The 288,358-nt window shown below is 42.6% G+C and overlaps 3 protein-coding genes and 5 long non-coding RNA genes across 10 annotated transcripts; 5 read left to right on the top strand and 3 right to left on the bottom strand.

Moving 5' to 3' along the window:
* Positions 1-18,410: 18,410 nt before the first annotated feature.
* On the top strand, positions 18,411-46,899 carry LOC125739144 (deleted in malignant brain tumors 1 protein-like). Its single transcript, XM_049008956.1, has 5 exons — positions 18,411-18,508; positions 27,952-28,266; positions 42,365-42,691; positions 44,432-45,138; positions 45,373-46,899. The coding sequence occupies exons 1-4, from the start codon at positions 18,445-18,447 to the stop codon at positions 44,695-44,697; spliced, it is 972 nt and encodes a 323-aa protein (XP_048864913.1). The 5' UTR covers positions 18,411-18,444; the 3' UTR covers positions 44,698-45,138; positions 45,373-46,899.
* An 8,248-nt stretch (positions 46,900-55,147) lies between these two features.
* On the top strand, positions 55,148-57,166 carry LOC125739149 (uncharacterized). Its single transcript, XR_007397067.1, has 3 exons — positions 55,148-55,609; positions 56,380-56,459; positions 56,718-57,166. It is a non-coding gene; the product is annotated as an uncharacterized LOC125739149 (long non-coding RNA).
* Positions 55,619-187,175, bottom strand: LOC125739153 (uncharacterized). 2 transcript variants are annotated; one of them, XR_007397073.1, is made up of 5 exons: positions 187,121-187,175; positions 181,772-181,936; positions 179,376-179,512; positions 178,693-178,810; positions 55,619-56,011 (listed from the first exon to the last, which is right to left on the bottom strand). It is a non-coding gene; the product is annotated as an uncharacterized LOC125739153 (long non-coding RNA). The 2 variants fall into 2 exon arrangements; XR_007397072.1 differs by lacking the exons at positions 178,693-178,810; positions 179,376-179,512 and adding an exon at positions 56,692-56,828 and having other exon boundaries at positions 55,619-56,129.
* On the top strand, positions 58,733-203,453 carry LOC125739140 (scavenger receptor cysteine-rich type 1 protein M130-like). The gene is made up of 22 exons (XM_049008949.1): positions 58,733-58,858; positions 63,858-64,172; positions 67,717-68,031; positions 69,131-69,457; positions 69,616-69,927; positions 134,006-134,308; positions 134,821-135,132; positions 194,240-194,554; positions 194,742-195,056; positions 195,409-195,735; positions 196,120-196,434; positions 196,888-197,190; positions 197,351-197,386; positions 197,542-197,856; positions 197,984-198,010; positions 198,103-198,135; positions 198,312-198,446; positions 198,837-198,953; positions 199,725-199,796; positions 200,268-200,345; positions 200,610-200,693; positions 202,948-203,453. The coding sequence occupies exons 1-22, from the start codon at positions 58,786-58,788 to the stop codon at positions 203,034-203,036; spliced, it is 4,518 nt and encodes a 1,505-aa protein (XP_048864906.1). The 5' UTR covers positions 58,733-58,785; the 3' UTR covers positions 203,037-203,453.
* Positions 107,848-111,720, bottom strand: LOC125739154 (uncharacterized). Its single transcript, XR_007397074.1, has 3 exons — positions 111,498-111,720; positions 111,339-111,386; positions 107,848-107,880 (listed from the first exon to the last, which is right to left on the bottom strand). It is a non-coding gene; the product is annotated as an uncharacterized LOC125739154 (long non-coding RNA).
* Positions 123,335-124,755, top strand: LOC125739152 (uncharacterized). The gene is made up of 3 exons (XR_007397071.1): positions 123,335-123,533; positions 124,309-124,391; positions 124,650-124,755. It is a non-coding gene; the product is annotated as an uncharacterized LOC125739152 (long non-coding RNA).
* A 13,402-nt stretch (positions 203,454-216,855) lies between the features above and the next one.
* LOC125739148 (uncharacterized) lies at positions 216,856-234,628 on the bottom strand. Its single transcript, XR_007397066.1, has 6 exons — positions 234,278-234,628; positions 230,524-230,675; positions 220,598-220,725; positions 220,264-220,397; positions 217,449-217,731; positions 216,856-217,375 (listed from the first exon to the last, which is right to left on the bottom strand). It is a non-coding gene; the product is annotated as an uncharacterized LOC125739148 (long non-coding RNA).
* A 1,108-nt stretch (positions 234,629-235,736) lies between these two features.
* Positions 235,737-273,659, top strand: chchd3a (coiled-coil-helix-coiled-coil-helix domain containing 3a). 2 transcript variants are annotated; one of them, XM_049008957.1, is made up of 9 exons: positions 235,737-235,966; positions 242,092-242,275; positions 248,976-249,057; positions 251,282-251,429; positions 258,231-258,245; positions 259,192-259,275; positions 268,091-268,161; positions 271,368-271,503; positions 272,517-273,659. In XM_049008957.1, the coding sequence occupies exons 1-9, from the start codon at positions 235,886-235,888 to the stop codon at positions 272,535-272,537; spliced, it is 822 nt and encodes a 273-aa protein (XP_048864914.1). In that variant the 5' UTR covers positions 235,737-235,885; the 3' UTR covers positions 272,538-273,659. The 2 variants fall into 2 exon arrangements, with proteins under 2 accessions (XP_048864914.1, XP_048864915.1); XM_049008958.1 differs by lacking the exon at positions 258,231-258,245 and having other exon boundaries at positions 235,738-235,966.
* The last annotated feature ends 14,699 nt before the right edge of the window (positions 273,660-288,358 follow it).

Genomic DNA, 288,358 nt, shown 5'->3' on the forward strand with positions numbered 1-288,358 from the left:
AGGCAGTTTACAAAAAGGGTCTAAGTCGTCTTCACCTGCTTAGGCGGCTAAGATCCTTTGGGGTGAACAGGACTCTCTTAAGGTCCTTCTATGACACTGTGGTAGCATCTGCTATCTTTTATGCTGTGGTCTGCTGGTGTGGTGGAATTGCAGAGAGGAACAGGGGGAAATTGGACAAACTGGTGAAGAGGGCCAGCTCTGTCCTGGGCTGCCCACTGAAATCCATCGAGCAGGTTGGGGATGAGAGGATGCGGTCTAAGCTAACATCCATTATGGACAACACCTCCCACCCCCTGCATGAGACTGTACGAGCTCTGAGCAGCTCATTCAGCAATAGACTTCTACACCCACAGTGTAGGAAGGAGCGCTACCGCAGGTCATTCCTACCAGCGGCTGTCAGACATTATAACAGTTTAGCGTGAGTATTTTTTACTCATATATGTTTAACTGACATATCACATGCTGTAACCAGGATCATTCACACCCCACCCCACCCCCGCACTTGTGTACATATCTCTGTACATTTTGTACATATCTCTGTACATCTTTATTTATTCCAAAACTTTTTGTACATTTGTATTTATATCTTTGTGTATCTACCTGCTCCTATTGTTCTATATTACGTTTTTGTGCAAGAGCTCTGTAACACCTAAATTTCTCATTCGTGGGATAATAAAGGTTTATTCTATTCTATTCTATTCTAAACAAAGGAGGGACTAGGTCAGGAGAGCAGGGAGAGAAGGAGGGGGAGCCTGAGGGAGCCCCAGCGGGCGACGGGAGGCAGCCGGAGGGGCCACAGGTGGCCGGAGCAGGAGGGGACCTCGGAGGGGCAGAGGAGGCAGGGCGAGGGACCAGCGAAGGGGCTGAGGAGGGAGCACCAGGGAAGGGGACGAGGGAGCATGAGGGGACCCTGGCGAGGGCAAGGAGAGGGGGGGAGCCACAGCAGGCGGCGACGTCCTCCGACGCGCAGGAGCGGGTGGACCTGCAGGCGACAGAGGAGCCGCCGTCGGGGAGCCCGCAGGCGACCGACCAAGCACCGGAGGGGGGAGCGAGGCAGGGCGACGAGGCCGCGGAGGGGGACCCGCAGGCGACAGCCGACCCGGAGGGCCAGGACCTGCAGGTGCCGACCGAGCCCCAGCACAGGCAAAGGAGGGCGAGCCAGGGGGCAGGGCGTCTGGGACCCCAGCCCTGCGTCTGTGTCCCCTCCCCTTACGGGACACAGACATTACGACCCTCGGTCAGGGTCGAGTTCGCCGGAGTGAGGGCATAGGAGTCACAGGGGTTATAGTCTCATGGGCAGGTAGTGGAGGGGGCGCCGGCCCGGGAGCTGCAGGCTGCTGCAGAGGGGGTGCCGGCCCGGGAGCTGCAGGCTGCTGCAGAGGGGGCGCCGGCCCGGGAGCTGCAGGCTGCTGCAGAGGGGGCGCCTTGGGTATGGGCGCCGGAGCTGCAGGCAGGGGGAGCGCCTCGGGCGTGGGCGCCGGAGCTGCAGGCAGGGGGAGCGCCTCGGGCGTGGGCGCCGGAGCTGCAGGCAGAGGGGGCTGCGCTGGCTGCGCGGGTTGCACAGGCGGCAGCGGAGGCGGCTGTTCGGGCTCTGGGGCCGCAGGCGGCAGCGGCTGCTCGGAAGCTGTAGCAGGAGCCGGGGCTCTCCGGAGCTGGATCAGCCTCCGGAGATCCTCAGCCATTCTCTCCAAGTCGGTGTAAGGGGATTCGGGAGAGAATGAGGCGAAATCCTGCCCCAGCTGCGCGGCGAGCTGTTCCTCCTCCAGGGGGCCCTGTGGGGCCGGTTCCCCCATCACCCTCCAGTAAAGTCCCTGGAGGGTGAAGTATTTGTTGGTGAGGGCCGCGGGCGAAACGGGCGTGGCCCCTTTAAGAGAGCGGGGTACTCGCGGGATAACTTCCCGCACCGCTCAGGGGGCGGCGGTAGCTCTGCGGTGGCCAGCTCCAGTTCTCGGAGTTGGAGGGGTTCCTCCTCCTCGCTTCCAGTCGGGAGCCTCAGCCTGGCGAGAGAGCAAGCCCCCAGGCGGATTGTCGCCTCCTCCGGCTTCGTCCTCTTCCTCTGCTTTTTCTTTTGGTCTGTCATTCTGTCGCGATCACTGCTGAACAGAGCGGTGATCCTGCGGGTCGGCAGGCAGGAACAGGCAGACAAGCCGAAATCACGGCAAACAAGGGGTTTATTCGGACACGGAGCACGAACATCGACTAACATCAATGACAGACAAGGGAAACAGGTAAGACCAGGACTTAAATAAGACAGGACTAATCAAAGTAAGTGGACAAAGCTGGAGACGATCAGGGAAGCACACGTGGGTAATCAGGGGGCATGGCACACATGAGGAGCGGACGAGCCGGGTCCTGACAACTTACGGCTGCCAGCCTCCTGCTAGTCTTATGCCTACCAATAAAGAGACCTTTGAATCATTCATTCCTATTACACACTAAGAACTTTTGAGCTTAATTTTCTCCTGTAAATCATCTACTAGCCTTGTAGACCCAATTCCTACGAAATAGTGATGGGATTTCCGGCTCTTTTAAGGGATCCGGCTCTTATGGCTCGGCTCCCTTAAAAGAGCCGGTTCTTTCGGCTCCCAAGTGGCTCTTCAGATTTTTTTTGGTGCTTAAATGAATTTATAACCAGAAATAATGTACATTATTAGTGAAATGAATTACTATGGTTGGAAATTACGTGCAAGCATTTTAGCCAGTTCCTCATCAATTGTGTTCTGTTTGCGTCTCATAGAGCTCTAGGTTGTAGGTCTAGGTGGTTGTGGTGCTGTACTGTATGACGGTGTAGACATTGACAAACTGGCACTTTCAACAGTTGCAGTAGACAAACTGTCACTTTCATTAGTAGCAGGTTGACTTGTTTGTCTTTTTTCTTCCCACTGCACTGATAGATGTACAGTTCTCATGTGCTGATGCAGGTTATTTGTAGGGCCTTTTCGATATGAGATTGCAAGCTCTACACTCTGCCTTTGTATTATCAATGCAATTGAAATGTATCCAAATTTTACTGCGTTTCCTGCAGTCATTTTCTCTTGCGTGTCTCCTTCCTTCCTATTTCTCTCTCTGTGCCTGCGATTGCTGTATTTGTCTTTGGGTGCGTTCGACTTCACACAGCCGTTTCCAGCGCTGGCTTAAAGCAGTACATTCTGGTCCCAACGCAATGCATCATGGTTAGATTTTTTTGTCCGACTTCAGCTGGCGCTGCAAAACGTCACATGGTTCAAAAACCTCACGAGAGCAAGACGAGTTATGACTTAAACACAAGGTAGCACCGCCCCTTCCCCTCCTGCTCAGTGCAGACACGCATCGTGTAATTGACCAATCCGTGTGGATGGAAAAAAAAAGCGGCTGACTCTGGCTCAAAGGCAGGAGCTGGCTCCGATCGTTCACTTCAAGGAGCCGGCTCCGAGAGCCATTTCGTTCGCGACCGACACATCACTACTACGAAATTCTTCAAGGAAATTGCACCACAGATTAGTGTTAAATGTGTTAAACTCTTCTCTTAGGCTTGGATATGTTCCAAAACCTTTTAAAATGGCTGTTATTAGACTCGTCCTAAAGAAATCAAATCTTGAACCCAGTGTTTTAGGAAACTATAGACATATCTCAAATCTTCCTTTCATTTCAAAGATCACGGAAAAGGTTGTAGTTCGTCAGCTGTCTTCTTTCCTACAAAAAAATAATGCCAATAAATTATATCAGTCTGGCTTTAGACCAAACCATAGCACAGAAACTGCTCTAGTCAAAGTAATGAATGATTTACTTGTGGCTGACCGTGGCTGTGTATCTCTGTTGGTATTGCTAAATTTAACTGCAGCGTTCGATACTGTGGACCATAATATCCTGTTGGACCGGTTAGAAGGTGTAGTTGGCATTACGGGGACAGCACTTACTTGGCTCCGCTCATATTTAACTGATCGCTATCAGTATGCCCATGTGAACAATGAATCATCCAAGGCCACAAAAGTTGAATATGGTGTCCCACAGGGATCAGTCCTGTGCCTGCTACTGTTTACCCTATACATGCTACCTCTTGGTAACAATACTAGAAATCATGGTATTGGGTTTCATTGTTATGCAGATGATACACAGTTGTACATATCCGTTAACCCTGATAATACATCACTCCTTTGTCGGTTAGAAGACTGTCTATTAGATATCCGATGCTGGATGGCAAAAAATTCCCTGATGTTAAACACATAAAAAAAAGAAGTTCTGGTAATTGGTCCCAAGGCTGCAAGAAATAAGTTTCACCACCTCAACATTGGTAGCCTTCCTACACAACCTAACACGGTGGTTCTTGGCGTTCTTGTTGATTCAGATCTATGCTTTGGTGCTCACATAAGAAGTATTACTAAAACTGCGTTTTATCATCTACGGAACATAGCCAAGCTTCGTAAGATGCCCTCATTTCATGATGCAGAAAAACTAATACATGCCTTTCTAAGTTCCAGACTGGATTACTGTAATGGCCTCCTATTGGGTTGCCCGTTTGGATCCATGCATAAACTTCAGTTGGTACAGAATGCTGCAGCCGGAGTTCTAACAAACACTAAAAAATTTGATCTTATTACACCGGTCTTATCCTCTCTTCATTGGTTGCCAGTTAAGTCTCAAATTGACTATAAAATACTGCTATTAACCTATAAAGCACTGAATGGCCTTCCACCAGAATACCTTAGTGATCTGCTGACCACATACAACCCTCCACGCTTGCTTCGCTCTCAAGCCATGGGATATCTGTTACTGCCTAAGGTAGAAAGAGCTACAGCAGGCTGCAGAGCTTTCTCCTATAGAGCTCCTCAGCTGTGGAATGGTCTTCCACTGGATGTGCGGGTTTCAGGCTCACTCTCAAAATTCAAGTCTAGACTAAAAACACACCTGTTTAGTTTAGCTTATAGTGACACTAGTTCTAGCTCTAGCTAACTCTTCACTCCTAGTCAGACCTATAGTGTGAGGTGTAGAGCTTGGTGGGGATCTGTGCCATTGGCTTTGGATAAACAGTCAATTATACATGAGTATATTCTACTTTTTAAAAGGATAAATGTGTAATGAATGTTTTATATTGTAAATGGATATTTGTAGTTTTACTGCAGCCATATTTCAAAACTTGTTCTTTTCAAAAATGTGTTTAACGACGAATTGCTGAGGGTTTAGCAGTGGTAGTAAATGTCTTCAGTCAGCATTACGGCTAAACAATTAAATATGGATTTTTTTCAAATTTATCTCAGTGTTTCAAGTATAGATTATGTATTTGCTTATGTTCTTTTATTTCTCAATAAGTATTGTCCACACTGTTTCCAGAAGGTTAGCTTAAAGTGTACCTGCTAATATGATAGCTTTCTGTCACATTTCCTAGCAAGAGTGCTAATGCTGCCTTCACGTGCCATCTCCGATAAGTTCCCGAGTTGAAATATCATTTGATAGCGCAGGCTCCATCATGAATGATGTGTAATTATTTTTAACAGTTCAACTCCTGTAAGCTGTTGCTTGTGTGTAGTATGTTTATGTATAATCTACCTACATCTAACATTTAGAACAATTTTACCCAGAACAGCTATGGCCTGCTAGCGCCGTGCTATGCTAACTGATGCAAATTGAGGTCCCCCCATTTTTCATTAAGCTCCACAGCTAAAGTACTTGAACAGAAGACACTCGTTCCAATTTGACAAGTATTATCTTCAGGGAAGCATGGCAAGGCTGTCATGACCTGCTTGTACGATCCTCCTGTGTGCCACGCCCCCTCAAGTACCACATGTGCAATCCCGATTGTGGCCAGCTGTTTCGTGTTATTTCTGCTTAGTCTTGTGTATTTTAGTCCGCGTCTGAGCCCGTTTCCCTAGGTCTGTCACTGAAGTCTCTCGTGTTACACACATGTTTTTTTAGATAGATTAAATATTTTACAGTTTTTCCAAATTGTTGAAATATTAAAAATCATTTTGGGAACAAAACTGCCAATTGCCAAAAGTAATTTATTGAATAAGTCACTTGTTTGGTGAAACTTTAAACCATGCTCACCTAGTTAGACACAACTTTCAGATCTCAGTCATCCTTTTTGCAAAACTCAAAACACATTCTCATTCATCAAAACACATTAGAATAGAAAACACAGGCCGCAGAAGTTAAGTGCAGCCAGCACACAGTAGTCATTTAAATACTGTTCATACACATTTCTAAACATTTGAAGAAGTCAAAGAGTGACTAGAACATAGAATACGTGCCATAGGTAAGTAGGAGCTGAATTTCGATGTCAATGTACTGTACAAATGGGCCACATAGAGAATTCTTTCTGCATCGACCAACAAGGGATAGCATCGCTAGACCCAGCCCTGAGACATGGTGATGAGGCAGAATGAATATTCTTCTGTGACTCTGGCTTGGCAGTTGTACAACATTTTACTGTAATATGCCTCTCATTTGTTTACTTTTTAGCTTTGTCCTTTACAGTAACTTTTCTGGAGTACTGAATACAGCAAACGTTACATATTAGTTAGCAGTCATAACTGTACAGTATAAAAATATTTTTGATAGACGACCATACTTTTTTTTTGCTATAGTCCTGCAATTTATAATATACATGCCAACAAGAGTTTTGACTGGTTGTGTTTTAAATTTTTTGTTGTAGTGTGTAATGACTGTTCAGTAGTGTTTATTTAACCGACTTGGCTTGATGCATGAAAAGCAGTGTTTGCTTTTGAGCAAAGATAATATAGTTTTGAGAAGATTGATTTTGCCAGACGAGTGTAAGGTTTTGTGAGTTTAGCTTGAATTTTAGGGTTTGTTCTTAAAGGAGAGGAGATTTTAGGAAATGTATTTTAGCAATTCAGGAAAACTGAAAAATGTCAAGGCATGTCAGACTACTTTGAAAGTGGGTGAGAGGCCTCAAACTGCAAAGGGTTACAGTAAATACTTATGCTGTTTTTCTTTTCTGTTCCTGTTTTTGTGTCTGGTACAATGAAAAAAAATCCCTTTCTATCTATCTATCCATCTATCGTAGTGCTGCTTCATTATTCCATCCTCTTTGTGTAATGTACTGTCAGCAAAACAGCACGATACTACCACCACCCTGCTTGACCGTGGGTTCAGTCTCCTTAGGTTAAGAAAACAACCTCACCTTGATCCCCTGCAAACATATCTCTTTTCATTGTGGCCAAGCAGAGACATTAATGACATATTTACACATTACTGTGCCTGCCCCCCACCCCCACCCTGTGAATATGCAGCCATCAGCAGCCTTTCAGACTGTTAGCCAGACAGAACACACTAAGGAATGTGTCTGTTTTATTCAAGCACAGTACAGAACCATGTTTTTGTATTTTTCATTTTCCACTCTGTCCACCTTTATTTTCCACAATCAACCTTATTTCTTTGTTTAGGCCTGTAATTAGTCTGTTACACACATTTTGGGTCACTCTCCTCTCCATAAATAATTCTATTGCTTACAGTTCTTTACAATTGCTATGACAGTTTTTGCAATACATTTAACAAGTTCCCTAAACTCTTAACACGGTTAGCACAACATCCGTCTTTGTAGGCTATACAACACATTTCTTGTTGCTATGATACAAAATGCATACAGTTAACACCAATTTAAAATGCTTGAACTTCTTTTACACACAAGCTCAACCAAGACCAAAACAATGTAATTTTTCAGTCAAATCTACAAATGCTTTCACACTGTATGTCAGAACAGATAACATCATGTTCTAAACATAACTTATACAGGCTAAAGTCAAAGTGAATAGCTGTTCATATTGTGAATTGAAACACAAATATATTCCCTGTATTTTATTCCATTGCCAATGAGAAACAGGTTATTGCAGTTTTGCAAATATATAAATCACAGCTGATTCCCATCTAGGAACCACACTCAGGTGTTGAGGTTTTTCCAATCACATGATCATATGTTCTAAAAGAGGACTCTTTGGGCTGATCTTGTGTGGAAAAGGAACAATATAGAGCAAAATAAAGAAAGCACGAGGGAGAGGAAGACGAGTACCAGGACAAGGGAGAAGAGTGGTACTGTACAAGGACAATTGACAGGAATGGGACAAGGACAATTGAGAGGAGTGGGGCAAGGACAATTGAGAGGTGCACTCCTGCATAAATGTCAGATTGGCCCCTACAACACCGACCGCCTTCTCCTGTCTTTAGAAGACCTGCACAAAAGACTGGTGCCAGAGGTAGAAAGGGGACAGGTGGGAGACCACTTGCCAATATATGTTATCACATGGGACAATGTGGCATTCCACCATTCCCGTGCAGTCACAGCCTGGTTTGACGCCCATCCAAGGATGATGTCCCATTTCCTTGCCCCTTACTCCCCTTTCCTCAACCCCATTGAGGAGTTTCTCTCAGCCTGGAGATGGAAGGTTTTTGACCATCGTCCACATGACCAAATGTCCCTCCTGGATGCAATGGATGCTGCATGCCAAGACATCACAGCTGAACACTGCCAGGGGCGGATAAGGCATGCCAAAAGATATTTCCCACAATGCCTTGCCAGAGAAGATATCAGGTGTGATGTGGATGAGAACACGTGGCTACATGCAGAAGACCGGGCAGAATAGACGATTACTTTTTTTTTTATTATAATTCCGGTGCTTTTTCTGTTTGTATATCTTGCAGTAATGTCCTTTTGCAAATAAAAGTCTGTACTGCAGCAGTTCTGTGTCTGTATTTTTTTTATGTGGCCCAGGAAACAACACGCAGGAACACAAATACTCTTTTTGGGTCTAATTTATTCCATAGGCCTAATTAATTAGACGTTTTGGTTGGAAGATAAAGGGATTTACAATAAACAGTTTCTTAAACCTCACACTTTTCCCTTACAGAGGATTCTCTTACAGAAAAGAAATAAAACTCCACACTCAGGTGGGACTGGTACAAAAGTAAAATAAAACACTCAGAAAACCCTGTGAGGCAGACCTCACATAACCGAGTACACCGAAATAAAAGGAAACGGCAGTTTTGCACTGAAAACAATACGGTAATGGCACACTGAAACAGAAATATCCTTGTTAGCACACAACTAACAACTGAACAGATATTTAACATGGACAGCATGCTCTTACCAACTTTGCACATACCAGTAAAATCTCAAGGCGCGGGCAGAAAACCTTGTGACGCACCGCTCTCTAAAATAAAAACAGACACGGACCATTTTACCCGCTTTTTCAATATGTGGAAAGTGAATACACACCTTTTGTTACCGTTCTCCACTTTTCTCACACAGCAATTCGGCAGAGAAAACAAACCTGGTACTCTGGGAAACTCTCACCCCATTCGGAAAACCGTCCGCAGCCCAGCTCATCCAGCTTAAAATGGCGCTTCCAGACAGTGGCTTTTCGCGCTCTCTCTCAGGTGATGATGTCACCAAAGGCGCAACCACCTATTCCTCCTCGTTCCCCGATGCAGCTTAACCGCTCATGGTCAAAATCTCCAGATCACCCGGTTACATTTACATAAACTTTACATTTTATAAAGCTACTCTGAGATGGTATTGAATTTCTGCAGCAAAGGAAACAAAATGCATGCATTTACTAAACCCAACAAAACAAAAATGTAGAAAGGCTTCAAATATAAGGGCAGACCTGACACATAAAATAATGCAGTTTCTGTAATTTCAGCTGATGATAGTGTTTTTTTGGCAATATGTTATGATAGACTAAATGTTCCTGTTGGAAGAGAACATGTATTAGTGTTTTCAATAATTATTTGATTTTAAAACATGTTTGCAGTGTTTTGCTAGACATAGTGTACTGTGGTAGTTTATTCTTGTATTTTGAAAATTAGTTTTGGGGTTTTGTTTACAAGGTGTGATTTTGAGCATGAACTTAACCCTTTAGCCAATTGTGTGTTTTAGGTGTGCTGGTGCGTTAAGAGTTTAGGGAACTTGTTAAATGTATTGCAAAAACTGTCATAGCTATTGTAAAAAGACTGTAAACACGATGCTGCTTTGTACCTGGCTTGGCCTCCTTGTGGATGAAATATTTCATCATGTGCCAAAAATGCTCGACGGGCTTCAAATCTGTTTAATTTTCATATACAACAGAGAACTGTTACGCCCAGCTCGTACGATCCTCATGTGTGCCACGCCCTCCTGATTATCCACGTGTGCTTCCCTGATCGTACCAGCTGTGTCTAGTTATTTTGATCAGTCCTGTCTATTTCAGTCCGTGTCTTACCTCAGTTCCTCGTCTGTCATTGATGTTTGTCAATGCCCGTGTTCCGTCCTGCCCTACCCGCTCCGTTTCTTTTAATAAATCCCCGTTTTCCCCGACTATCGGCTGTTTGCCTGCTTCCTGCCCGCTCACCAGCCCGCTCAATCGCCCGCTTTCCACGGCGATCGCAACAGAATGACAGACCCATGAAGCAAAGCACCTGCCGTCTCTGAGGAGGATTATCAGTTACGTAGAACAGGTGCTTTTTTTGGATATCCCCACCCGGCATCTGAGAAGATTTCCCTGCGTGGAACCTCGTTAGTCGGAGCAGGGATATCCTGGATGAGCTATCCCTAGAGGAGGACGCGCACCTAGCAGAGGAGGTGCGTGAAAACCTCCGGCGGGTAGCCGAACTCCGGGAGGAGCGCTATGTCGCTCCCAGCGAGCCGGGACCCATCCTACCGCCGTCCATCTTTGCGGACGTAACGCCACCTCCCTCCACCGCCGTGCGCTGGAGGAGGAGAAGGAGGAGACCGACGATCGCCCCGACGATCGCCCTGGGGGCGTGCACCCTCGTCCCTGCGTCTCTCCCTGAAGGTGATCGGGAGGGCTTCCTGATCATCTTGAAGGTCCCCAGCGCTGCTCAGCTGCCTCCCCGGGCAGCTTCCCCCATCCGGAGAACACGCCGGGCCACTGAGCAGCCGCCTCCGCTGCTCACTGCAACCGCCTGGCCTGAGGAGCTCCCTCCGCTCCTGCTGCCTGTGCATCCCCAGCAGCCGCCTCTGCCTGCGGCTCCCGCGCCCACACCCGAGCAGGCGCTCCCTCTGCCTGCGGCTCCCCCGCCCGAGGCACTCCCTCTGCTTCCAGTGACTCCCGTTCCGGACCCCTCTCCAGTCCCTTCTGCCCCAGTGCCTGAGGAGGTCCCGGAGGACCCCCCCTTAACTCCTCCCTCCTCGGAGGTAGAAGAGCTTGAATGGGACCCCTCGGGGACCCTTCTGGTGACCCCTCTGCCCTCACCCCGGTGAGCTGGACCCCGGCCAAAGACCCTAATGTCTGTGTCCCACAAGGGGAGAGGACATAGACGCAGGGCTGGGGTCCCTCCCACCCTGCCCCCTGGCTCTCCAGGTCGGCTGCCTCCTGCGGGTCCCCCTCCACAGCCTCATCGCCCTGCCTCGTCCCCTCCTCCGACTCCTCGTCGGGCGCCTTGTGGGCTCCCCGACTGCAGCTCCTCGGTCGCCTGCTGGTCCCCCCAATCCAGCTCGTCGGAGGACGTCGCCGCCTGCTGCGGCTCCCCCCCTCTCCTTGCCCTCGCCAGGGTCCCCTCCAGCTCCCTTGTCCCCTTCCCTGGTTCTCCCTTCGACTTCCTCCTCATCCCCTCCGTCGGTCCCTCGCCCTGCCTCCTCAGCCCCTCCGAGGTCCCCTCCGGCCGCCTGCAGCCCCTCCGGCTGCCACCCGTCACCCGCTGGGGCTCCCTCCGGCTCCGCTTAGTTCCCCCTCCTTCTCTCCCTACTCCCCTGCCTGTCTCCCTCTATTTGCTCCTCCTCCCGTCTTTGTTCATCGTCCTTTTGTTCCACCCGTCCCTGCTCCTCATCCTCCTGTTTTCCCTCCGTTTACTCCTGGCCCTTTTGTTCCACCTGTTCCCACTGTCACCTTTCCTGATCTGTCTGTCTGCCTTCCCGGTCCTATGTCAAGTTTTGTCTTACTACTTGTCTCGGTCCTGTTCCCTGTCCCTCGTTAATGGGTTTTTTTTTTCTTGTCTTCCAGGTCCTGGTTCCTCAGTCTCGTCTAGTCGGTCGCCTCCCCTGAGGCATGCCCGGAGAGCGCGCCTTGGGGGAGGGGGGGGGGGTTCTGTCACGCCCAGCTCGTACGATCCTCGTGTGTGCCACACTCTCCTGATTATCCACGTGGGCTTCCCTGATCGTACCCAGCTGTGTCTAGTTATTTTGATCAGTCCTGTCTATTTCAGTCCATGTCTTACCTCAGTTCCTCGTCTGTCATTGATGTTAGTTGATGTTCATGCTTCGTCCAGTGATTAAACCCCTAGTTCTACCCTGTATCTCGCCTGATCCTTGCCTGCCTGCCTGTCCGTGCGATTACCCGCGTTCAGCGCGAAACGCAACAAGAACACGTAAATTGCATAATTTATGCAAATTAAACAAGTGTTTTAGTGCAGAAGTTAATATTTTCCATAAAATATCTTGCCCGTAAACACAATCCAAACTGTTAAGCTATTTTACCACATGTAATTTGAGAAACTCAATAAGTTAAATAATTTGAGTGCTTTGTAGTCCTTTACCTGCAAAAAATCTCAAACTTAGTGGAAAACACTACGACCAACCAAGTTGCCAGCAGTTTGCTTATAGTACTGTGCAAAAGTCTTAGGCAGGTGTAGCAGGAGAAGCAAACGAGGTGTGTATCCAATTAAGTTCTGGAGGGGAGTAGCCAATAGGAGAGGGCGCTCAGACTACAAGGGTTACCCCGGCACTAACGCTCTATGCTCCTGTTCGGCGGTCATTTTAATTGCTGGATCCCCTGTTCGTCTGCGGACATCTTACATTGGTGTGTTCAGCCCCGGGACGGTGAATTTTACGAGCTGCGGTAGGATGTTTGACGCTGGAATTAATACGGCTGGGTTTCTTCCTGAGGGTCCCGTGTGTTGTGGTGTGGCGGTGACAGCTGCTTCATCTTGCGTGGAACCACTGCTGCTCTGCCTAGTGGCGACTGTGCTGTGCTCTGCTCTGCCTATTGGCGACTGTGCCGCTGCTCTGTTCTGCCTAGCAGCGGCTCGGCTTTACTTTGCCTTATTGCTGCTGTCTAGTGACGCTTGCACCGTTTCGCGCTTTTCGTTTTGTCTTCTACTCTGTCCAGCCTATAGCAGGCTGAGTCGTCAGCGGGTGCAAAGCTGGGGGGGTGTGTGCGTCCACATGCGTGCGAGTGGGTGTTGGAGGGTCTGACTGGTCCCCCGCTTTCTAAGGGTTTGTGTTCTTTTGTTTTAATTGTATTTTTGTTTTGGTATATTTGGTGTTGTGTTTTGGATGGGATTTTTACTGTGTATCAATGTAATGATTTTGTATTTTATTTGTTTTTCTTTTAGACTGCAGTGTTTGTTTTCTTGTTGGGTTTTGTGTGATTTTTTTTTGTGTGGTTTGTGGTTGTATCTTTTTCCCTCCCCGCTTGTGCCCGCCTGATTTTCTTGCTGTTCTAGGTCCCAGCGCCCAGCCTTAGATCGGCAAGAAGTGGCTGCTAGTACGCGGGCAGTATTTCAAGCCTACGGCGCTCGGATCGACGGATTAATCTTTTTATGATTTTACTTTGTAATAAAAGTGTGTGTTTTGGAACAACGTTTCTCCGCTGTTTATGGTGAACAGACCAGTGTGCCTTTGCTCGGGGGTAGGGCGATTGAACTTTCTCTGGGTGTAATACCTGGGGTGGCGTAGTCGGGCTAACGTGTGGCTATTGGTACCATTGTTTGGTACTATTTGGCAGTATTACTTTCCACCACTCGCCACACAGGCAAAGAAAATGATGTTTAGATTATCCACCTGTTGGTGTAACACTATGATATTATGCCTGTCAAAGAGTGTCGGCCGTTTCAGAACCTCTGCTAAAATCATCCTAGTATTTACAGCGACCGTCCAGTGCAGCCATGTATTTTTTGACTTGGCTACTAACACACCTCATACAGCTAGTCAATCTGTCACTGACTTTTTAAACCAATACATTTAATTATTTAATTGAGCTGTTGATGAAATTTCACCATCATGGAATGGTTGAAGTGCCCCTGAGGAGAAGTTTGGGAACTGAAGCTGTCATGCCCGGCTCGTACGATACTCGTGTGTGCCACGCCCCCTGATTATCCACGTGTGCTTCCCTGATCTTGCCCAGCTGTGTCCGATTGTTTTCGTCCAGTCTTGTCTATTTCAGTCCATGTCTTGCCCTGGTTTTGGTCCGTCATTGATGTTACTCAGTGTCCAATGTTCCCTCGCTGTCTGCCCGGTCCCGATCTTTTATGAAATCCCCGTATTTTGCCTGCTTCCTGCCTGCTTGCCTGCCCACCACTTAACCGCGGATCTGACAGAAGCAGTGTTCATCTAGCCATCTAACTAGATATCGGTAACTTTTTAGAAAACATAAGAAATTATTACTATTTTTTTGTGTTACTCTTAATTTGCACATGTTCTAATGTTAAATTGTGTTTTTTGTTCTAAGCCAAAGTACACTTGCTACCCAGATAAACAGCTTTAAACATTTCTTTGGACTGCCCAAGACTTTTTTGCACAGTACTGTATATTTTGAATGTTTTTACAATAGCATTCAAAATTTGAAAAGAAATGACATTTGTAATTTACAAAGCCATTGTTTACCCGAATTGGCAGTTATCCATGAAGAGATGTGTTCTCTTATTTCCAAATGAAAAACTGATCACATAACAAAATAAAATGTTGCAGCTCCTTAGTCAGTGTAAACAAATCCCATACATGTGCTCCTGATTATGGGAGTTTTCCACATGTTTGCTTGACCGAGTAATTTGATTCATGAACAATGAGAGTCTTCAAGGCTCTGTTTAAATTTCTACACATGTGAAGCATTGAGTGTATAACAGTCCCCAGACCGTAAAGGCGTTAAACACATCACAATGTGTAATGAATGAATGTGCACATAGCATAGAAACTGGAGCATGAGTTCAAGTTGCAGACCCAATATGTATATGTATATATATGATATAAGCGAGGGTTATTCTGAGTTATTTCGCATTAAATTGTACCGCATAGAAATATACGTTGCTTAACCTACTGTGACGCCCGCTCCGTCCGCTCCTCGTGTGTGCCACGCCCCCTAATTACCCACGTGTGATTCCCTGATTGTGCCCAGTCACGTCATGTTCTTTTCTGCTTAGTTCCCTGTATATAAGTCTCTGTTGTACACTAACCCGTTGTCTGTCATTGACGTTACCTGCCGTTTGTCCCTGCCTGTGTTTCCGTCCTGCCCTATTCCCAATTAAACCCTCGTTTGCCCCGTTTACCGCCTTCCTGCCTGGTCCTTCCTGCCCACCTGCCTTACCTGAATTCACGTAGCGTGACACCTACGTCATAAATGATATATAGCCTACATTGTGTTGTTATACAGTAACACAGATCGGCATAGGTTACCATAAATCTTATGATTTAGCAGATACATCCCAAAAACATAATTTAGAAGGTATGTCCCAAAAATCCTTTCTGACATATCATTCCAAGTCAAGCTGTATTATCTTGCAATTTAAAACATGCCTGCACCTCTTCATTGTGCCCTGCATACTGCATGTTATGTTATGTCTTAAATTATCAGGATTTCCATAATGCATAATTAACAGTTTAATTTTTGACATTGTAAGAACCTGTTTTTTGCTCCACACAGGGAGAAATTCAGTTTTATAAGAATCTGTGACTGCAATCAAACAGAAACTTGTCAAAAAACTTGTACAGTGCTCAGCATAAATGAGTACACCCCACTACATTTGTCAGAAAACCTTTAGTTTCCTTTCAGAATCAACATTTTCTATGAGATACTATATTACAAAATACTCTCACAAATGTGGGCCATTGATTGCAAACAAGATTTGTTGATTTGCACACACAAAAAAGTGATTTTCCTAACAAATTCACTCAAGCCCATGTTGCAAAAATGAGTACACCCCAATTATAGTCTTAGGAGAAAAGCCACACTTAAGACTACAAAATTCTAATTAACAGGCATTCAACCACAGGTGAGTCTAATGATTCATTTAAGAGGTGTCCAGCAGACAGGTGACTATAAAAGGGCATTACTTAACAAAGAAAAGCCCTTCCCATTTCATGCTGTCAGCAATGGCTCCACATGGAAGAGAAATGTCACAAAATCTGAGAAAGGCAATCATTTCTTTACACAAAAAAGGTGAGGGCTACAAGAAGATCAGGAAAGCTTTACCTATCAGTCAAAATACTGTAGCAAAAGTGATCCAAAAATTTAAGAAAGATGGAAGTGCAACGATCTTACAGCGACGTCCAGGCCATCCACGGAAGTTAACATCTCGAGAGGAGCGTCTGCTGATGAGAAGGGTTGAAGAAAATCGCCATGCAAGTTCACTGCAGTTAGCTAAAGTAGTAGAAAGCCAAACTGGAGTGACCGTTTCCCGTGACACCATACGGCGCACACTGCAGAGGAATGGCATGCATGGGTATCATCCACGAAGGAAGCCTCTCCTAAAGCCCATGCACAAAAAAGCACGCCTAGAATTTGCTAGGGCCCATGCGGAAAAAGATGAAGACTACTGGGACTCTATACTCTGGAGTGATGAGACAAAAATCCCTGTTTTTGGAACTACTTGTTTCAAAACTGTATGGCGTCGTAAAGGTGAGGATTTGAAAGAAAAATGCATGGTGCCTACAGTGAAGCATGGTGGTGGCAGTGTCCTTATGTGGGGCTGCATGAGTGCTGCTGGTGTTGGGGAGCTGCATTTCATTGATGGTATCATGAACTCAACAATGTACTGCTCTATACTGAAGGAGAAGATGCTGCCATCTCTCCATGCACTTGGTCGTCGTGCACTTTTCCAACACGACAATGATCCAAAACACACATCTAAAGCTACTGTTGCATTTCTGAAGAACAGGGTGAAGGTGATTGAATGGCCAAGTATGTCTCCTGATCTGAACCCAATCGAACACCTGTGGGGAATTCTGAAGCGACAAGTTGAGCATCACTCTCCATCCAGCATCCAGGCTCTAAAACAGGTTATTCTTGAAGGATGGAAAAAGATAGATGTTGCAATATGTCGCCAACTTGTTCATTCCATGCCTAGAAGACTTGGTGCTGTCCTTAAAAATCACGGCGGTCATACAAAATACTAGATGTAGTACTTTTTGTTGCGGGGTGTATTCATTTTTGCTTCAACCAATTTGAGTAAAACTGAAGATTTTGTGATCTAAGTTATATTATTAACCTTAATTTCATGTTATGGAGTTAAACAAGTTTTCAATAAAACTCAGCCTTGTGAAAATTTTGGAAGTTATTCTTTTGTTCATTGAGCTACTGATTACATTCGTACTTTTCAAAGGGGGTGTACTCATTTATGCTGAGCACTGTATTTTGTTTGGTTACTTAAGATTAAGGTTAGGGCTGGGTAGGGGTTAAGGTTGTCATTGCTGGGATTAGGGTTTTGCCCATAGAAATTAATGGACAGTCCCCACAAAGGGCAGGTTTGTGTGTGCATGTGTGCGGATTAGGTTTATATTACATTGTGTGGATCGTGTCAAAACTGAAACTCGCCCAGTTACACCAAGAAGTACACTGGCTAGTTCCTCATCTTATCACACCATTAACTGTGGGCTGAGGTGTCAGTATGTATTGTAAAAATGGAACAGATGGCTACCAGAACTGACAAGATACATGCTAAATGACAGGCAGTTTTCTAAAATTTCCTGCATTTTTGTTTAATGTGGCCCATATGAGTAACAGCTGGTAGCAAGTAACCCACGATGATATGGGCATTAAACCAGAGCTGCCCATAGAGATACTGCAGATAGGGTTACGAATTTTACGATTTTCCTGTCAAATTGCCTGGATAAGGAATAGGGTTATAGATAGCATTTCGGTCCATAAGGCTGCAATTAGTACTGGAACTAAACGAGAAGCCTGTTTTCATTCATGGAGTTATTTTGGGTTGGATTTTCCTCAGCTTGGACACCAGTCACAGCATCTCAATATATTTTTTGCAGCTGTTTGAGTTGTATGTGCAATAGTCTGGGATCCATCTCATTCCCAATGACACTAAAGAAAAGAAAAATGGAAACAGCTTGGGTGTTTCCATTTACCTATTGACTTATCTGGGCATTTGTTACTAGAATGAAGATAAAGTGAAAAGATAAAGTTCTTCAAAATGAAGAACTGGGACAATAACATTGGGCAGTCTCACCCCAGTGTGGATGTTAGAAGTAAAATTGACTTAATATCTCTGCCAGTGAATTAAAATGCCCCATTTTTAACTAGACTTTACATCTTGAAGGGTTTTAGAGCTAAGTGGAACTAAGAGGAGGAGTCTTGACAAACATTTCATGTATATCTTATGTGAATTGAGCCATCTGATTTGTTACTGTGCCTGTTTGATGTTTTCCTGTATTTCTCCTAATAAGGCAATGCTGAGTGTGATTGGTTGGTGGGGCTGTGTTCACTCTGAGGGGCAGGATGGTATAAAGACCCTCACTGAGAGCTCAGAGGTGAAGGTTGGAGTCTCAGCTCTGGGGAGAGCTGGTTTGTCCTGATGAAGATGGAGATCTGCCTGTTCATCCTCCCTCTCTCATGCCTGCTTCTCCTCACCACAGCCAGTAAGTACCATGATCTTCCTCTTTTCCAGTGGTCCACTCTCAACCAGGGGTCATTATTTGGATCAGAAATATGTCAAATTTTTAAGTATAATCATAACAGCACATAAATTTTCTGCATTAAAAATTACTCAAAATGTATGTGTAATTTATATGGAGGTTGTTTTGTGGCAATATTCAATGAATCAATAGGTAATTTAAATGACCTTTTAAATTACACTGTGTGCAGAATTATTAGGCAAGTGTGTATTTTATTTGTATCTTCTTTTTTGACCAATATTTTCAGTCCAGATGAATCTTTAATTAAGAATGAACTGTTTAAAAGCTCTGATGTTTAGTATTTGCTCTGATGACTTTCTGTTGGGAGAAAAACTGGAAAACATAGATACTGTACATTACTGTGCAGAATTCCATCCATCCATCCATCCATTTTCCAAACCGCTTATCCTTCTGGGTTGCGGTGGGTCCGGACCCTATCCCGGAAGCTATGGGCATGAGGAGGGGAACAACCCAGGGTGAGGGGCCAGCCCATCACAGACTGTGCATAATTATTAAGCAAATTTTATTACTATTATATTGGGCCAGAAAAAGACCTTACAGAGAGCAGAAAAAAACAATATTGTATAGTGCCAGTCAGAGGAATGCAAACCAATCAAAATTGCCAAACCTTAAAACATGATTACTGTACAATCAAGTGTTTTCTGGCCAACAGACAAAGAGGAAGGAAGAAGCATATAGCAAGAAGACACAAATTAACTGGCAAAGCTTTGTGTTAAAGGGGAGACTTATAGAATTTTTTTTTTATCAAATGCCACCATTTTTAAAAACTGAATGGAATCTCTGGAAGCACTATGTGCAGTGTGTTACATGACATATTTAGGGTCACAAAGGTTGAACCGTAACCCTCACTCAATAAAGCATGTAAGCTAAAATGTCAAGAATGCGCACAGACACATTTCAAGGTTTCATGAACTGTTGAGATGAGAGTGACAGTTGATGGATCAGATAGTCACCTTCTTCAAGCACCAACAAGGTGGTGAAGGAGCGATGGTGTTGCAGTTATCAATGATGAACTTGTTGGATCTTTCAGACTTCCAGATGGTATATAAATTAACCATCTACTATGGAGGATGCTAAAATGGTGTGTAGTTCTACTGCCAATTTCAAGAAGATTCCTTCAAACATTAGCACAGGAAGAAGTCAGCAGCTTTCAAAAAGGTTATGATATGCATGCAGAACACTGTCCCTTCCCATGATATTCATACAGGACAATGCCTCTCTCCATGACATTCATGCAGGATAGTGCCCCTCTCCGTGATATGCATGCAGGACAGTGCCCCTTTACGTGCATCAAAATATTCCATGGATTGGCCAAGAAAGGTGACTGAATTATGACCAGGCCCCCATCATCACCTGACTTAACGCCCATTGAGTGCTACAAGGCCTGAGAAAAGTATGAGGATTACCAGGATGGCAAGCAGTGCACTTCTCAGAGCAGCATCTGGGAGGCAGTCCTTGCTGACGTAGCTAATATAGGACAGGAACAAAAACTTGACAGGTTCAATGGGAAACAGGCTTATGATGGTCATTCAGAAGAAAGGTGGTTATACAAGACAATAAACTTGGTAAAGATTGTCATTCCTTATATAGACTGAATTAGACATTTTTTTTATTATTATTTCTGTTGATGGTGAAGTGATAAAAATCCACTTAGTTTCTGGTTGCCTAATAATTGTGCACACTGAAAATTAAGTGCTTTTCTTTTACTTTTGCTTGTGATAATGTTTTGTTGCATAATGTAACATTTTCTCTCTGAATTTACTTAGAGCAAAAGAGAACTTCAGAAATTATTTTTAAAAGTCTGCCCAACTTTTGCTAAAATATATCTCTGGAAATAGTACTTGCCTAATAATTTTGCAGACAGTGTGTGCTTCAAATTTACATTCAATTTGATTATTTATGAAGTGACTTAAATTACAGTTTAAATGATATCAGCAACCATTTAAATTACGACACCAACAAATTCAGCGAGCGAGGGTTACAGTCAGTCCTACTACAACATGTGATACCACAGTACAAACACGACTGATATATTAGTACCCAAGTCCAATACAATCGGAATCACATTTGTATTTCTGTGATTTTCAGTCAGAGAAAAAAGCACTACGTGAACTACAATGTGATATGGTCTTAGCGAGAAACACGGCTTGCACAATCAGATGTCTTGGTCCTGCCTCCTCTAGTTCTTTGGACTCACTTCCTTTACAATCTGATTGGTTCTCTCTCGGAATAAATTATTCTTTTTAACTGATTCTTTTCAGAGAATCGGTCAAACCATTTTTCACATCTAAAGAAACCAAGCTTTTTATACATCCACACATTGCACAAGCGCTCCTCCTGCGGACTCTCTTGTTTTCCTGGGGGACTTCAATGCTCACGTGGGCAATGACAGTGAGACCTGGAGGGGCGTGATTGGGAGGAATGGCCCCCCCGATCTGAACCCAAGCAGTGTTTTGTTATTGGACTTCAGTGCTCGTCATGGATTGTCCTTAATGAACACCATGTTCAAGCATAAGGGTGTCCATATGTGCACTTGGCACCAGGACACCCTAGGGCCCAGTTCGATGATCGACTTTGTAGTCGTGTCGTCGGACTTGCGGCCGCATGTCCTGGACACTCGTGTGAAGAGAGGGGCGGAGCTGTCAACCGATCACTACCTGGTGGTGGGTTGGCTCCGCTGGTGGGGGAGGAAGCCGGCCAGGCCTGGCAGGCCCAAGTGTATAGTGAGGGTCTGCTGGGAACATCTGGCGGAATCCCCTGTCAGGGAGAGATTCAGCTCCTACCTCCGGCAGAACTTCTCCCATATTCTGGAGGAGGCGGGGGACATTGAGTCCGAATGGGCCATGTTCCGTGCCTCCATTGTGGAGGCAGCTGACTGGAGCTGCGGCCATAAGGTGGTCGGTGCCTATCGCGGCAGCAATCCCCGAACCTGCTGGTGGACACCGGTGGTAAGGGAAGCCGTTAAGCTGAAGAAGGAGTCCTATCGGGCCTTTTTGGCCTGTGGGACTCCAGACGCAGCTGACGGCTACCGGCAGGCCAAGCGGGATGCGGCTTTGGCGGTTGCTGAGGCAAAAACTCGGGTGTGGGAGAAGTTTGGCGAGGCCATGGAGAACGACTTCCGGACGGCTTCGAGGAGATTCTGGTCCACCATCCAGCGGCTCCGGGCGGGAAAGCGGTGCAGCATCAACACTGTTTATGGTGGAGATGGTGCACTGCTGACCTCAACTCGGGACGTTTTGGGTCGGTGGAAGAAATACTTCGAAGACCTCCTCAATCCCACCGACACGCCTTCCGATATGGAAGCAGAGTGTGGGGACTTGGGGGTGGACTCGCCTATTTCTGGGGCGGAGGTCACTGAGGTGGTCAAAAAGCTCCTCGGTGGCCGGGGCCCGGGGGTGGATGAGATTCGCCCGGAGTTCCTCAAGGCTCTGGATGATGTGGGGCTGTCCTGGCTGACACGCATCTGCGGCATCGCGTGGACATCGGGGGCAGTGCCTCTGGACTGGCAGACCAGGGTGGTGGTCCCCCTCTTTAAGAAAGGGGACCAGAGGGTGTGCTCCAACTACAGGGGGATGACACTCCTCAGCCTCCCTTGTAAGGTCTATTCGGGGGAGAGGAGAGTCCGCCGGATTGTCGAACCTCGGATTCAGGAGGAGTAGTGTGGTTTTCGCCCTGGCCGTGGAACAGTGGACCAGCTCTATACTCTCAGCAGGGTTTTGGAGGGTTCATGGGAGTTTGCCCGACCGGTCTACATGTGTTTTGTGGACTTGGAGAGGGCATTCGACCGTGTCCCTTAGGGAGTCCTGTGGGGAGTGCTCCGGGAGTATGGGGTACCGGGCTTTCTTTTAAGGGCGGTTCGGTCCCTGTATGACCGGTGCCAGAACCTGATCCGCATGGGCGGCAATAAGTCGGACTTGTTTCCGGTGAGGGTTGGACTCCGTCAGGGCTGCCCTTTGTCACCGGTTCTGTTCATAGCTTTAATGGACAGAATTTCTAGGCGCAGCCAGGGCGTTGGTGTCCGGTTCAGTGACCTCAGGTTTAGGTCTCTGCTTTTTGCGGATGATGTAGTTCTGCTGGCCTCATCGGACCGTGACCTTCAGCTCTCACTGGAGCAGTTCGCAGCCGAGTGTGAAGCAGCTGGGATGCGAATCAGCACCTCCAAATCCGAGACCATGGTTCTCAGCCGGAAAAGGGTAGAATGCTCTCTCCGGGTTGGGGATGGGGTCCTCCCCCAAGTGGAGGAATTTAAGTATCTCGGAATCTTGTTCACGAGTGGGGGAACAATGGAACGGGAGGTTGACAGGCGGATCGGTGCGGCGTCAGCAGTCATGCAGGCGCTGCATCGGTCTGTCATGGTGAAGAGAGAGCTGAGCCAAAAGGCAAAGCTCTCGATTTACCAGTCAATCTATGTTCCTACCCTCACCTCTGGTCATGAGCTATGGGTAGTGACCGAAAGAACGAGATTGCGGGTGCAAGGGGCCAAAATGAGTTTCCTCCGCAGGGTGGCTGGGCTCTCCCTTAGAGATAGGGTGAGGAGTTCAGTCATTCGGGAGGGACTCAGTAGAGCCGCTGCTCCTCCGCATCAAGAGGAGCCAGATGAGGTGGCTCGGGCATCTGATCCGGATGCCTCCGGGACACCTCCCTGGGGTGGTGTTCCGGGCATGTCCCACTGGGAGGAGGCCCCGGGGAAGACCCAGGACACACTGGAGAGACTATGTCTCTCGGCTGTCCTGGGAACGCCTCGGGGTCCCCCCAGAGGAGCTAGAAGAAGTGGCCGGGGAGAGGGAAGTCTGGGCTTCCCTGCTGAGACTGCTGCCCCCCGCGACCCGACCCCGGATTATGCGGAAGATGATGGATGGACATTGCACAAGTCTTAGATTCTAAAAATATTTGATAAATTATCATATACAAACATACATAAACCGTTTTAAATGTATTTATATTTGCTTTTTATGGACTGTCTGTAGCCAGGTTGCCTTCAGTGCCCCTATGCATACCGTAATCTGTTGTATTTGTGCTGTGTTTAAGCACATGGTAGTTATGGGTCACAACTCCCAACTAATAATAGCCATCCATCCATCCATCCATCCATCTATTTTCCTCCGCTTATCCGGGGTCGGGTCGCGGGGGGCAACAGTCTCAGCAGGGAAGCCCAGACTTCCCTCTCCCCGGCCACTTCTTCTAGCTCCTCTGGGGGGACCCCGAGGCGTTCCCAGGACAGCCGAGAGACATTGTCTCTCCAGTGTGTCCTGGGTCTTCCCGGGGGCCTCCTCCCAGTGGGACATGCCCGGAACACCACCCCAGGGAGGCGTCCCGGAGGCATCCGGATCAGATGCCCGAGCCACCTCATCTGGCTCCTCTCGATGCGGAGGAGCAGCGGCTCTACTGAGTCCCTCCCGAATGACTGAACTCCTCACCCTATCTCTAAGGGAGAGCCCAGCCACCCTGCGGAGGAAACTCATTTTGGCCCCTTGCACCCGCAATCTCGTTCTTTCGGTCACTACCCATAGATCATGACCATAGGTGAGGGTAGGAACGTAGATCGACTGGTAAATTGAGCGCTTCGCCTTTTGGCTCAGCTCTCTCTTCACCATGACAGATCGATGCAGCGCCCGCATGACTGCTGACGCCGCACCGATCCGCCTGTCGACCTCCCGCTCCATCGTTCCCCCACTCGTGAACAAGATCCCGAGATACTTAAACTCCTCCACTTGGGGGAGGGCCCCATCTCCAACCTGGAGAGAGTATTCTACCCTTTTCTGGCTGAGAACCATGGTCTCGGATTTAGAGGTGCTGATTCTCATCCCAACCGCTTCACACTCGGCTGCGAACTGCCCCAGTGAGAGCTGAAGGTCATGGTCCGATGAGGCCAACAGAACCACATCATCCGCAAAAAGCAGAGACCTAATCCTGAGGTCACCGAACCAGACACCCTCAACGCCCTGGCTGCGCCTAGAAATTCTGTCCATTAAAGCTATGAACAGAACCGGTGACAAAGGGCAGCCCTGACGGAGTCCAACCCTCACCGGAAACAAGTCCGACTTATTGCCGCCCATGCGGACCAGGCTCTGGCACCGGTCATACAGGGACCGAACCTCCCTTAAAAGGGAGCCCGGAACCCCATACTCTCGGAGCACTCCCCACAGGACTCCCTAAGGGACACGGTCGAATGCCCTCTCCAAGTCCACAAAACACATGTAGACTGGTTGGGCAAACTCCCATGAACCCTCCAAAACCCTGCTGAGAGTATAGAGCTGGTCCACTGTTCCACGGCCAGGGCGAAAACCACACTGCTCCTCCTGAATCCGAGGCTCGACAATCCGGCGGACCCTCCTCTCCAGCACCCCCGAATAGACTTTACCAGGGAGGCTGAGGAGTGTGATCCCCCTATAGTTGGAGCACACCCTCCGGTCCCCCTTCTTAAAGAGGGGGACCACCACCCTGGTCTGCCAGTCCTGAGGCACTGCCCCCGATGTCCACGCGATGCCACAGATGCGTGTCAGTCAGGACAGCCCCACAGCATCCAGAGCCTTAAGGAACTCCGGGCGAATCTCATCCACCCCCGGGGCTCGGCCACCGAGGAGCTGTTTGACCACCTCAGTGACCTCTGCCCCAGAAATAGGCGAGTCCACCCCCAAGTCCCCACACTCTGCTTCTATATCGGAAGGCGTGTCGGTGGGATTGAGGAGGTTTTCGAAGTATTCCTTCCACCGACCCAAGACGTCCCGAGTTGAGGTCAGCAGCGCACCATCCCCACCATAAACAGTGTTGATGCTGCACCGCTTTCCCGCCCGGAGCCGCCGGATGGTGGACCAGAATCTCCTCGAAGCCGTCCGGAAATCGTTCTCCATGGCCTTGCCAAACTTCTCCCACGCCCGAGTTTTTGCCTCAGCAACCGCCAAAGCAGCACCCCGCTTGGCCTGCCGGTAGCTGTCAGCTGCCTCTGGACTCCCACAAGCCAAAAAGGCCCGATAGGACTCCTTCTTCAGCTTGACGGCATCCCTTACGACCGCTGTCCACCAGCGGGTTCGGGGATTGCCGCCGCGACAGGCACCGACCACCTTACGGCCGCAGCTCCAGTCAGCCGCCTCCACAATGGAGACACGGAACATGGCCCATTCGGACTCAATGTCCCCCGCCTCCCCCGGGATATGGGAGAAGTTCTACCGGAGGTAAGAATTGAAACTCTCCCTGACAGGGGGTTCTGCCAGACGTTCCCAGCAAACCCTCACTATACGCTTGGGCCTGCCAGGCCTGGCCGGCTTCCTCCCCCACCAGCGGAGCCAACCCACCACCAGGTAGTGATCGGTTGACAGCTCCGCCCCTCTCTTCACACGAGTGTCCAAGACATGCGGGCGCAAGTCCGATGACACGACTACAAAGTCGATCATCGAACTGCGGCCTAGGGTGTCCTGGTGCCAAGTGCACATATGGACACCCTTATGCCTGAACATGGTGTTCATTATGGACAATCCGTGACGAGCACAGAAGTCCAATAACAAAACACCGCTCGGGTTCAGATCAGGGGGGCCTTTCCTCCCAATCACGCCCCTCCAGGTCTCGCTGTCGTTGCCCACGTGAGCATTGAAGTCCCCCAGCAGAACAAGAGAGTCCCCAAGAGGAGCGCTCTCCAACACCCCTTCCAAGGACTCCAAAAAGGGTGGGTATTCTGAACTGCCGTTTGGCGCATAAGCGCAAACAACAGTCAGAACCCGTCCCCCCACCCGAAGGCGAAGGGAGGCTACCCTCTCGTCTACTGCGGTAAACCCCAATGTACAGGCACCCAGCCTGGGGGCAATAAGTATGTCCACACCCGCTCGGCGCCTCTCCCCGCGGGCAACTCCAGAGTGGAAAAGGGTCCAACCCCCCTCGAGGAGACTGGTTCCAGAGCCCAAGCCATGCGTCGAGGTGAGCCCGACTATATCTAGTAGAATTTCACAACCTCGCGCACCTGCTCAGGCTCCTTCCCCATCAGAGAGGTGATATTCCATGTCCGTAGAGCTAGCTTCTGTAGCCGAGGATCGGACCGCCAAGGTCCCTGCCTTTGGCTGCCGCCCAGATCCCATTGCACCCGACCCCTATGGCCCCTCCCATGGGTGGTGAGCCCATTGGAAGGGGGACCCACTTGCCTTGTTCGGGCTGTGCCCGACCAGGCCCCATGGGTGTGGGCCTGGCCACCAGGCGCTCGCCATTGAGCCCCACCCCCAGGCCTGGCTCCAGGGGGGGGCCCCGGTGACCCGTGTCCGGGCAAGGGAAACCGTGGTTCCAAGCTTGTTTTCTTCATGAGGGGTTTTCTGAGCTGCACTTCGTCTGGTTCCTCACCCAGGACCTGTTTGCCTTGGGTGACCCTACCAGGGGCATAAAGCCCCAGACAACATAGCTCCTGAGATCACGGGAACACGCAAACCTCTCCACCACGATAAGGTGTCGGCTCCAGGAGAGGCTAATAATAGCCAAAACTACACTTAATGAACCAAGCATACCAAAAAATAAAGCAAGACCACCATCTAGTGGAGTCATTAAATACAGCAAATAAAGTGTCATTTTTTTGCTATCACTACTCCTAAATCTTGGCACTTAACAAGTAAGCAAGTTTGGAAGTTCACTTGCAGACGTTACTAGGTAAAACTCTTTAGACCCCTATGAGATGTTTATGATGTAAGGAATAATTGACGACGGGCCGTGGAATTATTAAAAAATAATCCACACCTGAGGTGGTGATGCGGCCACGACGCGAAGCGGAGTGGCCGTTACACGTCGGGTGTGCATTATTTTTTAATAATTCAACGGTCCAGAGTCAATTATTCCGCTTATACTACGGTTGCCACACCTCAAGACATCGATCAGATGATATATTTCAAGGGATTCGTCCGGTTTTTCTACTTAAATCGCTATTGTGAGTAGGATTATTTCTTCCGCATCTCATCCAACGACTCTTTTGCTAGTTCCAAAACGTCATTTTAAAGCTGGCAATGGAGGCTTCAGCCGTTGATAGCAGACTAATGCAGTTAATAATGAAGTTATTAGAAAGAGAGTGAGAGACACAGAGAAAGAGAAACAGAGAGAGTGAGAGCTTGTATGAATTAGGCTACCTTTGTGTGTCCCTCAACAGTGTTCTGAAGCACCGTCTCTAAACTGTAAGTCTGCTTTAAGATGCAGCCACAGAGGGCCTGGAGCGTCTTCCAGTCATAATGCTGTCACCTTATTCTGGGTGTCCACTGCCTTTTGCTTAATGCTGCTTGTTCTGCCCCCAATGACCCTCTACTGGAATCATGATGGAAAGATGAGCAGATAGACAACTGATTTCTGTAAAACTTGCCTGTATACCTGTCCCTCAACATGCAAATCATATTCTTTCCCTTATGGTGACTGTCTTCTGCTTCCAGACAGAGACCACATGAGGCTGGTGAATGGTAGCGGCTGCTGTGCTGGGAGAGTGGAGGTTCTTCATCAAGGAGAGTGGGGCACAGTGTGTGATGATTCCTGGGGTATGAAGGATGCTGCAGTGGTGTGTAGGCAGATGTTCTGTGGAGATGCTGTAGCAACATTCCAAAGTGCTTACTTTGGAAGAGGAACAGGGAGGATCTGGATGGATGACGTGGCCTGTAATGGATCAGAGTCGACACTGGAGGACTGTAGACACAGAGGATGGGGAGTTCATAACTGTGGTCATGATGAGGATGCTGGAGTCGTCTGCTCAGGTAGGACACTTACTGTTCGCTAGACATGTTGCACAACTTAACTTTACTAACTTCACTATTAATCACTAAGCAACTCTTCAAGTTTCTTAGAGAAGTTTTTAATATGCCTTTGATTTTTACTTTAGAAGGACAGATTTTTAGATTTATATGAAGTATTTGCCTTGAATTAGTAATAAGCTTCAAAATCAGTTACACAGATGGAATCTGCTGGTTTGTGGAGTTATGGGTCAAACAGAATAATTAGTTTCAAATTACAATATATATTATCCATCCATCCATCCATATTCCATCTGTCTTCCATCTGCTTGTTCTAATTAGGGTTATGGGATAATTTGAGATTGGGGTTATACTGTAACTCTACACGGAATTCACAATTAGGCACACACCCTGATTTGGAGCTCTTAGTACAATTTCTGTACTGCAGGGAAAACATTTTTTTTTTAATTAATATTAAAACTGCAAACAGAATTATCAAGCTGTAAACTGAACACAGTGTGTTTCTTAACATATCTGAATAACAAAACATTGTACTCTAATTTACATAAAATAAAAATACATATGCAAAACAACAAAATCCCTTCTAAATTCTGTGTTCTCTGTATGTATAGTTACACATCTGTAGTGGGGATGTGTGAATCTATACTGAAAACTCTTTCATCCTGAATGTTTTCATTTTGAGAATTGATTCAAAAGCACTTGAAATGCCACTGGGAGGCTAACTTGCAGAGACTGTTTCTGCCTTGCTTCACAGAAGGTTCTTGCTTCACCAGTATGACTATAACTCCTTCTGCCTGTGTTAAGACATGTATTCCATTCCATTCATTGTGCTTTCCAAACTGAAAATGATGTAAACAAACGGTACACGACAAATACCGTACATGTACCAATACAGCCCTAATATAGTTGCAGCTGTAGGTTTCTGATGAAACAACTCTAAAACCATTTCTGCCTTCAGCCTATCAATGTCAGATTAGCGGAGAATCAACTGTAGTTAATTCTTACATCTTGGATCCAAAAGGGTAACATTGAAGAAGTATCATCAGGGACTGGGTGTGGCTCAGTGGGCAAAGCCTCTGTGCCTAAAGCCCCCCTAAAATATGTCTAACTACAGTCGTGACCAAAAGTTTTGAGAATAACAAATGTTTTCACAAAGTCTGTGTCACGCCAGCTCGTCCGCTCCTCGTGTGTGCCACGCCCAGCTCGTCCGCTCCTCGTGTGTGCCACGCCCAGCTCGTACGATCCTCGTGTGTGCCACGCCCAGCTCGTACGATCCTCGTGTGTGCCACGCCCAGCTCGTACGATCCTCGTGTGTGCCACGCCCAGCTCGTCCACTCCTCGTGTGTGCCACGCCCAGCTCGTACGATCCTCGTGTGTGCTACGCCCAGCTCGTCCACTCCTCGTGTGTGCCACGCCCAGCTCGTCCGCGCCTCGTGTGTGCCACGCCCAGCTCGTACGATCCTCGTGTGTGCCACGCCCAGCTCGTACGATCCTCGTGTGTGCCACGCCCAGCTCGTCCGCGCCTCGTGTGTGCCACGCCCAGCTCGTACGATCCTCGTGTGTGCCACGCCCAGCTCGTACGATCCTCGTGTGTGCCACGCCCAGCTCGTACGATCCTCGTGTGTGCCACGCCCAGCTCGTCCGCTCCTCGTGTGTGCCACGCCCAGCTCGGCCGCGCCTCGTGTGTGCCACGCCCAGCTCGTCCGCTCCTCGTGTGTGCCACGCCCAGCTCGTCCGCGCCTCGTGTGTGCCACGCCCAGCTCGTCCACTCCTCGTGTGTGCCACGCCCAGCTCGTCCGCGCCTCGTGTGTGCCACGCCCAGCTCGTACGCGCCTCGTGTGTGCCACGCCCAGCTCGTACGATCCTCGTGTGTGCCACGCCCAGCTCGTACGATCCTCGTGTGTGCCACGCCCAGCTCGTACGATCCTCGTGTGTGCTACGCCCAGCTCGTCCGCTCCTCGTGTGTGCCACGCCCAGCTCGTACGATCCTCGTGTGTGCCACGGCCAGCTTGTCCGCTCCTCGTGTGTGCCACGCCCAGCTCGTACGATCCTCGTGTGTGCCACGCCCCCCTGATTATCCACATGTGCTTCCCCGATCGTACCCAGCTGTGTCCGATTTATTTTCGCCCAGTCCTGTCTATTTCAGTCCATGTCTTGCCTTCGTTCCTTGTCTGTCATTGATGTTAGTTGTCAGTGATGTCCCATTCCTCCCGTGATCTGCCTTCCCCTAATAAATCTCCCCGTATTATTATTCCCCGGTTAAGTCCCTCTTTGCCATACATGAATTTTAACATAGCTGAGGGCGGTGTCTGACATGGTCTCATCTGGCCGGCACATTCACAGGAAGCTTCTTTTTTGTTAATCATATCAGGAAATGTTTCAGACGTGTGTGTGTGTAGTCCACATATAAATTTACATTGTGGGAATGGCCTCACAATGTGATTAAAACCTGTTATTTTGAAGTTGTGGGGATCATGCAAGGGGAAATTTTTATAAAAATCTGTGACTGCAAACAAAAACTAAAAATGCCAGCAAACTCATATTTTGTTTGTTTGCTTATGGTTAAGGTCAGGGCTGGGTAGGGGTCAAAGTTGTCATTGCTGGGATTAGGGTTTTGGCCATATAAATGAATGGACAGTCTCCACAAAGATATGAGTACAGCTCTGTTCGTGTATGTATGTGTGTGTGTGGATTAGTTTTATATTACATTGTGGGTCTTAGGGAAAGGGGGGCATAAGGTGCCTAAAACTGCTGTACTGATTATTTGTCATAATTTGTTATAATTGTTTGTTATGAGGGCAGCATGGTGGTGCAGTGGTTAGCACTGTTGCCTCCGCCTGGGTCACATGTGTGTGGAGTTTGCATGTTCTCCCCATGCCATCATAGGGTTTCCTCCAGGTTCTCCGGTTTCCCCCCACAGTCCAAAAACATGCTGAGGCTAATTGGAGTTGCTAAATTCTCTGTAGGTGTGCATGTGTGAGTGAATGGTGTGTGAGTGTGCCCTGCGATGGGTGCCCTGCCCCCCATCCTGGGTTGTTCCCTGCCTCGTGCCCATTGCTTCCGGGATAGGCTCCGGACCCCCCCGTGACCCAGTAGGATAAGCGGTTTGGAAAATGGATGGATGGATGGATGTTATGATTCAACATGCAGTGATGGAGTAACAGACAGACTCAAACATGGTGGTCACAGTTGTGTAGTTGCTGCACTGAAGTCACTGACTTGTAGGCAATATCATGTATGGGATTTCAGATGCTAAAGCTGTTCTATTAATGCTGAAATTAATGCTGAAAACCTGTGTAGGTGTACTTGTTTCCTCTTAGAAAACTGGGTCAAAAGGTAAGGTAGTCGATAAAGAACGAGATCAATAAGCAGTATCGATAATGGCATTTGTATCAATAAAATTCCCATCCCTGCTCTGCCCACCATGGTGCACGATAAAGGAACTACACAGCAAAATATTACTAACAGGGCAAGGATAACCATAGCTCATAAGAAAAAGCCCATTTATAATGGCTTGCTGATAAAGTCCCTACATATTATACAGTGAAACCTCCCTTATCCGGGCAGAATGGGACCGAGGGGAGCCCGTAAGTAAGAACTGCCCGTAACTTAGAAATACATGTACAGTACACACTACATGATATTTATGAGGTGTAAGGCTTATAATAGGATGTTATTTCAGTCTGAGCTAGTGAATCATCCTGTTTTATTTTTGCAGTGGCCATCCAGTTTTGTCCAGCTTTTGGAAATGTGCATCTCCAAGAATACAACGCTTAGCGAAAGCAGGATTAGCGTTAGCTGTCACATGCTTCTCGATTTTTTTTCTTTACTCTTCCAAATATCGTCAACCGTAGACTTAGCCGCTCAAAAATGGTCTGCAAGATCTCTGTGTGATTTTCCTTGTGGTATCTCTGTAATGATATCGAGCTTCTTTTGGAGGGACATGACACTACGCTTCCTTTTTGAAGCCATGGATCTGGCACAGCTGCTGGTTGTGCAAGATTAATTTGCACATACGCGTGTCTAGAGCTGCCCGGTGGAGGGAGGTGCCCGTATATTGGAGGTCCGGATAAGGGAGGTTTGACTGTACAGTACCATCAGTCAAAATTCCTGTGTGTTGACCTGCATCTCTTGCCATCTCATCCTGTAACCCCTGCAATTTAACAGGTATACTCTGTCTCCCAGGGAGAAGACTGGCTTCTCATGGTCTGTGTCTTGTTGTCTGTGCTTTTTCCTTTTCCTGTTTGAAAATGGCTTTGTATATCTGGGTTAGACTCCTCGTGTACAACTTATAAACTTTTTTTTATTATTATTATTATTAATTCTCCATAGCATCTCCCCCCTTACGCACTGGTCAAGACCATGTGCATCCATTATCCAGGTGTCCATCAGTGACAGAGCTGCAACCAAAAACACCATCAGCATCCTTAGTACCCCCCCCCCCCCCCGCCCCACACACACACACACACACACACAGACCTCATAAGGCCCAGCACATTCCTCCCATGACTGATCTCATGCCCTAAGTATGTGACCTGCTCTTATCAGTACAGCAACTTAGCTTTGGGCACCTTATGCCCCCCATTCACTAAGACCTTCAGCAACAGCATTGAATCTCAATGGCAGTCAGCCAATGTGTCAGCGCGCAGCAGGTCATCCACATACTGTATCACTGTGCTTTTTAAATTCAATCCATCCAAATCTGCCCTAAGCACCAGATTGAACACATACGGCAAGTGTTTAAACATGTAGGTGTACCGCTGACCCCTACAGGTGTCATCCATCCATCATCTCCCGCTTAATCCGAGGTCGGGTCGCGGGGGCAGCAGTCTCAGCAGGGAGGCCCAGACTTCCCTCTCCCCGGCAACTCCATCCAGCTCCTCTGGAGGGATCCCGAGGCGTTCCCAGGCCAGCCGAGAGACATAGTTCCTCCAGCGTGTCCTGGGTCTTACCCGGGGCCTCCCCCCAGTGGGACATGCCCGGAACACCTCACCAAGGAGGTGTCCAGGGGGCATCCTAATTAGATGCCCGAGCCACCTCATCTGGCTCTTCTCAATGCGGAGGAGCAGCGGCTCTACTCTGAGTCCCTCCCGAATGACTGAGCTTCCTATCTCAAAGGGAGAGCCCAGCCACCCTGCGGAGGAAACCCATTTCGGCCGCTTGCACAGCTCGTGACCATAGGTGAGGAATGTAGATCGACTGGTAAATTGAGAGCTTTGCCTTTTGGCTCAGCTCTTTCTTCACCATGACAGACCGATGCAGCACCTGCATCCCTGCTGACGCCGCACCGATCCGCCTGTTGATCTCCTGATCTCCTGTTCTTCTGAACAAGACCCCGAGATACTTAAACTCCTCCACTTGGGAGAGGACCCCATCCCCAACCCTGAGAGAGCATTCTACCCTTTTCCGGCTGAGGACCATGGTCTCGGATTTGGAGGTGCTGATTCTCATCCCAGCCACTTCATACTCAGCTCCCCCCGGGCATTGAAGTCCCCCAGCAGAACAAGAGAGTCCCCAGGAGAAGCGCTCTCCAACACCCCTTCCAAGGACTCCAAAAAGGGTGGGGATTCTGAACTGCTGTTTGGTGCATAAGCACAAAGAACAGTCAGGACCCGTCTCCCCACACGAAGTTGAAGGGAGGCTACCCTCTCGTCCACTGCGGTAAACCCCAAAGTACAGGCGCCCAGCCAGGGGGCAATAAGTATGTCCATCCCCGCTCGGCGCCTCTCCCCGCGGGCAACTCCAGAGTGGAAAAGGGTCCAACCCCCCTCAAGGAGTTCCAGAGCCCAAGCCGTGCGTCAAGGTGAGCCCGACTATATCTAGCCAGAACTTCACAACCTCGCACACCAGCTCAGGCTCCTTCCCCATCAGAGAGGTGACATTCCATGTCCCTAAAGCTAGCTTCTGCAGCCGAGGATCGGACCACCAAGGTCCCCGCCTTTAGCTGCTGCCCAACTCACATTGCACCGACCCCTATGGCCTCTCCTACAGTATAGGTAGTGAGCCTATTGGAGGGGGAACCCACGTGCCTTGTTCGGGCTGTGCCCGACCAGGCCCCATGGGTGTAGGTGTCACGGGAGATCGCGGGCAGAGCTGCGATCGTGCGGGCAAGCGGGGAATCAGGAAGCAGGAAGGCAGAATACGGGGCAAACGGGGGTTTAATTGAGGAAAACGGAGCTAGGACAGCGGGACGGGACACAGGCATTGACAACATCAATGACGGACAAAGGACTCGGGTAAGACACGGACTGAAATACACAGGACTGATTGAAAATAATCAGACACAGCTGGGTACAATCGGGAAAGAACACGTGGGTAATCCGGGGGCGTGGCACACACACGAGGAGCCGACGAGCAGGGCATGACAGTAGGCCTAGCCACCAGGCGCTCGCCATCGAGCCCCACCCCCAGGCCTGGCTCCAGGGGGGCGGCCCGGTGACCCGCGTCCGGGCAAGGGAAACCGTGGATTCAAAATGTTGTCCGTCGTTAGGGGTCCTGTGAGCCATACTTGTTCTGGTTTCTCACCCAGGACCTGTTTGCCTTGGGTGACCCTACCAGGGGCATAAAGCCCCGGGCAACATAGCTCCTGGGATCATTGGAACACGCAAACCCCTCCACCACGATAAGGTGCCGGCTCCAGGAGAGGCCCTACAGGTGCACGCAAACAAAATCTGTTACTGTTCTGCGAGGAACACACTGAAAAATGCCAATCCACTACTATAAACCACTTTGCGCTGGGGGCACATTTGTTAGCATGCAGAGTGCGAGCATTGGGAACTTCCACTGTCTGAGCCCCCACTATGTCATTCACTGCATGCAATCTCCTGCCTGATCAAAGTAATTCGACACAGCAGGAGACGATCAGGGAAGCACACGTGGGTAATCAGGGGGCGTGGCACACATGAGGAGCGGACGAGCCGGGCCTGACACAGATGACATATAGAATGGATTTCTGCCTAATCAGAAAACTAAACAGCAGTTATCCACTGCTCAATACAATTCAGCAATCATGAAATGGTCACAATCCAACAAACAATTAAAATTCTCCATTATATTCATTAATGGACAGGAGAGGTTCAAAATTTTTTATTATTATTAAATGTGGAACCATGTGTGTAAGGTCATGACCCATGTCAAACATCTTGGTGTAGGCCTAGTCACAAGTCTCCCACGCATTGGACATCTCCGCTATCTCCCCGTTGAGCAGGGGGTGCTCCCCCCCTGCTGCTGTACTGGCATCTCGGCAGTTTTTACTGGGGCCTACATTCTCATGCTCGCTGGCACTTTATGCTCATCGGGGCTCTCTTCCCATCAGGTAGAGGTTACCAAAATTTTCCTCATGGTCAGCCCCTGTACTGTTTCTTTGTTTGTTTGTATGTTTGTTTTTTAATAGGGGTGTTATCTCTATCACTACCCTCTAATAATATCTCTAAACTATTTGTTTGTTTTCTACTCACTCCCTCTCCGGGGTGAAACCTAACTTTTTTGTCCCTCTGTTTTATGTACTCCTGGCTCGCTCAAAAATACCCGTTTTAATACCCTTAGTCTCCTGTAATATCCTTATCTTGTTTTTCCATTCTGTTAAATGTCTGTACCATATATCCATCTCAGTCTGTACTGCTTTCCTGACACATTTTCCACTCTTAAATCAGTGCACCAAATTGTCCAAATTGATATTGAAATTGACTGTCCAACATTGTCCAAATTTTAAAGTCACCTACCCATATTTCTACTACTGTTAATGTTTTTGCATTAAAGCTCACAAATTCTTCCTTCTGCATCTCTGTCAATTTGCCTCCAACTAATTTAAACTCCTCACACATTTTGTTTACTACTGGAACAACTATTTCTGCTTCATACACCTTACCACTCACCTTATCTGTTAATTCCCTCTGTCTCAGCCCAAAACTTAATTTTTCTCTCCCTCATAATGTTTTCCTATTAAACAAAATACTCTCTGGTATGGGGCGCCGTTTGTAAAGGTACTAAACATTTTTGTACTTGCCATTTTTTCAACATTTAGTGCAAGTTTCTGACATTTAGCTAGAAGTCAATGGTGTTGTGGATCATCAGATTTTTTTGCTGTGCAGATTATGTTCAAAATTGTTTATCATATGTAAATATAAGGGGCGGCATGGTGGTGCAGTGGTTAGCACTGTTGCCTCACACCTCCGGGTACCTGGGTTCAAGTCTCCGCCTGGGTTACATGTGTGTGGAGTTTGCATGTTCTCCCCATGTCGTCGTGAGGTTTCCTCCGGGTACTCCAGTTTCCCCCCACAGTCCAAAGAGGCTAATTGGAGTTACTAACATTGCCCGTAGGAGTGCGTGTGTGAGTGAATGGTGGGTGAGTGTGCCCTGCAATGGGCTGCCATTTTCCGAACTGCTTATCCTATTGGGTCGCGGGGGGTCCAGAGCCTATCCCGGAAGCAATTGGCTTGAGGCAGGGAACAGCCCAGGATGGGGGGCCAGCCCATCGCAGGGCAACTCCAATTAGCCTCAGCATGTCTTTGGACTGTGGGGGGAAACCTCACAAATCAATGGATCTGGCAACACATAACGAATCCCAAATTAAACCCTGAGCTAACCCTATCTTACATATGTGAGCAAAATTATTATTATATGTTATTTAAAAAGAGTTTTTCTTAGCCAGAGAAACCTTCTTTGTCTGGAGGAATCCCGCCTTTACCTCAAGTCAAAGATGAAAGTGAGACTGCGAGATGCTATATGAGGACCTTCGTGCTATAGTTTGTCTCAGCATATGCTGTGTGCCCAATCAGCACTCTCATACTGTTGTCCAATGAAATCAATACTGAGCATTCCTCTGAGCTCTGGGGCATGGCAGACATTTGAGGAAAAAATGGATAGGCTCATAAGGGGGGAAAGAGGAAGCCTTTCATGGCATAGACACTAGTGCATAGGTAGGTAATGGAACAATCAACCGGTCAACACACCCACCACCTGCCCAACTCCCATGGAGATCAATTCACAAATCACAAAAGACTCAAACACTAGGAAAGAAGTGACACCTGCTGGCCAGGCAGGGAAATGACAGGGCAGGATCCTGATACAAACATGGTCCAGATACTTTATTTCTCTCCCTCCTCATTCCTCCTTACTAATGCCAACACCTCTCCTCTTTTTTGTATTTTTTAAGGAGCCAGACAGGGCTGTCCCCTGTTCCCATTACTCTTTAATCTCTCATTAGAGCAGCAGCCCTTTTCCATTTAGAGCTCATTACTCCTATACTAGTTTAGGTGTCCCTTAAATGGTATATGTTGATGATCTACTCCTTTATCTCTGCAATGCCCCTCATATGTTCTCCATGTTATTCATTTATTTCAAACATATGAAACCCTGTCTAGCTCTAAGATTAACTAGGCAAAATCTTCTCTTTTCCAACTGAATCCTGCTTGTCACTCTTCTGCACTCCAATTCTTTATCCCTTGGGTGCATGTCTTTTAGATACATGGGGTTGTACATATGTCCTGGCTTTTGCTGCATTGTGGAGGGTATCAAATTCTCATTCTCCTTATGGTCCTCTCTCCTCCATTAATTCCAAAAAAGGATGGCTATAATTAAAATGAATGTGCTCCCAAGAATTAATTTCATTAGTTCCATGCTTCTTTTTTCTTTTTCACCCAAATACTGGCCCTCTATTAACTCTGCCTCCTGCCCCGCCATCACCAATGGTCCCTGCAGCTCCGGGCTCGCGGTTGCCTGTGGTCCCTGCTGCTCCCACCTTCCACCCACTGGGGTTCCCTCTGGCTCCCTGGTTCCCCCCATCCTTTGCCTCCTTGCCCTCTCTGTTTGCTCCCCGTCCCTCTGTTTCGCCATTGTTCCCTCCTGGTCCCCTCACTCCTCCTTTTGTCGGTGTTCCCCTTCTGCCTTTTCCTGTGCTTTCTTCTGTTTCTGTGTTTCCATTGTTGGTGCCCTTGTGATGTGTCTGTGTTCTCTATGGTGTGTCAGTTGGTGTTGTGGTTGCTGTCATTGTGCTTGTTCTGGTGTTTGTCTTGTTCCCGTTCTTGCTTTTGTTTCCCCAGCTGCTGTCCCGTCATGTCCCCTGTGTTGCCCCCTCAGTCTCTTTAGGCACCCCCGGAGTGCGCGTTTTAGGGGGTTCCTGTCATGCCCCGATTGTGCCTATCCTCTTGTGTGCCATGCCTCCCTCGTTACCTCATGTGGAATCCCTGTGTTCCCAGCTGTTTCTAGTTGTGTTAAATAGTCCTGTGTATTTAAGTCCGCGTTAGCATATGTTTCCCCAGTCCAGTCATTAATGTGTTGGGAGCCGCCCACTGGCCCAATGACGGAATCCAATGGCGCAGCCAAAGGCTATGAATGCGTGTTGGTCCTTCCGAGCACTCCTGGGAATTACTTACCCTTTTTAATATATAAAATATTCTTTTAGACACATATCTGACTCCATTTTATTAAAGACCTTATTTCAGTATATTGTAGTCATGATGTTTATGTTGTTCGGATTACTTCGGGACTTTCCTTTATATTACCAACTCTAATTTACCCCTGACCAAGGAGTCCGCCAGATTCGCCTCGGCCAACAGGGCGATCCGCGGGCCTGTTCCACAGGGTTTGTCTTAAATGGTGGCGATTTCCGTACCTCTAAGACAATGTCAGCCTCTGATTATTCAGGTCCCTCGACCTATATAATTCCCCAAAGGCTCAGTATCTGCCAATCACTGAGCTTGTGGGTGCCTCGGAGATTAAGCCGATGTTTACCCAAACCACACGTACATCCACCTCAGGGGCTCAGCCGGGGGCAGCCCATATCATAACATGTGTCAACCTCAGCGCTAGTGAAGGCGCACGTTTCGTAGCGGTAGTTTGTACGAGGCTTACTTTGGGCTCGTCTCAGGGACTCCGCCAATGCTACCCGATATCTACCTTGTGAACGTCTCAGGGACCATGCCCGGTGCAAAGGAACATAGTTTGTACGCTCCTCAGGAGGTAGACCGGTACATTTCATCAGCTTGTGTTGACCTCAGAGGTTACATCAGCCCGTAACTGAGCTTGTGCGAACTCCAGAGGTGTAGTTTTGGTATCCACCTAACTTAACCTGGGCAGTCGAGTTTAGGACCTGGATAAAGGGGATTTAACCCAGAGGCTGCAAGATAGTATTTACCACTTTAGTCCTAATCAGGATAGAAGTCCAATCTGGAAAGTTTTATAAAGAAGTTAGCAAATCAGACAGTCATAAAGTAATCGAAACAACATTTATTAAACATACTACAATATACATGTGGCCACATACTCTTAAATACATTAGGACAAATACAATATTAAACTATCACATTCCTCAGCTGAGAGTGCACAAAGTTCTGCGGAAAGTATCTGACTACAGAAGGACTTTCACGCAGTTCTCTGTGGGAGCTCTGATTACAGAGTGACTCCCCGACTTCTTCTGAGGCCCTACCTTAAGTGTCCAAACCAGGTGATGGCATGTCTCTGAAGACTGAACAATTTCGGTCAATAGTTAATTTTAGGGGCATTGCTGACCTTGGTTCTCTAGTCCCCAACCAATCAGATCACTTTAGGGGGGGGTCGTAATTCCCTTGTTCTACCATGTGAGAGGCTCTCTCAGTTTGGTGGGTTTAGCCGAAGTTTCTATATTTTTGTTAGGGAAAGCTATACTGCCTTAAATCTGAGAGGATAATACTCCTCGTCTCATGCCTATTCAAACGAGACCAAACATGCATGTATTTGTCCCTAACATCTATGTGTGGTCAGTTATCCTGTTTATAGTGGAAAAGGTGTCTGTGTATAGAGACTGACAGCTGTTGTTGCTGTGGATTGACTGTGGGGCTCTGGTCACTTCGGGGTTGAAAGGTCTTGCTTTTCCTGTGTTGCTCCAGTTATTTCTATCCAGTCTCTCAGGAGCCAGCAGGCCTTTGCCTTCCTTAAAAGGGGAGGTCTGATGAGTGGAGTCCAGTCTTGCCCGGGCCAGAAGATCCTTTTCTTGGAGCTCTGAAATAGACTGATGCAGGCTGATCAGAGTTGGGGCCTGCAGGACCTAAAAGTGTTATGTCTTTACAAATGTCTTAACATCATTTCATGTTCCTGAGTGTTTTTTCCAAATAAACGTTGTGTTCACCCGATTTCCTCGGATCCTGTGCAGCTTCCCTACTCCGTACCTGTATAAGACAGGACACCATCAATCTAAAATCCCTCGGCCTGGTTATCTCACATACCCTTTAGACATGGACAGAGGTTGAAAGGCTGCTGGGCCCCTTCCTGGGATGGTACCCCCACACTCTATTGATCCACAGCTCTGTCCTGAATATTGGAGGCTGCCCCATCTCCACCCCACCATGGTCACAATCTGTATTTCCACTTTGGGCAATATCTTTAACAGCTCAGGCCTTGAAACGTTCCAGCCTCTTAAGTCTCATCTACCTCCTATTTTTTCTATCTCCAGCTTAGGGCATGTAGTGTCCCTCTCTCCTCTCCTCTTCTACTTCATCCACTATGACTATTTGCCTTCCCACTAAGTCTATGGCTCTGTCAAGCCTCAATTCTCTCCTCCACATATCCTCTCATAAAGTTCTTCCTATCACATCTACCTGGCAGATAGATCTTTCTCCTACGCCCATGTTATCCTGTAATGTCATCTTTCAAAATATTAAAAATGGTTCTAAAAATCCAAAACACCAGCAAACCCTATTTAAATTTGTTCACAGATAGTGCTTCCTGGGAGCAAGGTACAATCTCTTGAGTTTAGAGACTGACCCACTATGTTATCTCTGTCCCTTTCAAGTCCCTGGCACCTTTCTTCATATGTTCTGGGACTGTTCTCCTGCTGCTGCCCTCTGGGATGTTGTGGCCAAATCTCTATCATTGGTTCTTTCCTCTCCCATTCTCTTGTCCTCTGCAGTCCATCTTTTGGACACTCTCTAACTTCCTCACTCCCAACAGTCTCCTGATATCTGCTTCCTCAGTAGCCTCCCGCTGAAAATCTCCTGACCACACAATTCCTTCTGTTTGGAAGTCCAGCTTCTTCAGTTTGACTGTAGTAGAGTTGTCTGCAGCTCGAATCAATAACTTTTCCTATTTAGCCATTCAGTGATAGCTATTTATTGAATTTTTACTATTACTATGAGATTTTATATATATGTATATATGTATATGTGTACCTTCACACACACACACACACACGCACGTTGATGTACCTATCTATATGGGGACCGTCCATTCATTTCTATGGGAAAAACCCTAATCCTAATCACAACACCCTTACCCTCTACTCATCCCTAAATCCCTAACCTTAACCATAAGTAACCAACCCAAATACTTTTTTGATTGCATTCACAGATTTTTATAAAACTGAGGTTATCCAAAATGGGACCTCAAAAGATGTCCCAAAAAGTAGGGAAATTTCATGTTTTACTACAATTTGGGGACAATTTGGTCCTCAGATGTGATCTATGCAAACCGACACACACACAAACACACACACCAATTTCCAAAAGTATTGGGACACCTGCATAGGCTTAATATGGAGTTGGCCCACCCTTTGCAGCTATAACAGCTTCAGCTCTTCTGGGAAGGCTGTCCACAAGGTGTAGGAGTGTGTTTATAGGAATTTCTGACCATTCTTCTAGGAGAGCATTTGTGAGGTCAAGCACTGATGTTGCGCTTTAATCCATACCAGAAGTGTTTTATCGGGTTGAGGTCAGGGTCCCGTGAAGGCCAGTCAAGTTCCTCCCCACCAGACTAGCTCATTCTTGTCCTTATGGACCTTGCTTTGTGTACTGGTGCACAGTCATGTTGGAACAGGATGGGACCATCTCGAAACTGTTCCCACAAAGTTGGGAGCATGAAATTGTTCAAAATAGCTTTGAATGCTGCAGCATTTACAGTTTCTTTCATTGGAACTAAGGGGCCAAGATCAACCACTGAAAAAAAAACCCACACCATAATCCTCCATCCACCAAACTTTATACTTGACACAATCCAGACTCACCCATTGGATTGCCAGACAGAGAAGTGTGATTCGTCACTCCAGAGAATAGCTGCATTTGATGCTTTGCATTGCACTTGGATGTAGTGTATGATTGTGACACAACTGAAAGTGACTGTCCTGTGCTTCTAGGCAGAAGTGAAATGAGAAGTTACATGAGACTGGTGAATGGTAGCAGCCGCTGTGCTGGGAGAGTGGAAGTTCTTCATCAAGGAGAGTGGGGCACAGTGTGTGATGATTCCTGGGGTATGGAGAATGCTGCAGTGGTGTGTAGGCAGATGTTCTGTGGAGATGCTGTAGCAGCACGAGGGAGTGCTTACTTTGGAAGAGGAACAGGGAGGATCTGGATGGACAACGTGGCCTGTAATGAGCCAGAGTCGACACTGGAGGATTGTGGACATAATGGATGGGGAGTTCATAACTGTGGTCATGATGAGGATGCTGGAGTCGTCTGCTCAGGTAGGACACTTACTGTTCACTAGACCTGCTGTGTAACTTCACTGTTTAACTCTCTGGGGTAGAGTGCATCATCGGCAATGCAGTGTATTGAATCTATTTCAGTTTATGTCTGGCTGAAATCTGTATGTAGAATCATGAAAAAAACGCTGATTAATTCCGTAATCTGTCTTCTTTTCAAAACGTGCATTGTCGGAAGTATTAAAGTTTTTTTTAAATCAGGTTAAATCGGCAAAAAATTAAACCATGTGTATAAGGTGTATTTTATTTGACCTGCATCGGGGGCGTGCAGTACCGCTCTCACCTGAAGATCGCTATTCGCATTCTAAATAGCCGCAACAGCGTGTATTCAAATCGCATTCGCATAGTAATTTGATGAAAAACGCAACGGTAAAACGCGATCCAGATACATCCCTATCAGGGATTTTCCACAAAAGGGACTTTAAAATTTTATTTACATAAAAGAAAACTAATACAAAATCTCCATGGCTAGTGCTCTCTGTTATACTCAAAATTCTGGAGTTCAGGAAATGAACATTTTTCTGTACACAAGGCATAAGGCTAAAAGAAACATAATTTTTTTACATTCAAATAAAATCAAATGTTTGACTGTACAGACTACAGGTCAAATAACACACACCTGGTCCAGTATTCACAATATCCGGAAAAGGTAATCAAACCCATAAACCCAACGAAAACGGTAGTGCTGAAACTAAAATAGTAACCCAAAAAAACACATTACATCACTACTGTACACGTATGCAAACATCCATACAATTTGTATACATTCTGAATTACACATGTAAAATTTTTCCTCCACTTACCCACAAAGTACCCTGGCACGGGTCCTTTGCACCAGGCCTATACTCCTGGCTAAAAGAACCATCACGACATGCACTTATTTATGATACATGATTTCCCTGTTACATTTTACAGGCAATAACATTTCATGCATTTCACAACATAAATACATACCGCATTTACCTTGATAAATAGGTATTCCTAACGCACAAGTTTCCATGTGTTATAACACATGTCGCTTCAGTATTCCTAACTGGCCAACATTTCAGTCAGAGCAGCTCGTACAATTTAATCTTCCTGGAAGAGACTTTAGATTACTATTTCCCTGCTTTTATTAAAAAGTACATAAATTCACCTGAAGATTAAATCCAATTCCTATAGACACCTGCCTCAGGTCTCCCACAGTCCCACCATTCGCCCCAATATGCCCAGAATGCAGTACGGTTTACAACTACGTATCACCCAAAAGTATTGTGGTAGTTCGTGGGCTCTTAAAGGAGACATCACCCGCTAATGCTCCCGCTTAACCATGCAGTATTACAACTATGACCCGGTTACATAAGAAATAATTTATTTACCATGAATTAAGTTTATGATATTTAAAGAAATGTGTGATCATGCCCCAGTCAGTGAAAGTGTGTTCTCTACCCCTAGACCCCAGAGGGTTAAAAACTTGCATTTTCTCTTATTAAAGGAAAATACAGTAACAACTTTAATGGAAGGTTTATTGTATTGTGTGTTCTAGGCACTGAATTGCTTGTACATTATCCAGAAAAATTCATGTGTGTTGTGAGAAGATCGACTCTGACCATTCCATGTAAAAATGATTATCAAGGCATTTTTAGGATGTCCAGTTTTTAGGATTTATTAGAGCCTGTGATAGAAATGCCTCAAATACTACTGCACAAAACTCCAAGTACTTGTTGTTCTGTGTAATTTTAGAAATAAGGTTGGTGATGACCTCATCTAGAGGAAACAGAACACTGACAGAAGGGGATACTGTGAATCTAATATGTGGCACAGAGAGCTGCTTTCTCAACCAATCAGATATTGTCTGGTCAAAGGACAACCAGCCAATCCCAGCAACACAGACCACACTTCACTTCAATCCTGCTTGCAAATATCACTCTGGAAAATACTCCTGTGCTTTAAAAGACAATAATGAGACTGTGTCTAAAAAAGTTAATTTAGTTATTGAAGGTCAGTAGATCCATCCTTATGATTTCTGTTGTTTTGCTTAATTCAGCATTTTACCAAATCTAAGGCTGATAAAACATTTCTTCATATTTGTTTCTGGGTCCTAGAGGCATTCACAGTACATTATACAGAGAAAACCCTGTGTGCCTTGAGAGGATCAACTGTGATCTTCCAATGTAAATATGATTATCCAACGTCATACAAAGTGGAATCCATGATGTGGAGTGATAATACTGAGGACTGTACTGGAAAACCATTTGTCTGTCACAGTGATAATGTAAACATTAGTGCTGAGTACAGAGACAGAGCAGAGTTCTTGGGGAACAAAGTGAAGAACTGTACATTAAAGATAAAAAATGTTACAAAGACTGATGCTGGAGTGTATAGATTCAGATTTACAACTAATGGATGTGAACAGTGTGGTCAACCTGGAGTGAGTCTTCAAGTAGATGGTAAGTCTTGACCTTGCTCTACATTCAGCTGGTGCTTGTGTAACAGAGAATAATCAAATATAAAAATATCATTCCCACATGTCTGTAGTTGAGTGGCTCTTGAAGAGTATGTGGACTAGAAAAGGGATTACAACAATAACATGACAACTAGACAGAAATGCATAGTAAGTTTAAATGAAACATAATGCTTTACTTCATGCTTAACTTGTTCTATCTCACACTGTGTGATTGTAGAATTAACACTGGTGATGACCTCATCTAGAGGAAATGGTACATTGATAGAAGGAGATTCTGTGAATCTGACATGTGGCACAGAGATCTGCTCTCTCAGCCAATCACAATTCACCTGGTTTAAAGACAACCAGCCAATCTCAGAAACACAATCCACACTTCATTTCAATCCTATCTCCTACAATCACTCTGGAACCTATTCCTGTGCTTTAAAAGGCAGTGAGGAAACTATGTCTAAAGAAGTACATTTGTTCATTTCAGGTAAGTCCACTTTTATAAAGAAGTTGACTATTTTTATTAAGCTAAACCAAAACATATAATTATATATTTCATAAAGTTCTTTTATTATACTGGAAAAGTATTTTAGTACTGCTTTAACATGTGTCAACTAAATTCTTGTGCTTTAAAATCAGGTTTTTATTTACTTCTTTTTTCCCCCAATATGCTGCATGACTGCTTAATTGTTGTAGTATGTACTGACAGTTTAAGGTAAGTGAATAATACTATACATGCATAAAGATGTATGGATAATATAGTGTAAAATAAAGGAAACTTCCATCCATTTTCCAAACCGCTTATCCTTCTGGCTTGTGGGGGGTCCAGAACGCATCCCAGAAGCTACATGCACGAGGTGGGGAACAACCCAGGATGGGGGCCTAGCCCATCGCGGGGCACATTCACACACCATTCACAATGTAGTAACTGAAATTAGCCTCAGCATGCCTTTGGACTGTGGGGGGGAAACGAGAGTGCCCAGAGAAAACCCCCACGGCGACATGGGGAGAAAATAATAATAATATTAACACATTTTATGTATGTAGCACTTTTACATGAACTCAAACATGCAAGCTCCACACACACATAATCCAGGCAGAGACTCAAACCCTGATCCTAGAGGTGGAAAGCAACAGCATTAACCACTGCACCAACATGAGTTCCCAAGAGGAAACATCGTTTGTGATAATAACAAAGATAATTGGTTGGTGAAAAAGAAATTAGATTAGAGTTTTGAAGGCATTACTGATGCAACTGCTAGAAGTTATGAGGGTCATGGACAGTACTACTATAAGGCTACCCCATCACTAGTATCAGGTCCAACAGTGGACAGTATCACTATATGGTTACACCATCACTGTTCTCAGCTCTAAGAAGAGTGGGCAGTTCTACTGTATGGTGACACCATCACTACTTATCAGCTCTGCAGACAGTGGTCAGTACTACTGTAAGGTTACACCATCACTACTATCAGCTCTATGGACAGTGGTCATGTTAAAGTTTACACTTCAAATTTTTACCGGAACATGCAAATATGAACCCCTAGTTTCACTTGTTGTTTTTTACAGGTCATTTAAAATCAAAAATTATATTTTCGATTGTGGGAGTATTACTCATTGTGTTAATAGGAGCTGTTGTGATTATTGTTTACATTAAAAGGTAAGTGCATTGCCTTTTAATACCACAATATTGGTTTCTATTACATTTATAATGAAATCTCTGCTCCTGTGTATTGCTTGTTTAATTTGTCTGTTTGCTGTTACAGGACGAGCGTAGATTCAGTGAATGTGTATAAAAACAACAATGCCAGCAAAGTATGAAACCATTCCTAGATATTAAATATATTTTGTAAATTTCGTTTTGTTTTCTGGTCACGTGACTAGGCAGGTGGCAAACCAATGTTTTTGTCATTTGAATTCACAGAGAGAAGACAAGGACACATGCAAAGATTTGGAGATTGAGTCATCGGAATATGTCAATATGACGGCAAGTCTAGGTCTTAGAGATTTCACCCAACTTTAAATCTATGTGATTTTAATGCTTTATGCATTCTTGTTTTCTGCTTTAGTTCCCTTCAAGACTGGGGAGCAGGACCAGTGACAAGAATGCTGAGCTTCAGGAGTCATCTGAAGATCCAGTGTATGAAAATACAGACTTCAGAGAAAAAGAGCAATAGCAGAGTTTATGGAATCAAAGTGAAGGACTGAAAAAGTATAAATAAAAGACAGCCAATTAAGAAAGAAATTAATGTTAAAAATAGTTTAAGTAGGTACAATCTGATTTAATGTTGAGTTTAAATGGAATAGAGTTTCTGAATAGGCTGTAGTGAGTGTGTGCCCTTGTTTGAATTTGTTGTTTTCAATTGTTCATTAAACATATTCTTAAAAAGTGAAACATTAACATGTTTGTTTTATCTTTATCTCTTCTTCTGGTAAAAATTTAGAGCCTTACTGCTTTTTACTAAATATTATACTTTATGTACATTATGAAAATTGCTTTTTAAAAGTCCAAACTGTCACTTCCTACCCATCCTGTCTGCCATACCCCTCTATTATCCTCCCTGGTGTGGCTTAACAAGCCACACCTAGTCCCTCCTGCCCTCTTGTCAATCACTACTGATTTGCGATATAATTTTTAAAAAGTCAAGCTTCAGTTTAATATTCAGTGTGTAATAGATCTAAAACATTTCATCCAGCATTTTCACGTGAGATACCATCAAAATATTAACTGGTCTATTTTCTAATGCTAGGATGAGAACTTAACATATAAATTGCTTCCAACATGTTATTATTACTTTTTCAAACCAGCAAAGAACAATCAAACATAAAACACTCATTACATAAGCTTTGACTGTTAAATTAAAGAAATAATAAAAATAAAACAATTGCAGTAAATAATATAAAATTAAAGAATAAACATTAGGGATACAGCTAACGTGGCATGGACCTCTGATAATTAGGGAGTGATTACTATGACAGAATTCTATGGTTGTGAAAAATAGATTCGCGTACTTATTTAGTTTTGTACTCTCGTGCAGAGATTTAAGTACTTGCATTTTGGTTTTGCACATCCGTGCAGCAAAGTTTGCGTTGACAAAAAGGCTTTGCACACTTGTCACAGACTTGCAACGTCACATTTGCACATATTTTCAGAAGCCACGTTACAATTACCAATCGGGATTACATGTGCACAAACAGTGAAGGAAACCCAGTCCTGAAAGTCTGTGAATGGAGGAATTAATTAACCAGAATTCATTTTATTTTGCGATTTAAAGTGTTATCTTACTCACTGAACCACAGCGCTGATTTTTCATGCGAGTTGTTTTGAACAACATATACATTTCAACAACATATTTTCCCTTTGAAACCAAGATAAATATGGCCAAAAGGCCTATTGACACTGTTCTTCACTGGAAGTCTATGGAAGATTCATTGTTATGATCCTCAGTCTAGGGTTGAGGACCGACAGAAAGGTAAAGGGGAAGGAGAGGGGAAAACGAGACAACCAAGGGATGGGAAAAGGGAACACGGGAAACAAAGGGATCTTTTTTTGTATTTTTTTTTTATATTTATTCACAGACACTTTTACAAACACGAGGTGCAACAGTCTTCGGGAGTGACACGGCCAAAAAAATAAACAAAACAGTGCTAACGAACAAATCCCCAAGCTAACCTAATTCTAAATTAAATGAAAACGAGAAAACGAAATGACAACTCCCTAACCAAAACAGTAAACCACACGTACGCATAAACAAAAAGGCAGTCACTCCTTACGCACCGAGACAGACACGAACATACAAGAAACACAAAACCAGAGCGACAGTGTCCGAGGGGGCAAGCAAAAGAATCGTCAACAGGCAGGCAAGAGATCAAAGAAGCCAGAAAAGCAAACAAACCAAAGCAAAAGTACAACAGGGCAAAGCAAAAGTCAGAAACCAAAACACCAAAACTGTCATACACAAGTAATCCAAAACACAAGCAATCCAACAATAATCAAACAGTGAGCAGAGCTCCCGCTGTTCTCCCACCATGGCCTTTTCAGTCTTTACCAGATAGGTAAAGGGAATGATTAGGTGGCCAAATTTGAGGTCTTTTTTATGACCTCAGTTTCACAGCACCATTTTTACTGCAGTGTCCCCGTCACTGCATTGGGACATTGGAATCCACACAGACCACAGGATGGACTAACCTATTGGTCACACCAACACCTCTTCCAGCAGCATCCCAACATTCCTAGTTACTCTCCCATCCACAGGCCCAAACCTGCTTAGCTTCGGGTGGGTTATTTTGTCTGAACAGCAGGTTATATGTTTGTTGACGATGTTCGTGGTGCAGACGTTCCTGTGCAAGAACATTTTGGGCTTCAAGCATGCCATTAAGGCTACATGTGAGGGACATTATCAGTTAATTCAGTTTCTTAAGCAGATGATCACTATGACCTACTCTATCAGTCCACTGTTCATTGGTTTAGCTTGAGGAAAGTACAAGCGATTGTGGGGGCACAAGGATGACATAAAACCCTTTTTGGAGAACCTAGGAAAGGCGACTGGATTTCCAGAACTGGGCTTGCAAAACGTGCAGTGTTAATATCACCTCAGCATTTCATGCACATGCAATTGTCACATCAAAAGGAGCACTATAGTCTGCTGGATTGAGACCATCATTAAGTTGCGCTAAAGCATTTTTACTCAGTCTCAGAAAAGTGGGTGGGGTGGCCTGCCGGGTGGAAGATCATTTATGGGGGGGTTGCATGCGGCCCTGGCCGGTGTGGATGGCCTCCTCTCGTGGGCCGTGGGCCGGGTGGTCCTTGGTTCTGCTGTGCCGTGGTGGGGCCCTGGCAGGCGGTCCGGGGTATCTTGGGACGCTGTAGGCCCTTCTAGGCAAATTGGGGGGTTCGTTTTGGGCTGGGCAGGGGGTTTGCCGCTCCCCGGTCGCCGTGGTTCCGCTCCTGGGTGGAGGGGGGGCACTTTGTTTGTATGGGCCTCCCTTAGATCATCCTGCAGTGTCGGGGGGGGGGGGGGAGGACATCCCGGGTTGCTGCGGTGGGTGGCGATCCGTCCTGCTGGGGGGCTCTTGGTTGATGGAGCCACCTTGTACAGAGGTTGGTGCCCCATTAGTCCCTCGCGGGCTCCCTCTTGGGTTGGGCAGGTGGTTGTCTTGGGAACATATGGCCATGGGCCCTTGGGCAGCGGGGTGGCCTCGGTTGCCTGGTTCCCCCTGCCTTCGCCTTGGGCCTGGGGGTGGTGTGCGCTGGCATGTCCCCTGACGGCATCAAATGCCGGCACATCCAATGACAAATCACTTCACACCTACACTTACACATACAAGACGTGCATATGAGGCTGAGCGGTCAGACATTATTATTATTTCTTTTTAGCGTATGTTATAGATATAGATAATTGAAATATACATGTATATGTGTCCCCATGTCCTGGTGGGGTTTCCTCCGGGTACTCAGTTCAAAAAACATGCTGAGGCTAACTGGAGTTGCTAAATTGCCCGTAGGTGTGCATGTGAGAGTGCATGGTGTGTGAGTGTGCCCTGCGATGGGCTGGCCCCCCATCCTGGGTTGTTCCCTGCCTCATGCCCATTGCTTCCGGGATATGCTCCGGACCCCCCGCGACCCAGTAGGGTAAGCGGTTTGGAAAATGGATGGATGGATGGATGGATCATACCGATGATTGGTGGTTCATCGTTATCATATATACCGCTTAAAGGTTAAATGTCATACTATTATTGAGAAATATTTCATTTGCATTGTTCTAATCATCCACTTAGTTTACGGATGTCTCTCAATGTTATCCCTTGTCACTTGTTTTTGATTTGTGTGCACTGGTAATCGAAGTAACTTTCCTTCGGTTTATTTTGCACATATGCATCTCAGAATAACAATGCCTTTGAGAGCAGGAGAAGGATCCCCCACACATTTCTTTTTTGCATTGGTGTTCTTTACGGTTTGTGTTTATGTTCTTAGGCTCAGTACTGGCCTGTCACATGACGCATATCATTATGTTATTACAATTAGATGGGCAAGACACAAAATACTTCGAGGATAAGAATAAGGTGCCTACTTGCTGTCATGCCCGGCCCGTCCGCTCCTCGTGTGTGCCACGCCCCCTGCTTACCCACGTGTATTTTCCCGATCGTGCCCGGCTGTGTCTGATTATTTTCAACCAGTCTTGTCCTTTTAAGTCCACATCTTGCCTAATGCCTTTGTCTCTCATTGATGTTACCTGGTGTTTCTCGACTCGTGTGCCCGAATAAACCCCTGTTTGACCCGTTTTCTGCCTGCCCGCCTGTTCCTGATCACTCTCGCTGCCTGAGCGATCTCCCGTTTGGTACGACCCGTGACACTTGCCTTATGGGTAAATAATGTTATATACTAAGATATGAACTATGTTCGTGGAATGTAAGGGGTCTGCGGAGTGATGTGAAGAGGAGAATAATCTATGTTTTACTGAAAAGTGAGAAAATATATGTAGCCTTATTACAAGAGTCACACATAGATGACAACAAACTTCTTAGACTCAAATACGACTTGGTTGGTCAGGTTTATTTTTCCTCCTTTACTACTAGCAGCAGAGGGGTAGTGATACTGTTACATAAAAATCTCCCATTTCAACTGAAGACGTGACAAGGATAAATACGGCAGATTTGTAATTACTGTATCAAGGAGACATTGCACGATGAAAAATTACTATTACGAATATCTATTGACCACCAAATTACTCATCAGACTACCTGACTAAAACCTTCTCTGAATTTACAGAACTGTCCTCTGATATGGCATTGGTAGAAGAAGACTAACTGTCTACTCAACCCCTCAGCTGACAGATGTCCTCCTTGAAATTCAACTTTATCAAACCAGGCTAAAGCTCTTTCGGCTGTTTGTGATTAGTTGAATCTGGCTGATGCATGGCGTAATATCCACCCTTACAAAAACGAGTTCACGTTTTACTCTCCTCCTCATAGATGACACACTCGGATTGATTACTTTTTTTATACCCAAATTGTTGGTGCAATTTGTATTGTGTTGTGCAAGAGATCACACAATTGTGCTTTTGGAACTTTCTACTGGGGGAGATTCTGTAAAATACAGATGTTGGAGATTTGATGCGTGTCTCTTAAAGGTTGAGAAATTTACTTATCTGTGAATTTAAAGTATTTTTTTGCCATTAACTCTAAATATACTGATAACTTCCCTCTCTATTGTGGGACACCTCTAAGGCTAATATCAGAGGTCTAATTATTGAATATTCAGCTGAGTATTGAGTCACATTCACAGAGTACTATATCTTTGAACTTTCCCTTTTTGCTGACCAGACATTCACTTCTTGAGTGGATGAGATATTACTAAATGAAACTTGATTTCTGTCCTGAGCTTTTGTATTTTGACTTATTTCGCTTAATATACTGCTACAAAAACTTCACTTACTAGCTATACTTTGCTAGAGGAATATGTGACATACAGAGCTGCCCCAAACAAAAAAAAAATTTTTGTTTAATACTATTTTGGTCAGTGTATAATTACAGAAGCCCTGAATGGCAAAACTCACCAGCAAATATGAAAACACATCAGCAAATATGAAACCCCAGGGAATACGAAAACACGCCAGGAAATGGGGAAACATGCCAGCAAATACGAAAAGACTACAAAATTAGCGGCACTAAAAATGGGTGTCTACCTACTGAACACATGTTTGTTACTGATTGGATAGGGCCGACAATTGTAACAAGTTAATCCAAAGATACATCTTTAGGTAACTTTAGTCGTCATCTTGGTGCCTTTCTTAATCGTGGTAAAGGAGTACTCTGCATTTGTGAATCAGCTACCACACAATGCAAGCAAAATATACAAAGAGAAAGTTTATTATATGTTATTAGATGCGACCATACACATTACCATACACAGGTCAACCATAACCAGAGAACCTCCTGCAAGAACTTGTTTTCCTACCCAGAAAGATGGAGAAGTTCACACACTTGGGTGTACATATTTGTTTGCACTTTTATCAATGGTCCTTGCCTAACCTGCAAAACTTATGCGTGCCAAATATATTTATTGCATATTTATTGTTCCACTCCTCATATTTAATAATAATAATAATAATAATAATAATAATAATAATACATTTTAATTATAGGTGCCTTTCCAGCACTCAAGGACACCGTACATTAAGAAACAAGATACAAACAACAGTAAAACCAAACAAGATTAAACAGCAGGTTAAGTTAGAGACTAGGAAAATCACAAAGGGAAAGCAACCTGTTCTGAAAGCTTTGCTCCCCATAGTAGTAAGATGGGCAGAGGGGACAGTCAAGTGAATGGAAGATGAAGATCTCAGAGAACGAGAGGGGGTGGCAATGTAAAGGAGGTCAGACAGATATGGAGGAGCAATGTTATGAATGGCCTTAAATGTTAGCAGAAGAATTTTGAAATCTATTTGGAACTTACCTGGGAGCCAGTGGAGCTGCTGCAAAATGGGAGTAATATGATGAGTAGAAGGGGTTTTGGTAATAATACAGGCGGCTGAATTCTGGACCAGTTGAAGCTTATGGAGGGTTTTGTGAGGGAGGCCAACGAGGAGGGAGTTACAATAATCTAGACGAGAAGTGACAAAGCTATGGATCAGGATAGCAGTATGGGGGGTAAGAGATGAGCGGAGATGGTTGATATTACGAAGATGAAAGTATGCGGACTGGGTAATGTTATTGATGTGAGATTGAAAAGAAAGAGTACCGCCGAGGAAGACACCCAGACTCTTAACCTGTGGGGAGGGGGAGACTGAGCAATTGTCAATAGTAAGAGAGAATCTGTTTGTTTTGGATAAAGTAGATTTGGTGCTGTTTAATTTAAGGAAATTTAAAGAAAATCAAGTTTTTATTTCTGCAAGGCAATCCGTAAGGGAGGAAGGTGGAAGATTGGGAGCAGGTTTACTAGTAAGGTAGAGCTGGGTGTCATCTGCGTAAAAGTGGAAATTGATACTGAATTTACGGAAGATATTACCAAGGGGAAGGAGATAAACGATGAAGAGAAGGGGCCCTAGAACAGAGCCATGGGGCACCCCTGAATTAACAGAGGAAAGTTCAGATGTAAAGGATTTGAGCTGAATGAACTGAGTGTGGCCAGAGAGATAAGATTTAAACCAGTCTAATGGGGTATGAGTAATGCCAATATAAGTTAATCTAATAAGAAGAGTGTTGTGACAGATGGTGTCAAAGGCCACACTCAAATCAAGAAGAATGAGAATGGTGAGTAAACTGGAGTCAGAAGCCATAAGAAGGTCATTGGTGATTTTTGTAAGGGCAGTTTCTGTACTGTGAAAGCGGCGAAAACCAGACTGGAACTGTTCATACAGGTTGTTCGCTGTCTCTTCTCTTGTTGCACTGTTTTTTATCCTGTGTTTATACTGTTTCACTGAGTTCTGGAATGCATGCAAATACAATGATCATGATTAACAGTTTTTTTCAGTTGCCAAGATACATCCTGCAATACTGAAGTCACTTTCTTAATGAATGTAGCTGATTCGGAGGGCCAGCTCTCTTCTAGGATGTCCTCTGGACCCGGTGGAGGTTGTGAGTGACAGTAGAATGGTGGCTAAACTGTCATCCCTGTTGGATAACATCTACCACCCCATGCAGGAGACCCTGACAGCACTGAGCAACTCCTTTAGTTGCAGTCTTCTACATCCACGATGTGGGAAGGAAAGATTCAGAAGGTCTTTCCTTCGATCCACTGTCAGACTCTATAACAAAGTTGTTGCAGCAGACCGCACACACATAGACTAACAACACACACATCCAATACGTACTCAGCAGCCATTCGCCATGCTCACAGAACATTGTAACCCTGAGTACACAGTCGTGGAAGGAACAAAATGATCCATTAGTGACATAAGACCTCTATGATCTTCCATTCATCCATCTTTCATACAACTTATCTGATGCAGGGTCATGGTGAGCCTGCAACCAATCCCAGGCAGCACAGGGCACAAGGCAGGGAAACACGCTGGACAGGATACAGTCAGTCTTTACAGCAATTCCAATATTGCAAATTCCTGATCTAATTTTATAATGTTATAAGTCCGCGAAGCAGCTTTTTTATCTGTATATTTAACTATATGTAACTAATGATGTAATTGAGCTCAGACACCACAAGGGGGCCTCATAGCTGCATTGCTATAAAACCCTCAGGGAGAGAGAGAAACCAGCCAATAAGGAGGAAGAGGATGTTGCTGGTAAGAACCAGTTTGCTTGTGTGGGTGCGAGCATTAGGTGCTCTAACCCCACACATCCTGTCTCCTCTCATTCTAAGAGGCATCAGCAAAGGAAACTCCATGCAGTGTCTCCCTGAGTACAGGATGGACTTTCTGCTTCACAGGACGTGTCCTCTCTGAGGAGCTGACCTCTGGGTATGAAGATGTGGAGGACAGTGTGGGAGACCCTTTCTCAGTTAGGAGGCTAAGGTCTGTGGGTGTGGGGTTAGTGCAGTGCTTGCAGTGGGATATATTCTGTATTGCTGCACTGCTGTATTCTTAAAATTGCTGGATTTTTATGTATTTGTTTGTTATAAGAAATTGCTATTATACCAGAATCTATGATTCTATAGCAAAACTTCTTTCATATTGAAGCACTTGGGTCTGTCTGTCAAGATCACAGTTTATCTGGAGAATCAGAAGGAGAGGAGATTAGCATTACTGTGATTCAGTCCTTGAGGAGAAGAATCCTGTTGATATATCATGTGGGTCTCTGCAATTTAGTTAAACTTAACCCAGTTCCTTGTTTCTTTCCACATATATTTTAATCTGTATTATGTTTCAATGTCATCCAAACACAATAAACAGTTCACTGGTGATTAGTACTGTCACCTCCCACCTCCAGGGTTGTTGGGGTAAATCCTGTCTGTGTGGTAATAAGTACCAAGTGTGGAGTTTTGATGCTCTTGCTGTGGCTACACCAGTTTTCTCTGGGCACTCTGATTTCCTCCTGCAGTCCAAAATGATGCAGTTAGGCAAAGCGTCTCTAAATTGCCCATAATGTCTTTTTAACGGAATGGTATCCTGTTCTGGCCGTTAGGCTCCAGTCTTGCCCTGACCCTGTACTGCATGATTGGTTGGAATATGGCTGGTTATTATATTGTGACAAGGAATCTGGTGATAAAAGACCCACAAAGGATAATGGGGATACTGTTGGGCAGAATTAAGGCAGTTAAACTCTTAAATCTTTACTGTTTCAGGTTCAGGGTTGATGGTGACAGGAGACACAGCAGAGGACTATGGTGATGCTGATGGTACAGCAGAGTCCACGTTTTATCTGGTCAGTTTGTCTTTTTACACACAGACCTAATGGTGCAGCTCACAGTCTCTCTGACACCACAGTGTTTCACTATAAGGTGTTGTACATGTTGTATTTTTATTTTCTATTATGTGCTATTTCACAACCAAAGACATGTGAATTATAAAACCACTCTATACGTAAACTTTTCAAACAAACATGCTGTTTGCTCATATAAATATAGTGACTCTCATTTCTATTCATTGTCACTAACTTGTGTCCCCTCCTCTGTCCCTGTAGGTGAGAGAGCTTTGACCACACTGCCCCCTGGGGAGGGCCCCCCTGAACCCGACCAGGCTGACTATGATGATGTGGGGGAGGAGGGACTGACAGTCCTGCCTGAGGAAGCTCCTGTCCAAAAGTTCTCATAAAAGGGGAAAATCAGCTTCATACAAAGACTGTCACCAGTTCAGTTTCATTTTTTTGTAATTGGCATTATACTTTATTAAAGGCCATATTGTTGGATTAATATTCATGGAGAATTAAATAAACAGATATTAAATTCTACTTTTTTAAATTTGAGTTCAAGGAAACTCAAAATTGCAGCAAGACTGACCATAACAAGTTGTTGGATAGATTGATGGCACTCATCTCTGAACTTTCACTCACACACTAATCACTCACTCACACACAAATATTAGGGGCAATTCCCCATGAATATTTTAGATAATACGTAGGAACTCTAGGACCCAAAGTTAAAGTCCAATATGTCAGTCCATCATTCTTCCATAACCACAATCCAGTACAGGGCTGCAGGGAGCCTGGGACCCACACAGGAAGCATGAGGCAGGGGGCACCCTGGGCAGGATGCCAGTCAGTCACAGGGCACACAGACACACACTATGGGCAGCTTGGTGTCACCAGTTCACCTAACTGCATGCTTTTAGACTGAGGAAGGAAACTGGAGAAACCCCCACAGATATAGTGAAAACATGCAAACTCCATACATACATAGGTCAGAGGTGGGCTTTGGACCTCCAACCCTTAGGGTGTGAGACTGCAGTGCTGCCCACTGAGCAGGAGTGGGCAAACTTCTCTGGGGGCCCTAGACTGACATGGGTAGGGGGGCCTAAGTGGGCCATTTCAGCATTTTTGGAGCTGATAGAGAAAGAAGAGGGAATGAAAAATGATGGAACACCAATAATATGCTGATCAAAGCACGGGGTATGAGCGGTTACTGATCAGGCTGCGGGGGTGGGGGGGGGGGTGGGGGGGGGGGGGGGTGGGGGGGGTATCGTGCCAGCCGTCCGATCAGCCAAATTTTAGAAATTAGAACTGTTCCTTTTATTGCTATGGTTAGTCTTGAATTTTTGCCTACACTAGTTTAATTGTGTTCTCTCCACATCTGTTCACAATTTCTCTACCACTCTAATGGTATAGTATCAAAGTCACAGGAAATGTAATGTTAGTCTTGTGTTTGCTTGGCAGTAATATAAGCAGTAGACTCCAGATTTGAAAGGTACTGTAAGTGTCAAAGTAGAATAGTCCATTACAGCTGGGGTAGGGGGCAAAAGTTTTGTTAAAAATGCTAATAACCAACATGTTGCTATAATTTTAATGGTCATATTAGGTTATATTCTTAAATGTAAATATAAATTCTGTCTTCAATGGGCCCATAGATTTCGGGGGGGCTCAGGTGGTTGCCTACCTTGCCTAGTGGTAAAGCCTAGTGGCTTTAGACTTGTGGGTAAATATTATTTCTGAGTATGAAAATTTCTCTCTTTGTTAATAAATGTATAAAGGTGAACATCACATGTATCTTATACTATGAAATGTAATTGGTAAGACTGTAGGGTCTAGTTAAGTTAGTGTAGTGCTTCTGTGTGAGTGTGTAAGTTTAATCTCGCATGTTAACTGCTGTCTGTAAATTGGTAGTGTGCCCTCTGCTTCCAGGAATGGGCTCCTTGCTCACTCTGACAAGGAAATCACAATCTGTCCAAACTATAGATACTTTTATAAATATATAGACCATATATTAGTTTTTATATTACTGGTTCATAGTCATGTCTGTTGCTTTACTGCTGATTATACATTATTTCATCATCTGGGCAGGTTTACTGGTGAGAGGAGGAGTCCCGACTCACATCACCACTACCGTATGTGTATATTTGGGGAAAATGAGCTTAGAGCCCTCTGATTTGTCACTGGGCCTGTTTGATGTTTTCCTGTAGTTCCTCTGATAAGGCAGTGCTGAGTGTGATTGGTTGGTGGGGCGTGTTCACTCTGAGGAGTAGGATGGTATAAAGACCCTCACTGAGAGCTCAGAGGTGAAGGTTGGAGTCTCAGCTCTGGGGAGAGCTGGTTTGTCATGATGAAGATGAAGATGAAGATCTGCCTGTTCATCCTCCCTCTCTCATGCCTGCTTCTGCTCACCACAGCCAGTAAGTACCATGATCTTCCTCTGCTCCAGTGGCCCACTCTCAGCCTGCAGAGGTCAGGGGTCATTATTTGGATCTGAAATATTTGCTGTTTATTGCATGGAAGAATCTGTGATCTACGTGTTAAAAGCAAGATAAACTGAATGGTACCAAGTATTCTGACCGTAATATTGTAAAAAGTTGTAGAGCAGCTGAATTTAACACCATCATACTCAGTGTTGGATGTAATTTTTGTAAATCTCTGGGCTATAATCAGGGTAAAATAGTTCTGGTAAAGTATAAATTGCAATATCATCAATATATTACAGAAAACTGTAATCGCATTACATATGTATATTTTACATTTGCATTATGTGTTTGTGTGTGTGTATATATATATATACATAAATTTATATACACACATTTTACATGCATCTGTTATGACCTTTGCAGAGCTATTGTACCAGAATCAGCGCCACAATTAATGAATATGTAATATATTGACTTGATCTGATTGATTGCACCTATAATACAATACATTCATAGTGCTAATCAGTGTATTATATTTCTGGATATTTTAAACTTAGTCTGAGGACAGATTTACAAATGATTTATGAAGTTCAATATGATTAATTAATATGATAGTAAATTAGAATACACATCAAAACTATATATTATTTGTAAACTTTGAAATGTTAGGATTGTAGAATATTTACTCTTGATTTATGAGTGAATTCATTGAAAGTTTTTGTATGTTACTAGTATGTCTGGATGGAGGTACAGTATAAAACTGTCTGGGTCATTACCCATCTGGGCCTGTCCTGTGTGTCTTTTCCCCATTTGGCAGGCAGTTCCCACTGGCCATCCCATTTTGTGTTGCCCTAGTGTGTTTCCCTGCTCCCTGGGCTACCATATAGCTCTTTGGGCTGAATGTGCAGCTTAGTAGTGGGCGTCCCTTCAATTGCAAGCTCATCTTTGCTTTAATTTATTGGTTTATTTTTCCCTAGCATTTTGTCTATGTTTTGCTTTATGTGTCTAAGGTCCACCCTGCCTGTGCCTTGGTTATTCATATTCTGTGGTGCTCCTAGTATCTCCTAGTATTGTTACCCCTCAGTGTTTGTAATGTTTCTTAGTATTCAGTGCTTGTTCGTTGTTATATGCCCCACCCGCTCCTTGGAGACCCGAGTCCTTCATTCAGTTATGGTTCCCACTTGTCCTGTGTCATGTCTCGTTAGTTGTGTATTTGAGTGCCTGCTTTTGTTCCATTCCTTGTTAATTCATTGTGGCAGTTTTCCCTGTAAAGCAGTTAACCTGTGTTGTTCGGTCTCCAGGTTAGTAGTATTCCCTCTTAAGTGTTTTACTTCATATTTCCTAGCATGCTTTGTAGCTCTCCTGTGTCCCTTCCCGCCTATAGTGGTGTGTTTCTGGTGTTGTTCTCTGACTTCATTTCTGTTTCATCAGTTTGGTTTTGAGCCCTTGTGGTCCTTTATTTTAAGTTCCTCACTTTTTGTTTTGTTAAACCTCTTTTTTTGGAGCCGCTTTGTGGATCATTTCTCCTCTCGACATGCCCTGCTACTGTATAACATAAGACTTCAAGCCATGCATTTTTAACTACCCTTGACCAGCGCACCTTGGTTAATTTATATATATATCAATATATATATATATATATAGTAGTAGCTTATATATCATATATAAGTGTTCAGGTTAAACTAGGCAAATTTTTATCAGCACCAGTTACGAGCAACTGTGAAATTGCAGTTTCCTTGGTCCCCTGCTCTTCTCTCATTATATGCTACCTCTTGGCAACATTTTTAGGAAAAATGCTGTTGCGTTCCATTGTTATGCTGATGATACACAACTATATGTAGCCGGAGAACCTGATGCTCCTGATTTAATGAACAATTTATGTGCATGTGTATCCGCTATAAATGAGTGGATTTGCAATAATAAAAAAAATCAGTGAAGGAAAACACAGAGGTGATTATTATAGGTTCCCAGGAAATGAGAGAGAAGGTAAAATCACGGCTTGGCAGCTTAGTGACCAGACTAAATCACATGTTCAAAATCTTGGTGTAATTGTGGATTGCGATTTGAATTTTAGAGGCCATATCCAATATGTCACCAAGACAGTCTGTTTCTGTTTGCGGAACTTAGCTAAAGTCATAACTTTTTTATTGAAAGATGCTGAAAAGTTGATGCATGTTTTTATTACTTTTCGTCTTGATTCCCATAACTCTTTTTGTCGGCCTACCAAAGAACACTATTGGCAAAATTACAGATTATTCAAAATGCAGCATCTAGAACACTTTTGAACGTAAAGAAATCTAATCATGTTATACCACTCTTGTAGAAACTTCATTGGCCATCTGTGTGTTTTACAATAGATTTAAAAATAATTTTACTCACTTGTAAAGCGCTTAATGGCTTGGCACCATCTTACATTATGGACCTTTTATCTATATATAGTCCCCCTTAGGTCTTCATATTCTATAATTCTCCACATTCCAAGAAATACAGTGGGGAGGCAGCTTTTAGTCATTAAGCACCCCACACCACCAGAAGCACTTAGACTATCCCTCACTTTTCGGTTTTAAAAAGCTTTTAATATCGCATTTCTTTACCCTTGCTTTTAATACTTTTAATTTGTCCCAGTATTTTTTTTATATAATTCTGTTTTATGCCTAAATCTTATTCTAATTGTAGATTTTGTTTTTGTCTTTTATATAATCGCATTATTTATTTTACTTTGTGTATTTTTTCTTCTATACCATCCTCTTACACTCGTTTACTCTCTGCTTTACCCTTCATCTTTTCTCTTTTCTTATTCCGCTTTTTTTCTTCTCAGTGTAAAGCACCTTGGGCTGCATTTTATGCATGAAAGGTGCTATATAAATAAAGATTATTATTATTGTTGTTGTTATTATTATTATTGTAAGGTTAATATGTACCCTACTATGTAAGATGATGTGGCTAAGTGACGTGGGTAACCTTTGTTTTAGTAGTGATTATTTTGATATAGAGGAATCCTAGAAAGTAAATTACGCAAAACGATTTAAGTCAAAGTCATAATGAAGACAGGCTAGGCTACTACGTGATGTTGGTACATATCTATAATCTAACATTATTGGGTGAGTCAAAATAATGCACCGGTGCTTGGATATGAATGCATGGCTGCGTAGGTGAGAAATCTGGTACACCATAACGTGGGTATTACGTTATCAATATGATATGCAAACAGTGACGGATCAGGAATTTATAAATGTTTATGTGTGATTAAAATAAAACAAAGTAAAATCATTTAAAAAGAAAATATTATTACAATAGAGCCGATTTCACTAAATGGACTGTAGCCTGATAGTTACGTTTTTTTCTACAAGAAGCATCATACAGGTATCAGATTATTATTATGACGCTATTGCTATTTTTGAGTTTTTATAATTATTGTTGTTGTTACATGACAGTAAATTAATAATGAAATATCAACAAGTACCATATGTAAGGAATAATTGACGACGGAATTATTTTTCTAATAATTCAACGGTCCGGAGTCAATTATTCCGCTTATACTACGGTTGCCACACCTCATGACATCGATCAGATGATATATTTCAAGGGATTCGTCCGGTTTTTCTACTTAAATCGCTATTGTGAGTAGGATTATTTCTTCCACATCTCATCCAACGACTCTTTTGCTAGTTCCAAAACGTCATTTTAAAGCTGGCAATGGAGGCTTGAGCCGTTGATAGCAGACTAATGCAGTTAATAATGAAGTTATTAGAAAGAGAGCGAGAGAGACAGAGACACAGAGAAAGAGAGAGAGAGAGCTTGTATGAATTAGGCTACCTCTGTGTGTCCCTCAACAGTGTTCTGAAGCACCGTCTCTAAACTGTAAGTCTGCTTTAAGATGCAGCGCTGTTATTACCTCGCTAGTGAGAAATGTCATGTCTAGCCTTTAAGTTGGTACACTAGGCTAACTAATACTGCTGCAGCCCAGTTGTTGAAAGTTTCATATTCACCGTAAATATTAAAATTTACTTTCGGAAAATCGTCTGTCATGTTGTTGTTTTTGTTAGTCCTGTGTGCTGTATAGGTACTGTATGCTAATTTCCGTTATTACAGTTAACTATGCGAAGTGATATGGAACTGTAATGCGGTCAAGAGAGCCGCCTGGAACTACGTTCGCCGTGCGTTTATCTGAAAATAATTGCACACCTCAGAACGTTCGTCAGCCAATCAGATTCAAGCATTCAACGATCCCGTAGTATAATTAGAGATAATTATACAAAGTTTTTGTGTTTTTGCACGTAACACGCAGACCAAATACCTCTGGAACCTTGATCAACCGCTGTGTGTGTATGGCTTTCACCCTGACCGTGACCTAGACAGGCATCCAATTGGAAGGGACCCCCCAGACACCTAATTCTAATATTTAATGTTATTATTTAAAGCTATTTTCTGTTATTACAAAAAAAAAATCTCTTTAGAAGTTTTTTTTTTATTTTGAGACATTAAGTTGAGGAGTTATTGATAAATCCTAAAAAATACCTGTATCCCCATTCCCCAGAAAGTCTCAGCATAGGACAAAAGGCTGAGGTACACCTCCTTGGCTGGATACGAGTCTAACAAATAAATTCTGTGAAAATCAATTACTGGAAGCCTATAGGAAATATTATTTGTGCATTTTATGGTTTTGTTTGCTAATTGAGAAATACACTACAGATGTTTGCTTCCCTTACTTGCTCCAAATAATTAAAACATAAATTCATCTCCTTAAATGGAAATATGTGAGTCCAAACATGTATTCAAAAGTGTTTGTTTTCTCTATTGTAAGGTTTCCATTTTCTCATGATGTCATGGTGTTCAGTATCAAATACAAAATACTCATGAACAACAGCAGTATGACAAACTAAAGGAACGGCAGATGTACAGCAGTAAAAGGAGAACAGAATACTGCCAGAGAGAGGAGAGGAAGGAAAGACCCCTTATTGTATTAAATGCTTATTTATCCTTAAATTTGCAGCTCATCGAGAGGTCAGACTGGTGCAAGGTGCACACCAGTGTGCTGGGAGAGTAGAGATGAAGCATGGAGATACCTGGGGCACAGTGTGTGATGCTGACTTTGACCTACATGATGCAGGGGTTGTTTGTCGGCAGCTGGGCTGTGGGATCCCTGTGGAGGTGCTGGGGGGGGCTGCGTTTGGGAAGGGGGGCAACCAGGTGTGGAGAGAGGAGATCCAGTGTAGAGGGAATGAATCTCATATTTCCTTCTGCCCAAAATCACCCTCAAAGACAGAGAACTGCTCCCATGATAATGATGTGGGACTGGTGTGTTCAGGTAAGAACAACATGGCTACATGTCAGAAAAGATATGAATGGCTTGTAAATTAGTAAATATAAATTGCACAATGAAACAATAAATAGACCAAGTTCAACATGGATGTTTTAAATTCTTTGTTTGAAGTTCCTTAACTATAAAAAAAACTCTGATTAGTTCGATGTTAGTTCAACTCTGATGTGGTGACAGCTTTACCTGAGACATTTTCAAGCAAGAAAGTTATTACTAAGTGATAGGGGCATAAATGATATATTTCGACTTATGGTCAAAATTGAAATAAGAAAATGAGAATTGCATAATAATGAGATTCCCTGATTATCTGCTATGCGAGAGAGACACATTTTTTCTGCTTTTATAATTCTTTGGGGGCTTATGGAAGGTTACAGTCTCAATATGTAATTTATGTTTAATGAATGTTTAGAACAACACATTAAAAACACAATGTACTGTATCTAGAAATTACATGTTATTGCATATGATTACATTTTGGATGGAACCAGGTAAATTTAAACCTGAATTTGATCCAGAGATGAGTGAAAGCTGCTTTATTGATGTATATATCTGACAAACACTGACAGTGACTGATGTATCCACAGGGTCTAAATCTCTCTCAGCTCTCAATGGGACAGTACGACTGTCTGGAGAGAGTGGCTGTGAGGGTCAGGTGGAGGTTTACTACCAGCTGACCTGGAGCAGAGTTCTCATGGACTCCTGGAGCTTCAGGGAGGCCTCTGTGGTCTGCAGGCAGCTGGGCTGTGGCTCTGCAGTGAGGCTGAACAGCTCCTCCCTGTCTGGGACAGGGGACAGTGATGTATGTCTGACAGGGTATCAGTGCTTTGGGAATGAATCTCACCTGTTGAACTGCAGTGATCCACAGAGACTGAGCTGCAGCTCTGGTCCACAGGTGTCCATAGAGTGTTCTAGTGAGTATAAAAGATGCCAACAGAAAGAAATGTATAAATATACTGTACTCTACCATTCAAAAGCTTGGGGTCACTTAGAAAGTTCCTTGTTTTCCATGAAAACATACCTGAAATGAGGAAATATAGCTAAATAAATGGGAAAAATGATAAAGTTTGAAATAATCATTTTTTAAATTAAAATAACAGTGTTCTTCAAACTTTGCTTTTATCAAAAAGTCCTCCATTTTCAGCAGTTATAGCCTTGTAAACCTTGGGGATCATAGATGTCAGTTTGTTGACATAATCTGACAGATTTCACCCGGTGCTTCCTGAAGCATCTCCCACAAGTTGAATTAGCTTTGTGGGCACTTCCTACATACCATTCGGTCAAGCTGCTCCCATAACACCTCAATAGAGTTGTGACTGTGCTGGCTGCTAGTTGAAGACTATGAGGCTTCTGTTTCTCAAACTACACACTCCAACATATCTGTTGTGCACTGGGGCCTCCCTCTCCTCTTTCTATTGTGGTTCGAGTCAGTTTGCGCTGCTCTGTGAAGGAAGTAGTGCACAGCATTCTTTGAGATCTTCAGTTTCCTGGCAAATTCTCACATGGAATAGCCTTCATTTCTCAGAACAACAATAGACTGACGAGTTTCAGAAGGAAATTCTTTGTTTATGACCATTTTGAGCTTGTAATCGCAACCACAATTGCTGGTGCTCCAGATACTCAGCTAGCCCAAAGGCGGCCAGTTTTATTGTTTCTTTAATCAACACAGCAATTTTCATCTCTGCTATCATAATTGCAAAAGTGTTTTCTAATGATCAATTACAATTTTAAAATGATAAACTTGCATTAGTGAACATAACATTCCACTGAAACACAAGGCTAATTGTTGCTCATAATGGACCTCTGTACGCGCATGTAGATATTCCATTAAAGACAGCTTGTTCCAGCTATGATAGTCATTTACAACATTAACAATGTTTACGCGGTATTACTGATCTGATATTATTTTAATGGACAAAAATAGCTTGCTTTTTTTCAAAAGAAAGGAAATATCTAAGTGACCCCAAACTTTTGAACAGTAGTGTGTATATATTGGTAAAATTACTAGTACTTGAAGTCTTTTATCAATTTTATTTAAATAGTACTGCCTTGTAATGAAACATAAAAAGTCTTCACTATGATCAATTGACCTGTGCTTCCAGACAATGATGTAAGACTAGAGGGTGGTGACAGTCCCTGTGCTGGGAGAGTGGAGGTTCTTCGTGAAGGACAGTGGGGCACAGTGTGTGGTGGTGACTGGGATATGAAGGATGCTGCAGTGGTGTGTAGGCAGATGTTTTGTGGAGATGCTGTAGCTGCACCATGGCATGCTCAATTTGGAGCAGGAACGGGGAAGATCTGGATGAGACATGTGGCCTGTAATGGATCTGAATCGACATTGAAAGACTGTGGACACAGAGAATGGGGATTTCAATACTGTAGTCATTCCTTCGATGCTGGAGTCGTCTGCTCTGGTAGGAGACATGTACTGATCAGTAAACATGCTGTGCAAAGCCAGTTTCCTCACTTTTAATCAAGAAACAAATATTTTAGAAATTCTTGGAGAAGCTTTTAAAAGGGAAGCTCTGCTCATTGCCTTGAATTTCAGTTTTAAATGATTTTCATTTATGAAATTCCTTACATTAATGAAGTATACCCTCAGTAACTTGTTAAATGAGGCGCATAGTAGAAATTATTGTTAGGTGGCCTATAGAGATATTACACACACAGAATAATTAGCTTTATATTTCAATTATTTAATGCTATTAAGCACATATAAATTTCAGATTACTTATAAAATTGTAAATTCCAGACAATTTAAATGCATCTGCATCATCGTCAAAATTGAGGAAATATTGTAATATCCAAAAAGCTGTAAACCTGTGGCACCAAACAGAATCCGCAAAAAGTCTCCGCATAGAGCACAAGGCCGAGATACATCCACTTTTCAAAGATTCATAAACAACAGCAGCACAACAGACTGATGAAACAGCAGCTGTACAGCAGTAAAGGAAGAGCAGAACACTGCTAGAGAGAGGAGAGGAAGGAAAGACCCCTGATTGTATTAAATGCTTATTTATCCTTAAATTTGCAGCTCATCGAGAGGTCAGACTGGCCCAAGGTGCACACCAGTGTGCTGGGAGAGTAGAGATGAAGCATGGAGATACCTGGGGCACAGTGTGTGATGCTGACTTTGACCTACATGATGCAGGGGTTGTTTGTCGGCAGCTGGGCTGTGGGATCCCTGTGGAGGTGCTGGGGGGGGCTGCGTTTAGGAAGGGGGGCAACCAGGTGTGGAGAGAGGAGATCCAGTGTAGAGGGAATGAATCTCATATTTCCTTCTGCCCAAAATCACCCTCAAAGACAGAGAACTGCTCCCATGATAATGATGTGGGACTGGTGTGTTCAGGTAAGAACAACATGGCTACATGTCAGAAAAGATATTAATGGCTTGTAAATTAGTAAATATAAATTACACATTAACACAGTAAGTAGACCAAGTTCATCCATGATGTTTAAATACTTTGATTGAATATATCCACTTGACTGAAGGAACTTAAGATAAACAGGCTCTAACCCCCTGCGTTGTTTACAGGGTACACAGACTCCAGGCTGGTGGGCGGCCCTGACTCCTGCTCCGGGAGGGTGGAGCTGCAGTACCTCAGTGAGTGGGGGACAGTGTGTGATGCATCCTGGGATATGAGAGCAGCCAGTGTCCTCTGTCGGCAGCTGCAGTGTGGGGGCGCTGTGGCAGTGCCAGGACAGGCCTGGTTTGGAGAGGGGAGGGGCCGCATCTGGACTGATGTGTTTGAGTGCCAGGGGAATGAGACACACCTTTCCCAGTGTACTGTGTCCTCATGGAGTCGAGCTGCATGCTCTCATGGACGGGATGCAGGAGTCATCTGCGATGGTGAGGACTGATGTGGTCACAACTACACCTGAGACATTTTCAAGCAAAAAAGTTATTGCTAAGTTGTAGTGCTGTAATCGATATATCGACTTATGGTCAAAATTTAAACAATAAGAAAACTATGATAAATTATTGATTAGGAACATTGCTTGATACAGGCATCCTGAATGTTTGAATGTTTGTTTTATCCCACCATCACATGCTGCTATCTCAATTATTCAAGGCACAAGTCACTTTTCATTACCACGTGCACTAATAATCTGTCATTTTATTATATTTGTTATAGCTTAGTTATAGTTATATTTACTATGTAAAGAGTATGAGTATTTATATAGTTATAATACAAAGTATTACTCATAGTTATTTGCACTATTACTTCTATTACTATTACTTTAAACTCTTTACCTTACCTTTATTCCTCTTGTTGCACTGAGCATATATATGACAAAAGAATTTCCCTCGGGATAAATAAAGTTTTTTCTTATCTTATCTTATCTTCTTATCCATGACAAATGCACAGCAAGGTTGATTGAGTTAGTGGAGCATGCCACATGCCACTATTTTGGTGAAAATATGGCTGTCAGTATCTGTTATATTAGTAATGGCGTATTTCACCAATCGATTTAACAACTAATCAAGTGATCACTTATATAACACAAAGACAAACACACAGAGGTTTGTAATTATATCTTTGTGGGGACTCTCCAATCATTCCTATGGGGGAAACTCTAATCCCAACATGACGACCTGCCCAGCCCTAATTTTACCCATAAACAACCAAAAATACGAGATTTTTGGCATTTTTAGTTTCGATTGCATTCACGGTTCTTTGTGGGGACTTGAAAAATGGTCCCCACAGTGTCGAAACTACACGTTTTTACTACATGTGTTTTCAAGCATCTCTCAGTGTATATTATTTTCTATGGACCTTGGACGAAAATGTGATCGGACGTGACTTGATCAGGCATATCTCAATGTAAGACTGTATTCTTAGTGGAATCAGGCAGACATCTATATAAACATGACTTTAATCCAGAGATGAGTGAATTTATTAATGTGTATATCTGACAAACATTGACAGTGACTGATGTATCCACAGGGTCTAAATCTCTCTCAGCCCTCAATGGGACAGTACGACTGTCTGGAGAGAGTGGCTGTGAAGGTCAGGTGGAAGTTTACTACCAGCTGACCTGGAGCAGAGTTCCCATGGACTCCTGGAGCTTCAGGGAGGCCTCTGTAGTTTGCAGGCAGCTGGGCTGTGGCTCTGCAGTGAGGCTGAACAGCTCCTCCCTGTCTGGGACAGGGGACAGTGATGCGTGTCTGACAGGGTATCAGTGCTCTGGGAATGAATCTCACCTGGTGAACTGCAGTGATCCACAGAGACTGAGCTGCAGCTCTGGTCCACAGGTGTCCATAGAGTGTTCCAGTGAGTATAAAAGATGCCAACAGAAAGAAATATATAACCATTTTTTATTGATGTCATAAATGTTGTCTACAGTAATTAAATGAAATTAGCACCATGAAATAATATGTAAATTTCATGTTTAATGGGATATTTACTCCCTCCTTTCCTTCCTTTCTCAGGTCACAGGTCCATCAGGCTGATGGGTGATGCTGGGGGCTGTGCAGGGAGGCTGGAGGTGCTCCACCAGGGCTCCTGGGAGACAGTGTGTGGAGACTCCTGGGACCTGAAGGATGCTGAGGTGGTGTGCAGACAGCTCCAGTGTGGGACGGCTCTCAGTGACCCAGTGCCCACCTTCTTTGGACCAGGAACTGGTTCCATCTGGCTGAATGAGGTGGACTGTGAGGGAAATGAGACGTCTCTGTGGGACTGTCCTTCAGCACCGAGGGAACAGAATGACTGTGTCCATAAAGGCGTAGGAGTTATGTGTTCAGGTACAGACAGTAATGGATAGGGCTGCTCCCTGAAAGTCGACGATTCAAATATTCAATCAGAAACCCGTGAGTCGAATGTGATTCTTAAAGTCGAACAGTCATTCATTCATTCATTCACCTGCTTCGGTCGGTGTGCATTACAATAGCAGGATAAAAACGACAGAAGCTTACAAAAGGAATGATATTTAAATGCAGAATTAGAAATAAGGGGAATCATAAATATATTTGACTGACCTGGACATTCCCCTGTCTTAGAGTCCTGTAAATGTATATCGAACAGCAAACGCCTGACAAAATCTCGAGTACCTTAAGAAACATATCAACCAAAATGCTTTAATTAAAGGATAAAAACCAACATCAAAGCCACAACATATTCAATACAACAAATGGCGTTGGAAGGACTATCGGGATCGGTACATTTATTGACTGGTCCTCTTAATTCTCTAGTAGACTTTTGGTACAATTAGAGCCAGTCACTCGGTGAGTTTTGGGTGTCACGAATTTAGCAGAGGGACCACTTGAACCGAACTCAGCAAAATGCCAAACTACGCAGATTGAACTTAATAATGTGTCGACTGGAGTCGGGAGTGAGCCAGAGCCACCATGCGGCTCTGTAAGTAAAACTAATGTAAGTAAATTTTAATAGGTTATTACATGTTAATTTCTCATATTTTCAGACCATTAAAGTCTAATGTGTACTGCAATAATGCTAAGTTTGATTCTTTTAGATTTGAAAACCGGTTCAACCGACTCACTGAAAAGAATCACTTAAAAAGAACACACTCTTGAATTGGTCACCACTAATGATTTACGGAAACTGCATGCAATATGCAAAGCTGTGATTACTAGTTCATCTACAGGAGAGCAAGCACACTCAGCTTCAATTCAGCTGGAACTTGGGGTGCGAATCAAATAAAGGCTTGGATAGTAAAGACAAGAACATACTATGGAGCGCATACTCGCCTACTGATTATTTAGAAGCATGTCCAATGATGGACGCAGTTTGGCACTAGGCCATCTTTAGCGTCTTGCCACACGGAAGTTAACATCAGTGTTGTCAGGTCCAGCAAAAATCTTCAGGCCAAAGTCTGCTTAAAATATGGCGAAGCTGACACTAGCCCAATAAGAAATTCCCATATACTGTGTCTCAAAGAAATAAACCAATATTTTTCATGCTGATCACATTCAATTGTTTAAAACCACAGTTAAACAGAATAACTTAACGCAGACGGACGTGGTCTTCTCAAGGTTGCCTACAGTACCTTGTTCAGCTGACTGGAGTGAGATTTTTCAATGTATGTAACAGTTTTATTATCTTGTAAACAGTCTATACAGTTTGGAAAGTACCCCAAAGTTTCTGGTGAAGTTAATTTTAGGTTTATAATGGAATAATATACATTTTCCGTAAGATTGCTTACGTGAGTCTGAAAGCGTGAGTGTGACACCAGATGCGTGAGATTTGGCAGCCGCAGACCTGGCAACACTGGTTAACTTGTCAAAATGATGATTCTCCTTCCCTCCAGACTACCAAGGCAGTGTGAAAAGCACAAGTGGAATTATATTTACGTCAACACTTTATCGGAATTGAATTACAAAGTTGTCACCTGCTGACCTATGACATGCCGCAGCATATATAAGCTCAGCGTACATGTCATTTTGGTCCCTTTTTCATTGTCGCTTCTTTGGGATTGTATTTACGGTATTATTCAGTGCGACGATGCCGTGCAATTCGTGGCTGAAGAGAATTTCTCTCAACTTGGGAAACTTTCTTGAATATTTGGTTCACTTAGCAAATCTTGAACATCTATTGGTTACAAACTGTCTAGTTGCTTGCGAGATTGTCACCGCACATGTTGACTAGCCTCGTTCTTGTTGTCAGCATGAGTGCGCGGGAATCCTTACTGTTCTGGTTACCAGAGCTTAACACTTAGTGCACAGATTTTTTTCTTTTTCCTTTTTTACTCCAAATGATGTCTCTTACGAACTGAGCTCGGCTAGGTGCCTTACATGCCCTAACCCAATGGCCGGATTGCATTGGTGTGGAGTAGCTCCGGGAGGCTGTGGAGACCATGCTGAAAGCGATGCTTGCACATCTGCAGTTAGATGAACCTTTTAATACCACAGTGTCATGATTTCATCTCCATTATGTCTGCTGTGTTGGAGGCCGCTGCAAAAGCAGTCCATCTGGATCAGGTGTCCCGTGCAATCGTAGCGATGCAGGACCCAGAGACACAGTTGGCCTGGCTGGCATGCTATCCATCCAACTAAGCCTTGCCTTACTTATTGTGTCTCCTGATGAGGCACTTTGTGAGACTGTACGTCTGCCCCTCTCTAGCACACAGTATGCTTGTGATGTCGCAGGCAGGCTGGTCATAGGTGACCTGCTTACGCTGGTCATCCTGGGTCTTTGCTCACTCAGAATGCCTGAGAATGGCCATGAGACCGAAATGACGTATATGCTGGGCTTATATATGCCGGGACACGTCATAGGTCACTAGATGACAGCTTTGTAATTCGATTCTCGATGAAGTGCATTTGCAAGTAGAATTCCACTAGTGCGTTCAGCACTGCCCTGGCAGTCTTCTGCTCAGTCATAGAACCACAATTGCACACGTAACCAGAAATTTAATTTCAAAGTAGTTAACTGGTGGTTGTGCGTTGCCCTGTAGTATTTTGCAGCACAAGTCGTCATGATTATGTGCGCTTGGGGAGGGCACACAAAGTGTACATGTTTCACAAAAAAAAAAAATAGGCCAAAAGAGCTTGATTTAAGTCTGTTGCCTAATTCATTAATCTGACGATTCCATAATGCTATGAAAGAAAGAACAAAACAGAAGCAAGTGTCATAGCGCTCAAGTTGCACTTAGAGCTGCAGTATGTAGTCAAAATGATCACTGAAACTTATGTCAATGGATTTTCTAATTGCTGGATACTCAACAAAACACAAACCTTAATAGTCCAATATTCGTAATGAACAGCCAAATCTAATTTCTGACAAAATTCGAATACAGCCCTAGAAAAATATTATCTTACTGATTTTGTTTAGTCTTATTCTTTTATTTCACAAACATGAGAGGAAAATCAAAAATGTTTTATATACTTTAATGGCATTTTTAATACTTCTGAAGTAACCAAAAAGTAGTGTTTTTGTCCTCTTCCTTTAGTGTTTTGTAACCTATGTTTTATATGGTGTTTCAATATTCTGTACTTTTTAATAAGCTGACGTTTGTTATTTCTCCATGTCTTATAGAATACAAACAAATCAGGCTGGCTGATGGCTGCTCTGGGCAGTTGGAGGTTTTCTACAATGGCACCTGGGGAAATGTGTGCTTCAATCAAATGAACTCAACCACAGTCAGTCTGATATGTCAACATCTCAACTGTGGAAAGAGTGGGACTGTTTCTAAGTCATGGTCTCGGCTGAAAGGAGCTCCGAACTGGCTTGATAACCTGAAATGTCGCCCACATGACTCCACACCGTGGCAGTGCCCGTCCTCTAACTGGGGAGACAATAGATGTGAGGAAGGTGAAGTGGCTCAGATCACCTGTGAAAGTAAATCAATTTTCGTATTATTACATTTGAATATCAACAATATCTGTTGTATCCTTGTATCGCTGATCACTGGTTAATAACTTATGTTTTCTTTTTTTTAATTTTATATTGTTATCAAATACAAGATTACTAATAATTACATAAACGGTGGAAATGTTTTTACATTGTGGAGACCATTTTTTCAGTCCACACAAGAGGTTATAATTGTATAAATATCTGTGACTGCAATCAAAACACAAAACATGCCAAAAGTTGCGTATTTTGTTTGGTTAAGGTTAGGGCTGGGTTGGGGTTAAAGTTGTCGTGTGTGAATGATATGTAGCCCTGCATAGCACAACTGGGTGTAGGAGATGGATGGATGGAAACATTAAGTTTTTTTCATAAAAAAAATTATGTGCAACTGGTAATATATTTAAACTTTTACCAGTTTTATGAAAAAAATAACACTGTTGTAATGAAACATAAAATGCTTTCACTAAGGTCTCATGTCCTGTATTTCTAGAGAGTGATGTGAGGCTGGTGGTTGGTGACAGTCCTTGTGCTGGCAGAGTGGAGGTTCTTCATGAAGGACAGTGGGGTACAGTGTGTGGTGATGAGTGGGGTATGGAAGATGCTGCAGTGGTGTGTAGACAGATGTTATGTGGAGATGCTGTAGCAGCACTAGGGGAAGCTCGCTTTGGAGCAGGAACAGGGAGGATCTGGATGGATGACGTGGCCTGTAATGGATCAGAGTTGACACTGAAGGACTGTGGACATAATGGATGGGGAGTTAATGACTGTGGTCATCATGAGGATGCTGGAGTCGTCTGCTCAGGTAGGACACATACTGTTCACTAGATACTGTTCACTGCACTGTTTACTTAATATATTCTTAATAAAAAACAGATATTAAAGTATCTCAGAGAAACTTTCACTGTCGAATGTCAGTTTAGATGCAATGCGGGTTAACCCATTAGGCGACATCTTCTTAGCTCCCACGTAGAGCACGATCCGAGACTCGATGAACTTAGGCAGAGAAGTTTGTTGGTGGGGGGGTTGGTGGCACTGATGACTGTGAAGGTTGCGGAAATATTGATAAAATAACATACAAAACTTTATCTCTATCCAAAGAAATCGACATTCCACAAAGTTTCAGCATAGGGTACAAGGCTGAGGTTCACCCCCTTGCCCAGTTACTAGTCAGATAAATAAACGCTAAAGTCAGTTATGGGAAACCAATAGGAAATGCAATCTGCAATTTTTTGTTTCTTAAATGATACTGAAAATTATTTGGATCGCATAAAATTGTAAAATATAAATATATTAGTGATACATAATATTTGTTAGTGTAAATACATACTACATCTTTAATACTGAAAGTCATATATTGGGTACATGGGGCGGCATGGTGGTGCAGTGGTTAGCATTGTTGCCTCACACCTCTGGGACCAGGTTTTGAGTTTCCACCAGGATTCCATGTGTGTACAGTTTGAATGTTCTTCCCATGTTGTCATGGAGTTTCCACCGGGTATTCTGGTTTTCCCCCACAGTTCACAAACATGCTGAGGTTAATTGGAGTTACCAAATTGCCCGTAGGTCTGCATGTTTGATTGAAAGGCGCGTCCTGCAATGGGTTGGCGCCCCATCCTGGGTTGCGCCCTACCTTCCACCTGTAGCTTCCTGGATAGACTCCAGACCCGCCACGACCCTGAATAGGAAAAGCAATTACAGAAAATGGATGGATGGATTGGGTATGCCATGAGTCTTTGTTCTAGTAACCAAGCTCATTCACATGTTAGCTGTCTTCATGACTATGGAATTTCACATTTCTCACAGTAACTTCTACATTTTTCATTAAATGTTGCATTTTAATTAATGACTCCAAAACATAGTGCACCCAGTGCATACAGCAGTAACCCATTACATACAGGGGCATACTTTAGATCAGTGACCTGTGCCACGAAGCAGGGTTACTGGCTTATTGGGGTAACTTGTCGGATTTAAGGTACCACAGTTTAAATGGACTTCATATTCGTTCACTTACATTTTGCCCAGACTACCTTAAATCCGGCTAGTTACCCCGATAAGCCATTACCCCCGCTTCGTAGTACAGGCCCAAGGGCTGTCAAACTGCAGTCCTGGGGGGGCGGAGCCCTGTGTAGCTTAGTTCTTTCCCTCTTCCACCACAAATGATTCAGCTCAAGGGCGCCGTGGTAATTAGCACAAGGACTTGAATCAGTAAGCGTTTTGCCATTTTGTGCTGTTGAAGGTTGTTTGGTGTCTGTATTAGTTCTTTTAGAGACTTAATAAAAGGGTGGTGTTCCACCTTAAAACAAGCATTGCCATGTGTTGGTCTGCCAGACATTACAGTACAAAGTTACTACTGTACAATATTACTGTATTGAAACATTATGGTTTGAACCAAATGCACAATTTACAGCACTGAAAAGTTTTAAACTTACGGTCACAAAGACAGCTAACGTGAATGAGGTTGGTAGCCAAGGCAAAGATGTGTGGCGTAACCAAGACAAAACTTTTAATAGCTTATTAAAAATACTCTTACATTAACAAGTAGTAGCCCTATGTATCCCATCCATCCATCCATCCATTTTCCAAACCACTTATCCTACTGGGTAGCGGGGGGTCCGGAGCCTATGCCGGAAGCAATGGGCACAACACAGGATGGGGGGGCAGCCCATCGCTGGGCACACTCACACACCATTCATTCACACATGCACACCTATGGGCAATTTAGTAACCCCAATTAACCTCAGCATGTTTTCGGACTGTGGGGGGAAACCGGAGTACCTGGAAGAAACCCCACGATGACATGGGGAGAACATGCAAACTCCACACACATGTGACCCAGGCAGAGACTCGAACCCGGGTCCCAGAGGTGTGAGGCAACAGTGCTAACCACTGCACCACCATGCCGCCAAGGCCTACGTATCCCAAATATTTAAATACCGTATTATGTGATTGTATGTGATCCAAATCATTTCAGAATTGTTTTTGGCTTACACGTCATCTGTGAGTTTCTGCCATCTTTCAGCAAGCTCCAAAAACATTCTGGTTTAATTATTCATGGCCAACTCGCAAATAATTACCGAAACAGCAAAACCACATAGGGGTGACTGCACATATGAGTGCACAAGTGATGGTGCCTATATTTACTTTGACTTTTAAGTCCGTACGTCTGACTAAGGTTCCATGCAGTGAATATATTGCATGTATATAAATTCATTCATTAACAAATATTGAATGACAGTTGTATATTAAACACAATAAAGTGTTTATGTATTTATTAACGCCCATCTTGCCAAGTGCTAAAACTAAATCTAAATGCAACTGAGATACACATTTCTGTCTGACCTCTAGATGTCAGTCATTTTTGTTTCATTTGTAAGACTGCATAATGTGCAAACTTTTTCAGGATTTGTTTTGTTTCCCTTCTGCCTTTAGAAATCCAACAATTTTAGTATAAATATGCGTACGTATGTGTCATGGTTATATTGTTTGTCTGAGGCCTTTATAAATGAGTCCCCAGGACTCCTGTCTCAAAACACTTATCAAACATTCATCAACAACTGCAGCGGAACAGACTGACAAAACGGCAGATGTACATCAGTGAAAGAAGAGCAGAACACTGCCAGCGGCAGGAGGAAAGACAGACACCTGATTGTATTAAATGCTTATTTATCCTTAAATTTGCAGAACATCGAGAGGTCAGGCTGGTGCAAGGTGCACACCAGTGTGCTGGGAGAGTAGAGATGAAGCATGGAGATACCTGGGGCACAGTGTGTGATGCTGACTTTGACCTGCAGGATGCAGGGGTTGTTTGTCGGCAGCTGGGCTGTGGGATCCCTGTGGAGGTGCTGGGGGGGGCTGCGTTTAGGAAGGGGGGCAACCAGGTGTGGAGAGAGGAGATCCAGTGTAGAGGGAATGAATCTCATGTTTACTTCTGCCCAAAATCACCCTCAAAGACAGAGAACTGCTCCCATGATAATGATGTGGGACTGGTGTGTTCAGGTAAGAACAACATGGCTACATGTCAGAAAAGATATGAATGGCTTGTAAATTAGTAAATATAAATTACACATTAACACAGTAAATGGGCAAAGTTCAACCATGATGTTTAAATACTTTGATTGAATATATCCACTTGACTGAAGGAACTTAAGATAAACAGGCTCTAACCCCCTGCGTTGTTTACAGGGTACACAGACTCCAGGCTGGTGGGCGGCCCTGACTCCTGCTCCGGGAGGGTGGAGCTGCAGTACCTCAGTGAGTGGGGGACAGTGTGTGATGTATCCTGGGATATGAGAGCAGCCAGTGTCCTCTGTCGGCAGCTGCAGTGTGGGAGCGCTGTGGCAGTGCCAGGACAGGCCTGGTTTGGAGAGGGGAGGGGCCGCATCTGGACTGATGTGTTTGAGTGCCAGGGGAATGAGACACACCTCTCCCAGTGTGCTGTGTCCTCATGGAGTCGAGCTGCATGCTCTCATGGACGGGATGCAGGACTTATCTGTGATGGTGAGAGCTGTTGTGGTCACAACTTCACCTGAGACATGTTCAGACAAGGCAGTAAAAACTGTGTGATATTTATTTCCTTTTTTCTGCTTTTATAATTGAGTGTTTGGGACCTTAGAGAAGGTTACAGCCTCAATATCCACTTTCTTTCCAATGAACGTTCAACACATTAAAATCACAATTTACTGTATCTAGAAATTAAATGTTATTGCATACAAGATAGAATGATGGAATCGGGTAAACTTCAATTTAAACCTGAATTTGATCCGGAGATGTTTAAGTTTCCATTCTGGGTGGAATCAAGCAAACATCAAGTTAAACATGACATAACAAATTAACTGACTGACTGATCTTTACACAGGGTCTAAATCTCTCTCAGTTCTCAATGGGACAGTAAGACTGTCTGGAGAGAGTGGCTGTGAGGGTCAGGTGGAGGTTTATTACCAGCTGACCTGGAGCAGAGTTCTTATGGACTCCTGGAGCTTCAGGGAGGCCTCTGTAGTTTGCAGGCAGCTGGGCTGTGGCTCTGCAGTGAGGCTGAACAGCTCCTCCCTGTCTGGGACAGGAGACAGTGATGCGTGTCTGATAGGGTATCAGTGCTCTGGGAGTGAATCTCACCTGATGAACTGCAGTGATCCACAGAGACTGAGCTGCAGCTCTGGTCCACAGGTGTCCATAGAGTGTTCTAGTAAGTACAGAATAGTTACATTTACACATTTAAGAAAATCACAGTTAACATAAAGTCAAAAACATCGTAAAGAACATCACTAATATCAGATGGCAAAAAGGATGAATGAATGGTGCATGTACAAGACAGACAGACAGACAGACAGATAGACAGATAGATAGATAGATAGATAGATAGATAGATAGATAGATAGATAGATAGATAGATAGATAGATAGATAGATAGATAGATAGATAGATAGATAGAATGAATGATTGAATGAATGAATGGTGCATTTACCAGATGAAATAGAAAAACAAATGACCTCCCTCTGTCCCTCCTCCTCCCAGAGCACAGGTCTATCAGGCTGGTGGGTGATGCCGGGGGCTGTGCAGGGAGGCTGGAGGTGCTCCACCAGGGCTCCTGGGAGACAGTGTGTGGAGACTCCTGGGACCTGAAGGATGCTGAGGTGGTGTGCAGACAGCTCCAGTGTGGGACGGCTCTCAGTGACCCAGTGCCCACCTTCTTTGGACCAGGAACAGGACCCATCTGGCTCTATGAGGTGGACTGTGAGGGGAATGAGACGTCTCTGTGGGACTGTCCTTCAGCACCGAGGGAACAGAATGACTGTGTCCATAAAGAAAATGTAGGAGTTATGTGTTCAGGTATGACTATCAAGACTGTTCATTTTAAGGAAGAAATCTATAATCAACCCTAAATGTTCTGGCTGTAGTCCAATTGTAAATACAACATTTAACAGCTCCACATTATGTAATGTTTAATCAGATTTCACTGTTACTGTCAGAATAGAAATAATTGTTCTCTTATTTTAAGTTATTTCTTTACACTGCTTGTAGAATATAAAGAGATCAGACTGGCTGATGGCTGCTCTGGGCAGTTGGAGGTTTTCTACAATGACACCTGGGGAAATGTGTGCTTCAATCAAATGGACACGTACACAGTCAGTATGATATGTCAACATCTCAACTGTGGAAAGAGTGGGACTGTTTCTAGCTCATGGACTCGGCTGAAAGGAGCTCCGAACTGGCTTGATAACCTGAAATGTCGCCCACATGACTCCACACTGTGGCAGTGCCCGTCCTCTAACTGGGGAGAGAGTGTCTGTAATGATAAAGTGGCTCAGATCACCTGTGAATGTAAATTAATTTTCATATTAATAACTATGAATATCAGCTATATCAAATTTTATTGCAACGTTAATCATTAGTTAATAGCTTCTTATGTTTTTAACATTATTATTAAATATAAGATTAATTGTATTAAAGAATGGAAATTATACTGTTTGTTGTACCAAGAACACAAGAACTATCCGCATCTACACACCAAGCTATCTTGTAAAAATGGTCTGTGTCTAGGTCTGGCATATATTAGAAAATAATCTAACATAGTCGACATGATGAATGCAGACTAAACAGGGAGCGATAAAATTCTGACTTTGACAAGGGCTTAATCTTGCAATCGAGGCATGTTACCTATGGGGCTATGTATCCGTAGACCAGTAAAAGTGTCTGTGCTGACCCCTGTCCAGAGTCAAAAGTGCCTACAATGGGCAAGTAAGCATTTGAACAGGACCGTGGAGCAATGGCAGATGGCCATCATCATCAAAATTATCAGCTATTTGTGACACAGTAGCCCTCCAATTGGTTTATATCAGACAGGATAGCCTTACTTCACATTCCACTTCAATAATCCTGGCCACCCAACATCTTGTCGGCAGTTCATGGTTTTTCTCTCTTTGGACCTCTCTAACTAGGTATTTTCCACAGCTGACCATGAACATCACCCAAGCCTTGCCATCTTGGAGATGCTCTGACCAAGTTTTCTGACTATAATGATGACCCTTCACATAGTGGTTGTAATGTTTTGGCTCCTTGGACCAGGACCACCAGATGCTAGTCAATTTGGGCGCATCTCAATAGTTATAATGATGAGACAAGACATGAAGTACGTTAGTGTAACATACACAAAGCACCCTACAGCAAATAATTACGTAAATATATAATCACAACACTTTATAATGCACTACTAAATCAAAAGACGCGGACAGTAGCAAACAATGGGAGCTGAGGAAGAAGAAAGAGAAATATTTTATTATAATATTTTATACAGTATAGCATGGTGGTGCAGTGGTTAGCACTGTCGCCTCACACCTCTGGGACCCGGGTTCGAGTCTCCGCCTGGGTCACATGTGTGTGGAGTTTGCATGTTCTCCCCATGTCGTCGTGGGGTTTCCTCCAGGTACTCCAGTTTCCCCCCACAGTCCAAAAACATGCTGAGGCTAATTGGAATTGCTAAATTGCCCGTAGGAGTGCATGTGTGAATGAATGGTGTGTGAGTGGTGTGTGAGTGGTGTGTGAATGGTGTGTGAATGGTGTGCCCTGCGATGGGCTGGCCCCCCATCCTGGGTCGTTCCCTGCCTCGTGCCCATTCCTTCCAGAATAGGCTCCGGACCCCTCCGCGACCCAATAGGATAAGCGGTTTGGAAAATGGATGGATGGAGCAAGTTTCTGTCTCCGTAAAATTTCATCACAAACTCAGTCAAATGATTATTTTAATTAGTTAAGATAAGTCAGTGAGGTATTGATTAGACATACTAGGTGTTCTAATGCTCAGGTCATGGGTATATTTGATGATTGCTGCAAATAATTTTACACACAGATAAAATATCATAGAGAAATTTTTTACTTAGATTAGGTTTTATTTTATAAAAATAGTACTTTCTTGTAATAAAACAAAAAATAATCTTCACTAAGATCACTTGCCCTGTGCTTGCAGCCAGTGACGTGAGGCTGGTGGATGGTGACAGTCCCTGTGCTGGCAGAGTGGAGGTTCTTCATGAAGGACAGTGGGGCACAGTTTGTGGTGTTGGCTGGGATATGGAGGATGCTGCAGTGGTGTGTAGACAGATGTTCTGTGGAGATTCTTCAGAAGCACCAGGGGATGCTCACTTTGGAGAAGGAACAGGGAGGATCTGGATGAATTACATGACCTGTGGGGGGTCAGAGTCGACACTGAAGGACTGTGGACATGATGGATGGGGACTTAATTACTGTGATCATGTCGAAGACGCTGGAGTCATCTGCTCAGGTAAGACACATGTACTGTTCGGTAAATATGCTACATAGACTTTGCTCACTTTTAATCAAGAAACAAATTTTTAAAAGATTCTCAGAGAAGCTTTTAACAGTGCAGTTCTGCATGTTATTTTGAATTTCAATTTGCAAGGATGCTCATCTGTAATTTCCAGTTTCCATGTTAAATTTCCATTATCCATGTTAAATTGTCATGACCTTGTGTGTGCCTGCCCCCTGATCATCCACGTGTGCTTGAGAGCTCAGAGATCTTTCCATATCACTCAAAATCAGTAGTTTAGGAGCCTTTTATTTTCTCAATAAATTACACCAACACTGGAGAGCAGGTAGTGGATAAGACTAAATGTGTCTGTCAGCTGTTATACCAAACTCTGATATGTTGCTGGAAATACATCCAACATGATAACTCATTTAAGATGACATTGTCCAAGTGGGTATATAAACAGAGCAAAGTAGAAACAACCTCTGAAAGTTAGTCTCATTGTGGCATTGTGCTTTTGTTAGGAAATGAGTTCTGCGTATGACATTAAACTGCATCCAGCTCTGCAAACAGTCCTCCCATTTGCAGGGAAAAATTTTAGGGGTTAGTGGCAGGGTTGGCTCTCCATCCACCATAAAAAACTTCACGGCAGCTAGGTCCAAACAGGCATGTCACCTTTCGACTCTTTGATGGAGTTGCTCTGCTGCAGCCACCCACAGGAAGGCTTCATGCATCATGGAGAGGATAAGGGAAAGCTTTCAGGAGCCTTATCCCCGGAAGAGACGTAATCGTCGGAGAGCTAATAGGATTGGGCCTGTTGGGGATTGGAGCTGGTGTAGTGCGGAGAGATTACCTGCAGCATGGCGGAACTTGGGTTTCAGTTTGAGGTGGCCCATCTAGGTAGGCGTATAGAACATCTTGTCTCTCCAGCTTGTCTTCCTCTGCTGTCGGGGGAGCTTCATATACTGCGCATTTCAGTGGTGACACTCTCTGAGGTACACAGATCGGAGAGTGACCAGAATTCTGCAGGTGGATACACCTACTTTTGGTCTGGTCACTCTGATGGCTGTCATACTCAGGGAGTAGCTGTTGCTGTGAAAGATCAGCTCCTCCCAATGGTGTCTGATGTCACTTCTTTCAATGAGCGCATTATGAGGCTCAGGCTAAGGCACTCCTTGGGTGTTTGTCTGTTGTCTCAGTGTATACTCCAACCATGGTGATATCATGCTGAGGAGACCTTTTACTCACAACTTCGCTCGGTGGCTGATAAGTGCCCGTGAGGTGACACCTGCTCTGGTCATGGGTGATTTAAGTGCAACCATTGGCACTGACAGGGTTGGCTATGAGAATTGTGTCGGTCCCCATGGGTCTGGAGACCGGGTTAAGACTGGCTCCATGTTCCTTGACTTTGTAAAAGGTCAGGGGCTGCAAATCGCTGGATCCTGGTTCGAACGCCCTGAGCCGCAATGTTGTACTTGGTACTCCAATACTGGTGGTGCTCACATCCTCGTAGGCAGACACTAGAGGCTCCTGCAGAACTGCAGAAGTGCGCAGTTTGTGAATTGTGATCACATACTTGTTGTTGCTAATCTAAAGATTCAGCTTAGGTCCCGTAGGCTACTACCTACTAGAATGAGGCTGGACTTAGCCAGACTCTAAGATCAGGCTGCTTCTGATGAGTTTGCATGCAGTTTTTATGAGGAACTTGTAGACTTGGGTGTGACTGTTGACTCTAATATGATGTGGGAGACCTTCTGTGATAAGACCCTGAAGGTTGCTGAGGGTTGTGCTGGTGTTGCCAGTGTTCCCAAAAGGAGATGTCTCACCCTGCATATTATGGAGAGGGGACACAGCACACGACTTGGTGGCAACTCCTATTATCCCATGATCACTTGCTCACCTTCCAGTGACCAGAGCAGTCCGGTTTTATGCCTAAGAAGTCTACCATCGACCACATGCTGGCACTGAGGATTTTCAATGAGCGTAAGCGTGAATATGGGCAGAGGTTTTTGCAGCCTTTGTCGATTTTCATAAAACGTTTGACTCAGTTGATTGAGCTGCTTTGTGGGACAAGCTGAAACTTCGCAGGATGCCCCCAAAGTTGGTGGACGTCATGGCTAGCCTGTACACTGGTACTGTGCAGAGTGGAGGGAGGATCTTCCCAGTAGATTCTGAGGTTTGCCAGGGATGTTGTTCAGTGCTTGCATGGACTGGGTGTTGGGCAGGGTTGTGGGGTTCAGCAGCTGTGGGGCATCTGTTGGTGAAGAAAGATTTACTGATTTTGACATTTCCAACGATGATGTGATGTTTGCAGAGTCAATGGAGGCTCTGACTGGCGCTCTCGAGAGACTGAACGAGGAGTCTGAGTGTCTTGGATTGTAAGTGTCCTGGATAAAAACCAAGGACCAGGCCTTTAATGACTTCTCAGTCACAGCCACCAGTAGTGTGTCTGCCTGTGGGAAAAATGTTGACCTCGTTGAGAGAGTCACTTACCTCTGGTGACTCTTTGTATGAAGTCAGTAGATGGATCGGGAGAGCATAGATGGTCATAAGGTCTCTGAAAAGTGGTGTGTGCCACTCCTGATATCTTTGCAAGTGGGCAAAGGTCCAAGTCTTTAGAGTCGTGGTGAGCTCTTGTCTTGCTGTATGGCTGTGAGACATGGACTTTATCCAGTGCACCGAGATGAATACTGGACTCCTTTAATACTGTGTCTCTTCAGAGAATCCTTGGGTACTGTTGGTTTGGCTTTGTGTCGAACGAGCAGTTGCTAGAGAAGTCCCAAATGAGGCACATTACCTGCATTGTAAGGGAGCGTCAGTTACAGTACTTTGGCCATGTTGTGTGTTTCCCTGAGGGTGATCCGGCTCACAGGATCCTCATTGCTGAGGATGCCCACATAACACCTGGCTGCGGCAGATGGATGGCCATTTCCGGAGGGTGGGACTGGACCGTGTCTGCCTGGGGGGGTTGCCAGCTGGGATCCTGAGGTGCTTCGTCATGTGGTGGGTGCAGAAACGCACTGCATCAGAGCATGTTCCCCAACCTGACCTGACCAGATCTGTCAGGAAATTCAGACCAGGGGTCTGTATCATGAAGGCAAATTTCTTGCTTAGCTAGATAACTGAGATGAGGCTATAGTATCAGTCAAAAGTTTTTGCACACACTGAGATTTTCTACATTTACATATTACTCACTTAACATTTACCAAAAATATAACTTTAAAGTATGTTCACCATTTGAGTACCTTTATTAGCAAGACAATTTCATATCTTTTATTTATAAAAGTAACCTCCTCTGGTACTTATGTGGTGTTCCATTTACCTTCAGTCGGAACTTGGAACTGGGAATGATGTCACACACGAGTTAACATCGTTCCAGTACAGCAAGTCAGAAAGCCATTTAGCAATACCAGGGATCAGTTTCAAAAAGCAAGATTTCTCACTTACCCAGATAACTTTTCAGGTTTAATTAACCCCAATTTAAATGGCCTTTAATTCATTCACTTACATTTAGCCTAGACTACCTTAATTGCAACAAGTGTTTGCTTAAGAACCTGATTAATGAAATGAGCTCCAGTTATTTGTTAACCATTTTTTGCAATATCAGTGGATAACAACACATACCACAGTATTTTGCACATAAAAACACCGTAGCAACATGTCCACAGATAGCGGATGGACAGTACTGTGTGGATGTCCAATATAATGAGCCACAAATATGAAGTAAGTGCTAATAAACAGTATAAAACTGCTGCTTTAACTTATGTTAATAAATGGCACAGCCATCTTAAAATTTCCAACTAAGAACTTGGAATTTATAAGTTGCGAGTTCAAATGGAATGCAACATTATAATAGCAAAGAAAATTTGCGGCATTCTTTCTACAATGGAACATTAAATGCTGCTCTGTTTCATGGGATGAATCAGTGAAATAGTACATTTAAAGTTAAAAGACAGCCTAAAATTTGACTATGCCAGGGGTGGCCAATCTTATCCGCAAAGGGCCGGTGTGTATGCAGGTTTTTGGGATAACTTTTAGGTCAGCTGTTCAAACCCAGGTGTGAAGACTTTACAGCCAATCAGTCCTCTAATTAGTAATATAATTAGGGAGTTGCAATGAAAACCTGCACACACAGCGGCCCTTTGCAGATATGATTGGCCACCCCTGGACTATTGCATTACCACACAATCAGTAAAAAGGTTGTCAGGCATGCACTGTCAGCACATATTTTTTCCATGTTATAAAGGAAACTTGTTTTATTTGCCTTTTTGTTTTCATTTATACTTGTTAATTCAACTTCCCAATGCTTAACAAGAATAAAAAATCTGCAGTTTATAAAATAAATGGAAAAGTGGTAAAAACCCCTGGTATGCAAAATCTTTGGACAGGTAGTCGAAGTAGAGTTTACTCTTACTTTCCGATATTGCAATGCTTTTATACTTCTTAGCAGGATACATCACCATTGTAGCTTGTGCTACACTGTCAGAAAAACGGGGTACATCCATGGTACATTTTTGTTCCCCGAGGTACAAACAACTTTAGGCAGTTTCACAACACCGCATTTTTTTCTGGAACCAAAACCTTTTTTTTTGAACCAGGAACTTTTGTACTAAGTACGAACTCGGCACCATTGTAGTTTCTTGGAGGCAGTTCCAGAACCCTTTTTTCGTACCTACTCTAGACTAGGTACTTTTTATTTGAGGACAAACTACTGGGGACATGCTTGCTGCAATAACTTGCTAATTGGTTGATCACAAGCACCAGTGCTAACTTGGATGTTACACAGAAGTGCAGGAAAAGAGATGTAGTGAGCATAAATTGAGCAGATAGTATTATTTTTGTATCCCAATTATATTTAATGCATCAATTAATACATATTAATACTTTTTTCTGCATTAGAAACCTCGATCGATATCCACTGTACTTTTGTCCAATATCGCCAGTGCCCATGATGAAACTCGCCAGTGCTTATTAGCAGGACAGAGATTGATCTGCTGGCCAGATTAATTAAGAATCATGAACATATAAGTAAAATATAAATAAAAGGCTGTGTCTCATTTTGATCACAATTGATCCCCCCAATAAGTAACAAATAACTAACCAAATTACTTCTTTTTTCATTATGTGGCGGTGTGGTTTCGTTTAAAATTAAACGTGAAGTTTAACCTGTGAACATTTTTTGCGTCTCCCATGCATATTTAGCATAAATGTCCCAGTTCCTGTTGTGCAATGTGAAAGCGACACATGAAAGTGGCCAGGAGCTACAGAAGTACCAGGTCAAGACAGTCCATGGACTGGGACCATGTTCTCAAAAAGTGCCTATTGATACCCTTACTGGTAAAATTTTCCCCAGAGTCCATTTCTATACCTTAAAAGGTACATTTGTGCCTTGTGCGCTTTATCACAACAGGAAACTTTTTCATGAACTCGAACTTCTATGGTAGTGCTACCACAGGAACCGACTGTAACTGAATATAAAGCTGACTTTTCTGCAGAGTCATAATTAAGGTTTAAATCTAAAACCACTTTCAGGTATATCCCCCTGGTATTCTTACTTGATGATTTATGTCGGGGTATGCTGATCTATAGGCTACCGAATTACTCCAGAAATCGGGTTTGAGTTTAAACCTTAACTGTGACACCGCAGTATAGTTAGCTTTATATTCAGTTTTCCAGCTGTAATACCTTTAGGTATATCAAGTATATATAAGTTTAATAATAAGTATATTGTTTATACTTATCAGTCCATTAATTCCATCTTTTGTGCTTTGGACAATACATAGAAAAGTTTTGCAGGATCTCGCAAAAGTTCATGTTGTTTTTTTCCAACCATCAATTTTTTTTCCCCTCCATGTCCCTTTCGGGGCTCCGTACATTTGAATGCTTAAAACTGGCACAACTGAAAAATATACTAAATCCCCCACCTATAGTTTTGTATAAAATAAATTGAAAAAAACATTTTCTTTGTAATTTTAGTTCATTGTACTGTATATTGTTTTGTAAACATACGATACAGTTTCAGTTATATATAACGTTTATTTGTGAATCCTTATTTTTACTTTTATCTCAGTTCACTTAATGAAAAAGTTTTTTCACTTCTAATTTTCATTATTTCGTAAATTTTCCTTAACGATAATAGCCCTGGAACCAAGGCCTACTTGAGAACCTTTCTTTTAATCACTGTGTCTAAATTTCACTGCCCTAATTCCACTCTACTCCCCGTTATGTGAACAGTGACAACCAGTCAGTCACAACAGGTAATTGTTGTTGCATTAGGTTCCTTAAAGGCAGAATAAGCAAGATTTGTCAGTTGCTGTTGGTGAACGTACCACTCACAGCTGGCCACTCCTCGCCAGCTCAACGGGCAAGAACGATGTTTTTCTGATTTACACTAAAATCTGTTTTGCACAAAGGTTCATTATACTTGTATTTTATTGTACTAATAAAAAGTGTTCTAATATTAAGTGCTGTATGAATTGCATTCAAGACAAGGTCACTTTATTTACATAACACTTTTCCTACAGAAGGTAAATTCAAAGTAGTAAATTCACTGATAAAACAGTGGGATACAGCGTAACCTTGTCTAATGTTTAGAATGCAGATTATTGACATTAGGTCAGGCAAAACATGTGACTTAGTGCGGCTAAACCTAGTCCACACATGCAAAATGAAATTATATTGATGGATGCCTAAATCGGAATCTGATCCAAATTATACACTGTCATTATGCTAGTGACTGTTTTGTAGGAAACTTAGTAACCCCCTGTCCCCTTAAAAAAAAAGAGAAATGAATGGCTCTTAGAAAGGAACATCTGGTTCCCTTCAAAGAGCTATTATTCCCATCACTGTTGCAGTATGACAAACTAAGGGAACGGCAGATGTACAGCAGTAAAAGGAGAACAGAATACTGCCAGAGAGAGGAGAGGAAGGAAAGACCCCTTATTGTATTAAATGCTTATTTATCCTTAAATTTGCAGCTCATCGAGAGGTCAGACTGGTGCAAGGTGCACACCAGTGTGCTGGGAGAGTAGAGCTGAAGCATGGAGATACCTGGGACACAGTGTGTGATGCTGACTTTGACCTACAGGATGCAGGGGTTTTGTGTCGGCAGCTGGGCTGTGGGATCCCTGTGGAGGTGCTGGGGGGGGCTGTGTTTGGGAAGGGGGGTGACCAGGTGTGGAGAGAGGAGATCCAGTGTAGAGGGAATGAATCTCATATTTCCTTCTGCCCAAAATCACCCTCAAAGACAGAGAACTGCTCCCATGATAATGATGTGGGACTGGTGTGTTCAGGTAAGAACAACATGGCTACATGTCAGAAAAGATATTAATGGCTTGTAAATTAGTAAATATAAATTACACATTAACACAGTAAGTAGACCAAGTTCATCCATGATGTTTAAATACTTTGATTGAATATATCCACTTGACTGAAGGAACTTAAGATAAACAGGCTCTAACCCCCTGCGTTGTTTACAGGGTACACAGACTCCAGACTGGTGGACGGCCCTGACTCCTGCTCCGGGAGGGTGGAGCTGCAGTACCTCAGTGAGTGGGGGACAGTGTGTGATGCATCCTGGGATATGAGAGCAGCCAGTGTCCTCTGTAGGCAGCTGCAGTGTGGGAGCGCTGTGGCAGTGCCAGGACAGGCCTGGTTTGGAGAGGGGAGGGGCCGCATCTGGGCTGATGTGTTTGAGTGCCAGGGGAATGAGACACACCTCTCCCAGTGTGCTGTGTCCTCATGGAGTCGAGCTGCATGCTCTCATGGACGGGATGCAGGACTCATCTGTGATGGTGAGGACTGTACTACAGCACTTGTTCAAACAATGGAATAGTAATTTGGGCTTTTTCATGAATTATGATCCAATATACATTATGATTATAGATCATTAATTAAACTGATAATACAACACAGGACAGTCTAGTTTCATAGAAAATCCATCAATCTTCTATACCGCTTATACCATTGAGAACTGTGGGCCTGTTGTTGCATTTCAATGGCAACATTTGAAAAGTATGGGTGACTTAATTTACTCAGTAGAATGTAATATTCATATCAGCAACCAAAAATCCAGCAGTTAATACAATAATTAATTAAATGCAGATCTACAAGCTGTGTTTCTAATATGCACATCTGACAAACACTGACAGTGACTGATGTATCCACAGGGTCTAAATCTCTCTCAGTTCTCAATGGGACAGTACGACTGTCTGGAGAGAGTGGCTGTGAGGGTCAGGTGGAGGTTTACTACCAGCTGACCTGGAGCAGAGTTCTCATGGACTCCTGGAGCTTCAGGGAGGCCTCTGTGGTCTGCAGGCAGCTGGGCTGTGGCTCTGCAGTGAGGCTGAACAGCTCCTCCCTGTCTGGGACAGGGGACAGTGATGCGTGTCTGACAGGGTATCAGTGCTCTGGGAGTGAATCTCACCTGTTGAACTGCAGTGATCCACAGAGACTGAATTGCAGCTCTGGTCCACAGGTGTCCATAGAGTGTACTAGTGAGTACATAATAGTTACGTTCATACATTACTAACAATCTTACACATGAACAGCACCAACATCAGATAGTTAGAAGTAAGGGGCACACGCTGATTATAGGTTAAGGGCCTTGCTTAAGGACCCAACGAAGTAGGGTCACTGCTGACATTCACAGGATTTGAACCAGTGACCTTCTGATTGCTGGCAGAGATCCCTAGCCTCAGAGGCACCACTGCCTAGATAGATAGATAGATAGATAGATAGATAGATAGATAGATAGATAGATAGATAGATAGATAGATAGAATGAATGAATGAATGAATGAATGAATGAATGAATGGTGCATTTACAAAATGAAAGACAAAAACAAATGACCTCTCTCTGTCCCTCCTCCTCCCAGAGCACAGGTCCATCAGGCTGGTGGGTGATGCCGGGGGCTGTGCAGGGAGGCTGGAGGTGCTCCACCAGGGCTCCTGGGGGACAGTGTGTGGAGACTCCTGGGACCTGAAGGATGCTGAGGTGGTGTGCAGACAGCTCCAGTGTGGGACGGCTCTCAGTGACCCAGTGCCCACCTTCTTTGGACCAGGAACTGGTTCCATCTGGCTGAATGAGGTGGACTGTGAGGGAAATGAGACGTCTCTGTGGGACTGTCCTTCAGCACCGAGGGGACAGAATGACTGTGTCCATAAACAGGACATAGGAGTTGTGTGTTCAGGTATGACTTTCAGGACACCTCATTTTAAGGAAACTGAAATAAACCTGTGATGAACCCTAAATGTCCTGGCTGTATTGTTAAAGAGTAAAACCAACTTTTATTAATTTAGGTGAATTAATAGGTAATTGTTTGGTAACTAAATTGCCCATAGGTGTGCATGTGTGAGTGACTGGTGTGTGAGTGTGCGCTGCGATGGGCTGGCCCCCCATCCTGGGTTGTTCCCTGCCTGGTGCCTGTAGCTTCCAGTATAGGCTGGACCCCCCGTGACCCTAAACAGAAAAAGCAGTTATAGAAAATGGAAGAATGGATGGATAAGCACAACCAAAATTTATGCAAGCAATTTAACATTTAACAGCTCCACGTTATATCATGTTTAATCAAATTTCACTGTTACTTTCAGAATAGAAATAATTGTTCTCTTATTTTAAGTTATTCCTTTACACACCTTGTAGAATATAAAGAGATCAGACTGGCTGATGGCTGCTCTGGGCAGTTGGAGGTTTTCTACAATGACACCTGGGGAAATGTGTGCTTCAATCAAATGGACACGTACACAGTCAGTATGATATGTCAACATCTCAACTGTGGAAAGAGTGGGACTGTTTCTAACTCATGGTCTCGGCTGAAAGGAGCTCCGAACTGGCTTGAAAACCTGAAATGTCGCCCACATGACTCCACACTGTGGCAGTGCCCGTCTTCTAACTGGGGAGACAATAAATGTGAGGAAGGTGAAGTAGCTCAGATCACCTGTGACGGTAACTTACTTTATTCATTGTCATTATTGTTTCACTTTCATTTATATGATTACCATAATATCATCAATAAAATATTTTCTGTTATGTAGTTTAATTTTAATGTCCTTGCATGCTTGCATAATAAGATCATTTCCTTAATTATGTGCTCATTTTGAAACAGGATGTTCTGCTGCTGCCAAGGACAGACCATGTTCACGTAAGTTCTGTTATTACCTGCCCAGTGTTCCGTGTTTGTCAGTCAGTAACATCAGTGAGAAATCAGTCGCAGCTCTTCACTGAACTCTGTCATCCTCACATGTGTCCTCTGCCTTAGGCAGTTCTGATAAATCACAGTCTTTACTTGCCCCCTAGGCCACCCCCCCATGAGACTGCAGGGCAGCAGTAGCGAGTGCTCAGGGAGGGTGGAGCTGTGGCATAACAGCTCTTGGGGGACGGTCTGTGACGACTCCTGGGACCTGAGAGACGCCCAGGTGGTCTGCAGACAGCTGGGCTGTGGGACAGCACTGGAGGCTCATGGGAACTCTGCCTTTGGACGAGGAACTGGCACCATTTGGCTGAATGAGGTGAACTGCAGGGGTGATGAGATCCACCTGTGGGACTGTCCTCAGTCTCTTCAGGAGCAGAGGAGCTGCAGCCACAAGGAGGATGCTGGTGTTACCTGTGCAGGTGGGACTGGGGCTGCAGACAGACTGTAACCTCAACATTATGGCTATTTGGCCTTTAGAATAAGCAGAATTGTAGTAAAAACATAAAACTCTATGAATTAATAACCTTTAATGCTTTAATTTCACAGGTTCATTGCTGCTTAAGGCCACTACAGGTGAAATTAATATATTTAATATATAGTGTTGAAGAGCATATCAAACGTAAGATTAATTTTATTTATATAAAATCTGTATCAAATTACTTATTTAGGGATTCCAGCAGCATCTACAACAACAAAAGAAGGTACAGTTTTTATACTCTGTCATATGACATCATAATTAACTTTGAATGCTTTAAGTTCTTATGAGAATGTATTTTCATTTTCGAAAATCAGGCACAGATAAAATGTGTTTGTATGTTTATGTAGTACAATCATTCTGCACTGTCAGACACATGATATACTGAAGTCTCTCTGTCAGTTCCTCCTTCAGCTGTACTGTCCCAGCAAGTCCCATCTAGTCCTATTGCCATCTTCCTGGTACTGGGAGCTTTTCTCCTTCTGCTGCTGGTGATAATAGCTGTCCAGTTGTACCAGAACAGAATGCTGAAGAGAGGTACAGAAAGATACATAAGTAGGGTGACTCACATTAAGAATGATCTGTCTCAATGATACCTATTAAGTCTGTGTTATCTCCTATACATATATATATATATATATAAACAAATGCAAACAAATAAGGAGACACTTCTATGCTCATCTTGGAGATTCACCTACTATATGATGATCTCACAGAGCATCCTCACTATGCAGCATTTTCACTCTGTTTCTGAGCTGAAATTTAAGCCAAGGCCTTCACTGCTATTCCCATGATTATTAATTAGACTTAATAATACACAGAATATATGGGAAATTGGAACTCTAAATTAAAGTGAGATGTGGCCTGGATATCAGCTGTGTCTCTGTATGTCCACCTCCACAGCTCTGTACCAGGATCTCAGCCCTCTGTACGAGGGTCTCACCACTGTGCATGAGACTGTTTATGAGGAGATAGAGTACAATCTGACCAGTTGGACACCCTACAGAGCCCCTCGAAAGAGTGAGTTAACCCTGTTGACCTCTATAGCATTAGTAGAATAAACTTTTACAGTCAAATGGTAACATATTACAGTGGGATGACGATTGGAAGAAGACTCGGCACTGCCTTGTCATCCTCCCTGCTCTCTAGTTAATTAATCTTATGATTGGGACAGTGTGACTTGGCACTTAACCATCTCTGGCACTTAACCATCTCTCCTATTTGACTCTCCCTGCCGGCCCCTGGAGGAGGGGCTCCCCCTTTGAGTCTGGTCCCTCCCAAGGTTTCTTCCTTCTTAGGAGTTTTTCCTTGCCACTGTTGCCTTTGGCTTGCTCATTGGGGGCTTTGGGTGCGGATGCTGTAAAGCGCTTTGAGACGATGTGATGTTGTGATAATGCGCTATACAAAAATAAATTTGTTTGTTTGTTGTTTGTTTGGATGTTGTAGGACAGTGAATTTCCAGTAATTTCAGTGTGTATCTGTTCCATTCCACTCATCAGAATATGAATCTGCTTGTGTCCTGTTGATTTTTCATCTCTAACTATGTGATTAGAGCTCAGGAACCACATGAGGGCCTCATAGCTTCATTGCTGCAAAGCCTTGAGGGTGAGAGAGAAACCAGCCAATAGGGAGAGAGAGGATGTGGACAATATGAGTGTCAGTCAGCTTGCCTGGGCATGAGCATTAGCTGCTCTAACCCCACACATCCTGTCTTCTCAGTCTAAGGGGCATCAGCAGAGGAAACTTCATGAGTCTCCCTGAGCACAGGACTGACTGTCTCTCTCCTTCACAGGAAGTGTCCTCACTGAGGAGCTGCCCTCTGGGTATGAAGATGTGGAGGACAGTGAAGGAGACCCTCTCTCAGGTAGGGGCCTGAGGTCTGTGAATTTGGTAGAATTAATATTTTAATGGGAACCCTCTTTAACACTATCAAAATAGTCTTTAACAATTACGTTTCAGAGAAATGTCACTATTTATTATCTTTTTCATTGTAAGTATATTTGCTGGTTTTCAAGGGTTTTTAATTAATTTGGTTTGGCCTTTGTCTTTGAAATTTCAATTATACAAGCAAAGGACTTTGAGTTCGGGAGGCTCTACAGCAGGGTTCCCTAATTCTGGTCCTGGAGGACCAGAATCCACCACAGCTTGCAGATTTCTTTGCTCAAACACACCTTAATTAGCAAATGACCATGCTTTGTAGGTGGGTTGAGCAGGGAAATCTACAAACTATTAGACTACAAACTATTAAACTGGCTCACCAGGACCGGAACTGGGGAATCCTGCTCTGCAGTGATGCATGTCTGATACACAGAAGCAGCTTTTCTGTGTCTGATACAGGGGATCTGGTGATAAACAACATTTCAGAAGATTATGATGATGCGGGTTCTGTTGGGCAGGACTTGGGAAATTTGTTTGGTAAATAACATTCGTCATGTTTCTCGTATGAGTCCATAATCAATTTCACAATTGAATTATTTAATTTTCAACAGTCATTATTTATGAAGCACATTCTGTTGTAAGATTTTAAGAAAAATACTTTATTAAGACTACATACTACTGGTATTTTATTGTGCAGTATATAAAATATACTGTTTCGAATGAGATAAGCAGTCAGGAACGCTAACAGTCAACTGTCTCCTGTGTACTGAGGTCTCTCTTTTTCCAGGTTCAGGGTTGATGGTGACAGGAGACACACCAGAGGACTATGGTAATGCTGAGTTTATAGAGCAGAGCCCACATGTTTTACCAGGTCAGTTCCCCTTTACACAAATCTAATGGAGCAAAGTGTCTCATCATACTGCTCCTCTCAGATGGTTTGATCATGTTTGTGCTTCTCTACATATTCACAATAATCTCATGTTGTTCATGAATAACAACACTTATTTGAGTGTGTTTTACATGGACTGACATTAATTTGAATCACTTCATGTATGTCTGCCACAACTAACTAATACATATTATTTCTTGTTTCACATACAACAGCTCTCACTTCTACTAATTCCCAATTACAGTTGCTAAATATTTTGTGTCCCTTACTATGGGCACTTTCACACTCCAGGAACTTTTTTCAGGATGCAGGACTTTTTTTCTGGAACCAGGGGTCTCATTTGTAGTGCTGAAAAATCACAGTCTTTACTTGCCCCCTGGCTTGCACAGGCAAAAAATCAGCTGTGCATAAAAACAGCTGTATAAAGTGAATGTTGATAAATCTTACCCATTGTAAATGTAACTTCACATGCACGGCAAGACTGAATTTTAAAAAATGCCCACAATGGATATATATATGGATATATAACTTCGGCCAAAACATGTTGAACAGCACAGTAGGAGAACGTGTCGTAAATGGAAACCATGAGGAGACATATACATTTATATCCTTAGTCTTATTTATAATATATTTTATACTTGGATTGTTATTTTGTAACTGTATTTTGCCATTAAGAAATAAAATTAAAAAAATGTGCAGAGGGGGAAAAAAGAAATGACTCAATGAGGTGGGGAGTTTTGTTAGATGTAAAAAAGTTACTATATCATTTGACAGCTTTACCAATGGCCAGTCAAAGATAGAGAAGGACCTCTAGCATGGGGGCAGATGACACATGAAGTTAATGCATCGACTTGTGTTTGCATGTGGGACTGGGACGTAAACCAATTTGATCGTGTTTCGAAAGTTGTAGGGGAGAGGTAAGACAATAAATACAGTACAGTAATATACACACAGCACTTTACAGCAAATAATGTAAATATAAATCACATCACTTTATATTAAAATAAGATTTCACTTAAACTATACAAAAAAAGACAAATTGTATCAAAAGATACATGTGGTAGCAAACAGTGGGAAATGAGAAAAAAGACTGCTTAAAGCTGCAGCAAAATATTATATTGTATAGTATATTGAGTTCCTTTGGATGTAACAAGGGGACCACCTCTGGGACCCGGGTTCAAGTCTCCGCCTGGGTCACATGTGTGCGGAGTTTGCATGTTCTCCCCATGTCGTTGTGGGGTTTCCTCCAGGTACTCCGGTTTCCCCCCACAGCCCAAAAACATGCTGAGGCTAATTGGAGTTGCTAAATTGCCCGTAGGAGTGCATGTGTGAGTGACTGGTGTGTGAGTGTGCCCTGCGATGGGCTGGCCCCCCATCCTGGGTTGTTCCCTGCCTCGTGCCCATTGCTTCCGGGATAGGCTCTGGACCCCTCGCGACCGAGTAGGATAAGCGGTTTGGAAAATGGATGGATGGATGGATGGATGGATGGATGGAACAAAATAGCACAATACTGGTACTGAATCTGTATCATAACTCGTTATTGTTGCTGTCCATTGCATACATTACTGTACGCATACTGTACATACTGTATTACAAGTTGGGTATGGACAGTGAATCATTAGATGATTGGCAGCGCTGCCCATTCTCAGGCACCTTTTATACTAAGTAACACACCCGCTAAAGGCCTATTGTATGTGCTTTCAGGTGCCTCTCGATCAGTGTTTATTATTTATTTATGTATTAAATCAGTGTACATTTTTTACAATGAACTTTGGACGGAAATGTGATCAGATGTGACTCGACCTGACATATCTCAGCGTAAGACCATATTTAATCACAGGGATATATTTCTTTGGCCAAAGACGTTATTTGGCTTCGGAATGGTTCCTTTTCATGAGGATGACTTGACTTGCCATACTTTGTGTACATACTGTAATTAGGTCATTCTATTTGTCATCTATGAAGGTTGATAATTTAGTGGGAGTCTGTGTATATCCTAAGTGCCATTCAGTTTGCCTCAGTTATGCTTCTCTGCTGCTCGTGGTTTGTGTGTACGCCTGGTTGGGAGTGTACGGAAATATTCGCACATTTCTATGCACAGGAAGAAATTGATAAATGCCATTCTATGCTTATAAATGTGCATATGCACAGTTGAGACACAAAACTGTATGTTCAATTCATAAATGAGATCCCAGGTTCCGATGTGAAAGTGCCTTATGTCCATGTAGGTGTGAGAGGCTCGACCACACTGCCCCCTGGGGAGGGCCCCCATGGACCAGACCAGACTGACTATGATGATGTGGGGGAGATTATGTAGGATCTTTGGGACTGAAAGAAGAAGCCTCTTCGTGTTTGAAGAAGCTTCTCTCCAAAAGTTCATGAAGTTGTTTTTCACATGAGCTTCATGTTATACAGCAGCACCTGCCACATCACCATTCCTATTCACATAATATAAATTTTTAAGGTTTTAGGGTTAAGGTTTTTTTATATTATTACTTAAGGTAAATGTCATTTCATAAGATATTCTCATACATAAATAAAAATATGACTTAGCTGTTCTCCAAGTGTAAAATATATTTTCCAAATTTTGATCACTGCAGAATTTTATTTATGATTGCAGTATGTTTCTTTCCTTTACTTGATTATATTTCGAAATTAAACTTGTGAATTGCACATGTTGAGAAATGTTTGCCTCTATAAATACTGTGGGAATTTAAAAACAAAATGTTACAAATTTGCTCTGTATGTTTATTTTTCTTACTATTTAAAATTCACAAATTCACAGGTGACACACTGGTGATTGGATTGATCTCCAATAACTCCAAGAAACCTACATGGATGAGTTGCACAGTCTGACACAATGGTGTCCAGCTAACTTCCTCTCACCTCACCTGCTAGACTAAGGAAATGGATGAAGGTGGATTTTAGGCACAAGCATTTGGGTGGATGCAGCCCTCTCACCCAATTGAGAGAGTAAACACCATTAAATGTCTGGGAAAGAACAAGGACAGAACAAACACACACCTTTGACAAACTAAGTCAATTCTTAATGTTAATTACTTGGTTGAAAGAAAAACATATTTTACACCACATTCAGGAAAAGTTGAATTTTATGTCCCAAAACGTGGGTCCAAAAAGTGGCAGATCATTGGAATTACAGTAACACTTCCTTGTGTCCTTATGCTGTATATGACCCTGTACTTCACAGGCAGGTAACAGGAGGCTGGATGGGTGGATGTATCTGATATATACATGATAGAGACCATGACAGTAAGTATTATCAAGAATGTCATAAGGGGAGTAAGAGGGTGCAACTTTCAGGGGTCCAGACAAGAGTATTCAGCAAATTTTAATATCAGAGTTGGATTAACACCGATTATCAGGATCAATATCGGCAATACCCACCTTGATATAGAATGGAATTAGATCAAAAGGAAAATCGCTGATATCGGTTATCCATACTTTAGACACCTCGTGCTGCTCACACTTACATGCAATGGCAAGAAATAGTTTTTTCTTTTGTGTAAGTTAATATACAGCATATAAAAATCTGCAGCAAGATTTTAATTTAGACTTCTTAACTGATGTTTTAACAACTAGCTTTGCAGAAAATACTGTATGTTTCCTTTACTTACCACTGTATATGTCTGATTTGTCTTTCTGGCACATAAATAGCAGATAAAAATAGACGCATGTGAATGCAAACTTTTGTGGCTTCCTTCCGTAGCAGCTATGTAGCTGTGATCCGCTCAGAAACCACACATGCAGTCAGGCTCTCAGGACGAGGGGAGACGCACTCAGTACGAAATGAAGGAAGGTGATGCAACTGATAACCAGACCACAGAATGGCTAAACTCCATCACAACATCCGCCTGTGCCACAATCTGCCTGCTACCTTTACTGTTCCACTGCTGCTATGTGGAATAAAATCAAAGGGATTTATTAGCGAGTGACACCCACATGCTGACAAGTTAGCGAACAGCCTGCTCACTATTTTAAATTTATCATAACTGAAATCTGCAGGTGGATGGCAGCGAGCTTCTTTTAAACCAGCATTTTCCACTCATATTGTCAGAAAGAATAAATAAACCTAGATTATGTGTTTTAATTTCTTAATGGATAAAAGGGTGAATAAAAGAAAAATTGTATATATCACTGCGTGTATAGCACTGCGTGTATAGCACTGTATGTATTGCACAGGCATTTCAGAGACTCATCTTCTTAGTTGAGAATGTATCTTAACAATTAGGAACATTCAGGTGGTTGTTTAGTTAATTTTGCCGAGATCCATGATGACGGTATTATTATTATACAAACACTGAAGGCTTTTCCTGGCTATTTAAATAACACATTAAAATCCGTCCATCCATTTTCCACAGATTAACCATGTCTGGGGTGCAAGGAAACATTAAAATAAATAGATTTTTTCAATTTCACGTTTAATCTGCTACACGTAATTTCTTATAGTGGTCTGTACACCTGAAATAGAATAAAATATCTACTTCAACTAGATAAATATGCCTCTTCTTCTTTACAGTAGAAATGTTCTATTACCACTTATTGCTGCCATCTACTGGAAATAATTGGGACAACCTAAGTAAAATGTGTCACTGATTCATCTGCTGAGTAGGTGTTTTGGAATGTGGCTGAAAATCAGATGCAGTCTGACTGGGATGAGCAGCTAGAATATTAATGGATTTATGAAGCCTGTCTGTCTATCCATCCATCCGTCCATCCATCCGTCCATCCATCCATCCATCCATCCATCCATTTCTATACCCACTTGTGTGCCCTGGAATGGATTGGCACCCCATTGTAGCTTATTCCCTGCCTTGCACTTAAAGCATCTGTGATATGCTCCGGAAACCCTTGAATCTGTGTATGATTTTACGAAGTCATGATATGCTGAACCCATAAATTATAAACATTCCCAGTGACCTTAAACATGTGGTCTTCTGCATGAAGCAATGTTTCTACATAATGGTTTTTTAAACAAGTGATGTATTAAAAGATATGTGCGTGGTGTAAATCAAGGAAAAGAGTTTATCCCTTGACCACAAAGATGACCTTCCCTCTTTCTTCCACTTGCTCATAGGTTATGTGAGGCCATAACTGCAACATAAATTCCAATTCTACAGCATCCTCTGTTGGCCACATTTATTAACTGCAGACAAGTCTGCTCAGACAGGGACTAAACTGTCCAAAATTTGTGGTCTTCTTCCAGTAAATGAGAAAACGTGTATTATGAATAAACTATAAACTCTTGATGTAAATTCACTCGCTAAAAGTTTGTCCCACCCAGTAACAGAACATCCATGGGACCTTGTTTTATGGGCTAAATCTGATTGCCCTGTCTTTATAGAGACCAAAAAGAGCTGCTGAATACTGGGCTGCCTTTAGTTCCTTTTATGTGGTCCTAATGTAGTCCAAGATGGACGTCTAATACAGCTATGAAAATAAGATCACATTGTTGTAAGTGGGAGTAACTCGATGAAAATGTGTGCTTTGCTGCATGCTTGGACTGACCATACGTCCAGATGCCAGACGGAGAGTCCATTTTTCCCGCCCTCATCCACCACATCTATCCATCCACCATTTTGTCCACTTTTGACAAAAGCTACCAGCAAGTAACGATAATGTGATAACGATAGCAATGTTAATATTATATGTCCTGTAAGCTCTGTTGCATCAACATTAATGTCTTTCCGGTGACCTGAAAAAGGTGGCTTTTCACCTTTCACTTTTCAACCAAATCTCAACATGGCTGAGATGACTGGCAAAGCCATGCTTTCGGTGTATTTTCAACTAGTTTTTGCGGGTGGGGTGCTATTAAATTGGTTTAAATCAGGAGTTTCCAACTCCGGTCCTGGAGAGCCACTATCCAGTAGGTTTTCTATCCTACCCGGCCTCTGATGAGCCACACCTGTTCCTGGAATTTGCCTGAGAGCTGGTGTGACTCATCAGAAGCCAGGTATGATAGAAAATCTACTGGATAGTAGCTCTCCAGGACCGGAGTTGGAGACCCCTGGTTTAAATTAAAATTGCTCACAGTTTTGATAGCCAGGTAATGACCTGGCTGCCTGCCAAGGATGTACCTCTGCAGTATGACCTGTGTTTCAGCCAACCCCCCTTCCCCCTCCCATGGCAATATTTTTGGAAACTGAAACAGTGGGGCAGGGAAAAACAAATGCACCGAAAAACTCAGGTAGCCTGTTTGAATCCTTTCTGGTGAATGTGGCCTATTAACCCTTGGAACCCGACAAATGTAAAATGCGTTGGTATTCGTGCCCATTAATTTCAGGCTCGTAAGTTTGGATAGGGACATTATAACATACAGTCATGACTCGCATATTCTTGAAATACAGAGAACTTACTTGATTCATGCATCCAAATTGCAGTATTAGGAGCTAAAGTATTTCAGAGTAATCCTGTACACAATGAGGCATAGATTTAAAAAATTTTCCACCAAAACACACCCCTAATAAACTGCAAAACATTGATATTATTTAGATTGTTTTCCATCTAATATAAATAATATCAAAGCACATTTGCTTTTGCAATGACCCGTGCACTACCCTTCTGGGGAAAAAAATACTGTAATGGTGCGTCGCTGAGCCATGCTTGCAATGATTAGCCAGCAGAGGCGGTTCGGGGTTGAATCACCAGACGTAAGTACAAGGGGGCATGATCAGAAACAATAACTTTCATAACTGCAACACCTAAGTTTTGGGAGTAACAAGTTGTCTAAAAAAAATTATGTATTCGGGAGTAAGTATGGTGGACTTGGGAAAAAAAAATAATAGCCCCTACCAGTATATAAAAAATGCCAAGGGTCCGTAAGGCTAAAATCTGCAAGAAAAGATTTAATATATGTGGCTGATTTGTTTGGACTAGCAGGTTTAGATGAAAATCGTCCCAATTGTGCATCCAGAAAGCAGTTAAAGTCTGAACCGAGAATTAAGGAATGAATGAGAGTTTAAATCAGGAAGCTGAGAGAAGAAGTTACGAACAAATTGTATGTCATCAAAATTAGGTGCGTAAACATTAGCCAAGGTTACAAGCCTATTTGTAAGAGAGGATCACTTTTCCCCAATGATGCAGGTTTGTGACTCGACTAAACTGGGCACCAGGTATAAGAAACAGCTCACAACAGAAGTCTAGCAATAAGCCTTTATTACCAGGATTCCACAATTCAGTGTCCCTGACCCAATAAGTAAATGGAGCATCCAGGCAACACCGCAACCCCCCACACAATGATCTCAGCACAGCAATCTCTAAAACACTTGGGAAAACATTTCACACTCAGCTAAAACACCCGGCTAGAGTTCACACGTGGACAATAAAAAGGCCTGGGCAGCTCACATCAACACAAGGGCCATGAACACCAAAATCACGTGTGGTTCCTCCTAAATAACACATAAATACACAAGAAAAAAAATCAATTCATATCAAACAATATTATTTAAATTAACCAGTCGGGGGAAGACAGCACAATCCCCCGAAAACAAAACCCACAACACAAACCATAATCCAACTCCTAGAAGGAACCACAAACCTTTCCTGTGGCACCTGGAATCCACGCCACTGCCACCAATCGCGGACCAGCGTCGTTAGCTTCCCAACTCGGCGCACCCCACCAATACTCGCCGTATGTCCCACAATGCAATAATTTTTCCCCAACGCATGCGTTTTCGCATCTGGCAGCTGCAGCATGGACTCCAAGCACCACCGAGCATAGGGGGGGCCCCCCTCCTTACTCCTTCGCTGACAATTTATGTTGTTCATACTTCCACCTCACAGGTGTTTCCTATTAACCCTTATCACCATCAAAATCCCCGCCTACATATTACAGAGTCTGTCGGATATAATTATAAATCGTCCATTTTTATCTGTTACGACGTTTGAAACCACAAAAGGAAGATTTCTATCAATAAGGAACGCAATTCCCCTGGCCTTCGCTTTAAAGTTAAAGTGGAAAGACTGCCCTGCCCAACATTTTCCTAAACGCCAATGATCTAGGTCATGCAGGTGAGTTTCCTGTAAAAAAACCACCCCAGACTTGAGCTGCTTCAAGCGTGAAAAGACATTTTTACGTTTGACGGGGTGGTTAAGCCCTTTTACATTCCAACTCACTAAATTAGGATTACCATCCATCCACTGTTATCAGTTAGACATAATACTACAATGAGGAGCCCTAAGGAGAATAAAGGGGAAGGGGAGGGGGAGGGAAAAAAAAAAAAAAAAAGGAAATCGGCTTTATCAAACAATTCCCACCTAAATTACAAAAAAAATAGGTTTCATAGAATGGCAACCACTTCAGCTCCATTACTATTAACTGACATCTCAGCAATATACTCCCAAGCTAAACTGGCTTTTATCCCGCAACAAAGAAACAATTATTCACTCTGCATAAATTAAGGGGCCAAAAAGTAACCAAAACTACAGCAAAAATGTTTTACCCCATATTGTACTGCAGACACAGACTGAAGAAGAAAAAAAATAAATGAAGAAAATGAAGAAAAAAAAAAAAAAAAAAGAGAGGACAGCAGCACTTGTCCTCTAATACAGTGTTTCCCAACCTTTTTTGAATTGTGTACCCCCTGAGAGATTTTCTCATACCACAAGTACCCCCTTTGTCAAATGTGTTGATGATTCAATAAAAGTAGAACGTACAACTGATTATCAAATTTAAAACATTTTATTAAATCTCCATAACTTGAACATTTAATTCATTAAGCAACACATCCCAGATAGATTTTCTTTCTATACCAGGGCACAGCTAATGGAATGGCTGATAATATTTACCCATCATCAGGGAAATTAAATATAAAAATTTTTTCCACGTACCCCCTGTAATGTGCTCGCGTACCACTAGGGGTACGCGTACCCCCGGTTGGGAATCACTGCTCTAATAGCATGTAGAAATGGTCGGGTATGGTGTCCGACTAAATCAGCCCCTAATAGTCCGTTAGGATTCCAGAAGGTTTCAGAAGGTTTGGTCGTTGTCATGACCCAATCGTCTGCTTCTTCCGTGTGCCACGCCCTCTCGTTAACCTCGTGTGGAATCCTCATGTCATCAGCTGTTTCAAGTAGTTTTTTATTAGTTTTATGTATTTAAGTCCGCGTCTAAGTTTGTTTCCCTAGTTCTGTCATTGTATTGTTGTGACGGTTTGTCTTTAATGTGTTTTCGATCACCTATTAAATCCCTCATTCCCTGATCTTGCCTCTCTTTTGCCTGCTTCCCCGGTCCATGCCCTGCGTGTCATAACAGCCGTTCTTTAGGGTCGACAATGCCTCTCTGGTGTGGTACTGACCACCTGTTTCTTTATGGAATATTATTTAGCACTATACAACGTAGAATATAATTATTATGATATTATTAAAAGCATGCCAAATACCCATGATGTAATCATTACAATGTAATCATTATAATGTAATCAGCACAATGTAATCAATTGAATATGTATTTGCACCTCGTGTTAGCCTAAGAGTTTCTGTTAGCTACTTTATGTTAGCCCTGAATGTATGAATATCCATCTTTATTAGTGTTATACCTTATCACTATGTTGAAGGACAAATATAATATCAATCTTCTAATTTGATAATGTGCAACAGGCTGAAACTGCCAAGGTTTGCTACCCATCCCTAACCTTAACCAGAAGTCCACGGCTGAGCATTTTTAAAAAACCAAGTGGAGGTGGTTGCACCACAATTATGTTCGGACCAAACTGTAAAAGAAATGATGGACAAACTTATCATCTAGGGGTGTGAATTAAGGGAAAAAACAATGATTGTGAGTGGTTGAAGGAATGATGATGCTCAAGTGATGAGATATCCAGCCTTGGTTGTAATTTCATTGTTGCAATGAAGACTGAATTTGGATCTACACAAGCGGCTTCTGACTTCTGATTTTGTGGGGAAGGAAAAACCACAACAGCTTGTGCTGACTGCTCTGACTCGCTTGTCTGATTTGAGTCAAACTCCTTACTCACTGCATCAGGCCTTAAGTCAATGCAGTTGGATAAGTTCTTGGCTCTCACATCATGTCTCACCATTTGTTTCATCTTCACCTTTATTTTTGACAGTGTTATCTTCTGCACAGCTTTTTTGGAAATCCTCCTTTGCGTCGTGGGACTTCTTCATCAGGGACTTGATGATGTTCACTGAGCTCTCTGCAATCTTGGGTAATTTGGGCTCGAGGACGTCGGGTGTAAAAACCCCCACTCCTCTGCGAAGGCAGAAAAACTCTCTGCTCAAACTACATACCATTGTCTGAACAGAGCTCATTAGGAACACCATGTCTTGCAAAGACTGTTTTAAGAAAAGCTATGACAGATTTGCTTCATATAGTCTGCAGTGTAGCCACTTCTACATAGTGAGAAAAGTAATCTGTAACTGCAGTGTGACTTTTTCCATTACAGTGAAACAAATCTACTCCCATTTTCTGGTATGGGCGATCTGGCACAGAATGAGGTATGAGAGGCTCAGCCTGTAGTTTTGATTTGTAAGTGAGCCTTACATGGCATGAAGCTATGATCCGGCTGATGTCTTGATTCCGCCTCGGCCAGTAGAGTATCTGGCGTGCTCTGGTCAGTTTCTGGTCAGGCCATCCTGACAATATGAACCTTTTGAGTTCTTTCAGTGTTTCATCCTGGCCTGTTGCCTCTTATCTGTATAGTCTTGTCTGTAGACACAGGAAGTCATGTGGTTATATCAACATAGGCTTGTAATCCTGCCTCTTTCTCTTCATCTACATGGTCTTTCTTGTTAACTGCTCTGGATAGTGTGTCTGCAGTAAACATACATTTTCCTGGTGTGTATACCATTGTCACGTCATACTTCTGCAGTCTGATCAACATGCGCTGAATTCTCATTGAAAAATCATTCAATGACGTTTTCATTATAGCCACTGTTTCAACCTCAAAAACCTGTCCATAGATGAACTGATGGAACTGTTCACAGGCGTATGTTCTGACCAATAGCTCTTTTTCAGTTTTTGTGTAATTGTACTCAGCGCTAGTCAGGGATCAAGATGTATAGGCTACAGGCTACCAACTGTCTTCATACTTTTGCAACAACACTTCCTCAATGTGATGTTGACATGCATCTGCCGAAATCCTTGTGCTTTTTCCAGGATCATAAAATTTGAGTGCTGGTTCTTTAGTAAGTCTTTCAGGTTCCTAAATGTGCTTCCTGTTCATGAGACCACACCGACTCATTCTTCTGTTCTAAAAGGCTTCTAAGTGTAGTAATTTTCTCTGACATCTATGGAATGAACTTAGTGTGCCGTTTTTATGGGAGGAAGCAGCGAGGGATATGGAAATGGACAACCCGACTACGCCACTCTGGGAATTTCACCCAGAGAATTGAAATACAGGAGTTGGCAACCCACTCCAATATAAAAGGACACAGATTCGTAATCACCACCCGGGAGACGTGAAGACCATGAACACTCCCTTTATCAGGCTGCTGTTTAGTTCACACTCCAAAAGAAAAAGAAACTAAACAAACTACTTAAAAATCACAACAAAAATAGTACAAATCAAATCATATTAAAACACTCCAATCGCACGAAAAAAAAGAAACCCAAACCCGGCAGCTGTTATCGGGAGGGGAATGGGAAGCGAACCGTCAGAAAATACTCCAAGGGGTCACCGCAGCACATGGCGCAAGTACATCCACCCAAGGGGTGGGCTAAAAAGGCAAAGCGACCAAGCAGCGCGGCATCGCCCCGACCTACTGCCCCAAAACAGATCCTCACCGCCCAGCACCAAACCTCCCCGACGGCGCCCCACAGTTTACTGCCAACAAACTAATCACATTAATACTTAAAACCAATTAAAACACGAAACAAAATATAAAACATCCGGGCAAAACAGCAGCATTTGTAGTGGCTTAGTATCCCGCCGGTTGTCTGGCTCACGTCAGTCCGGGAACACTCCAAATCGCGATCCACTACAAATACAAACACATTATTAGGCATGCCCCTACTACCCAAACATTGTTAGTAAAAGGAGACAAGACCTTAGGTAGGTACTTGGAAATTTTTCACCAAGGTGTCTTGATTAACTTCACACCTATTTTAATGGAAAGAGATTTAAAAACCATAAAAAATGATACCTCATTTGTCAATATATCTTTAATAGAACTAGAGATATTGAAGATTTAATATGCCTGAAATTGGAGTTTTGTTCTAATGTAATTACAATTAGAACTGTAGAAAAAACTGTGACTACTTAGAGCAACTTCGCTCTGCATAGGCGGAGGGCAGCCTGCGCCTCATTCAATAAATGTAAGAAATTGTAAATAGGGTATGGTGCACTTAAACAACCATAACTTTGCCAATATCTAACCAATCTTAGTGATTTTTGTTGTTTAATGTTGAAATGAAAATTTACTTGGGGGTATCTACATTAACAGACATGATGTCCAACCAATCAGGAGCCAGATCGGTGGTCACGTGACATTGATCCATCCTCCGTACAGCACATAAAATCCCTTCAATCTTCAATCATCCTGAAGTGGGCACACGATTGTATAGTGTGGGCATGCATCAATCGTCATCATAGTTGGCAATTTTCACATTTAGGGTGCAATAAATATGCCTGTGCACAAATAAATCGATGCCCCACGATTCTTTCGATTTTTATTTAGTGCGTGAAAGTTACCTTGTTTTCAAATTGTTGTTGCTCCGCGAATACTGGACCAATTTTGAGCCGGTAAAAAATAGGAAAATCAAGGATAAATAAATTATTCAAAACGGCGGATATCTCATAAGTTGAATGCAGAGCTAGCCGCGAAAACCACATTTTCACACCCATCCCGTAGCCACCGCTGAAAAAATGATGACGTCATCACACGGAATAGTAGAGTGAACGACCAAAGCAGGACTTCCAAGTCCCTAATACCTGGCAGATTACACGCAGTATTAAAAGGGAAACCTTAAAAGTGGGAGTAACCGCAAGCGGCTAGATATACCGAGCCCTCGCAACTGTAAATAAATATACCGAAGAGCACATTATAACCACCCATACAGCAAGCAAACGACACCGTCCACTGGTACCCTACCTGCAGCGTTAGATATACCCACAACTTTGAGAGGGGAGATACTGGCACAGGGAGAGTCACGTCACCGGTTACAGAACAGTCACGCACACAACCACAACCGGGTCCTATATACGCACGCTGGCCGCAACAATTAATCAGGTTAAAGAAATTACCATGCCCCAACAAGATCGCACCCTCCAGCAACACCCCATTACATACCTTTCAAAAGTAACGTTCTTACTCGGTACAGTAAGTAATCCTCAAAACGCATTATTAATACATCCAGTGTCATTTCGCGCTCATTGAGCTGAAAACTGCTGAAAATGTCCAAAGCATCTTCACTAGTTACTGTACATGCAGAAAAATGTACGTTTTCTGTTTGTCATTATCTTCTCCTGCTCCACTAGCAGCCAGGTATACATTAAATCACTGCTTAAAACGTCTCCAGTCTTCAGTGGGGTTATATTTAAAATGCTTCTAAAGATCCCAAACACCATCAAACCCTATTTAAATTTGTTCACAGATAGCGCTTCCTGGGAGCGGGGTACAATCTCTTGAGTTTAGAGGCTGACCCACTATGTTATCTCTGTCCCTTTCAAATCCCTGGCACCTTTCTTCATATGTTCTGGGACTGTCCTCCTGCTGCTGCCCTCTGGGATGTTGTGGCCAAATCTCTATCATTGGTTCTTTCCTCTCCCATTCCCTTGTCCTCTGCAGTCCATCTTTTGGACACTCTCTAACTTCCTCACTCCCAACAGAGTCTCCTGATATCTGCTTCCTCAGTAGCCTCCCGCTGAAAATCTCCTGACCACACAATTCCTTCTGTTTGGAAGTCCAGCTTCTTCAGTTTGACTGTAGTAGAGTTGTCTGCAGCTCGAATCAATAACTTTTCCTATTTAGCCATTCAGTGATAGCTATTTATTGAATTTTTACTATTACTATGAGATTATATATATATATATGTACCTGCACACACACACACACGCACGTTGGTGTACCTATCTATATGGGGACCGTCCATTCATTTCTATGGGAAAAACCCTAATCCCAATCACAACACCCTTACCCTCTACTCATCCCTAAATCCCTAACCTTAACCATAAGTAACCAACCCAAATACTTTTTTGATTGCATTCACAGATTTTTATAAAACTGAGGTTATCCAAATGGGGACCTCAAAAGATGTCCCAAAAAGTAGGGAAATTTCATGTTTTACTACAATTTGGGGACAATTTGCTCCTCAGATGTGATCTATGCAAACCGACACACACACACACACACACACCAATTTCCAAAAGTATTGGGACACCTGCCTTTACACACACATGAACTTTAATGACATCCCATTCTTAATACATAGTACTTAATATGGATTTGGCCCACCCTTTGCAGCTATAACAGCTTCAGCTCTTCTGGGAAGGCTGTCCACAAGGTTTAGGAGTGTGTTTATAGGAATTTCTGACCATTCTTCTAGGAGAGCATTTGTGAGGTCAAGCACTGATGTTGCGCTTTAATCCATACCAGAAGTGTTTTATCGGGTTGAGGTCAGGGTCCCGTGCAGGCCAATCAAGTTCCTCCCCACCAGACTACCTCATTCTTGTCCTTATGGACCTTGCTTTGTGTACTGGTGCACAGTCATGTTGGAATAGGATGGGACCATCTTGAAACTGTTCCCACAAAGTTGAGAGCATGAAATTGTTCAAAATCGCTTTGAATGCTGCAGCATTTACAGTTTCTTTCATTGGAACTAAGGGGCCAAGATCAACCACTGAAAAAAAAACCCCACACCATAATCCTCCATCCACCAAACTTTATACTTGACACAATCCAGACTCACCCATTGGATTGCCAGACAGAGAAGTGTGATTCGTCACTCCAGAGAATAGCTGCATTTGACGCTTTGCATTGCACTTGGATGTAGTGTATGATTGTGACACAACTGAAAGTGACTGTCCTGTGCTTCTAGGCAGAAGTGAAATGAGAAGTTACATGAGACTGGTGAATGGTGGCAGCCGCTGTGCTGGGAGAGTGGAAGTTCTTCATCAAGGAGAGTGGGGCACAGTGTGTGATGATTTCTGGGGTATGGAGGATGCTGCAGTGGTGTGTAGGCAGATGTTCTGTGGAGATGCTGTAGCAGCACGAGGGAGTGCTTACTTTGGAAGAGGAACAGGGAGGATCTGGATGGATGACGTGGCCTGTAATGAGCCAGAGTCGACACTGGAGGATTGTGGACATAATGGATGGGGAGTTCATAACTGTGGTCATGATGAGGATGCTGGAGTCGTCTGCTCAGGTAGGACACATACTGTTCACTAGACCTGCTGTGTAACTTTACTGTTTAACTCTCTGGGGTAGAGTGCATCATCGGCAATGCAGTGTATTTTTCTCATCTATTTCAGTTTATGTCTGGCTGAAATCTGTATGTAGAATCATGAAAAAAACGCTGATTAATTCCGTAATCTGTCTTCTTTTCAAAACGTGCATTGTCGGAAGTATTAAAGTTTTTTAAATCAGGTTAAATCGGCAAAAAATTAAACCTTGTCATCTTATTTTGTTTTACCTGCATCGGGGGCGTGCAATACTGCTCTCACCTGAAGATCGCTATTCGCATTCTAAATAGCCGCAACAGCGTGTATTCAAAACGCATTCGCATGGTAATTTGGTGAAAAACGCAGCGGTAAAACGCGATCCACATACATCCCTATCAGGGATTTTCCACAAAAGGGATTTTAAAATTTTATTTACATAAAAGAAAACTAATACAAAATCTCCATGGCTAGTGCTCTCTCTGTTATACTCAAAATTCTAGAGTTCAGAAAATGAAAATTTTTCTGTACACAAGGTATAAGGCTAAAAGAAACATTTTTACATTCAAATAAAATCAAATGTTTGACTGTACAGACTACAGGTCAAATAACACACACCTGGTCCAGTATTCACAATATCCGGAAAAGGTAACCAAACCCATAAACCCAACGAAAACGGTAGTGGTGAAACTAAAAGAATAGTAACCCAAAAAAACACATTACAACACTACTGTACACGTATGCAAACATCCATACAATTTGTATACATTCTGAATTACACATGTAAAATGTTTCCTCCACTTACCCACAAATCACATCCGTTACGGCTCTGGCACGAGTCCTTTGCACGTGGCTAAAAAAACCATCATGACATGCACTTATTTATGAAACATGATTTCCCTGTTACATTTTACAGGCAATAACATTTCATGCATTTCACAACATAAATACATACCGCATTTACCTTGATAAATAGGTATTCCTAACGCACAAGTTTCCATGTGTTATAACACATGTCGCTTCAGTATTCCTAACTGGCCAACATTTCAGTCAGAGCAGCTCGTACAATTTAATCTTCCTGGAAGAGACTTTAGATTACTATTTCCCTGCTTTTATTAAAAATTACATAAATTCACCTGAAGATTAAATCCAATTCCTATAGACACCTGCCTCAGGTCTCCCACAGTCCCACCATTCGACCCAATATGCCCAGAATGCAGTACGGTTTACAACTACGTATCACCCAAAAGTATTGTGGTAGTTCGTGGGCTCTTAAAGGAGACATCACCCGCTAATGCTCCCGCTTAACCATGCAGTATTACAACTATGACCCGTTTACATAATTTATTTGCCATGAATTAAGTTTATGATATTTAAAGAAATGTGTGATCATGCCCCAGTCAGTGAAAGTGTGTTCTCTATCCCTAGACCCCAGAGGGTTAAAAACTTGCATTTTCTCTTATTAAAGAAAAATATAGTAACAAATTTAATGGAAGGTTTATTGTATTGTGTGTTCGAGGCAGTGAATTGCTTGTAAATTATCCAGAAAAATTCCTGTGTGTTGTGAGAAGATCGACTGACCATTCCATGTAAAAATGATTATCAAGGCATTTTTAGAATGTCCAATTTTTTAGGATTTATTGGGGCCTGTGATAGAAATGCCTCACACACTACTGCACAAAACTCCAAGTACTTGTTGTTCTGTGTGATTGTAGAATTAACACTGGTGATGACCTCATCTAGAGGAAACAGAACACTGACAGAAGGGGATACTGTGAATCTAATATGTGGCACAGAGAGCTGTTCTCTCAACCAATCAGATATTGTCTGGTCAAAGGACAACCAGCCAATCCCAGCAACACAGACCACACTTCACTTCAATCCTGCTTGCAAATATCACTCTGGAAAATACTCCTGTGCTTTAAAAGACAATAATGAGACTGTGTCTAAAAAAGTTAATTTAGTTATTGAAGGTCAGTAGATCCATCCTTATGATTTCTGTTGTTTTGCTTAATTCAGCATTTTACCAAATCTAAGGCTGATAAAACATTTCTTCATATTTGTTTCTGGGTCCTAGAGGCATTCACAGTACATTATACAGAGAAAACCCTGTGTGCCTTGAGAGGATCAACTGTGATCTTCCAATGTAAATATGATTATCCAACGTCATACAAAGTGGAATCCATGATGTGGAGTGATAATACTGAGGACTGTACTGGAAAACCATTTGTCTGTCACAGTGATAATGTAAACATTAGTGCTGAGTACAGAGACAGAGCAGAGTTCTTGGGGAACAAAGTGAAGAACTGTACATTAAAGATAAAAAATGTTACAAAGACTGATGCTGGAGTGTATAGATTCAGATTTACAACTAATGGGTGTGAACAGTGTGGTCAACCTGGAGTGAGTCTTCAAGTAGATGGTAAGTCTTGACCTTGCTCTACATTCAGCTGGTGGTTGTGTAACAGAGAATAATCAAATATCAAAATATCATTCCCACATGTCTGTAGTTGAGTGGCTCTTGAAGAGTATGTGGACTAGAAAAGGGATTACAACAATAACATGACAACTAGACAGAAATGCATAGTAAGTTTAAATTAAACATAATGCTTTACTTCATGCTTAACTTGTTCTATCTCACACTGTGTGATTGTAGAATTAACACTGGTGATGACCTCATCTAGAGGAAATGGTACATTGATAGAAGGAGATTCTGTGAATCTGACATGTGGCACAGAGATCTGCTCTCTCAGCCAATCACAATTCACCTGGTTTAAAGACAACCAGCCAATCTCAGAAACACAATCCACACTTCATTTCAATCCTATCTCCTACTATCACTCTGGAACCTATTCCTGTGCTTTAAAAGGCAGTGAGGAAACTATGTCTAAAGAAGTACATTTGTTCATTTCAGGTAAGTCCACTTTTATAAAGAAGTTGACTATTTTTATTAAGCTAAACCAAAACATATAATTATATATTTCATAAAGTTCTTTTATTATACTGGAAAAGTATTTTAGTACTGCTTTAACATGTGTCAACTAAATTCTTGTGCTTTAAAATCAGGTTTTTATTTACTTCTTTTTTCCTCCAGTATGCTGCATGACTGCTTAATTGTTGTAGTATGTACTGACAGTTTAAGGTAAGTGAATAATACTATACATGCATAAAGATGTATGGATAATATAGTGTAAAATAAAGGAAACTTCCATCCATTTTCCAAACCGCTTATCCTTCTGGCTTGTGGGGGGTCCAGAACCCATCCCAGAAGCTACATGCACGAGGTGGGGAACAACCCAGGATGGGGGCCCAGCCCATCGCGGGGCACATTCACACACCATTCACAATGTAGTAACTGAAATTAGCCTCAGCATGCCTTTGGACTGTGGGGGGGGGGAAACGAGAGTGCCCAGAGAAAACCCCCACGGCGACATGGGGAGAAAATAATAATAATATTAACACATTTTATGTATGTAGCACTTTTACATGAACTCAAACATGCAAGCTCCACACACACATAATCCAGGCAGAGACTCAAACCCTGATCCTAGAGGTGGAAAGCAACAGCGTTAACCACTGCACCAACATGAGTTCCCAAGAGGAAACATCGTTTGTGATAATAACAAAGATAATTGGTTGGTGAAAAAGAAATCAGATTAGAGTTTTGAAGGCATTACTGATGCAACTGCTAGAAGTTATGAGGGTCATGGACAGTACTACTATAAGGCTACCCCATCACTAGTATCAGGTCCAACAGTGGATAGTATCACTATATGGTTACACCATCACTGTTCTCAGCTCTAAGAAGAGTGGGCAGTTCTACTGTATGGTGACACCATCACTACTTATCAGCTCTGCAGACAGTGGTCAGTACTACTGTAAGGTTACACCATCACTACTATCAGCTCTGCAACAGTGATCAGTACTACAGTAAGGTTACACCATCACTACTATCAGCTCTATGGACAGTGGTCATGTTAAAGTGTACACTTCAAATTTTTACCGGAACATGCAAATATGAACCCCTAGTTTCACTTGTTGTTTTCTACAGGTCATTTAAAATCAAAAATTATATTTTCGATTGTGGGAGAATTACTCATTGTGTTAATAGGAGCTGTTGTAATTATTGTTTACATTAAAAGGTAAGTGCATTGCCTTTTAATACCACAATATTGGTTTCTATTACATGTATAATGAAATCTCTGCTCCTGTGTATTGCTTGTTTAAATTGTCTGTTTGCTGTTACAGGACGAGCGTAGATTCAGTGAATGTGTATAAAAACAACAATGCCAGCAAAGTATGAAACCATTCCTAGATATTAAATATATTTTGTAAATTTCATTTTGTTTTCTGGTCACGTGACTAGGCAGGTGGCAAACCAATGTTTTTGTCATTTGAATTCACAGAGAGAAGACAAGGACACATGCAAAGATTCGGAGATTGAGTCATCGGAATATGTCAATATGACGGCAAGTCTAGGTCTTAGAGATTTCACCCAACTTTAAATCTATGTGATTTTAATGCTTTATGCATTCTTGTTTTCTGCTTCCCCTCTAGTTCCCTTCAAGACTGGGGAGCAGGACCAGTGACAAGAATGCTGAGCTTCAGGAGTCATCTGAAGACCCAGTGTATGAAAATACAGACTTCAGAGAAACAGAGCAATAGCAGAGTTTATGGAATCAAAGTGACGGACTGAAAAAGTATAAATAAAAGACAGCCAATTAAGAAAGAAATTAATGTTAAAAATAGTTTAAGTAGGTACAATCTGATTTAATGTTGAGTTTAAATGGAATAGAGTTTCTGAATAGGCTGTAGTGAGTGTGTGCCCTTGTTTGAATTTGTTGTTTTCAATTGTTCATTAAACATATTCTTAAAAAGTGAAACATTAACATGTTTGTTTTATCTTTATCTCTTCTTCTGGTAAAAATTTAGAGCCTTACTGCTTTTTACTAAATATTATACTTTATGTACATTATGAAAATTGCTTTTTAAAAGTCCAAACTGTCACTTCCTACCCATCCTGTCTGCCATACCCCTCTATTATCCTCCCTGGTGTGGCTTAACAAGCCACACCTAGTCCCTCCTGCCCTCTTGTCAATCACTACTGATTTGCGATATAATTTTTAAAAGTCAAGCTTCAGTTTAATATTCAGTGCGTAATAGATCTAAAACATTTCATCCAGCATTTTCACGTGAGATACCATCAAAATATTAACTGGTCTATTTTCTAATGCTAGGATGAGAACTTAACATATAAATTGCTTCCAACATGTAATTATTACTTTTTCAAACCAGCAAAGAACAATCAAACATAAAACACTCATTACATAAGCTTTGACTGTTAAATTAAAGAAATAATAAAAATAAAACAATTGCAGTAAATAATATAAAATTAAAGAATAAACATTAGGGATACAGCTAACGTGGCATGGACCTCTGATAATTAGGGAGTGATTACTATGACAGAATTCTATGGTTGTGAAAAATAGATTCGCGTACTTATTTAGTTTTGTACTCTCGTGCAGAGATTTAAGTACTTGCATTTTGGTTTTGCACATCCGTGCAGCAAAGTTTGCGTTGACAAAAAGGCTTTGCACACTTGTCACAGACTTGCAACGTCACATTTGCACATATTTTCAGAAGCCACGTTACAATTACCAATCGGGATTACATGTGCACAAACAGTGAAGGAAACCCAGTCCTGAAAGTCTGTGAATGGAGGAATTAATTAACCAGACTTCATTTTATTTTGCGATTTAAAGTGTTATCTTACTCACTGAACCATAGCGCTGATTTTTCATGCGAGTTGTTTTGAACAACATATACATTTCAACAACATATTTTCCCTTTGAAACCAGGATAAATATGGCCAAAAGGCCTATTGACACTGTTCTTCACTGGAAGTCTATGGAAGATTCATTGTTATGATCCTCAGTCTAGGGTTGAGGACCGACAGAAAGGTAAAGGGGAAGGAGAGGGGAAAACGAGACAACCAAGGGATGGGAAAAGGGAACACGGGAAACAAAGGGATCTTTTTTTGTATTTTTTTTTATATTTATTCACAGACACTTTTACAAACACGAGGTGCAAGAGTCTTCGGAAGTGACACGGCCAAAAAAATAAACAAAACAGTGCTAACGAACAAATCCCCAAGCTAACCTAATTCTAAATGAAATGAAAACGAGAAAACTAAATGACAACTCTAACTCCCTAACCAAAACAACAGTAAACCACACGTACGCATAAACAAAAAGGCAGTCACTCCTTACGCACCGAGACAGACACGAACATACAAGAAACACAAAACCAGAGCGACAGTGTCCGAGGGGGCAAGCAGAAGAATCGTGAACAGGCAGGCAAGAGATCAAAGAAGCCAGAAAAGCAAACAAACCAAAGCGAAAGTACAACAGGGCAAAGCAAAAGTCAGAAACCAAAACACCAAAACTGTCATACACAAGTAATCCAAAACACAAGCAATCCAACAATAATCAAACAGTGAGCAGAGCTCCCGCTGTTCTCCCACCATGGCCTTTTTAGTCTTGGATCCGGAAGAAGCGTCGAAGAGAATTTACCAGACAGGTAAAGGGAATGATTAGGTGGCCAAATTTGAGGTCTTTTTTATGACCTTAGTTTCACAGGACCATTTTTACTGCAGTGTCCCCGTCACTGCATTGGGACATTGGAATCCGCACAGAACACAAGATGGACTAACCTATTGGTCACACCAACACCTCTTCCAGCAGCATCCCAACTTTCCTAGTTGCTCTCCCATCCACAGGCCCAAACCTGCTTAGCTTCGGGTGGGTTATCTTGTCTGAACAGCAGGTTATATGTTTGTTGACGATGTTCGTGGTGCAGACGTTCCTGTGCAAGAACATTTTGGGCGTCAAGCATGCCATTAAGGCTACATGTGAGGGACATCATCAGTTCATTCAGTTTCTTAAGCAGATGATCACTATGACCTACTCTATCAGTCCACTGTTCATTGGTTTAGCTTGAGGAAAGTACAAGCGATTGTGGGGGCACAAGGATGACATAAAACCCTTTTTGGAGAACCTAGGAAAGGCGACTGGATTTCCAGAACTGGGCTTGCAAAACGTGCAGTGTTAATATCACCTCAGCATTTCATGCACATGCAATTGTCACATCAAAAGGAGCACTATAGTCTGCTGGATTGAGACCATCATTAAGTTGCGCTAAAGCATTTTTACTCAGTCTCAGAAAAGTGGGTGGGGTGGCCTGCCGGGTGGAAGATCATTTATGGGGGGGTTGCATGCGGCCCTGGCCGGTGTGGATGGCCTCCTCTCGTGGGCCGTGGGCCGGGTGGTCCTTGGTTCTGCTGTGCCGTGGTGGGGCCCTGGCAGGCGGTCCGGGGTATCTTGGGACGCTGTAGGCCCTTCTAGGCAAATTGGGGGGTTCGTTTTGGGCTGGGCAGGGGGTTTGCCGCTACCCCGGTCGCCGTGGTTCCGCTCCTGGGTGGAGGGGGGGCACTTTGTTTGTATGGGCCTCCCTTAGATCATCCTGCAGTGTCGGGGGGGGGGGGGAGGACATCCCGGGTTGCTGCGGTGGGTGGCGATCCGTCCTGCTGGGGGGCTCTTGGTTGATGGAGCCACCTTGTACAGAGGTTGGTGCCCCATTAGTCCCTCGCGGGCTCCCTCTTGGGTTGGGCAGGTGGTTGTCTTGGGAACATATGGCCATGGGCCCTTGGGCAGCGGGGTGGCCTCGGTTGCCTGGTTCCCCCTGCCTTCGCCTTGGGCCCGGGGGTGGTGTGCGCTGGCATGTCCCCTGACGGCATCAAATGCCGGCACATCCAATGACAAATCACTTCACACCTACACTTGCACATACAAGACGTGCATATGAGGTTGAGCGGTCAGACATTATTATTATTTCTTTTTAGCGTATGTTATAGATATAGATAATTGAAATATACATGTATATGTGTCCCCATGTCGTGGTGGGGTTTCCTCCGGGTACTCAGTTCAAAAAACATGCTGAGGCTAACTGGAGTTGCTAAATTGCCCGTAGGTGTGCATGTGAGAGTGAATGGTGTGTGAGTGTGCCCTGCGATGTGCTGGCCCCCCATCCTGGGTTGTTCCCTGCCTCGTGCCCATTGCTTCCGGGATATGCTCCGGACCCCCCGCGACCCAGTAGGGTAAGCGGTTTGGAAAATGGATGGATGGATGGATGGATCATACCGATGATTGGTGGTTCATCGTTATCATATATACCGCTTAAAGGTTAAATGTCATACTATTATTGATAAATATTTCGTTTGCATTGTTCTAATCATCCACTTAGTTTACGGATGTCTCTCAATGTTATCCCTTGTCACTTGTTTTTGATTTGTGTGCACTGGTAATCGAAGTAACTTTCCTTCGGTTTATTTTGCACATATGCATCTCAGAATAACAATGCCTTTGAGAGCAGGAGAAGGATCCCCCACACATTTCTTTTTTGCATTGGTGTTCTTTACGGTTTGTGTTTATGTTCTTAGGCGCAGTACTGGCCTGTCACATGACGCATATCATTATGTTATTACAATTAGATGGGCAAGACACAAAATACTTCGAGGATAAGAATAAGGTGCCTACTTGCTGTCATGCCCGGCCCGTCCGCTCCTCGTGTGTGCCACGCCCCCTGCTTACCCACGTGTATTTTCCCGATCGTGCCCAGCTGTGTCTGATTATTTTCAACCAGTCTTGTCCTTTTAAGTCCACGTCTTGCCTAATGCCTGCTTGATGTTACCTGGTGTTTCTCGACTCGTGTGCCCGAATAAACCCCTGTTTGACCCGTTTTCTGCCTGCCCGCCTGTTCCTGATCGCTCTCGCTGCCTGAGCGATCTCCCGTTTGGTACGACCCGTGACACTTGCCTTATGGGTAAATAATGTTATATACTAAGATATAAACTATGTTCGTGGAATGTAAGGGGTCTGCGGAGTGATGTGAAGAGGAGAATAGTCTATGTTTTACTGAAAAGTGAGAAAATATATGTAGCCTTATTACAAGAGTCACACATAGATGACAACAAACAGCTTAGACTCAAATACGACTTGGTTGGTCAGGTTTATTTTTCCTCCTTTACTACTAGCAGCAGAGGGGTAGTGATACTGTTACATAAAAATCTCCCATTTCAACTGAAGACGTGACAAGGATAAATACGGCAGATTTGTAACTACTGTATCAAGGAGACATTGCACGGTAAAAATTACTATTACGAATATCTATTGACCACCAAATTACTCATCAGACTACCTGACTAAAACCTTCTCTGAATTTACAGAACTGTCCTCTGATATGGCATTGGTAGAAGAAGACTAACTGTCTACTCAACCCCTCAGCTGACAGATGTCCTCCTTGAAATTCAACTTTATCAAACCAGGCTAAAGCTCTTTCGGCTGTTTGTGATTAGTTGAATCTGGCTGATGCATGGCGTACTATCCACCCTTACAAAAATGAGTTCACGTTTTACTCTCCTCCTCATAGATGACACACTCGGATTGATTACTTTTTTTATACCCAAATTGTTGGTGCAATTTGTATTGTGTTGTGCAAGAGATCACACAATTGTGCTTTTGGAACTTACTATTGAGGGAGATTATGTAACATACAGATGTTGGAGATTTGATGCGTGTCTCTTAAAGGTTGAGAAATTTACTTATCTGTGAATTTAAAGTATTTTTTTGCCATTAACTCTAAATATACTGATAACTTCCCTCTCTATTGTGGGACACCTCTAAGGCTAATATCAGAGGTCTAATTATTGAATATTCAGCTGAGTATTGAGTCACATTCACAGAGTACTACATCTTTGAACTTTCCCTTTTTGCTGACCAGACATTCACTTCTTGAGTGGATGAGATATTACTAAATGAAACTTGATTTCTGTCCTGAGCTTTTGTATTTTGACTTATTTCACTTAATATATTGCTACAAAAACTTCACTTACTAGCTATACTTTGCTAGAGGAATATGTGACATACAGAGCTGCCCCAAACGAAAAAAAAATTTGTTTAATACTATTTTGGTCAGTGTATAATTACAGAAGCCCTGAATGGCAAAACTCACCAGCAAATATGAAAACACATCAGCAAATATGAAACCCCAGGGAATACGAAAACACGCCAGGAAATGGGGAAACATGCCAGCAAATACGAAAAGACTACAAAATTAGCGGCACTAAAAATGGGTGTGTACCTACTGAACACATGTTTGTTACTGATTAGATAGGGCCGACAATTGTAACAAGTTAATCCAAAGATACATCTTTAGGTAACTTTAGTCGTCATCTTGGTGCCTTTGTTAATCGTGGTAAAGGAGTACTCTGCATTTGTGAATCAGCTACCACACAATGCAAGCAAAATATACAAAGAGAAAGTTTATTATATGTTATTAGATGCGACCATACACATTACCATACACAGGTCAACCATAACCAGAGAACCTCCTGCAAGAACTTGTTTTCCTACCCAGAAAGATGGAGAAGTTCACACACTTGGGTGTACATATTTGTTTGCACTTTATCAATGGCCCTTGCCTAACCTGCAAAACTTATGCGTGCCAAATATATTTATTGCATATTTATTGTTCCACTCCTCATATTTATTAATAATAATAATAATAATAATAATAATACATTTTAATTATAGGTGCCTTTCCAGCACTCAAGGACACCGTACATTAAGAAACAAGATACAAACAACAGTAAAACCAAACAAGATTAAACAGCAGGTTAAGTTAGAGACTAGGAAAATCACAAAGGGAAAGCAACCTGTTCTGAAAGCCTTGCTCCCCATAGTAGTAAGATGGGCAGAGGGGACAGTCAAGTGAATGGAAGATGAAGATCTCAGAGAATGAGAGGGGGTGGCAATGTAAAGGAGGTCAGACAGATATGGAGGAGCAATGTTATGCATGGCCTTAAATGTTAGCAGAAGAATTTTGAAATCTATTTGGAACTTACCTGGGAGCCAGTGGAGCTGCTGCAAAATGGGAGTAATATGATGAGTAGAAGGGGTTTTGGTAATAATACAGGCGGCTGAATTCTGGACCAGTTGAAGCTTATGGAGAGTTTTGTGAGGGAGGCCAACGAGGAGGGAGTTACAATAATCTAGACGAGAAGTGACAAAGCTATGGATCAGGATAGCAATATGGGGGGTAAGAGATGAGCGGAGATGGTTGATATTACGAAAATGAAAGTATGCAGACTGGGTAATGTTATTGATGTGAGATTGAAAAGAAAGAGTACCGCCGAGGAAGACACCCAGACTCTTAACCTGTGGGGAGGGGGAGACTGAGCAATTGTCAATAGTAAGAGAGAATCTGTTTGTTTTGGATAAAGTAGATTTGGTGCCAATGAGGAAAACCTCTGTTTTATCACTGTTTAATTTAAGGAAATTTGAAGAAAACCAAGTTTTTATTTCTGCAAGGCAATCCGTAAGGGAGGAAGGTGGAAGATTTGGAGCAGGTTTACTAGTAAGGTAGAGCTGGGTGTCATCTGCGTAAAAGTGGAAATTGATACTGAATTTACGAAAGATATTACCAAGGGGAAGGAGATAAACGATGAAGAGAAGGAGCCCTAGAACAGAGCCGTGGGGCACCCCTGAATTAACAGAGGAAAGTTCAGATGTAAAGGATTTGAGCTGAATGAACTGAGTGTGGCCAGAGAGATAAGATTTAAACCAGTCTAATGGGGTATGAGTAATGCCAATATAAGTTAATCTAATAAGAAGAGTGTTGTGACAGATGGTGTCAAAGGCCACACTCAAATCAAGAAGAATGAGAATGGTGAGTAAACTGGAGTCAGAAGCCATAAGAAGGTCATTGGTGATTTTTGTAAGGGCAGTTTCTGTACTGTGAAAGCGGCGAAAACCAGACTGGAACTGTTCATACAGGTTGTTCGCTGTCTCTTCTCTTGTTGCACTGTTTTTTATCCTGTGTTTATACTGTTTCACTGAGTTCTGGGATGCATGCAAATATAGTGATCATGATTAACAGTTTTTTTCAGTTGCCAAGATACATCCTGCAATACTGAAGTCACTTTCTTAATGAATGTAGCTGATTCGGAGGGCCAGCTCTCTTCTAGGATGTCCTCTGGACCCGGTGGAGGTTGTGAGTGACAGTAGAATGGTGGCTAAACTGTCATCCCTGTTGGATAACATCTACCACCCCATGCAGGAGACCCTGACAGCACTGAGCAACTCCTTTAGTTGCAGTCTTCTACATCCACGATGTGGGAAGGAAAGATTCAGAAGGTCTGTCCTTCGATCCACTGTCAGACTCTATAACAAAGTTGTTGCAGCAGACCGCACACACATAGACTAACAACACACACATCCAATACGTACTCAGCAGCCATTCGCCATGCTCACAGAACATTGTAACTCTGAGTACACAGTTGTGGAAGGAACAAAATGATCCATTAGTGACATAAGACCTCTATGATCTTCCATTCATCCATCTTTCATACAACTTATCTGATGCAGGGTCATGGTGAGCCTGCAACCAATCCCAGGCAGCACAGGGCACAAGGCAGGGAAACACGCTGGACAGGATTCAGTCAGTCTTTACAGCAATTCCAATATTGCAAATTCCTGATCTAATTTTATAATGTTATAAGTCCGCGAAGCAGCTTTTTTATCTGTATATTTAACTATATGTAACTAATGATGTAATTGAGCTCAGACACCACAAGGGGGCCTCATAGCTGCATTGCTATAAAACCCTCAGGGAGAGAGAGAAACCAGCCAATAAGGAGGAAGAGGATGTTGCTGGTAAGACTGTCAGTTTGCTTGTGTGGGTGCGAGCATTAGGTGCTCTAACCCCATACATCCTGTCTCCTCTCATTCTAAGAGGCATCAGCAAAGGAAACTCCATGCAGTGTCTCCCTGAGTACAGGATGGACTTTCTGCTTCACAGGACGTGTCCTCTCTGAGGAGCTGCCATCTGGGTATGAAGATGTGGAGGACAGTGTGGGAGACCCTTTCTCAGTTAGGAGGCTACGGTCTGTGGGTGTGGCGTTAGTGCAGTGCTTGCAGTGGGATATATTCTGTATTGCTGCACTGTTGTATTCTTAAAATTGCTGGATTTTTATGTATTTGTTTGTTATAAGAAATTGCTATTATACCAGAATCTATGATTCTATAGCAAAACTTCTTTCATATTGAAGCACTTGGGTCTGTCTGTCAAGATCACAGTTTATCTGGAGAATCAGAAGGAGAGGAGATTAGCATTACTGTGATTCAGTCCTTGAGGAGAAGAATCCTGTTGATATATCATGTGGGTCTTTGCAGTTTAGTTAAACTTAACCCAGTTCCTTGTTTCTTCCCACATATATTTTAATCTGTTTTTTATTATGTTTCAATGTCATCCAGACACAATAAACAGTTCACTGGTGATTAGTACTGTCACCTCCCACCTCCAGGGTTGTTGGGGTAAATCCTGTCTGTGTGGAGATAAGTACCAAGTGTGGAGTTTTGATGCTCTTGCTGCGGCTACACCAGTTTTCTCTGGACACTCTGATTTCCTCCTGCAGTCCAAAATGATGCAGTTAGGCAAAGCGTCTCTAAATTGCGCATAATGTCTTTTTAACGGAATGGTATCCTGTTCTGGCCGTTACGCTCCAGTCTTGCCCTGACCCTGTACTGCATGATTGGTTGGAATATGGCTGGTTATTATACTGTGACAAGGAATCTGGTGATAAAAGACCCACAAAGGATAATGGGGATACTGTTGGGCAGAATTAAGGCAGTTAAACTCTTAAATCTTTACTGTTTCAGGTTCAGACGTTGATGGTGACAGGAGACACAGCAGAGGACTATGATGATGTTGATGGTACAGCAGAGTGCGCATGTTTTATCTGGTCAGTTTCTCTTTTTACACACAGACCTAATGGTGCAGCTCACAGTCTCTCTGACACCACAGTGTTTCACTATAAGGTGTTGTACATGTTGTATTTCCATTTTCTATTATGTGCTATTTCACAACCAAAGACATGTGAATTATAAAACCACTCTATACGTAAACTTTTCAAACAAACATGCTGTTTGCTCATATAAATGTAGTGACTCTCATTTCTATTCATTGTCACTAACTTGTGTCCCCTCCTCTGTCCCTGTAGGTGAGAGAGCTTTGACCACACCGCCCCCTGGGGAGGGCCCCCCTGATCCCTGGGTCACATGAGTGTGGAGTTTGCATGTTCTCCCCATGTCGTCGTGGGGTTTCCTCCAGGTACTCCGGTTTCCCCCCACAGTCCAAAAACATGCTGAGGCTAATTGGAGTTGCTAAATTGCCCATAGGTGTGCATGTGTGAGTGAATGGTGTGTGAGTGTGCCCTGCGATGGGCTGGCCCCCCATCCTGGTTTGTTCCCTGCCTCGTGCCCATTGCTTCCGGGATAGGCTCCGGGCCCCCCGCGACCCAGTAGGATAAGCGGTTTGGAAAATGGATGGATGGATGGATATTAAATTCTGCTTTTTTGAATTTGAGTTCAAGGAAACTCAAAATTGCAGCAAGACTGACCATAACAAGTTGTTGGATAGATTGATGGCACTCATCTCTGAACTTTCACTCACACACTAATCACTCACTCACACACAAATATTAGGGGCAATTCCCCATGAATATTTTAGATAATACGTAGGAACTCTAGGACCCAAAGTTAAAGTCCAATATGTCTGTCCATCATTCTTCCATAACCACAATCCAGTACAGGGCTGCAGTGAGCCTGGGACCCACACAGGAAGCATGAGGCAGGGGGCACCCTGGGCAGGATGCCAGTCAGTCACAGGGCACACAGACACACACTATGGGCAGCTTGGTGTCACCAGTTCACCTAACTGCATGATTTTAGACTGAGGAAGGAAACTGGAGAAACCCCCACAGATATAGTGAAAACATGCAAACTCCATACATAGGTCAGAGGTGGGCTTTGGACCTCCAACCCTTAGGGTGTGAGACTGCAGTGCTGCCCACTGAGCAGGAGTGGGCAAACTTCTCTGGGGGCCCTAGACTGAATGGGTAGGGGGGCCTAAGTGGGCCATTTCAGCATTTTTTGGAGCTGATAGAGAAAGAAGAGGGAATGAAAAATGATGGAACACCAATAATATGCTGATCAAAGCACGGGGTATGAGCGGTTACTGATCAGGCTGCGGGGGTGGGGGGGGGGGGGGTGGGGGGGTATCGTGCCAGCCGTCCGATCAGCCAAATTTTAGAAATTAGAACTGTTCCTTTTATTGCTATGGTTAGTCTTGAATTTTTGCCTACACTAGTTTAATTGTGTTCTCTCCACGTCTGTTCACAATTTCTCTACCACTCTAATGGTATGGTATGAAAGTCACAGGAAATGTAATGTTAGTCTTGTGTTTGCTTGGCAGTAATATAAGCAGTAGACTCCAGATTTGAAAGGTACTGTAAGTGTCAAAGTAGAATAGTCCATTACAGCTGGGGTAGGGGGCAAACGTTTTGTTAAAAATGCTAATAACCAACATGTTGCTATAATTTTAATGGTCATATTTGGTTATATTCTTAAATGTAAATATAAATTCTGTCTTCAAGGGGCCCATAGATTTCGGGGGGGCTCAGGTGGCTGCCTACCTTGCCTAGTGGTAAAGCCTAGTGGCTTCAGACTTGTGGGTAAATATTATTTCTGGGTATGAAAATTTCTCTCTTTGTTAATAAATGTATAAAGGTGAACATCACATGTATCTTATACTATGAAATGTAATTGGTAAGACTGTAGGGTCTAGTTAAGTTAGTGTAGTGCTTCTGTGTGAGTGTGTAAGTTTAATCTCGCATGTTAACTGCTGTCTGTAAATTGGTAGTGTGCCCTCTGCTTCCAGGAATGGGCTCCTTGCTCACTCTGACAAGGAAATCACAGTCTGTCCAAACTATAGAGACTTTTATAAATATATAGACCATATATTAGTTTTTATATTACTGGTTCCTAGTCATGCCTGTTGCTTTACTGCTGATTATACATTATTTCATCATCTGGGCAGGTTTACTGCTGAGAGGAGGAGTCCCGCCTCACATCATCGCTACCGTATGTGTATATTTGGGGAAAATGAGCTTAGAGCCCTCTGATTTGTCACTGGGCCTGTTTGATGTTTTCCTGTAGTTCCTCTGATAAGGCAGTGCTGAGTGTGATTGGTTGGTGGGGCGTGTTCACTCTGAGGGGTAGGATGGTATAAAGACCCTCACTGAGAGCTCAGAGGTAGAAGGTTGGAGTCTCAGCTCTGGGGAGAGCTGGTTTGTCATGATGAAGATGAAGATCTGCCTGTTCATCCTCCCTCTCTCATGCCTGCTTCTGCTGACCACAGCCAGTAAGTACCATGATCTTCCTCTGCTCCAGTGGCCCACTCTCAGCCTGCAGAGGTCAGGGGTCATTATTTGGATCTGAAATATTTGCTGTTTATTGCATGGAAGAATCTGTGGTCTATGTGTTAAGAGCAAGATAAACTGAATGGTACCCAGTATTCTGACCCTAATATTGTAAAAAGTTGTAGAGCAGCTGAATTTAACACCATCATATTCAGTGTTGGATGTAATTTTTGTAAGTCTCTGGACTATAATCAGGGTAAAATAGTTCTGGTAAAGTATAAATTGCAATATCATCAATATATTACAGAAAAACTGTAATCGCATTACATATGTATATTTTACATTTGTGTTTATATATATATATATATATATATATATATATATATATATATATATATATATATATATATATATATATAAACATACACACACATAAATTTATATACACACATTTTACATGCATCTGTTATGACCTTTGCAGAGCTATTGTACCAGAATAAGTGCCACAGTTAATTAATATGAGTTATATTGACTTGATATGATTGATTGCACCTATAATACAATGCATTCATAGTGCTAATCAGTGTATTATATTTCTAGATATTTTAAACTGAGTCTGAGGACAGATTTACAAATGATTTATGGAGTTCAATATGATAAATTAATATGATAGTAAATTAGAATACACATCAAAACTATATATTATTTGTAAACTTTGAAATGTTAGGATTGTAGAATATTTACCCTTGATTTATGAGTGAATTCATTGAAAGTTTTTGTATGTTACTAGTATGTCTGGATGGAGGTACAGTATAAAACTGTCTGGGTCATTACCCATCTGGGCCTGTCCTGTGTGTCTTTTCCCCATTTGGCAGGCAGTTCCCACTGGCCATCCCATTTGGTGTTGCCCTAGTGTGTTTCCCTGCTCCCTGGGCTACCATGTAGCTCTTTGGGCTGAACGTGCAGCTTAGTAGTGGGCGTCCCTTCAATTGCAAGCTCATCTTTGCTTTAATTTATTGGTTTATTTTTCCCTAGCATTTTGTCTATGTTTTGCTTTATGTGTCTAAGGTCCACCCTGCCTGTGCCTTGGTTATTCATATTCTGTGGTGCTCCTAGTATCTCCTAGTATTGTTACCCCTCAGTGTTTGTAATGTTTCTTAGTATTCAGTGCTTGTTCGTTGTTATATGCCCCACCCGCTCCTTGGAGACCCGAGTCCTTCATTCAGTTATGGTTCCCACTTGTCCTGTGTCATGTCTCGTTAGTTGTGTATTTGAGTGCCTGCTTTTGTTCCATTCCTTGTTAATTCATTGTGGCAGTTTTCCCTGTAAAGCAGTTAACCTGTGTTGTTCGGTCTCCAGGTTAGTAGTATTCCCTCTTAAGTGTTTTACTTCATATTTCCTAGCATGCTTTGTAGCTCTCCTGTGTCCCTTCCCGCCTATAGTGGTGTGTTTCTGGTGTTGTTCTCTGACTTCATTTCTGTTTCATCAGTTTGGTTTTCAACCCTCGTGGCCCTTTATTTTAAGTTCCTCACTTTTTGTTTTGTTAAACCTCTTTTTTTGGAGCCGCTTTGTGTATCATTTCTCCTTTCGACATGCCCTGCTACTGTATAACATAAGACTTCAAGCCATGCATTTTTAACTACCCTTGACCAGCACACCTTGGTTAATTTATATATATATCAAAATATATATATAGTAGTAGCTTATATATCATATATAAGTGTTCAGGTTAAACTAGGCAAATTTTTATCAGCACCAGTTACGAGCAACTGTGAAATTGCACAGTTTCCTTGGTCCCCTGCTCTTCTCTCATTATATGCTACCTCTTAGCAACATTTTTAGGAAAAATGCTGTTGCGTTCCATTGTTATGCTGATGATACACAACTATATGTAGCCGGAGAACCTGATGCTCCTGATTTAATGAACAATTTATGTGCATGTGTATCCGCTATAAATGAGTGGATTTGCAATAATAAAAAAAATCAGTGAAGGAAAACACAGAGGTGATTATTATAGGTTCCCAGGAAATGAGAGAGAAGGTAAAATCACGGCTTGGCAGCTTAGTGACCCAGACTAAATCACATGTTCAAAATCTTGGTGTAATTGTGGATTGCGATTTGAATTTTAGAGGCCATATCCAATATGTCACCAAGACAGTCTGTTTCTGTTTGCGGAACTTAGCTAAAGTCATAACTTTTTTATTGAAAGATGCTGAAAAGTTGATGCATGCTTTTATTACTTTTCGTCTTGATTCTCATAACTCTTTTTGCCGGCCTACCAAAGAACACTATTGGCAAAATTACAGATTATTCAAAATGCAGCATCTAGAACACTTTTGAACGTAAAGAAATCTAATCATGTTATACCACTCTTGTAGAAACTTCATTGGCCATCTGTGTGTTTTACAATAGATTTTAAAATAATTTTACTCACTTGTAAAGCGCTTAATGGCTTGGCACCATCTTACATTATGGACCTTTTATCTATATATAGTCCCCCTTAGGTCTTCATATTCTATAATTCTCCACATTCCAAGAAATACAGTGGGGAGGCAGCTTTTAGTCATTAAGCACCCCACACCACCAGAAGCACTTAGACTATCCCTCACTTTTCGGTTTTAAAAAGCTTTTAATATCGCATTTCTTTACCCTTGCTTTTAATACTTTTAATTTGTCCCAGTATTTTTTTATATATAATTCTGTTTTATGCCTAAATCTTATTAATCTTAATAATCTTATTCTAATTGTAGATTTTGTTTTTGTCTTTTATATAATCGCATTATTTATTTTACTTTGTGTATTTTTTCTTCTATACCATCCTCTTACACTCCTTTACTCTCTGCTTTACCCTTCATCTTTTCTCTTTTCTTATTCCGCTTTTTTTCTTCTCAGTGTAAAGCACCTTGGGCTGCATTTTATGCATGAAAGGTGCTATATAAATAAAGATTATTATTATTGTTGTTGTTATTATTATTGTTGTTATTGTAAGATTAATATGTACCCTACTATGTAAGATGATGTGGCTAAGTGACGTGGGTAACCTTTGTTTTAGTAGTGATTATTTTGATATAGAGGAATCATAGAAAGTAAATTACGCAAAACGATTTAAGTCAAAGTCATGATGAAGACAGGCTAGGCTACTACGTGATGTTGGATGTCTATAATCTAACATTATTGGGTGAGTCAAAATAATGCACCGGTGCTTGGATATGAATGCATGGCTGCGTAGGTGAGAAATCTGGTACACCATAACGTGGGTATTACGTTATCAATATGATATGCAAACAGTGACGGATCAGGAATTTATAAATGTTTATGTGTGATTAAAATAAAACAAAGTAAAATCATTTAAAAAGAAAATATTATTACAATAGAGCCGATTTCACTAAATGGACTGTAGCCTGATAGTTACGTTTTTTTCTACAAGAAGCATCATACAGGTATCAGATTATTATTATGACGCTATTGCTATTTTTGAGTTTTTATAATTATTGTTGTTGTTACATGACAGTAAATTAATAATGAAATATCAACAAGTACCATATGTAAGGAATAATTGACGACGGAATTATTTTTCTAATAATTCAACGGTCCGGAGTCAATTATTCCGCTTATACTACGGTTGCCACACCTCATGACATCGATCAGATGATATATTTCAAGGGATTCGTCCGGTTTTTCTACTTAAATCGCTATTGTGAGTAGGATTATTTCTTCCACATCTCATCCAACGACTCTTTTGCTAGTTCCAAAACGTCATTTTAAAGTTGGCAATGGAGGCTTGAGCCGTTGATAGCAGACTAATGCAGTTAATAATGAAGTTATTAGAAAGAGAGCGAGAGAGACAGAGACACAGAGAAAGAGAGAGAGCTTGTATGAATTAGGCTACCTCTGTGTGTCCCTCAACAGTGTTCTGAAGCACCGTCTCTAAACTGTAAGTCTGCTTTAAGATGCAGCGCTGTTATTACCTCGCTAGTGAGAAATGTCATGTGTAGCCTTTAAGTTGGTACACTAGGCTAACTAATACTGCTGCAGCCCAGTTGTTGAAAGTTTCATATTCACCGTAAATATTAAAATTTACTTTCGGAAAATCGTCTGTCATGTTGTTGTTTTTGTTAGTCCTGTGTGCTGTATAGGTACTGTATGCTAATTTCCGTTATTACAGTTAACTATGCGAAGTGATATGGAACTGTAATGCGGTCAAGAGAGCTACCTGGAACTACGTTCGCCGTGCGTTTATCTGAAAATAATTGCACACCTCAGAACGTTCGTCAGCCAATCAGATTCAAGCATTCAACGGTCCCGTAGTATAATTAGAGATAATTATACAAAGTTTTTGTGTTTTTGCACGTAACACGCAGACCAAATACCTCTGGAACCTTGATCAACCGCTGTGTGTGTATGGCTTTCACCCTGACCGTGACCTAGACAGGCATCCAATCGGAAGGGACCCCCCAGACACCTGATTCTAATATTTAATGTTATTATTTAAAGCTATTTTCTGTTATTACAAAAAAAATCTCTTTAGAAGTTTTTTTTATATTTTGAGATATTAAGTTATTGATATATCCTAAAAAATACCTGTATCCCCATTCCCCAGAAAGTCTCAGCATAGGACAAAAGGCTGAGGTACACCTCCTTGGCTGGATACGAGTCAAACAAATAAATTCTGTGAAGATCAATTACTGGAAGCCTATAGGAAATATTATTTGTGCATTTTATGGTTTTGTTTGCTAATTTAGAAATACACTACAGATGTTTGCTTCCCTTACTTAAACATAAATTCATCTCCTTAAATGGAAATATGTGAGTCCAAACATGTATTCAAAAGTGTTTGTTTTCTCTATTGTAAGGTTTCCATTTTCTCATGATGTCATGGTGTTCAGTATCAAATACCAAATACTCATGAACAACAGCAGTATGACAAACTAAGGGAACGGCAGATGTACAGCAGTAAAAGGAGAACAGAATACTGCCAGAGAGAGGAGAGGAATATGAGACACCTGATCACATTCAATTGTTTAAAACCACAGTTAAACACAATGACTTAACGCAGACGGACGTGGTCTTTTCTCAGGGTTGCCTACAGTACCTTGTTCAGCTGACTGGAGTGAGATTTTTAAATGTATGTAACAGTTTTATTATCTTGTAAACAGTCTATACAGTTTGGAAAGTACCCCAAAGTTTCTGGTGAAGTTAATTTTAGGTTTATAATGGAATAATATACATTTTCCGTAAGATTGCTTACGTGAGTCTGAAAGCGTGAGTGTGACACCAGATGCGTGAGATTTGGCAGCCGCAGACCTGGCAACACTGGTTAACTTGTCAAAATGATGATTCTATCTCCTTCCCTCCAGACTACCAAGGCAGTGCGAAAAGCACAAGTGGAATTATATTTGCGTCAACACTTTATCGGAATTGAATTACAAAGTTGTCACCTGCTGACCTATGACATGCCGCAGCATATATAATTTTGGTCCCGTTTTCATTTTCGCTTCTTTGGGATTGTATTTGCGGTATTATTCAGTGCGACGATGCCGTGCAATTCGTGGCTGAAGAGAATTTCTCTCAACTTGGGAAACTCTTGAATATTTGGTTCACTTAGCAAATGTTGAACACCTATCAGTTACAAACTGTCTAGTTGCTTGCGAGATTGTCACCGCACATGTTGACTAGCCTCGTTCTTGTTGTCGGCATGAGTGCGCGGGAATCCTTACTGTTCTGGTTACCAGAGCTTAGCACTTAGCGCACAGATTTTTTTCTTTTTCCTTTTTTTCTCCAAATGATGTCACCCAGCGCTTCCCTCTTACGAACTGAGCTCGGCTAGGTGCCTTACGTGCCCTAACCCAATGGCCGGATTGCGTTGGTGTGGAGTAGCTACGGGAGGCCGTGGAGACCATGCTGAAAGCGATGCTTGCACATCTGCAGTTAGATGAACCTTTTAATACCACAGTGTCATGATTTCATCTCCATGATGTCTGCTGTGTTGGAGGCCGCTGCAAAAGCAGTCCATCTGGATCAGGTGTCCCGTGCAATCGTAGCGATGCAGGACCCAGAGACACAGTTGGCCTGGCTGGCATGCTATCCATCCAACTAAGCCTTGCCTTACTTATTGTGTCTCCTGATGAGGCACTTTGTGAGACTGTACGTTGCCCTGTTGTGGAGTTTGGCTGCACTGAGTAGCTTCTTTCCTGTGCTTATGGCTCCACAGCTTTCCTTGGCTGAGTCTGCCCCTCTCTAGCACACAGTATGCTTGTGATGTCGCAGGCAGGCTGGTCATAGGTGACCTGCTTACGCTGGTCACCCTGGGTCTTTGCTCACTCAGAATGCCTGAGAATGGCCATGAGACCGAAATGACGTATATGCTGGGCTTATATATGCCGGGACACGTCATAGGTCACTAGATGACAGCTTTGTAATTCGATTCTCGATGAAGTGCAGTTGCAAGTAGAATTCCACTAGTGCGTTCAGCACTGCCCTGGCAGTCTTCTGCTCAGTCATAGAACCACAATTGCATACGTAACCAGAAATTTAATTTCAAAGTAGTTAACTGGTGGTTGTGCGTTGCCCTGTAGTATTTTGCAGCACAAGTCGTCATGATTATGTGCGCTTGGGGAGGGCACACAAAGTGTACATGTTTCACAAAAAAAAAAAAAAAAGCCAAAAGAGCTTGATTTAAGTCTGTTGCCTAATTCATTATTCTGACGATTCCATAATGCTATGAAAGAAAGAACAAAACAGAAGCAAGTGTCATAGCGCTCAAGTTGCACTTAGAGCTGCAGTATGTAGTCAAAATGATCACTGAAACTTATGTCAATGGATTTTCTAATTGCTGGATTGTCAACAAAAAACAAACCTTAATAGTCCAATATTCGTAATGAACAGCCGAATCTAATTTCTGACAAAATTCGAATACAGCCCTAGAAAAATATTTTCTTACTGATTTTGTTTAGTCTTATTCTTTTATTTCACAAACATGAGAGGAAAATCAAAAATGTTTTATATCCTTTAATGGCATTTTTAATACTTCTGGAGTAACCAAAAAGTAGTGTTTTTGTCCTCTTCCTTTAGTGTTTTGTAACCTATGTTTTATATGGTGTTTCAATATTCTGTACTTTTTAATAAGCTGACGTTTGTTATTTCTCCATGTCTTATAGAATACAAACAAATCAGGCTGGCTGATGGCTGCTCTGGGCAGTTGGAGGTTTTCTACAATGGCACCTGGGGAAATGTGTGCTTCAATCAAATGGACACGTACACAGTCAGTATGATATGTCAACATCTCAACTGTGGGAAGAGTGGGACTGTTTATAACTCATGGTCTCGGCTGAAAGGAGCTCCGAACTGGCTTGATAACCTGAAATGTCGCCCACATGACTCTGCACTGTGGCAGTGCCCGTCTTCTAACTGGGGAGACAATAAATGTGAGGAAGGTGAAGTGGCTCAGATCACCTGTGAAAGTAAATAAATTTTCGTATTATTACATTTGAATATCAACAATATCTGTTGTATCCTTGTATCGCTGATCACTGGTTAATAACTTATGTTTTCTTTTTTTTTTATTTTATATTGTTATCAAATACAAGATTACTAATAATTACATAAACGGTGGAAATTTTTGACATTGTGGAGACCATTTTTTCAGTCCACACAAGAGGTTATAATTGTATAAATATCTGTGACTGCAATCAAAATACAAAACATGCCAAAAGTTGCGTATTTTGTTTGGTTACTTAAGGTTAAGGTTAGGGCTGGGTTGGGGTTAAAGATGTCGTGTGTGAATGATATGCAGCCCTGCATAGCACAAGTGGGTGTAGGAGATGGATGGATGGAAACATTAAGTTTTTTTCATAAAAAAAATTATGTGCAACTGGTAATATATTTAAACTTTTACCAGTTTTATGAAAAAAATAACACTGTTGTAATGAAACATAAAATGCTTTCACTAAGGTCTCATGTCCTGTATTTCTAGACAGTCATGTGAGGCTGGTGGTTGGTGACAGTCCTTGTGCTGGCAGAGTGGAGGTTCTTCATCAAGGAGAGTGGGGCACAGTGTGTGATGATTTCTGGGGTATGGAGGATGCTGCAGTGGTGTGTAGGCAGATGTTCTGTGGAGATGCTGTAGCAGCACTAGGGGAAGCTCACTTTGGAGCAGGAACAGGGAGGATCTGGATGGATGACGCGGCCTGTAATGGATCAGAGTCGACACTGAAGGACTGTGGACACAGAGGATGGGGAGTTAATGACTGTGGTCATGATGAGGATGCTGGAGTCGTCTGCTCAGGTAGGACACATACTGTTCACTAGATACTGTTCACTGCACTGTTTACTTAATATATTCTTAATAAAAAACAGATATTAAAGTATCTCAGAGAAACTTTCACTGTCGAATGTCAGTTTAGATGCAATGCGGGTTAACCCATTAGGCGACATCTTCTTAGCTCCCACGTAGAGCACGATCCGAGACTCGATGAACTTAGGCAGAGAAGTTTGTTGGTGGGGGGGTTGGTGGCACTGCTGACTGTGAAGGTTGCGGAAATATTGATAAAATAACATACAAAACTTTATCTCTATCCAAAGAAATCTACATCCCACAAAGTTTCAGCATAGGGTACAAGGCTGAGGTTCACCCCCTTGCCCAGTTACTAGTCAGATAAATAAACGCTAAAGTCAGTTATGGGAAACCAATACGAAATGCAATCTGCAATTTTTTGTTTCTTAAATGATACTGAAAATTATTTGGATCGTATAAAATTGTAAAATATAAATATATTAGTGATACATAATATATGTTAGTGTAAATACATACTACATCTTTAATACTGAAAGTCATATATTGGGTACATGGGGCGGCATGGTGGTGCAGTGGTTAGCATTGTTGCCTCACACCTCTGGGACCAGGTTTTGAGTTTCCACCAGGATTCCATGTGTGTACAGTTTGAATGTTCTTCCCATGTTGTCATGGAGTTTCCACCGGGTATTCTGGTTTTCCCCCACAGTTCACAAACATGCTGAGGTTAATTGGAGTTACCAAATTGCCCGTAGGTCTGCATGTTTGATTGAAAGGCACGTCCTGCAATAGGTTGGCACCCCATCCTGGGTTGCGCCCTACCTTCCAGCTGTAGCTTCCTGGATAGACTCCAGACCCGCCACGACCCTGAATAGGAAAAGCAATTACAGAACATGGATAGATGGATTGGGTATGCCATGAGTCTTTGTTCTAGTAACCAAGCTCATTCACATGTTAGCTGTCTTCATGACCATGGAATTTCACATTTCTCACAGTAACTTCTACATTTTTCATTAAATGTTGCATTTTAATTAATGACTCCAAAACATAGTGCACCCAGTGCATACAGCAGTAACCCATTACATACAGGGGCATACTTTAGATCAGTGACCTGTGCCACGAAGCAGGGTTACTGGCTTATTGGGGTAACTTGTCGGATTTAAGGTACCACAGTTTAAATGGACTTCATATTCGTTCACTTACATTTTGCCCAGACTACCTTAAATCCGGCTAGTTACCCCGATAAGCCATTACCCCCGCTTCGTAGTACAGGCCCAAGGGCTGTCAAACTGCAGTCCTGGGGGGGCGGAGCCCTGTGTAGCTTAGTTCTTTCCCTCTTCCACCACAAATGATTCAGCTCAAGGGCGCCGTGGTAATTAGCACAAGGACTTGAATCAGTAAGCGTTTTGCCATTTTGTGCTGTTGAAGGTTGTTTGGTGTCTGTATTAGTTCTTTTAGAGACTTAATAAAAGGGTGGTGTTCCACCTTAAAACAAGCATTGCCATGTGTTGGTCTGCCAGACATTACAGTACAAAGTTACTACTGTACAATATTACTGTATTGAAACATTATGGTTTGAACCAAATGCACAATTTACAGCACTGAAAAGTTTTAAACTTACGGTCAAAAAAGACGTTGCCAAGGCAAAGATGTGTGGCGTAACCAAGACAAAACTTTTAATAGCTTATTAAAAATACTCTTACATTAACAAGTAGTAGCCCTATGTATCCCATCCATCCATCCATTTTCCAAACCGCTTATCCTACTGGGTCGCAGGGGCTCCGGAGCCTATGCCGGAAGCAATGGGCACAACACAGGATGGGGGGCCAGCCCATCGCTGGGCACACTCACACACCATTCACTCACACATGCACACCTATGGGCAATTTAGTAACTCCAATTAACCTCAGCATGTTTTCGGACTGTGGGGGGGAAACCGGAGTACCTGGAAGAAACCCCACGATGACATGGGGAGAACATGCAAACTCCACACACATGTGACCCAGGCGGAGACTCGAACCTGGGTCCCAGAGGTGTGAGGCAACAGTGCTAACCACCATGCCGCCAAGGCCTATGTATCCCAAATATTTAAATACCGTATTATGTGATTGTATGTGATCCAGATCATTTCAGAATTGTTTTTGGCTTACACGTCATCTGTGAGTTTCTGCCATCTTTCAGCAAGCTCCAAAAACATTCTGGTTTAATTATTCATGGCCAACTCGCAAATAATTACCGAAACAGCAAAACCACATAGGGGTGACTGCACATATGAGTGCACAAGTGATGGTGCCTATATTTACTTTGACTTTTAAGTCCGTACGTCTGACTAAGGTTCCAAGCAGTGAATATATTGCATGTATATAAATTCATTCATTAACAAATATTGAATGACAGTTGTATATTAAACATAATAAAAGTGTTTATGTATTTATTAACGCCCATCTTGCCAAGTGCTAAAACTAAATCTAAATGCAACTGAGATACACATTTCTGTCTGACCTCTAGATGTCAGTCTTTTTTGTTTTGTTTGTAAGACTGCTCTGGACCGTTCATAAATGTGCAAACTTTTTCAGAGTTTGTTTCGTTTCCCTTCTGCCTTTAGAAATCCAACAATTTTAGTATAAATATGCATACGTATGTGTCATGGTTTTATTGTTTGTCTGAGGCCTTTATAAATGAGTCCCCAGTAGTGATGGGATTTATGGCTCTTTGAGGGGATCCGGATCTTGGCGATCCGTTCCTTTCAAAGAGCCGTTCAATAGAACGGCTCTTTTGGCTCTTTTAAAATATTTAGTCAGTTTTAAGAAGCCAGCTTGGGGGCATCTCAGTTTATCCTGGAAATAATCACTGGGAGGAATGATGAGGTGAGATTTGTAGTCAAATAATTAAAACTCAGATATCACACACCAATATCTGAGTTTGAATTATTCTGAAATATTGATTATTACCTCATTTGTCACGTGTGGACTATATTCCATAGGGTTGCACAACATCCCTCTGCTTAGACAGTGACATCACTATTTTGGATTTACCTTAAGTGTGTGTATGCGTAAAGCTAAGTTGACTTATGTTATTCATACAATACCTACTCACAAATAAACATCAAAAACAAAGCCGGCTGCAATGAATTTCTGTGTAAAACAGCTTTTACTACAAACACTTCCACACAAGAACATTGTTATCACGGCAGCGTGCACAAGTAATGGCTCCGCTCCTACCCAATGACAGAGGCATGCAGGGTGTATTTCCACTTGAGCACTCACGTGAAGGATGCGTGCACAACTATCATCATGCTGTTAGGCAGGAGCACCCCTGCGCTGGGTGCGCCCCTCCCCCTATAACTGTTCTGTCTCGCCGAGGAGCTAATTTGTGTGCATCTGTGTGAAACACGCATAGGAAAAAAAGAACGACAGAAAGAACGGCTCCCCCCAGCCGCGACTCGGCTCCCATCGTTCATGTTTATGAGCCGTTCAAAAGAATCGGTTCGTTCGCGAACGTCACAACTCTAGTCCCCAGGACTCCTGTCTCAAAACACTTATCAAACATTCATCAACAACTGCAGCGGAACAGACTGACAAAACAGCAGATGTACATCAGTGAAAGAAGAGCAGAACACTGCCAGCGGCAGGAGGAAAGACAGACACCTGATTGTATTAAATGCTTATTTATCCTTAAATTTGCAGATCATCGAGAGGTCAGGCTGGTGCAAGGTGCACACCAGTGTGCTGGGAGAGTAGAGCTGAAGCATGGAGATACCTGGGGCACAGTGTGTGATGCTGACTTTGACCTACATGATGCAGGGGTTGTTTGCCGGCAGCTGGGCTGTGGGATCCCTGTGGAGGTGCTGGGGGGGGCTGCGTTTAGGAAGGGGGGCAACCAGGTGTGGAGAGAGGAGATTCAGTGTAGAGGGAATGAATCTCATGTTTACTTCTGCCCAAAATCACCCTCAAAGACAGAGAACTGCTCCCATGATAATGATGTGGGACTGGTGTGTTCAGGTAAGAACAAAATGACTGTTTGTCAAAAAAACATATGAATGGCATATGATGAACTAATACATATTATTTCTTGTTTCACATACAACAGCTCTCACTTCTACTAATTCCCAATTACAGTTGCTAAATATTTTGTGTCCCTTACTATGGGCACTTTCACACTCCAGGAACTTTTTTCAGGATGCAGGACTTTTTTTCTGGAACCAGGGGTCTCATTTGTAGTGCTGAAAAATCACAGTCTTTACTTGCCCCCTGGCTTGCACAGGCAAAAAATCAGCTGTGCATAAAAACAGCTGTATAAAGTGAATGTTGATAAATCTTACCCATTGTAAATGTAACTTCACATGCACGGCAAGACTGAATTTTAAAAAATGCCCACAATGGATATATATATGGATATATAACTTCGGCCAAAACATGTTGAACAGCACAGTAGGAGAACGTGTCGTAACTGGAAACCATGAGGAGACATATACATTTATATCCTTAGTCTTATTTATAATATATTTTATACTTGGATTGTTATTTTGTAACTGTATTTTGCCATTAAGAAATAAAATAAAAAAAATATGCAGAGGGGGAAAAAAGAAATGACTCAATGAGGTGGGGAGTTTTGTTAGATGTAAAAAAGTTACTATATCATTTGACAGCTTTACCAATGGCCAGTCAAAGATAGAGAAGGACCTCTAGCATGGGGGCAGATGACACATGAAGTTAATGCATCGACTTGTGTTTGCATGTGGGACTGGGACGTAAACCAATTTGATCGTGTTTCGAAAGTTGTAGGGGAGAGGTAAGACAATAAATACAGTACAGTAATATACACACAGCACTTTACAGCAAATAATGTAAATATAAATCACATCACTTTATATTAAAATAAGATTTCACTTAAACTATACAAAAAAAGACAAATTGTATCAAAAGATACATGTGGTAGCAAACAGTGGGAAATGAGAAAAAAGAGTGCTTAAAGCTGCAGCAAAATATTATATTGTATAGTATATTAAGTTCCTTTGGATGTAACAAGGGGGCAGCATGGTGGTGCAGTGGTTAGCCTCACACCTCTGGGACCCGGGTTCAAGTCTCCGCCTGGGTCACATGTGTGCGGAGTTTGCATGTTCTCCCCATGTCGTTGTGGGGTTTCCTCCAGGTACTCCGGTTTCCCCCCACAGTCCAAAAACATGCTGAGGCTAATTGGAGTTGCTAAATTGCCCATAGGAGTGCATGTGTGAGTGACTGGTGTGTGAGTGTGCCCTGCGATGGGCTGGCCCCCCATCCTGGGTTGTTCCCTGCCTCGTGCCCATTGCTTCCGGGATAGTCTCTGGACCCCCTGCAACCCAGTAGGATAAGCGGTTTGGAAAATGGATGGATGGATGGATGGAACAAAATAGCACAATATTGGTACTGAATCTGTATCATAACTCGTTATTGTTGCTGTCCATTGCATACATTACTGTACACATACTGTACATACTGTATTACAAGTTAGGTATGGACAGTGAATCATCAGATGATTGGCAGCACTGCCCATTCTCAGGCACCTTTTATACTAAGTGACACAACCGCTAAAGGCCTATTGTATGTGCTTTCAGGTGCCTCTCGATCAGTGTTTATTATTTATTTATGTATTAAATCAGTGTACATTTTTTACAATGAACTTTGGACGGAAATGTGATCAGATGTGACTCGATCTGACATATCTCAGCGTAAGACCGTATTTAATCACAGGGATATATTTCTTTGGCCAAAGACGTTATTTGGCTTCGGAATGGTTCCTTTTCATGAGGATGACTTGACTTGCCATACTTTGTGTACATACTGTAATTAGGTCATTCTATTTGTCATCTATAAAGGTTGATAATTTAGTGGGAGTCTGTGTATATCCTAAGTGCCATTCAGTTTGCCTCAGTTATGCTTCTCTGCTGCTCGTGGTTTGTGTGTACGCCTGGTTGGGAGTGTACGGAAATATTCGCACATTTCTATGCACAGGAAGAAATTGATAAATGCCATTCTATGCTTATAAATGTGCATATGCACAGTTGAGACACAAAACTGTTTGTATGTTCAATTCTGAAATGAGATCCCAGGTTCCGATGTGAAAGTGCCTTATGTCCATGTAGGTGTGAGAGGCTCGACCACACTGCCCCCTGGGGAGGGCCCCCATGGACCAGACCAGACTGACTATGATGATGTGGGGGAGATTATGTAGGATCTTTGGGACTGAAAGAAGAAGCCTCTTCGTGTTTGAAGAAGCTTCTCTCCAAAAGTTCATGAAGTTGTTTTTCAAATGAGCTTCATGTTATACAGCAGCACCTGCCACATCACCATTCCTATTCACATAATATACATTTTTAAGGTTAAGGTTTTTTTTATATTATTACTTAAGGTAAATGTCATTTAATAAGATATTCTCATACATAAATAAAAATATGATTTATCTCAGCTGTTCTCCAAGTGTAAAATATATTTTCCAAATTTTGATCACTGCAGAATTTTATTTATGATTGCAGTATGTTTCTTTCCTTTATATTAGTATTATATTTCGAAATTAAACTTGTGAATTGCACATGTTGAGAAATGTTTGCCTCTATAAATACTGTGGGAATTTAAAAATAAAATGTTACAAAATTGCTCTGTATGTTTATTTTTCTTACTATTTAAAATTCACAAATTCACAGGTGACACAGTAGTGATTGGATTGATCTCCAATAACTCCAAGAAACCTACATGGATGAGTTGCACAGTCTGACACAATGGTGTCCAGCTAACTGCCTCTCACCTCACTTGCTAGACTAAGGAAATGGATGAAGGTGGATTTTAGGCACAAGCATTTGGGTGGATGCAGCCCTCTCACCCAATTGAGAGAGTAAACACCATTAAATGTCTGGGAAAGAACAAGGACAGAACAAACACACACCTTTGACAAACTAAGTCAATTCTTAATGTTAATTACTTGGCTGAAAGAAAAACATATTTTACACCACATTCAGGAAAAGTTGAATTTTCTGTCCCAAAACGTGGGTCCAAAAAGTGGCAGATCATTGTAATTACAGTAACACTTCCTTGTGCCCTTATGCTGTATATGACCCTGTACTTCACAGGCAGGTAACAGGTGGCTGGATGGGTGGATGTATCTGATATAACTAGCATGGTCACCTTAAATTAAGACTGTTTAATAGGATTACTTGTATCATTTACCAAATATTACAGTTTCTGTGTATGTATACATGTGTCACAATATTGCATTTCTGAAGCTGTTATTCAGCTAAGCCACTCGTCTGAATATCCATGTAAGCTGTGGGGCACATAAATCCTGCTACAGACTCCATCACAGGGTAGACCTGCTGTGTTTTTCTGGTAATGTGAGTTCACTGAAGAAACCAGAGCCACGCATCGATTCTTTCAATCTGAATGCTTCATTTTGAGAATTGATCTAACGTTAAAATGTAAAAAAATTTTATATAGTAATTTAAATATTTAAATTATTATAGAGACCATGACAGTAAGTATTATCAAGAATGTCATAAGGGGAGTAAGAGGGTGCAACTTTCAGGGGTCCAGACAAGAGTAATCAGCAAATTTTAATATCAGAGTTGGATCAACACCGATTATCAGGATCAATATCGGCAATACCCACCTTGATATAGAATGGAATTAGATCAAAAGGAAAATCGCTGATATCGGTTATCCATACTTTAGACACCTCGTGCTGCTCACACTTGCATGCAATGGCAAGAAATAGTTTTTTCTTCTGTGTAAGTCAATATACAGCATATAAAAATCTGCAGCAAGATTTTAATTTAGACTTCTTAACTGATGTTTTAACAACTAGCTTTGCAGAAAATACTGTATGTTTCCTTTACTTACCACTGTATATATCTGATTTGTCTTTCTGGCACATAAATAGCAGATAAAAATAGACGCATGTGAATGCAAACTTTTGTGGCTTCCTTCCGTAGCAGCTATGTAGCTGTGATCCGCTCAGAAACCACACATGCAGTCAGGCTCTCAGGATGAGGGGAGACGCACTCAGTACGAAATGAAGGAAGGTGATGCAACTGATAACCAGACCACAGAATGGCTAAACTCCATCACAACATCCGCCTGTGCCACAATCTGCCTGCTACCTTTACTGTTCCACTGCTGCTATGTGGAATAAAATCAAAGGGATTTATTAGCGAGTGACACCCACATGCTGACAAGTTAGCGAACAGCCTGCTCACTATTTTAAATTTATCATAACTGAAATCTGCAGGTGGATGGCAGCGAACTTCTTTTAAACCAGCATTTTCCACTCATATTGTCAGAAAGAATAAATAAACCTAGATTATGTGTTTTAATTTCTTAATGGATAAAAGGGTGAATAAATGAAAAATTGTATATATCACTGCGTGTATAGCACTGCGTGTATAGCACTGTATGTATAGCACTGCGTGTATAGCACTGTATGTATTGCACAGGCATTTCAGAGACTCATCTTCTTAGTTCTTTTAATGTATCTTAACAATTAGGAACATTCAGGTGGTTGTTTAGTTAATTTTTCCGAGACCCATGATGACGGTATTATTATTATACAAACACTGAAGGCTTTTCCTGGCTATTTAAATAACACATTAAAATCCATCCATCCATTTTCCACTGATTAACCATGTCTGGGGTGCAAGGAAACATTACAATAAATAGATTTTTTCAATTTCACGTTTAATCTGCTACACGTAATTTCTTATAGTGGTCTGTACACCTGAAATAGAATAAAATATCTACTTCAACTAGATAAATATGCCTCTTCTTCTTTACAGTAGAAATGTTCTATTACCACTTATTGCTGCCATCTACTGGAAATAATTGGGAATACAACCTAAGTAAAACGCACTCATCCTTTTGTGTCACTGATTCATCTGCTGAGTAGGTGTATTGGAATGTGGCTGAAAATCAGATGCAGTCTGACTGGGATGAGCAGCTAGAATATTAATGGATTCATGAAGCCTGTCTGTTTATCCATCCATCCGTCCATCCATCCATCCATCCATTTCTATACCCACTTGTGTGCCCTGGAATGGATTGGCACCCCATTGTAGCTTATTCCCTGCCTTGCACTTAAAGCATCTGTGATATGCTCCGGAAACCCTTGAATCTGTGTATGATTTTACAAAGTCATGATATGCTGAACCCATAAATTATAAACATTCCCAGTGACCTTAAACATGTGGTCTTCTGCATGAAGCAATGTTTCTACATAATGGTTTTTTTAAACAAGTGATGTATTAAAAGATATGTGCGTGGTGTAAATCAAGGAAAAGAGTTTATCCCTTGACCACAAAGATAACCTATGAGCAAATGGAAGAGGGAAGGTCATGTGAGGCCATAACTGCAACATAAATTCCAATTCTACAGCACCCTCTGTTGGCCACATTTATTAACTGCAGACAAGTCTGCTCAGACAGGGACTAAACTGTCCAAAATCTGTGGTCTTCTTCCAGTAAATGAGAAAACGCGTATTATGAATAAACTATAAACTCTTGATGTAAATTCACTCGCTAAAAGTTTGTCCCACCCAGTAACAGAACATCCATGGGACCTTGTTTTATGGGCTAAATCTGATTGCCCTGTCTTTATAGAGACCAAAAAGAGCTGCTGAATACTGGGCTGCCTTTAGTTCCTTTTATGTGGTCCTAATGTAGTCCAAGATGGACGTCTAATACAGCTATGAAAATAAGATCACATTGTTGTAAGTGGAAGTAACTCGATGAAAACGTGTGCTTTGCTGCATGCTTGGACTGACCATACGTCCAGATGCCAGATGGAGAGTCCATTTTTCCCGCCCTCATCCACCACATCTATCCATCCACCATTTTGTCCACTTTTGACAAAAGCTACCAGCAAGTAACGATAATGTGATAACGATAGCAATGTTAATATTATATGTCCTGTAAGCTCTGTTGCATCAACATTAATGTCTTTCCGGTGACCTGAAAAAGGTGGCTTTTCACCTTTCACTTTTCAACCAAATCTCAACATGGCTGAGATGACTGGCAAAGCCATGCCTTCGGTGTATTTTCAACTAGTTTTTGCGGGTGGGGTGCTATTAAATTGGTTTAAATCAGGAGTTTCCAACTCCGGTCCTGGAGAGCTACTATCCAGTAGGTTTTCTATCCTACCCGGCCTCTGATGAGCCACACCTGTTCCTGGAATTTGCCTGAGAGCTGGTGTGACTCATCAGAAGCCAGGTATGATAGAAAATCTACTGGATAGTAGCTCTCCAGGACCGGAGTTGGAGACCCCTGGTTTAAATTAAAATTGCTCACAGTTTTGATAGCCAGGTAATGACCTGGCTGCCTGCCAAGGATGTACCTCTGCAGTATGACCTGTGTTTCAGCCAACCCCCCTTCCCCCTCCCATGGCAATATTTTTGGACACTGAAACAGTGGGGCAGGGAAAAACAAATGCACCGAAAAACTCAGGTAGCCTGTTTGAATCCTTTCTGGTGAATGTGGCCTATTAACCTTTGGAACCTGACAAATGTAAAATGCGTTGGTATTCTTGCCCATTAATTTCGGGCTCGTAAGTTTGGATAGGGACATTATAACATACAGTCATGACTCGCATATTCTTGGAATACAGAGAACTTACTTGATCCGGGCATCCAAATTGCAGTATTAGGAGTTAAAGTATTTCAGAATAATCCTGTACACAATGAGGCATAGATTTAAAAAAATTTCCACCAAAACACACCCCTAATAAACTGCAAAACATCAATATTATTTAGATTAGATGGAAAACAAAGCACATATTCGCTTTTGCAATGACCCATGCACTACCCTTCTGAGAAAAAATACTATAATGGTGCGTCGCTGAGCCATGCTTGCAATGATTAGCCAGCAGAGGCAGTTCGGGGTTGAATCACCAGACGGTGATTATTATCCTGTACCTCTCCTACAGTATGACATGCACTCACTGCCCACCATGCTGATCGTCCTGCTTACTTCCAATACGCACACAAACATACACACACACACACACACACACACACTACGTACAATGATAAATATTAAACACTATACATGACATAACATGTAGCACATTTATAATGACACAAGCGACTACCAAGAACCATTTACAGAGCTGGCATCAGTGCAACCCGCCATGCTGCCTGCTGGTACTTCCGCCCCACACTGCATACGAAATAATTTCATCCCTAAGAAAAGCTTTCATTGCTTCCCATATTATCTTGCAGGGCATACCCGGAGTCCTATGTTCACTCAAGAATGTTTTAATTTTAGCGGAGATATCTGTGAATAATTTCTCATCCATAAGCAGCAACGGATCTAGTCTCCAGTGCTTTCTCACCAAATCACAATCCAGGAGAGCCATTTTAAGTACAAGGGGGGCATGATCAGAAGCAATAATACTTTCATAACTGCAAGACCTAAGTTTTGGGAGTAACAAGTTGTCTAAAAAAAATTATGTATTCGGGAGTAAGTATGGTGGACTTGGGAAAAAAAAAGAATAGCCCCTACCAGTTGGATATAAAAAATGCCAAGGGTCCGTAAGGCTAAAATCTGCAAGAAAAGATTTAATATATGTGGCTGATTTGTTTGGACTAGCAGGTTTGGATGAAAATCGGCCCAATTGTGCATCCAGAAAGCAATTAAAGTCCGAACCGAGAATTAAGGAATGAGAGTTTAAATCAGGAAGCTGAGAGAAGAAGTTACGAACAAATTGTATGTCATCAAAATTAGGTGCGTAAACATTAGCCAAGGTTACAAGCCTATTTGTAAGAGAGGATCACTTTTCCCCAATGATGCAGGTTTGTGACTCGACTAAACTGGGCACCAGGTATAAGAAACAGCTCACAACATAAGTATAGCAATAAGCCTTTATTACCAGGATTCCACAATTCAGTGTCCCTGACCCAATAAGTAAATGGAGCATCCAGGCAACACCGCAACCCCCCACACAATGATCTCAGCACAGCAATCTCTAAAACACTTCACACTCAGCTAAAACACCCAGCTAAAGTTCACACGTGTACAATAAAAAGGCCTGGGCAGCTCACATCAACACAAGGGCCATGAACACCAAAATCACATGTGATTCCTCCTAAACAACACATAAATACACAAGAAAAAAAATCAGTTCATATCAAACAATATTATTTAAATTGACTAGTCGGGGGAAGACAGCACAATCCCCCGAAAACAAAACCCACAACACAAACCATAATCCAACTCCTAGAAGGAACCACAAACCTTTCCTGTGGCACCTGGAATCCATGCCACTGCCACAAATTGCGGACCGGCGTCGTTATCTTCCCAACTCGGCGCACCCCACCAATACTCGCCGTATGTCCCACAATGCAATAATTTTTCCCCAGCGCATGCGTTTTCGCATCTGGCAGCTGCAGCATGGACTCCAAGCACCACCGAGCATAGGGGGGGGGGGGGCCCTCCTTACTCCTTCGCTGACAATTTATGTTGTTCATACTTCCGCCTCACAGGTGTTTCCTATTAACCCTTATCACCATCAAAATCCCCGCCTACATATTACAGAGTCTGTCGGATACAATTATAAATCGTCCATTTTTATCTGTTACGATGTTTGAAACCACAAAAGGAATATTTCTATCAATAAGGAACGCAATTCCCCTGGCCTTCGCTTTAAAGTTAAAGTGGAAAGACTGCCCTGCCCAATATTTTCCTAAACGCCAATGATCTAGGTCATGCAGGTGAGTTTCCTGTAAAAAAAAACCACCCCAGACTTGAGCTGCTTCAAGCGTGAAAAGACATTTTTACGTTTGACGGGGTGGTTAAGCCCTTTTACATTCCAACTCACAAAATTAGGATTACCATCCATCCACTGTTATCAGTTAGACATAATACTACAATGAGGAGCCCTAAGGAGAATAAAGGGGAAGGGGAGGGGGAGGGAACAAAAAAAAAAAAAAGGAAATCGGCTTTATCAAACAATTCCCACCTAAATTACAAAAAAAAATAGGTTTCATAGAATGGCAACCACTTCAGCTCCATTACTATTAACTGACATCTCAGCAATATACTCCCAAGCTAAACTGGCTTTTATCCCGCAACAAAGAAACAATTATTCACTCTGCATAAATTAAGGGGCCAAAAAGTAACTAAACTACAGCAAAAATGTTTTACCCCAAATTGTACTGCAGACAGACTGAAGAAGAAATTTTTTAAAAAAAAAGAGAGGACAGCAGCACTTGTCCTCTAATAGCATGTAGAAATGGTCGGGTACGGTGTCCGACTAAATCAGCCCCTAATAGTCCGTTGGGAGTCCAAGTGCAATCAGGCTGGTTTGGGAAATCACAAATCACAGTGGTGTGCGTTGGTTATCCTCTATGGACTGGATAAAACTAGTGGCTTCAGAGACAGACAACAACCACTGCTTCTCGCCGCCCGAGAGGGCGACACGCAGCTTCACCGGGAAAAGTAGAGACGGCCTCAATCCTCTGTTGTACAGGTCAGCCATAACGTTCTTATACTCGGCCTGCTTCTTCAACACTTCAGCACTGTAATCCTCGTAGAAACGAAGCTTGTGGCCACGATGATCCACAATTCCGAGTTTCCGCGCCTCTCTCATCACCAAATCTTTTATCTGAAAGCGGTGAAAACTGATGATCACTGGGTGCAGATGCTCATTCAGACTAGGCTTTGGAATGAGGCTACGGTGGGCTTTATCCAGGTCGGGTGGGGATGACAAGGTCTGGTCGCCAAAAACCTCCACAAGAAGCTGGGAAAAAAAGGCCATCGGTCGTCGACCCTCAACTGAGTCCAGTAGGCCCACAATACGTACATTTTGCCTTCTACTTCTCCCTTCGAGGTCAGAAAGTTTAGATTTCAGCAACTTGTTGTCCTCCTGAAGCGCTGCACATGTAGGTTCAGATTGCTCTAAGCGTTGACTGACATCCTCTACATTAGACTCGAGATCGCTGTTGTGCTGTTTGTGTCCCGAAACCATCAGCGTGAATTTTGTCCAGTTTGGTGTCTAAGATGTCAAATGAAGACTTGATATCAGCAGCAATTTTTGCTCTCAGTTCCTCAAGCGAGTTAGAGACATGCGCCGCGGTCAATGGTCTGCTAGCCCCAATAGCCGCACTAGCTCCTGCAAAAGCACTTTCTGCTGACTGGTCTTTTTTGCCACTTTTGGTTGATTTAGACATCTTTTTCAAAGTTGTATCGTCACCACGAATGTTAAGACCCAACAAACAGGCAGGCTCACAAAGTAAAGTAGGGTGTAAATAGTAATAAAAAAAAAATTCTTGCGTGAGCCAGTATCCTACGCACATACTCCATTGCTCGCAAACCCGGAAGTCACCAATTTTTTCTTAACTAAATTAGTCTCATACAGCAGACCCTCTACTCTTGCAACTTTTACTAGGCAGGCCACCTCTGGCCTCATCTATTTCAACAATACCCTTGCTAGTAACTCAACAGTGCTTAAAATGATAAATTAGCTTCACAGCTGTTGTGTTTGTTCAATATTAATACAAACAAGGTGAAGGTTCTGCTGGTTGGCTCTTTTTATTTGCATTTGACCCACATGCAAGCAAAGCCCTAGAATCTACGCATACATTTAATCCTGACCAGGTTGCAATCGACAGGCGGAACTGTCTCAAAATTATTTAACTGTTTAACAACACATCTCCCCTTCTGCACAAAAAAGAAGTTATTGCAAGTACTAAAACATATGCTTCCAAATCTTACATAAATGTTTTTCATTCTAATTTTGCAAAACAAAGAATTTTATTCTAAAACAAAACATCCCAAACTCTTTTTTTCACACTTTTAGCATTGCTTGCTTTAAAGTGCATATACTTATTCAGTAAGTCTTTCAGAAGGTTTGGTCGTTGTCATGACCCGATCGTCTGCTTCTTCCGTGTGCCACGCCCCCTCGTTAACCTCGTGTGGAATCCTCATGTCATCAGCTGTTTCAAGTTGCTTTTTATTAGTCTTGTGTATTTAAGTCCGCGTCTAAGTTTGTTTCCCTAGTTCTGTCATTGTATTGTTTTGACGGTTTGTCTTTAATGTGTTTTCGATCACCTATTAAATCCCTCATTCCCTGATCCTGCCTCTCTTTTGCCTGCTTCCCCGGTCTGTGTCCTGCGTGTCATAACAACCGTTCTTTTGGGTCGACAATGCCTCTCTGGTGTGGTACTGACCACCTGTTTCTTTATGGAATATTATTTAGCAATATGGGTAAAATTAGATGCTAAAAACTCAAATAGCCTAATTGTCGGTGTTTGTTACAGAACACCTAATATAGCTGCTGAGGAAAGCAGATTGTTATACAGTGATATTAGGACTATGAGCAATAAAAATGATGTGGTAGTTATGGGTGATTTTAATCTACCAGGAATGCAGTGGGACATTGTCACTGGCTCTTCAGAAAATGAACTGGAGATGGTGGAATTAGTACAGGATTGTTTTTTTACTCAGTTTGTTAACACCCCTACCAGGGGAGATGCCATTCTTGATCTTGCTCTCTCTAATAACCAGGACAGGATTGGTAAATTAGACGTTTTAGAACCACTTGACAGTAGCGATCATAGCATGGTCAAATTTGAGGTTCAGTTTAGTGTTCGAAGAGCTAAGTCCAAATCAAAAATATATAATGTTAGGAAGGCTGACTTTAAGTGTATGAGACTAAAACTAGAAACTGTGAACTGGATGGAGTTAAATAACAAAACTGTTGAAGAGGCCTGGGAATTTTTTAAAAGCACATTATTGCAAGTGCAAGAGGACTTCATACCTGTTTCCAGCAAGAATAAATCTAGGAAATTGCAACCTAGGTGGTTTACTAGGGAAATAAAGTATAAAGTAAGGAGGAAAAGGGCTTTGTTCCAGCAATGGAAAATAACTGATGATGACAGAATTAAGCAGGAATATCTAAGTCTACAGGCTGAGTTAAAAAATATTAGACGAGCTAAAAGAAATGTCGAAAGGATGGTTACATTGGAAGCTAAGGATGACGTTAAAAGTTTCTTCCAGTATTTTAATTCTAAAAGAGCTCTAAAACCTGAAATTACTAATCTGCAGGATAGTAAGGGTCTTATAATTGTAAACGACATTGATATAGTAAATTAATTCAATGATAGTTTTGCACAGGTATTCACTGTTGAGGACCTTAGTAATTTACCAGTTATTACCTATCCAGCATCGTCTATAGCTAATATATATATATATAACTGAAGCAGATGTTTTGCAAAGCCTAGCTAAGCTCAAAATAAATAAATCACAGGGCCCTGATGGCATCTTACCTATAGTGTTAAAAGAGATGAGGGATATTATTTGCCGACCCTTAACTTTACTTTTTCAAAAATCCTTATCTGAAGGTGTGGTACCTTCTGATTGGAAGCACGCCTTCATAACGCCTATTTTCAAAAAAGGGGATAGAAGTAATTTGTCTAACTATAGGCCAATCAGTCTAACTTGTATAACTGGTAAAGTTATGGAGGCTATAATCAAAGAGAAAATGGTAGATTACCTGGACTCCAATAACATTTTGTGGGATAGCCAGCATAGATTTAGGAGAGATAGATCCTGTTTAACGAATCTGTAGGAGTTTTGAAGGCTTTTGATGTTGTCCCCCACAAGAGGCTCCTACTTAAACTCAAAGCGACAGGTATTTTAGGTACCGTAGCGACCTGGATTGATAACTGGTTAACAGATAGGAAACAGCGAGTAGTTATAAGAGGCACAATGTCACAGTGGGCTTGCGTTCATAGTGGGGTACCGCAGGGTTCGATTTTAGGACTACTATTGTTCCTAGTTTACATAAATGATATGGATACCAATATATACAGTAAATTGGTGAAATTTGCAGATGACACCAAGGTGGGTGGTGTAGCAGATACTGAATTAGCGGCTCAGCAGCTACAGCAGGATCTTCATTTAATTAGTGACTGGGCCGATACCTGGTAGATGAAATTTAACGTCGACAAATGTAAGGTACTCCATCTAGGGAGCAGAAATATAAAGTACAGGTATTTCATGGGTGTCACTGAAATAAAGGTAGCTGATCATGAGAAAGACCTTGGTGTGTATGTTGACGCTTTCATGTCCCATTCTCGCCAGTGTGGGGAAGCAATAAAAAAGGCCAATAAGATGTTGGGGTATATCTCCAGGTGTGTGGAGTTTAAGTCAAGGGAGGTAATGCTAAGATTATACAATTCCTTGGTGAGACCTCACCTAGAATATTGTGTGCAGGTTTGGTCACCATATCTTAAAAAGGACATTGTGGCCTTAGAAAAGGTGCAGCGTAGGGCCACAAAAATGATTCCTGGTCTTAGAGGAATGTCATACGAGGAACGGTTACTTGAGCTAAATCTGTTCAGTCTCAAGCAAAGGAGACTGAGAGGGGACATGATCCAGGTATATAAGATTCTAACAGGTTTGGATGCTGTTCAACCAAATAGTAACTTCAGCATTAGTTTAAATGCACAAACTCGTGGCCATAGGTGGAAATTAGCGGGAGAACATTTCAAGCTGGATTTAAGGAAGCACTTCTTTACGCAGCGTGTAGTCAGAGTATGGAATAGCCTTCCTGATAATGTAGTGCAAGCTGAATCCTTGGGTTCCTTTAAATCAGAGCTAGATAAGATTTTAACGACTCTGAGCTATTAGTTTAGTTCTCCCCAAGCGAGCTTGATGGGCCGAATGGCCTCCTCTCGTTTGTATAGTTCTTATGTTCTTAGCACTATACAACGTAGAATATAATTATTATGGTATTATTAAAAAGCATGCCAAATACCCATTATGTAATCATTACAATGTAATCATAATGTAATCAACACAATGTAATCAATTGCATATGTATTTGCACCTCGTGTTAGCCTAAGAGTTTCTGTTAGCTACTTTATGTTAGCCCTGAATGTATGAATATCCATCTTTATTAGTGTTATACCTTATCACTATGTTGAAGGACAAATATAATATCAATCTTCTAATTTGATAATGTGCAACAGGCTGAAACTGCCAAGGTTTGCTACTCATCCCTAACCTTAACCAGAAGTCCACGGCTGAGCATTTTTAAAAAACCAAGTGGAGGTGGTTGCACCAATTATGTTTGGACCAAACTGTAAAAGAAATGATGGACAAACTTATCATCTAGGGGTGTGAATTAAGGGAAAAAACAATGATTGTGAGTGGTTGAAGGAATGATGATGCTCAAGTGACGAGATATTGTTAAATGATAGGAACTTGTATAAAATTTGGTGTAAACAGTATTGGACATACTTGTAAGTGTCCGGCCTTGGTTGTAACTTCATTGTTGCAATGAAGACTGAATTTGGATCTACACAAGAGACTTCTGACTTCTGATTTTGTGGGGAAGGAAAAACCACAACAGCTTGTGCTGACTGCTCTGACTCACTTGTCTGATTTGAGTCAAACTCCTTACTCACTGCATCAGGCCTTAAGTCAATGCAGTTGGATAAGTTCTTGGCTCTCACATCATGTCTCACCATTTGTTTCATCTTCACCTTTATTTTTGACAGTGTTATCTTCTGCACAGCTTTTTTGGAAATCCTCCTTTGCGTCGTGGGACTTCTTCATCAGGGACTTGATGATGTTCACTGAGCTCTCTGCAATCTTGGGTAATTTGGGCTCGAGGTGGTGTGTAAAAACCCCCACTCCTCTGCGAAGGCAGAAAACTCTCTGCTCATAAACTACATACCATTGTCTGAACAGAGCTCATTAGGAACACCATGTCTTGCAAAGACTGTTTTAAGAAAAGCTATGACAGATTTGCTTCATATAGTCTGCAGTGTAGCCACTTCTACATAGTGAGAAAAGTAATCTGTAACTGCAGTTTGACTTTTTCCATTACAGTGAAACAAATCTACTCCCATTTTCTGGTATGGGCGATCTGGCACAGAATGAGGTATGAGAGGCTCAGCCTGTAGTTTTGATCTGTAAGTGAGCCTTACATGGCATGAAGCTGTGATCCGGCTGATGTCTTGATTCCGCCTCAGCCAGTAGCGTATCTCGCGTTGTCACGATCACACGGGGAGCGGGCGATCGTCGGGCAGGCAAGCGAACAGGAATACGCAGGCAGGCAGATAATGGGGTAAAACTGGGGGTTTATTACGGATAACGGGAAACAGCTCACGCGCACGAACATCAATGACAGACAAGGCAAACAGGTAAGACCAGGACTTAAATACACAAGACTGATTGAAAGCAAACGGACACAGCTGGGTACGATCCGGGAAACACACGTGGGTAATCAGGGGGCGTGGCACACACGAGGAGCGGACGAGCCGGGCATGACAGAACCCCCCCCCAAAGGCGCGCTACTCCGGGCGCGCCAAGGAAGGGGGCGACGGACGGGACGAGACCAGGGAACCAAAACCTGAAAAACAAGAACCAAAACCATCAACGCGGGACCGGGAACAAGACAGAGGCACAGAACACAGCGAGGGACAAGACAAAGGACAAAACCTGACAGAGGGCTGGGAAAGCAGACAGACAGACGAGAAAGGGCGAAACAGAGGACACAGGCGGGACACAAGGGCCAGGAGTGAACGGAGGGAGCACAGAAGGACGAGGAGCAGAGACGGGAGGAACAAAGCAGGGGGGAGCAAAAAACGAAGGGGCAGAGACAGGCGGGACAAAGGCAGGGGCGTAGGGAGACAAGGAGGAGGAAGGAAGGGGAGCCCGAGGGAGACCCAGCGGGCGATGGGCGGCAGCCGGAGGGGCCGCAGACGGCCGGGAGGCCGGAGCTGGAGGGGACCACGGAGGGGCAGAGGAGACAGGGCGAGGGACCCACGGAGGGGCCAGGGAGGGAGCAGGAGGAAGCACCAGGGAAGGGGACGAGGGAGCTGGAAGGGGCCAGGGCGAAGGCAAGGCGAGGGGGGGAGCCGCCGCAGGCGGCGACGTCCTCCGACGGGCCGAAGGTAGGGGCCCCGCAGGCGACCGAGGAGCCGCCGTCGGGGAACCCCCAGGCGACCGACCAGGCACCGGAGGGGGTAGCGAGGCAGGGCGACGAGGCATCGGAGAGGGACCCGCAGGCGACAGCCGACCCGGAGGGCCAGGACCCGCAGGCGCCAACCGAGCCCCAGCGCAGGCGAGGCAGGGCGAGCCAGGGGGCAGGGCGGGCGGGACCCCAGCCCTGCGTCTGTGCCCCCTCCCTTTCCGGGACACAGACATGATGACCCCAGGTCGGGGTCGAGTTCGCCGGGGCGAGGGAGAAAAAGTCACTGGGGGAGAAGGGACAGGAGCTGCTGCAGGCGGAGGGGGCGCCTCTGGAGCTGCTGCAGGCGGAGGGGGCGCCTCTGGAGCTGCTGCAGGCGGAGGGGGCGCCTCTGGAGCTGCTGCAGGCGGAGGGGGCGCCTCTGGAGCTGCTGCAGGCGGAGGGGGCGCCTCTGGAGCTCTCCGGAGCTTGATCAGCCTCCGGAGGTCTTCAGCCATCCTCTCCAGATCTGAATATGGGGAGTCTGGAGAGAAAGAGGCGAAATCCTGCCCCAGTTGTGCAGCAAGCCTTTCCCCCTCCGGGGGGCCCTGTGGGGCCGGTTCCCCCATCACCCTCCAGTACAGTCCCTGGAGGGTGAAGTACCTGTCGGCAAGGGCTGCGGGCGATACGGGCGTGGTCCCTTTAAGAGGGCGGGGTATTCGAGGGGTGGCTTCCCTCACCGCCTGACACCCTCTCGAAGTTGTCAGCCGCTCGGGCTGGTTATCGCACCGCTTGGGGGGCGGCAGCTGTTCCGCAGGGAGGGGCTCTGGGTCCGGGAAGACGAAGGGCTCGTCCTCGTCATCCTCGCTCGGAGCCCAGAGCCTCGCCAGGGAGCAGGGTCCCAGACCGTACGGTCCCAGGTCGGGACCCAGGACGAGCTCCTCCTCCTGTGGGAGCCAGGGGCTGGAGAGCGAGCAGGCACCCAGACGGATCGGCTCTTCAGGGAGCTTCTTCCGTCTTCTCCGCTTCTTCTTGTGGTCTGTCATTCTGTCACGATCACACGGGGAGCGGGCGATCGTCGGGCAGGCAAGCGAACAGGAATACGCAGGCAGGCAGATAATGGGGTAAAACTGGGGGTTTATTACGGATAACGGGAAACAGCTCACGCGCACGAACATCAATGACAGACAAGGCAAACAGGTAAGACCAGGACTTAAATACACAAGACTGATTGAAAGCAAACGGACACAGCTGGGTACGATCCGGGAAACACACGTGGGTAATCAGGGGGCGTGGCACACACGAGGAGCGGACGAGCCGGGCATGACACGCGTGCTCTGCGTTTGCATTTTTCCTCACTTAGATGCCCCTCGTGAATTCGTCTCAACATTTCTTTACACATAGTGGTTGGAATCACTATTTTGTTGCCCTTTAAGATTTTGTCATCAACAACTGAGAGCTCTGCTCTGCATGACCAGTAATCATGGAGATTTCTTGGACAGTCGCGTTTCTGGTTAGGTCATCTTGACAATATGAACCTTTTGAGTTCTTTCAGTGTTTCATCCTGGCCTGTTGCCTCTTATCTGTATAGTCTTGTCTGTAGACACAGGAAGTCATGTGGTTATATCAACATAGGCTTGTAATCCTGCCTCTTTCTCTTCATCTGCATGGTCTTTCTTGTTAACTGCTCTGGATAGTGTGTCTGCAGTAAACATACATTTTCCTGGTGTGTATACCATTGTCACGTCATACTTCTGCAGTCTGATCAACATGCGCTGAATTCTCATTGAAAAATCATTCAATGACGTTTTCATTATAGCCACTGTTTCAACCTCAAAAACCTGTCCATAGATGAACTGATGGAACTGTTCACAGGCGTATGTTCTGACCAATAGCTCTTTTTCAGTTTTTGTGTAATTGTACTCAGTGCTAGTCAGTGATCAAGATGCATAGGCTTCAGGCTACCAACTGTCTTCATACTTTTGCAACAACACTCCCCCAATGTGATGTTGACATGTATCTGCCGAAATCCTTGTGTTTTTTCCAGGATCATAAAATTTGAGTGCTGGTTCTTTAGTAAGAATGTCTTTCAGGTTCCTAAATGTGCTTCCTGTCCATGAGACCACACCGACTCATTCTTCTGTTCTAAAAGGCTTCTAAGTGTAGTAATTTTCTCTGACATCCATGGAATGAACTTAGTGTGCCGTTTTTATGGGAGGAAGCAGCGAGGGATATGGAAATGGACAACCCGACTACGCCACTCTGGGAATTTCACCCAGAGAATTGAAATACAGGAGTTGGCAACCCACTCCAATATAAAAGGACAGATTCATAATCACCACCGGGGAGACGTGAAGACCATGAACACTCCCTTTATTAGGCTGCTGTTTAGTTCACACTCCAAAAGAAAAAGAAACCAAACAGCAAACAAATTACTTAAAAATCACAACACAAATAGTACAAATCAAATCATGTTAAAACACTCCAATCGCATGAAAAAAAGAAACCCAAACCCGGCAGCTGTTATCGGGAGGGGAATGGGAAGCGAACCGTCAGAAAATACTCCAAGGGGTCACCGCAGCACATGGCGCAAGTACATCCACCCAAGGGGTGGGCTAAAAAGGCAAAGCGACCACGCAGCGCGGCATCGCCCCGACCTACCGCCCCAAAACAGATCCTCACCGCCCAGCATCAAACCCCCCGACGGCGCCCCACAGTTTACTGCCAACAAACTAATCACATTAATACTTAAAACCAATTAAAACACGAAACAAAACATAAAACATCCGGGCAAAACAGCAGCATTTGTAGTGGCTTAGTATCCCGCCGGTTGTCTGGCTCACGTCAGTCCGGGAACACTCCAAATCGCGATCCACTACAAATACAAACACATTATTAGGCATGCCCCTACTACCCAAACATTGTTAGTAAAAGGAGACAAGACCTTAGGTAGGTACTTGGAAATTTTTCACCAAGGTGTCTTGATTAACTTCACACCTATTTTAATGGAAAGAGATTTAAAAACCATAAAAAATGATACCTCATTTGTCAATATATCTTTAATAGAACTAGAGATATTGAAGATTTAATATGCCTGAAATTGGAGTTTTGTTCTAATGTAATTACAATTAGAACTGTAGAAAAAACTGTGACTACTTAGAGCAACTTCGCTCTGCATAGGCGGAGGGCAGCCTGCGCCTCATTCAATAAATGTAAGAAATTGTAAATAGGGTATGGTGCACTTAAACAACCATAACTTTGCAAATATCTAACCAATCTTAGTGATTTTTGTTGTTTAATGTTGAAATGAAAATTTACTTGGGGGTATCTACATTAACTGACATGATGTCCAACCAATCAGGAGCCAGATCGGTGGTCACGTGACATTGATCCATCCTCCGTACAGCACATAAAATCCCTTCAATCTTCAATCATCCTGAAGTGGGCACACGATTGTATAGTGTGGGCATGCATCAATCGTCATCATAGTTGGCAATTTTCACATTTAGGGTGCAATAAATATGCCTGTGCACAAATAAATCGATGCCCCACGATTCTTTCGATTTTTATTTAGTGCGTGAAAGTTACCTTGTTTTCAAATTGTTGTTGCTCCGCGAATACTGGACCAATTTTGAGCCGGTAAAAAATAGGAAAATCAAGGATAAATAAATTATTCAAAACGGCGGATATCTCATAAGTTGAATGCAGAGCTAGCCGCGAAAACCACATTTTCACACCCATCCCGTAGCCACCGCTGAAAAAATGATGACGTCATCACACGGAATAGTAGAGTGAACGACCAAAGCAGGACTTCCAAGTCCCTAATACCTGGCAGATTACACGCAGTATTAAAAGGGAAACCTTAAAAGTGGGAGTAACCGCAAGCGGCTAGACATACCGAGCCCTCGCAACTGTAAAGAAATATACCGAAGAGCACATTATAACCACCCATACAGCAAGCAAACGACACCGTCCACTGGTACCCTACCTGCAGCGTTAGATATACCCACAACTTTGAGAGAGGAGATACTGGCACAGGGAGAGTCACGTCACCGGTTACAGAACAGTCACGCACGCAACCACAACCGGGTCCTATATACGCACGCTGGCCGCAACAATTAATCAGGTTAAAGAAATTACCATGCCCCAACAAGATCGCACCCTCCAGCAACACCTCATTACATACCTTTCAAAAGTAACGTTCTTACTCGGTACAGTAAGTAATCCTCAAAACGCATTATTAATACATCCAGTGTCATTTCACGCTCATTGAGCTGAAAACTGCTGAAAATGTCCAAAGCATCTTCATTAGTTACTGTACATGTAGAAAAATGTACGTTTTCTGTTTGTCATTATCTTCTCCTGCTCCACTAGCAGCCAGGTATACATTAAATCACTGCTTAAAACGTCTCCAGTCTTCAGTGGGGTTATATTTAAAATGCTTCTAAAGATCCCAAACACCATCAAACCCTATTTAAATTTGTTCACAGATAGTGCTTCCTGGGAGCGGGGTACAATCTCTTGAGTTTAGAGGCTGACCCACTATGTTATCTCTGTCCCTTTCAAATCCCTGGCACCTTTCTTCATATGTTCTGGGACTGTCCTCCTGCTGCTGCCCTCTGGGATGTTGTAGCCAAATCTCTATCATTGGTTCTTTCCTCTCTATAGTAGTATAGAAGTGTTTTATCGGGTTGAGGTCAGGGTCCCGTGCAGGCCAGTCAAGTTCCTCCCCACCAGACTAGCTCATTCTTGTCCTTATGGACCTTGCTTTGTGTACTGGTGCACAGTCATGTTGGAACAGGATGGGACCATCTTGAAACTGTTCCCACAAAGTTGAGAGCATGAAATTGTAGCATGAGAGCATGAAAATAGCTTTGAATGCTGCAGCATTTACAGTTTCTTTCATTGGAACTAAGGGGCCAAGATCAACCACTGAAAAAAAAACCCCACACCATAATCCTCCATCCACCAAACTTTATACTTGACACAATCCAGACTCACCCATTGGATTGCCAGACAGAGAAGTGTGATTCGTCACTCCAGAGAATAGCTGCATTTGACGCTTTGCATTGCACTTGGATGTAGTGTATGATTGTGACACAACTGAAAGTGACTGTCCTGTGCTTCTAGGCAGAAGTGAAATGAGAAGTTACATGAGACTGGTGAATGGTGGCAGCCGCTGTGCTGGGAGAGTGGAAGTTCTTCATCAAGGAGAGTGGGGCACAGTGTGTGATGATTTCTGGGGTTACATAATTTATTTGCCATGAATTAAGTTTATGATATTTAAAGAAATGTGTGATCATGCCCCAGTCAGTGAAAGTGTGTTCTCTATCCCTAGACCCCAGAGGGTTAAAAACTTGCATTTTCTCTTATTAAAGAAAAATATAGTAACAAATTTAATGGAAGGTTTATTGTATTGTGTGTTCTAGGCAGTGAATTGCTTGTAAATTATCCAGAAAAATTCCTGTGTGTTGTGAGAAGATCGACTGACCATTCCATGTAAAAATGATTATCAAGGCATTTTTAGAATGTCCAATTTTTAGGATTTATTGGGGCCTGTGATAGAAATGCCTCACACACTACTGCACAAAACTCCAAGTACTTGTTGTTCTGTGTGATTGTAGAATTAACACTGGTGATGACCTCATCTAGAGGAAACAGAACACTGACAGAAGGGGATATTGTGAATCTAATATGTGGCACAGAGAGCTGTTCTCTCAACCAATCAGATATTGTCTGGTCAAAGGGCAACCAGCCAATCCCAGCAACACAGACCACACTTCACTTCAATCCTGCTTGCAAATATCACTCTGGAAAATACTCCTGTGCTTTAAAAGACAATAATGAGACTGTGTCTAAAAAAGTTAATTTAGTTATTGAAGGTCAGTAGATCCATCCTTATGATTTCTGTTGTTTTGCTTAATTCAGCATTTTACCAAATCTAAGGCTGATAAAACATTTCTTCATATTTGTTTCTGGGTCCTAGAGGCATTCACAGTACATTATACAGAGAAAACCCTGTGTGCCTTGAGAGGATCAACTGTGATCTTCCAATGTAAATATGATTATCCAACGTCATACAAAGTGGAATCCATGATGTGGAGTGATAATACTGAGGACTGTACTGAATTTGTCTGTCACAGTGATAATGTAAACATTAGTGCTGAGTACAGAGACAGAGCAGAGTTCTTGGGGAACAAAGTGAAGAACTGTACATTAAAGATAAAAAATGTTACAAAGACTGATGCTGGAGTGTATAGATTCAGATTTACAACTAATGGATGTGAACAGTTTGGTCAACCTGGAGTGAGTCTTCAAGTAGATGGTAAGTCTTGACCTTGCTTTACATTCAGCTGGTGGTTGTGTAACAGAGAATAATCAAATATAAAAATATCATTCCCACATGTCTGTAGTTGAGTGGCTCTTGAAGAGTATGTGGACTAGAAAAGGGATTACAACAATAACATGACAACTAGACAGAAATGCATAGTAAGTTTAAATTAAACATAATGCTTTACTTCATGCTTAACTTGTTCTATCTCACACTGTGTGATTGTAGAATTAACACTGGTGATGACCTCATCTAGAGGAAATGGTACATTGATAGAAGGAGATTCTGTGAATCTGACATGTGGCACAGAGATCTGCTCTCTCAGCCAATCACAATTCACTTGGTTTAAAGACAACCAGCCAATCTCAGAAACACAATCCACACTTCATTTCAATCCTATCTCCTACTATCACTCTGGAACCTATTCCTGTGCTTTAAAAGGCAGTGAGGAAACTATGTCTAAAGAAGTACATTTGTTCATTTCAGGTAATTTACTTCTTTTTTCCCCCAATATGCTGCATGACTGCTTAATTGTTGTAGTATGTACTGACAGTTTAAGGTAAGTGAATAATACTATACATGCATAAAGATGTATGGATAATATAGTGTAAAATAAAGGAAACTTCCATCCATTTTCCAAACCGCTTATCCTTCTGGCTTGTGGGGGGTCCAGAACCCATCCCAGAAGCTACATGCACGAGGTGGGGAACAACCCAGGATGGGGGCCCAGCCCATCGCGGGGCACATTCACACACCATTCACAATGTCAAACATGCAAGCTCCACACACACATAATCCAGGCAGAGACTCAAACCCTGATCCTAGAGGTGGAAAGCAACAGCGTTAACCACTGCACCAACATGAGTTCCCAAGAGGAAACATCGTTTGTGATAATAACAAAGATAATTGGTTGGTGAAAAAGAAATTAGATTAGAGTTTTGAAGGCATTACTGATGCAACTGCTAGAAGTTATGAGGGTCATGGACAGTACTACTATAAGGCTACCCCATCACTAGTATCAGGTCCAACAGTGGACAGTATCACTATATGGTTATACCATCACTGTTCTCAGCTCTAAGAAGAGTGGGCAGTTCTACTGTAAGGTGACACCATCACTACTTATCAGCTCTGCAGACAGTGGTCAGTACTATGGTAAGGTGACACCATCACTACTATCAGCTCTGCAACAGTGATCAGTACTACTGTAAGGTTACACCATCACTACTATCAGCTCTATGGACAGTGGTCATGTTAAAGTTTACACTTCAAATTTTTACTGGAACATGCAAATATGAACCCCTAGTTTCACTTGTTGTTTTCTACAGGTCATTTAAAATCAAAAATTATATTTTCGATTGTGGGAGTATTACTCATTGTGTTAATAGGAGCTGCTGTAATTATTGTTTACATTAAAAGGTAAGTGCATTGCCTTTTAATACCACAATATTGGTTTCTATTACATGAAATATGTATAGAAGTATAATGAAATCTCTGCTCCTGTGTATTGCTTGTTTAAATTGTCTGTTTGCTGTTACAGGACGAGCGTAGATTCAGTGAATGTGTATAAAAACAACAATTCCAGCAAAGTATGAAACCATTCCTAGATATTAAATATATTTTGTAAATTTCATTTTGTTTTCTGGTCACGTGACTAGACAGGTGGCAAACCAATGTTTTTGTCATTTGAATTCACAGAGAGAAGACAAGGACACATGCAAAGATTCGGAGATTGAGTCATCGGAATATGTCAATATGACGGCAAGTCTAGGTCTTAGAGATTTCACCCAACTTTAAATCTATGTGATTTTAATGCTTTATGCATTCTTGTTTTCTGCTTTAGTTCCCTTCAAAACTGGGGAGCAGGACCAGTGACAAGAATGCTGAGCTTCAGGAGTCATCTGAAGACCCAGTGTATGAAAATACAGACTTCAGAGAAACAGAGCAATAGCAGAGTTTATGGAATCAAAGTGAAGGACTGAAAAAGTATAAATAAAAGATAGCCAATTAAGAAAGAAATTAATGTTAAAAATAGTTTAAGTAGGTACAATCTGATTTAATGTTGAGTTTAAATGGAATAGAGTTTCTGAATAGGCTGTAGTGAGTAGTGTGTGCCCTTGTTCGAATTTGTTGTTTTCAATTGTTCATTATATCAACATATTCTTAAAAAGTGAAACATTAACATGTTTGTTTTATCTTTATCTCTTCTTCTGGTAAAAATTTAGAGCCTTACTGCTTTTTACTAAATATTATACTTTATGTACATTATGAAAATTGCTTTTTAAAAGTCCAAACTGTCACTTCCTACCCATCCTGTCTGCCATACCCCTCTATTATCCTCCCTGGTGTGGCTTAACAAGCCACACCTAGTCCCTCCTGCCCTCTTGTCAATCACTACTGATTTGCGATATCATTTTTTAAAAGTCAAGCTTCAGTTTAATATTTAATACCATCAAAATATTAACTGGTCTATTTTCTAATGCTAGGATGAGAACTTAACATATAAATTGCTTCCAACATGTAATTATTACTTTTTCAAATCAGCAAAGCACAATCAAACATAAAACACTCATTACATAAGCTTTGACTGTTAAATTAAAGAAATAATAAAAATAAAACAATTGCAGTAAATAATATAAAATTAAAGAATAAACATTAGGGATACAGCTAACGTGGCATGGTCCTCTGATAATTAGGGAGTGATTATTATGACAGAATTCTATGGTTGTGAAAAATAGATTCGCGTACTTATTTAGTTTTGTACTCTCGTGCAGAGATTTAAGTACTTGCATTTTGGTTTTGCACATCCATGCAGCAAAGTTTGCGTTGACAAAAAGGCTTTGCACACTTGTCACAGACTTGCAACGTCACATTTGCACATATTTTCAGAAGCCACGTTACAATTACCAATCGGGATTACATAAGAACATAAGAACATAAGAACTATACAAACGAGAGGAGGCCATTCGGCCCATCAAGCTCGCTTGGGGAGAACTAAACTAATAGCTCAGAGTCGTTAAAATCTTATCTAGCTCTAATTTAAAGGAACCCAAGGATTCAGCTTGCACTACATTATCAGGAAGGCTATTCCATACTCTGACTACACGCTGCGTAAAGAAGTGCTTCCTTAAATCCAGCTTGAAATGTTCTCCCGCTAATTTCCACCTATGGCCACGAGTTCGTGTATTTAAACTAATGCTGAAGTAACTATTTGGTTGAACAGCATCCAAACCTGTTAGAATCTTATATACCTGGATCATGTCCCCCCTCAATCTCCTTTGCTTGAGACTGAACAGATTTAGCTCAAGTAACCGTTCCTCGTATGACATTCCTCTAAGACCAGGAATCATTTTTGTGGCCCTACGCTGCACCTTTTCTAAGGCCACAATGTCCGTTTTAAGATATGGTGACCAAACCTGCACACAATATTCTAGGTGAGGTCTCACCAAGGAATTGTATAATCTTAACATTACCTCCCTGGACTTAAACTCCACACACCTGGAGATATACCCCAACATCCTATTGGCCTTTTTTATTGCTTCCCCACACTGGCGAGAATGGGACATGGAAGCATCAACATACACACCAAGGTCTTTCTCATGATCAGCTACCTTTATTTCAGTGACACCCATGAAATACCTGTACTTTATATTTCTGCTCCCTAGATGGAGTACCTTACATTTATCGACGTTAAATTTCATCTGCCAGGTATAGGCCCAGTTACTAATTAAATCAAGATCCCGCTGTAGCTGCTGAGCCACTAATTCAGTATCTGCTACACCACCCACCTTGGTGTCATCTGCAAATTTCACCAGTTTACTGTATATATTGGTATCCATATCATTTATGTAAATTAGGAACAATAGTGGTCCTAAAATCGAACCCTGCGGTACCCCACTATGAACGCAAGCCCACTGTGACATTGTGCCTCTTATAACTACTCGCTGTTTCCTATCTGTTAACCAGTTATCAATCCAGGTCGCTACGGTACCTAAAATACCTGTCGCTTTGAGTTTAAGTAGGAGCCTCTTGTGGGGGACAACATCAAAAGCCTTTTGGAAATCTAAGTAGATGACATCATAGGCCTTCTTATCATCAACTTCCTGAGTAGCTTCCTCAAAAAACTCCAACAGATTTGTTAAACAGGATCTACCTCTCCTAAATCCATGCTGGCTATCCCGCAAAATGTTATTGGAGTCCAGGTAATCTATCATTTTCTCTTTGATTAAAGCCTCCATAACTTTACCAGTTATACAAGTTAGACTGATTGGCCTATAGTTAGACAAATTACTTCTATCCCCTTTTTTGAAAATAGGCGTTATGAAGGCGTCCTTCCAATCAGAAGGTACCACACCTTCAGATAAGGATTTTTGAAACAGTAAAGTTAAGGGTCGGCAAATAATATCCCTCATCTCTTTTAACACTATAGGTAAGATGCCATCAGGGCCCTGTGATTTATTTATTTTGAGCTTAGCTAGGCTTTGCAAAACATCTGCTTCAGTTATATATATATTAGCTATAGACAATGCTGGATAGGTAATAACTGGTAAATTACTAAGGTCCTCAACAGTGAATACCCGTGCAAAACTATCATTGAACTCATTTGCTATATCAATGTCGTTTACTATTATAAGACCCTTACTATCCTGCAGATTAGTAATTTCAGGTTTTAGAGCTCTTTTAGAGTTAAAATACTGGAAGAAACTTTTAACGTCATCCTTAGCTTCCAATGCAACCATCCTTTCGACATTTCTTTTAGCTCGTCTAATATCATTTTTTAACTCAGCCTGTAGACTTAGATATTCCTGCTTAATTCTGTCATCATCAGTTATTTTCCATTGCTGGAACAAAGCCCTTTTCCTCCTTACTTTATGCTTTATTTCCCTAGTAAACCACCTAGGTTGCAATTTCCTAGATTTATTCTTGCTGGAAACAGGTATGAAGTCCTCTTGCACTTGCAATAATGTGCTTTTAAAAAATTCCCAGGCCTCTTCAACAGTTTTGTTATTTAACTCCATCCAGTTCACAGTTTCTAGTTTTAGTCTCATACACTTAAAGTCAGCCTTCCTAACATTATATATTTTTGATTTGGACTTAGCTCTTCGAACACTAAACTTAACCTCAAATTTGACCATGTTATGATCGCTACTGTCAAGTGGTTCTAAAACGTCTAATTTACCAATCCTGTCCTGGTTATTAGAGAGAACAAGATCAAGAATGGCATCTCCCCTGGTAGGGGTGTTAACAAACTGAGTAAAAAAACAATCCTGTACTAATTCCACCATTTCCAGTTCATTTTCTGAAGAGCCAGTGACAATGTCCCACTGCATTCCTGGTAGATTAAAATCACCCATAACTACCACATCATTTTTATTGCTCATAGTCCTAATCTCACTGTATAACAATCTGCTTTCCTCAGCAGCTATATTAGGTGTTCTGTAACAAACACCGACAATTAGGCTATTTGAGTTTTTAGCATCTAATTTTACCCATATTGCTTCCGTAGTTTTATTTATATCAGTAAGTTCCCTTGCCTGCAAGTTTTCCTTTACATATACTGCAACACCACCTCCCTTTTTTCCTATACGATCCTTACGGAACAACGTGTAACCATCCATATTATATTCTTGTCCATCCTTTTCACTCAACCACGTTTCAGTTATTCCTATAATATCATAAGAGTCCGATGAGATAAAAGCCTCTAAATCATGAATTTTATTCCTAATACTTCTGGCGTTTAAATACAGACAACAAAGGGTAGGCCTATTACGGTGCCCACTTACAATATGATTATTTTTGGGGCTTTCCGTTTCCCCCCACTGACATAGTTAACTAACCTCCCTGCCCCCCCAGTCCCTAGTTTAAACATTCCTCAACGACTCTACACATACGCCTCCCCAATACACTGGTTCCCCTCTGGTTCAGGTGCAACCCATCCGGCTTGAACAGGTCCCACCTGTTCCAGAAGGTCCTCCAATGCCCCATAAACCTAAACCCCTCTTTCCTACACCATCCTTTTAGCCACGCATTTAATTTCCTTATCTCAGCTAACTTAGCCTGACTTGCACGTGGCACGGGGAGTATTTCAGAGAATACCACCGTGGACGTTCTGCTTCTAAGCTTATTGGCGACTTCTATAAATTTATCCTGCAGAACAGCCCTTCTACCCTTGCCTATGTCGTTGGTGCCAACATGCACCACGACAACTGGATCCACCCCAGCTGGGGCCAAAAGCTTATCCACACGATCTGGAAGGTCTCCTACCTGGGCACCAGGCAGGCAAGACACCGTATGGGACCCTCTATCACGCGTGCACACATAACTGTCTACTCCCCTAATAATGGAATCCCCCACTACCACAACCTCCCTCTTCCTGGGGGGAGGGGGCTCCTCAGTGCCCAAGGGCCCACCTGCCTCCCCAGTCCGTTCCGGCTCTAAAGCTGGAGGAACCTGAAACCTGTTCGACACAGTCACCTCAGGTGATGCCGCCTCTGCAACGTGTGTACGCTCTTTCCTGCGTCTACAACCTACGGTCACCCAGCTCTCTCGACCTCTCTGCTCTTCATTCTCCCCCCTCCCGGCTAGTGGCGTACACACCTTCTCCCTAAAAGGCGTATTAACTTGCTCCTCTAACTCACTGTTGCATTGGATGAGAGCCAGTTGCTCCTCAAGGTCGCGAACCTTGACCATGAGCGAGTCCACTAGCTTACATCGCTCGCAGATGAAGTCCGACTGGACACTAACGTCCAGAAGGGCAAACATGTTGCAAACGCCACACTGAGCCGGCCCCATAATTAACTAACTCACTATGACCCCGTACTCCAAGCCCAGTAAATTTATATAGCGTATTTAACTTTAAAGATTAATTAGCGTACCGTTAAATGCAATAAAGTGCCGAGTACACTAAAATAAGTTACTTGGGTTGAAACGGAACTTAATTATTATTTTTATTTAAAATTTTAAATCCGATAAATTTACTACTACTTACCAAAAGAACTTCTGCCTGAACCAAGTATGAACTAAAAACAAAACGAAATCGAAATTGCTCTTGGGAGGTCGAAAAACCACAAAAACCCCCTCACAGCAGGCTACTGCCGGAGCGGGGAAAAAAGTGGAAAATGTCCTCCCGGCCCCGACTGGCGACCGAGCAAAGCTCAGGAGCAACTGTCCTTTTCTGGCGCTGAGTAACGTTACCGACGTTAGATATTATTAGCTATTTCGCCCCGCCGGTGTTTTTTATGGAGTTAAACGCGAACAGAAAACGCAGCTCACTGCCCGTAACAATCGCGCTGTTAATAAACAGACAGGACAGACAAGCACTCACGCCGACCAAAATAAGAACAATAAATAGAAATAACACAGCCACCCACTAAACAATTAAAGCACACAAACACTCAGAAAATACGTTCCAAACACCCCAAAAACAATCACAAACAATCCCAAAACAATCGCCGCAGCTCAACACCACTCTCTCGCAGTATCCCAGCAATCTCTCGCAGCAATCCCAGGATGTGCACAAACAGTGAAGGAAACCCAGTCCTGAAAGTCTGTGAATGGAGGAATTAATTAACCAGAATTCATTTTATTTTGCGATTTAAAGTGTTATCTTACTCACTGAACCATAGCGCTGATTTTTCATGCGAGTTGTTTTGAACAACATATACATTTCAACAACATATTTTCCCTTTGAAACCAGGATAAATATGGCCAAAAGGCCTATTGACACTGTTCTTCACTGGAAGTCTATGGAAGATTCATTGTTATGATCCTCAGTCTAGGGTTGAGGACCGACAGAAAGGTAAAGGGGAAGGAGAGGGGAAAACGAGACAACCAAGGGATGGGAAAAGGGAACACGGGAAACAAAGGGATCTTTTTTTGTATTTTTTTTTATATTTATTCACAGACACTTTTACAAACACGAGGTGCAACAGTCTTCGGGAGTGACACGGCCAAAAAAATAAACAAAACAGTGCTAACGAACAAATCCCCAAGCTAACCTAATTCTAAATGAAATGAAAGCGAGAAAACGAAATGACAACTCTAACTCCCTAACCAAAACAACAGTAAACCACACGTACGCATAAACAAAAAGGCAGTCTCCTTACGCACCGAGACAGACACGAACATACAAGAAACACAAAACCAGAGCGACAGTGTCCGAGGGGGCAAGCAAAAGAATCGTCAACAGGCAGGCAAGAGATCAAAGAAGCCAGAAAAGCAAACAAACCAAAGCGAAAGTACAACAGGGCAAAGCAAAAGTCAGAAACCAAAACACCAAAACTGTCATACACAAGTAATCCAAAACACAAGCAATCCAACAATAATCAAACAGTGAGCAGAGCTCCCGCTGTTCTCCCACCATGGCCTTTTCAGTCTTTACCAGATAGGTAAAGGGAATGATTAGGTGGCCAAATTTGAGGTCTTTTTTATGACCTCAGTTTCACAGCACCATTTTTACTGCAGTGTCCCCGTCACTGCATTGGGACATTGGAATCCACACAGACCACAGGATGGACTAACCTATTGGTCACACCAACACCTCTTCCAGCAGCATCCCAACTTTCCTAGTTACTCTCCCATCCACAGGCCCAAACCTGCTTAGCTTCGGGTGGGTTATCTTGTCTGAACAGCAGGTTATATGTTTGTTGACGATGTTCGTGGTGCAGACGTTCCTGTGCAAGAACATTTTGGGCTTCAAGCATGCCATTAAGCCTACATGTGAGGGACATTATCAGTTCATTCAGTTTCTTAAGCAGATGATCACTATGACCTACTCTATCAGTCCACTGTTCATTGGTTTAGCTTGAGGAAAGTACAAGCGATTGTGGGGGCACAAGGATGACATAAAACCCTTTTTGGAGAACCTAGGAAAGGCGACTGGATTTCCAGAACTGGGCTTGCAAAACGTGCAGTGTTAATATCACCTCAGCATTTCATGCACATGCAATTGTCACATCAAAAGGAGCACTATAGTCTGCTGGATTGAGACCATCATTAAGTTGCGTTAAAGCATTTTTACTCAGTCACAGAAAACAACATTTTGCAAGCTTTGTAATTTTATTGATGGTTCATTTTTAGTCTAAAGTTTACCATTGCTGCTTTTGCATGAGTTCTGCATGCCCTCTCCAAGACAATCGTGATCATTCTTGTCCTTGCTGTTTGAGTCACTCATAGACCATGCTACACCATGTTTGTCAGGCATGTTTGTTAGAAATCAAACTAAAATATTTCAGTAGGCTTGTGCCTTTGTTATGGCGGACGTCAGTGACTCCAATGTCCAGTTCAGCCTGAGACCCCCAGGCAAAGTGAGAGCACATCATCGCAGTCTCCACCTAAAAAGTTGAGCCATCTCCCATCATCCTGCAGTCAGAGCTTCTGTATAGTCCTTATTCGTTTGTCTACTGGTAACTGGTGTCTCTCTCTGTGTTATATCCCGTGGTGGACAAGCAGGCAGGAAGCAGAAAAGGATGAGGCGGGTCAGCAAGATTACGGGAAACGAGGGTTTATTTGGGGAGACCGGGAAGACAGCGACGTACTAAGACAAGGAACCATCAGCAAACATCAACTAACATCAATGACGGACACCCAACTGAGGAAGACGTGGACTGATATACATAAGACAAGGCAAAATAACAGGGAACAGCTGAGCACAATCGGGGAAGCACACGTAGATGATCAGGGGGGCGTGGCACACAAGAGGACTGGTCCTGGAAAACAAGAACAAAACCATTAACGGGGAGCAGGAAACAAAACCGAAACACAGAACAGACACAAAGTCAAGAGCCAAGACAGGAGCCGCGAGCGACCGGGAGGCCGGAGCTGGAGGGGACCTCAGAGGGGCTGAAGAGGTAGGGCGAGGGACAGGTGAAGGGGAAGAGGAGGGAGCCAGAGGGGGCACCATGGGAGGCGATGCGGGAGCCGAAGGGGACACCGGTGAAGGCAAGGAGAGAGGGGGAGCCGCAGCAGGTGACGGCGTAGCCACAGCTGGCCAAGGCGATGTCCACGGACGCACCGGAGTGGGGGAACCTGTAGGTGACAGAGGCAGGACAGAGGCAGGGCGACGAAGCATCGGAGGGGGACCCGTAAGGCGACCGCCGAACCGGAGCCCCAGGACCTGCAGATCACAAAATTGATCCAATCTTCACCTTTGAAATTTGGTATATTGGTAGGGACTAAGCAACAATATGCCCTCATCAAGGGTCATCATTTAGGGTCAATCCATCCATCCTTCTAGCGCCACCATCAGGCCTCTGGGTTTCGCCTGCACCGCTGCTCCGGCTCCCTGACGGATAGTTGCCTGCATGCGGGGGGGGGGGGGGGGCCTGGTCTGCCCGGGCCCGTTGCCTGGTGGGGGCGGGTCGGTGTCTGTCATTGATGTTCACGGTATTGGCCTCGGGCGCTGTGGGGTGGTTGGGGGGGCGGCTGGAGGAGCCTCTGCCTCGCTTGGGGCGGGGGCCTGGGGTGGCTCAGGTCACCCTGTCTGCCCGGACCGGCTCCCTGTTTGCTGGGGGGCCTGGGGTTGTCCCGTCCTTGGCTGCTAGCTGGGGTTTCATCGGGTGTGATGGGGCTGGACTCTCCTGGTCTGTGCCTGGGGGAGGGGTGGAGGTTTCCCTGCTGCCGGGTTGCCTGTGGCACCCCTAACCCCCCCGGTTGACCACCCTGTTGGCTGTGCGGGGTCGGGGATGGGAACTAATTGGGGCTAGTCGGGGATCTGGCCCCGGTGCCGGGGGGTGGGGGGGGGCACTCCTAGCATGTCCCCTTATTGCTCCCCTGGGCCCGACACCACATTTCACACAACACTAGGGCTTTGAGGGGCAGTGGAGAGGTGCGCCATGACACTGCCCCTCAATTATTTTACTTGCATATTAGACACCACATGACACTAGGGCTGAGGAGGTGGGTTGAGGTAGGTGGGACTCTGCCGTCTGCCAGCGGTGGGGTCGCCTGCTTCTTGCACTTTAGTTATATACACAGTCCATGCTACATTAGAGCCTTGGGGTGCAGGAAGGGGGATGGGGGCCCTCATCCCCGAACTGCACCCACTAATTTTAATGCATTGTAGACATAGACACACAACTCTTTCACACATATACATGCACACTTCACACTAACATGGGACGAGGAAGCAGTTGGGGCTGAGGGCCCCCCCCTTACTCTCTGTGTCTGGCCCTGTGCGGGTGGGGTGGCCTGCCGGGTGGAAGATCATTTATGGGGAGGTTGCATGTGGATGGCCTCCTCTCGTGGGCCGTGGGCCGGGTGGTCCTTGGTTCTGCTGTGCCGTGGTGGGGCCCTGGCAGGCGGTCCAGGGTATCTTGGGACGCTGTAGGCCCTTCTAGGCAAATTGGGGGGTTTGTTTTGGGCTGGGCAGGGGGTTTGCCGCTCCCTGGTCGCCGTGGTTCCGCTCCTGGGTGGCTCCTGGGTTCTCCCTTAGATCATCCTGCAGTGTGGGGGAGGACGTCCCGGGTTGCTGCGGTGGGTGGCGATCCGTCCTGCCGGGGGGCTCTTGGTTGATGGGGCCACTTTGTACAGAGGTTGGTGCCCCATTAGTCCCTCGCGGGCTCCCTCTCGAGTTGGGCAGGTGGTTGTCTCGGGAACATATGGCCATGGGCCCTTGGGCAGCGGGGTGGCCTCGGTTGCCTGGTTCCCCCTGTCTTCGCCTTGGGCCTGGGGGTGGTGTGCGCTGGCATGTCCCCTCACGGCATCAAATGCCAGCACATCCAATAACAAATCACTTCACACCTACACTTGCACATACAAGACGTGCATACGAGGCTGAGCGGTCAGTCATTATTATTATTTCTTTTTAGCGTATGTTATAGATATAGATAATTGAAATATACATGTATATGTGTCCCCCTGTCGTCGTGGGGTTTCCTCCGGGTACTCAGTTCAAAAAACATGCTGAGGCTAATTGGAGTTGCTAAATTGCCCGTAGGTGTGCGTGTCAGAGTGAATGGTGTGTGAATGGTGTGTGAGTGTGCCCTGCGATGGACTGGCCCCCCATCCTGGGTTGTTCCCTGCCTCATGCCCATTGCTTCCGGGATAGCCTCTGGACTCCCCGCGACCCAGTAGGATAAGTGGTTTGGAAAACGGATGGATGGATGGATGGATCATACCGATGATTGGTGGTTCATCGTTATCATATATACCGCTTAAAGGTTAAATGTCATACTATTATTGAGAAATATTTCGTTTGCATTGTTCTAATCATTCACTTAGTTTACGGATGTCTCTCAATGTTATCCCTTGTTAACTGGGCTATGTCACTTGTTTTTGATTTGTGTGCACTGGTAATCGAAGTAACTTCGGTTTATTTTGCACATATGCATATCAGAATAACAATGCCTTTGAGAGCAGGAGAAGGATCCCCCACACATTTCTTTTTTGCATTGGTGTTCTTTACGGTTTGTGTTTATGTTCTTAGGCTCAGTACTGGCCTGTCACATGACGCATATCATTATGTTATTACAATTAGATGGGCAAGACACAAAATACTTCGAGGATAAGAATAAGGTGCCTACTTGCTGTCATGCCCGGCCCGGCCGCTCCTCGTGTGTGCCACGCCCCCTGCTTACCCACGTGTATTTTCCCGATCGTGCCCAGCTGTGTCTGATTATTTTCAACCAGTCTTGTCCTTTTAAGTCCACGTCTTGCCTAATGCCTTTGTCTCTCATTGATGTTACCTGGTGTTTCTCGACTCGTGTGCCTGAATAAACCCCTGTTTGACCCGTTTTCTGTCTGCTCGCCTGTTCCTGATCGCTCTCGCTGCCTGAGCGATCTCCCATTTGGTACGACCCGTGACACTTGCCTTATGGGTAAATAATGTTATATACTAAGATATAAACTATGTTCGTGGAATGTAAGGGGTCTGCGGGGTGATGTGAAGAGGAGAATAGTCTATGTTTTACTGAAAAGTGAGAAAATATATGTAGCCTTATTACAAGAGTCACACATAGATGACAACAAACATCTTAGACTCAAATACGACTTGGTTGGTCAGGTTTATTTTTCGTCCTTTACTACTAGCAGCAGAGGGGTAGTGATACTGTTACATAAAAATCTCCCATTTCAACTGAAGACGTGACAAGGATAAATACGGCAGATTTGTAACTACTGTATCAAGGAGACATTGCACGGTAAAAATTACTATTACGAATATCTATTGACCACCAAATTACTCATCAGACTACCTGACTAAAACTGAATTTACAGAACTGTCCTCTGATATGGCATTGGTAGAAGAAGACTAACTGTCTACTCAACCCCTCAGCTGACAGATGTCCTCCTTGAAATTCAACTTTATCAAACCAGGCTAAAGCTCTTTCGGCTGTTTGTGATTAGTTGAATCTGGCTGACGCATGGCGTACTATCCACCCTTAGAAAAATTAGTTCACGTTTTACTCTCCTCCTCATAGATGACACACTCGGATTGATTACTTTTTTTATACCCAAATTGTTGGTGCAATTTGTATTGTGTTGTGCAAGAGATCACACAATTGTGCTTTTGGAACTTTCTATTGGGGGAGATTCTGTAAAATACAGATGTTGGAGATTTGATGCGTGTCTCTTAAAGGTTGAGAAATTTACTTATCTGTGAATTTAAAGTATTTTTTGCCATTAACTCTAAATATACTGATAACTTCCCTCTCTATTGTGGGACACCTCTAAGGCTAATATCAGAGGTCTAATTATTGAATATTCAGCTGAGTATTGAGTCACATTCACAGAGTACTATATCTTTGAACTTTCCCTTTTTGCTGACCAGACATTCACTTCTTGAGTGGATGAGATATTACTAAATGAAACTTGATTTCTGTCCTGAGCTTTTGTATTTTGACTTATTTCACTTAATATACTGCTACAAAAACTTCACTTACTAGCTATACTTTGCTAGAGGAATATGTGACATACAGAGCTGCCCCAAACGAAAAAAAAATATTTTGTTTAATACTATTTTGGTCAGTGTATAATTACAGAAGCCCGGAATGGCAAAACTCACCAGCAAATATGAAAACACATCAGCAAATATGAAACCCCAGGGAATACGAAAACACGCCAGGAAATGGGGAAACATGCCAGCAAATACGAAAAGACTACAAAATTAGCGGCACTAAAAATGGGTGTGTACCTACTGAACACATGTTTGTTACTGATTGGATAGGGCCGACAATTGTAACAAGTTAATCCAAAGATACATCTTTAGGTAACTTTAGTCGTCATCTTGGTGCCTTTGTTAATCGTGGTAAAGGAGTACTCTGCATTTGTGAATCAGCTACCACACAATGCAAGCAAAATGTACAAAGAGAAAGTTTATTATATGTTATTAGATGCGACCATACACATTACCATACACAGGTCAACCATAACCAGAGAACCTCCTGCAAGAACTTGTTTTCCTACCCAGAAAGATGGAGAAGTTCACACACTTGGGTGTACATATTTGTTTGCACTTTTATCAATGGCCCTTGCCTAACCTGCAAAACTTATGCGTGCCAAATATATTTATTGCATATTTATTGTTCCACTTCTCATATTTAATAATAATAATAATAATAATACATTTTAATTATAGGTGCCTTTCCAGCACTCAAGGACACCGTACATTAAGAAACAAGATACAAACAACAGTAAAACCAAACAAGATTAAACAGCAGGTTAAGTTAGAGACTAGGAAAATCACAAAGGGAAAGCAACCTGTTCTGAAAGCTCTGCTCCCCATAGTAGTAAGACGGGCAGAGGGGACAGTCAAGTGAATGGAAGATGAAGATCTCAGAGAACGAGAGGGGGTGGCAATGTAAAGGAGGTCAGACAGATATGGAGGAGCAATGTTATGAATGGCCTTAAATGTTAGCAGAAGAATTTTGAAATCTATTTGGAACTTACCTGGGAGCCAGTGGAGCTGCTGCAAAATGGGAGTAATATGATGAGTAGAAGGGGTTTTGGTAATAATACAGGCGGCTGAATTCTGGACCAGTTGAAGCTTATGGAGGGTTTTGTGAGGGAGGCCAACGAGGAGGGAGTTACAATAATCTAGACGAGAAGTGACAAAGCTATGGATCAGGATAGCAGTATGGGGGGTAAGAGATGAGCGGAGATGGTTGATATTACGAAGATGAAAGTATGCGGACTGGGTAATGTTATTGATGTGAGATTGAAAAGAAAGAGTACCGCCGAGGAAGACACCCAGACTCTTAACCTGTGGGGAGGGGGAGACTGAGCAATTGTCAATAGTAAGAGAGAATCTGTTTGTTTTGGATAAAGTAGATTTGGTGCCAATGAGGAAAACCTCTGTTTTATCACTGTTTAATTTAAGGAAATTTGAAGAAAACCAAGTTTTTATTTCTGCAAGGCAATCCGTAAGGGAGGAAGGTGGAAGATTCGGAGCAGGTTTACTAGTAAGGTAGAGCTGGGTGTCATCTGCGTAAAAGTGGAAATTGATACTGAATTTACGGAAGATATTACCACGGGGAAGGAGATAAACGATGAAGAGAAGGGGGCACCCCTGAATTAACAGAGGAAAGTTCAGATGTAAAGGATTTGAGCTGAATGAACTGAGTGTGGCCAGAGAGATAAGATTTAAACCAGTCTAATGGGGTATGAGTAATGCCAATATAAGTTAATCTAATAAGAAGAGTGTTGTGACAGATGGTGTCAAAGGCCACACTCAAATCAAGAAGAATGAGAATGGTGAGTAAACTGGAGTCAGAAGCCATAAGAAGGTCATTGGTGATTTTTGTAAGGGCAGTTTCTGTACTGTGAAAGCGGCGAAAACCAGACTGGAACTGTTCATACAGGTTGTTCGCTGTCTCTTCTCTTGTTGCACTGTTTTTTATCCTGTGTTTATACTGTTTCACTGAGTTCTGGGATGCATGCAAATACAGTGATCATGATTAACAGTTTTTTTCAGTTGCCAAGATACATCCTGCAATACTGAAGTCACTTTCTTAATGAATGTAGCTGATTCGGAGGACCAGCTCTCTTCTAGGATGTCCTCTGGACCCGGTGGAGGTTGTGAGTGACAGTAGAATGGTGGCTAAACTGTCATCCCTGTTGGATAACATCTACCACCCCATTCAGGAGACCCTGACAGCACTGAGCAACTCCTTTAGTTGCAGTATTCTACATCCACGATGTGGGAAGGAAAGATTCAGAAGGTCTTTCCTTCGATCCACTGTCAGACTCTATAACAAAGTTGTTGCAGCAGACCGCACACACATAGACTAACAACACACACATCCAATACGTACTCAGCAGCCATTCGCCATGCTCACAGAACATTGTAACCCTGAGTACACAGTCGTGGAAGGAACAAAATGATCCATTAGTGACATAAGACCTCTATGATCTTCCATTCATCCATCTTTCATACAACTTATCTGATGCAGGGTCATGGTGAGCCTGCAACCAATCCCAGGCAGCACAGGGCACAAGGCAGGGAAACACGCTGTACAGGATACAGTCAGTCTTTACAGCAATTCCAATATTGCAAATTCCTGATCTAATTTTATAATGTTATAAGTCCGCGAAGCAGCTTTTTTATCTGTATATTTAACTATATGTAACTAATGATGTAATTGAGCTCAGACACCACAAGGGGGCCTCATAGCTGCATTGCTATAAAACCCTCAGGGAGAGAGAGAAACCAGCCAATAAGGAGGAAGAGGATGTTGCTGGTAAGCCTGTCAGTTTGCTTGTGTGGGTGCGAGCATTAGGTGCTCTAACCCCATACATCCTGTCTCCTCTCATTCTAAGAGGCATCAGCAAAGGAAACTCCATGCAGTGTCTCCCTGAGTACAGGATGGACTTTCTGCTTCACAGGACGTGTCCTCTCTGAGGAGCTGCCCTCTGGGTATGAAGATGTGGAGGACAGTGTGGGAGACCCTTTCTCAGTTAGGAGGCTAAGGTCTGTGGGTGTGGCGTTAGTGCAGTGCTTGCAGTGGGATATATTCTGTATTGCTGCACTGTTGTATTCTTAAAATTGCTGGATTTTTATGTATTTGTTTGTTATAAGAAATTGCTATTATACCAGAATCTATGATTCTATAGCAAAACTTCTTTCATATTGAAGCCCTTGGGTCTGTCTGTCAAGGTCACAGTTTATCTGGAGAATCAGAAGGAGAGGAGATTAGCATTACTGTGATTCAGTCCTTGAGGAGAAGAATCCTGTTGATATATCATGTGGGTCTTTGCAGTTTAGTTAAACTTAACCCAGTTCCTTGTTTCTTCTCACATATATTTTAATCTGTTTTTTATTATGTTTCAATGTCATCCAGACACAATAAACAGTTCACTGGTGATTAGTACTGTCACCTCCCACCTCCAGGGTTGTTGGGGTAAATCCTGTCTGTGTGGAGATAAGTACCAAGTGTGGAGTTTTGATGCTCTTGCTGCGGCTACACCAGTTTTCTCTGGACACTCTGATTTCCTCCTGCAGTCCAAAATGATGCAGTTAGGCAAAGCGTCTCTAAATTGCGCATAATGTCTTTTTAACGGAATGGTATCCTGTTCTGGCCGTTAGGCTCCAGTCTTGCCCTGACCCTGTACTGCATGATTGGTTGGAATATGGCTGGTTATTATACTGTGACAAGGAATCTGGTGATAAAAGACCCACAAAGGATAATGGGGATACTGTTGGGCAGAATTAAGGCAGTTAAACTCTTAAATCTTTACTGTTTCAGGTTCAGACGTTGATGGTGACAGGAGACACAGCAGAGGACTATGATGATGTTGATGGTACAGCAGAGTGCGCATGTTTTATCTGGTCAGTTTCTCTTTTTACACACAGACCTAATGGTGCAGCTCACAGTCTCTCTGACACCACAGTGTTTCACTATGAGGTGTTGTACATGTTGTATTTCCATTTTCTATTATGTGCTATTTCACAACCAAAGACATGTGAATTATAAAACCACTCTATACGTAAACTTTTCAAACAAACATGCTGTTTGCTCATATAAATGTAGTGACTCTCATTTCTATTCATTGTCACTAACTTGTGTCCCCTCCTCTGTCCCTGTAGGTGAGAGAGTTTTGACCACACTGCCCCCTGGGGAGGGCCCCCCTGAACCCGACCAGGCTGACTATGATGATGTGGGGGAGGAGGGACTGACAGTCCTGCCTGAGGAAGCTCCTGTCCAAAAGTTCACATAAAAGGGGAAAATCAGCTTCATACAAAGACTGTCACCAGTTCAGTTTCTCTTTTTTTAAAATGGGCATTAGACTTTATTAAAGGCCATATTGTTGAATTCATGGAGAATTAAATAAACAGATATTAAATTCTGAGGGGCAGCATGGTGGTGCAATGGTTAGCACTGTCGCCTCACACCTCTGGGACCTGGGTTCGAGTCTCCGCCTGGGTCACATGAGTGTGGAGTTTGCATGTTCTCCCCATGTCGTCGTGGGGTTTCCTCCAGGTACTCCGGTTTCCCCCCACAGTCCAAAAACATGCTGAGGTTAATTGGAGTTGCTAAATTGCCCATAGGTGTGCATGTGTGAGTGAATGGTGTGTGAGTGTGCCCTGCGATGGGCTGGCCCCCCATCCTGGGTTGTTCCCTGCCTCGTGCCCATTGCTTCCGGGATAGGCTCCGGGCCCCCCACGACCCAGTAGGATAAGCGGTTTGGAAAATAGATGGATGGATGGATATTAAATTCTGCTTTTTTGAATTTGAGTTCAAGGAAACTCAAAATTGCAGCAAGACTGACCATAACAAGTTGTTGGATAGATTGATGGCACTCATCTCTGAACTTTCACTCACACACTAATCACTCACTCACACACAAATATTAGGGGCAATTCCCCATGAATATTTTAGATAATACGTAGGAACTCTAGGACCCAAAGTTAAAGTCCAATATGTCAGTCCATCATTCTTCCATAACCACAATCCAGTACAGGGCTGCAGTGAGCCTGGGACCCACACAGGAAGCATGAGGCAGGGGGCACCCTGGGCAGGATGCCAGTCAGTCACAGGGCACACAGACACACACTATGGGCAGCTTGGTGTCACCAGTTCACCTAACTGCATGCTTTTAGACTGAGGAAGGAAACTGGAGAAACCCCCACAGATATAGTGAAAACATGCAAACTCCATACATACATAGGTCAGAGGTGGGCTTTGGACCTCCAACCCTTAGGGTGTGAGACTGCAGTGCTGCCCACTGAGCAGGAGTGGGCAAACTTCTATGGGGGCCCTAGACTGAATGGGTAGGGGGGCCTAAGTGGGCCATTTCAGCATTTTTTGGAGCTGATAGAGAAAGAAGAGGGAATGAAAAATGATGGAACACCAATAATATGCTGATCAAAGCACGGGGTATGAGCGGTTACTGATCAGGCTGCGGGGGTGGGGGGGGGGGGGGGGGTGGGGGGGTATCGTGCCAGCCGTCCGATCAGCCAAATTTTAGAAATTAGAACTGTTCCTTTTATTGCTATGGTTAGTCTTGAATTTTTGCCTACACTAGTTTAATTGTGTTCTCTCCACGTCTGTTCACAATTTCTCTACCACTCTAATGGTATGGTATGAAAGTCACAGGAAATGTAATGTTAGTCTTGTGTTTGCTTGGCAGTAATATAAGCAGTAGACTCCAGATTTGAAAGGTACTGTAAGTGTCAAAGTAGAATAGTCCATTACAGCTGGGGTAGGGGGCAAACGTTTTGTTAAAAATGCTAATAACCAACATGTTGCTATAATTTTAATGGTCATATTTGGTTATATTCTTAAATGTAAATATAAATTCTGTCTTCAAGGGGCCCATAGATTTCGGGGGGGCTCAGGTGGTTGCCTACCTTGCCTAGTGGTAAAGCCTAGTGGCTTTAGACTTGTGGGTAAATATTATTTCTGGGTATGAAAATTTCTCTCTTTGTTAATAAATGTATAAAGGTGAACATCACATGTATCTTATACTATGAAATGTAATTGGTAAGACTGTAGGGTCTAGTTAAGTTAGTGTAGTGCTTCTGTGTGAGTGTGTAAGTTTAATCTCGCATGTTAACTGCTGTCTGTAAATTGATAGTGTGCCCTCTGCTTCCAGGAATGGGCTCCTTGCTCACTCTGACAAGGAAATCACAGTCTGTCCAAACTATAGAGACTTTTATAAATATATAGACCATATATTAGTTTTTATATTACTGGTTCCTAGTCATGCCTGTTGCTTTACTGCTGATTATACATTATTTCATCATCTGGGCAGGTTTACTGCTGAGAGGAGGAGTCCCGAATCACATCACCGCTACCATATGTGTATATTTGGGGAAAATGAGCTTAGAGCCCTCTGATTTGTCACTGGGCCTGTTTGATGTTTTCCTGTAGTTCCTCTGATAAGGCAGTGCTGAGTGTGATTGGTTGGTGGGGCGTGTTCACTCTGAGGGGTAGGATGGTATAAAGACCCTCACTGAGAGCTCAGAGGTGAAGGTTGGAGTCTCAGCTCTGGGGAGAGCTGGTTTGTCATGATGAAGATGAAGATCTGCCTGTTCATCCTCCCTCTCTCATGCCTGCTTCTGCTGACCACAGCCAGTAAGTACCATGATCTTCCTCTGCTCCAGTGGCCCACTCTCAGCCTGCAGAGGTCAGGGGTCATTATTTGGATCTGAAATATTTGCTGTTTATTGCATGGAAGAATCTGTGATCTATGTGTTAAAAGCAAGATAAACTGAATGGTACCCAGTATTCTGACCATAATATTGTAAAAAGTTGTAGAGCAGCTGAATTTAACACCATCATACTCAGTGTTGGATGTAATTTTTGTAAGTCTCTGGACTATAATCAGGGTAAAATAGTTCTGGTAAAGTATAAATTGCAATATCATCAATATATTACAGAAAACTGTAATCGCATTACATATGTATATTTTACATTTGTGTTTTTATATATATATATATATATATATATATATATGTATATATATATATATATGTATATATATATATATATGTATATATATATATATATATATATATAAACATACACACACATAAATTTATATACACACATTTTACATGCATCTGTCATGACCTTTACAGAGCTATTGTACCAGAATCAGTGCCACAGTTAATTAATATGAGTTATATTGACTTGATATGATTGATTGCACCTATAATACAATGCATTCATAGTGCTAATCAGTGTATTATATTTCTGGATATTTTAAACTGAGTCTGAGGACAGATTTACAAATGATTTATGAAGTTCAATATGATAAATTAATATGATAGTAAATTAGAATACACATCAAAACTATATATTATTTGTAAACTTTGAAATGTTAGGATTGTAGAATATTTACCCTTGATTTATGAGTGAATTCATTGAAAGTTTTTGTATGTTACTAGTATGCCTGGATGGAGGTACAGTATAAAACTGTCTGGGTCATTACCCATCTGGGCCTGTCCTGTGTGTCTTTTCCCCATTTGGCAGGCAGTTCCCACTGGCCATCCCATTTTGTGTTGCCCTAGTGTGTTTCCCTGCTCCCTGGGCTACCATGTAGCTCTTTGGGCTGAACGTGCAGCTTAGTAGTGGGCGTCCCTTCAATTGCAAGCTCATCTTTGCTTTAATTTATTGGTTTATTTTTCCCTAGCGTTTTGTCTATGTTTTGCTTTATGTGTCTAAGGTCCACCCTGCCTGTGCCTTGGTTATTCATATTCTGTGGTGCTCCTAGTATCTCCTAGTATTGTTACCCCTCAGTGTTTGTAATGTTTCTTAGTATTCAGTGCTTGTTCGTTGTTATATGCCCCACCCGCTCCTTGGAGACCAGAGTCCTTCATTCAGTTATGGTTCCCACTTGTCCTGTGTCATGTCTCGTTAGTTGTGTATTTGAGTGCCTGCTTTTGTTCCATTCCTTGTTAATTCATTGTGGCAGTTTTCCCTGTAAAGCAGTTAACCTGTGTTGTTCGGTCTCCAGGTTAGTAGTATTCCCTCTTAAGTGTTTTACTTCATATTTCCTAGCATGCTTTGTAGCTCTCCTGTGTCCCTTCTTGCCTATAGTGGTGTGTTTCTGGTGTTGTTCTCTGACTTCATTTCTGTTTCATCAGTTTGGTTTTCACCCCTCGTGGTCCTTTATTTTAAGTTCCTCACTTTTTGTTTTGTTAAACCTCTTTTTTTGGAGCCGCTTTGTGTATCATTTCTTCTTTCGACATGCCCTGCTACTGTATAACATAAGACTTCAAGCCATGCATTTTTAACTACCCTTGACCAGCGCACCTTGGTTAATTTCAATTAAAGCTGACAATTCATCGAGTAATCATTTATATATATATGGAGTATGTAGACACTCCAATTCATTATAATATATATATATATATATATATATATAATAATGAATTGGAGTCCCCACAGTCCAAAAACATGCTGAGGCTAATTGGAGTCGCTAAATTGCCCATAGGTATGCATGTGTGAGTGAATGGTGTGTGAGTGTGCCCTGCGATGGGCTGGCCCCCCATCCTGGGTTGTTCCCTGCCTCGTGCCCATTGCTTCCGGGATAGGCTCCGGACCCCCCGCGACCCAATAGGATAAGCGGTTTGGAAAATGGATGGATGGATGGATGGATGAATTGGAGTGTCTACATTGACATCCACATGCTGTACTAACCCCATTTCTACTTTATTATTTAAACACACCTTTATGTTATTTTCTGAACTGATTTTACACATTGTAAATACATCACTTTTCCAGATTATTTATAATGTGCTGCGGTTAATCCACTCTTTAAAAAGTCTACCTTAGATAATATGGTTCTTAGTAATTTTAGGCGTATTTAAAATCTTCCTTTTATGAGTAAAATTTTAGAAAAGGTTGTGTATCTACAGATAACAGAATTTCTCAACAACAAGATATTTGAAACATTTAAATCAGGTTTCAAAGCTCATCACAGCACTGAGGCTGCTTCATTAAAGGTAATTAACAATCTTAGGCTCAACACAGACTCAAATAATTTTTGAATCCTAATTTTATTAGACTTGAGTGCAGTTTTTGATCACACAATCCTTTTACACTGCATTAGGTCAGTAAGACTCACTTTGCTCTGTCCTAAGCTGGTTCAAAATATATATACAGTAGTAGCTTATATATCATATATAAGTGTTCAGGTTAAACTAGGCAAATTTTTATCAGCACCAGTTACGAGCAACTGTGAAATTGCACAGTTTCCTTGGTCCCCTGCTCTTCTGTCATTATATGCTACCTCTTGGCAACATTTTTAGGAAAAATGCTGTTGCGTTCCATTGTTATGCTGATGATACACAACTATATGTAGCCGGAGAACCTGATGCTCCTGATTTAATGAACAATTTATGTGCATGTGTATCCGCTATAAATGAGTGGATTTGCAATAATAAAAAAAATCAGTGAAGGAAAACACAGAGGTGATTATTATAGGTTCCCAGGAAATGAGAGAGAAGGTAAAATCACGGCTTGGCAGCTTAGTGACCCAGACTAAATCACATGTTCAAAATCTTGGTGTAATTGTGGATTGCGATTTGAATTTTAGAGGCCATATCCAATATGTCACCAAGACAGTCTGTTTCTGTTTGCGGAACTTAGCTAAAGTCATAACTTTTTTATTGAAAGATGCTGAAAAGTTGATGCATGCTTTTATTACTTTTCGTCTTGATTCTCATAACTCTTTTTGCCGGCCTACCAAAGAACACTATTGGCAAAATTACAGATTATTCAAAATGCAGCATCTAGAACACTTTTGAACGTAAAGAAATCTAATCATGTTATACCACTCTTGTAGAAACTTCATTGGCCATCTGTGTGTTTTACAATAGATTTTAAAATAATTTTACTCACTTGTAAAGCGCTTAATGGCTTGGCACCATCTTACATTATGGACCTTTTATCTATATATAGTCCCCCTTAGGTCTTCATATTCTATAATTCTCCACATTCCAAGAAATACAGTGGGGAGGCAGCTTTTAGTCATTAAGCACCCCACACCACCAGAAGCACTTAGACTATCCCTCACTTTTCGGTTTTAAAAAGCTTTTAATATCTCATTTCTTTACCCTTGCTTTTAATACTTTTAATTTGTCCCAGTATTTTTTTATATATAATTCTGTTTTATGCCTTATCTTATTAATCTTAATAATCTTATTCTAATTGTAGATTTTGTTTTTGTCTTTTATATAATCGCATTATTTATTTTACTTTGTGTATTTTTTCTTCTATACCATCCTCTTACACTCGTTTACTCTCTGCTTTACCCTTCATCTTTTCTCTTTTCTTATTCCGCTTTTTTTCTTCTCAGTGTAAAGCACCTTGGGCTGCATTTTATGAATGAAAGGTGCTATATAAATAAAGATTATTATTATTGTTGTTGTTATTATTATTATTGTTATTGTAAGGTTAATATGTACCCTACTATGTAAGATGATGTGGCTAAGTGACGTGGGTAACCTTTGTTTTAGTAGTGATTATTTTGATATAGAGGAATCCTAGAAAGTAAATTACGCAAAACGATTTAAGTCAAAGTCATGATGAAGACAGGCTATGCTACTACGTGATGCTGCTTGGTACATATCTATAGATAATCTAACATTATTGGGTGAGTCAAAATAATGCACCGGTGCTTGGATATGAATGCATGGCTGCGTAGGTGAGAAATCTGGTATACCATAAGGTGGGTATTACGTTATCAATATGATATGCAAACAGTGACGGATCAGGAATTTATAAATGTTTATGTGTGATTAAAATAAAACAAAGTAAAATCATTTAAAAAGAAAATATTATTACAATAGAGCCGATTTCACTAAATGGACTGTAGCCTGATAGTTACGTTTTTTTCTACAAGAAGCATCATACAGGTATCAGATTATTATTATGACGCTATTGCTATTTTTGAGTTTTTATAATTATTGTTGTTGTTACATGACAGTAAATTAATAATGAAATATCAACAAGTACCATATGTAAGGAATAATTGACGACGGAAATATTTTTCTAATAATTCAACGGTCCGGAGTCAATTATTCCGCTTATACTACGGTTGCCACACCTCATGACATCGATCAGATGATATATTTCAAGGGATTCGTCCGGTTTTTCTACTTAAATCGCTATTGTGAGTAGGATTATTTCTTCCACATCTCATCCAACGACTCTTTTGCTAGTTCCAAAACGTCATTTTAAAGCTGGCAATGGAGGCTTGAGCCGTTGATAGCAGAATAATACAGTTAATAATGAAGTTATTAGAAAGAGAGCGAGAGAGACAGAGAAAGAGAGACAGAGAGAGAGAGAGCTTGTATGAATTAGGCTACCTCTGTGTGTCCCTCAACAGTGTTCTGAAGCACCGTCTCTAAACTGTAAGTCTGCTTTAAGATGCAGCGCTGTTATTACCTCGCTAGTGAGAAATGTCATGTGTAGCCTTTAAGTTGGTACACTAGGCTAACTAATACTGCTGCAGCCCAGTTGTTGAAAGTTTCATATTCACCGTAAATATTAAAATTTACTTTCGTCTTTTAAAATCGTCTGTCATGTTGTTGTTTTTGTTAGTCCTGTGTGCTGTATAGGTACTGTATGCTAATTTCCGTTATTACAGTTAACTATGCGAAGTGATATGGAACTGTAATGCGGTCAAGAGAGCTACCTGGAACTACGTTCGCCGTGCGTTTATCTGAAAATAATTGCACACCTCAGAACGTTCGTCAGCCAATCAGATTCAAGCATTCAACGATCCCGTAGTATAATTAGAGATAATTATACAAAGTTTTTGTGTTTTTGCACGTAACACGCAGACCAAATACCTCTGGAACCTTGATCAACCGCTGTGTGTGTATGGCTTTCACCCTGACCGTGACCTAGACAGGCATCCAATCGGAAGGGACCCCCCAGACACCTGATTCTAATATTTAATGTCATTATTTAAAGCTATTTTCTGTTATTACAAAAAAAATCTCTTTCGAATTTTTTTTATATTTTGAGATATTAAGTTGAAGAGTTATTGATATATCCTAAAAAATACCTGTATCCCCATTCCCCAGAAAGTCTCAGCATAGGACAAAAGGCTGAGGTACACCTCCTTGGCTGGATACGAGTCTAACAAATAAATTCTGTGAAGATCAATTACTGGAAGCCTATAGGAAATATTATTTGTGCATTTTATGGTTTTGTTTGCTAATTGAGAAATACACTACAGATGTTTGCTTCCCCTACTTGTTCCAAATAATTAAAACATAAATTCATCTCCTTAAATGGAAATATGTGAGTCCAAACATGTATTCAAAAGTGTTTGTTTTCTCTATTGTAAGGTTTCCATTTTCTCATGATGTCATGGTGTTCAGTATCAAATACCAAATACTCATGAACAACAGCAGTATGACAAACTAAGGGAACGGCAGATAAAAGGAGAACAGAATACTGCCAGAGAGAGGAGAGGAATATGAGACACCTGATCACATTCAATTGTTTAAAACCACAGTTAAACACAATGACTTAACGCAGACGGACGTGGTCTTTTCTCAGGGTTGCCTACAGTACCTTGTTCAGCTGACTGGAGTGAGATTTTTCAATGTATGTAACAGTTTTATTATCTTGTAAACAGTCTATACAGTTTGGAAAGTACCCCAAAGTTTCTGGTGAAGTTAATTTTATGTTTATAATGGAATAATATACATTTTCCGTAAGATTGCTTACGTGAGTCTGAAAGCGTGAGTGTGACACCAGATGCGTGAGATTTGGCAGCCGCAGACCTGGCAACACTGGTTAACTTGTCAAAATGATGATTCTATCTCCTTCCCTCCAGACTACCAAGGCAGTGCGAAAAGCACAAGTGGGATTATATTTGCGTCAACACTTTATCGGGAATTGAATTACAAAGTTGTCACCTGCTGACCTATGACATGCCGCAGCATATATAAGCTCAGCGTACATGTCATTTTGGTCCCGTTTTCATTGTCGCTTCTTTGGGATTGTATTTGCGGTATTATTCAGTGCGACGATGCCGTGCAATTCGTGGCTGAAGACAATTTCTCTCAACTTGGGAAACTTTCTTGAATATTTGGTTCACTTAGCAAATGTTGAACACCTATTGGTTACAAACTGTCTAGTTGCTTGCGAGATTTTCACCGCACATGTTGACTAGCCTCGTTCTTCTTGTCGGCATGAGTGCGCGGGAATCCTTACTGTTCTGGTTACCAGAGCTTAGCACTTAGCGCACAGATTTTTTTCTTTTTCCTTTTTTTCTCCAAATGATGTCACCCAGCGCTTCCCTCTTACGAACTGAGCTCGGCTAGGTGCCTTACGTGCCCTAACCCAATGGCCGGATTGCGTTGGTGTGGAGTAGCTCCGGGAGGCCGTGGAGACCATGCTGAAAGCGATGCTTGCACATCTGCAGTTAGATGAACCTTTTAATACCACAGTGTCATGATTTCATCTCCATGATGTCTGCTGTGTTGGAGGCCGCTGCAAAAGCAGTCCATCTGGATCAGGTGTCCCGTGCAATCGTAGCGATGCAGGACCCAGAGACACAGTTGGCCTGGCTGGCATGCTATCCATCCAACTAAGCCTTGCCTTACTTATTGTGTCTCCTGATGAGGCACTTTGTGAGACTGTACGTTGCCCTGTTGTGGAGTTTGGCTGCACTGAGTAGCTTCTTTCCTGTGCTTATGGCTCCACAGCTTTCCTTGGCTGAGTCTGCCCCTCTCTAGCACACACAGTATGCTTGTGATGTCGCAGGCAGGCTGGTCATAGGTGACCTGCTTACGCTGGTCATCCTGGGTCTTTGCTCACTCAGAATGCCTGAGAATGGCCATGAGACCGAAATGACGTATATGCTGGGCTTATATATGCCGGGACACGTCATAGGTCACTAGATGACAGCTTTGTAATTCGATTCTCGACGAAGTGCAGTTGCAAGTAGAATTCCACTAGTGCGTTCAGCACTGCCCTGGCAGTCTTCTGCTCAGTCATATAACCACAATTGCATACGTAACCAGAAATTTAATTTCAAAGTAGTTAACTGGTGGTCGTGCGTTGCCCTGTAGTATTTTGCAGCACAAGTCGTCATGATTATGTGCGCTTGGGGAGGGCACACAAAGTGTACATGTTTCACAAAAAAAAAAAATAGGCCAAAAGAGCTTGATTTAAGTCTGTTGCCTAATTCATTATTCTGACGATTCCATAATGCTATGAAAGAAAGAACAAAACAGAAGCAAGTGTCATAGCGCTCAAGTTGCACTTAGAGCTGCAGTATGTAGTCAAAATGATCACTGAAACTTATGTCAATGGATTTTCTAACAAAAAACAAACCTTAATAGTCCAATATTCGTAATGAACAGCCGAATCTAATTTCTGACAAAATTCGAATACAGCCCTAGAAAAATATTATCTTACTGATTTTGTTTAGTCTTATTCTTTTATTTCACAAACATGAGAGGAAAATCAAAAATGTTTTATATACTGTCATGCCCGGCTCGTCCGCTCCTCCTGTGTGCCACGCCCCCTGATTACCCCTGTTTTCTCCCGATTGTACCCAGCTGTATCTAGTTCATTTGCTCAGTCCTATGTATTTCAGTCCGTGTCTTACCTGAGTCCTTCGTCCGTCATTGATGTCAGTCGATGTTCGTGCCCTCGTCTGTGAGATTAAACCCCTCGTTTGCCCTGATTCTCGGCTGTCTGCCTGCTTCTTACTCGCCTGCCCGCACGATCGCCGCTCTGCCCGCGATCGCTGCCGTCTCCCGTGACATATACTTTAATGGCATTTTTAATACTTCTGAAGTAACCAAAAAGTAGTGTTTTTGTCCTCTTCCTTTAGTGTTTTGTAACCTATGTTTTATATGGTGTTTCAATATTCTGTACTTTTTAATAAGCTGACGTTTGTTATTTCTCCATGTCTTATAGAATACAAACAAATCAGACTGGCTGATGGCTGCTCTGGGCAGTTGGAGGTTTTCTACAATGGCACCTGGGGAAATGTGTGCTTCAGTCAAATAAACTCAATCACAGTCAGTCTGATATGTCAACATCTCAACTGTGGAAAGAGTGGGACTGTTTCTAAGTCATGGTCTCGGCTGAAAGGAGCTCCGAACTGGCTTGATAACCTGAAATGTCGCCCACATGACTCTGCACTGTGGCAGTGCCCGTCCTCTAACTGGGGAGACAATAGATGTAAGGAAGGTGAAGTGGCTCAGATCACCTGTGAAAGTAAATAAATTTTCGTATTATTACATTTGAATATCAACAATATCTGTTGTATCCTTGTATCGCTGATCACTAGTTAATAACTTATGTTTTCTTTTTTTTATTTTATATTGTTATCAAATACAAGATTACTAATAATTACATAAACGGTGGAAATGTTTTGACATTGTGGAGACCATTTTTTCATTCCACACAAGAGGTTATAATTGTATAAATATCTGTGACTGCAATCAAAACACAAAACATGCCAAAAGTTGCGTATTTTGTTTGGTTACTTAAGGTTAAGGTTAGGGCTGGGTTGGGGTTAAAGTTGTCGTGTGTGAATGATATGCAGCCCTGCATAGCACAAGTGGGTGTAGGAGATGGATGGATGGAAACATTAAGTTTTTTTCATAAAAAAAAAATTATGTGCAACTGGTAATATATTTAAACTTTTACCAGTTTTATGAAAAAAATAACACTGTTGTAATGAAACATAAAATGCTTTCACTAAGGTCTCATGTCCTGTATTTCTAGACAGTGATGTGAGGCTGGTGGTTGGTGACAGTCCTTGTGCTGGCAGAGTGGAAGTTCTTCATCAAGGAGAGTGGGGCACAGTGTGTGATGATTCCTGGGGTATGGAGGATGCTGCAGTGGTGTGTAGGCAGATGTTATGTGGAGATGCTGTAGCAGCACTAGGGGAAGCTCACTTTGGAGCAGGAACAGGGAGGATCTGGATGGATGACGTGGCCTGTAATGGATCAGAGTCGACACTGAAGGACTGTGGACATGATGGATGGGGAGTTAATGACTGTGGTCATCATGAGGATGCTGGAGTCGTCTGCTCAGGTAGGACACATACTGTTCACTAGATACTGTTCACTGCACTGTTTACTTAATATATTCTTAATAAAAAACAGATATTAAAGTATCTCAGAGAAACTTTCACTGTCGAATGTCAGTTTAGATGCAATGCGGGTTAACCCATTAGGCGACATCTTCTTAGCTCCCACGTAGAGCACGATCCGAGTCTCGATGATCTTAGGCAGAGAAGTTTGTTGGTGGGGGGCTTGGTGGCACTGCTGACTGTGAAGGTTGCGGAAATATTGATAAAATAACATACAAAACTTTATCTCTATCCAAAGAAATCGACATTCCACAAAGTTTCAGCATAGGGTACAAGGCTGAGGTTCACCCCCTTGCCCAGTTACTAGTCGGATAAATAAACGCTAAAGTCAGTTATGGGAAACCAATAGGAAATGCAATCTGCAATTTTTTGTTTCTTAAATGATACTAAAAATTATTTGGATCGCATAAAATTGTAAAATATAAATATATTAGTGATACATAATATTTGTTAGTGTAAATACATACTACATCTTTAATACTGAAAGTCATATATTGGGTACATGGGGCGGCATGGTGGTGCAGTGGTTAGCATTGTTGCCTCACACCTCTGGGACCAGGTTTTGAGTTTCCACCAGGATTCCATGTGTGTACAGTTTGAATGTTCTTCCCATGTTGTCATGCAGTTTCCACCGGGTACTCTGGTTTTCCCCCACAGTTCAAAAACATGCTGAGGTTATTTGGAGTTACCAAATTGCCCGTAGGTCTGCATGTTTGACTGAAAGGCACGTCCTGCAATGGGTTGGCACCCCATCCTGGGTCGCGCCCTACCTTCCAGCTGTAGCTTCCTGGATAGACTCCAGACCCGCCACGACCCTGAATAGGAAAAGCAATTACAGAACATGGATAGATGGATTGGGTATGCCATGAGTCTTTGTTCTAGTAACCAAGCTCATTCACATGTTAGCTGTCTTCATGACCATGGAATTTCACATTTCTCACAGTAACTTCTACATTTTTCATTAAATGTTGCATTTTAATTAATGACTCCAAAACATAGTGCACCCAGTGCATACAGCAGTAACCCATTACATACAGGGGCATATTTTAGATCAGTGACCTGTGCCACGAAGCAGGGTTACTGGCTTATTGGGGTAACTTGTCGGATTTAAGGCACCACAGTTTAAATGGACTTCATATTCGTTCACTTACATTTTGCCCAGACTACCTTAAATCCGGCTAGTTACCCCGATAAGCCATTACCCCCGCTTCATAGTACAGGCCCAAGGGCTGTCAAACTGCAGTCCTGGGGGGGCGGAGCCCTGTGTAGCTTAGTTCTTTCCCTCTTCCACCACAAATGATTCAGCTCAAGGGCGCCGTGGTAATTAGCACAAGGACTTGAATCAGTAAGCGTTTTACCATTTTGTGCTGTTGAAGGTTGTTTGGTGTCTGTATTAGTTCTTTTAGAGACTTAATAAAAGGGTGGTGTTCCACCTTAAAACAAGCATTGCCATGTGTTGGTCTGCCAGACATTACAGTACAAAGTTACTACTGTACAATATTACTGTATTGAAACATTATGGTTTGAACCAAATGCACAATTTACGGCACTGAAAAGTTTTAAACTTACCGCCTCACAAACTCGCAAAGACAGCTAACATGAATGAGGTTGGTTGCCAAGGCAAAGATGTGTGGCGTAACCAAGACAAAACTTTTAATAGCTTATTAAAAATACTCTTACATTAACAAGTAGTAGCCCTATGTATCCCATCCATCCATCCATTTTCCAAACCGCTTATCCTACTGGGTCGCGGGGGGTCCGGAGCCTATGCCGGAAGCAATGGGCACAACACAGGATGGGGGGCCAGCCCATCGCTGGGCACACTCACACACCATTCACTCACACATGCACACCTATGGGCAATTTAGTAACTCCAATTAACCTCAGCATGTTTTCGGACTGTGGGGGGATACCGGAGTACCTGGAAGAAACCCCACGATGACATGGGGAGAACATGCAAACTCCACACACATGTGACCCAGGCGGAGACTCGAACCTGGGTCCCAGAGGTGTGAGGCAACAGTGCTAACCACTGCACCACCATGCCGCCCAGGCCTATGCATCCCAAATATTTAAATACCGTATTATGTGATTGTATGTGATCCAAATCATTTCAGAATTGTTTTTGGCTTACACGTCATCTGTGAGTTTCTGCCATCTTTCAGCAAGCTCCAAAACATTCTGGTTTAATTATTCATGGCCAACTCGCAAATAATTACCGAAACAGCAAAACCACATAGGGGTGACTGCACATATGAGTGCACAAGTGATGGTGCCTATATTTACTTTGACTTTTAAGTCCGTACGTCTGACTAAGGTTCCAAGCAGTGAATATATTGCATGTATATAAATTCATTCATTAACAAATATTGAATGTCAGTTGTATATTAAACATAATAAAAGTGTTTATGTATTTATTAACGCCCATCTTGCCAAGTGCTAAAACTAAATCTAAATGCAACTGAGATACACATTTCTGTCTGACCTCTAGATGTCAGTCATTTTTGTTTCATTTGTAAGACTGCTCTGGACCGTTCATAAATGTGCAAACTTTTTCAGGGTTTGTTTCGTTTCCCTTCTGCCTTTAGAAATCCAACAATTTTAGTATAAATATGCATACGTATGTGTCATGGTTATATTGTTTGTCTGAGGCCTTTATAAATGAGTCCCCAGGACTCCTGTCTCAAAACACTTATCAAACATTCATCAACAACTGCAGCGGAACAGACTGACAAAAAGGCAGATGTACATCAGTGAAAGAAGAGCAGAACACTGCCAGCGGCAGGAGGAAAGACAGACACCTGATTGTATTAAATGCTTATTTACCTTAAATTTGCAGATCATCGAGAGGTCAGGCTGGTGCAAGGTGCACACCAGTGTGCTGGGAGAGTAGAGCTGAAGCATGGAGATACCTGGGGCACAGTGTGTGATGCTGACTTTGACCTACATGATGCAGGGGTTGTTTGCCGGCAGCTGGGCTGTGGGATCCCTGTGGAGGTGCTGGGGGGGGCTGCGTTTGGGAAGGGGGGCGACCAGGTGTGGAGAGAGGAGATTCAGTGTAGAGGGAATGAATCTCATGTTTACTTCTGCCCAAAATCACCTTCAAAGACAGAGAACTGCTCCAATGATAATGATGTGGGACTGGTGTGTTCAGGTAAGAACAACATGACTGTTTGTCAAAAAAACATATGAATGGCTTTTAAATTAGTAAATATAAATTACACATTAACACAGTAAATAGGCAAAGTTCAACCATGATGTTTAAATACTTTGATTGAATATATCCACTTGACTGAAGGAACTTAAGATAAACAGGCTCTAACCCCCTGCGTTGTTTACAGGGTACACAGACTCCAGGCTGGTGGGCGGCCCTGACTCCTGCTCCGGGAGGGTGGAGCTGCAGTACCTCAGTGAGTGGGGGACAGTGTGTGATGCATCCTGGGATATGAGAGCAGCCAGTGTCCTCTGTCGGCAGCTGCAGTGTGGGAGCGCTGTGGCAGTGCCAGGACAGGCCTGGTTTAGAGAGGGGAGGGGCCGCATCTGGGCTGATGTGTTTGAGTGCCAGGGGAATGAGACACACCTCTCCCAGTGTGCTGTGTCCTCATGGAGTCGAGCTGCATGCTCTCATGGACGGGATGCAGGACTTATCTGTGATGGTGAGAGCTGTTGTGGTCACAACTTCACCTGAGACATGTTCAGACAAGGCAGTAAAAACTGTGTGATATTTATTTCCTTTTTTCTGCTTTTATAATTGAGTGTTTGGGACCTTAGAGAAGGTCTCAATATCCACTTTCTTTCCAATGAACGTTCAACACATTAAAATCACAATTTACTGTATCTAGAAATTAAATGTTATTGCATACAAGATAGAATGATGGAATCGGGTAAACTTCAATTTAAACCTGAATTTGATCCGGAGATGTTTAAGTTTCCATTCTGGGTGGAATCAAGCAAACATCAAGTTAAACATGACATAACAAATTAACTGACTGACTGATCTTTACACAGGGTCTAAATCTCTCTCAGTTCTCAATGGGACAGTAAGACTGTCTGGAGAGAGTGGCTGTGAGGGTCAGGTGGAGGTTTACTACCAGCTGACCTGGAGCAGAGTTCTCATGGACTCCTGGAGCTTCAGGGAGGCCTCTGTGGTCTGCAGGCAGCTGGGCTGTGGCTCTGCAGTGAGGCTGAACAGCTCCTCCCTGTCTGGGACAGGGGACAGTGATGCGTGTCTGACAGGGTATCAGTGCTCTGGGAGTGAATCTCACCTGTTGAACTGCAGTGATCCACAGAGACTGAATTGCAGCTCTGGTCCACAGGTGTCCATAGAGTGTACTAGTGAGTACAGAATAGTTACGTTCATACATTACTAACAATCTTACACATGAACAGCACCAACATCAGATAGTTAGAAGTAAGGGGCACACGCTGATTATAGGTTAAGGGCCTTGCTTAAGGACCCAACGAAGTAGGGTCACTGCTGACATTCACAGGATTTGAACCAGTGACCTTCTGATTGCTGGCAGAGATCCCTAGCCTCAGAGGCACCACTGCCTAGATAGATAGATAGATAGATAGATAGATAGATAGATAGATAGATAGATAGATAGATAGATAGATAGATAGATAGATAGAATGAATGAATGAATGAATGAATGAATGGTGCATTTACAAAATGAAAGACAAAAACAAATGACTTTCCTCTGTACCTCCTCCTCCCAGAGCACAGGTCCATCAGGCTGGTAGGTGATGCCGGGGGCTGTGCAGGGAGGCTGGAGGTGCTCCACCAGGGCTCCTGGGAGACAGTGTGTGGAGACTCCTGGGACCTGAAGGATGCTGAGGTGGTGTGCAGACAGCTCCAGTGTGGGACGGCTCTCAGTGACCCAGTGCCCACCTTCTTTGGACCAGGAACTGGGTCCATCTGGCTGAATGAGGTGGACTGTGAGGGAAATGAGACATCTCTGTGGAACTGTCCTTCAGCACAGAGAGGACAGAATGACTGTGTCCATAAACAGGACATAGGAGTTGTGTGTTCAGGTAAGACTTTCAGGACGCCTCATTTTAAGGAAACTGAAATAAACCTGTGATGAACCCTAAATGTCCTGGCTGTATTGTTAAAGAGTAAAACCAGCTTTTATTAAATTAGGTGAATTAATAGGTAATTGTTTGGTAACTAAATTGCCCATAGTTGTGCATGTGTGAGTGACTGGTGTGTGAGTGTGCCCTGCGATGGGCTGGCCCCCCATCCTGGGTTGTTCCCTGCCTGGTGCCTGTAGCTTCCAGTATAGGCTCCGGACCCCCCGTGACCTAAACAGAAAAAGCAGTTATAGAAAATGGATGGATGGATGGATAAGCACAACCAAAATTTATGCAAGCAATTTAACATTTAACAGCTCCACGTTATATCATGTTTAATCAAATTTCACTGTTACTTTCAGAATAGAAATAATTGTTCTATTATTTTAAGTTATTCCTTTACACACCTTGTAGAATATAAAGAGATCAGACTGGCTGATGGCTGCTCTGGGCAGTTGGAGGTTTTCTACAATGGCACCTGGGGAAATGTGTGCTTCAATCAAATGAACACAAACACAGTCAGTCTGATATGTCAACATCTCAACTGTGGGAAGAATGTGACTGTTTCTTACTCATGGTCTCGGCTGAAAGGAGCTCCGAACTGGCTTGATAACCTGAAATGTCGCCCACATGACTCCACACTGTGGCAGTGCCCGTCTTCTAACTGGGGAGACAATAAATGTGAGGAAGGTGAAGTAGCTCAGATCACCTGTGACGGTAACTTACTTTATTCATTGTCATTATTGTTTCACTTTCATTTATATGATTACCATAATATCATCAATACAATATTTTCTGTTATGTAGTTTATTTTTAATGTCCTTGCATGCTTGCATAATAAGATCATTTCCTTAATTATGTGCTCATTTTGAAACAGGATGTTCTGCTGCTGCCAAGGACAGACCATGTTCACGTAAGTTCAGTTACCACCTGCCCAGTGTTCCGTGTTTGTCAGTCAGTAACATCAGTGAGAAATCAGTCCCAGCTCTTCACTGAACTCTGTCATCCTCACATGTGTCCTCTGCCTTCTGCAGTGCTGATAAATCACAGTCTTTACTTGCCCCCTAGGCCACCCCCCCATGAGACTGCAGGGCAACAGTAGCGAGTGCTCAGGGAGGGTGGAGCTGTGGCATAACAGCTCTTGGGGGACGGTCTGTGACGACTCCTGGGACCTGAGAGACGCCCAGGTGGTCTGCAGACAGCTGGGCTGTGGGACAGCACTGGAGGCTCATGGGAACTCTGCCTTTGGACGAGGAACTGGCACCATTTGGCTGAATGAGGTGAACTGCAGGGGTGATGAGCTCCACCTGTGGGACTGTCCTCACTCTCTTCAGGAGCAGAGTTGCTGCCACCACAAGGAGGATGCTGGTGTTACCTGTGCAGGTGGGACTGGGGCTGCAGACAGACTGTAACCTCAACATTATGGCTATTTGGCCTTTAGAATAAGCAGAATTGTAGTTAAAACATAAAACTCTATGAATTAATAACCTTTAATGCTTTAATTTCACAGGTTCATCGCTGATTAAGGCCACTACAGGTGAAATTAATATATTTAATATATAGTGTTGAAGAGCATATCAAACGTAAGATTAATTTTATTTATATATCTGTATCAAATTACTAATTTAGGGATTCCAGCAGCATCTACAACAACAAAAGAAGGTACAGTTTTTATACTCTGTCATATGACATCATAATTAACTTTGAATGCTTTAAGTTCTTATGAGAATGTATTTTCATTTTCGAAAATCAGGCACAGATAAAATGTGTTTGTATGTTTATGTAGTACAATCATTCTGCACTGTCAGACACATGATATACTGAAGTCTCTCTGTCAGTTCCTCCTTCAGCTGTACTGTCCCAGCAAGTCCCATCTAGTCCTATTGCCATCTTCCTGGTACTGGGAGCTTTTCTCCTTCTGCTGCTGGTGATAATAGCTGTCCAGTTGTACCAGAACAGAATGCTGAAGAGAGGTACAGAAAGATACATAAGTAGGGTGACTCACATGAAGAATCATCTGTCTGAATGATACCTATTAAGTCTGTGTTATCTCCTATATATATATATATATATATATATATATATATATATATATATATATAAACAAATGCAAACAAATAAGGAGACACTTCTATGCTCATCTTGGAGATTCACCTACTATATGCTGATCTCACAGAGCATCCTCACTATGCAGCATTTTCACTCTGTTTCTGAGCTAAAATTTAAGCCAAGGCCTTCGCTGCTATTCCCATGATTATTAATTAGACTTAATAATACACAGAATATATGGGAAATTGGAACTCAAAATTAAAGTGAGATGTGGCCTGAATATCAGCTGTGTCTCTGTATGTCCACCTCCACAGCTCTGTACCAGGATCTCAGCCCTCTGTACGAGGGTCTCACCACTGTGCATGAGACTGTTTATGAGGAGATAGAGTACAATCTGACCAGTTGGACACCCTACAGAGCCCCTCGAAAGAGTGAGTTAACCCTGTTGACCTCTATAGCATTAGAAGAATAAACTTTTACAGTCAAATGGTAACATATTACAGTGGGATGACGATTGGAAGAAGACTCGGCACTGGCTTGTCATCCTCCCTGCTCTCTAGTTAATTAATCTTATGATTGGGACAGTGTGACTTGGCACTTAACCATCTCTGGCACTTAACCATCTCTCCTATTTGACTCTCCCTGCCGGCCCCTGGAGGAGGGGCTCCCCTTTGAGTCTGGTCCCTCCCAAGGTTTCTTCCTTCTTGGGAGTTTTTCCTTGCCACTGTTGCCTTTGGCTTGCTCATTGGGGGCTTTGGGTGCGGATGCTGTAAAGTGCTTTGAGACGATGTGATGTTGTGATAATGCGCTATACAAAAATTAATTTGTTTGTTTGTTGTTTGTTTGGATGTTGTAGGACAGTGAATTTCCAGTAATTTCAGTGTGTATCTGTTCCATTCCTCTCATCAGAATGTGAATCTGCTTGTGTCCTGTTGATTTTTCATCTCTAAATATGTGATTAGAGCTCAGGAACCACATGAGGGCCTCATAGCTTCATTGCTGCAAAGCCTTGAGGGTGAGAGAGAAACCAGCCAATAGGGAGAGAGAGGATGTGGACAATATGAGTGTCAGTCAGCTTGCCTGGGCATGAGCATTAGCTGCTCTAACCCCACACATCCTGTCTTCTCAGTCTGAGAGGCATCAGCAGAGGAACCTTCATGAGTCTCCCTGAGCACAGGACTGACTGTCTCTCTCCTTCACAGGAAGTGTCCTCACTGAGGAGCTGCCCTCTGGGTATGAAGATGTGGAGGACAGTGAAGGAGACCCTCTCTCAGGTAGGGGCCTGAGGTCTGTGAATTTGGTAGAATTAATATTTCAATGGGAACCCTCTTTAACACTATCAAAATAGTCTTTAACAATTACGTTTCAGAGAAATCTAATCTAAGTCACTATTTAATATCTTTTTCATTGTAAGTATATTTGCTGGTTTTCAAGGGTTTTTAATTAATTTGGTTTGGCCTTTGTCTTTGAAATTTCAATTATACAAGCAAAGGACTTTGAGTTCGGGAGGCTCTACAGCAGGGTTCCCTAATTCTGGTCCTGGAGGACCAGAATCCACCACGGCTTGCAGATTTCTTTGCTGAAACACACCTTAATTAGCAAATGACCATGCTTTGTAGGTGGGTTGAGCAGGGAAATCTACAAACTATATTGTAAACTGGCTTGCCAGGACCGGAATTGCGGAATCCTGCTCTACAGTGATGCATGTCTGATACACAGAAGCAGCTTTTCTGTGTCTGGTACAGGGGATCTGGTGATAAACAACATTTCAGAAGATTATGATGATGCGGGTTCTGTTGGGCAGGACTTGGGAAATTTGTTTGGTAAATAACATTCGTCATGTGTCTCGTATGAGTCCATAATCAATTTCACAATTGAATTATTTAATTTTCAACAGTCATTATTTATGAAGCACATTCTGTTGTAAGATTTTAAGAAAAATACTTTATTAAGACTACATACTACTGGTATTTCACTACGAACAGTTTATTGTGCAGTATATAAAATATACTGTTTCGAATGAGATAAGCAGTCAGGAACGCTAACAGTCAACTGCCTCCTGTGTACTGAGGTCTCTCTTTTTCCAGGTTCAGGGTTGATGGTGACAGGAGACACACCAGAGGACTATGGTGATGCTGAGTTTATAGAGCAGAGCCCACATGTTTTACCAGGTCAGTTCCTCTTTACACGAATCTAATGGAGCAAAGTGTCTCATCATACTGCTCCTCTCAGATGGTTTGATCATGTTTGTGCTTCTCTACATATTCACAATAATCTCATGTTGTTCATGAATAACAACACTTATTTGAGTGTGTTTTACATGGACTGACATTAATTTGAATCACTTCATGTATGTCTGCCACAACTAACTAATACATATTATTTCTTGTTTCACATACAACAGCTCTCACTTCTACTAATTCCCAATTACAGTTGCTAAATATTTTGTGTCCCTTACTATGGGCGCTTTCACACTCCAGGAACTTTTTTCAGGATGCAGGACTTTTTTTCTGGAACCAGGGGTCTCATTTGTAGTGCTGAAAAATCACAGTCTTTACTTGCCCCCTGGCTTGCACAGGCAAAAAATCAGCTGTGCATAAAAACAGCTGTATAAAGTGAATGTTGATAAATCTTACCCATTGTAAATGTAACTTCACATGCACGGCAAGACTGAATTTTAAAAAATGCCCACAATGGATATATATATGGATATATAACTTCGGCCAAAACATGTTGAACAGCACAGTAGGAGAACGTGTCGTAACTGGAAACCATGAGGAGACATATACCCTTATATCCTTAGTCTTATTTATAATATATTTTATACCTGTATTGTTATTTTGTAACTGTATTTTGCCATTAAGAAATAAAATAAAAAAAATATGCAGAGGGGGAAAAAAGAAATGACTCAATGAGGTGGGGAGTTTTGTTAGATGTAAAAAAGTTACAATATCATTTGACAGCTTTACCAATGGCCAGTCAAAGATAGAGAAGGACCTCTAGCATGGGGGCAGATGACACATGAAGTTAATGCATCGACTTGTGTTTGCATGTGGGACTGGGACGTAAACCAATTTGATCGTGTTTCGAAAGTTGTAGGGGAGAGGTAAGACAATAAATACAGTACAGTAATATACACACAGCACTTTACAGCAAATAATGTAAATATAAATCACATCACTTTATATTAAAATAAGATTTCACTTAAACTATACAAAAAAAGACAAATTGTATCAAAAGATACATGTGGTAGCAAACAGTGGGAAATGAGAAAAAAGAGTGCTTAAAGCTGCAGCAAAATATTATATTGTATAGTATATTGAGTTCCTTTGGATGTAACAAGGGGGCAGCATGGTGGTGCAGTGGTTAGCCTCACACCTCTGGGACCCGGGTTCAAGTCTCCGCCTGGGTCACATGTGTGCGGAGTTTGCATGTTCTCCCCATGTCGTTGTGGGGTTTCCTCCAGGTACTCCGGTTTCCCCCCACAGTCCAAAAACATGCTGAGGCTAATTGGAGTTGCTAAATTGCCCATAGGAGTGCATGTGTGAGTGACTGGTGTGTGAGTGTGCCCTGCGATGGGCTGGCCCCCCATCCTGGGTTGTTCCCTGCCTCGTGCCCATTGCTTCCGGGATAGTCTCTGGACCCCCTGCAACCCAGTAGGATAAGCGGTTTGGAAAATGGATGGATGGAACAAAATAGCACAATACTGGTACTGAATCTGTATCACTCGTTATTGTTGCTGTCCATTGCATACATTACTGTACGCATACTGTACATACTGTATTACAAGTTGGGTATGGACAGTGAATCATCAGATGATTGGCAGCGCTGCCCATTCTCAGGCACCTTTTATACTAAGTGACACAACCGCTAAAGGCCTATTGTATGTGCTTTCAGGTGCCTCTCGATCAGTGTTTATTATTTATTTATGTATTAAATCAGTGTACATTTTTTACAATGAACTTTGGACGGAAATGTGATCAGATGTGACTCGATCTGACATATCTCAGCGTAAGACCGTATTTAATCACAGGGATATATTTCTTTGGCCAAAGACGTTATTTGGCTTCGGAATGGTTCCTTTTCATGAGGATGACTTGACTTGCCATACTTTGTGTACATACTGTAATTAGGTCATTCTATTTGTCATCTATAAAGGTTGATAATTTAGTGGGAGTCTGTGTATATCCTAAGTGCCATTCAGTTTGCCTCAGTTATGCTTCTCTGCTGCTCGTGGTTTGTGTGTACGCCTGGTTGGGAGTGTACGGAAATATTTGCACATTTCTATGCACAGGAAGAAATTGATAAATGCCATTCTATGCTTATAAATGTGCATATGCACAGTTGACACACAAAACTGTTTGTATGTTCAATTCATAAATGAGATCCCAGGTTCCGATGTGAAAGTGCCTTATGTCCATGTAGGTGTGAGAGGCTCGACCACACTGCCCCCTGGGGAGGGCCCCCATGGACCAGACCAGACTGACTATGATGATGTGGGGAAGATTATGTAGGATCTTTGGGACTGAAAGAAGAAGCCTCTTCGTGTTTGAAGAAGCTTCTCTCCAAAAGTTCATGAAGTTGTTTTTCAAATGAGCTTCATGTTATACAGCAGCACCTGCCACATCACCATTCCTATTCACATAATATACATTTTTAAGGTTTTAGGGTTAAGGTTTTTTTATATTATTACTTAAGGTAAATGTCATTTCATAAGATATTCTCATACATAAATAAAAATATGACTTCTCAGCTGTTCAAGTGTAAAATATATTTTCCAAATTTTGATCACTGCAGAATTTTATTTATGATTGCAGTATGTTTCTTTCCTTTACTTGATTATATTTCGAAATTAAACTTGTGAATTGCACATGTTGAGAAATGTTTGCCTCTATAAATACTGTGGAAATTTAAAAATAAAATGTTACAAAATTGCTCTGTATGTTTATTTTTCTTACTATTTAAAATTCACAAATTCACAGGTGACACAGTAGTGATTGGATTGATCTCCAATAACTCCAAGAAACCTACATGGATGAGTTGCACAGTCTGACACAATGGTGTCCCGCTAACTGCCTCTCACCTCACTTGCTAGACTAAGGAAATGGATGAAGGTGGATTTTAGGCACAAGCATTTGGGTGGATGCAGCCCTCTCACCCAATTGAGAGAGTAAACACCATTAAATGTCTGGGAAAGAACAAGGACAGAACAAACACACACCTTTGACAAACTAAGTCAATTCTTAATGTTAATTACTTGGCTGAAAGAAAAACATATTTTACACCACATTCAGGAAAAGTTGAATTTTCTGTCCCAAAACGTGGGTCCAAAAAGTGGCAGATCATTGGAATTACAGTAACACTTCCTTGTGCCCTTATGCTGTATATGACCCTGTACTTCACAGGCAGGTAACAGGTGGCTGGATAGGTGGATGTATCTGATATAACCAGCATGGCCACCTTAAATTAAGACTGTTTAATAGGATTACTTGTATTATTTACCAAATATTACAATTTCTGTGTATGTATACATGTGTCACAATATTGCATTTCTGAAGCTGTTATTCAGCTAAGCCACTCGTCTGAATATCCATGTAAGCTGTGGGGCACATAAATCCTGCTACAGACTCCATCACAGGGTAGACCTGCTGTGTTGTTCTGGTAATGTGAGTTCACTGAAGAAACCAGAGCCACGCATCGATTCTTTCAATCTGAATGCTTCATTTTGAGAATTGATCTAACGTTAAAATGTAAATTTTTTTATATAGTAATTTAAATATTTAAATTATTATAGAGACCATGACAGTAAGTATTATCAAGAATGTCATAAGGGGAGTAAGAGGGTGCAACTTTCAGGGGTCCAGACAAGAGTAATCAGCAAATTTTAATATCAGAGTTGGATCAACACCGATTGTCAGGATCAATATCGGCAATACCCACCTTGATATAGAATGGAATTAGATCAAAAGGAAAATCGCTGATATCGGTTATCCATACTTTAGACACCTCGTGCTGCTCACACTTACATGCAATGGCAAGAAATAGTTTTTTCTTTTGTGTAAGTCAATATACAGCATATAAAAATCTGCAGCAAGATTTTAATTTAGACTTCTTAACTGATGTTTTAACAACTAGCTTTGCAGAAAATACTGTATGTTTCCTTTACTTACCACTGTATATGTCTGATTTGTCTTTCTGGCACATAAATAGCAGATAAAAATAGACGCATGTGAATGCAAACTTTTGTGGCTTCCTTCCGTAGCAGCTATGTAGCTGTGATCCGCTCAGAAACCACACATGCAGTCAGGCTCTCAGGACGAGGGGAGACGCACTCAGTACGAAATGAAGGAAGGTGATGCAACTGATAACCAGACCACAGAATGGCTAAACTCCATCACAACATCCGCCTGTGCCACAATCTGCCTGCTACCTTTACTGTTCCACTGCTGCTATGTGGAATAAAATCAAAGGGATTTATTAGCGAGTGACACCCACATGCTGACAAGTTAGCGAACACCCCGCTCACTATTTTAAATTTATCATAACTGAAATCTGCAGGTGGATGGCAGCGAACTTCTTTTAAACCAGCATTTTCCACTCATATTGTCAGAAAGAATAAATAAACCTAGATTATGTGTTTTAATTTCTTAATGGATAAAAGGGTGAATAAAAGAAAAATTGTATATATCACTGCATGTATAGCACTGCGTGTATAGCACTGTATGTATTGCACAGGCATTTTAGAGACTCATCTTCTTAGTTGAGAATGTATCTTAACAATTAGGAACATTCAGGTGGTTGTTTAGTTAATTTTGCCGAGACCCATGATGACGGTATTATTATTATACAAACACTGAAGGCTTTTCCTGGCTATTTAAATAACACATTAAAATCCATCCATCCATTTTCCACTGATTAACCATGTCTGGGGTGCAAGGAAACATTAAAATAAATAGATTTTTTCAATTTCACGTTTAATCTGCTACACGTACTTTCTTATAGTGGTCTGTACACCTGAAATAGAATAAAATATCTACTTCAACTAGATAAATATGCCTCTTCTTCTTTACAGTAGAAATGTTCTATTACCACTTATTTCTTATTGCCATCTACTGGAAATAATTGGGAATACAACCTAAGTAAAACGCACTCATCCTTTTGAGTCACTGATTCATCTGCTGATTAGGTGTTTTGGAATGTGGCTGAAAATCAGATGCAGTCTGACTGGGATGAGCAGCTAGAATATTAATGGATTTATGAAACCTGTCTGTCTATCCATCCATCCGTCCATCCATCCATCCATTTCTATACCCACTTGTGTGCCCTGGAATGGATTGGCACCCCATTGTAGCTTATTCCCTGCCTTGCACTTAAAGCATCTGTGATATGCTCCGGAAACCCTTGAATCTGTGTATGATTTTACAAAGTCATGATATGCTGACCCCATAAATTATAAACATTCCCAGTGACCTTAAACATGTGGTCTTCTGCATGAAGCAATGTTTCTACATAATGGTTTCTTTAAACAAGTGATGTATTAAAAGATATGTGTGTGGTGTAAATCAAGGAAAAGAGTTTATCCCTTGACCACAAAGATAACCTATGAGCAAGTGGAAGAGGGAAGGTCATGTGAGGCCATAACTGCAACATAAATTCCAATTCTACAGCACCCTCTGTTGGCCACATTTATTAACTGCAGACAAGTCTGCTCAGACAGGGACTAAACTGTCCAAAATCTGTGGTCTTCTTCCAGTAAATGAGAAAACGTGTATTATGAATAAACTATAAACTCTTGATGTAAATTCACTCGCTAAAAGTTTGTCCCACCCAGTAACAGAACATCCATGGGACCTTGTTTTATGGGCTAAATCTGATTGCCCTGTCTTTATAGAGACCAAAAAGAGCTGCTGAATACTGGGCTGCCTTTAGTTCCTTTTATGTGGTCCTAATGTAGTCCAAGATGGACGTCTAATACAGCTATGAAAATAAGATCACATTGTTGTAAGTGGAAGTAACTCGATGAAAACGTGTGCTTTGCTGCATGCTTGGACTGACCATACGTCCAGATGCCAGATGGAGAGTCCATTTTTCCCGCCCTCATCCACCACATCTATCCATCCACCATTTTGTCCACTTTTGACAAAAGCTACCAGCAAGTAACGATAATGTGATAACGATAGCAATGTTAATATATGTCCTGTAAGCTCTGTTGCATCAACATTAATGTCTTTCCGGTGACCTGAAAAAGGTGGCTTTTCACCTTTCAACCAAATCTCAACATGGCTGAGATGACTGGCAAAGCCATGCTTTCGGTGTATTTTCAACTAGTTTTTGCGGGTGGGGTGCTATTAAATTGGTTTAAAATCAGGAGTTTCCAACTCCGGTCCTGGAGAGCTACTATCCAGTAGGTTTTCTATCCTACCCGGCCTCTGATGAGCCACACCTGTTCCTGGAATTTGCCTGAGAGCTGGTGTGACTCATCAGAAGCCAGGTATGATAGAAAATCTACTGGATAGTAGCTCTCCAGGACCGGAGTTGGAGACCCCTGGTTTAAATTAAAATTGCTCACAGTTTTGATAGCCAGGTAATGACCTGGCTGCCTGCCAAGGATGTACCTCTGCAGTATGACCTGTGTTTCAGCCAACCCCCCTTCCCCCTCCCATGGCAATATTTTTGGACACTGAAACAGTGGGGCAGGGAAAAACAAATGCACCGAAAAACTCAGGTAGCCTGTTTGAATCCTTTCTGGTGAATGTGGCCTATTAACCTTTGGAACCTGACAAATGTAAAATGCGTTGGTATTCCTGCCCATTGATTTCGGGCTCGTAAGTTTGGATAGGGACATTATAACATACAGCCATGACTCGCATATTCTTGGAATACAGAGAACTTACTTGATCTGGGGATCCAAATTGCAGTATTAGGAGCTAAAGTATTTCAGAGTAATCCTGTACACAATGAGGCATAGATTTAAAAAAATTTCCACCAAAACACACCCCTAATAAACTGCAAAACATCAATATTATTTAGATTAGATGGAAAACAAAGCACATATTCGCTTTTGCAATGACCCATGCACTACCCTTCTGAGAAAAAATACTATAATGGTGCGTCGCTGAGCCATGCTTGCAATGATTAGCCAGCAGAGGCAGTTCAGGGTTGAATCACCAGACGGTGATTATTATCCTGTACCTCTCCTACAGTATGACATGCACTCACTGCCCACCATGCTGATCGTCCTGCTTACTTCCAATACGCACACAAACATACACACACACACACTACGTACAACGATAAATATTAAACACTATACATGACATAACATGTAGCACATTTATAATGACACAAGCGACTACCAAGAACCATTTACAGAGCTGGCATCAGTGCAACCCGCCGTGCTGCCTGCTGGTACTTCCGCCCCACACTGCATACGAAATAATTTCATCCCTAAGAAAAGCTTTCATTGCTTCCCATATTATCTTGCAGGGCATACCCGGAGTCCTATGTTCACTCAAGAATGTTTTAATTTTAGCGGAGATATCTGTGAATAATTTCTCATCCATAAGCAGCAACGGATCTAGTCTCCAGTGCTTTCTCACCAAATCACAATCCAGGAGAGCCATTTTAAGTACAAGGGGGGCATGATCAGAAGCAATAATACTTTCATAACTGCAAGACCTAAGTTTTGGGAGTAACAAGTTGTCTAAAAAAAATAAATGTATTCGGGAGTAAGTATGGTGGACTTGGGAAAAAAAAAGAACAGCCCCTACCAGTTGGATATAAAAAATGCCAAGGGTCCGTAAGGCTAAAATCTGCAAGAAAAGATTTAATATATGTGGCTGATTTGTTTGGACTAGCAGGTTTAGATGAAAATCGGCCCAATTGTGCATCCAGAAAGCAGTTAAAGTCCGAACCGAGAATTAAGGAATGAGAGTTTAAATCAGGAAGCTGAGAGAAGAAGTTACGAACAAATTGTATGTCATCAAAATTAGGTGCGTAAACATTAGCCAAGGTTACAAGCCTATTTGTAAGAGAGGATCACTTTTCCCCAATGATGCAGGTTTGTGACTCGACTTAACTGGGCACCAGGTATAAGAAACAGCTCACAACAGAAGTATAGCAATAAGCCTTTATTACCAGGATTCCACAATTCAGTGTCCCTGACCCAATAAGTAAATGGAGCATCCAGGCAACACCGCAACCCCCCACACAATGATCTCAGCACAGCAATCTCTAAAACACTTCACACTCAGCTAAAACACCCAGCTAAAGTTCACACGTGTACAATAAAAAGGCCTGGGCAGCTCACATCAACACAAGGGCCATGAACACCAAAATTACGTGTGATTCCTCCTAAACAACATATAAATACACAAGAAAAAAAATCAGTTCATATCAAACAATATTATTTAAATTGACTAGTCGGGGGAAGACAGCACAATCCCCCGAAAACAAAACCCACAACACAAACCATAATCCAACTCCTAGAAGGAACCACAAACCTTTCCTGTGGCACCTGGAATCCATGCCGCTGCCACAAATTGCGGACCGGCGTCGTTATCTTCCCAACTCGGCGCACCCCACCAATACTCGCCATATGTCCCACAATGCAATAATTTTTCCCCAGCGCATGCGTTTTCGCATCTGGCAGCTGCAGCATGGCCTCCAAGCACCACCGAGCGTAGGGGGGGGGGCCCTCCTCCTTACTCCTTCGCTGACAATTTATGTTGTTCATACTTCCGCCTCACAGGTGTTTCCTATTAACCCTTATCACCATCAAAATCCCCGCCTACATATTACAGAGTCTGTCGGATACAATTATAAATCGTCCATTTTTATCTGTTACGACGTTTGAAACCACAAAAGGAAGATTTCTATCAATAAGGAACGCAATTCCCCTGGCATTCGCTTTAAAGTTAAAGTGGAAAGACTGCCCTGCCCAACATTTTCCTAAACGCCAATGATCTAGGTCATGCAGGTGAGTTTCCTGTAAAAAAACCACCCCAGACTTGAGCTGCTTCAAGCGTGAAAAGACATTTTTACGTTTGACGGGGTGGTTAAGCCCTTTTACATTCCAACTCACTAAATTAGGATTACCATCCATCCACTGTTATCAGTTAGACATAATACTACAATGAGGAGCCGTAAGGAGAATAAAGGGGAAGGGGAGGGGGAGGGAACAAAAAAAAAAAAAGGAAATCGGCTTTATCAAACAATTCCCACCTAAATTACAAAAAAAAATAGGTTTCATAGAATGGCAACCACTTCAGCTCCATTACTATTAACTGACATCTCAGCAATATACTCCCAAGCTAAACTGGCTTTTATCCCGCAACAAAGAAACAATTATTCACTCTGTATAAATTAAGGGGCCAAAAAGTAACTAAACTACAGCAAAAATGTTTTACCCCATATTGTACTGCATACAGACTGAAGAAGAAATTTTTTAAAAAAAGAGAGAGGACAGCAGCACTTGTCCTCTAATAGCACGTAGAAATGGTTGGGTACGGTGTCCGACTAAATCAGCCCCTAATAGTCCGTTGGGAGTCCAAGTGCAATCAGGCTGGTTTGGGAAATCACAAATCACAGTGGTGTGCGTTGGTCATCCTCTATGGACTGGATAAAACTAGTGGCTTCAGAGACAGACAACCACCGCTTCTCGCCGCCCGAGAGGGCGACACGCAGCTTCACCGGGAAAAGTAGAGACGGCCTCAATCCTCTGTTGTACAGGTCAGCCATAACGTTCTTATACTCGGCCTGCTTCTTCAACACTTCAGCACTGTAATCCTCGTAGAAACGAAGCTTGTGGCCACGATGATCCACAATTCCGAGTTTCCGCGCCTCTCTCATCACCAAATCTTTTATCTGAAAGCGGTGAAAACTGATGATCACTGGGTGCAGATGCTCATTCAGACTAGGCTTTGGAATGAGGCTACGGTGGGCTTTATCCAGCTCGGGTGGGGATGACAAGGTCTGGTCGCCAAAAACCTCCACAAGAAGCTGGGAAAAAAAGGCCATCGGTCGTCGACCCTCAACTGAGTCCAGTAGGCCCACAATACGTACATTTTGCCTTCTACTTCTCCCTTCGAGGTCAGAAAGTTTAGATTTCAGCAACTTGTTGTCCTCCTGAAGTGCTGCACATGTAGGTTCAGATTGCTCTAAGCGTTGACTGACATCCTCTACATTAGACTCGAGATCGCTGTTGTGCTGTTTGTGTCCCGAAACCATCAGCGTGAATTTTGTCCAGTTTGGTGTCTAAGATGTCAAATGAAGACTTGATATCAGCAGCAATTTTTGCTCTCAGTTCCTCAAGCGAGTTAGAGACATGCGCCGCAGTCAATGGTCTGCTAGCCCCAATAGCCGCACTAGCTCCTGCAAAAGCACTTTCTGCTGACTGGTCTTTTTTGCCACTTTTGGTTGATTTAGACATCTTTTTCAAAGTTGTATCGTCACCACGAATGTTAAGACCCAACAAACAGGCAGGCTCACAAAGTAAAGTAGGGTGTAAATAGTAATAAAAAAAAAATTCTTGCGTGAGCCAGTATCCTACGCACATACTCCATTGCTCGCAAACCCGGAAGTCACCAATTTTTTCTTAACTAAATTAGTCTCATACAGCAGACCCTCTACTCTTGCAACTTTTACTAGGCAGGCCACCTCTGGCCTCATCTATTTCAACAATACCCTTGCTAGTAACTCAACAGTGCTTAAAATGATAAATTAGCTTCACAGCTGTTGTGTTTGTTCAATATTAATACAAACAAGGTGAAGGTTCTGCTGGTTGGCTCTTTTTATTTGCATTTGACCCACATGCAAGCATAGCCATAGAATCTACGCATACATTTAATCCTGACCAGGTTGCAACCGACAGGCGGAACTATGTCTCAAAATTATTTAACTGTTTAACAACACATCTCCCCTTCTGCACAAAAAAGAAGTTATTGCAAGTACTAAAACGTATGCTTCCAAATCTTACATAAATGTTTTTCATTCTAATTTTGCAAAACAAAGAATTTTATTCTAAAACAAAACATCCCAAACTCTTTTTTTCACACTTTTAGCATTGCTTGCTTTAAAGTGCATATACTTATTCAGTAAGTCTTTCAGAAGGTTTGGTCGTTGTCATGACCCGATCGTCTGCTCCTTCCATGTGCCACGCCCCCTCATTAACCTCGTGTGGAATCCTCATGTCATCAGCTGTTTCAAGTTGCTTTTTATTAGTCTCGTGTATTTAAGTCCGCGTCTAAGTTTGTTTCCCTAGTTCTGTCATTGTATTGTTTTGACGGTTTGTCTTTAATGTGTTTTCGATCACCTAATTAAATCCCTCATTCCCTGATCCTGCCTCTCTTTTGCCTGCTTCCCTGGTCTGTGCCCTGCGTGTCATAACAACCGTTCTTTTGGGTCGACAATGCCTCTCTGGTGTGGTACTGACCACCTGTTTCTTTATGGAATATTATTTAGCAATATGGGTAAAATTAGATGCCAAAAACTCAAATAGCCTAATTGTCGGTGTTTGTTACAGAACACCTAATATATTAGGACTATGAGCAATAAAAAATGATGTGGTAGTTATGGGTGATTTTAATCTACCAGGAATGCAGTGGGACATTGTCACTGGCTCTTCAGAAAATGAACTGGAGATGGTGGAATTAGTACAGGATTGTTTTTTTACTCAGTTTGTTAACACCCCTACCAGGGGAGATGCCATTCTTGATCTTGCTCTCTCTAATAACCAGGACAGGATTGGTAAATTAGACGTTTTAGAACCACTTGACAGTAGCGATCATAACATGGTCAAATTTGAGGTTCAGTTTAGTGTTCGAAGAGCTAAGTCCAAATCAAAAATATATAATGTTAGGAAGGCTGACTTTAAGTGTATGAGACTAAAACTAGAAACTGTGAACTGGATGGAGTTAAATAACAAAACTGTTGAAGAGGCCTGGGAATTTTTTAAAAGCACATTATTGCAAGTGCAAGAGGACTTCATACCTGTTTCCAGCAAGAATAAATCTAGGAAATTGCAACCTAGGTGGTTTACTAGGGAAATAAAGTATAAAGTAAGGAGGAAAAGGGCTTTGTTCCAGCAATGGAAAATAACTGATGATGACAGAATTAAGCAGGAATATCTAAGTCTACAGGCTGAGTTAAAAAATATTAGACGAGCTAAAAGAAATGTCGAAAGGATGGTTACATTAGAAGCTAAGGATGACGTTAAAAGTTTCTTCCAGTATTTTAATTCTAAAAGAGCTCTAAAACCTGAAATTACTAATCTGCAGGATAGTAAGGGTCTTATAATTGTAAACGACATTGATATAGTAAATGAATTCAATGATAGTTTTGCACGGGTATTCACTGTTGAGGACCTTAGTAATTTACCAGTTATTACCTATCCAGCATCGTCTATAGCTAATATATATATATATATATATATATATATATATATATATAACTGAAGCAGATGTTTTGCAAAGCCTAGCTAAGCTCAAAATAAATAAATCACAGGGCCCTGATGGCATCTTACCTATAGTGTTAAAAGAGATGAGGGATATTATTTGCCGACCCTTAACTTTACTTTTTCAAAAATCCTTATCTGAAGGTGTGGTACCTTCTGACTGGAAGCACGCCTTCATAACGCCTATTTTCAAAAAAGGGGATAGAAGTAATTTGTCTAACTATAGGCCAATCAGTCTAACTTGTATAACTGGTAAAGTTATGGAGGCTATAATCAAAGAGAAAATGGTAGATTACCTGGACTCCAATAACATTTTGTGGGATAGCCAGCATAGATTTAGGAGAGGTAGATCCTGTTTAACGAATCTGTAGGAGTTTTTTGAGGAAGCTACTCAGGAAGTTGATGATAAGAAGGCCTATGATGTCATCTACTTAGATTTCCAAAAGGCTTTTGATGTTGTCCCCCACAAGAGGCTCCTACTTAAACTCAAAGCGACAGGTATTTTAGGTACCGTAGCGACCTGGATTGATAACTGGTTAACAGATAGGAAACAGCGAGTAGTTATAAGAGGCACAATGTCACAGTGGGCTTGCGTTCATAGTGGGGTACCGCAGGGTTCGATTTTAGGACCACTATTGTTCCTAGTTTACATAAATGATATGGATACCAATATATACAGTAAACTGGTGAAATTTGCAGATGACACCAAGGTGGGTGGTGTAGCAGATACTGAATTAGCGGCTCAGCAGCTACAGCAGGATCTTCATTTAATTAGTGACTGGGCCGATACCTGGTAGATGAAATTTAACGTCGACAAATGTAAGGTACTCCATCTAGGGAGCAGAAATATAAAGTACAGGTATTTCATGGGTGTCACTGAAATAAAGGTAGCTGATCATGAGAAAGACCTTGGTGTGTATGTTGACGCTTTCATGTCCCATTCTCGCCAGTGTGGGGAAGCAATAAAAAAGGCCAATAAGATGTTGGGGTATATCTCCAGGTGTGTGGAGTTTAAGTCAAGGGAGGTAATGCTAAGATTATACAATTCCTTGGTGAGACCTCACCTAGAATATTGTGTGCAGGTTTGGTCACCATATCTTAAAAAGGACATTGTGGCCTTAGAAAAGGTGCAGCGTAGGGCCACAAAAATGATTCCTGGTCTTAGAGGAATGTCATACGAGGAACGGTTACTTGAGCTAAATCTGTTCAGTCTCAAGCAAAGGAGACTGAGAGGGGACATGATCCAGGTATATAAGATTCTAACAGGTTTGGATGCTGTTCAACCAAATAGTAACTTCAGCATTAGTTTAAATGCACAAACTCGTGGCCATAGGTGGAAATTAGCGGGAGAACATTTCAAGCTGGATTTAAGGAAGCACTTCTTTACACAGCGTGTAGTCAGAGTATGGAATAGCCTTCCTGATAATGTAGTGCAAGCTGAATCCTTGGGTTCCTTTAAATCAGAGCTAGATAAGATTTTAACGACTCTGAGCTATTAGTTTAGTTCTCCCCAAGCGAGCTTGATGGGCCGAATGGCCTCCTCTCGTTTGTATAGTTCTTATGTTCTTAGCACTATACAACGTAGAATATAATTATTATGGTATTATTAAAAAGCATGCCAAATACCCATTATGTAATCATTACAATGTAATCATAATGTAATCAACACAATGTAATCAATTGAATATGTATTTGCATCTTGTGTTAGCCTAAGACTTTGTTAGCTACTTTATGTTAGCCCTGCATGTATGAATATCCATCTTTATTAGTGTTATACCTTATCATTATGTTGAAGGACAAATATAATATCAATCCTTTAATTAGATAATGTGCAACAGGCTGAAACTGCCAAGGTTTGCTACTCATCCCTAACCTTAACCAGAAGTCCACGGCTGAGCATTTTTAAAAAACCAAGTGGAGGTGGTTGCACCACAATTATGTTTGGACCAAACTGTAAAAGAAATGATGGACAAACTTATCTAGGGGTGTGAATTAAGGGAAAAAACAATGATTGTGAGTGGTTGAAGGAATGATGATGCTCAAGTGACGAGATATTGTTAAATGATAGGAACTTGTATAAAATTTGGTGTAAACAGTATTGGACATACTTGTAAGTGTCCGGCCTTGGTTGTAACTTCATTGTTGCAATGAAGACTGAATTTGGATCTACACAAGAGACTTCTGACTTCTGATTTTGTGGGGAAGGAAAAACCACAACAGCTTGTGCTGACTGCTCTGACTCACTTGTCTGATTTGAGTCAAACTCCTTACTCACTGCATCAGGCCTTAAGTCAATGCAGTTGGATAAGTTCTTGGCTCTCACATCATGTCTCACCATTTGTTTCATCTTCACCTTTATTTTTGACAGTGTTATCTTCTGCACAGCTTTTTTGGAAATCCTCCTTTGCGTCGTGGGACTTCTTCATCAGGGACTTGATGATGTTCACTGAGCTCTCTGCAATCTTGGGTAATTTGGGCTCGAGGTGGTGTGTAAAAACCCCCACTCCTCTGCGAAGGCAGAAAACTCTCTGCTCATAAACTACATACCATTGTCTGAACAGAGCTCATTAGGAACACCATGTCTTGCAAAGACTGTTTTAAGAAAAGCTATGACAGATTTGCTTCATATAGTCTGCAGTGTAGCCACTTCTACATAGTGAGAAAAGTAATCTGTAACTGCAGTGTGACTTTTTCCATTACAGTGAAACAAATCTACTCCCATTTTCTGGTATGGGCGATCTGGCACAGAATGAGGTATGAGAGGCTCAGCCTGTAGTTTTGATCTGTAAGTGAGCCTTACATGGCATGAAGCTGTGATCCGGCTGATGTCTTGATTCCGCCTCAGCCAGTAGGGTATCTCGCGTGCTCTGCGTTTGCATTTTTCCTCACTTAGATGCCCCTCGTGAATTCGTCTCAACATTTCTTTACACATAGTGGTTGGAATCACTATTTTGTTGCCCTTTAAGATTTTGTCATCAACAACTGAGAGCTCTGCATGACCAGTAATCATGGAGATTTCTTGGACAGTCGCGTTTCTGGTTAGGTCATCTTGACAATATGAACCTTTTGAGTTCTTTCAGTGTTTCATCCTGGCCTGTTGCCTCTTATCTGTATAGTCTTGTCTGTAGACACAGGAAGTCATGTGGTTATATCAACATAGGCTTGTAATCCTGCCTCTTTCTCTTCATCTGCATGGTCTTTCTTGTTAACTGCTCTGGATAGTGTGTCTGCAGTAAACATACATTTTCCTGGTGTGTATACCATTGTCACGTCATACTTCTGCAGTCTGATCAACATGCGCTGAATTCTCATTGAAAAATCATTCAATGACGTTTTCATTATAGCCACTGTTTCAACCTCAAAAACCTGTCCATAGATGAACTGATGGAACTGTTCACAGGCGTATGTTCTGACCAATAGCTCTTTTTCAGTTTTTGTGTAATTGTACTCAGCGCTAGTCAGGGATCAAGATGTATAGGCTTCAGGCTACCAACTGTCTTCATACTTTTGCAAAAACACTCCCCCAATGTGATGTTGACATGCATCTGCCGAAATCCTTGTGCTTTTTCCAGGATCATAAAATTTGAGTGCTGGTTCTTTAGTAAGAATGTCTTTCAGGTTCCTAAATGTGCTTCCTGTCCATGAGACCACACAGACTCATTTTTCTGTTCTAAAAGGCTTCTAAGTGTAGTAATTTTCTCTGACATCTATGGAATGAACTTAGTGTGCCGTTTTTAGGGGAGGAAGCAGCGAAGGATATGGAAATGGACAACCCGACTACACCACTCTGGGAATTTCATCCAGAGAATTGAAATACAGGAGTTGGCAACCCACTCCAATATAAAAGGACAGATTCATAATCACCACCGGGGAGACGTGAAGACCATGAACACTCCCTTTATTAGGCTGCTGTTTAGTTCACACTCCAAAAGAAAAAGAAACCAAACAGCAAACAAATTACTTAAAAATCACAACACAAATAGTACAAATCAAATATCATGTTAAAACACTCCAAATCGCATGAAAAAAAGAAACCCAAACCCGGCAGCTGTTATCGGGAGAGGAATGGGAAGCGAACCGTCAGAAAATACTCCAAGGGGTCACCGCAGCACATGGCGCAAGTACATCCACCCAAGGGGTGGGCTAAAAAGGCAAAGCGACCAAGCAGCGCGGCATCGCCCCGACCTACCGCCCCAAAACAGATCCTCACCGCCCAGCACCAAACCTCCCCGACGGCGCACCACAGTTTACTGCCAACAAACTAATCACATTAATACTTAAAACCAATTAAAACACGAAACAAAACATAAAACATCCGGGCAAAACAGCAGCAATAGCGGCTTAGTATCCCGCCGGTTGTCTGGCTCACGTCAGTCCGGGAACACTCCAAATCGCGGTCCACTACAAATACAAACACATTATTAGGCATGCCCCTACTACCCAAACATTGCTAGTAAAAGGAGACGAGACATACCATTAAAAGGGAAACCTTAAAAGCGGGAGCAACCGCAAGCGGCTAGAGATATACCGAGCTCTCCCAAGATATATCGTAGCTCTCTGCCTACTGCATTCGCTGCGCCCCAGCTGGAGGTTCCGACTACGCCCGCGGCCCTCTCGGGTCAGTTCTTCACCCTCCAGGGGCTTTACTGGAGGGTGTTGGAGGAACTGGCCGCACAGGACTCCCCAGAGGTGGAACAGCTCGCCGCGCAGCTGCGGTGTAGCTTTGCTGCATTCACTCCCTCCTCTCCTCGGGGCGACTTGGAGAGGATAGCAGAGGACCCAATACTAGAATTCCTGGAAAAATGAGGCTCTCCTCACAAGGAGCCCCCCCTCTTACTCCCCTCACAAGCTGCCCGCCCCCTCTCCAGCACCATTAACACCTTTTGTTTTGCAAATGAATCACAGTCACTCAGCTGAAGTCATCCCCCAGCGTGAAGTCACTTCAACTAAAGAGTTTATCTAGTGATGTATTGTAAGGATTCACATGCTTTGATACATAATTTGAAATACAGTGGAACCCCCAAATCTACTACGGTAACCGTGGTGTCAATTACACAAATATATTTTGATATAGCAAATACATATATTTTGATGTATGTTCTGTGTCTACAACTATATGTGTAAATGTATGATGAAATAACATGTCATACATGTGCACACATGTGCATTTCTGATGTAAACACTTCATGTGCCACATGGGAAAAAGTTGCATCATTGATTCATGAGTACAAGCTGCAGGAATATTGACAAAGAATGTGTAAATTTCAAGTATCAGATGGTATAAAGATAAAGAGCATGTGTGTGTATGATAGAGAGAGAGTCCGTGTCATTCAAGTGGAAGATACACATTTATTATACAAAATAAGCACATACACTAAAGATACAAAACCTTTTCTATCCACTAACAGTCATCACACACCCAAGGACCCTCCTTCCTACACTTGCGACAGGTGTACCTGTCACACTGCACACATCTCTCTGTACTGTGGTTCCTATTACAGTGACGGAGCACCTGACACAGAGTCCTCTTTCCAGTGGCAAGCTGAGGAACAGAAGCTTGTCTAAGCTGTGTCTTCATTTCTTTTTCAATCTCTTTTTCTTGCATAAATCGACGCCGAAGTTTCTTTTTCCCCAAACAGAGCCATCTTTAGCCTTCATGCAAAGCGCAGCTGCAGTGTCCTGAGTTCTTACTTAGTGATTCATTTATAATGCATATATCGCGCTAATGTTATGCCAGGGTTCTTTTACCGATATATGTAAATCAATTTATCTTTTAGCTCCAACTTACAACTGAATAAGGTTACACAGATTGTTGCAGACATCAACTGTATGTATTTATTATATCAAAAATAACCGATTGAATGTGATACGGAAACACACACGCACGCGAAAGTCTTTTTTTTATTATGCCGTAATTATATATCTGGACCACAATCTGTTTATGAATAATTAGCACTTTTGTGTGCTCATAATTGCCCATCCTGTTTCATACGTACATCACGAAGTGTTTGTGTGCACTGTGGCATCTCATAATCCCACACACAAATGCACACACGTCGGGAGTAATTTACAGTCTTTTGTGCGCTGATAACTGCGCAATGTTTCTCATGTAACATGTGAATCGTTTCCGTGTGAAGTTCACCGTGGCATCTCATAATCCTACGCACAAATGCACACACGTCCGCAGTAATTTACAGTCTTTTGTGCGCTCATAACTGCGCGATCTTTTTCGCAAGTAGCAACGTCAGTGTTTACATTCAAAGCGCATTGTGCTCTCTCATAACAAATGGACATAGTAATCAGCAGTCTTTTGTGTGCTTGGACTTCATACGGTGATTACGGTCTTTGCACATTGCAAGTTGCAGGTTTTTCTTCATTACCTATAAAAATACTTTGTCTGTCGGTACATTTATAATGCAAATATCATGCCAAGGTAATTTTAATGACAAATTAATTAATGTGTCATTTAGCCCTGATCGAACTTTAAAACTGAAAATCAGATTACCGATTGCTACAGGCAGTAAGCAAATGCATGTATTTATTCCATCAAATACTTTCTTGAAACTGAAATTACCGAATCAAGAGAAATGGGGATTCAACTGTGTTTCAAATTAGGATATATTAACGCATGTATTTTACGATTCCTCAGACCACACTGTTAGAAAACGTTTCTGTGCAGACCCGAAGCTGAAACCGTGAAACTCCGCTTTCATTTGCAAAACAATAGGTGTTGATTGGTGTTGATTGGCGCTGATGAGGGGGCGGGCAGCTTGTGTGGGGAGTGAGGGGGGGGCTCCACCCGAGGTGCGTCCGAAAAATTTCGTTGACTTCAGGGATCGTAGTGCTAAGGAGGCTTCTCCTATTACAGAGAGCCCTGGCCCCTGCTGCACCCGCGCCCGAGCAGCCGCCTCCTGCAGCTCCTGCGCGGCCCGAGCAGTTGCCTCCGCCTGCAGCTACGCCCGAGGCGCTCCCTCCGCCTTTACCTGTGACTAACCCTTGTGACTCCTGTCCCTGACCCAGCTCCGGTCCTTCCAGCCCCAGTCCCTGAGGAGGTCCCAGAGAGCCCAACCACCACTCCTCCCTCCGTTGCAGTAGAGGAGCTTGAGTGGGACCCCTCGGGGACCTCCCTGCTGTCTCCTCTGCCCTCACCCTGGCGAGATCGACCCCCGCCTAGACCCCGCATGTCTGTGTCCCGGAAGGAGAGAGGACACGTGTGGGGTTAGGGTCCCACCCGCCCTGCTCCCTGGCTCGCCCTCGCTCGCCTTGACTAGGGCTCGGGGGGCACCTACTGGTCCTGGGACTCCAGGTCGGCGGTCTCCTGAAGGTCCCCCTCCGAAGCCTCATTGCCCTGCCTCGGTCCCGCCTCCGATTCCTCGTCAGTCACCTGCGGGTCCCCCCACTCCGGCGCGTCAGAGGACATCACCTGGGCGTGTATAATTTTTTCACTTAGCATCCTTTTTGGGTACACTGCTCCTGGTTTCAGAGAGCCAATTGTGTTAAACCCAAAATAAAATTAAACAAAGATGGACACGAGTGATAGATACATATTACCTTGTCTTTTCAGTAACAATACTCCAGACAGGCATTACTTGCATAAACAAGATCAGAGTAACTAATATTTACCTCGGGGCTGACATCCCCCGCTCCCTCTTTTGGGAAAAGCAAAGCCACAGTGTCCGGTCGTTGGGTCAGCACTGTCCACATCGGAGTTTCTTTAAGACCTCGTCTCAGCTGCTTCATTTATCTTGCGACTTGTTACGCATAATAAGACAGAAAATAGAACACAATGTTTCATTGACATTTAGAATAAAAATATATTTCATTAAAACACATGTGTTATATTTCTATCTATTGGGGCACTGTCCCCATTCTCAGTGACAACTCTGGTCTTTCTGACCATTTTTTTTTTTTAACCTTGGGAATAATCAACCAGAAATGTGTAGTAGTTTGCCTTCAGTAGGATTTTGTGTAAACCCCACAATGTCCATTTATGCACTGATTTTTTCCTTATCTGACAGTTTGGATTCCTCTTCAAGCTTCAAGAGAGATAAGCAAATTAGGAGATACAAAAACAATATAATATGTACACCAAGCTGGTAAACCCACAGAAAAGCTCAGTGAGGTGAGTATTATGCTCATGTTCCTTTTAAAATTAGTTAAACTGAGTTTAATTTACACAGTAAAAGGGTATGCAAATGTACAAAAAATATGAAAAGCAACATACAGGCTGTATTGCTTCTCTGATGTCGAGGTCGAGACAGTCCTCTACTGTAAGAATTGTAGTTTCAGGATTCCCTCCAAGCAGGACATGAACAACTGCAAGACTCAGTCCTGCCAGACATGGTCCTCCATGAAGAAAGGAATGAGCCATGATCCTCCCTGCTATGATGAACATTTTGCTTTCCACAAGAAACTAGTATTCTGGATAAATTTGCGGACGACACCAAGGTGGGCATTGTAGCAGATACTGAACTAGTGGCAGAGAGCCTACAGCGGGATCTTGTGATGGTGGATTGATGGCTCTGAGGCTAGGGATCTGTGCTAGCAAAAGGGAAGGTTGCTGGTTCAAATCCCATGAATGCCTGGCATGATTCTACACCGTTGGGCCCTTGAGCAAGACCCTTAACTTGCTTCATCCTGGGTATGACATTATTCTACCTCTAGCCCCATAAAGAGGTCCTCCAATTTACAGGGAAAAACTTGGGGGTTGGTGGCAGGATTGTGTGGAGAGCGATATCTGCAGGGGACCAAGGACATATAGGGAGGCTCTGTGCGTACCAAAGTTAATCTATTGACGCAGGCTGTGGTGAGAGTTGCTAGGCAAAGGAGAACATGGTGCACCAGATAAGGCGAAATTGCCAGAAAGTTGAAAAGTATGGACAGGGGCGGGGGCTGCTTGTAGAAGGGGTATAAGAAAATGAACAACGAAGTCGAACTCTGTGGGATACGGTGTGTCGCAGAGTTCCCAGATCAATCTGTTGGAATAAAAGGTTATTGGACAACTCATCCACGCCTCCGGGTGATCTCTTCTCCTCTACGGACCCGGTGGAGTCGGCGTACTCCAACAATTTGGGGGCTCGTCCGGGATGAGATAGAGGTCGGCATTTGGCAAATACCAGACGAGACCTGAGAGGGCACGGAAGGCTGCAGGCGTGCCACTAACAAAGGGTAAGCAGAGCCTGTTTTATCAAAATCTGCACATTGCCTATACTAAATAAAGTAGTCCGAAGTGTCCATCAGGGCCGTCAGTAAATTGAGGCGGCAGATGAGGTTAGGTAAAGGAACCTTAAGGTTGGGTTGAAGTCCCAGGACGGTGGGTTAGAGTCCCACTGTGGTGTCCTTGGTGTGGCAGCCCCACTACTCGCTGACGATCGAATAGAAACACTGGGTAAGGGTCCCAGTGAGCTGGGTTAGAGACCCGGGGAATTCAGGACCCCCGAATGCTAGTTTGGCTAGAGGAGTAAGGTTCCGCCTCTCTAAAACGGGTTGGAGTCCCGAGGTACTGTATAGAGCCCTCAAAGTACTGGGTTGGAGTCCCGAGACCAGGGGTCTCAAAGCACCAAAAAGTATAATAGTGTTATCTTGTGTGGCGTGTGAGTCTATGTATTGGTGGTGTGTGTTAGTTGGACATTCCACCCGTAAAAAGTGGTGTAGAAAGTGTGGGTGGATTAACCCTAGCGCCGAGTGTACGGTTTTGCGAAGAGAGACGGACGAGCCAGAATGGACGGGGAATTCTATAGGGAAGTGGACGACGGGGGCCGGGCGCCCCCTAGTTGAAAAAGGGCCATGGAAGCCCCTATCAAGGCAAATGCAAGTCGTAGGAGTAGCGGTGTCGAAGGCAGCAAAGGAGAAGGAGAGAGAGAGGGCGGTAGCCACAGCAAAAGACAGGATGTGTACTGTGGGGTATCAGCCAGAAGATAGACAGTCCTTGGGCGAGTTACTGTGGCAGAAAGAAAGGGAGCACGCTAGTCACAGGGACGAGGCATCAGGCAGGGATAATGGGGAAAAGCAAGTGGAAAGGGGAGGAGAAGAGACAGGAACAGAAGAGAATGGCGTGGTGGAAATTGGGCCTGTTTTGGCAGGGAACAGATCATTTACATCGTGAGGGTCAGAGCAGAGGATAGGGCCAGCCGGAACCCGAGAAAGGGGAACCGAGAGAGGGAGACAGGCCCCCTGCCTATACGTGTAAAAAGATGGCCCCTTCTGCCCATATGTGCCCTATGATCACAGTTACGTCCGGGGAGATACACGTACAAGGGGGGAGACCTCGACCCCCTTAGACGCCGGATTAGGTGGGAGATCAGAGACGGACTCGGACGTAGATACTGAGTGCAGGGAACCCAAGGGAAGACAGGCAAGCAGGGAGGAGATAAGTAAAAAGCAAAAAGTGGTGGGGGCGGAAGGCAGACAGGACCAGGTGGTGTTTGCAGCTCGAGTAAGGAGAGAGCAGTTAGAGGAACAAAGGGGAGTAGATTCACCCAGTTAGCGGGCAGGGACCAACACAAGGAAACTAGAGGACGGTAAAAAGGTAGAAATGTGGGGTCACATTAAGGGGGTATGGAAGGACGACCCAGAGCACAGGGCCCTCACAGACCAGGTAGAGGAGCGGATGGCCAGAATAGAGGCGGCAGTACAACGGGAAACCTCACGCTTAGAGGAAAGGGTGAGGGCTCAGGGCTTTGCCCTCGAAGAGGGAGAGAGCGAGGGGGCGTGTCATTACAAGGTCTCAAGGCCCCCAAAGCACCAACTACCTCTGCTAAGTGGGATGGACCAGATGCAGGATAAATATAGACCTTTCCCGATAGGAGACGTGCAGGCACTGGCTGATAAAATGCCGCCCCCAGCAGAAGGAGGAGAACAGTGGATGGATAAGCTAGACCAGCTCACTCAGGCTAAGCAGAGGGCCAACGAGAATAAAAAGAGGGGGGCTGGGAAGCAGATGGTGGCAGAGGCGACCACAGGGGGCCCACCCCTACAACCCACACCAGGCCAGTGGGGAGAAACGTACCCCGCTCCACCCTGCCAATACGGCGGGTGGGCACCCAATTGGGGAAGAGGACGAGGTGGTCCGGGTCGGGGGTAGAGGGGCCGAGGTTGGGAAAGGGGCACTCTGCAGAGAGGACAGCCAGGGGGAGGCGCCTGCTATTGGTGTGGGAACTTCGGGCACTGGGCCATACACTGCCCTGCACCGGGCCCGATAAGGGGCAGAGGCCGTGGGGGCCCCCTGGGGACACATGGTGGCCCCGAACCCACAAGCCACACCCCAGACAGGAGGCCAATACCCGGCTCTGGATGGCGGGGAGTGGGAAGATTTCTCCCTCCCCCAATGACCCCCCCCCCCCCCAAGACCCGGGACAGAGGAGAGGCAGATCCTATGCTGTCCCTTGTGGTCATGGACAAAACTGCCATTTCTGGTGGACACTGGAGTCGCATATTCCACACTGAACATGGTTCCGAAGCACAATCAGGTGTTCACCTCCACAGTGACCGTGGTGGGCTTCTCCGGGGAGGAACAGAGACTGCCAGTGACGAGACCAGTGAAGGTTTCGATTGGTAAACAGACTTTCCTGCATCCATTTGTGATCTCGCCCACAGTCCCAGTCAACCTGTTGGGGAGAGACGTCCTGGTGAAGCTGGGGGATTCCATACTGTGTAGCGCGGATGGTCTGGTGGTGATACTGCCGGAAGGCACCCGGCTGCCGTGCGGGACTCAATACCAGGGCAGTGGTCAATGGTTCATGCGGCTGGTGCGACCCCGTGCTGCAGACAACTACTGGGGCCTGCTGGACCCTGGCCCCAGGGGCCTCCTCGGGGCCTACTCGATGTGGAGGCCCAGGATCTCACTCCTCGAGCCCTACGTCCCTCCGCCCGATCCACCTCATGTGACTCTGTTCTATGATAGGGATAGCACTGAGTGGTATGAGGAGCTTTTTTCGGAGCAGCTGGAAGGCCATAAATGGCAAGTTGATTCCCAAAACATCCATGTGGGCCCTGAGGGGGCGGCTTTAGCTACCATCCTCACTCCCACGCAGCAGCCTTGGTACAGGATGGGTCAGGAGGCGGTTCCCCACATTTCACTCGCCCTGCACCCCAAGCATCAGGCCAAAAATCTCGGCCCCATGGTCAAAAGGGCACGAGAAACTGAGGACTGGGTAGATCCCTGCTGTCACCTTCTCCCCCACGTGCAATACATACTGCATTAAAGTGGCGGCCCAGGACGCCGTCATCCTTCAGCATGACCAGATATCACGGGACCATGGAAGGGAAAAAAATGCCCTAGTGGCTTCCTCCCTCCCGGATTCCCTGTGGTCCCAGAGCCCCACAGATGTAGACCACGTTCACTGCTCCCCCGGTGCATTCGAACTGCACCATGGGGAAGGGCCCCTATGGATCAGACAATACCCCCCACAAACCGGCCGCAGAGGAAGGAATAGCAGAGACCATTGAAGGGTTAATCTCGGTCGGGGTGTTGGAACCCTCCTGCTCTGCCTGGAATACGCCCATTCTCCCAATAGAAAAGGCAGGTACAGGTAAATATCGAATGGCCCATGATCTGGGCTCCATTAATAACCTCCTGCTGACCCCCACCGTCCCAGTCCCGAACCCCTATGTGGCTTTCATCAATCTGGCCCCAGAACAAAAGTGGTTCACTGGTATTGACTTAGCCAATGCTTTCTTTTCCCTACCTTTGGCTGATCACTGCCGGGACATCTCCTCATTCACCTACAGGGGGTGCCAGTGGAGATACACTCATCTCCCTCAGGGCTTTGCCCTGTCTCCGGGGATTTTCAACCAGGTTCTCAAACAGGCCCTGGAAGGGTGCCCCTGACCTGATGGGGTCACATTGGTCCAGTACATGGACGACACTCCCCTGAGTCGGCTCTGGAAGCCACGGGGCAATACTGTGCCGTCTGGCAGAGAAGGGGTTCAAGGTCAGCAGGGAGAAACTACATGTTGCCCGCACGGTCGTTTCATTTCTTGGGAGGGTGCTCTCTCGGACAGGGACAGGACTTTTCCCTGCCCATCGATCTGCCATCCTGCATCACCCCAAACCAGTGACAGTCAAGGATATGCTGTCGTTCCTGGGGTTCACAGGGTACAGCCGCACAGACCCGTGTAATCGGGGATGTATATCACACCCACTTCGGGCCCTAATGAAGGAACATGGGCTGAGACGCCCGACTGCCCCCCTTAATTGGGACACTGCAGCAGAGGAAACATTCATCGCTCTAAAGCAGCGCCTGGCGCAGGCCGCTGACCTTGCTCTGGCAGACTACTCCCTCCCCTTCTATCTTGATGTTTCTGAAACAGAATGTGGCAAACGGCGTGCCGTTTCAGAAAAAAGGGGGAGAGAGGTAGGTACTGATGTGTCAGCGTAGGCTTAGACGCAACAGAGAAACGCCACCCAGCATGCACACGACACGCAGCGGGGGTGGCAAAAATCATTCAGAAGACAGCACACATAGTGATGGGGCATGCACTCCACATCCTGACGTCACACAGTGTGGTGGCATATGTGAACTCGCAGATGTTCACCATGACATCAGTACGGCAACAGAGACTCGGCAAAATATTGGAGGCACCTCATTTGACATTTGTACACGAGGGGATAAACATGGCGGATCGATGGGGATCGGGGGAGCCTCACAAATTTGAATATAGAGTACTCAGAGAAGAGAAAGTAAGACCAGATCTGGAGGCAGGCATGCTTCAGGCATGAGACAGGGGGTCTGCAGGCAGGATATGCAGTACTGGCAAGGCAGGGCGATGACTGTGACCCTGAAGGCGGAGCAACTAGGACCACAATCTGCCCAATGGGCTGAGGTGGTAGCTGTGATTGAGGCCCTAAAGAGTTATATTACATGTGATGATTGCTTTGTTTATGATTCCACTCGGCAAAGAAAACTTCCACCATAAGTAGTGATCTACTAGCGGAGATCAAAAGGGGGAGCCACAATTTCCCCAGACGCACAGGTGATCTCTTTTCAGAGATCAAAAGGGGGAATTGTGGAGAGTGATATCTGCAGAGGAACAAGGACATAGAGGGAGGCTCTGTATGTACCAAAGTTAATCTATTCATGCATGTTGCGGTGACAGTCGCTAGGCAAATGATATAGGATTGACGCAATAACTAGGAACGTATAGAACTACATGTTGCACCAGATAAGCCAAAACTGCCAGAAAGTGGAAAAGTATGGACAGGGGCGGGGGCTGCTTGTTCACGTTTGTCTCATACCCCTTCTACAACAAGGAAGTCGAACTTTGTGGGATACAGTGCGTCGCAGAGTTCCCAGATCGATCTGTTGGAATAAAGGTTGACAACTCATCCATGCCTCCGGGTGATCTCTTCTCATCTACGGACCCGGTGGAGTCAGCATACTCCAACACCATAAAGATTGTCACCTGACAAAAAAATCTAAACCGAAATACAAGGAATATGGACTTTGCCTCACGTTAAGCGTTTTCCCCCCCATTGACGCCCATTATAAGGAAAAGCTTAATGTAACTTAATGTACCAAAATAGTGACCAAAAACCACCAAATTTCACAGACATATCTGGCCATAAAGTCTTACAATTTTAATGGTAATACAAGTTCACATTGCTTCCCCATATTTTACTGGGAAAGATGGTTAATTTTAAATGGCCAATCACAAAAAAATAAAGCACCCAAACGGGCCAAAGAAATTAAGTGCTGTAATCTGAAATAACGGACTCAACTATTTAAGATGTCGCCAGCAGCGATAAGGCACAGTCGTTCCGTTCACTGCCCTTCATAATAGACATATTCTTAGAATACTGTCATCCAACAGCCACTCTCAAGATTCATCTCTCAATAGTTGTGGTAAACTGAGAAATGATGCCTTTCATGCAAAAAGAGTCCAAGTTTACTCTGGCTGAAATAGAGGCCATTCTTGTTAATGCCGAAAGGTACAAAGGTTTCATTTCCAATGAACCACCCCTGGAGCCAAAGGGGGGTGATGTATACCTATATAGGAGTCTTAAGGGAGGAAGATCCAGCATGGATTTTCGTTTTGACCAAATGCTGCGGAAACAGAAAGGGTCAAATAACAAAAAAAAAAAAAAAAATATGGTGGAAGAGTGATGAAGCGTTCATCATATTAGGACACTTCAGTTAGACAAGGGATCATGAGAATTTAAAAAGAATGTGCGCTGCCTCATACAGCAAGATCATGAAGACAAATTTATTTTTGATTCACTACCTGGGGGATGAGAGCTTGCACGTGCCAAGAAAACACGGCAATGCAAAAACAGAAAGAATATTCATTCCTTCCAAAAAAAAAAAAAAAAAAAAAAAAAGGTTTTCACACACATCCTTCACAACGACCATGGGCAAGCTCCATCTAACATATATCGGTCCACCTTATCTAAAGCCTGTAGTAGCAATGTGGAACAGATGCCTGTGAATTGTCTACGCAATGTTAAGCAAGTACAGAACATAGTGTATACTAAAAGGAATACACAAAGAATTTCCCATGATGAAATGTTCAGTCTCCATGAATTGACGTACCAGATTCCAGGTTTTGTCTGGCACATTTCTAGTTCCTAATCTTCTAGTTTTTACTGGGATGCCTGATATACTGGATGTGGCAGGTGCCAACTTGGAGGATGCCATTACGTTCAGCTACCCTCAAATCCTTAGCTATGACACAACCTTTCAGATGGGTGACTTGTGTTTCTGTGCTTGCCATGAGAAAACACTTCTCTAGTTAATGACCCTGTATTTCCTGTAGGGTTCATGTTGCATGAGCGCAAATTCATGCAGCATCATGAGATGTTTCTGGTTGACATTCTGGGGAAACTTGGGATGGGTTCTAAAAAATTTAAGAAAGTGCCCGTCACTGTAGACAGAGAAAAAGGGAATTGTGGAGGATTGTGGAATCCCTTGAAGAGGAGGTTTCCCCAACATTAGCCTAGTTTTCTGCAGGAACCATGTGTTGCATGACATTGAGCACTGGGTCAAAAAACATGGGGGTACACGGGACAATGTGAAAGTACTGAAAGACCAAAATCGACACACTCATTGATTCAGCCAACAGAGCTGAAGTTGAGGCACGATGTTCCAAATTTGTGAATGGATGGTCAGAGGAATTTGTGAAATATTTCTACCAGCATCTGAAGCCAGATGCGTGTGACAATGTGGTCTCCTTCCACACCAAGCAATTTGAAGCATTCAAGCACAAAAGCCCAAACAAACAATGTCAGTGAGACCACAAACAAAATGATGAAATCACAAAACGAGTGGAGGGAACTTCCGTTGATGCAATGGGTCTGTCTTTGTGCCACATGCAGTCAAACTTCCTTTTTGAATTTCAAAGAGCCAGATGTGGTTTGGGAAATTACAGTGTGAAACAGGGGGTCACTGTTGCTCTGAGGGATGTTAAGATGCCTTTATTCCCTTGGAGAGCATTGTTGAACGAGTCAAGGCCCATGTCAATGAACCTTGTAGATTGGACAGACCCACTGCTAATCAATTGATGTCACAGACATCCTTAGCAAAGACTGTGGTTGAGATGGGCCTGGTGAGTCTGAATTCGTCTTTGGGAGTGTTCTTTGTTAAAAGTCCATCAAATGAATCAGTCCACGTAGTGCACAATACCTCCAGCGGCACAACACGCTCCTGCCTTAGCACAGAGAAGCGTTTCCACATTCTGGCTGTGGAAAAAGGGACTGGGCTACGTTTATCCAGAAAACAGACGTACAACATTTCAGTAATGCGGAAAAGGCGTAGAGGAAGAGAGAGCATATCTGGAAGAAAAAAAACCACAAACAAAAGATTGATTACTCAGTGAATCTGGCCCAACATTCATTAATTATTTTCAAAAATGCAGGGCTCCCTGTTGCATTATATGTCCCAAGTTCTCCCTGATAAAACAGGACAACACTGATAATTGTGATATGGCTATGCACAAATCAAACTCTGAGGAAGATGTCATACTGGATGCTCTGATATGGCATGAATCCCAGAGGCAGAACCAGATCTGAAAAAACACAAACAGAGCAAAACATATTTGCTCCTTGGCTGCTCCTTGGCTGCACATAAAAATGAATGAGCCGAACTGGTCAACAGTAGCTCCCAGAAGCCAGTGTCTGGCTCCAAAGACCTGGCTCGATGGGGAAACTACTGAGTGGTGTTGGACTCTGTTCTGTGTATGCCCACCTTTATCAGATGGGAGCACTTTCAAACTTTGGCCCAGTTTTAGGCAGCTCAGAGAGCATTACATTTCGATATAGTCCTGATGCCCTTTAATACTGATCTGCGAGGTCCTGGTTCACACTGGCTTCTGGCTGCAGCAGATTTCACAGAACGGGAAATTTGCATATTCAATTCAATACAGTTCTGAAACGGCAAGAACCACAAGCTCAACCCTCCTGAAAGTTGTGGCGTGCATTTACACGGCAGCTGGAGAAGATTTTCAGGCATCTGACTGGACAGTCACAGATGTCATAAATGTCCCACAACAAGCCAATGGTTATGACTGTGGTGTTTTTGCCATTGTGTATGCCTGCTCAGTCATCACTAACTCACCAATAGGGTCTGTTGACAGCCATAAAGCTAGGTTGTGGATTCACTCCCTAGTTGAAGACTGCAAGCCAGTGAAAACCAGATGATCAGGCCTCTCACAAAAGAAGCTTTTATGCCACAGGTGCAGTGATATGCTGCAGAGATGAAGGCTGTGCCTATAAGAGAAAGGGAGCACAACTCCACCTTGCAAGGGCGAAAGCCAAGTCACACAAACACTAAAAACTGGACCCTGTGCTACTCTTCAAAATGTAAGGATGACCCAGAGTACAGGGATGAGTATATTTTGTGTGTCATTTGCAGGCGGTGGTTTCACCTTAAGTGCATAAAGATAGCTGACCGTTTAGTCGTTGCTTGTACTGACTACCACAAATGTTTAATGTGTTCTAGCTGAATCAGTGAATGTGGCATTCTGACTCGTAATATCTCATATATAAAAAAATTATGAATATTAGTTTTACGTACTAGGAGTTACAAACAAAGGTTCTGCCAACTTATTCTCTTTTGTTCAGATGATTTATCTTTCATATGGGTAAAAACTTAAAAATTTAAGTTAAACATGCTAAGACTTCAAACCACAAAATATGTGCCATCTAATATTTAAAAATGAAGATAATAAAACAATGAACTAGCATGTTTATTTAGAACATTATAGTAATTAGGGGTGAGAGGCAAAAAAAGATGCATCGATGCATCTTTTCTCTCTAACGATTCTAAATCGATTTTCAAACATTCAGAATTGATTCTGTGCTCTATAAAATTGCGAGTGTGGCCCGGAAAAATAAACATTACAACGCTCGCCTCTTACATATGCTGCTCTTCATTTGAACAATGGACAAACTACATCCTGCAGCATCAAATTTTAAAATCGACCGTGTGGCAACATTTTGGATTTTGTGAAGACAAAGAGAAAGGGGTCTTTGATAAAAGCAATACTGTGTGCAAAGTCTGTCGCGTCAAATTTAAGTATTTCGGGAACACTACTAATATGAAGAAGCATACAACACGGTTCCACTCAGAGCTGCAGGTACGGACTTAGGACCCGATCCGGTTTCACTCAAAGGACCCTCGAGCAAGTAGCAAAGCTTCCATCCAATTCTGAAAAAGCCAAGCGAATTACCCGGTCAGGCGCAAATGTTGCTGAACTTTGCAAAGTGTTGCAAACGAATAGAAAATTGCAAACAAAAACTTGGTTTTGGTGACTGACAATGCCTCTAATATGGCTATTGCAGCAGAGCTTGGCAAGTTTCCACATGTGAGATGTTAGGCACACACACTTAATTTGGCCTCTCAGCGAGCGCTAAAGTTGCCGGCAGTTTCAAGGCTGTTAGGGAGAGTGAGGTGCATTGTAACGTTTTTCCATCGCAGTACAACTGCAAAGCATCATTTGGAGGAGAAACAAAAACAGCTTAATCTGCCATCTCAAACTAAAATCTGACGTCATCACTAGATGGAACAGCGCATATGAGATGCTTGAACGATTCATTGAGCAACAACCCGCTGCCTGCGCTGCGTTACTGTCACCCGAGGTGAGAAAAGGAGCGTCTGAAATCTTCACTCTTAGAGTCAGATATTTCATGTGCTGAAGATGTTGTAAACGCCCTCAAGCCTATGAAAGATGCCACCCTTCTAATGTCAGAGGAGAGCAGCCCCACAGCATGTTTGATTGCTCCATTGCATGCCAAGTTGATCCAGGACATGAAAGAAAACAATGAGGAAAAAAAGTGATCAGGGAGATGAAGAGGGTCATCAGTGAGGACCTCAGCAGAAGGTACACCACTGTGCAGGAGACCAATCTTCTTCACAAATGTGCTTCTCTGGACCAGCGCTTTAAGGCACTGCCCTTTCTTTCCAAAGAAAAGAGAGAAGAAGCGTACAAAACAGTGATTACTGACGCGTCAACATTGCAAGAGGTCATTTTTTTATCATCAATATCATATTAAAGCAATTGCAACAGTACAATATTAAAGATTTGTGTAATTTCATGTCAGTCTTAAATTATGAAATAACTTAAATAAATTTTTCGAAATCTTTATTAGTCAATGTGTACAACCCCATTTAACTTAATAGTTATTTTTGATCTATGTTTATTTTCCTCGCTTGTGATTGATTAAAAGCAGGAAGATAAGGCAAAAGAACAGGAAAATCCAAGCCAAAAGCTCAGTGAGCCCACAGCCTGAAGTCGAAGAGAATCAGGCTGACCGTCCTACTTCAACAGGAAGAGCTTAATCTTTGCTTCACTGTCTGCTGGGACAGACCTTCTCTGATGCTTCTATTACACCACATCAGTCAGCCCATGCCATAGCTGAAGAGGAGATGACCAGATATCAGGGTTCTCCACCACTCTCTCTATCTGAGGACCCCCTCAACTGGTGGCATATAAACAAGGTGTCTTTTCCTTTGCTCTCCAAAATGGCAAAGAGGTATTTATGCATTCCTGCAACCAGTGTCTCTGCAGAGTCTTTTCCACTGCAGGAGATACTGTTACGGCCCAGCGAAGCACACTTACTCCTGAACATGTGGACCAACTGCTCTTCCTTCACAAAAACTTGAACTTGGCAATACAATTACAATAGATAAATATCCAACATCTCACCATAGTTTAAGTTATTTAATTTGTGTCTTGATTTTTTTTTTTTTTGCAGTATGATTGAAGGAATTCATTGCAGCTCTGAAGATATTTCTAAAGGTTCTAAACAAAAATAAAAAAAGACATTCTTTCCTTTGTTAAAGTTCTAAACAAACTGAAAACAACCCATTTGTGGATTTGCTGTTACAATTGTTCTTAGCAATTCATCCTGAATATAATTTTGTTAAAAGCAATAAAAGTCTTTATTTCACTTTGTCATTTTTAAAATTGAAATACTGTCAGAGATTCTAACTATGAACAAAAAAACATCATTTTAAATTAAGCATATTTGCAAAAAAGGTATATGAAGAATCATTTTGGAATCGGATTGTGGATCCCAGAATTGTAATTGGATCGGATCATGAAGTACCTAAAAAGATTCCCACCCCTAATAGTAATACCAGACAGATGTTGAGGATTCCTGTCGGGAATGACAGCAAACTTGACTGTGAAGGGTAGCTACTAGTTGTGGCACCTATAGGGACCTGGGGGTCCCAGGCCTTGTTCAAGGGCCCCCACATACACTGACACTGGGCTTGAACTGGTGACCTTTGAGCCATGAATAGAGAAGCTTAACTCACACAGCCACATGCTCAGCTGTATGGAACATAAGCTGAACAAGTTCCTAACACAAAACACTGTTTACAGAGTTCTGGCAATGTCAAAAAATATATATTATGTGAATAGTCAAGTGCCAACATGTAGCTCAATGGGTTAAACCTCTATGCCTCTGACGCAAAGATTGCCAGTTCAAGCCCAGCACATGTCTGGGCACTGTTTTTGTACCCCTGGGCACTGCAATGGGTAAAGCCTTAGCATGCTAAACTCAAATTTTAAAGTCTTTACACATGAAAGAAATTATCTGAACGAAAAATTACTCAGCATAACAATAGGTGATTTTATTCAAAACGTAAGTTTCAGTTGCCCTCAAAACTATAAAATCTAGTGCAATAAGTTGGCTTAAATTTTAAGGCGTCTTAACTTTTTGCTTCTCATAGTGCACGGACTGACGCATTAACTGACTACTCGGGAAACAGTATGCCACATAAAGTGCAATTAAAAACAAATCACAAACGGTAGGCCTATATCCCAAATAATTTCACAGTCACAGAACTTAAGAACCTTACCTACCTATTGTCAGGATTCGCGGGTAAAGCGGGTAAGCCCGCGGGCAGGCAAGCAAGGAGGCGAAATGTGGGGAAAGCCGGGCACGGGCACAGACTAACATCAATGACGAACCAAGAATCAGGCCAAGACACGGACTGAAATAGACAAGACTGGGTGAAAATAATCAGACACAGCTGGGCAAGATCGGGGAAGCACACGTGGATCATCAGGGGGCGTGACACACACGAAGAGCAGACGAGCTGGGCATGACACCTATGGATGCACGAACTTCTTAAATCCTAAATCTTATCAACGTTCGCTCCTTCTGCCGACTAAAAAGCTGCTTATCCAACACGTTAGTTTCCAGCGGCTGTCGGTTACATTAACCACCTCCTATGCAATCGAACAATAACTAACTGAGGATGGCAATTGGACGGGCGTCAATTAGGGTACAGACTGGAGCTTGGCACAAGTCCAGGGGGTTTCCTACATAGAGGTACTTGTATTCAGAAGACGGCGTCTACAAATAATAATAATAATAATAATAATATATATATATATATATATATATATATATATATATATATATATATATATATATATATATATTATGTGAACATCTTATAATCCATTACATTTATTAATTGTCCTTTTTTTAAAGCTTTCTTTTTCCTTATAATGGGCGTCAATGGAGGGGAAACGCTTAACGTAAAATAAAGTCCATATTCCTTGTATTTCGGTTTTGATTTTTTGTCAGATGAAAGTGTTTATGACCAGATATGTATGTGAGAAATTTGGTGATTTTTGGTGGCTGTTTTGGTACATTAAGTTACATTAAGCCTTTTCCTTATAATGGGCGTCAATGGAGGGCAAAACGCTTAACGTAAAATAAAGTCCATATTCCTAGCATTTCGGTTTTGATTTTTTGTCAGGTGAAATTCTTTATAGCCATATATATGTGTGAGAAATTTGGTGATTTTTGGTGGCTGTTTTGGTACATTAAGTAAAATTAAGATTTTTTACATTAAGCGTTTTAGAATGTCCCATGAAATCCACTTCCCACGATACTCTAAATCGTAACTTGTTTAAATAAGGTTAAGTTGTGATATTATACCTAACCTAAGAGTAATATGTATACTTAGTTTAGAATATCTCCTCTCCTCCAAAAAGGACAGAAACTGAGCTAAACTCAGTCCTTAAAAAAGTTTCAGCCAAATAAGAAACATTTATACTACTGAAACAAGGCTTGCATAGTCACTGGCAATAAAAAAATAAAATAGGATTTACAGAGAAAATCCTTCTAACATGCAGCGCGTCCAGGCAAACTATTATGAAAAGAACAGAAAGAAGATCCAGCAAAGCTTTGAACACTCCGGACAACAATAGGAAGTAACAGTCTCTCACGCCGGTCACGTGTAGTTGCAGAAAAAAATTGCCAATTGAGAGTAATTTTATTGAAGAGCGTTTCGCCGCTCCTCCAATGAGCGTGGTCATTATAGGGTGTTCCACACGGTGGGTAGGGTGAACTCTGTCGGTGTCCGCTACGGTACGACCCAAAAGTAACATATTTGTCTGTCATTTTCTTCTCGGCTTTGATGATCGTGACGAGAATAGGATTTAGCGAAGGCAGCAATGGGGAGCAACGGCAGTACTCGCAGGGTGTCCTTAGAGGCGGACGAGAATGAGAACGTGACTGTGGTGAAGGGCGTCCGGGTAAGTGTGGACCAGTGCGATCATACTTAGTCCGGTGTTATGCCCTCTTCGCATGCAGGACCCGTGTCTTCCGCATCTTGGCCGCAGTTATTCACTCTCACTTTGTGAAAACTATAGAGTCATCCAGTATAAATTGTTATTAATAGATCTGCACTTTCTGGTGATTTTGATGTATTTATTATTAACCAATAATACCAGCATACGTTTATTTATATACTCCCTAGGGCAAGGGTGGGCAAAAACGGCCAAAAAAGGGTTTTCGCTCCAACTCCCTAAATAGATTACAAACTATAGGACTGATTGGCTGAGGAGTCTTCACACCACGGTTTGAATAGCTGACTTAAAGGTTATACAAAAAATCTGCATGCACACTTGCCCTTTGCGAATCAGATTGCCCACCCCTGCCCTAAAGTGTTCTTGGTTAGTCTTTTTAAAAAGTCATGTAAAGTTTTAGACTGAGTAACTATAGTTTTCATAGAGTGCTGTGGGACCAAACTTAATGAGCCTACTTTAAGATCATTTGAATATACGGTCAAGCCTCCCTTATCTGGACCTCCAATATACGGGCACCTCCCTCTGCTGGGCAACTCTAGGCACACACATGCGCAAATTTATTTAACACAACCAGCAGCTGTTGTTACGAGCCCCAGTCTAGGGTTGGGGTGTAACAGAGTGAAAGGGTATGCGGAATAAGGGAAGGACAGGGTGCGATGGACAAGAGAATACATGTGGACAAAGGGGTTGAGAGAGCTGGGTGAACGTAGGTTATAGACGTGGAAAAGGGCGTACACAGTTCAGTGGCGGCATCAGCTAAAGTTATGGTGTCTAACCACTTTCAGGTGCTTCCAGCTTTAGAGCTGGAAGAGACTGGGGAGGCAGGTGGGCCCTTGGGCACCAAGGAGCTGCCTACCCCCAGGAGGAGGGAGATTGTGGTAGTAGGGGATTCAGTTATTAGAGGTGTAGATAGTTATGTATGTCCCCGTGATAGAGGGTCCCGTACGGTGTTTTGCCTGCCTGGTGCCCAGGTATGGGACCTTCTGAATCGTGTGGACAGGCTTTTGACCGCAGCTGGGGTGGATCCAGTGGTCATGGTGAATATTGGCACCAACGACATAGGCAAGGGCAGGTGGCCTGTTCTGCAGCATAAATTTATAGAAGTCGCGGATAAGCTTAGAAGCAGAACATCCACAGTGGTAATTTCTGGAATATTTCCCATGCCACGTGCAAGCCAGGCTAATTTAGCTGAGATAAGGAGATTAAACGTGTGACTAAAATGGTGGTGTGGGAAATAGGGGTTTACATTTATGGGGCACTGGAAGACCTAGAACAGGTGGGACCTGTTTAAGCTAGATGGGTTGCATCTGAACCAGAAGGGAACCAGTGTATTGGAGAGGTGTATGTGTAGAGTAGTTGAGGAATGTTTAAACTTGGAACTGGAGGGGAGGGGGGGCAAGGAGGTTAATTAAGAATATAGGTGGGGGTGGGACAGAAAGCCTCAATTAATATTAAAAGTGGGCACTGTAAGAGGCCTACCCTTTTGTGGTCTGTACTTAAGCAGTAGGATTATTAGAAACAAAATTTATGATTTAGAGGCTTTAATTTCGTCCGACACTTGCAACATTATATGAATAACAGAAACATGGATGAGTGACAGTGATGGAGAGGAATATAATATGGTTGGTTATATGTTGTTTGGTAGAGACCGGGTAGGCAAGAAGGGAGGTGGTGTTACAGTATACATATTAGAGAACCTGCAGGCAAGGGAGCTCACTGATAAAAATACAAAAGTACAGAAGCTGTATGACTAAAACTAGATGCTAAAAACTCAAATGGCGTAATTGTCGGTGTTTGTTATAGAGAACCTAATGTAGCTGCAGAGGAAAGCAGAATGTTATATGACGATATCAGAATTATGAGTAATAAACATGATGTGGTGGTTATGGGTGATTTTAATTTACCTGGGATTCAGTGAAACACAGTCTCTGGCTCTTCTGTAAATGAACTTGAGATGGTGGAATTAGTACAGGATTGTTTTTTTACTCAGTTTGTAATACTCCTACCAGGGGAGAAGCCCTTCTTGATCTTGTTTTCTCTAATAACCAGGATAGGATTGGAAAATTAGAAGTTTTAGAACCACTGAACTGTAGTGATCATAACATGGTTAAATTTGAGGTTAATTTTAGTGTCCAAAGAGCAAAGTCCAAAACAAACGTTTACAATGTTAGGAAAGCTAACTTTAATGGAATGAGACTGAAATTAGAAAATGTAAACTGGATGGAGTTAAATAGCAAAACTGTTGCAGAGGCTTGGGAATTGTTTACAAGCACATTGTTGCACTTTTTCCAGCAAAACTAAATCTAGGAAACTGCAATCTAGGTGGGTTACTACGGAAATTAAGAATAAAGTCAGGAGGAAAGGGGCTCTGTTCCACAAATGGAAAATAACTAATGATTTCAAAACAAAGCAGGAGTACCTAAGTCTACAGGTTAAGTTAAAAAATAACATTAAACTCCAATATTTTAACTCCAAAAGAACTCTAAAAGCTGAAACCACTAATTTGCCGGATAGTAAGGGCCATATAATTGAAAATGAAATTGATATAGTAAATAATTTAATGATTATTTTACCCGGGTGTTCACAGTGGAGAACACAAGTAACTTACCATTTAGTACTTAAGTGTCGTCTATGACTAATATATGTATAACTCAGGCTGATGTGGTAGAAGGCCTAGCTAAGCTCAAAATGAATAAATCGCAGGGCCCTGATGGCATCTTACCTATAGTTTTAAAAGAGATGAGGGATATTATTAGCCACCCTTTAACTTTACTACTCCAGATTGGAAGCATGCTAATATAACGCCCATATTCAAAAAAGGGGATGGAAGTAATCCAGCAAACTTTAGGCCAATCAGTTTAGCTTGCATAGCTGGAAAATTAAAGGGATGTATAATCCAAGTTAAAATGGTAGATTGCCTGGATTCAAATAACATTCTGAGCCAACATGGATTTAGGAGAGGTAGATCCTGTTTAACGAATTTACTTGAGTTCTTTGAGGAAGGTACATGAGAAATTGATCAGAAAAAGGCCTACGATTCTTAGATTTCCATAATGCCTTTGATGTTGTCCCCCACTAATGACTCTTGGTTAAATTCAAAGCTGCAGGGATTTTAGGAACTGTAGCAGCTTGGATCGAAAACTGGTTAAAACCCTGGTTAAAAACAGGGTTCAATTTTAGGACCACTATTGTTCCTAATTTACATTAATGATATTGACACCAATACATACAGTAAACTGGTTAAATTTGCAGACGACACCAAGGTGGGTGGTGTAGCAGATACTGATCTAGCAGCACAGACGCTACAACGGGATCTTGATTTAATTAGCGGCTGGGCTGATATCTGGCAGATGAAATTTCGCATAAATAAATGAAAAGTAATCCATGCAGCGAGCAGAAAGATAAAGTACAGATATTTTATGGGTTCCACTGAAATTATGCTGATAATGAGAAAGACATCAGTGTGTACAGTGGTGTGAAAAACTATTTTGGATTTTTTTTTATCCCTAAATAATAAAAACCATCATTTATAAACTGCATTTTGTGTTTACTTGTGTTATATTTGACTAATTGTTTCTGATCAAACACGTTTAACTTTTTGTGTGACAAACATGCAAAAGAATAAGAAATCAGGAAGGGGCAAATAGTTTTTCACACCACTGTATGTTGATGCTTCCATGTCCCACTCTCGTCAGTGTGGGGAAGCAGTAAGAAAGGCCAGTAAGATGTTAGGTTACATCTCTACGTGTGGAGTTTCAAGGGAGGTGATGCTACGATTATGTAATTCCTTGGTAAGACCCCAGCTAGAATATTGTGTGCAGGTTTGGTCCTTAAGAAGGACATTGCTGCCTTAGAAATGGTGCAACGTAGGGCTACGAGAATGATTCCTGGTCTTAGAGGAATGTCTTATGAGGAGAGGTTAGCTGAGCTGAATCTGTTAAGCCTCAAGCAAAGGAGACTAAGGGGGGACATGATCCAGGAATATAAGATTCTAACAGGTCTGGATGCTGTTCAGCCAAATGGATATTTCAGTATTAGTTTAATTACTAGAACTCGCGACCATAAGTGGAAATTAGCTGGAGAACAATTTTAAATGAATCTGAGGAAGTACTTTACACAGCGTGTATTTGCAGTATGGAATAGTCTTCTAGTAACCCTTTGCTGCCTGGAAAAGTCAGGCATGGAATTAATATTTTAAGCTTGGTTTTCAAAAGGGACTTCGCTAGACCTGGTTTTGGGGGGGAGTGGCTTTAAAATGTTCTTTGGCCTTCCAAAATAAATGTGCACTAATTAGTTTAAATGGTTTGTTCATGTTCATTACTATTATGTTGCCGTAGTAAAGGCTATTCATAAATCTCTAGTGACACAACTGGTTCCTTCCATTTATCCATTTTCTATACCTACTTGTCCTATTCATTGCGTGTCCAGAGTTAAGGAAACAAGACTGGGAATATCCCAGGATAGAGTGCAACTGTTTTAATCAAGTGTTAATTTTTCTTTTGTTAACTACTATTTGTGACTCCTCAAAATATAAAGCTTTTGTGTAATTGAAAATGGCAAATTTTTCTTTTAAGACATTTGTGTACTCTGTGCCACAGACAGTGATTATTTTTATTTTGCTGGCACTTTAAAGAAACTTGCTGTGTTGAACCGGTGATTAATTGGTTTATGCAGCACTAAATATAATACACTATTTTGCCAAAAGTATTAGGACACCCCTCCAAATAATTGAATTCAGGTGTTCCAATCACTTCCATAGCTACAGGTGTATAAAATCAAGCACCCAGGCATGCAGACTGCTTCTACAAACATTTGAGAAAGAATAGGTTGCTCTCAGGAGCTCAGTGAATTGAAGCATGGTACTGTAATAGGATACCATCTGTGCAATAAATCCATTCGTGAAATTTCCTCGCTACTAAATATTCCATGTAGTATTAGTAGTATTCCATATAGTATTAGTTAGTAGTATTATAGCAAAGTAGAGGGGCGGCATGGTGGTGCAGTGGTTAGCGCTCTTGCCTCACACCTCTGGGACCTGGGTTCGAGTCTCCGCCAGGGTCATATGTGTGTGGAGTTTGCATGTTCTCCCCATGTCATCGTAGGGTTTTCTCCGGGTACTCCAGTTCCCCCCACAGTCCAAAAACATGCTGAGGCTAATTGGAGTTGTTAAATTGCCTGTAGGTGTACATGTGTGAGTGAATGGTGTGTGAGTGTGCCCTGCGATGGGCTGGCCCCCCATCCTGGGTTGTTCCCTGCCTCGTGCCCATTGCTTCCTGGATAGGCTCTGGACCCCCCGCAACCCAGTAGGATAAGTGGTTTGGAAAATGGATGGATGGATGGATAACAAAGTAGAAGCAATTAGGAACAACAGCAACTCAGCCATGAAGTGGTAGGCCACGTAAAATCACAGAGGGTGGACAATGCATGCTGAGGCGCACAGTGTGCAGAAGTTGTCAACTGTCTGCAGAGTCAATAGTTCCAGACCTCCAAACGTTGTCTGGCCTTCATATTAGCTCAAGAGCAGTGTGTAGAGAATTTCATGGAATGGGTTACCATGGCTGAGCAACTGCCTCCAAAGCACCACTTGGTGATGTGCAGTGGTGTAAAGCATACCGCCACTAGACTCTAGAGTAGACTCTATCTAGAGCGTGTTCTCTGGAGTCACGAATCACACTTCTCTGTCTGGCAATCCAATGGATGAGTTTGGCGGTTGCCAGGAGAACAGTACTTGCATTACTGTATTGTGCCAGGTGTAAAGTTTGGTGGATGGGGGTTTATGGTGTGAGGTTGTTTTTTCAGGGGTTGGGCTTGACCCCATAGTTCCAGTGAAAGGAGCTCTTTATGGTGCAGCATTCAAAGTCATTTTGAACAATTTCATGCTCTCAACTTTGTGGGAACAGTTTGGGGATAGCCCCTTCCTCCAATTTAAATATTATTAGCCTATGCAGTAAGAGTGGGATGTCATTAAAGTTCATGTGTGTGTAAAGGCAGGTCACTAAAATGAGGACCATTGCTCCGGTCACATGTATTTCCTTCTTTTTATGAACCTGCCTGTCTCATTTCTTTGACAGCTTTCAGAGAATGTTATCAACCGCATGAGAGACTCCTCTTCAAAGTTTCCACAACAACCATCCCAGGCCTCCCCATCTCCACAGACCAATCAGCTTTTGACTCCGCTGTTGCCGTCGCAACCCGTTTTTGAACGTACCAGTCCCCCGCTGCCAACACATCAGGCTCCCCCGACAGTTGATTCAGGTCTGGTCTTCTACACTTAAAGCAAATGCATAAACCCCGCCTTTTCTGCGTACTCAGTTTATTTATTGTCTTATGTTTATTGCATATAAGAACACAGACGCTCCTCTACTTACGAACTTTCAGACATATGAATGAAGAGGACTGTAAGTCCAAATTGTGTTCATTGGGCTCCCATTTCCTGTCCGCAACATAATTTTTATTTTTCTGCGCGCCAATTCCACCTGGTACGACTTCTGGCCGCTACTCCTGCCATGCAGCAGCGTAGCGTGCGTACTCCCAGCATCCTAGTTCTTTGTACTTGCGTATGCTCTTAAAATGATGTTGAATAAAAACTTACGAACATTTCAAGTTACGAACAGCTGTTCGGAATGTATCTCATTTGTAAGTAGAGGAGCATCTGCATACACATTTTTGTGTGAAGCAATTAACTTTTAATTCCTTGAGAACAAAGTCAGTCATGTAGGGGGTCCTGTATTATGTTTTTTTCCCCCCTATTTCATTTCCAAAATATCTTGTACATAAGAAATGGGGAGGGTGCAAAGTGGTGTAATTAAACTCATTTGGACATGGAAATATAAAATAAGTCATTCAACTAATACCTAATCATTATTAGTTGAAATCACTCCTGTAGAGGGAGGAGTGAAGGGGTGTGCTGCCTCAATTAGGACCGCTATACCTGTGACTGGTAAAGTCCTCTGTCGGCCAGAGCAGGGCTCGTGATGGACTCATCATTACTTGCTCGTTTTCGTCTCTGTGCTGCCCTGTGAGCTGGTCATAGTGTGTCGCTTGTCGTGATTAGTTAGGTATGTGGTGTGGTGGAAAACAGCACACAAGTATGTATTTATCAGAGTTTAAATAAATAAATAAATAAAGCTGATCAGTCAATACAAATGCTAAGGACTGTATATTCAATTCAAATCACTTTATTTATCCCCAAGGGGCAATTTAAAAAGGCAGGTGGAGTAGCACAGCAACCAGTCACACATAAAAGTTTCATTAGTTTGATGCCAAATCACTGATGATGAGGTCCCTCCTCCTCTGTGTCCTGCAAACTTGAGAGGGAAGCCATGAAGGGAGCCACTAATACACAGGGAACAGGATGTGTGAATTTACCGACTAATATGAAGATTCATCAAGTGATCTTTTATATATAATACAATGTAATATAACATATTGTAAACATTGCAATTAAAACAAAGCAGGAACCAAACAATCATTGCAGGGTATGCGCTCGGTCACACGGTCAGTTTAGGCACTTCAGTTCATTTAAGTTGTAAGTGGAAAGAAATCAGAGAATCTACTGAAAAGCCAGATACACACACACACAAGGTGAACATTCAGACTCTGCACACAGAAAGGGGTGGTGTGTGGTGACAGTGCTATAAGAACAAGGATATCATCCGTACGTTCAGTTAAAGTCATAAAAGTTATATCCACCTCCAATTATTGTGCACCTCTGCCTTATAGTTGTTCAAAAATGCATGTGAGAAAGGTGAAGCACTGTGTAATGAGAGTATTGGGGGCTACCAGAGAAGAGTTCTGATTCGGTGATTAGTGTTAGTGATACTGTATATATAGGGTTAGCAATGCCTATAATTAGGTACTTTCACACTGAAGTTCTGGAACCTGGTCCTGGTTTACAAGTCTCTGGGCTGTCTCAACCTGGAGCTTTTGTAGCTTCTTGTCACTTTTGTGTGTTGGTGTCATACTGCGCAACACGTATGAATGTACACTGCCATGTGAATGTACACTGCCATGTGAATGTACACTGCCATGCAGTGATTGGGAGTGATCGATTGTGACCAAAATGGGACACAGACTTTTATTTATATTTTTTGACCCGCAACATGATTCTTATTAAATTTGGCCTACAGATCAATTTTTAATTTTCCACAGAATAAAAAAATAATGTAACATTATCCCACTCATAAGCCCTGATAAGTTTCATATTGGACAATAGTATATTAGTTAGTGATTGAATTTTCAGATGCCGAAATATGAAGACGCAAGCAATTTTTGCTATGCTACATCTCTTTTTCTGCATGTCCATATAACTTCCAAGTTAGTCAGTGCTTGTGGTCAACTAAAGAGCGAGCTATTGCTGTAAGTGCTTCCCCAGTAGTTCATGTTTGAACATAAAGTACCTAATTTGTACCTAAATACCTAGTACCTAATAACAATAAATTGTACAGTGTACTATATTAACACTTATAGTTAAATGTGATCCCTATAGTCAACCTACAAACTCTGTTTTAATACACAGTTCTGTGGTGTCACAGTCGCTAAAGTTCAGTCTTTCTTGTAGTAGGATGTAGCTGACGATGATCAGAAACAACCTGCAAGAGAAACTGCAGGTCATCTTCATCCTTAGTGAGTGCCTTCTTGTATTCCTGGATCAGTGCCACTCCCCTCTCTGCAGTATTACTGACAACTTTGAGTGTCAATAGGCGACGTTTTGCACCAATGTACAGTTGTGGTCAAAAGTTTACATACACTTGTAAAGAACATAATATCATGGCTCTCTTGAGTTTCCCGTTATATCCACAACTCTGATTTTTGTCTGATAGAGTGATTGGAACAGATACTTTTTCGTCACAAAAAACATTCATGAAGTTTGGTTCTTTCATGACTTTATTATGGGTTAACAGAAAAAAGTGATCATATCTGCTGGGTCAAAAATATACATACAGCAACATAAATTCGCAATTTTGGTGACTTAGAAAGTTGTGTCAGTGAAATGAGCTTCATAGCATGGCCTCTTAACTTCTTGTGAGTGATTATGAGTGACTACAGCTGGTGACTTCTCTGAGGCCATTTAAATAGGGCTCATTGGATACAAACGCCCACAAACGCTACAATGGGAAAGTCAAAGGAGCTCAGTATGGATCTGAAAAAGCGAATTATTGACTTGAACAAGTCAGGAAAGTCACTTGGAGCCATTTCAAAGCAGCTGCAGGTCCCAAGAGCAACAGTGCAAACAATTGTTTGTAAGTATAAAGTGCATGGCACTATTTCATCACTACCACGTTCAGGAAGAAAACGCAAGCTATCACCTGCTGCTGAGAGAAAATTGGTCAGGAGGGTAAAGAGTCAACCGAGAACCACCAAAAAGCATCTCTGCCAAGAATTAGAAGCTGCTGGAACACAGGTGTCATTGTCCACAGTCAAGCGTGTTTTGCATCTCCATGTACTGAGGCTACCGTGCAAGAAGGAAGCCCTTGCTCCAAAAGCGGCACCTTAAGGCTCGACTGAAGTTTGCTGCTGATCACATGGACAAAGATAAGACCTTCTGGAGGAAAGTTCTGTGGTCAGACGAAACAAAAATCAAGCTTTTTGGCCACAATGCCCAGCAATATGTTTGGAGGAGAAAAGGTGAGGCCTTTAACCCCAAGAACAGCATGCCTACCATCAAGCACGGTGGTGGTAGTATTATGCTGTGGGGCTGTTTTGCTGCCAATGGAACTGGTGCTTTACAGAGAGTAAATGGGATAATGAAGAAGGAAGATTACCTTCAAATTCTTCAACATAACCTAAAATCATCAGCCCGAAGGTTGGGTCTTGGGCGCAATTGGGTGTTCCAACAGGACAATGACCCCAAACACACATCAAAAGTGGTAAAGGAATGGCTAAATCAGGCTAGAATTATGGTTTTAGAATGGCCTTCCCAAAGTCCTGACTTAAACCCCATTGAAAACATGTGGACAATGCTGAAGAAACAAGTCCATGTCAGAAAGCCATCAAATTTAACTGAACTGCACCAATTCTGTCAAGACGAGATTCAACCAGAAGCTTGCCAGAAGCTTGTGGATGGTTACCAAAAGCGCCTAATTGAAGTGAAAATGGCATGTAACCAAATATTAGCATTGTTGTATGTATATTTTTGACCCAGCAGATATGATCACTTTTTTCTGTTAACCCATAATAAAGTCATGAAAGAACCAAACTTCATGAATGTTTTTTGTGACAAAGAAGTATCTGTTCCAATCACTCTATCAGACAAAAATCAGAGTTGTGGATATAACGGGAAACTCAAGAGAGCCATGATATTATGTTCTTTACAAGTGTATGTAAACTTTTGACCACAACTGTATCATTCCTGTGATGCCCAGGTATCTGGATCAGTGGTCAGGAAGTCAGTTGGCAAGTTGAGGCAATGAAACAGATTGATGGAGTTTCTGGTTACAAACTGATCCAGAGTGAACTTAACTTAAACAATAAACAGACTATCAATGCATGTACATTACAGGTCAATAGGTCATGAAAAGTGAAAATTAATGTAACGTAAAAATTTGAAATATTGAAAATCTAACATTTTAAATTTAGAAATTACAGTTAAGACTGATGAAAATTAGGACAAGTTCCTCTCTCCATGATCCAGCTTATTTAACTTGGTTTTTTGTGTCTTGGGCCATAGCCCTGTAGTAAAACAGGCTACTCACTTGCAATAATGCAATATAAACACATGAAAACAATGCTTTTAATTTATTGCTATGCATATAATTTATAATTATAAAACCAAAGAGAGAAGCTGAATCCATAGCCTGGGCTAGGATCCAAAAAAATTGCTAATGTCGGGTTTCACCGGGCTGTCTGAACTAATCTTGTGCATTGAGATTGAGATTTTTACATAAGATGCCCTTATTTAAAATTATGTGTGTTGGAATTTAGCTCAACCTTACTATTATCAGGAAGTCCTTACATATCAAAAATTTTAGTGATTGCATTTACAGGGGTTGGACAATGAAACTGAAACACCTCGTCAATAGTGCTTTAGGACTTGTGCCTATACTGTACAGGTGCAGCCTGATGGCCAGTCTTCACTGATTGTACATTCCATCTTTAACAGCAGAGTATGAAGGTTAAATTAGCAGAGCAGTAGCACAGTTGTACATAAAATATTATGTTCTTATGTTCAGTCCACACAACATAATGGGAAACATATCAGAGTTCCAAAGGGGATAAATTGTTGGTGTGCGTGTCACTCCTTGGTGCATTTGTGACTAGGACAGCAAGTCTTCGTAGTATATCGAGAGTCACAGTGTACAGGGTAATGTTTGCGTACTACCACGAAGGATGGACCACATCCAACAGGAGTAACTGGATGCAAGAGGAATCTGTCTGAAAGGGATGTCCTGGTACTAACCTAGATTGTATCCAAAAATCAGGAAAGCACAGCTGACTAACTCCCTGCAGAATTGAATGCAAACCATGACTCTCGTGTTTCCACCAAAACTTTTCATCAGGAGCTCCACAGTAGAGCACTGCATTGAGACTGGGATCCCACGGGTTCCGTGGGACCCAACACAAATCTCGCGGGAGCAGGCGGTTTTAAGGTTGTCGCGGGCTTGGGGGCACGTCAGTGATGGTTTGGGCTGCAATATCATGGCATTCCCTAGGCCCATTACTTGTTCTAGATGCACGCTTCACTGCCATTGTCTACCGAACTGTTCTGGAGGAAAATGTTCACCCATTGATTCAAACATAGTACCCTGAAGGTGCTGCTATGTATCAGGATTATAAGGCACCACTACACACAGCAAGACTGGTGACAGAGTGATGATCATGAAAGTGAAGTTTAACATCTCCCATGGCCTGCACAGTCACCAGATATGGATATTATTGAGCCAGGTTTTGGAGGGATGGAGTCAGGAAACGTTTGCTTCCATCAGTATTACCTGGCAGCTGTTCTACAAGAGGAATGGTTCAAAATCCCTCTGGCCACAGTGCAGTACTTGTATCTGTCCTTCTCAAGACAAATCAATGCTGTATTGGCAACAATAGGAGGCCATACACCATACTAATAAATTATTGTCTTAAACTAGGTATTTCAGTGTCATTGTCCAACTCCTGTATGGTGGTAAATTGCCAAACATGTAAAATGAACTGAAGTATTAGTGTCATTTAATGGTTGAATTGTGTTGGTTACATATAATGTTTATAGTCGTCCCTTGTCACTTCGCGCTTCGACTTTTGCGCTCTATTGCACTTTTTTTTCATATTTATTAAAAAGCTGATCAAGACAGTAAAAATGATACATTGCTGCGCATTGGAAGCATCTTTGCTCTTCGTAATTAAATGTACAGTATGATATTTGTAACACCTAATATGTCTTCTTTTCTCTTATTTTGTCTAATATGTTGGATAATAGGAGTGTAATTTTCATGACCTGCCTGTAGGATCTTCTTGTGTGCCACGCCCCCTTATTAACCACGTGTTTACCCCGATTGTGTCCAGCTGTTTCCTGTCAGTTTGATTCCTCTGGTGTATTTAAGTCCACGTCAGAGTCTGTAACCTAAGATTTGTCATTGACATTTTGATGTTACATGGTTCTGTGTCCTGCATTTGGAGCGATTCCAAATAAACCCTTCGATTCTGATTCCTCGTTCCTGCTTCCGTGTCCAGCAATCATAACAGTAATGGTGACTAAAGGGTGTTAGGGTTCATGTCTAATAATATTAAAAACTGTATTTAGAAGGTCATAAACAGGTTTTCTACACTCTAACTACGAAAATATTCAATTTATAAATAAAGAATCCTACAGAAATTCACTTATCGCGGTAGAGTCTGGAACTGACTAACCTCGATAAACGATGGCCGACTATATAGATATTATATAGTATAAAATAACACATACATTTTGGATTATGCTCATGTCACTATCCATGATGTTGATTTTGATGTCTGTCTGTCTGAAATGTAGCTGATGAAGAGGAACTGCGCAGAAAGATCAGAGAGGAGCTGCAGAGGGGGAGAAGCAGGGCTGAAGGAGAACTGCGCAAGCGGTGAGGCCTAGAGTGGGGCAGGGTGGGGCCTGTGTGAGACGTGTGGAGCGGGGAGTAGGGTCTTTGTGAAGCTGGGGTAGGGCTTGTGAAGAGCTGGGGGTAGGGTCTTTGTGAAGCTGGGGGTAGGGTCTTTGTGAAGCTGGGGGTAGGGTCTTTGTGAAGCTGGGGGTAGGGTCTTTGTGAAGCTGGGGGTAGGGTCTTTGTGAAGCTGGGAGTAGGGCTTATGAGGATCTGGGGGTAGGGTCTTTGTGAAGCTGGGGGTAGGGTCTTTGTGAAGCTGGGGGTAGGGTCTTTGTGAAGCTGGGGGTAGGGCTTGTGTGGAGCAGCGGGAGGCCTGGTTGGTGCAGGCCAGGGCTTGTGGGCGGTATGTCCTGAGGTGATGGTGGACTGAGGTTGGTGGCTGTGGGGCAGCTGGGTGAAGCTATGCAGGACTTAGGTCAACCTGGATGGGGCCAGATTTAAGCACTGCCCCGGTTTGCTCTCATCAGATTCTCTTTCCTTAATGTTCTTGCTCCCATGATCAATGTCAATTGTTTCTACATAGATGGGGCATATTCACACCACGATTTCTTCTGTATGGACAGTAAACTGGGCAGGATAGTTCAGTTCTGTGAGGAGGAATCCGTAATTAGCTTCACGAGCTCATCTTGTTGCACTCTGGCTCAGCTTAAACTAGGTATTTCAGATATTTTTTAATTGATTGGTATTGTCTACCACAACCTGATCCAAAGCCTGATCTGTTTAATTTCCAGGGATATATACATATTGAATGGATTGGGTCTGGGTCCTAAAAAATGTCCTATATTTCTACAAATAACATTCCTATGATGATTAGATTCATTGTATTTTAGGGCTGGGTAATATTAATATTGCACATCACATATTGTGAACATTCAATTGTTATATCAAAAGATCTATGATGGTTGGGTTGAGATTAAGCTTAAGTGGTATCTAATCTTTCATACCTTATACTGTCTCGATATATTTTCAAAAGCAACATTATTTTGCAATGCAGTTCACGTATTTTGAAATCTTATTGTTAAAATTTGCTTTGGTGGGGGGGGGGAGGTGGGTCCCTTCTGGTAGGATTCATGGGATGGGGATCATCAATAAGTTTAGCTACAACATTTTTGCTCTGTCATATCAAACAAAACTTAGCAAGCTTATTTGCAATTTTAATGATTGTTTCTTTTTAGGATTATGTAGTGCTGCGGGTCATGAACGCTGTGGTCTATGAACAATTTGGTTCACAACCAAAAATTTAGTGGAAAAAAATACATTTGTTCGCGTACAAAATCCTCGACCAGATGAGTTTTTTTTTATACTGCTGTAGCACTGGCGGGGCGCATATCCCAGCATGCCCTGCATATCCCAGCATGCCCCACGTGCAATGGTAAATAGAAGGACCAACAGGCACTGAACCGAAATACACAGATGGGAAATGCAAGGTTGTCACACTCTGAACTGCAAGATGCACATGCAATGGAAGATTTGCACACACTAAATACACGCGAGGATTGGACTGGTCATAGAGGTCAGGAATTATAACTTCACTGAAATGTGTATGGCAGGGCACAACATGACGTGGGTCGAGCGTTTTGGGTCGAGCGTTTTAATTAAGTGGCGAAACCCTGAATCTTTGACAACAGAAAAGGGTTGCAAATCTTTAGCACTTCATGTTTTTGCTTAATGGCTATAGGCTGTGCCTTGCTATGCTCCAGGTGAAGCTGACTGTCACAGTTCGGTGTGATAGTGTACCAGTCTCTGGCCTCTGCTGTAAGATCGGCACCATCACCGCTTCGCAGACCATCTTTTTTGCTGTTTGATGATATTTTTCTCTTGGTGCTACTCACCTAACCCTGCTTATCAAGATTATGGAAGATGTTGCCTGGCAACCAGTGATGGCATTTCTATTACTTTCGCAAGTTCTGCCTTGGTACAAGTATTAATCTGTCATTAACCTTAATATGATTATTTGAATCTTCATATTAAAGGAAACTGAGGTTTACAGCAGATCGACAGATGGATGGATAGATGGATGGATGGATAGATAGATAGATAGATAGATAGATAGATAGATACAGAAAGATAGACATACTTTATTAATCTCAAAGGAAATTTAGAAGTAAATGGCAGTAAACTGAGAAGGAGATGTTCCATAATTCATCTATAATACCAGATGAAACATTTTCCCTAAAAGAGTAATTCTGTCTTCTGTCCACAGTCTGGAGGAGGAGGCTCAGGTCCAGCTACAGCAGGAGGCTGGGAAGATCCTGGAAGTGGAACAGGCCACAGCGCAGAATAACATTAAACAGGCCCGCACGAAGGAGAGGCTGACAGCTGAGGACGAACGTCTGCGAGCAGAGCTCAATGTAAGTGACCCCATGCCGGAAGCAATATCCTACAGATGTAAAAACACTTACCACAGAGCCAGTAACATCATGGAAGACTAATTCCACCCATTACAAGGACTTTTTTCTCTTTTGCCATTTGGTAAAGAGTATCAAAGCATGCATGCTGGTTCTGCCAGACTGTGTAACAGCTTCATATCAAAAGCCATTTGAGTTATTAATGCACATTCATGTTAAGTTCTTTGCCTAGCCAAAAGCCATTCTGGTATAGGCCTCCAGACTCATTGGTTACACTGGTGCTCCTTTAGGTGCATCGCCACACACTTTAGGTTAATAACTTCTAGGGATTACCATACACATTGACAGTTATGTAAATGAGTGTAAACATGAATAAAAATGTGGGTAATTGTCTTTTTTGAATCACAGAACAAACAATAAAAATGGTCTAATTATAAAAAAAAAGTGCTGATGTTTAAAGTGCTTAACAAGCTGAAAATTTCAAAAACTCAAATGACTCAAAAGTGCGTCTCTGCCTTTGATTGGCTCTGAGCCCCCAAAAAAATCAGATAGACCTGCGAAATGTTAGCTGCACCCTTGTAACAAAGGAAAAAATTGTCATGCTCGACAGATTTTTGGTTGCATGTGCAACCAAACTGGTTGCCCTCTGGACCCCTGTAGTACACAACCTCACCATATACTTCAAAATAATTCATTTTTAATCTCAGTGGTACTTGCACTTTACCTGTAATACTCAACCAATGCTGCTGTATTTTTCTTGTGTGCATTAATTCATATCCAGCATGCTGCTTTGTGGTTCTCTGACACTTACATTATGGTTGTTATATTTAAATATGTGTACAGAAAGTACATCAATACCCCATGGCCTTGTATTGTATATTGTTGCACTGTTTAGTGTAGTTTTTGTCCTTGTGCACATTGTTTTTTGTTATTTGTTGATGTATGTTACACTGCAGCCCATGGAGAAGCATTGTCTCATCTCACTATGTACGTGTACATAGCTGTTCATGACAGCAGAGTTACCTTGAACCTTAAATAATACTGTCAATATTGGTCCTACGATATCAGAACAGAAAAAAAGTGTCTCATTCTCAAAATAGGTTAATCTTAAAATGCAATGGTAATTTCAAAGTATATCCTCGATACACGCAGCTACATTTTCCGTGATAATCAATGGCCATTCAAGCTCACTGTGCATTAAATTCATAAAGCCCCAACACATGGAAAAAAAGTACTATGGCACACCAATGACACAATTATATAATAAAGCAAAAGTAACTTCTTATTCAAACTGTACCGATTTAATTAAAACATAAATTTACTCTTCATTTCTCAATACACTACTGGTAGTATTATTTTGTCAAAGGGATGGGAGGAGAGACTACATCCAACCACCACATTGCTGAAGCAGAAGTTTCTCCACATTTTTTCTATAAATAAGTAAAGGAAACATTCAGGTCGTATTTTTCAGATGTAGGGACCCTAATAAACTTCTCAGAAACCAGATTCCTTTGGATTTGCTAGTAACCAAATATCTCATTAGTCATTCATGACCATAGTCGCTTAGTTTTTAAGTCTCGGTACAGGTGACTGTAAGGAAGACTCTGCTTTAAATGAAGAGCCAAGTATGATTAATAATAATAATAGATACTTTATTGATCCCCGTAGGGAAATTGTCTTTACGCCTCCCACAACTTGTTCTTTTTTCATAGAGTAAGCGGTGTGCGAAGGGCAGCCACCCGTAGCGGCGCCCAGGGAGCTGGGGGTTAAGGGCCTTGCTCAAGGACCCGCAGTCTGAGTTTGGGTTTGAACCTGCGACCTTCTGATTACAGGCACACAGGCTTAGCCCACAGAGCCACACGCTGTTCCCCATTACTGCTGTATCCCTTCTCTTGCTGCACAGTGTTTGGTTTTATTTTGTTTTTTATTTTTTGTAATATGCCTCTTGGATTATATTAGGCTGTGGTTATTTACTAAAATATTCATTTTGCTTAATTTATAGCCTTATCTGTATACAATCAATATCCAGTAAAATATCATTAAAAAATAATCAGTAAGTGCTTTTTTCTCTTTTCCTGTTAGTTATTAAACTGATAACACTGATATACAGTGATTTTGGTGCCAACGATATCTGAATGGTTTTATATTAAGTTTATGACTTTGGTTTTGCCAGATTGGCTCTAGTTTCTGAGATATTTAGTAGTTAATTAATCAAGTAATTAATTAATTAATGCAACGTGTTTGAAGAGCATTCAGAATTGCAAGAATATTTTTATTTTAGTTACAAAATACAAAATAAAAAAAAAATCTAACAGTGACAGGAAAATGTATGTATTTGATTAATACAATATGAATTAGTTATTCATTCTTATTAATGTCAATGCTTCAAAAAAGAAATTGCTGTTTATGCGATTTCCTTTTATGTGTGTCATCAGGACAATCACATTGGAGACTCCAACAGTAGTCTGCTATCATGCGTATGTCCCATCTGCCTGGATATCTCTCCTCCATCATCTTCATATCCTGGTGGAACCTCTTGCCTTGTTCCTTGCTGAAGTCTCCGAGGTTATCTGGAAATCTGTTTAAATGGCTATGGAGGAATTTCTGAAGTTAGCAAGCATATCTTGCACCAGTTCTTCATAATTGTGTGCCCTGTGATTACCCATGTAGTTCTTCACAACAGAGACAAAACTCTTCCAGGCAGAAGTCTCAGTGTCATTCATGCATTTGGTAAAATTGGAATCATTCATGAGTTTACGAATCTGAGGACCATCAAAGATTCCAGCTTCTAGTTTTTCCATACTCAGTCCAGGGAATGATCTACAAATGTACTTAAAGCAATTATCCGTTTTGTTCAAAGCCCTAACAAATTGCTTCATCACTCCTAGCTTAATATGAAGCAGTGGGAGAAGGATTGTTCTTGTCCACTAGCGGCTTCTTGATGATATTCGCAGTCATAATTTGTACATGTATTTATACACTTAAGACAGAACGTTTTGGGTATAAACCAAGACTGGGTTGACAAACATACTGTAGCCTTCCTTTCTCTGCAAATTCACAGTTGCATTCTGACTTCAAAAAGTCGCTTTTATAGCATTGTAGCCCTAAAAATTTAAATACAGAAAAATTATACGGGATATTTCATTACCTAAGACACTGTTAAAGAGTCAAAAGACAGACCAAAAGCTATTGCATTTGTTATCACACACAAGTCACATTGGGGTAATACATTATTTTCATGGATATACATTATCTCGAAAACTAGAACCTAGAAACTAGAACCAGACCTCTCTGATAGAAATTTGCACCAGCAAAAATAGTGTGATTTTTTTTAATTCAGCACCCTCAAAATACCCTAAATCCATTCAAAAAACCTTGGCACCTGAAAAACCATGTTCTTAACATTAACTTTGCTTATCCCCAAATATGGGTAACCCTCTTTCTGGAATATCCCCTGTAATAATTTTACTGATAATAAACTTAGAACAAAAAGTAAGGAAATTTGTGTTTGGTCGATTATTTCTTTGTTATGACAATGCTTCTTGGCAGTAAATCCTATACCATTGGAAAGCCTGTTTATTTCCCTTTTAAATGGTGCCATATTTCTAAGGAAAATTCATTTGTGGGCTGAGCAGCAGAGCTGAGTATGTGGGTTACGCCTATGAAAAACTTGCCAAATCTTCTCAGCCAATACCAAACAGCTGATTCTGCTATTGACTCTTATTTTGACCTTCTGGTACCCCTGATTTATTGCCAAGAAGCATTGTCACAACAAGGAAATAATCAAATTACTTTTTGTGATAGGTTTAGATGGATACATCCAAATCTCTTTTTGACCAAACATTAGTTGTTGTGTCCTGTATATTTGCCTTTTTCTTTTCACTTGTTTGCTCAAAAGAAACATGAAAAACTTGTCGTCACTGCTGCTAGTTCTTGTCGCTAGTTGACAGTTTCTTTCGGTATGCAAACTTTCCTCAATTAGCTGCAGAAATATTGCATCATATTTGTGGATAGGTTTTGATCCATCATATTCAGATCGGAATATCTTGGAAATTCGTGTCTTGTTCATATCACATTCCATGCGAAAAGACACATACATTAATGTGCCCTTGACACCAACTTAAGTTCTCCTCTTGTAACTGGAAAAACACTTTTGCCTTGTCCTTATTCTGAGGGTGCTTTATTTGCTGTCGCCATAATTTGTTAATTTTCGAAAACGTTTTATTTAGTACTTGTCTGCAAAAAATGCATTGAGGACATTCCTACCCATTTCGTAATGCTTTAGTCAGACTAATTGAAATATATTTTTTATATTTATGTTTGTAAATTTGACAGCTAACGCTAGCTATTCCAATTGAATGGCTGACGGACATGCACTAAATTGAAACAATGACTAGAACCAGACCTCTCTGATAGAAAGTATTCAATACAATGAAGTTTCAGCATGAAACCACTGACACATGGCGTTAGCCCTTCCTCTACAGAGGTTCCTAGTTTGACGTGTAGAGAGATGCACCGCACCACGTATGCTTACTGATTGCAAATTAGGTTTCTCGTGATCAATCAGCGACCTACCACAAACACAGTAGTGACCCATAGTTTGGGAACCCCTGTTCTATAATACAATTTATATGGTTTATTTCATTGTTAACCTCTCCACTTAATAAGTTTTATCAACAGCAGTCCGGCAACCAGTCGGTAAAATGTACCAAGCACCAAGGTTTTGTGTGCTCTCAGCCAACAACTGCGCTGATCGTCCCCCATTGTGCATGTATCTATTTTGGAATATTGTCCCTTCCTCCTCCCCAGTACATTCTGTATAACCATCATTACTCACCCAGTTTAAAAAGTACTCTTGCATGCAGGGCACCTGAGTAGGGCTGCATCATTCTGGGTAAAAATATGAACAATGAACTAACCTTCCTTTGCTGTTAGGGTCGGCACTGACCCATTTGTAAGTTTAAAATGCATAAAAGCAACAGACAAATTTTTTTTACTGCATCAAGGCTTTTTGACTTTGTCAGTACCTCTATTTAAACAAAATAAAAGAAAAAAGAAAATAATAAAAATCATATATAGGTTGTGGACCTACATTTCTCCCCCATAAAAACCCTGCTGAGGAGTGAATTTGTCTGATTTACATAATGTAGTCAGATAAACACACAGCTCACTCCTGTCTAACTTGACACCTAATAAGCTTGTTCTCAGTGCCAACACCCCCCCCCCAATTTGCCTTAGCCTATTGCCTTGTTGTATTCTGTCCTGGCTTTTCAGTGATTAGTGACACTATTAGTCAGATTACTGTAATAGTTTTATTTTTACATTGACCTGATTTAAATCTCTATGCTGCACATTTGAAAAGCCTCACTAGCTCCATAAACCAAGGTTATGGGCGATTAGTTCTTTACTAGCTTAATTTTCCACAAAAAAATAATATTCTTCTGGGCAGTGGGCATCTCACAAAGTGGAGTGTCCTGTGCGCGCATGTAATTATTACAGTGATAACTGCTCAAGCTTATTACCATTTCATTTATTATCACTTTAAGAAGCTTTTTTTTGGTTTTATTCTTAGCCATCTGCAGCAGCCCGGCACTTGCCACATAGTGCACAGACTTGCATAACTGAAACTTCACCTTTCACACACTTCCGGGAGAGGCAGAGAGATGCGTGCAATGTGCCAGTTACTATAGAGCAGCTGAGTGGTTAGATGCGATGGGGGGCCAGCCCATCGCAGGGCACACTCACACACCACTCACCCACACATGCATACCTATGGGCAATTTAACAACTCCAATCAGCCTCAGAATGTTTTTGGACTGTGGAGGGAAACCAGAGTCCCCGGAGGAAACCCCACGACGACATGGGGAGAACATGCAAACTCCACACACATGTGACCCAGGCGGAGACTCGAACCCAGGTCCAAGAGGTGTGAGGCAACAGTGCTAACCACTGCACTACCATGCCGCCCCTCTCATGGTCATTTTGAGGCTAAACATGACAGGAGGCATAAAAACATCTGTTTTTATTTAAACATAAAGTTGATGATGTATAGACTGATAGCCTACATAAAGTGCTCACCGTTCAGTCATGTTAACATGTCAAATGACCAAAGTATGACTTTTTCCCCCCACCTATAAAATTACACATGTTAAAAGGTTTTGAATATTTTTGTTGAGTCTTAAATCTGTAGTGTTCTGTAGTGTAAGTCTTGTGGCTGTGTACCCAGTGTTTGTCATTGATTGTTCAGTATAAATGAAAGGCACTATTCTTTAGGTTTGAGTTGTTAATGTATTAGTTCTGGCCAAATTAGGTATTTACAAATGTAGGTGATTAAACAGCTGGAGTTTGACTTAAGCAAGTAGTTCATGTCAGAAGCAGCTACTTTGTTAAGCTGGACTGTGTGTATTTGTGTCTTGACTCCTATAATAGCAGGTCAGGTTTGACCTTTGCCCTAACTTCCAGGGATGGGTTACATTTATTCACCAAGTCACTCCTCTCCACATGCTCCTTCCCTCCAGTGTTGCAGGAAAAATGACCCTGGCTACAGGCTTCATGGTTCTCTGTAGCCTCATTTCCGGCAGCGAGATGTTTTGCTTTGCCCTGTTCGAGATGTAGAACTGTTACATCTGACAGCTTGTGCTGGGTCGAGTGATTGGCTATAGCTATGACAAGGAAGCCCAGCTCTGCTTCCCTTACATGCTTCTATCCTCACCTGGCTATCTGCCTCCATTAGCTTCATCTGTGTGTGTTCACCTTCACACTGAACTCTTATGTTCCTCTCTCTCTCTCTGTTACATGCTTCAGAAGATGGAGCAGAAGGTAAAGCTGTCAGATTCGCGTTGAATGCCCCCTCTGCATACAAGCAAGTTTAGTTTTTTTGCTTGTTTTGATTCTTTGTGAGAGTGTGACATACTACAAAATCTCTAACTAGAAATTCATTCTCTATAATTATCACTTATATCCCTAACTATTATAATTGATTGGAGAATAGATCAATGGATGCTGTAAAACGAAATCAGAGGATCTGCTGAAAAGCTACACATATAAACACACACACACACACACACACACACACACACACACGCATACATACAAGTTGAACATGCAAACTCTACACATACACAGGGGCGGTGTGCAACGGCAGTGCTACAAGGACATATCCATATGAACTATGTGCATGATGCATTCAATTTTGACATAGGGTATAAGTGAGTTTCGGCAGTGGTTCAGATGTATTGAATCCATGCTTCTGATTCAATGGTTAGTGTTAGTGATATATACCATTACAATGTCTGTAATAGTGTAACTAATACCACAGAATCATAGTACCTTTTTAATACCGGCAGCACTGGTGCAAACCCTTTGTTTTGTGGTAATTACATAGTAATAATCATTACTAATGGATCATTTAGTAATATGTTAGGTGTTTGGCTGATGGTTGTGGCCATGGTTGATCCAATAGGGCTGATATGGGATGCTTTATGAAATCCACTAGTGGTGTGTGCTGTGCTTAGATGTTGCTATTCATATACAACCTCCCCTGCCATCATCACACTGGCTTATCTATTATACTTGAGGTTTACTTACCTGATTGTTTCATCTGACATACTTATGCCATGCTAGATTAATAATTAATGCCCTAACCCTTTGGGAGATGTTAATGTGCACACTACATTTCATGAGGTTTTAACTTACTTACTTACTTACTTAAGTTGACGTTTTAGTATAGAGAAATGTACTTATCTTCTCTCTCCTGCTTCTCTAGGTCCAGAAACTTGAGCAGAGGGACCGTGATCTCAGAAAGCAGGATGCCTTTTACAAGGAGCAGCTGGCGAAACTAGAGCAGAGGGTGAGTCTCACAACTATTTGATGGACTTTTAAAAAATTTACAGAGGAATTGTATGCATGCAAATTAAGTTTTAAAACCGGTCACCCAAAATGCGAAGCAACACTACTTAGTGGCACTGAAGTAGAGATCTGCGCTTCTGAGGAACCCGTGGCAAAAGACTGTAGGCTTCGGACAGATTTCCATTTCTGAATGCAGGAGCGGGCAGAAAGTAACTGATATGTTTACGGGAGCTGGTCAATTGAAATGACTCGTGATATTCCAGAAAAAAAAAATTTACATTTTGAACAATGCTTATTTATTTCTCCTTTGTTATATTATCAAACTGTTATTCACATTCATGAGTGTACAGAAAGTTACGTTAAAAATTCAGCAAGTAAGACAAAACTAAATTTACTTCTACACTGTCAGCCTATCCTGGCACTTCCTATAAGGATGTTAACTTGCTCCCATTTTGAAAGTCCCTCATCGCTCTCTTAGGCGATCAGCTAATGATGTGAGAGCCAGGACAAAAACCTTTAACACCTGACGATGTAAGAGGCAGCTTAAGGAAAGATGAATATAAAACTATAAACTAGTGATTTATAAATAAGTAAATAAATTATTTCTTATATATTTGTTTTGGCATTACTCATCTTAATCCTAGTGTACTTTGTCAATATGTCAGATTTATGTGAAGTTTGTAATCTGACATCAAAGTATAGACATTGCAAAATGCAGTTTGGAACACTTGCAGAAACATTATAAAAGTACATAGTGAGCAATGCTGGAAGTTTGTTTTGATCCCAGATATCTGATCATCAAAGTCTTGGCTACATGAAGATGACTAAATGGTGTAGTTGCAACATTCAGTTTGATAAATAAGAAAAACCAAATTCATGTCACTATTTCTGGGCTCCTTTCATTGAATATGTAGCAGCTTTCATGTGTATGAATGAGCCATTCACACCTGGCCAGGAAGAAACATTAGGAGGGACCAGACTCAAAGGGGTAGTCCAACCTCCAGGGGCCAGCGGGAAGAGTCAAATCGGAGAGATGGCTAAGTGCCAAGTCACTTGAAATACAACCGGGGAGCAGGGAGGTGATGACAAGTCAGTGCCGATGCTCCTTCCGATAACCAGGCAACCAGTAGTAAGGCAACTGGTCATACATGGAGGACGACACGGGCAGAACAGCGAGCTGGATGCAAGGACGTCATGGGTAGTGACGACGTCACATTTAGCAGGATGTGCTGGATATCTTGATAGATTGAGGACTTCAGGCAGCACATGAGTAGGGGAAATAAAATGTGCAATTAGTCAAAGTAGAGGAGACTATAAGCAGTGCTAACAGTTAAGTGAGTGCAATATGAAGTACAATATGTAAGCTCCGGCAGATATGGCTATGGCAGCATCAGTAGGAGGGAGAGGCAAGTGGGAATGCAGGCATGGTGAGTCCCTGAAATGTCAGCACTCCAGTTCCACAAGGGACTGTGAAGCTTGAGTAACAGCACTGACAGTTCAGTTTATCCAAAGCCAATGGCACCGATCCCCACCCAGCTCTACACCTCACACTATAGGTCTAACTGGGAGTGAGGAGTTAACTAGACCTAGAACTAGTGTCCCTATAAGCTAAACTAAACAGGTGTATTTTTAGTCTAGACTTGAATACTGAGACTGAGACTGAATCCCGCACATCCGGAGGAGCTCAATAGGAGAAAGTTCTGCAGCCTGCCATAGGTCTTTCTACCCTACGTACTAACAGATATCCTGAGAGTTGGGAACGAAGCAAGCACAGAGGGTTGTATGAGGTCAGCAGATCACTAAGTTATTCTGGTGCAAGACCATTCAGTGCCTTATAAGTTAATATATATATATATTTTATAGTTAATCCGAGACTTAACTGGAAGCCAGTGAAGGGAGAATAAGACAGGTGTAATGCGATCAAATTAGTGTTTGTGAGAACTCTGGCTGCTGCATTCTGTTCCAGCTGAAGTTGATGTAAGGATGCAGACGGGCAACCAGAAATGAGGGCATTACAGTAATCCAGTCTGGAACTTACAAAGGCATGTATTAATTTTTTTAGCATCATGAAGTGAGAGCATCTTACGAAGCTTGGCTATGTTCCGTAGATGATAAAACGCAGTTCTAGTAATACTTCTTATGTGAGCATCGAACCATAATTCTAAATCAACTAGAAGACCAAGATTTCTAACCACTGTGTTAGGTTGTATAGGAAGGCCACCAATGTTCATGTGGTGAAACTTATTTCTTGCAGCCTTGGGACCAATTACCAGTATTTCCGTTTTTTCTGTGTTTAACATAAGGATATTTTTAGCCATCCAGCACCGGATATCTAATAAACAGTCTTCTGACCAAGAGAGCAGTGAAGTATCATCCAGGTTAACAGATATATACAACTGTGTATCATCTGCATAACAATGAAACACAACAGCATGATTTCTAATAATGTTACCAAGAGGTAACATGTATAAGGTAAACAGTAGCGGGCCCAGTACTGATCTTTGTGGGACACCATATTTGACTTTGGTGACCTTGGAAGATTCATTGTTCACATGGGTATAGTGATAGTGATCAGTTAAATAAGAGCGGAAGAAAGAGAGAGCTGTCCCCTTAATGCCAACCACACCTTCAAGCCAGTCCAAGAGGATATTGTGGGCCACAGTATCGAATGCCGCAGTTAAATCTAGCAATACCAACAGAGATACACAGCCACGGTCAGAAGCCACAAGTAAATCATTCATTACTTTGACTAGAGCAGTTTCTGTGCTATGGTTTGGTCTAAAGCCAGACTCATTATTTTTTGTAGGAAAGAAGACAGCTGACGAACTACAACCTTTTCCATGATCTTTGAAATGAAAGGAAGATTTGAGATATGTCTATAGTTTCCTAAAACACTGGGTTCAAGATTTGGTTTCTTTAGGATGGGTCTAATAGCCATTTTAAAAGGTTTTGGAACATATCCAAGCCTAAGAGATGAGTTTAACACATTTAACAGGGTAGTGCTAATATGTGGTACAATTTCCTTGAAGATTTTGGAGGAATTGGGTCTATGAGGGTAGTAGAGGATTTAGAGTAGGAAAATTCTGAGTGTTTCATAGGAAGGAAAGATTCAAAGGTCTCATTATTAGTAGGCATAAGACTAGCCAGAGGCGGGCAGCCGTAAGTAGCTAAGGACATGCACTGGATGGTATGTCTAATCTTAGTTATTTTGCCATTTAAAATCGTAAGAAAGTCATCACTCTTAAGAGCTTGCGGGACTTGTGAGTTTAATGAAGAATTCTGTGTTATCCTAGCCACAGATTCAAATAGGAATTTATGATTGGTTTTGTTCATGTCTATTAATCTGGAGAGATACAGACACCTAGCAGTCACTAGTGCTTGTCTGTATTTAGAGAGGCTCTCTTTCCATGCAGATTTGAAAACTTCTAGTTTAGTTGACCGCCATTTGCGCTCTAGCTTGCGCGATGCCTGTTTGAGTTCACGTGTATGATCAGAGTACCAGGGGGCAGGTTTGTTATCGCTATGTTTTATCCTCTTAAGTGGAGCCACAAGATCTAATGTACTACGAAGACATTCTGACATACACCTACAGAGTTAAGAATAGCTGCAAATGCTATTTTTAAATGATCACTGTCTTTCTCCATATGAATGTTAAAATCACTAACAATAACAGCTTTGTCAGTATTGACCACCAGGTTTGTTAAAAAATCAGCAAACTCCTTAAGAAAATTACTATATGGCCCAGGTGGTCTATACACAATAACAATGGTGATTTGGGGTGAAGAACTAGAAAGAGATGAGCCAGCAAGGCTAAGAACAAGAGTTTCAAATGTGCTGAAACTCAAACCACATTTCTCAGACACTCCTAAGCTGGATGGAAAAATTGCAGCATCACCACCACCTTTCCGATTTGGTCGAGGGTTATGCTTATAACTGTATTCCACTGGAGTAGATTCATTTAGTGCCATAAATTTATCCGGTTTAAGCCAGGTCTCAGTAAGACATAGGGCACCAAGACTAAAATCAGTAATTTCATTAAGTAATAGTGCCTGCCGCCTGGACTTGGCTCTAGTTAGTCAGCGATTTCCCTCGAGAATATGAGCTATGCTTTTAAAAAGGAGGTCGGCATCAGCCCGGGAGGCGTGAATTCCATCCCTCTTCAAAAGCCCAGGCCTACCCCAGAACATCCGCCAGTTGACTATATAACCCACACCATTTATCAGGCACCATTCTGACAGCCAGCGATATAGCGATGATAATCTGCTGTACATTTCATCGCCACGCTTAGCAGGGATGGGGCCAGAGCACATTACTGACACACACATCTTCTTCACAAAGTTGCACACCTCTTTAAAATTTGCCTTGGTGATCTCCGATTGCCTCAATCGGACATCATTAGTGCTGATGTGGATAGAAATCTGAGAGTATTTACATTTACTTTTAGCCAGCACTTGTCGAGATGTCAGTTGCTCTGGCACCAGGGAAACAATTTTCTATGTGGGAAAACCTGCAGGAAACGCAAATGGTGCCGGTGTGAGTTAGGTTTGGATTTATGACTATGCCGCCGGGTCGTCACCCACTCGCCTTGCTGTGAATCCTCTACTGCTGGAGCGGGGGAAGACTGACTAACTATTGCGGACATATCCGGAGCTGCTAACACTGAATCAATAAAACTCTTTCTCCTGTATGTCCCGTAACGTTCAGATATGTCCCTCTAAAACTACAATCGTCTCCATCAGCCTAGCATCTAACTGACACTTCTCACATGTAAACGTACCGCTAATGACTGGAGAAGAGTAACTAAACATATTGCACTCAGAACACGAGACATGGCGTGAAACGGGAAGACTGAGACTACCCACGATGCTTACAACATACAAATCTTAGTACACGTACAAATGTCTCTACACATATGAATTGGATTATGCACACAAATTCTGAATACAAATTTACAGATTCCTGTACACATTTGCAAATCTCAGTATGCATTTACAGGTGAATTAAACATCACAGATGCATAGCTACAAGCAGAAATCTGCAAGAGCCAGAATTCCCTCTCAGTATACATAGGCTCCTCAATTTCTTTGCATTGAATTGCAAATGCATGAATTGACATCCATGATGTACCTTGGATTGATGGAGTCATGACCGTCACATCATCCATGCAAGCTCTGCGGGATGGATGTCTTATGTCATCGTCCGCTTTTGGCCCTCTATACTGTACTCTTCCTGCACTTAGCAACAGATTCATGGCAGCCACCGATACAGTGCCACAGATATTGTGCACCCAGCCATGATACCATTCTCAAGTCTTTGCCTCCTGGTGGTAAAATCTCCTACACTGAATCTCATATTCAGTGAATCCATATGTGACATCACAAGCTTGGTTACCTCAGGTGGAACTCGGTAGTGCTCCAGTGCCTTCTGTATCAACTGGCAAGGGACACTTGGGTAGGCCTTGAGAGAGAGGATGTTGTTATTGCTTTTCGCTTCCTTGATTACTTGGCTGATTACTGATGTATGTTGCAGATACCCAGAGTATCCGGGGACTCCTCCCTTTTGCATGCTCGTGTCAGCGTACTTATTGACGAGCAAGTAGGATGTCATTCTTCTTGCGATGATAGACCAGAATATTTTCCCTTCAGCATCCAGATGGGAAATCTCCTGAAATTGATCAAGTCCTGATGAGTTCAGCTCTTTGGGGACAAAACAGCCCTCTGCAATGGTTCAGAGCCAGGGCTCTTGCTTTTTTCAAGAGTGTCCATAGTAACTTCAACAGCCTCTTTAGAAGCAGTGGGCAATTTTCATATATCCTATACGTGGTGCCTGATGGTCCTGGCACCGATCCTGCTCAAGCTTTCTCCACCACTGCCTTTAATTCATCAAGAGTCAAGTCTGCCATGCTAAATGGGGTGTGTGGCTTGAGTGTTCGTAAGTGGAATGGAAAGTCCTCCTGTGGTAGGTCTCTGCTGTGATCACTATGTGCTGCTGCCACTCTATTTTCCACTTCTTCCTTAGAGAATGTCAGCCGCACACTTTTTAGCTTCCCCAATAGGCTGGCTGTAAATCGGAAGGGGTTGTCAAAGGAAGCTTTCCTCTGTCGATGCTTTTCTCTCTGCTTTTTCCAGATTGACTCACTCCTTCAAAGCTGGATCAAATGTTTCCGCAGCTCTGCACGTAGCTCATTTAAGGCTGTCTTCTCCCCAGCCTCTGCTTTTACACATCTGTTTTTTGAGGGACTTTAGTTCTTTCCGCAATTCTGCGATCTGGCACTGCCTCTTACTTGGACCTGCTTGCAGCTTGGCTGTCCGGTTTTCCTTCACGGCAAAAACATCGCGCCATGCCTAGTACACAACTTGCGTCATGGTCTCCATTTTCTTGGATGCGTCTCCCTTGAGTATATTGTCCAGGGTGCTGCACAGATCCTTATTCAATTATTGCCATCTAGGATCCATTGCTGGTGGTAGATTCAACTGGGGTTTCCTCTCAAAATCCTCAGTTATTCCTAATTCAGCCTCTCTTCTTGTGCTCTGAACAGGCTGAGCAGAGAGGTCTGAGGCACTGTGGTTTGTCTCTTCACCCTGGTCCTCCGCCAACTGACAAGCAATACTGACAAACTCAGAGATTACCCTCTGAGTAGCAGTGGGTGCTTTGTGTTGCTGCATTTGCTTCCTGGACATGGTCTTCCCTTGGTGAATCTTTACGCCACGTGCGTTCTTGAAAATTTTGCCACACGTCTCACATCATCTTTGGGTTTCACCCTCCTGTCTTGCCACATCTGATCTCATAGTTCCTGATCTCATTGGCTGTGTGATCCGTCCGTTCTGGCAGATTATCCTCCCCCCCTCCTTGGTCTGCCTGGGGGTATTGTCTCTGGTTAGTACTTGTACCTTAAATTGCAGTGCTTCGGGGTGCTAACCCTAACACTATAGCATGCCGTCTTTTCGAGCTGTTATCCATTGTCTGTGGGTCTTCCTCCAATGCCAATGGGCCTTTCCCCATTGTTACAACAGTACAGGTGAATTAAACATCAAAGATGCATTGCTACAAGCAGAAATCTGCAAGAGCCACTTGAGATGTAGTAAAGTCCTCTCTTGGGACTCCTTGGTGGCAAGATGGTCTGAGGATCCTTGAGAACCAGCTACAGGGTCGTCAGCTGGAGGCCATCCTTCCTTGATGTTTTGCCCCTTTTACTGCTGGACACCTCAGGATGGTGGGGCAATGGTCAGGGACGTCTCCCTGCAGCTGGCCTCAGGACTGTGCATAACAGGGGTGTCCTACTCCCTGAGCCAAGACTAAACCTGGCCACATACCTTGTGGACCCTGGTTAGGTAGAGCGGAATAGCTAATACAGATTTTTACACATTTACAAATCTGATTAGGCACACATTGATTATTGACGCACATTGTTTGACACACATTGTCTCCATACACATTTGCAAATAATTTTGCTACAATAATAGCCCCATACTTTTTCAAACTTTGCAGGCACATTATATTGGTGACATCCTGGAAGTGATCAAATTTTGAGAGTGATTGCCCCAAAATTGAAGCGGTGCCACACAATAATAGCAAAAAGGGGGTTGTTTTGATCCAGACATTCCAATAGGTGTGCATGTGTGAGTGAATGGTGTGTGAGTGTGCCCTGCAATGGGCTGGCCCCCCATCCTGGGTTGTTCCCTGCTTCGTGCCCATTGCTTCCAGGATAGGCTCCGGACCCCCCGCGACCCAGTAGGATAAGCGGTTTGGAAAATGGATGGATGGAATTTGGTAAAATTTTAAATTACATGCTGTAAAAGGTATATTTAAGGTCAAGTGTGCTAATGACTAGAGTGCTATCATTAAAAAGTAAGCCATGAAAGCCTTGAGGTATTACTCCCACTTCCTTCTTGAATGTTTTATTAGTTATTATTTGTAAATGGCTGCTCTTGTTTATACATAAAATCTGATTTTTTTTTTTTTTTTAATAATGTTTAGGGCTGGACAATATAAACAACACATCGACTTACAATCAAAGTCAAAGTAAACTTTATTGTCGTCTCTGCTATATACTGTACAGGTACATAGAGAGACGAGATGACGTGGCTCCAGTTTTTTTTTTTTTTTTCAGTGCAGACGAGAGAAAGACATGTAATCATATAAAATTCAATAAGAAAATGAGAAACTTCTGCCACTATTCCTTTGGGAATCACAGTGGAGACACTGCCAGTAATATCCAGACTGGCTTCACACTTCTGCTTCTGTGCCACTGTAAGCACACCATTCCTTTGGGAATCACTGGCAGTGGCAGCCCAGCCATGTCTCCACACCTCTGTTTCAGTTTGGCTATAAGCATGCTATTGCTTTGGGAATCTCGGAGAGATGTGTTTAGTTATTCTCATTTATTAAGCTCCATACCCCTTATCAAATATTTATCAAAAATTTATTGTGAAAAAATGCATATGTATATAAACCTGAAAATGGCGTATATACAAAACAATGTGGATTTGTCATACCTGGTGAATGCATATGTACACCATTTCCCCTTGTTAAATCAGAACTATCTTAAAAATGAGCGTATGTGCTTGAAAGATCATGCACAGTTGCTGTATTATCCTGCTGTTTCTTGTACTTTTACACTATTTTGCACTATTTTGCACTTCCCATTTAGGTGCCAAACTGCATTTCGTATTTGTATTTTCTGCAATAAGACTAATGTTGACTATGGAGTGTGTTGGGTTGGGACCCCATACCTCACTGGATCCTTAATCGTTGTGATAGTTGCAGGAGGCTGTGAATGTGCACTCTATCTCTGCTCTTGCTTGTTTGACACCCAGAGTGCCCGCTTTTATGAGGTCAGCACGAAGAGCTACCACAAGGCTGTCGAGGAGGTCAGCTCCAAATTCAGGTGAGTCTACATGTTGTCGCATGAGCAGTTCTGTCTGCAAGCTTAATAGCAGAGGTGGATATTTCAGGTCCAGAGAGTACAAATCCAGACCAAGATTTTGTTTCAACCAACCAGTTGAGTATAATGAGCCACAGTCACAGGGTACTTATCTGGTTGGTTGAGACAAAATCTGGGTCTGGATTTGTACTATCTGGACCTGAAATCTCCACCTTTGTATTAATAGTAATAAGAACCAGAGGCTGCATGGTGGCATTGCTTCAGCTGACTGGAAGGACTTCATTTCTGATTCGTGAAGTTGCATATAGTTAACAAATCTGTTTTGTGTGCACAAAGCAGAAAAATTTACATATAAACATAAAATATATATTTAAAGGAAGCTATGTTAATAAAGGCATCAGTCATGCTACTGACCAATAACCTATAGAAAGGTAAGTAGATGAGCAGACTTAAATGTCACAGAGTGCTGATGATACCTGATCAAGCCTTTCTGTGAGAGGCACATGATATTGGTGTGACATCTGCTGCTAGTGTCTTGGAGCCACATGCCTCCTGTTACGTGTAAGCGGCATGTAGGTGGTTAATTTTGTAGTGATGCACTAATCCATTATTCAAATTGGTATCAGCACCAGTTCATCAGAACTTGAGATTTCAGGTCCAGAGAGTACAAATCCAGACCAACCGTTTGAGTTCTCTGTGACTGTGACTCTTTATACTCAACTAGTTGTTTAAAACAAAATAATTTTGGTCTCAATTTGTACTCTCTGGACCTGAAATCCCCACGTCTGAGATCCATACCTATTAGACAGATCGGGTAATAATCTTATGTGACCGACCCACATCCGATGCTTACGTATTTAATTTTTGGCACTCTGTGAAAAGCTCCTATTTCTTGCTAAATCCATTTGTACAATCAGTTGCAAAACAACTCTTTCCCATTTTAGATGGTTTTACAGCATTTAAGCTGAACGGTAATGTTGCCACTCAGTGGGTGTGAGCGCAGCAATTTCGCCGGCCATGATGTCATGCACGTACCCATTGCTGGTATGAGGAGCGTAACAACATCGGATAAGAGGGACGCGATCTGGAAGTATTTTATACTTTTAACAACATCTAGTTTTTGCAGTTTTTGTAAAAACAAGTTTTCAGAGAGCAGAAGTACGGTCTAGTGGAAAATCCCACTATATAAGGCACACGCAATTGTGCAGGATAACGCAAGTTACGATGTATATCCCAGTAGTGTTTTCCCATAAAGTAATAACAAATAGAAAATTTCAAGTCAGGGCCAAATGTCCTCTATGTCACAAGGGCACTTTAATTTATAGACAGCTGTACATGTACATGAAAAAATGGCTCAAAAATGTCGATTTGTCATACCTTATTGTGTTTCAACAAATATATCTTTCGATCGGTGCTACCTTACCAAAAATGTTATTGTAATTTTTATGGGCTGAAACTGAAAGCAAATAATCCAAAAAATTACGTAACTTGTCTAAAAAAACACAAACTAATGTAATGTAAGCAGGCATTGCGTTTATATTACATTATAAGATTAAGTGTTAAAACATGTCAGGTAATTCTACATACACCATAGTAAATCAGCGTGATGTTGACAGTATAGTGTGATCAATGTATGTAATAAAATATATAAAATGTATGAACATTGAAAACGCAGAAATAAGCCATAACTCCAACGCAAAGTAGGATAGATCCATGCATGGGTGGTTCTTCAAACACGAGAAAGGGGGCTTGATTTCATTGTGTGCTTGCGCAGTATCCAAAGGTAGGACGTTTCCATAGGTTAGGACGAAATGTTAGAACACCGGCATATATTGTTTTACCAACCAGGAGTAAATCAATTCCCAGTTGCGTTTAAGCAAGCAGGATTTCTTGCTTAGCTGGATAACTTGTTGTATTTATGGTAATCTGGGCTAAATGGACTATATAATCATCCACTTAAATGTAGCTCAGACTACCTTAAATCTGACAGGTTATGCAGCTAAACAAGAAATCCTGCTTCGTGAGATACCCCCCAGCTCCTCTTCATTTGCTTGCCTCGTGTCTGTGCCTGTCTCCATGTTGTCTTTGCATGTAGGACTTGTGATTGAGTGGAAGGGGTGGGTTGTGTTCGGAGAGGGAGAGGAGCGGGGCAGGGCTCAGTTTTGTAAGAGACAGACGGTGAGGAGAAACAGGCGAAATGGCGGCGCTATAAATATAATTTTAAAGCAACAAACTATACTGATATAACCCATATTTTCTCATCCAATATCGTAAAAACCCGATATATCGGCCAGCCCTAGTCTAGTGGTTGTCGCAGTCGGCTACACCATTTTTGATTGGTTGATAATGTTATAGGCAGCTTGAACTTTATTTTTTTGTTTGTGGAGTCAGAGCTTTGGAGCTAGAGAGCGCATTAGTTTTTGACCGTGCTCGTGCACGAAGTTGCCATATAGAAGAGTTAAGATGGTTTATATAAATTTTTCCCTTGTATTTTAAAGAAAGTCTCAGCAAAATACATTAAAACCCAAGAATATGGCTGCACAGAGTTTTTACCGAAGCGCACGTAAACCATATGCTCTTACTCCATAGTGAAGTGGAGTTTTTTCTGAAAGATTAGACGGACCCACGATAACAACATGTTTGGGGCTTAGAACTTAGACAGCCAGTGTAGTACCTGAATTTGACATGGCCAAGCCTTTATTTTGTGTTAACCTAGGGACCCATGTTCTGCCATTTGGTCACATGGTCAGTGCCCAAGAAAAACACTAAGTGTGTTTACACCATAATTTTCTTTGGGAAATGTGAAATGTTATATCTTGTTGAACCTGACAGAGGTGTCAGGGTTCGTTGGGAAGCGGGTAAGCGCACGGGCTGACAAGCGGGCAGGAAGCAGGTAAGCAGGCAAAGTATGGGGAAAATGGGGATTTATTCGGGAGCGGGATAGAACGGAACAAAAGACTAGTACTGACATCAACTAACATCAATCACGGACAAGAAACCAGGGCAAGACACGGACTGAAATAGACAAGACTGGGCAAAAATAATCAGACACAGCTGGGCAAGATCAGGGAAGCACACGTGGATAATCAGGGGGCGTGACACACACGAGGATCGGAGGAGCCGGGCATGACAAGAGGAGGTGCTATATAAATTATAAAAAATATCTACAGTATTTGTTTCCAAACTCCTTGTAACCGCTTTTCCCCTAGGCGGTACGAAATTAATCCCGTTTGCACTGACCTTCAAGAGCTGATCCTGCAATGCTACAAAGAGAACTCTGGACAGACTCTCACCTGCTCCAACATCGCATCACTCTACTTGCAGTGTGTGAACAATGCCAAACAGGTGTGGTTCAACCCTTCTTTTTTTTTTTTTTTAAATCAGCTGGTGTGTAAGTAGCGACACAAAGTTAATCTGCTTCTTCCTGTGGTGAGTGTTCTTGGTACGATCCCTGTATCTGTGTGTGTCTGTGCAAATCCTTGTAAGCTTCCTCAATCCTGCTCCTGGAGGCCCCTGAGCAGCACGGTTCTGATACCTACATATTGCTAGAGTGTGGCTTGTTTTTTACTGATCACTGTAAGTTCTGGTTCCTGCATTATCACTGCATATGTTATTTATATTTTACTGTTGATACTTCTGTTAATTTAGTGTGATATGCTGTAAAATAGTTCCACATATATATGTAACAGCAGTGTTGTGTGTCTCTATTGTTGACCTGGTATTTAGAGCAGCCTTAAGTTTAACCCTCCTAAAATACATTAGACAGAAATCTACATGAAACTTTATTACAGCTGGAAACTGCCTCATGCTAGTTTCTATGGCATCATTGGGCAGTCATCCTCTGGGCTTAACATCAGTATGTCAGACTAGCGGTGGGAGATTGAAGGTAAAGAGTGCTGCTGCGCAGTGTTGCACTCGGTGACATTTGCTGCCACCATCAAAGGGAGATGATCATCATCTGACCCAGCCCCCACTGGGAAGCTTGCCCCGTTCTGATTGGCCTGAAGGGGAAATTGGCGTAAATGAGCGGCACTTATCATTAGTCTACTTTGGGTAGCATGTTCTGCTTCTTCAGATTCCTTTTATTCAGTCTCACAGTGAAATTGGTTAAATTCAGTTAGTAAAGATTTATACATTTGTTCAGGAAAACCATGCATTGCAGTCCCATAGACGGCAAAATAAATTAGACATAGTAGTTGGCTACACTTAATTTACTTAAGTTTTATGACCTATGACCTTGTATGGCAGTTTACCAATAAATTGCAATTTATTGGAAAGATAAGAAACAATAGAAGCAAATTAAGGAAGGAAGGATATAACCCTGCCCTGTAAATGTCTTGTTTTTTATGATCTTACAGAACAAGGTGACAGGAGGTTAAAGTCTCATTGGCTCTGGGTACAGCAGAAGGAAAGTCACAGCAGAAACTCAACGGACACAGCAGTTTAGACTGAACGCTGATTCGGAGACCCTCTACCCTGAAATGCCTCCTGCTACCTGCCTCTCTGTGGAAACACCTGTGATGCCCTCTGTCCACTCAAACTCCTTAAGTTAGCGTCTGCTGAAGTGTCTCCCACAACCAGACCCTGTATACCGAAATCCCTCTCCTAGTATGTTAACTTCAGTCTTTTTAACCAAAGTGAAAAATGTCCTTTCCTGAAGTGGCTGTTATGTATCTGGCAGAGGAGGTCAGGTTATAAAGCGTAGAGCACAGAAACACTCTGTGTCATACCAAGTGGAATTGCATCCTTCTGCAGGAATAAAGGACCAGTCCATTCTTGGTCTCATTTGTCATCTTTCCCTCAGTTTCATTAATTTATCATCTTTTGCTCTACACATCATGACACGCGGTGTGATATTCAACATATTGTTACGTGCCGTAAGTGTTTACAGGAGGTCCTGGCAAATTCTCCTGACTTTTTGCCCTCGTCGCCATTCGCCCCCTTCAGCTCCGCCTCCCGGACCTGGCCACGCCCCCTGTCTTCGGCGCCATTTACGGGTTCTGCCAAGAAAAGAGAGCGGCTAGACCACCTCGGGAGCTCTTGCTCATTGCTTGGGTTGTTGTTTGGTTTACTGTTTTGTGTTTGGATTACTTGTGTATGACAGTTTTTTGTTTCTTGATTTCTGATTTTCGCTTCCCCCTTTGTACCTTCGCCCCGGGTTCAATTGTTTCTTTGGTCTTGATCTCCCGCCTGCTTGTTGACTATTCTTTTGCTTGCCCCCGCAGACACTGTGTTTCCTGTGTGTTTGTGCTGTGGTGCGTACGGAGCAACTGCCATTTTTGTTCCCCGATGGTTGATTTATTGTTGGTTTGGTGAGGGAGATGCAGTAGGACTTAGTATTTGCCGTTTTTGTTTGTGTTTTTTCCACGTAGGTTTAGCTTAGATTGGGGATTCGTTCGGTAGCGGTGTTTTGTTTGTTTTGGCCCGGATGACTCCCGAAGTCTGCTGCACCTATTGTTGTGAAAGTGTGTATAAAATATAAAAAAATCTATCAAAAAAGATCCCTTTGTGTCCCGTGTTCCCTTTCCTCCACCCCTGGTTGTCCTGTTTTCCCCTTTCCCTACTCCATTTCCTTTCTGCTACACTCCAACCCTAGACTGGACCATAACAATATATTATTACATTTTCCAAACATGATTTACCCACAGGGGCGGCATGGTGGTGCAGTGGTTAGCACTGTTGCCTCACACCTCTGGGACCCGGGTTCGAGTCTCCGCCTGGGTCACATGTGTGTGGAGTTTGCATGTTCTCCCCATGTCGTCGTGGGGTTTCCTCCAGGTACTCCGGTTTCCCCCCGCAGTCCAAAAACATGCTGAGGCTAATTGGAGTCGCTAAATTGCCCATAGGTGTGCATGTGTGAGTGACTGGTGTGTGAGTGTGCCCTGCGATGGGCTGGCCCCCCATCCTGGGTTGTTCCCTGCCTCGTGCCCATTGCTTCCGGGATAGGCTCCGGACCCCCCGCGACCCAATAGGATAAGCGGTTTGGATAATGGATGGATGGATGGATGGATTTACCCACATCATTTAGAAATTGTAGAAATCCCCAAACTAAACACAGGGAGGACGTTCGAGCTCCACACACAGAGCTGGGGTAAGGATATGTCATTGTTTTCTTAATGGCACTAATTTTCCTGAGTAAATCTCCTAAGATCAATACTTTGCAGATTTATGGATTTATTGAATTTACTTAGAACAGCCAAATATAATATTACATTGGAGAAGTTTAAAATTGGGCATATAGTAAGTAATCAAAGGAAAGGTGCAGCTAGCTAATTACTTGCTGCATTTTTGGCATCATTGGGTTAATTCTTTGGGAGGACGCAAGTTTAGGCAAAGGTTTATTACTTTTAATGTTAGAGCTGGGTGAAAAATAACAATAATCATCGCAATATAATTTCCCTCGATATCGATATGCTAAATGCTTGATGAAAGTTCTATATAATTTGACACAACATGCTGCTGGCTACAGGCTTTATCACAAAATGCGGTCACTTTATAACTACTTGTCAGAACACCAAAACAATGCAATAGGGTAGGCAGACAACAGACAAAACCGTCACAATAACAGGGCAACGTGCAAAGCAACCCGTTCATTAAGGGTAATCCAGCGAAATCCAAATGGAAAATCCACAGTAAAATTCAGTCCATGAGAAATCCCGATAGTAATGATCAGAGTTAGGTAATTTAGGTTCAGAGTAAAAGTCCAGGCCAGGATTTTCTTTCAAGCAACCATTTGAGTATAAAGAGAGCCAGTCACAGAGTACTCAACTGGTTGCTCGAAACAAAATCCTGGTCTGGACTACGCTCTGGACCTGAATTACCCAACTCAGGTAATAATCCACGGAGAATTAAGAAAAGATTGGCAGAAGGGAGGCTGCAGCATTCAAATGGCTAAAAATACTTCTATCTCGGACTTGTGAAATGCGAAATGCTATTTGGTACACGAGGCCCTTTTGTTTCATTTTCCGCATGCTTTGAGCCGAGAGCTCAATCTAGTGGTGACAGAAAATATAGGAAAATGTTCCGGAAGCATCACTACTATTTGGCACGTATTTGTTAAATTTTGAAGATAAAGTATAGTTTATAACTATGATTAACTATCTGGTTTCTTCGATTTTAACTCGGGAGTGAAAATCATCTTTTAAACTGAAGAGAAATGATGACCTGACATTTATCACAATAATTACACTGGTCAACAGTCATTTTGCTACTGGAAGTCTGTCACCTGTACCTTATAAAATTCGACATGCTGATTCTAAATCTGAAAACCGTTTTTGTCTATCACGTCACGTTTTTTAGTTATGCACCGGTTTGTGTTACCATTTTCGTCGTTAACGCTGCCGTGAAGCGTCAGTACTTTACTGTGTGTGTAATATTATATTCCATTTTTTGATATCTCATTGATTAAATATACTACTAATACTACTGGTTTACAAATGTACGTGATTGTGCTTACTTTTTACCTTTGTTTACGTTTTGATAGACATTATGAATAGGCGAGGTTGTGTGAACCATCCCGATAACTTCTGTTATGTCTGTGGACAATTTACTGTGCAAGATCAGCGAAAGAATATGTCCAGCAGATTTAGAAGTCCATACTACCATTATTTTGGCTGCAAAGTTGGCGATCAGGATAAAGCATGGGCACCTCATGTATGCTACACTGTCTGCTATTCCGGTTTAACACAGTGGCTAAATGGCAAACAACAGAAAATGCCATTCGCTGTGCCAATGGTGTAGCGTTAACCAACAGACCATCACTTTGACTGTTTTATATGACAAACATTGCTGGATTTACAAAGAAGAATAAATCAAGGACTGTTCATCCCGATTGCCCATCAGCAAGTAAACCCGTTCCAATTCCTCCTTCAACACCAAAAATTGACGAACACTGTGGTGAAGAATGCGCCGCTGCTGATGTCGACGTGCCGTATGAACCTGATGTGGATGAAGACGAGCCTCACCTGCTAAATCAAGAAGATCTTAATGATCTCGTTAGAGACTAGTCACTGTCAAAGGAGAAAGAATTGTTGGGTTCAAGGCTGAAGCAGTGGAATTTGCTAAGACATGGCACCAAAATATCCGTCTTCCGTGATCGTCACAGCATACTGGCGTCGTTTTACCAAATGAAAAGAGACATTTGCTTCTGTAATTATGTGTCTCATGGGTGAACTTGGATGTGAATATGTTTCTGACGAATGGAGACAATTCATTGATTCCAGCAAAGCAAGCCTTAAAGCGGTACTTTTACACAGTGGAAACCAGAAGCCCTCTGTTCCAGTTGCTCATGCAGTTAGGTTGAAGGAAACATATGTATCGATGGAGACACTTTTAAAACTCATTCCCTATGCAGATCACCAGTGGAACCTTTGTGGTGACCTCAAAGTTGTGGCACTTCTTCTGGGTCTGCAGCTTGGGTACACCACATACATGTGCTTCTTGTGTCTATGGAACAGTAGTGATGATGCCAACCATTATAGGCAGAAACAGTGGCTGGACCGAGATGAATCAGTATCTGGTAGATACAATGTGAAGCACCGGCCGTTAATAGATTGGCATCTTCCACCGCTTCACATAAAACTGGGCCTCATGAAAAACTTTGTAAAGGCGCTGAATAAAAAGGCTGAGGCATTTCAGTACATACAAAGTAAATTTGGTTCCGTGAAAAGTGAACCCGAAATCAATGAAGGCATTTTTGTTGGACCCGAAATCCGTAAACTTATTTTAGATGATGTGTTTAAACAGAAGCTGAACTCAGCGGAATCAGCAGCATGGGAAGCATTAGGGTTGGTCGTTCTGAATTTTCTTGGTAACCACAGAGCAGAGAATCGTGTGGCGCTGGTGGAGAACATGTTGACAGCATATCAGGCAATGGGTGCCAGAATGTCACTGAAGATGCACTTCTTGCATTCGCACCTCGACTTCTTTCCATCCAATCTTGGCGATGTAAGCGATGAGTATGGGGAAAGATTTCATCAAGATATGAAGACGAAGGAAAGCAGGTATCAGGGAAAGTTCAATCCCAGTATCATGGGATACTACTGTTGGTTCTTGCAAAGAGAGACTAATGCACAGTACAAGCGTAAAAGCAAGTGTCTCAAACATTTCTGAACATGCTGACATCACTTTCTGTAAGTTAAGAGAGCTATAAATGTATGCTGTAGCATCTGTCTGTATGCGTGTTCATGATTGTTTTCACAGTAACCCCTTAACACAAATTTGGTATGACATAGTTCATACTCGTAATACTGTGGCGATATGGCAATTTGTCTAAAACGTCAGCAATGTGTATCTCTGAAACCTGACGTGTTAGCTGAATTTCAGTTACAAATCTGAAATCCACCAATATGAATTTTTTTATCGTAATGACATTTTTGGCATAGCATCCAGCTCTAACCATTATACTTCACTGCTTGGACCTGGACTCCTGGAGATAACAACATGAAACCAACTGGGACTTTATAACTATATGAACTCTATTGAATCTCAATATAAATGCAGTTTCATGCTCCCCGGTCATCCAGCGGAGGATGGGGTCCCCTTCCAAGCCTAGGTTCCTCTCAAGGTTTCTTCCTGCTAGAGGGAGTTTTTCCTTGCCACTGTCACCTCAGGCTTGCTTGTCGGGGTTCTGGCCGGTTAAATGTAAAGTGACAATGACTGTTGTTAAAAGCACTATATAAATAAAACTGAATTGAATTGGCAGGGCTTTTATGGTAATCCTGAGTATCTGAGTATTTCAGATAAATGTGATGTGCTGACAGATGCAGCCCATAAGCACTTTCCTTTACCTTTTACTCACACGCACACATATGCACATAAGTTTGTAATTATATATTTGGGGGGACTCTCCATTCATTTCTATAGAGAAAACTTTAATCCCAACATGACAACCTTAACCCCTACCCTGCTCTAACTTTACCCATAAGTTATCAAACAAAATATGAGGCTTTTGGCATTTTAATTTTTTTGATTACATTCACCGTTGTTTATGTGGACCTGAAGAATGGTTCCCACATCATCAAAATAGCAGGTTTTCATTACTTTATGGGGAACATTTAGTCCCCACAATGTAATACAAACATACTCCACATACACACAAGGTTATATACCTCTCAGGATCACCACAGCAATCCTGCAAAGGTCTCCACTAATACTGATCAGCCCTTGACACCTTCTGATTATTGCCGCATCCTCCTGAGTAGATGGTGTCAATTAACCGGGCTGCGAGTAATGCACATGAAGGCCATGTGTTGCAATCTCTGAGTGACAGCATGAAGTGGAGGCACTCTCTCTTTATGCTACACTGTTAACAGCAGCAGACCAAGGTGATTGTCTTAGATTTATGTTGCATGTGCTCTTGTTATTCCTACTTGGGCATTATGGTTTGAATGGGATATGTAATTAAATTATTTCTAAGACTATAACAAGCTCTCTAGAGCTGCACTTTAAGTTCTAGTGCTCTCTAATGGAAAGGTTGTCATGGATAGACACATATCCTGTGTTACCATTATTACTAAGTGCATTTGTTGCCTTACATATCAGGAAGACTGTTTTCATGGAACTTGAAGAAAGTTTCCTTGATATCTAAGGCAATTAATGTACCTGTGATGTGAGAATAGTTATGTATGCCTTTGCAGCTTTTGTGGACTGAGAAGACGGGATGTTATATATTTCTTGTTGTCCACTTACTGTGGTATTGTGTTCTCGGGTTCTGCTCTTTTCTATCCTATCACAGACTCTGGCACTGTAGCACCTGGATTTAGGAAACATGATTAAATTGCATAGCAGTGCATTCTGGGAAACTGTAACACTTCCCTAGCATACAGAGCAAATAGATTTATAGTAATCTGCATTCACATTAAGTTTGTATCCATTTGATATATCTTATCTAATTAATGAATTTGCTGTATAACTCAAGGTCTGTGTTGAGCTTATTTCACTCTTGATGGTGTCATGCCTGGCTCGTCCGATCCTCGTGTGTGCCACGCCCCCTGATTATCCACATGTGCTTCCCCGATCTAGCCCAGCTGTGTCTAATTATTTTCGCCCAGTCTTGTCTATTTCAGTCCATGTCTTGCCTTAGTTTTTGTCCGTCATTGATGTTAGATATTGTGAGTTTATGTTTCCTGGTCCCCGTACCTTATTAAATCCCCGTTTTCCCCGTATTTCGCCTCCTTGCCTGTTGCCTGCCCGTGCACCTACCCACTTTACCCGGCAACCCTGACAGAATGACGGACCCGAAAAAAGAGGCACAGCAGCAGACCAAGGACCAGCGTCTCGGTCTGCTGCATGAGTTATACTACTGGCTGAACCAGTAGACGGACCCGGTCGCGTTGGGGTTAGCCACCCAAAGCAGCGATCTTCTGATGGCGATGTCTCCACCTGAGGGCAGGCACCACCTGGGAGAGGTGCGCGCCAACCTCCATCAGCTGGTTTAGCGCCTGACGGCGCGGAGGTTGGGGCTGGACGCACCATGCGTCGCGGAGGATGTTCCCCAGCCGTCCGTCCTATCGGACATGGAGCAGCCTCCCGTTGCCATTGTATCGCAAAGGCGGAAAAGGAGGAAAAAGCCGGCAATCACCTCCGACTCCTCCTCGGACGCCTGCGGGTTCCCCCACTACGGCTCCTCCATCGCCTGCGGATCCCCCCACTCCGGCACGTCGAAAGACGTCGCCTAGGCCGGCTGTGGCCTTGCCTTTGCTTGCTGCGGCTCCCCCTCCTTCCTTGCCTTCGCCGGTGTCCCCTTCAACTCCCTCATTCCCTTCCCTATTACCCCCTCCGACTTCCTCCTCGTCCCCTTAATTTTACTTAAGGGATTGGTCAAGTTTTTTCCCGTTTTTATTTGCTGAAACTGTTGAATGCACTTGTGGATGGAGAAATTCTCACAATTGGATCGGAAGTCAACACTACACTTCCCACTACCCTATCTCCCTGACTACACCAAAACAGGTACAAAGGGGGCATCCAAAGAAAATGGCGCTTACCCCCTTCCAGCAGTGGTAGACAAACACAATGAACCACACAAACAAAAAGAAATAGTATCACAATAAAAATATATCACAATAGTACCCAGCCCCACAGAGAGATAACAAAAAGACCAGCACAAAAATCTCTCTCCTCTCTTCTCTTTGGACTCCTCTTGCTGACCTTTAAAACCTCCCAGGAAAAAGGGCATACTGATGTCATACCGCCCCCTGTAGGACAGGGGAGGAACAGGCAGAGATAGAGAGACTATAGGCAAGCCCGTAATACCTCCCCACCAAAAGAAACTGAACTGTTCGCAGTTTAGTGTCCGCTTACATGAGATAGGGCAACTGCAAAAAGATTATCAGTCCCCTTTTTATGCACAATTAACAGGTTCTTTAACCTTTAACTATACTATTCCAGAAATCGTTATCTGCTGGGTGGTACCTTCTGATTGGAAGCGTGCTAATATAACACCCATATTCAAAAAATGGAATAGAAGTAATCCAGTAAACTATAGGCCATTCAGTTTAACTAGCATTACTGGAAAAATAACAGAAGCTATAATCCAAGTGAATATGGTAGATTACCTAGATTCAAATAACATTTTGAGGGTTAGCCAACATGGATTTAGGAGAGGTAGATCCTGTTTGATTTGAAGGTACATTAATGATATTGATACCAATACATACAGTAAACTGGTTAAATTTGCAGACGGCACCAAGGTAGGTGGTGTAGCACATACTGATCTAGCAGCACAGAGGCTACAATGGGATCTGGATTTAATTAGCGACTGGGCTGATACCTGGCAAATGAAATTTAACATAGATAAATGTATGGTAATCCATGCAGGGAGCAGAAATATAAAGTAAATTCTGCTCTCGTTTGTAAATTACTTATGTTCTTAGGTTATAGGGTTGAAGAAAGAAAGCCTAATGCATCAAATACTGGTTCTTATTACTCATTCGATGGATGAAAACTAAAGGGTTATGGTCCGTGTGTACTATTATGGGGCCAACGTGGGAGCTCAGGTATACGTCAAAATGCCGAAGGGCCAAAACCAATGCTAGTGCCTCCTTTTCAATGGTACTACAGTTCAGTTGGTGTTTGTTGAACTTCTTGGAATATAAGCAGTTTGGATGGTCCATCCCTGACTCCTCCTCATTAACACAGCACCAACACCCACTTGAGAGACGTCAATGTCCAATTTAAATGGGTGGGTAAAGTCAGGAGCAGCCAACACAGGCTCACTGCAAAGCAAGGACTTTACATTATCAAAAGTCTCCTGGCAAAGTACAGACCACTCAAACACAACATCCTTTTTAAGCAAACTAGTCAAGGGCAAAACAACAGAGGCAAAATTCCTACAAAATGAACGATAGTAACCAGCCATCCCAAAAAACCTTCTCAGTTCCTGTTTTGTCCGAGGCTCTGGATAACCTGTGATTGCATATACTTTATCACCTAGGGTATGAACTTTTCCTTGACTCACCTCCTTCCTCAAGTAGGCCTTGGCAAACTCACATTTTGCCATATTAAGTATTAAACAGGCCACATCAAGCTGCTGGAATACCTGGCGAAGAGTTGTTAAATGATCGGACCACGAATTTGAATACACTGCCACATCATCCAGATACGCAGAACAGTCTGTCACAGGGCCCAACATCAGATTCATGAGCTGCTGGAATGTCGCAGGTGCATTCTAGAGCCCAAACACCATAACTGTGTACTGGAGAAAAGCATCAGGTGTAACAAAAGCAGACACATCAGACGCTACTTTTGTTAGTGGGTCTTGCCAGTAGCTCTTCAAGAGATCCAGTTTCATCACATACTTGACCCCACATGGTCTACACAGTCCTCCATATAGGGTAGAGGAAAGCAATCAGGAATGGTCACTGAATTAACTCTTCAGTAATCGGTACAGAAGCGGAATGTGGCGTCAGGTTAGAGCACCAGTAGGCAATGGGAGCTCCAAGGGCTCTGGTTCTGAACAGGCAATTTGTGATCTTACAGATATTGCACTTCTGTTGCCATGATTTGGCTCTTATATGGGTTCACGCGGTAAGAATTTTGTTTTAGTAAGTTGGACCGGTTTATTTAATTACATTTAATAACTGTAGGAACTAGTGAGCATTTAGCAACAAGCATCAAAACATTTTTTAAAACCTTTGGTAGAATAATGCCTTAGTTATTTTAATAATATAACTTAATAACTAGCAGCCAATGAAAAGAGGATAAGACCGGTGTAATGCAATCAAGTTTTTTAGTGTTTGTTAGAACTCTGGCTGCAGCATTCTGCACCAACTGAAGTTTATGTAAAGATCCAGATGGGCAACCAGATAGGAGGGCATTACAGTAATCCAGTCTGGAACTTACAAAGGCATGTATTAATTTTCTGCATCATGAAGTGAGAGCATCTTACGAAGCTTGGCTATGTTCCGTAGATGATAAAACGCAGTTCTAGTAATACTTATTATGTGAGTATCAAAACATAGATCTGAATCAACAAGAAGATTTCTAACCACCGTGTTAGGTTGTTTAGGAAGGCACTGTTGAGGTGGTGAAACATTTTTTGCAGCCTTGGGATCAATTACCAGAATTCTGTTTTTTCTGTATTTAACAATTATTTTTTTTTTGCCATCCAGCACCGGATATCTAATAGACAGTCTTCTAACTGAGATAGCAGTGATGCATCATCAGGGTTAACAGATATGCACAACTGTGTATCATCTGCATAACAATGAAACCCAACACCATGATTCCTAATAATACTGCAGTTATTATAAACAGAGCATAAGCCAGAGGAGGCGAGGGCGGCCCGCGAAATGTAGAATGAAATATTACCAAGAGGTAGCATGTATAGGGTAAACAGTAGTGGGCCCAGTACTGATCCCTGTGAGACACCATATTTAACTTTGGTGGCCTTGGATGATATACTGCCACGGTCAGAAGCCACAAGTAAATCATTCATTACTTTGACTGGAGCAGTTTCTGTGCTATGGTTTGGTCTAAAACCAGACTGATATAATTCATTGGCATTATTTTTTTGTATGAAAGAGCTCAAAAGTTCTGAGTGTTTCATAGGAATGAAAGATACAAAGGTCTCATTATTGGTAGGCATAAGACTAGCAGGAAGCTGGCAGCCGTAAGTAGGTAAGGACGTGCACTTGGTGGCCTGTCTAATCTTAGCTATTTTACCATTACCATCTTTTCTTACTTCCGGTGCTGCACGAGTGGCTGCCTTTTACAGTAGCTCCAGCTCATTGTTGACCTTTTTCTTTCCTTTACTTAACTCTTAACTTTTTAATTTAATTCCATACTCTGATCATGGATATTTACAATACTTTGGTATTTGCACTATGCCTGTGTTTGGAGACTCGGAGGGCAGCCGCAACCCTGTTCTTTACACGCGTGATCAGCTGCTGGCACTGTGTAGCACAGCTACTCTGCACCGAGAGAGACCGGTGACTCCCCGCGAACTGAGAAGGAAGAGACGTGGATGCCGTGCTGGGAGGGAGCACCGTGCCAGAAGGAGATCATATAATCCTGTTCTCCCCTCCATTATTATGGGAAATGTAAGATCTTTTCCCAAAAAGATGGATGAGCTGGCGGTGCTAACCCGGCATCAGAGGGAATACCGGGAGAGTAGCATCACGGTGCTAACGGAGACATGGCTAACTGCACTAACATCAGACACCAACGCTGCGCTACATGGATTTCACCTGTCACCTGGCGGACAGGACAAGTGAGAGCAGCAAGAGGAAAGGTGGGGGACTAGCAGTATTCGTTAACGAGAAATGGTGTAATACTGGACATATCACCAGTAAGGAGAAACTATGCAGCAGAGATATCGAGTTGCTAGTTATTAGCATGAGACCGTACTACCTTCCGAGGGAATTCTTGCATGTTATACTTATAGCTGCGTACATTACCCCCTCTGCTAACGCGGATGCTGCTTGTGATGTCCTTCATTCTACGACCAGCAAACTGCAGACACGGCACCCTAATGCTCTCCTTCTCATCTCCGGTGACTTTAATCATGTCTCTCTAGACTCCACTTTACCATTATTCACTCAATATGTTACATGCTTCACAAGAGGCAATAAAACACTGGACCAACTATATGCCAACACAGAGGGAGCATATAACTCATCACCTCTCCCTCCCTTGGGAAGATCGGATCACAACTTGTGATGCAACATGCACAACGTGCATGTTTTCCCAGTGTACAAACCTTTAGTGCGCAGGGAACCAACAGCCCCCTGCATAGTGAAAGGATGGTCTGTTGAGGCTGAAGAGGCTCTAAAAGACTGTTTTGGCACTACTATGTGGGATGTGCTCTGTGAGGACCACGAGGAGGACATTGACAGTCTGGTGCACCGTATAACGGACTATATCAACTTTTGTGTAGATATTGCAATACCCTCCAGGACTGTTAGGTGTTTCTCTAACAACAAACCATGGATCACTCCAGACATGAAGAGTCTCCTTAAAAAGAAAAAGAGAGCCTTTAAATCATGAGACAAGAATGAGCTGAAGAGTGTTCAGAGAGAACTGAGGAGGGTGATCATAGCAGGGAAAGTCATCTACAAAAGGAAGACGGAGAATCCGCTGCAGCTAAATAATGTAAGTGGAATCTGGAGGGGTCTGAAAACAATCTCAGGTTACAAAGAGCGCAGTTCCCAGCCAGTAAGGGACAGCAAGTGGGCGAATGAACTGAATCACTTCTTTAACAGGTTTGATTCATCATCTGCCTCTCACCATGTCCTGCCCTCCGTTCCTCAGTCACCTTCACCTTCATCCGAGCCTTCTAGCCACTGTCCCCCCTCCCCCGCCTTATCACCACTTCACACCTCTACCACATATCCTGCATACTGTCTCTCACCCCTAGCTACTACCCCCAACACACAGCAACTCTGCCCCGACTTGTATCACACTAAAGAAAAGGTAAGGTGTGAACTCAGAAGGATCAAAGTAAGGAAGGCCAGATGGTATTAGCTCAGGAGTTCTCAAATCCTTTGCAGACCAATTGTGTGGGATAGTTGAGTATATATTCAACCTGAGCTTGAAGCTAGGGAAGGTACCACAGCTATGGAAAACATCTTGTGTGATACCAGTAGCTAAGACATCGCAGCCTAAAGATCTCAACAGCTACAGCGCTCACATCTCATCTGATGAAGACCCTGGAGCGGTTGGTCCTGGTCTACCTTCAACCCCTAGTGAGCCCTTCACTGGACCCACTTCAGTTTGCATACCAGCCTGGCATTGGGGTAGATGATGCTATTATTCATCTCCTACACAGATCCTTCTCTCACCTGGAAAAGCCTGGGAGCACTGTGGGAATCATGATTTTTGATTTCTCCAGTGCTTTCAACACCATCATACCCATAAGACTGAGGGACAAGTTACTGTACACAGGAGTGGGCCCCCACCTCACCTCCTGGATTCTGGAATATCTAACGAATCAATTGCAATATGTGAAGATACAGGACTGTGTGTCTGATACAGTCGTGTGCAGTACAGGGGCCCCAGAAGGAACAGTCCTGGTCCCATTTCTCTTCACCATATACAACTGCGGACTTCTCACACAACTCGGCCAACTGTTTTCTGCAAAAATTCTCTGATGACTCCGCAATTGTTGGCCTCATTGCTAATGAGGATGACAAGGAGTACAGAGAAATGACCCAAGACTTTGTGGAATGGTGCCAACTGAACAACCTCCATATTAATGCTGGAAAGACCAAAGAACTGGTAGTGGACTTTCTCAGGGACAAACGTCCTCCAACCACACCAATCAACATCCAGGGGATAGACATTCAGATTGTTGACTCCTATAAGTATCTGGGTGTTCATCTGAACAACAAACTGGACTGGACCCACAATACAAATGCTATTTACAGTAAAGGTCAGAGCAGATTGTATCTGCTACACAGACTGAGGTCCTTTGGAGTGCAAGGGCCACTCCTGAAGACCTTTTATGATTCTGTGGTGGCATCAGTCATCTTCTATGCTGTGGTCTGCTGGGGCAGCAGCATCTCTACTGGGGAGAGGAAAAAACTGGACAGGCTGATTAAAAAAGCCAGCTCTGTCTTGGGAGGTCCCCTTGACTCAGTGGAGGTGGTGAGCGACAGGAGAACGTTGGCTAAGCTGCATTCCCTGTTGGAGGACATCTCCCACCCATTACAGGACACACTGTCAGTACTGAGCAGCTCCATCAGCGACAGACTGCTGCACCCAAGGTGTGCGACAAAGATACTGCAGGTCTTATCTTCCATCTGCCATCAGACTTCACAACAAACAATAAGCACATACCATTTGTATTGTATTGTATTGTATATATTGTATTTTATTTATATTTCTTATTTCTATTGTTTGATACTACTGTTATTGCTTTCTGTTATTTCTATTATTTACTGTTTTTTTTTCTGCATTCTGCATATTTCTGCTGCACTGTCCACTTTGCTGCTGTATAACGCAAATTTCCCACCTGTGGGACTAATAAAGCCTATCTTATCTTATTAAAAAATGTAATAAAGTCATCACTCTTAAGAGCTTGTGGGACTTGTGAGTTTAATGAAGAATTCTGTGTTAACCTAGCCACGGATTCAAATAGGAATTTAGGATTGGTTTTGTTCATGTCTATTAATCTGGAGAGATACACAGACCTAGCAGTGACTAGTGCTTGCCTGTATTTAGAGAGGCTCTCTTTCCAGGCAAATTTGAAAACTTCTAGTTTAGTTGAGTGCCATTTGCGCTCTAGCTTGCGTGATGCCTGTTTGAGTTCACGTGTATGATCAGAGTACAAGGGGGCAGGTTTGTTATCGCTATGTTTTATCCTCTTAAGTGGAGCCACAAGATCTAGTGTACTACGAAGAGATTCTTCCATGTTTGCAGTTGCCTGTTCAAGTTCATTTACACACAGTGTTTCAGATGTAAGGCTGAAGGACAAGGAAGTTGTTTCACAAATGTTGTTGTAGTTAGTAAGGCAATGGAATGTTTGATTCTGTACTTTGGAGCTGTGGCCGAACAGAGGCTATACTGGATTTCAAATGTTGAGGACTCTGAGGTATAATAAATACAGTACATGTTCCACCAGGAGGCCATGACTAATAATCAAATCAAAGGTATGGTTACAGGCATGTGCAGGCCCAACTACATTCTGACATACACCTACAGAGTCAAGAATAGCCGCAAATGCTATTTTTAAAGGATCACTGTCTTTCTCCATATGAATGTTAAAATCACCCACAATAACAGCTTTGTCAGTATTGACCACCAGGTTTGTTAAAAAAATCAGCAAACTCCTTAAGAAAATTACTACACTGTTAGCCCGGATTTAGTTTCTACTTAAATATTAAAGCATTATATACTAAAAAAAAAAAAAGCTTGATGATATCACTTCATAATTTTAAGTATATTCTACTAATTTGTTGGCATAGTCCAATGTGCAAATAATTTGAAGTACAATAAGCTTAAATTGAAAAGTTATTGAACAGACCACACCTCTTCTTCCCAATTGTGACAACTGTCTATTAACAGAGTAATGAACAGTTGCTCAAGGTATCAGTGTGTGTGTGTTTTCCTTATTTCAACAGTCTATATTGTAGCCTGCTCTTACACAGACATATAATACAAAACAAAAACAGTCCAAAACTGATTTCAGCCACGCACTGAGTCGAAGTTTTCTGTCGTTGTTGCGGTTGTGTGGATTCAAGCACCGCTGGCGAGGAACTGGAAGGTGAGTTTAACTCCCTCAGTTGTAAAAACTTAATTTAAACTTTCGCCAATTCGACGGAAATTCTTAGACACTGGCTAATTTACCTGGCTGTGTAATGTATATTTAGCTAACTGCGGGGGGAGGGGTTTGGGGGCAGCGGTGGAAACAATTTTTTAACATTTACCGGTTCGTTGGCTTATTTTTATCCACAACTAATCGATATCTAATGCTAGTGTAACCCAGCCTTAGACTGAGCTACGCATTAATATGTTCATATTATTATTTTTTTTTTTGTGAGTATTCCCCTTTCAGAATTGAGGGAGTGTCGTAAACAAGATGCAGCGTTACGGCAGCTGGTTGTCATGGTACTCCTAGTAGGGATTCGCGGGCTTCTGATGCACGTGACGGCAGCACAGGCAGTGTGTGTGTGTGTGTGTGTGTCTGTGTGTGTATGTGTGTGTGTGTGTCTTCTCTTCCTGCTCTGAGCCTCGTGTACTACATTTTCACAATTGATAATTT

Source organism: Brienomyrus brachyistius, chromosome 3 (assembly GCF_023856365.1).
Source record: "Brienomyrus brachyistius isolate T26 chromosome 3, BBRACH_0.4, whole genome shotgun sequence".
Lineage (NCBI taxonomy): Eukaryota > Metazoa > Chordata > Actinopteri > Osteoglossiformes > Mormyridae > Brienomyrus > Brienomyrus brachyistius.

Excerpts from the sequence above, each read along its gene's own strand:
- LOC125739144 (XM_049008956.1), top strand. The coding sequence starts at position 18,445 with ATGAAGATGGAGATCTGCCTGTTCATCCTCCCTCTCTCATGCCTGCTT. Across the intron at positions 28,267-42,364 it reads TGCTGGAGTCGTCTGCTCAG|GCAGAAGTGAAATGAGAAGT; the intron begins GTAGGACACTTA and ends CTGTGCTTCTAG. Across the intron at positions 42,692-44,431 it reads TGCTGGAGTCGTCTGCTCAG|AAATAAGGTTGGTGATGACC; the intron begins GTAGGACACTTA and ends GTGTAATTTTAG.
- LOC125739140 (XM_049008949.1), top strand. The coding sequence starts at position 58,786 with ATGATGAAGATGAAGATGAAGATCTGCCTGTTCATCCTCCCTCTCTCA. Across the intron at positions 134,309-134,820 it reads GGCTCAGATCACCTGTGAAA|ACAGTCATGTGAGGCTGGTG; the intron begins GTAAATAAATTT and ends CTGTATTTCTAG. Across the intron at positions 194,555-194,741 it reads TGTGGGACTGGTGTGTTCAG|GGTACACAGACTCCAGGCTG; the intron begins GTAAGAACAACA and ends CGTTGTTTACAG.
- chchd3a (XM_049008957.1), top strand. The coding sequence starts at position 235,886 with ATGGGGAGCAACGGCAGTACTCGCAGGGTGTCCTTAGAGGCGGACGAG. Across the intron at positions 249,058-251,281 it reads GAAGGAGAACTGCGCAAGCG|TCTGGAGGAGGAGGCTCAGG; the intron begins GTGAGGCCTAGA and ends TTCTGTCCACAG. Across the intron at positions 259,276-268,090 it reads TGGCGAAACTAGAGCAGAGG|AGTGCCCGCTTTTATGAGGT; the intron begins GTGAGTCTCACA and ends TTTGACACCCAG.